The sequence below is a fragment of the Amphiura filiformis genome, chromosome 5 (genome assembly GCF_039555335.1).
Source record: "Amphiura filiformis chromosome 5, Afil_fr2py, whole genome shotgun sequence".
Classification (NCBI taxonomy): domain Eukaryota; kingdom Metazoa; phylum Echinodermata; class Ophiuroidea; order Amphilepidida; family Amphiuridae; genus Amphiura; species Amphiura filiformis.
In genome coordinates this window covers 29,596,190-29,884,547 of record NC_092632.1, presented here as the reverse complement: position 1 = coordinate 29,884,547, position 288,358 = coordinate 29,596,190, and the positions used below count along the sequence as shown (strand labels likewise).

Sequence of the window (288,358 nt, the reverse complement as noted above, 5' to 3'; positions counted from 1 at the left end):
GCCAAAGCTGCGGGGCCTGATCAAATTCCTCCCCGGTTAGTAAAAGAGTTTGCATATGAACTGAGTGTGCCCCTGACTGATATATTAAATAGTTCTTACTCAGAAGGTAAAGTTCCAAAACAATGGAAACAAGCAATAGTTGTGCCTATTCCTAAGCAACTACCCCCCAATATTGAAAAACTGAGACCAGTGTCACTCACCTCTGTTTTTGCTAAAGTTGCCGAAGGTTTTGTTGCGGGTGGGTCCTCGATGATATTCAGCATAAAATTGATGAGCGCCAATTTGGCAATGTTAAAGGTGTTTCGACATCCCATTACCTTGTTAGCCTTCTTCACCATCTGCATCAAGGCGCAGAAGGAAGTCACAATGTTGGAATGGTGGTCCTAACGGATTTTTCCAAAGCGTTTGACTTGGTCGACCATACCATCCTTGTTGATAAGATAATCCGCTTGGGAGTCCGTGGGTCCATCGTTCCATGGATTTGTGATTTCCTTCATGATAGGCAGCAATGTCTTCGCTTTAATGACACTCTTTCAGACTATGTTCCACTTCATGGGGAAGTACCTCAGGGCACGAAACTCGGTCCCATTGGTTTTCAGATTCTCATAAACGATGCTGTTAAAAATTCCACTTCTAGTTGTTGGAAATACGTGGATGACCTGACATTTGCAGAGAATGTAAATGGATCGCAACCCTCCAGCTTTTTACAATCTGATCTTTATCAGTTTACTGAGTGGTCCAAGGGTAATTTGCTCAAATTAAATCCTCTCAAATGTCAGGCCCTCCAAGTATGCTTCAGTAAAAATAAGCCCCAGGCTGGCGACTTGAGAATCGGCGCAAAACCATTGTCATACGTCACGGAAGCTAAGGTCCTTGGTATTTATCTTCAGGACAACCTCAAGTGGGACACCCAGGTTAATAACATGCTTTAAAAGCCAATAAGAGGCTGTTTATGCTAAGGTCCCTCAAGAGGTTTGGCTTTGATAGTGAAGAGCTGAGTGTCGTTTACAGTGGTTATGTTAGACCGATTCTCGAGTACGCCAGTGTTGTGTGGCATTCTAGTATTTCAATTAAACAATCCAAAGACCTTGAGTCTATTCAAAAAGAGCCTGTAGAACAATCCTGGGAGGAGGTTACAGTTCATATCCCGATGCGCTACTCAACTGTAAATTTGACTTCCTGTCTGATAGGAGGGTGGTGCACTGTCGTAGGTTTGCTGAAGAGCTACCTAAAAATGAACGAATACAGTCATTAATCCCTCCTACCAGACTTGAGAGTCATGGTCGCAATTTGCGCAACTCTCACAATTTCTCCCAATTCCGTGCCAGGACTGAGCGCTTTCGGCTGAGCCCTATCCCATATTTTGTTAATCTTTTAAATCAGTAATCTCCTCTTGGGATTGTTCTTCATTGCCATGATAGCTCTTTATAGTCTGGTGCAATTGTTATAATACTTTTGACATGTTTTGAATTTTAGTATATTTTGATGTTTTTCAAAGTGCAATAGTATTTTGGTTAAATTAATATTTGTGTGCAATATGGTGCTTTTCTGATCTAATACTTTTCCCCTATTGATGCAATTTTTGATGTCTTTTAAGAGGAACTATCTGTTATTTTTGAGAATATAATTGCCACGGTCAAAAATAGATTTTCTTTATACTTTCATATTTGATGGACCTTGACCTCAAACTAACACACATGGGATAAATTTCGGAAAAATATCCCCGTTGCCATGGTAACAGGCAAATTTCAATTTTAGGCCTATTTTCACAATTTTTGCATTTTTCAGCAGTCAAATTGTCAAGTTTTGAAGCCAGTGTTACTAATATACACAATATAAATATGATTTTTTCTTTATAAGGTATGAATAGGTCTAACCTTAGATGCCGCAATGAAAGTATAAAAATAATCACCAGATGTCAGGGTGGGTTATACCATTTATTTGAAATAGGGTGTTTTTCAATTTTTTCAAAGTATGAAAATATACCAACTTTGTATAGCTCATAAACCATATGGTAGTGTTCCGATTTCAACATCGACCACAGCATGTTGAGATGATACATTGGTCTTATGAAAAAGTTACATTTGAGCTTGGGAAAACACATCTGTATATACAGTGTTGCCAGACATTTTCCTATTTTTCGAAATTCAACACAAATCTCACCTTAAGTTATATGATGTTAAAATGAAACATCATCCTTTCAAGGAACATTTATTAGCAAGAGAGTTTTTATTCATATCAAATTTGATCAGTTATAATGGTCAGTGTTGTTCTAAACCACATGGGTGTTGCCATAATTGGGGTTTAATTGTGATTTGTGGATATTTTCAACTTTTTACAAGTCATAAAAATACCAAAATGCATTTCTATAATAAAGAAAGAAACATCGACCTCGTCATGTTGAGATGATATATTGGCCTTCTGAAAAGGTATTTTGATCTGGGGCGGGGTAAGACATAAGTTTATACAGTGTTGCCAGATAAACCACGTGGGTGTTGCCATAATTGGGGTTTAATTGTGAGGTGTGGATATGTTCAACTTTTTACAAGTCATAAAAATACCAAATTGCATTTCTATAATAAAGAAAGAAACATCGACCTCGTCATGTTGAGATGATACATTGGCCTTATGAAAAAGTTATTTTGATCTGGGGGGGGGGATAAAACATCAGTTTATACAGTGTTGCCAGATATTTTCCTATTTTTTCAAAATTCAACACAAGTCTCGCCCTAAGTTAAAAGATATGAAACTTCACCTTCATACGGAACATATCTTTTTAGAAAGAAAGTTAATTTCATATTCAATTTGATCATCTGGGATGGTCAGTGTTATTTCTAAGCCATATGGGTGTTGCCATAGCTGGCGTTTAATATGACAATTTAGATATTTCCAGCTTTTTACAAGTCTTAAAAATAGTACACATCCTTAAAATTATTGTGGAATGAACGCAATATTAAGGTTACAAATTACCCTAAGAACACTTAGTATGTGAATTTAAATTTTAAATTTGAGTTCGGAAAATATTTCCTTCTATACAGTATTACCAGTGATTATCACATATATTCAAAATTCAACGTATGTCTCACTTTAGGATTTATATTGTTTAAATCGCTGCCATGAATAAACCACATGGATGATGCCACTATAAATGGAGTTAACAGTGAAATGTGGATATATTTTCAATTTTAAAATGACACCTTATTAAAGTTACAGCTATAGTATTCCAATTTTTCACAAAAAACACCCAAAAAGCACACAAATTTGTTCTAATTTGGCGCTGTTATGGGCAATTTTGCCTTAATGCACCCAATTTAGTGTATTGTCTCCACTGCAAACCCACCAATCGACATACCAAAATTGCTAAGGTACCCCCAAAACCGTGGCACATCCCCGTATACCTTTAACCAGGAGAACCCCTCCGGGGTCATGTCATAGGTATACTGTGCCCAGTAGTCCTCTTTTTCTATTTGAAACGGATATTTCCTCAGACAACTTTTATCAACATTTGGTGATTTTTTATTTTTTTTTTAACCTTGCAAGTATCTGCAAAAGTGTTAATATAAATCTCCTTCAGTCTTGAAAGCTTAATTTTAGTTGCTTCCTTTTTACAAGATCATACAAATTCATGTCATCAATGAGCAGGGGATGCTTGAATGACAGAGAATTAGCAACAATATCATGCAACATTTCAATGGTCATTTCTTCTTCATACTTTCGACTCTCCTGCGAGCTCCTCTAGGGAAAGGTAACTGGACATTAATTTGTCTGGCTGTGAAAAGGTTCTGTGCGTTATTGTATTTGACTATTCTCATATCTTTCGAGACATTTGCTGGATCTATATAGTTTTTTGCCCATTTCTTCCCCATATCTTTTTTGCAAGTATAGTTGGGATGTGTGCTTTAATAATATGTGGTAGGCGTAATTTAAACATTATCTTACTCTTATATGCATCTTTTTGCAATGTAACAATCTTATGTTATTTTAATTTATTTTAGCCTAGCTGGTATGTGTATATTGGTAAAAACATTATGGCTTTTATGTATATTTTAAAGTATACATGTTTGATGTTTTCTGTGTTGTATTTTAAGGGGTTGGTCACCCACCTTTGCACAGTATTTTTGTCGGACCTGAGAGCACATCAGACATACCAAATTGCATTTTGAATACGAGGAATGTCCTTTTGATTTTTTTTTAAATTCGCGATACAATAAAAATTTTAGGGTAAATTATGCATATTGAATTTTTTTATTTTTTGACATATTACAGTTAATTTAATAAACCTAATGATGTGTACTTAAAGTGTATGTAGCTGTGATGAAAAGCCGACCACTAATCAATTAATTAATGTTAATTGAAAAATTGGACCTTTCATAGTGAAAATATAGATTTTTCCCCAAAAGACCTTAGGTGTTTTGGTGAAAAAATCTATATCTTCAATACGAAAGGTCAAATTTTCATATGGACGGCTTTTCATTCCAGCTACATACACTTTAAGTACATATCACTAGATTTATACAATTTACTTTTGAGATCTGTTAAATTTCAAAAATATCCATTTTTAATCATTTGCCATAAAATTTGTATTATATCGCAAATTTCAATATATGTCTGATGTGCTCTCAGGTCCACAAAAAATATGTGAAAACGTCGCTATTTGAACCCTTATGACTTATAAAAATATCGACATCTCACTATTAAACCCTAATTATGGCAACACCCATGTGGTTTGGAACAACACTGACCATTTATACAACTGATCAAATTTAATATGAAAGTAAATTTCATTTGAATAAACTTTCCTTGTGAAGGTGAAATTTCATTTTCGCATCATTTAACTTAAGGGCGTACTACACCCATATATTGGTTTGATTGGTCTAAAAAAATATTTTTTCATTTATAGCGAGGCGATATATGCACGGATCATGTGAAATAAAAAATGTTTTAAAAAATAAATAAAAAAGGTGTTTTTAAACCATTGTATAGTAAGTCATTTTAGCCCTATATATTTTTTGTTTACCGTATCCTGGTAACTCAGATGCGTGTTTCATAACAAACCATAATTTATTCTTTTCAACATGTTCAAGTAGGGTACATGAATAGAATACATTAAATCCTTTGTTATACTCTCTATAGAAAATCTAGTGGTGCTTGCAAAATATATAACACTGAATAAATTAAATAAACACTTACACAATAGATGCATAGTCATTAGTCAATTTGATATTGATGTTGTTATTGATGTGTTGTTAGGAGAAGAAAAGGCTATTAGGTCACCGTATGTCAGGTTATAGGTCAATTGGTTCAGGTCAAATTTAAGCATCAATTTTGAATACACATGTGAGAGTCTGTGATACAAAATGTATCATAATGAGGAATAATTTTGATATTCTGTCTTTAACTGGATATATATCGAGAAGTGCAAGGTGGATATACTAATATACCTTGGGATGTAAATGGTGAGTACAATTTAGAATGCCTAGTTGAGATGGATTTCACAAATAAATATAAAATAGTTACCAAAATCACAAAAGCTAAGCTTACGGAAAACTACCCAATATGGTGGTATAGGTGACAAGAAATACAATTTTTTTCAACATTGCTGCAGTACGGCCGTGGTAACCTGTTCCCTATGGCTTAATTAAGTTTCAGTGAAATAATGTCGCAAGTTAAAAATACAAAATATAGCTCAACATTGAAAATAGAAGCATTTTAACCAGTTCCTTTTTTTATATTTGTGGAGCACCAAGTTCATGAATTCATAAAAGAAATCAGGAACCACTTATTCCCATTTTACATATCAACTTTATTTCCCTAACGTGTTAGCAACACATATCCAAAATTTTAACGAAATCCGTTGATATTAAGCTTTCCAAAATGAAGTGAATTTAAATCATCAGTGATGTACCACCTTTTGGCTTCTACTTTTAAAAGCATGTAAGCTACGTTGATACCGATGCCACCAATAAAACGAGAAGATTTGCCCTTCATTTTGCATACCACTTTGTCCAATTTTTTTGTAATTTCTTCACAAAATGCAAAAAATGCAAAAAAAAAAATCAATGGGTGTAGTACCCCCTTAAGGTGAGACTTGTGTTAAATTTCGAAAAAATAGGAAAATATCTGGCAACACTGTATAAACATATGTTTTCCCCAAGCTTAAGTGTAAATTTTTCATAAGACCAAATATGTATCATTTCAACATGGTGAAGTTGATGGTATTTTTAAAACTTGTAAAAAGTTCAAAATAACCACATCTCGCTATTTAACCCTAATTATGGCAACACCCATGTGGTTTGGAACAACACTGACCATTTATACAACTGATCAAATTTAATATGAAAGTAAATTTCTTTCTAATAAACTTTCATTTTCAACCTAAGGTGAAACTAGTGCTGAATTTTGAAAAAATAGGAAAATATCTGGCAACACTGTATAAACAGATGTTTTTCCCCAAGCTCAAATGTACATTTTTCATAAGACCGATGTATCATCTCAACATGATGAGGTCGATGTTTCATTTTCACATCTTTATTTTAGGAATGCATGCCATTGTATTTTGGCATTTTTAAGACTGAAAAATAGCTGAGAAAAAGCTGAAAAAAAGCTGAAAAAAGCTCAACATACGTTGAATTTTGAATTATGTGATAATATCTGGCAATACTGTATAGAAGGAAATATTTTCCGAACTCAAATTTAACATTTAAATTCACATACTAAGTGTTCTTAGGTTAATTTTTAACCTTAATATTGCGTTCATTCCACAATAATTGTGGTGTGTACTATTTTTAAGACTTGTAAAAAGCTGGAAATATCTAAATATTGTCATATTTAAACGCCAGCTATGGCAACACCCATAATGGATTAGAATAACACTGACCATCCCAGATATTCAAATTGAATATGAAATTAACTTTCTTTCTAAAAAGATATGTTCCATATGAAGGTGAAGTTTCATTTTCATATCTTTTAACTTACGGCGAGACTTGTGTTGAATTTTGAAAAAATAGGAAAATATCTGGCAACACTGTATAAACTGATGTTTTACCCCCCGATCAAAATAACTTTTCATAAGGCCAATGTATCATCAACATGACGAGGTCGATGTTTCTTTCTTTATTATAGAAATGCATTTTGGTATTTTTATAACTTTTTAAAAGTTGAAAATATCCACAAATCACAATAAAACCCCAATTATGGCAACACACATGTGGTTTAGAACAACACTGACTATTATAACTGATCATATTTGATATGAATAAAAACTCTTTTTCTAATAAATGTTCCTTGAAAGGATGATGTTTCATTTTCACATCATTTAACTTAAGGTGAGATTTGTGTTGAATTTCGAAAAATAGGAAAATGTCTGGCAACACTGTATATACAGATGTGTTTTCCCCAAGCTCAAATGTAACTTTTTCATAAGACCAATGTATCATCTCAACATGCTGTGGTCGATGTTGAAATCGGAGCACTACCATATGGTTTATGAGCTATACAAAGTTGGTATATTTTCATACTTTGAAAAAATTGAAAAACACCCTATTTCAAATAAATGGTATAACCCACCCTGACATCTGGTGATTATTTTTATACTTTCTATGCGACATCTAAGGTTTGACCTATTCATACCTTATAAAGAAAACAGTATATATATATTGTGTATATTAGTAACACTGGCTTCAAAACTTGACAAATTGACTGCTGAAAAATGCAAAAATTGTGAAAATAGGCATAAAATGAAAATTTGGCTGTTACCATGGCAACGGGGATATTTTTCCCAAATTTATTTCATGTGTGTTTGTTTCAGGTCAAGGTGCATCAAATATGAAAGTTTAAAGGAAATCCATTTTTTGACCGTGGCAAACATTTTAAAAAAATTCTCCAAAATAACAGATAATGCCTCTTAAAAGTTCTTAAAGTGTATAATATTTTTAATGTTTATATGTATGTTCAAATTGTAATCTGGCCGTTTGGCCACGATATGTGAAAAAATGAAATACCGATAATAATAATAATAATAGTAAGTCAATGCAAAATGAGCAAAAGGCACATTTATACAGAATAGGGTTCATTCTTGTGCGACATACGAGTTTTAGAGCTAGCTTTGTCATTCCGATGGCCCTTATTTTAACATTTGGACCCTGGGCACATAATAAATGACATGTGGAGCTAATGTGTCTCTCAATGTGCCTTTTGCCCATTTTGTTCAGACTTACTATCAGGGCCCCGACTTAGATGTTCAAGGCCAAGGGCCCCAGATGCTTAATGTTAAAACAAAGAACAGGGCTCTGAGTTGGGACCCTGATATCACTTGAACTTTATAGCTTGATATAGTTATAATGAGCCCCATATATCAAATGTGTGGGCCGGGGACCCAAATGCTAAAACAAAGGGCAGGACGTTAACTTTCTCAGTAAAGTTGGTACACTGATAACCCTTGCGCAATATGCATTGACGGTACATGAACTTCATAACTAAGTAGTATGGACCCAGGGCCCAAAATGACAAAGCTGATTGTTTCTTAGCAAATAAAACAGCTGAAAGGCCCTGAATTGTTAAACTGATACCCCTTAACAATAATATATTGACATTGAGGCATGAGCCATAAGCCAATGATATAGGGGCCAGGTTCTCATTACGTTAAACCAATGAGCCGGCTGTTTCTCAGCAAATAAACAGCTTCTTCCTTGAGTAAAAAAAATAATTATGAATCTTGTACCTTCCATACAGTAATAGATGGCAGCGGGAAACGACGAATCAAATGTCTTAGCGGTGTAGGGGTTGGGCGCGGAGTCACGGGCACAGATTTTCGTGTTTACTCACAGCTGTGCCATCTATTTGATCCGATCAAGTTTCCAAAGTAGAAAGTTTAATAACATCAGCAACGTTTTGAAGAAGCCCGAAGTCTTCTGGCGAAACTGACGGTGTACACCCGCTATGTCGAAGGTTCGATATATTGAACTGGTATTTTTCTGTACCAGAGGGTTTGCTATGTCGCAACTGAAATCAGGTTCGCTATGTCAAAAAATAAGGCTCGCTATGTCGAATATAAAATAAGCTTCGCTTCGTCAAAGGATCAAAATGTTGAATATAAATAAGGTTCGTTTTATCAAGGTCCGCTGTGTCGAATATGAAATAAGGTTCGCTATGTCGAATATGAAATGCGGTTCGCTACGTCGAATTTGAAATAGGGTTAGCTAGGGTTAGGGCTACAGTTAAGGCTTGGGTTAAGATTAGGGTTATAGAAGAATTAGGGTGAAGGTTAGGGTAAGGGATAAATTTGACATTATAGTGAACATTATTTCATATTCGACATAGCAAACCTTATTTCACATTCGGCATAGCGGACCTTCGACGTAGTGGGCCTTTAACATTGCGAGCCTTCGGCATATAGCGGGCTAACGTTAATTATTCTTTTGTCTTAAGGGGTATGAACGTTTGGACAGTATTTTTTGTGGGACATGGGAGCACATCAGACATATCGAATTGCAATCTAAATACTAAGAATGTCCTTCTAATATCAAATAATTAGATTTTTTGAAATTCGCGACATAATACACATTTTATGGCAAATGATTAAAAATTGATATTTTTGATATTTAACAGTCCTCGAAGTAAACTTTATAAATCTAATCATATGTACTTAAAGTGTATGAAGCTGGGATGAAAAATCGACGATCAATTGAAAATGTTGACCTTTTGTATCGAAGAAATGTATTTTCGTCCCCAATACACCAAAACAAATTATGTCTTTTTTGGGGGAAAATATAATATATCTTCAATGTAAAAGGTCAAAATTTCAATTGATCATCGGCTTTTCTTCCCAGCTACATACACTTTAAGTACATGTCATTAGATTTATAAAGTTTATCTCGAGGACTGTTATATCAAAAATTTAAAAAATATCAAATTTTAATCATTTTGTCATATAATTGGTATTATATCGCGAATTTCGAAAACCAAAATTATTTGATATCAGAAAAACATTTTTCGTATTCAGAATATGTCTGAAGTGCTCTCAGGTCCCACAACAAATACGTGAAAACGGGTGAAAACGTCGCTACCCGAGCCCTTAACAAATAATTTTAAGTGTTTTCGAGGTGTTAATATTTTTTAATTGTTCATTATGTTCTTGCAAACACAGCATCCGCTACCCAAAATGACTTAAAACCGTAAAATAAAATTTTATTTCTGGGATTAATCATGAAATCGTCATTAGAATATTTAATCCTGGTCATTTCGGACGCTTCCAGAACGCTAACGTGGACAGGTCCGATGTCCTCTGTGAGAATTTTACAGAGGAGATATTCATCAGTCCCTAGTAGGCTTAGGTGACTTGATATGCTTACCACCTAAATATAAGAATGAAATAATGAGACAATTCAACTCTCAACATATTTTTATTTATAGATATATTATCAAGATGCACGTCTTGATTATGCAGACAAAAATGTTGCTTTAAGTTACGCTTACAGTGTTTTAACAGTAGCTTTATCAAATTGTCACACATGAAGTAATGAGAAGTTAGTCACTCAATTCTCTAAATATTTGTTTCTTTGTACAAGGCAAAGGGCTGTGAATTTTAACATTGTTTAAAATGCTTTGACTTACGGACAAGATGGCTATACAATAAAGTAATGCGCAAACAATCATTTAGCAACATATATATAATAGTTTGGATTTTTGTACCTAGAAATAGAATTCATATACAGACTTGACATTTAATATGGAATATTTTTCGCAAAATTCCCAGACTTGTTTGGACGGAGTATGCATAGACCGCACGGGCTAAATATTAATTGGGGTGTGTCGGGGGATGGTGTAAACTAATTGTTTGATGGAAAATGGGCTTTCCAAATGTTTACATTATGGTGCTCATAATGTAGCGCATTTGCCTAAAATGGCGAATTTAGGGAGGCTGAATTTGAGCTTTGTGGTGGACACAATTTCAGACTTTATGCAACATGGTTCTGTTATTATCAAATTTATTGGGGTTTGAGGTGATATTTCTTAAACTTCGTCAGCAACTGGCATTCATTACAGCTGAAAAACACTTACAATATACCAAGTTTTTGAACAGGTGAGGAGCTTAAAATGGAGCTTTTAGAAGCTGTACGTACTCAGAAAGTTTGAATGGCCCCCTGGGGTCAAATGGTATAAACTTTCGGTACAAAAACAACTGTGAGGATTCCTGGTTGTCCAATGAACTTACACTGTTTCTTTGTGAACAATAAGTTTATAACATTTGGCTCCAGGGGACCATTCACACTTTCTGAGTGCGTATCACTTTTAAGAGCCATATTTTTAAAGCTCCTCCCACTTTCAAAACTGATAGATCACAGGTGCATTTCAGTTCAGACGAACACTTATTGGTATTCAGGTTCAGTAAAATCGTCTCAAACCTCAATTAATTTGATAATATCAGAATAATGTTGCTCAAATTAAGAAATTTTACCCCCACAAAAATAAAATTCAGTCTCCTTAAATCCGCCATTTTAGGCTTATTCACTACATTATAAGTGCCATAATGTGACTCATGGAAAGCACATTTTGTGTCACACACTTGTATTACACAATCTCCCGACACACCCCAATTAATAATTAGCCCGTGCCGTTTATGCAGACCTCTACCAGACCAGTCTTGGAATTTTGCGAAAAAATATTCCATATTAAATGTCAAGTCTGTACATACACAAAAATATTCGTATTTAATATTGTTCGTATTTGTAATGAAACTGGTCAAAGTATGGTTGGTTATTAATCATGCCCAATATTTTCACTCCTTCTTTCCTTCGATTCACTCCATATATTTGACGTCAAATATTCGTGCAACAAGTATTCGTTATTCAGTCTATTTCAATTCATTTTTATCTTCTAACGAATGTTTGTTGACAAAAAATAAATTTGACCTATATTTGACGACGAATATCTAGTGGAAATATACTGTCGATTTTACGGTGAACAAATATTCGTTGGAAATAGAATGGAAATAGATAAAATAATTAATACTTCTTAGATCGAATATTCGACGTCGACTAAAAAGTATGAGCCGGGCCTAATAGTCAAACACGATGCTGAGATTTATAAGAACCAATTTGAAACTGTTGGGCCGATCAATATTTACGGCAGGGAACATCTGTGAATTATGGGGACGCAAGGTGTCCTGTGGATTTAAAAGGGAACACATTTTTTCCAGAAAAAACGGGGTAACGTAATTTTCTTTTCAAGTTAAAAGGAAGGACACGAGATTTGAACAAGGAGAGAGATTTTTGTCCAAACAATTGTGACTTCTCCGTGGCGTAATATTGATGATCGGTCCCTTACAGTTACATTATAAGATTTACACCAGAATATAATAATGATGACACAATCTTATAATGCATAAACATGTTTATCGGTCAAATGTTTTTACCAGTTTCACAAATCAAATGTTTTACCAGTTTCAATTACAAAATTACTATATAAACATGATAAAGGTATTTTATGACAATACAATCATACAACGAAATGGTTTTGATTTCACGGAGATATAATATTAAAGTTAAAATTAATACTGAAGTTCTTAGTTACACAAAAACGCGATTCTTGTTGTTACAAATTATGCACCAATGTGACGCTACGTAGTACAGAGTAACACGTTTTGGCCAAGTACCGGTATTGCGCATTTATCACTGTGGAATATAGTAGCAGAAAGACATAACCGTCTTGGCCAACCCGTCCACCCATGATGCAGTCATGTCTACAGTAGAATTCACCTCGACCTTTGCAGGACTTAAACCCCATTAAAAGCTATTAAACCAAGATAACACTCATTGAAACAGCTCAACTGATTAAATCGGATCTTCTCTGGTTGTGCACATGTGTCTGTTTTATATGTGCGGTATCGCAATGAGCTGGTATAATACAGCTTCAGTTGGGTAACCGATTATAAAGGAAACGCAAGGAAATGGTCTGCTTTTTGTTAACCAGCATTCTTGAAAATGAGCAACATAATGATTGTTGACTTAACACGGTTTGGAAATAATTTCTTCATATTTTTGGTGTTATCTGTCGTTTACATATCCTTCCTAAAACACAAAAGTGCGACTATTTCTAAACACCTAAATTAGCTAAAAATTTAGGACATGTTACAAAACTATATTTTCTAGAATTTCATAGAATACTTTAAATGTAGCTTGTACCGTTTTTTTGTGGCATCCTTCAGAACTGAGCGGTCCGTTACCAATATAGCGCAATATTTTCGGTCAAATCTCCATTCAATTAACACGGGGAGTTGGCTAGCTATGAGCTAGCTATGCCTTGCCCTCACTCATATTTTACGAAAGTGCGACTATTTCTGAACATCTAACCTAGCTGTAATTTTAGGTCATGTTAGAGAAATATATTTGCTAGAAGTTTGGAGAATACTTTAAATATTGGCCGGTTATTTTTCACACAGTGATGTTAACTAGGCAAATGCAATATACTTCTAACATACACTATTTGCAGAGGTCACGCGTCAATGGTGAGAGCACTGTGTATTGTGTATAGGAAAACGGACAGTAACTGCAGTATGCTCTACCTCTACCTCTACCTCTACCGCTACCTTTACCTCTACCGGTACCTCTACCTCTACCTCTACCACAAATCATTATCATACTGTAATGATTCGCCCAATGGCGCACATGGGGTCCTTTGCCATTACTTTAATTTCACGTACAAATAGAGAACTCCCTCTTCTGCAAAATTTCAATCAAATATCAGGGAAAATGCTCAAACACTATGACCAAGTAATAAATATAAACACATTGTTTGAAAAATTGGATTTAATTTGATATACTTTTCCACAAATATATATAATTATAATTTTTGTAAAATACGCACCGTGTTCATTTTGTTAGGGAAACACATTAAATAAATATCTGATAATATATATCAGTTATTCATATGAATCATACGACTAACCAGTATCTCTAATACCAGTTTTCATCGCTATCACTATTATTGCTCCATAAATTCAAGAAAAATATAATTGTGACATGATGAGACAATATTACAACTCTTATTTGTTTTTGATTTTATAGATATAATATTGAATTGCATTTGAACCTTATTTATACACATAACACACAGACATGTTGTTGTAAGTTACACTTAAAATGCTTTAACAGTGACTTAACAACATTGTAAACATTGAATGTATGATACAAGTACCCAGTTTTCAAATGAGATTTGATAAAAAAAATATGAGTGTGATGATCGAAATATTATCACGAGCTAAAAGATAAATTATTACATTTATTCCATGAGCTGGAACGGAGTGATCCATCTTTTATAGAGTAGGCCCTAAATATATTTTGACCATTCTTCGAATTTAAGACAGTTGATATTTGTTTTATAACACACATACCTAAATTCCATTACTTAAAGATACTATTTAAGGTCGGAAATACATTTTTGTCATTTACATAACACCATGTTTTGCCGTAACACTTTACATTTTGGGGTCCACCCAATAACTAAATCGGCGAGTCTACGAGTAATCGCACGGCCTGGTGCCCGCTTGATAAGGCGAAGTACTGTGATGTTAAAGGCAGATGTTAAAAATGAACATGAGAACAAGCCAATGAACTGTCTAGAATTTATGTATGAATTGTAATACAAAATATCCAAAAGCTGAAATCACTGTAATATCATTATATAATAAGTTTAATTGTACTTTGACTTTTACATCTTAGATAACTAGATAACTGATAATACAACAAATCAATTATAAATAGTTTTGATATTATAACAATATAATAAATACTTCTGTAAATACAGAAATGTTGATAATATTTACAATCAAATGTTTTTACCAGATTCAATTACAAATATACTACCTAAACATGATTAAGATATTTTATGACACTACAATCACACAACGAAATAGTTTTGATTTTATATATTTACAGAGATATTAAAGTTACATCAATACTTTTTAAACGTGGGTGTTATTGTTACAAATCGTGTGCTCTAATGAGACGCTTTTTCTGGAACAAAAACGGAGAAACAACAATTTTTAAATGTCAGTAAAAACACCCAGAAAATTGCAGGCAGCTGGGTTTTTTAACAGAATGTGTCATTTTTCTTCAGACACACATTTTAGTATTACCTTTAGACATGTTAAAAACCCAAAATTAATGGACGTTTTTGACAAAGCTGTAATTTTACTGATCTCCATTTTTGGGGCATATTCAAAAATAAATTCCTGTAAAATATCTGTAAAATTGCAATTAAATATCTACAGCAGGCCTTCTCAACTGGCGGCGTAGTGGCGCACGAAGTGGCGCATGGTAAATTAATTTTTTTCACATAAATTTTAACAAAAAAGGGGTGAAAATACCACATCTGCGCCTTTAGAAAGCCATAAAATCTCAGAGCTTCCGGGGGCGCTGCCCCCTAGACCCCCAGGCCGGCACTTTTTCACTGGACCCCTCCAGGGGCCATAAGGCGGCTCCTGAACCTCACCCGCTACGGTGTTCGGTCGCGCACGCTCTCCCTCACAAAATCCTTCCTTAACATGTTGGCACTTCATGATCACTAAAATTGCCTAGTTGGCGCCGGGAGTTGGCGCTTCAAATAAACTAGTTGAGAAGGCCTGATCTACAGCATGTTTGGGAAATTCAGACAATAATAGCATACGAAAGAAAATCACCATTTTTCCCGTCATATTTGAAAACCGATTTCAAAGGCAACAGCTGTTTTGCCTTAGCCACATCAACCATTTAAGCATTTGAATCCGACGGTCCTCGTACCTGTCTTCATTTGAACTATTTTTGTAAATCACCGACGAATGAGGATTTATTCCTATGATCATTCTTCGTGCACACATTGTATATACTACATGTATGGAGATGAAGTCGCTTTGGATAAACGAACGCACTGTATATTTAGTGCCCTATCTTCTTAAAAGACAAAAGAACAATATAATTTCATCAAAGAATGACGTTTTGTCAAAGTCATATCATTCTGTCAGCTTTAGACAATCAAACCCGTCAATAAGAAAAGAAAATCCCCGGCAAATTAACGAAACCAAAAACCCATTCCGTATACTTCTTCCTGAACATCGCCTTCCTCTTTCTTTTCTCCTCAGCTTCAGGGCACCGTTGTTCTTACTGTCCATTTGTTCCTCAATCAATTCCCTCTCTTTCTCTTTCTTCATGCTTGTGTTTCTCAGACTCAGTATTTTTTTTATCATTCCCGCCTTTTATCATGTTACGCACAAATATTACGCATACTTTCTCTCACTAAACACACCCCATACACAATACTTAGCTGGTTTAGTGCCTCATTGAAAATATACCAAAATGGCCTCTGCATACAATAATATCCTTAAGAGATTACGACTTATTCATTTAAGAAGTTGCCCAAAAACTCTTTACTCCCTTTTATTCTTGCTTCCCTTAAACCACTATCGACATTCTGCGTCGGTCGAGCCCGTAGAATAGGTTTCTATTTTTTTTTCGTCGCCTTAAAGCACCCCTACCCATATCAGCACATCCTCCAAACATTTCTCCTCGTTTTCATCCCTCTCTTTCCTCCTCCCTCCTCCTCCCCCCTCCTCCTCCTCCCTCCTCCTCCTCCCTCCCTCCCTCCCCCTCTCTCTCTCCTCCTCCATCTCTCTCTCTCTCTCCTCTCTCTATATCTTTTCCAGCAGGATTTATCCTTGCTCAGTTTCTATACCTTTAATTGTATCTCAAAGCTCTAAAAGAATGCTAAGTTTAAACTGAAAACTCAGAATTTTACACATTTGACTCGGCTTTATCAGATGTAGTTGGCAACAAATCTTCTGAACGACTGCGATTCATCTCCATATGTTGAGATATAGACTTACTTTGTAGCTCTGTATCTCGGGTATGGGATGTCTGTCGCCGATTGGATGGTTGAGTCAAAGATTCTTGCCGATTCTCAGATGGTGAAATTTGTCCTTGTTTACGACGACTGCTAATGATGCCTGCGATAGTGTACAGATATGGATTAATTGCAGAATTAATAGGTAAAATAACTGTTACAGACCAAGCGAATACTGAAGGAGGCAGAGTCAATACTCCAGCTTGCACCAAAATTCCCAACAGAATAACCGGCGCCCAACAAAAGAAGTCCGTAAGAACAATACCAGCCACTTTGACAGTCATTCTGATCTGTTCTTTCATATCTTTATTTAATCCAGCCCGTTTCGATGACTTGAAAACAAATCGTACAATTTCGACATAGCACAGCAGTATGACAAAGTAGCAGATTCCGTTAAGACCTAGGAACACGGCTGTGGCGTAATATAGGCCAGGAACATGGCCAAGTGATTGAGATTTGACAAAGTACTTTGAATACCAGTAATTGACATTCTCCGGGTAAATATATTCTGTGGATACATTCTTTGAAAACCTTTCGATTTGAGCCAGAGGGAGGCCGATGCAAACGTGAGAGTTATCATAGAATTTGTAATTTTTTCCCGCTAAAACTGATGGAACAATTCCCAATGCAAAGGAAATCAACCAAAGTAGTACAACTATTACAGCCGATGATTTCTTTCTTAGCTTGCGAGGAGAGAAAGGAAGTCGGATGTTCATGAATCTGTCAATGCTTATCAATGTCACAAAAAAAACGGAAGCTTCGCTGGATATTATTGACATTGCTCCAGTAATTCTGCAGGTAATACCAGATCTCCAAGTTTCAGCTTGCATTGGAAAATATCCACCAAAGTAAATATCAGTAGATCCAATAATTAGCATATAGATGCCCATGAGTAAATCAGACATTGCCAGATTGTCGAGCAGGAATGTTTGAACTTTGTTCTTTTCACTTTTTGATTTCTTTCGACTCAAAACATACATATTTCCACCTAAAGCATTCAAACCAATAAGCCACATCATCGCCATCAACACTCTATCTGACAATAATCTATCGCATGTCAGATATGGGGATCGCACATCTATAGCACTACAATCAATGTCACTTGCTACATAACATTCGCAAATTTCTGTTTGGCTTACAACTATTTCTACCTGTTTCGGGAGGCCAATAAATGTGTACTTGCCTATTAGAGTTAATCTGTTTTCTCGTAATCCAAGAAAGGCAAGTTCAGTTAAATTGTTAATATTTGGAATATTTGTCAACTGGTTACCAGATAATTCCAAAAGACGGAGGTTTGCTGTGTCTTTAAATAGGCGTACGTCTAAAGCACGAAGATGATTGAAATTCAATTCCAGAATTTGTAAGCGTCTTAATCCCGAAAATATTTGGTATTTCAGATTCGTCAATTGGTTGTAGGACAAATCAAGCAGTGTCAAAAATTTCAAATTCCAAAATAAATCATAACTCAATTCTACAAACATGTTTCGGTTCAACACGAGCACCTGTAAGCTGGGCAATCCTTGAAAAAATTTACTGTCTAATGAAGTCAGTTCATTTCTATAGAGGAATAGATAAGTCATGTTATGCAGACTATGAAACAGTTGCTTTTGTAGATGTTGCAACTTGTTCTCATGTAGAGTCAGCAGAATCAGCTTCCTAGTTTCATTGAATAAATCTCCATCCAATGAAATTATTTGATTAGCATGGAGTTCTAAAAAGACAAGGTTCGTTAGCCCTTTGAACAACCCACTTGGTAAACTTTGGAAGTTGTTGTCATACAGACGCAGCAAGGTCAGCTTACTGGTCTCATTGAATAAATCCCCATCTAATGAAATTATCAGATTTCCATACAGGTGCAACGTCTCAAGATGAATCAACCCTTTGAACAACCTATTTGGCAAAACTGTTAGGATGTTGTTTTCTAGAGACAGGTAAGTCAGCTTACTGTTTTCGTTAAACAAATCCTCATCTAGTGAAATTATATCATTTCCAAAGAGTAGCAATTTTTCAATGTTTGTCAAGCCTTTGAACAACACACTTGGCAACGTTTTCAAATTGTTATAAGTAAGATCTAAGGAATCAAGATTACCTAAATCATCAAACACATGGGCGTCTAGCATATCCAATTGATTGCCATTCAGGTACATTTCTTTGAGGGTTTTCATACCTATAAACGCTTGAGAATGTATTCTAGATAATCTGCAATCACTGATATAAAGTTGCTTTAAACGTTTCAGATTGACAAAGGCATTTTCAGATATCTCTACTATATACTGCGCTGATAGGTCTAATGTAATGATATCATTGGGATAAATTATCAGAGTTATCTGACTTGAATGGAAATTATCTTTATGACAAGTATATTCTACATACTTATTACCAAGTGTGACATTACAATTAGTTGGAAAATCAAATGAACAAATATTATCAGAGAATAGATTACATGATACAGAACGATTGAATTCATTTGTGGGACAATAACTTTTCTTACTATTCCCAAGAATCGCTCGCGTTTGTTCATTATCGAAATTTTCTTGCCTGCACATAGACAGGGTCTGATTTATTAATATATCGCTGATTAGGATACTGGCATTGCCCTGCAGAGACAATTGAAGTTCTTTGTGCGAAAACGCGATAAAGCAAGGTTCATCTGTCGCGATAACTTCATACTTGTTTTCACAATTCAGTAGGTCACCTTGTTTCTGCACGTACACAAATGTATCAGGGGGCATTTGATGAGTTATTTGTATTATAGTTCCTCTTTCGACAGATGTTGTCAGATAAATGTTGCAAATTTCGTTTGGATCACCAGAAAATCTAGTCCAGTTTTGTCCATCAATGTCGTCCATGGTGACCAGGCAAAAGTCAGAGCTGTTCTGAATACCAGTAACATTCCAAAGAGGAACAACTTGTAACTCTGCATTGGCGAGCAAATATAGATTGCAGATGGCTAGTGCAAATAACAACAAAGTAGTGGAGAGTTTGATGTGAAGCATATTATCTGTTTTCATTTTCAGTGTCCTTGAATATATTGCAAAAACAATACAATTTCCCATATATTAAATAGATAGTTTTCTCTTCAGCGTAATATCGTAATAAAGCAAACACAAAACGTTATGTACGTGTTTTATACTAGTGTGGGGTTTTGTCAGAACGTTTTAATAACATGTAAATGTTGGGTTATATAAAGGTCGTCAAAACGTTTGAAAAAAAAAAAACCCACTACAACAATTTAAAAATGCTGTCACAATGTTATTATTAAATATTTTTGGGCAAACATATTTACAACTTAAAAAGAACATTATATTAGAATGTTTTGATATCAAGTTAAAATATTTTGGATGTTATTAAAGGGTTTTATACCCTTTATATAACTCGATATTTAAACGTTTTGTGCTTCTTAGGTTATTCCTAAACTAGAGCAAATACGAATGTTTCAGACAATATATATATATAGTTACATTGATTTTTACATGGATTTTTATGCAAAATAGGTGTTTAGTTCTTTTTGGGTATATTTGTTACAAACAATAACGTTTTACCTTCATGATCTCATGATCTTTTCATGCTGCAGTTGAAATAGTCAAAGAAGCTCGAATTTGATGATATCAACAAATGATTTTAAAAATGAAGTCACGAAAAGTTAAAATCTACGTGGTGCTTTTTATCTTCAACCGCCAAAGAGTAAACCACTCTTGAAATGTTTGTTCCTTGTTTAGATTTATTTCAACAACCTTGCGGCCGCGGTGTGTACTATACTTTGTCGGATTTCCAAATCAAAGTTTGTCAAAAGGCACATAAGCGTGCGCCAGTCACGCATTACGCAAAGCGAAACCAGCGTATGTGCTGCACCCAATTGCCATGACTGCGTCGCCCTTTAATCGATTCTATATCAATCCACGATGATGAGTCTCCAGTGGCGTGAAAGCACAGAATTCTAATATACAAGATCTTTGCGTGAAAGTCACACCAAGTTTAAATCTACGCAGTACTATATCTTCAGGCGCCGTGAAGTAAACACCTTTTGGAATATGCTCCGTGTTAAGAATACTTCAACAATTTCGCGACAGCGGTGTCACTTTGCCAGATACAGCAAATAAGTCAATCAGCGGAGTGCGGCCGAATGCAACTAGTCTTAATTGTAACAGTTTTCGGCGATAAATATTATAAAGAAAACACTTCTGTGTCGAATATCAAATAATTGCGTTCAATAGTTTCATATACAAAATCAATTGTAAATGACATTTCCGTTTTTCTTTAAAAATTTTAATATCAGTTTGAAATTTCAGTTCAAATTCCTACGTCAGTAATGTTGATGTCCGAGATAAAGCTGTACAATCTTAAAGCAATCAATAAGCTATCAGCGGAAAGCAGCAAAATGCAAAGAATCTTGTATCAGTTTCCGGAGAGAAAGAAAACGCTTTGTCTCGCATATAAAATGGTTACGTTCAATTACAAATTATTGTAAATGGTACTTCCATTTGAATACATCTCTACTTTAAACTTATTTAACAGTAACGGTAAAATTTCAGTTTGATAAGAAAGATTCCAATTCCCATTACTGTTGCAATGTCCGAGATAAAGCTGTACAATCTACTGAAGTACTTTGCCGAAAACAATGAATGAGTAAAGTATGGCTACAATGTCATGTTGTACAATATCAGAATAAAAAAACAATAAAAGATGTTTAGAATATAATGTAGAAAACGTCGCCCAAACACAGATAACCGAAAATCCAGAAATACATTCATGGAGCTTTGGCTAATGTGAGCCAAATGCCCACCTGATAAAACCGGACCAGACAACGTTGTCAGATGCTCGCAGGTTTACAAATGAAGGATGATCATGTAAGCAATGATGACAAAGTAGCTATCTTATAGATTGTAATCGTAGCATGTGAACTATTAGACATATTGCGAAATTATTATACGCCCAATGACAATAATGCAAGTTTGTAAAGGCTTTATTTTGTTTGAAAATTTAATAATGAATTCTTTTACAACTGATTAAGATAGGTAAAGTTATAGTCATTGAAGGAAATTTTCTAAAGAAGATAAAATATTAATTTAAAAGAATAAATATCGCCACGTCGAGGAAAATGTCAATAAAACAAATTTGCTTTATAACTGAAAACAGAAAACATATGCGATAGTTAATAAAATAAAGGTTTTAAGTTAACTTCAAAACGTTAGGTTGCATTCAATACCATTGGACATCTTCAAGTGAATACATATTTACTTGATTGGTCACGTGAGAGACAACTGTAACAGTCACGTGAAAATATCGCCACTTTAGGCTAGGCTTGGATTTCAAACTTTGCAATATATCAGCCATCGCAAAATCACAAACTTTTGACCGAAATTGTCTCGCAATATCACGCCACACCATGTATTACATAGTGTTTATGGATATCAACCTTAAAGGGTTGACCCATTATATCTTTATTTAAGGATATTTAGTGACATAGCTCTTTTCACATAACAGTTAACTTTAATAGTATTCGTTATAATAGTATATAATTACAATTGCGTTAATTCTAATTTGTTGCTATATCTTCTTATATGTATACACCCTAGAAAAAGTGGAAACAATATTTACAAACTGTTTCAAACTGGTATAAACACTTAATCTTCTGTATTTTAAAACGCTATACATTGAACATTGAACATTCAAATTTGAAGAACTAATATAATAATTTGCTTTTCTTATGGTATTTGTTTAAAGCAGATGAACTTGTTTAAGTGTTGTCAGGCCCGTAGCCAGAATTTTGTGGGGTTGCTGTTTTTTTTAAAGTGGACTTTTTTTTTCTTTTTTTATGTCAATTTTGTGAAAAGTGGATTTTCCCCAAACTTGGACCTTTTTTGACCAAAAAAGTTTTAAAAATCTGATTTTTTTGCTCGCTACGCTCGTAAATTCTTACAATTTGGGACTTTTTGTATACGTTTGCAAATTGGGGGGTACGTCGCACCCCGCACCCCCTGGCTACGGCTATGGGTGTTGTTGCGTAGAACGTTTCAGTGTGCTCGGCGTAATTTGACAGGGTAAAATTAAGGGCCAAGGCAAATGTTTCAACATCAGTCTCGTCAACATAGACGGTAACGATCATCAATTCTTATCAAATCATAATTTCTTTATATAAAATATCAAAATGCTCATTATGTTGTCCGTGTTAAATCCGGGGTTACCTAATAAATCAATACTATTATGCATGATGCCAAACCAACTAAAAGTGTCATAGAAACTAAGGTATTAATAAATATGTTATTAATTAACTGATCCCTTCAATGAAAAAAGTTTATGTAAGAAGTGAGGGTAGACAATATATAAAACAAATGCTTTGTGTCAGATTTAATTGAATTTTGTATTACATGTACAAAGATTGATTGAATAAACCTAATCACAATGGAACGCGATTCTAAAGGCTCTGTTTATTGCTGTGGTCAATAATTTTATCTTTCCGATGCACACCCGTTAATAATACCAATATTCAAAGTAAGATTTGCTTCATGCAGGGTGTCATTGATTGATATTTGACTTCGTGAAACAGATAGAAAATGAGGTAATTTTGTAAAATTCTTGTATATTCCTCAACCATATCACCTATTTAGTTCTGCTTGGTTCGGGCATTACAACACCCCAAAATTAAAGTTTTAGACGATGCAGTTCTTTCAGGGACACCATGTATAACATTTATAAAAAGCATTTTTTGTTTCTGTCAAATAGTGAACACCTGGAGCTACTAAACAACAATTCTGATATAAAATATTCTTTTGAAATCTATTAATTTTGTCACGTTGAAAAAAAATCTAATAAAATCAAAAGCAAGAGAAACCAATAAATAATTATAACATTTTGGTTTTAAGTTTTAACTTCACGACGAATTTGGATTGTTAATTAGCAATACTATAAAACGATATGCGAGTTCCATGAAACCATTGCGTTTTAAAGCATGGAGTGAAGCTAGCAATATTAAATTTCTTACTGAACAATGAAATTGTTGATTCTTTTAATAAAATAACCCTTTCACAAATCCCTCAATTATTGTGATGTTTACTAATTACAATTGAATTTGAGATTGTATTCATAAATTCTGAAATGCAATTTTTGATTGCAGGCGACAATGGGCTATTCCAGAAAGTAAGTGCACACCCCTATAGAGGAGTAACTTTCCTTCCAATAAAAGAAATATATGGATTTCCAAGTTTGCTCTCTGAAAACGACTGGAATTCCGGTTGCCAATAATGTAAACCGCAAAAACATTTTAGCGTTAAAAATTCGCCAAACCTCATTTATAGCAACAACTGTCAAGGATGTTTTGTGATGTGCCCTGAGTAATTTAATTTAATTCAACATTGTTTGTAAGCTTAAAGTATTTCATGTGAGGTAAAAGAAAGGGGGAAGCCAAGAGTTTGTGTGTTATGACATGTTTTAGGGAAAAAACCTTTGGGTACAGTAAACAAACTCAATGTTCATTGTGTTGCACAATAGAGGTTATCCACTTCACTCATGTGTGACTTCTAACAAAAGGCACTGGTTCCCGTAGTATTCCTCATTCAAACTAATTCAATGCACGACCTCGGAGTTACCTGCATGACTTTGGCGGGCTATTTTGAAACAGTCATGGTTGCACATGCAGGTACTTCTTTAGAATGTCCTAAACAAGGTATAGCAATCGTTGATAGGATATGCAGCTTATAGAACATGGATAACCTCTATTGGGGAAATCCCCAAGTTTGTAAAGTGAATATGACATCATTTTAGGAATGCCAAGGAAGTGAATGTGACAAAGTGGTATATTCATAGATTGTGTGTATAAAAGGTCAAAGTTTTAGTTTGCTCTATGCAGAATATCATGAGAGTTTATAAATTCTCTATGTGTTTGTCATCCTGTGCTTCAAAAAGAGGTACGTTTAAACATGGAAATCTACTATTTTTATGGTTTAAACCAGTTTGCATGGCCAATAATGTGGTATTTTAATACAGCAACGAAAGAGATATTGAGTAAATGAAGGTGCTCCTCCTCACCAAAGGATTAAAGATCTTCTGTTGACTTGCTGGAGTCTGGTTTATAAAACAGCACATAATTATGTCAATAAAGTGAAGCAGTGTAGAAAGAAGCCTGTTTCCTGGAGAAAGAGTGATTGGTGAAAGAAGCACCATTTTTGGAGATTGTCATCTGTGCAAGTAGTTAAGTGTTTGGAGATCTGCGCAAGGAGTTAGTGTTTCTAAATACAATGCAAGTGTACAATGGACTTCGCTGAACAGTGATTTTCGCAGGATAAGCAAACAAGGAAATATAAATCAGCCGTCCAGAACATTGCAATAGAACTCCATGATCACCAAGAAGAAGACTGCTAGTTAAGTACCTATTAGTTAAAGTTGTGATATTGTGATTATATTGTATGTGCAATTGTTGTCATGTACCTATCATATTTCACTTTCAATTAAAGACTTAGATTTTGGTAACTTAATCAAACACTGAATTGTTGTTGTGCATTTGAGTCAATTTGGGTAAAAGGTGATTTTGGTCTTGAGTCATTGCGGCTTGTAACAGTTTTTTGATCATTCGAATCCGTAATGAATTACAATGAAAGAAACCCATTTAGCCACTTTATTCCTTAACTGTGGAGCTCTATGGGGGGACTTGGCAAATATAACCGGGAATCCCTGGTTTTGGTCAAAAAATCTTAAATTTGACGAAAATTAAAGCCATAATGTGTGATTTGCTCCATATCAACGCCCTCAATTGTTTTCGAATTTCTATTTTTTGCACCATTGTAACAGCCATTGGTGTACATAAATGCCCTGTTAAAGACTAAGCCTGAAGTGCTTTAATTACAGTAAAATTTAACATTCATAATAAAACCGGAGATCTTAACATTTATAATAAAACCGGATACTCTGAGCTCACTGATCGAGTGCATGTTTACCATTGAATCAGTGACGTGCCGTATAAACTGTATGCATATCACTATTCGTCTTACGTCTTGTTTGTACATCACATCAGCTGCGTGTAGCTCTGCCAATAATCATGATATTAATACGATCGGCGAGATTATACACATATTGTAAACGCTGTCCTTCTTGACGTATAATCTGTGTGCATATAACTATTCGTCTTCCGTCTTGTTTATTCGTCCTAGCTGTGTAAAACTATTCAATATTCAATATTCATGACAATAATACGTTCAGCGAGCTGATATACGCATTGTAGGCGCTGGAATGAAATAGCAAATTTCCTCGTTTTACCTCATTTGTTTGGCTCGAAATTAAAAGAGGACAATGTGATCAGTAGCTATCAGTGAAAATTAACATTTCAATAGGAATCTATACTTTATGCAAATCACACATTGTTGCTTTAAGGTACTTGAGTCACAGGGTAGCTACAGGGTATTTAAGCACACCATAGAATATTACAATCGTGCAAAAAGTAGAAAATCGAACAAACTTGAGGGCGTAATTGTGAGAAAATCACACATTATTGCTTTTGAAATGAACAAAATGAGAGGCTGCTCCATTAAAAATCAAACTTCATTTTTTTTAAAATTCAGAATCAACCTAGTCTACATAATGCTTACGGACATCATGCACCCGTACATTAATTCATTCATTCATTCATTCATTCATTCATTCATCCATTCATTCATTCATTCATTCATTTGTATATACATATTTGTATAACATAATTATGCACATGTATAAATATATGTAACTAAATCATACATAGTTTACGTACATAATACACCACCCGCACACCATTTACATACACGAAACGTACACATGTCTATCTTTTGTCTATGCTCTTATTTTATTTCATCTCTTAACAGCAAGGTTGTAACGAGTAGCCTCATTTCATTTCTGGGTCGAAACAAGTCAAGTTGAATCAAAAGACCCAGATCACTGTATAATCGCTGAAAAAAATATGAGTCGAGTCATTTCATTTTGGAATTGACTCGCACTTTACATACCCCTACGCACACCTACCCATATCCACACGTTCCCCAAACACCCCAAGCATTTCCCCTCATTTCTACGCTATCTTCCTCGCGCTCTGTTTGCAGTAGGATTTCTCTTCGCTCACTTTCTGTTTCTTTGCATCCCAAAACTCTAAAGGTATGCTTTGTTGAAAACGCAGAAAAACGTTTACAAATTTGAATCTGCTTTATCAAATGTAGCTGGCAGTAAATCTTCTGAACGACTGGAATTCATTTGCACATTTTGAGATATAGATATACTTTGTAGCTCTGTACCTCGGGTATGAGTTGTCTGTCGTCGATTGGATTGTTCAGTTGTAGATTCTTGTCCTTGTTTACGACGACTGTTGATGATGTCCGCAATAGTGTATAAATATGGATTGATTGCAGAATTAATAGGTAAAATAACTGATACAGACCATGCGAATACTGAAGGAGGCAGAGTCAATACTCCAGCTTGCACCAATATCCCCAGTAGAATAATCGGCGCCCAGCAAAAGAAGTCCGTAAGAACAATGCCAGCCACTTTGACGGTCATTCTGATCTGTTCTTTATTAACTTTATTTAATCCAGCCCGTTTCGATGACTTGAAAACAAATCGTACAATCTCCACATAGCACAGCAGTATGACAAAGTAACAGATTCCGTTAAGACCCAGGAACACAGCTGTGGCATAATATAAGCCAGGAACATGACCAAGTGATTGCGATTTGACTAGGTACTTTGTATACCAGTATTTGGCATTCTCCGGGTAAATATATTCTAAGGATACATTCTGTGAAAAATTTTCGATTTGAGCCAGGGGGAGGCCGATGCACACGTGAGAGCTATCATAGAATTTATCATTTTTTCCCGCTAAAACGGAGGGAACAATTCCCAATGCAAAGGAAATCAACCAAAGTAATATAACTATTGCAGCCGAAGATTTCTTTCTTAATTTGTTACGGGAAAAAGGAAATCGGATGTTCATGAATCTGTCAATACTTATCAATGTCACAAAGAAAACAGAAGCTTCACTGGATATTATTGACATTGCTCCAGTAATTCTGCAGGTAATACCAGATCGCCAAGTTTCAGCTTGCATCGGAAAATATTCACCAAAGTAAATATCAGCAGAGGCAATAATCAGCATATAAATGCCCATGAGTAAATCAGATATTGCCAGGTTGCAAAGCAGAAATGTTTGCACTTTGTTCTTTTCAGTTTTCGTTTTCTTTCGGCTCAAAACAAACAAATTTCCACCTAAAGCATTCAAACCAATTACCCACATCGTCGCCATCAACACTCTATCTGACAATAATCTATCACATGTCAGATACGGGGATCGCACATCTGAAGCAGTACAACTGATGTCACTTGCTACATAACATTCACATATTTCTGTTTGGCTTACAACTATTTCTACCTGATTTGGAAAGCCAGTAAAAGAATACTTGCCTATTAGAGTCAAACTGTTTTCTCGTAATCCGAGGAAGGCAAGTTCAGTTATTTGGTATATTTGTCAACTGGTTGCCAGATAAGTCAAGTAAAAGGAGGTTCTCCGTGTATTTGAATAGGTGCGCATCTAATGCACGAAAATGATTGTAAGATAGATACAGCACTTGTAGGTTTGTCAATTCCTGAAATATTCTATGATTTAAATTTGTTAATGTGTTGTAAGACAACCCAAGTAATGTCAAACTTTTTGCTTCCAAAATAAATCATATCTCAATTCTGGAAACATGTTGTGGTGCATCTCGAGTACCTGTAAACTGGGTAATTCGTGAAATAGTGTACTGTCAAATGGTGTCAGTTCATTACTAAAGAGGAATAGATAAGTCAGGTTGTGCAGACCATGAAACAATTGCTTTGGTAGATGTTGCAACTTGTTCTGATCAAGACCCAAAAATGTCAGTTTACTGGTCTCATTGAACATATCACCATATAATGAAATTATTTGATTTATACGGAGATGCAATGTTTCAAGGTTTGCCAACCCTTTCAATAACCCTCTTGGCAAAGTGGTCAAGTTGTTCTCAGCCAGAACCAGAAAGGTCAGCTTACTGGTCTCATTGAACAAATCTTCAAATAATGAAGTTATCTGATTTTCATTGATGTACAATGTTTCAAGGTTTGCCAACCCTTTGAATAACCCTCTTGGCAAAGTGGTCAAGTTGTTCTCAGCCAGAACCAGAAAAGTCAGCTTACTGGTCTCATTGAACAAATCTCCATGTAATGAAATTATTTGGTTTCTATGGAGGAGCAATGCTTCAAGGTTTGTCAACCATTTGAACAACCCTCTGGGTAAAATGGATATGTTGTTGTTTTCTAGAGACAAGTAAGTCAGCTTACTGTTCCGGTCAAACAAATCCTCATCTAGCGAAATGATATCATTTCCATAGAGAAGCAACTTTTCAACGTTTGCCAAGCTTTTGAACAACACATTTGGTAACGTTTTCAAATTGTTATAAGCGAGATCTAAGAAACTAAGATTAATTAAATCATCAAACACGTGGGGGTCTAGCATATCCAACTGATTACCATTCAGGTACATTTCTATGAGGGTTTTCAAACCTGTAAACGCTTGTGAGTGTACTCTAGATAATCTACAATTACTGATATAAAGTTGCTCTAACCGTTTCAGATTGACAAAGGCATTTATATATATGTATACTATATGCTGCTCTGATAGGACTAATGTTATGATATCATTGGGATAAATTATAAGCGATTTCTGACTTGAAAGGAAACTGTCATTAAGACAAGCATATTCTACATATCTGTTACCAAGTGTCATATTACAATTAGTTGGAAACGCAAACGAACACATATTATCAGAGAATAGATAACAGGATATAGTACTTTTGAATTCATTCTTTAGACAATAGCTTCTCTTACTTACTCCAGGAACCGCTTGAATTCGTTCATTATCGGGCGTTTCCTGGTTGCACATAGACTGGTTCCGATTTATTGATATATCGCTAATGAAGATACTGGCATTACCCTGCAGAGACAGTTGGAGTTCTTCGTTCGAAAACGCGATAAAGCAAGGTTCATCTGTTACAATAACTTCATATTTGTTTTCGCAATCACCTTGTTTTTCCACATACACAAATGTATCAGGAGGCATTCGATGAGGTATTTGTATCATAGTTCCTCTTCCGACAGATGTTGTCAATTGTATGTTGCAAATTTCGTCCAGATGGCCAGTAAATCTAGCCGAGTTTTGGCCATCTATGTTATCCATTTTGAGCAGGCAGAGGTCAGAGCTGTTCTGGATAACAGTAACATTCCAAAGTGGAACAACTTTTAACTCGGCACTGGCATACAATTTCAGATTGCAGATGGTGATGAGTGCAAATAACAACGAAGTGGTGGAGAGTTTGATGTGAAGCATATTATCTTTTTTCATCTTGGTTGTCCTTGCATCAAAAAGGTTTTGCCTCCTCAGCGTAATCGTAATAAACGTGTTTTCCGTTTGATAATGTATATGGAGAAGATGTCACCAAACTCAATTTATTGATATGAATAATTATTGATATAGGCGAATCAACTAAAATTGATTGAAAGGGGTGCTTACGTTTCACAACGAGTGGATCTTATGCGATTTCTTGTCCATGTTAAGATTAACGTCGAGAAATTTGCGACCGCTGTATGTGCTTGTAGACATATTTAGGTTTTATTTGACAAAATGTTCCGTATTATAGGAAGGCAGCCACCGGAGTGTACTTTAAAATCAATGAGTCTAAAACACATCGAAAACCCATACATAAATGTAGAGCTTCCACTCACCAAATGGTCAGACGAGTGAGAGGTGTGGGCTTGGTCAACCGATGCAGTAAAATCTTCAGTCATCCGCCAATAGCTGATCAAACATCTGAATAGATCTTCATATCACAGAGTAATGTATTTGTGTTTTACCTGTAGGTATGAATCAAAATGATTTTATGGTAAGCATTTCAACAGTCATTAACCATCTTCAAACAACCATTTTTATAATAAAAGAATCAAAACATATTATATACACGATCATTCATTTTTGAGTTTTTAAAACAATTATGATACAAATTGCTCCCCGATAATGTTACTTATGCAGTATTTGGGGACATTATGTTAGGAAGACTTTTTACATTGTGCGTTACTCAGCAACAGCAACAGGAGAGCTCGGAGGATTTTGAGGATAGCTTATCCTTAAAGGGATAATAATTTAATAACAGTTGAGGACTAAAACAAATCTGTACAAAGTCGCTTTAAAACGCCTTATAAATCGGAAGAATACACTAAAATAATTTCTTTTCAGACATATTGACAATAAAGAAAACTGAAAGGTTACATCCGTCCTTCAGATAGCGTACCTTATTTGATTCGATTCTTTTCCTTATGCCCGAGCATAAAGAAATAAGTTGAAGTAGCATCTAGCTTATCCAATGCTGGGTTAGTTACTATAGTAAATAATTATATAAGTGCAAATGACATGTGCATGGTATAGCATAGTTAAGAATTGACGGACCTCTGAATGTCCCTTTAAGTCAAAAAATTAGGCCCCATCCCTATATCCCACCTCACCTCTTACTCCATCACTATCCCACCCCACCCATCCAAAACAAACATACTAAAACACATAATTATCAACAAGTGAAAGTCATCATGGAATTGAATTAGTCCATAAATTAAACTATTGATACTTTCACTCAATAAGTTGTGCTAAATAAATTGATAAATTGATACGCACATATAAATTCAAAGTATCTAGCCACATCTACATACAATTCTACCTTATTTCGTCATAGACTAACATAATAATAAAATATACTTTCTAATTACATCAAAATAGGGATGGCAGTATCATATATTTTTTCCACAAAATCAAGTATTGTTTTACGCCTAATCCGCCTATATTGGCATTCTGGTGGGAAGGGAGGGAGTGGTTAAGGGTAGGGTTGAGGTTGGATATGAATTGGGTGGGTATGGTGAGGTAAGGGTAGAGTGAGCGGGTTGCCGACATTTGGTCAAATTGCCAACAATTATTTGATCAAGTTTTAGAGGAGAGGCCAGACCCAAGCCCAGGACCCACCTTACCTTACCCCATCCATATCCCACCTCACCCCTTACCCAACAATTACCCACCCCTACCTTTACCCCACTCTACCCTCCCACCACACACGTACCCTACTACCCCATCACACCCTACCCCTAACCTAACCCCACCCCACACTAAACTAGGAATAAAATAGTTTACAAGTTAATTTAGTTTCAAATTTCATACGCTGCTAGCCATATATTTTTCAATGGCAACGAAAGAGAATTAGACTTTAAACAAAACATCATCAACTAAATTGTCCTGTCAGGCACTACATAACAAATATGTGTATAGTGAAATCGTCTCATGAATAATATTATTATAACAGTGGCCACATTACATCAATATTCAACATGGGAAGTGAATAAGCATTACCAAAAATACACATAAATAATATATGCTGGTTTAATGATCATTGACCATATTCATCAGATAAAGTAACTGGCACCGAATATTAACTTAAAAATTAATGGTGCTTTAAACAAATTTAACATTAGCTGTTCTCCACTAAACTTTATGTAGAGACACAAATGAAAAGTATCAAAATAAGATCAATGTCTACCCAGCAAACACAAAAATATTCTTAAAACGTTTTAAATATGTTATATTTTGGGTTTTGGTTTAGATAAAAACGTTTTGATAACGTTAAATGTCGGGTTTTATATAGGTCATGAAAACGTTTTAAAACGTTTTGTATGAAAAAACACTACAACAATATTTTTAAAATGTTTTCAAAACGTTATTGCAAAATATTTTTGCAAACATTTTTTGCCAAATATTTTGTTAACACTTAAAAAACATTATGTGATTATATTTGCAGTAGGTTATCAACAAATGATTTTTAATGTTATGAAAACGTTTTATACTCTTTATAATATATCTTTTATATAACCCGACATTTAAACGTTTTCTTACAACCTTTTCTAACCTTTTGCGAATGATGTCGAAAACGTTTTGTGTTTGCTGGGTATGCACCTAACAAACAAAATACATGTAGTAATAATAATAATAATAATAATAATAATAATAATAATAATAATAATAATAATAATAATAATAATAATAATAATAATAGAATCTTACCTGTTGGTATGAATTAAATTATGGTCAGGAGCATCATAAACCATGAAGGCAGTGCAGTAGAACAGAGATCTAACTTCTAACTGAAAGGCAGCGTCTATTGACTTTTTCAAGAGAGACACTGCGTGATGACAAAGTATTCAAGATGAAGGCCGGAGATGAAGACTTCATGGTAGAGTGAATTCCTGGTGGCTGGTTATTTGAATGATTTCATGTCTACTTATATTTTATATTTACAAGATTCCTTCACAACTGTTTAACAGCAACAATACATTGCAGTTTGCTATGAAAGAGATCAAGATGCAAATGGTTTATGGTTAATGTCATGCCGTACAACATTATATAATTGAAGATATTTAAGAAATTTAAGAAATATATCCTGTTACCCTAGACATGCTAGATCATGGTTGTTGTAGTACACGCAATGTAAACTTAACGCCAAACCGATCGGACGATGGTTTGACTACGCACAAATGAAGCAATATCATAATTATAAGCAATGATGACATTTCTTGAGTTAAGCCAATATTAAATTATAAGTATACGAACAAGATTGGACATATTAAATTTATTAAACATCCAACGCTGAAAGGTTTTTGTTTTTATTTTTTTTAAATATTCAATACTTTTGTGACACAAGATTTGAATAATTCCTTTCCTGTTTAAAAAAGCTTCTTCTTATTAAAGACTTGTCATACAAAGGATTTTGCATTCGTTAATAAAATACATAATATGTATATAGCTTATTGATTTTATATTCAACAAAGAATACCTCTATTGATATGAATACAATTGGCGGCTTTGAAATTTGAAATAATTAAGATAAATTTGATCACCTTGAGGAAAAACTTCAATAAAACAAGTTTGTAACTGCAACGAACAGCAAGAACGAGAGAAAATCAATTACATCACGTTAGGTTCATGACTATATTGGACATCTTGTAAGTAAATTCTGATTAAGTCAATTGATTCGTCACACCCATCACTCGACTACTGATCACTAGAGCAGTTTCGTGAAGTTCCCCAGTACATTTTGTAGTAGTGGTATAAAGCTGAAATGTTAAGTACAACATGTCCAATGTTTAATTAAATCTTATAATGTTATGAATGTTTTGAGTCATCTAGTTGTATAGAATAAACAATAATATGAATCAAATTCTGGACTCACCAACGATTTTTCGTTGCGACTCGTTCACTGTGCAAAGACTTGACTGATGGTTTGGTCACCTGATGGAAATCGGCAATGAAGTAGTTTCACGTACGGTGGGGTCCCAGGCCAGGCATGCGATAGCAGGATATGGAGATTCCCTTCTTATTGAGTGCTGGCTGCTCGGCTCTTTCCCGGCTGAATTCAATGCCGAGAGGAGAAGAGAGGTGGTTCGAGAGGGGAGTGAAATGAAGATATCGTGCACAACTTTATTGTCCCTCAATAAACTTTTTGGGGTGTTTCTGAGATGCGCTTACAGCCGTGACCTGCTTCATGCTAACATCATAGCGGCACTGTCATTGGTTACAAAACAATCAAAGCTATAACCATGGATACAGGGTGTATCAAAATGATTGGTACCGACGACTTCTCATTTTTGCCAATTTTTTTTTACTATTTTTGTACCAGTTCGGTGTTAATTGTTTAAATATTTATAATTATAGTAGTTTTATCTTCTCAAAGAATTTTAGATCATAAAGATATCACATTCTGTTCAGAAGTTACATGATTCTAAATGAAAGTAGGTGTTTTTACACTTTTCATCGTAACGCTGGATCAGTAGCGCACCATTTTCAAAGCTCTATTTTGCTACAAATACCTAGTGAGAATGATATGTTGAAAACCATGGAACAGTTTAATTTTTTCCTTGCCTATTTCTACATAACATATTATGTAAATGTTCTAATCAATATTTATTAGTTGAGAGTAATATTGACTTGAATAATTTAGGTGGGGTGAAGAAGTTTGTGTATCAACACCTTCCAGGGCGGTAATTTAAATTGTAGTATTGATATTACTACCCAGCAAACACATAAACGTTTTAAAAACGTTTTAAATAAGTTATATTTTGGCTTTTGGTTTAGGTAAAAACGTTTTAATAACATTAAAATGTCGGGTTATATAAATGTCACGATAACGTTTTAAAACGTTTTGTATGAAAACACACTACAACAGTATTTTTAAATGTTTTCAAAAAATGTTATTGTAAACTATTTTTTTTTTTTTTTTTGCCAAATATTGTGTCAATACTTAAATAACATTATGTTAAAATATTTGAACCCAGCAAACACAGAAATGTTCGTAAAAAATTTTTTCAAAACCTTTTAATAACATTTAAATGTCGGGTTATATAAAGGTCATGAAAATGTTTTTAAAACGTTATTGAAAATATTTTGGGCAAACATCTTTCGCAAAATATTTTTTCAACCCTAAAATAACATTCTGTTTAGAATGTTTTGTATCAAGTTTTCAAGAATGTTTTTGGAATGTTATTAAAACGTTTTTATACCCTTTATATAACCCGACATTTAAACGTTTTCTGTAAAACATTTTTGTTTGCTGAGCAGTAGATTATCAAAAATGTTTTTAAGGTTATGAAAACGTTTTATACTCTTAATATACCCTTTATATAACCCGACATTTAAACGTTTTCTGACCTTTTATAACCTTTTGCGAATGATGTCGAAAACGTTTTGTGTTTGCTGGGTAAGTAGATGGTGTGGCATAATTGCTATAGACTGTAGACAGTGTAGGTTAGGTTAGACCTAGTAAAAGTTATTGGAATGGCTCCAAAGTACTCCACACTTCAGCGCTTGCATACATAGTAAAGAATTACCGGTTGACACGAAACTATGGAGAAGTGCGGAGAAGATTTAGAAGACAGTTTCCAAGAGCAAGGAGTATCCCATGCAACCTTCCAATGTTTCAAAATTTGATATGGGCAGTTTCAGAATGGATCCATGCCAGGTGTTATGTTCATTCGAGATAGGGCTTCACCTCACACTGCCAGAGTCGTAAGGCAGGGACTTCAGGAACTATATTTCTAAAAGCATTTGTAAAGCAATTTTATCTTATAAAGACTGAAGTGAAATATTGAAGAGCATGTATGCAGTTAATACTTCAAGCGGTAAACCTATTCATCTTGTGTTGTGTAAGTAAAACCATGATTACGTCGATCTTCGTTCAAATGACAATAGCGCCCAGATGCATCAACCTATCATCTTCAGATTATTAGATCAATAAGTTAACATATGGCCTTTTCTATTTATGTTACAAAAATTATATTAATTAGCAATTTTATATTTTTGATATACTTTTTAAAAAGTCACATAGCCAGGTACCAATCATTTTGATACACCCTGTACTATGGCAACGACCATTAGGGAAACACTTAGAAAATTGCTGGACAAAACGTTAAACTTCTTTTCATGATGGTAATCTTAAATGAGATGGTATTATGCCATTATCTACAGTTGTTTTTATGATTGAATTGAACATAGACAGTCATAACAAGCGGTACGCAATTTTTTTCCTGGTACATGGTCAACATAATTGCATCACATAATACATACAGGATGTACATGAGGCCAGATTCCGCTGTGTTCAGTTTTATAAGACGGATTTATTGCCATTATTATTTCCTCTTAATATAAGGGGATACTACACCCCTGGCCAATTGTGTGCCTATTTTTGCATTTTTCTCAAAAAATACAGCGCATTGGTGGCAAGTAAGATATGTATTATAGGGGCAAGGACTACAACTACTGCATTGAAAATTCAGCAACTCAAGGCTGTGCTGAAATAAAATTTCCAGTGCAGTAGTTGTAGTCCTCGCCCCTGTAATAAACATATTTTACTTGTCACCAATGCGCTATAATTTTTGAGAATTTTTTTTGTGCAAAAATAGGCACAAAATTGGGCAGGGGTGTAGTACCCCCGGGTAGTACCCCCTTAACAAAAGAAAAAGAAATTGGTTAGAATTAAAGTTCTGCCAGGGTTCGAACCCACAACCTCTGGATCCATAGTCCAGAGGCTATACTACTATGTTACGAGTAGTTCTGTCAAAAAGACGTTTGTTCATCATACTTGTTGATTACGGGATGAAAGATGGAGTACCAGCTGAAAATTCCGAGGTAGGGATTATTTCCTTGTGTTTGGATCAAAAGTTTAATTCAAAATCATAACATAATTTAAGTGAAACATTAATTAAAAGGTACGAAAGTTACGGGTCAAAGGCTTTGTAATCGTCGGGTTAATACATATATCTCTTCTTTGGTTTTTTACGAGCCACTACTCTCTTTTGTTTGCTTTTTATAAGCGGGCCATAAAAGAGCAAAGAAAATAGACCTTATAATGGACCCGTAAAAGGCAAAGAAAAGAGACCGTAGTGGGTCCGTAAGAAAGCAAAGAAAAGATACCATAGGCCCGTAAAGAGAAGAAAAGATATACCTTTATTGGGTCCGTTAAAAGAAAAAACATTATAGTGCATGGGCTCACAAAGAAGAGATACCTTAATGGGGCCCGTAAAAAGCAAAGAAAGGAGACCTTAGATGACTCGTATAACTAAGCAAAGAAATGATGCAATAATTACAAGTTATCTTTTCTTTACTTTTTACGAGCACCCCCCCCCCAGGTCCCATTTCTTTGCGTTTATGGGCCAATTAAGGTATGTTTTCTTTATTTTTACGGTCCTCCTAGGACCCCGGGCTCTGGGGGCAACGCACCCCCTTACTCCCTCCACTCCCCAAGGATTATATTCTGCAGCGGATATATTCATTGGTCCCTTCTGGCAGTGACGTCATAAGGAATTACCAACTAAGAATGAAATAATGAGACAATCATACAACTCAACTCAACTCAACTCTTAATATTATTATTATTATTATTTATTCTTTCTTTATTGAGGGTTATACTGCTTCAGTGACAAGCACTGCTTTTCAAGCAGGCCCTCATTGATGCATGTTATATAGCAACAAAATATATTACGATACACAATATTTACAAAGTAATTGAAAGTATCATACAGTATTTACAATGTATTTACAATATATTACAAATAAGTATAATGGTATCATCAACTACAAGATAATTATAAATACCATGATTCCAAATACAGAAATACAATAATTATATTTATATACAAAAATCAAGCAAGTAAATGAATAAGATATAGATAGAGACAGGCCTAAATTTCTTTAATTTTTGATTGAAATTGGCCTAAAGTCATATTTTCCATCTGAGCTCTTACTGTCGGTGGCAAAGAATTCCATGCATAGGCTGCCCTGACATGAAAAGTACGTTGGCCTGAATTTGATTTAAATTTTGGTACAATCAATGTATTAGAAGTATGATTTCTAGTTATATGATTATGGTTATCATGAACAAAATCAAATTGAGAAGATAAGTATGATGGATATTCATTCTTTAAACATTTGAAAACAGTCATTAATAGAGTATTATGCCATCTTTGATCAAGTTTAACCCACTGCAATGTATTCATTAAATCATTAGTTGGTGTCCTTATATCTGCTGAGAGAATTATTCTAGCTAAATTATTATGAAGTACCTGAAGCCTATTATGGTACTCTACACTAAAATTTGACCAGACCATGCTTCCATAATCAAAGTGGGGAATAACAAGAGCATTGGATAACATTACAGTGGTTTTGTATGGAAGGAAATATTTTATACGTTTTATTATGCCAGTTCTTTTGGAAATAGTTTTACTAACATTGTCGACATGAGCTGACCAAGACAGCTTGCTATCAAATTTCACACCTAGATATTTAAACTCATCTACTCTTTCAATATCATTGTTGTTATATATTAAATGTACATTGTTGAACTTTTCAAGCATTTTGTTTGTACCAAAGATCATAAACTTAGTCTTTTCAACATTTAAAGTGAGTTTGTTTACTTTGAACCATTCAGCTACCCTACTTAGACATGCCTCCATTTGAATTTTAAGATCAGATTCATTTTAGCTTTACACATTAAAGAGGTATCATCTGCATACATTACAGTTTTACATTCAGACACAGCATTAGGTAAACAGTTAACAAAAATTATAAACAGTAAAGGACCTAAAATTGAGCCCTGAGGAATACCAATATCAATTGGCCTAAAGTCAGAAAAGGTTGAGTTAACATTAACAGTTTGTTCTCTGTTGTTTAAGTATGATTTAAACCATAATAATTCATCCCCACATACCCCATATTGTTTAAGTTTCCTAATCAGAATATCATGATTTACAGTATCAAATGCTTTCTTTAAGTCTATAAATAAAACGCCTGTAGCATAACCTGTATCCATATTCTTTAAAATGTAATCTTGAACATCTAGAAGGGTTGTTGTTGTGGAATGATTCGGACGAAATCCTGATTGAGCATTTGATAATAGTCCTACATTACTCATATATTCATATAATTGATCATGAACAGCTCTTTCAATGATCTTTGACACAATTGGTAATACAGAGATAGGTCTATAGTTACTAACATTAGTTTTATCACCCGATTTAAATATTGGAGTTACTTTAGCCTTCTTCCATGCATCAGGAAAAGTAGACCCATTCAAAGACAGGTTGCAAATATGAACAAGGCATTTTGAGATGAAAGGCGCAGCCAACTTTAATAACCTTACATTGAATGGATCTAATCCTGATGATTTACAATTTTGCATTTTACTTATTTGTTTAAGAACAAATTCATTAGATATTGCTCTAAAACTAAATTTGTTTACACTATGATTTTGATGCGAACATACAGTATTACAAGTGCATACATAATTATCATTGTTATTATTAAATTTACTCCCAAGTTCATTACCTATAGAAGTGAAAAACTCATTGAACTCATTTGCCATATCCTTTTTGTTACCTGAGTAATTACCATTCTTTTTAACAACTGCTGTAGGTATACTTGATGTTTTGTTTGGTATAATTTTCTTAATTGCTTTCCAAAGATTTTTACTATTATTTATGTTGTTATTTATAGCCTCGTTACAATAACTCTTTTTCAGTGAATATTTCATATTGTTTACTTTATTTCTAAGAGACTTTGCTTTACTCCAATCTTCAGCATTATTTGTCTTATGTGCTTTTGAAAAATAGTAGTCCCTATCTTTACTTAGTCTCAAAAATTCACTGTTCACCCATTCAGGTAAACAACCTTTAACTTTCTTTTCCTTAAATGGCGCATGCTTGTCACAGGCAGCATTGAATGAAGACTGCCATTCATTAAGTGCTTCATTGACATCATTTATATTACATATTCTACCCCAATCAATATTTTTGATTGTATCAATATAATCTACTTCATTGAACTTTTTGAAACACCTGGATCTTACAATTTTTGGTGGAAGTTTCAACTTATTACATTTTCTTACAGCATATATTAATGAATGATCACTAAGACCTAAACTATGAACACCAGATGAGATTATAAGTTCTGGTTTTGATACAAATATTAAGTCAATTTTGTTTTACTAGTTTCGGTTATTCTTGTATAATCTGTTATAATTTGTTTCATATTAGAATTGTTTGCCAACCTTGTCACTTTTCTTAAATTACCAATTTTAACCTGGTCTAAATTAAAGTCTCCTAAAATATATACATCATCATATAAATCGTTACATTTCTTAAATATATCATCAAGATTATCAAGAAAATCAACAGTACAGTCTGGTGGGCGATAAATACTGCCAACTAAAATAGGCTTTGTATTGGTTAAATTAAGTTCAATAAAAATACCTTCAATATCATTATCATATAAATCCTCATTTTGTTTTGACAAAATACTGTTTATAATATAACATAAAACTCCACCCCGTATTTTACCATTTTGTCTATCAAGTCTATAAGTATTGTAACCATCTATTTCTACTTCTGAGTCATCAACATCCTTATCTAACCAAGTCTCATTAATACATAACACATCAATAGCATTGTCATTCAAAAGGAAGTTAACCTCATCAACTTTGTGGATTAAACCCTGGATATTTAAATGAGCTATTTTAAGACCCTTCCTAATCTTACACTTTAAATCAATAAAACCCTCATTAAGAGGAAGTTCATCATTAGCAAGTTTGTGAAAACAATTCTTACAATACCAATAATTATTTTGCTTAACATCATTGTCATCAACACATCTAAAGTGAAAATCAAGTGTACAATTATTACAAGTTACATAAAGATCATTTTGTAAGATTTTTCTTACACACTCACCACAAAAATCTCACCACAAAAATATATATATATATATATTAATTTTAAAATATATATATATATATTAATTTTATAGATTTATATTATCAACTTGTATGTGAACCTTATTCATACAGTCAGAAATGTTACCTAAGTTACGATTAAAGTGATTCTTAACAATGGCTTTACAAAATTGCCACAGAGATAAAGCAATGAGACGTATGTCATTTAATTCTAAATATTTGATAGAAATAGAGTACCCTTTATTTGTACTGGACAAAGTGCTGTGAATTTTACATTGTTTAAAGTGCATTGACTTTTACACACAAGATAAATATATAATTAAGTAATGAACAAACAACCATTCAGCTATATAATTTATTAATAGTTTTGATTATATTTACAAAGAAATAGAGTAAGTCATTTTCGTACTACAGTATACAAACAAAACAAAAGTTCATATTTACAATGAAAGTGGTCAAAGTATGGTTGGTTATTAATCATCTGTTCCAACTGTTTTTAATTTACTTTTGTTTCTAGATAATCCAATTCCAATTCACTTTGGATTGTATATATATATTATATATATATATATATATATTTTTTTTGCATTGTATATTTATTATTCGTTATGTCTACGTCTGATTTGTCCGATTTTATGTCACATGTCAAATTCAATCCATCTACTTTTGATAGCACTTTAACCCCAAATTCATCAACATCCGATCAATCATGTAATATTGACAACACCATGATTACTGATTGCAATTACTTCGACATTGAGCTTTTCAACTCAACTGACTTCAAAAACACTGAAATTTCTCTTTTCCACCTCAATGCATTAAGCCTTAATAAACGTGCCAATGATGTACCAAACTATCTTTCAGCTATTGATCATCAGTTTGATATATACGCATTCACCGAAACATGGTTTAGGTCATCTGAGGACGCGGATCTCATCGATCTTAATGATTATTCAAACGAAAATTGCATCAGGCCAGGAGGAAGAACTGGCGGAGGGGCGTCTCTTTTCATTCATCCTAAATTCCATTATCGTATTAGACATGATTTAAAAATTGATTGCCCTGATTGTGATTCATTATTTATTGAAATTACAAACAACTCCCATAACACCATCGTTGGAGTAGTTTACAAACCTGATACAGTTGTTATGAATGACTTTATTATGCAATTAGACAATACACTGAACATCGTCACTAAAGAGAAAAAACCCTGTTACATCACTGGTGATTTCAACATTGATCTCCTAAAATATGATTCTAGGCCTGAAGTAAATACTTTTGTCCATCTTTTTTACTCGTACCAATTCATCCCATGTATAGATAGGCCTACACGTATTAAAACAAATAAAAATGGAGTCACCAGTGTTTCCCTCATTGATAACATTTTCACCAATAACATATCACAAGTAACTAAGTCTGGTATTTTTGTTACCGACCTCTCTGACCACTTTCCAATATTTTCCCTCGTTAATAGGAATTCACGTCATAACACATCCAAGAAAACATCATTTAAAAAGTCACGTCAAATGAAACCAGATAACATCAGAGGTTTTAAAAGTGCTCTTGCACTTGTGGATTGGTCATTCATTACAAACAACAATGACACAGAATGTGCTTATAATGATTTTAATAACAAATTAACCACCTTGTTTGATATTCATTGTCCAATCAAAATAACTAAATTATCCAAAGAAAAATCACCTCGGAAACCATGGATTACAAGTGGCCTAATAAAATCGATTAAAACTAAAGACAGACTCTATAAAAAATATATCTCTAAGCCCACTGTGGAGAATAAACTGAAATATAATAAATATAGAAACTACTTAAACTCACTGCTTCGTACCTCAAAGAAACTGCACATCACATCCGAAATTGAATTTCACAGTCATAACATGAAAAAAATGTGGCAAACTCTAAATAAACTCTTAGGTAGGAATAAAAAAACGAAATTTCCTGATTCCTTTACTGATACCGTTAACGGTCATAAAGTCACTTATAATAAAGACATTGCATTGAAATTTAATGATTTTTTCACAAATATTGGACCATTATTGGCAGAAAAAATTCCGGAACCCGATAATAATTCCCCGTCAACCTTCAATGACTTTTCAAACAACAAAAGCCTCTTCCTTTCTCCAACATCAATTGAGGAAATTATCAAGCTCTCTTCCAAAATCAACAACACCTATAGCTCTGGTGCAGACGGAATAAGCTCCAATCTTCTAAAATCAATCATCTTCGAAATAAGTATTCCTCTCACCCACATCTTCAATTCATCTTTATCATCCGGTATTGTACCCTCAAAACTAAAAATTGCTAAAGTCACACCCATTTTTAAAGCAGACGATTGTCACAATTTCTCTAATTATAGGCCTATATCAATTCTACCATCAATATCAAAACTTCTTGAAAAAGTTATTTATAATCGTATTTTAAATTTTATTTCACTTCATGATATTCTAAGTCCTCATCAGTTTGGTTTTCGGCCACAAAGATCCACATATATGGCCATTAATGAGCTTTATTGCCAAATTGCAGAAAACCTTGATAAAAAGCATCATGTTGCAGGCATTTTTCTTGACCTCAGTAAGGCATTCGATACCTTAAACCACAACATCCTCTTGAACAAACTCGATCATTGTGGTATCAGAGGTCTGGCCAATACATGGATTCGAAATTATCTCAGTGATAGGAAACAATGTGTGGTATTTAATGAAGCAGTTTCTCCTCTCACGAATATCACCTGCGGAGTTCCACAGGGGTCAATTCTTGGTCCCCTCCTCTTCTTATTATATATTAATGACCTTCCCTGTGTTCCAAAATCCCACATTTTATCCTTTTCGCAGATGATACCAACATACTTTTCTCGCATGAAGATCACCATCACCTCGAATCAATCATTAATGCTGAGCTTATTTTAATATCAAATTGGTTTAAATTAAATAAACTTTCACTAAACATCAAAAAACTAATTATATGCTTTTTAAAAATAAATACAATAATAAATCTGAAATCAATATAAAAGTACTAATAGATAATACAGAATTAAATCTGGTTCATACTACCAAATTTCTAGGCCTACTTATTGATGATAACCTCAGCTGGAAATCACACACTACACACATCACTAAAATTGTGTCAAAATATAATGGTATTATACGTAAAGTCCGCCCTTTTCTACCGGAGGCCTCTTTGCAAACCTTATATAATACACTTGTGCTTCCCTATTTAACTTACTGTGCAATTGTCTGGGCAGATAAAAACAACGCCAATCTGGATTCTCTTTTTTCCTACAAAAACGAGTTGTTAGGACGTGCACAAATTCTTTGTGGCTCGCCCACACTGACCCACTTTTCCACCAATTAAATACCCTTAAGATCCATGACATTTTCAAATTTCACACAGCATTTTTTATGCATAAATTTCATTACAAAATGCTACCAAATGACCTCTACGACAACTTCTTTACTACTAATGACGACATCCATACACACGATACCAGACATTCTAAAGACTTTCACATCCAATTATTTAATACGGTTTTTGCTAGCAACACCATCAAAACACATGGTGCTCTCCTCTGGAATGATCTTGACCAATCCCTTAAACTCACCCCGTCTCCTACAGTATTTAAAAAAACATTCAAACAAAACCTCATCAATGGATATTTACATGATGATAATTAAACATTTTGCTAGGCAAATCCAATAAAAAGAAACTCACTTCTTTAGCTTTCGCCATCTGGTCTGATGGCTTGATCACAAGTGTCTTGGTCCACTGCTTTTCCCGCGAAACGGCTTGTTGACATTTCCCGGAAGTGATGTTGTTTTTGTTTTGAGCAGTGGATCGTATACGTGATCGAGAGAGACGATACCTTCGTCGCGGTTGATTGCTTTGGCCCCCTTTTTGCGGATTTGAATGGCTTCCCTTATTCTTCTGGTGAATGCGTTTGAGTCCCTGTCAAGTACTTTTTCCCCTTCCCATTCAATGACGTGGTTTTCCTGAGCGATGTGGTCAGTAATGGCTGATTTGTGTTGTTCAGAAGTTGATTCTTTTCGGTTTGCTCTTGTGAATTTTCTTTCGGCTATTGTTTCAGAGTCTTTCTTGTGTTCTTTGAGTCTTGTCCCGAACAGTCTTCCTGTCGAAAAGCAGTGGACCAAGACACTTGTGATCAAGCCATCAGACCAGATGGCGAAAGCTAAAGAAGTGAGTTTCTTTTTATTGGATTTGCCTAGCAAAATGTTTAATTATTTAATCTACAATCCTACAAAATGCATCTATTTACATGATGATGTTTAAAGTGTTTTCTCCTGCATGATGGATTTACATGCGCTGCTTTAGTTCGCATTTTATGCTTCATTGATTTTTCGGACTTTATGTTGTCTGTCTATGGCATTCATAGAATTTGTAACCTTATAAATATCGAATATTGTATTTAAGCTATAGACTTGTCTGTAACTTTCAAATGGGTGCCACAACTTTACACGCTTTGCGTTTCTGTGGCATCCACATCTCTCATACCACATTGTTAAAATATTATTTTGTAATATTAATATTGGTATCTCAATTATAAATTATTTGGCATTGCATTGTTACTAATTTATTACAAAATGTTTTTTTTTATATCATGTTATTTATATGTATGTGTGTTGAGATGAAAATAAAACTGAACTGAACTGAACTGAACTGCCTAATGTTTACTCTCCTTCGATCCTTCGATTCATTCCATATATTTGACGTCAAATATTCGTGCATCAAGTATTCGTTATTCAATCTGTTTCAATTCATTTTTATCTTCTAACGAATGTTTGTTGACAAAAAATAAATTTGACCTATGTGGAAATTATATTGTCCATTTTACGTGAACATATATTCGTTACAAGTTAAACAGAGCTGGAATAGAATGGATATAGATTGAATAACAATTAATACTTCTTAGATCGGATATTCGACATCGACTATAAAGTATGAGCCGGGCCTAATAGTCAAATACAATGCTAAGATTTATAAGAACCAATTTGAAAACTGTTGGGCCGATCAATATTTACGGCAGGGAACATCTGTGAATTATGAAGACACCAGCTTGCCTGAGGAATTAAGGGGCATACAACCATTTTCAGGGGGGAAAGGGCGCACAACTTTCTTTTCAGGCTAACAGGGAAATACGAAATTTGTACAACCAGGGGAAGTGAAATTTTTCATCCGAATAATCTGTGACTTCCTCACATTCCCCGTAGCGTAAATAGTGATGATCGGTCCCTTACAGCTACTTTATACGACTTACACTAAAATATAATAATGATGGGATGTGGCACAATCTTACAAATCTTATTTGTTGTAAGTTACGCAAAATTACTACATAAATATATAATAAAGTACAACCATGCTTCAATCATTCAATTCTAATGATTTTATAGAAATATAGTGTACAACTATTGTCTACCTATGAGTAGAATAGTAAAAATATAATAATGATATATTTTTACTATTGCACAAATATAGAAAGGCAATATTGGTTTTATATTATGATACCATGTGATAGTAGAAAATACCCATTAACTCAAATCACTGTAAGCATTATTATAATGAGTTAACTTGTACTTTGACTTTTACATATCAGATAACTGAGAATACATCATTCAATTTTAAATAATATAGCAATCGTATGTAAATTGTATTCGTACTCCTCCTGTAACTACAGAAATGTTGATCATATATGCAATCAAATTATTTACCAGTTTCACTTTAAAATAACTACCTAATCATGATCAAGATATTTTAAGACACTACAATCATACAACGAAATAGTTTTGATTTTACAGAGATGTAAACTTTAAAAAAAGTTACATTGTTACATTAACACTGAAATTCTTAAAAACGTGAGTCTTTATTGTTACAAATTATGTGCTCTATTGTGACGCTACAGGGTAACACGTTTTTGTGGTTATGTATTGCTTTATTCGTTTACTATGCACAATCTAGTAGAACAACATAACCGTCGTCCTCCTCTAGCTCTACCGAATATCATTATTATATTTCAATCAGATACCAGATGCTAAATAATGATCAAACACTACGGCCACGCAATAATATTTGATAACATATTCTTATGTTTGCAAAAATTATTCATGGTACGACCAGCCGGTATCTCTATTATAGATAGGTTCTATTGTTCATCTTTGTCACTATTATTGCCCAAACAATTAAAGGAATACGGTATGTTATGAAATATTAGATCATTTTCAAATGAAAGTATCATCAGAATTCAACATTTTGTATCTGAAAAGGTGCGGTCCATACACGGGGGTCAACACTGTAAGAAATATTTCCGTAGAAACGGTGTAATGTCCGGGTTTTCTGTTTCATTTTTACGGTACAGAACGTTTCTATTTTTTCACAGAATGTTATAAAATGGAAACAACAATTTGTTAAAAGGATGTCGGTAAACAAAACAAGAAAATGCTGGCAACTGGGTTTTTAACAGAATGTGTCTGTCTCTTCGCAGACACATTTTAGTATACTTTATCAAATTAATGTACATCTTCGACAAATCTGTAGTTTAACGGCTTGGCATGATGCCCATTTTTGAGGTATATTCAAAAAGAAATTAGATAAACGCAACGCATATTCAGAACCACTATTTTCTCAGTAGACAAAGGCCAAGATAATTTAACAATATAAAGTAAGACGTTTCGTCAAAGAGGTCAAGCTATTCTGTCAGACAATTTATAATTTTTCCAATGCGTCCTCGCCCAAGTAAACCCGTCGATACGAAAAGAAAATCTCCGGCAAAGTACATGTAACGAACTCAAAAACCCACTCTGTACGCTTCTTCCTGAACATCGCCTTCCTCTCTCCTAACTGTCCATTCCTTCTTCAAACAATTCCCCCTATTTCTCTCCCTATGTCTCTGTCCCTTAGACTCATATTTATTTACTTTTCAGATCTTTCTCCAGGCACTCATTGTACTACAATGTATGTAAACAAAAGCGCGCTTTGGACAAACGCACCGTATATTCAGAGCCACTATCTTCTCAGTAGACAACGGACAATATATATTCGACAAAGAAAACCGTTTCGCTTAAGAAATCAAACCATTCTGCCAGCTTTTAGACAATTAAGTTTTTCCAAGTGCGACCTCGCCCATGCAAGGGAACCCGTCGATACAAAAAAAAAAAAAAGCCATTCCGTACGCTTCTCCTAAAAATCGCCTTCCTCTCTCTTTCCTCCTCCGTTTGTCCTAACTGTCCATTTCCTTCCTCAATCAACTCTCCCTTTTCTCTCTCCATGTCTATGTCCCTCAGACTCAGTGTCTTCTTTTATCTTTCCAGCCTTATATTCATACGCACAAATATTATATCGGACACACATACTCTCGGATTAACGCCCTAAACATACTCACTACACAATACTCTGGCAAGATTCTAAAATAATTTTTAAAAAAAGGCTGGTGATTATTGTGCCCCAGTGTACAAAAATAGTATACTGAGGTCACCCCAAACGATTAGGATTTATTTATGTATAAATTTCCCCCAAAACTCCTTTCCTCTGTTGTCTTTATTACATCTCTTACACCACTCTCGAAATAAAGATATTAAATACCTCTCAAACTATACGAACTCGCTTGAAGGAAACTCGATAACATAAATAACAATCAAAACTGTGGCTAACAAAGCAAACTGAAACTTCCTATGCGTTATCTGCTTTATCCATGATAACTCTGTTTTGCCTTCTTTCTAACCTTTCTTCCCCCCTCTCTCTCTCTCTCACTCTCTCTCTCTCTCTCTCTCTCTCTCTCTCGCTCTCTCTCTCTCTCTCTCACTCTCTCTCTCTCCCTCCCTCTCCCTCTCTCTCACTCTCTGGCTCTTTTCTTCCCCCTTCTCTCCACTTCTCCCTCTCTTCTCTCTATATTTCTCTTTCCTCATTCTTTCTTCTCTCTTTCTCTTCCCTCTCTCTCCTCTCTTCCATCCATCCTTCTCACTTTCTCACTATTCTCACTATTTTGTTGTCGTTTTTGTCTACATCCCAGCAAACACAAAACGTTTTACAGAAAAATGTTTGAATATCAGACTACGTAAAGGGGATAAAACGTTTTATAATAACTCAGAAAACATTTTTGAAAATTTGATGTAAAATATTTTAACATAATGTTATTGATTGTTCGCCAAAAATATTTTACAAATAATTTTGATAAAAAATTTTCAAATGTTGTTGTTAGTGTATTTTCATATAAAATCATATAAAACGGTTGAAAAATGTTTTTATGATCATTATATAACCGTTTAAAACGTTTTGATTAAAACCAACAAGCGTTCATAACATGTTTGTGTTCGCTGTGATTAGTCTGTTTCTGAAATTTCTTTAATGGGGCACCTTCACACTTTGTTCATTTTAGTGACGACATATGCAGTAATTATTTCACCTAAAAATCCCATTCATTTCACATGCAAAAATTCCAAGTCTGGTAACACCATCTGAAAGTTTATTCAAAAGTTATATTTTCATGGGTTATTTGTTAATTAAAATGCTTTGTGCATGAGAGGGTGCCCCATTAAAAATCAAAACTTTCAGAAACAGCCTAATGTAGTCAAAAAGTCAGAATCAGCCTAGTCTACATAATGCTTACAGACGTCGTGCACATTCATCAACCCGTTCATTCATTCATTCATCCATCCTTAGATTTATAAAAACATAATTATGCACAATGCATAATAATAATGTAATTTATACATACGTAGTTTACATACAAAATATACCCCCGCACAATCCACACACACCCCAACGCACAAAACGTACACATCCCTATTACTCTGCTTCCTCTCTTTCTAGCAGAGTTGTAACGAGTCGAGTCATTTCAATTCTAGCAATTTCTCGAGTCGAATCGAGTCAAAAGACTCGAGTCACTGTATAATCTCTATGGGGAAAATAAGTCATTTCATTTTCTAATTATCGAGTCTGAAGTCATGACTCGTTACAAGTCTACTTTCCAGTATTGTTATCACACACCGTTTCACACACCCTACCCATATCCACACATACCCCGAACAATACTCTCTACGCTATCCCCCCCCACTATTTCCTTCTCACCCTCTCTTTCCAGTAGGATTTCTCCTCGATTACTTTCTGCACCTTTGTATCTCAAATCTAAATTGACAACTCTATACAATGTTTACACATTTGACTCTGCTTTATCAGATGTAGTTGGCGACACATGCTCTGAACGATGTTGATTCATTTCTACATTTTGAGAAATAGACATACTTTGTAGCTCTGTATCTCGCGTATGGGATCCTAGTCGCCGATTGGATTGTTGAGTGGTAGATTGTGGCTGATTCTCAGATGGTGAAATTTGTCCTTGTTTACGACGACTGCTAATGATGCCTGCGATAGTGTACAGATATGGATTGATCGCAGAATTAATAGGTAAAATAACTGTTACAGACCAGGCGAATACTGAAGGAGGCAGAGTTAGTACACCAAATTGCACTAAGATCCCCAGTAGAATAACCGGCGCCCAACAAAAGAAGTCTGTGAGTACTATGGCAGCAACTTTGGCGGTCATTCTGATCTGTTCTTTCATATCCTTGTTCAATCCTGCTCGTTTCGATGACTTGATAACAAAACGCACAATCTCTATATAACACAGCAGTATAGCGAAGTAGCAGATGCCGTTAAGACCAAGAAACACTGCTGTGGCGTAATATAAGCCAGGAATATGGCCCAGTGATTGAGAGTTAACAAAGTACTTGCCAGTCCAGTAATTGCCATTATTGATCCATTCTATCCATACATTCTTAGAAAACTTTTCAATTCGAGCTAGAGGGAGGCCAATACACACGTGAGAGTTATCATAGAATTTATAATTTTTACCCGCGAAAACGGAGGGAACGATTCCCAATGCAAGGGAAATCAACCAAAGTAATATAACTATTGTAGCCGATGATTTCTTTCTCAACTTGAGACGGGAGAAAGGAAGTCGGATGGTCATGAATCTGTCAATACTTATCAATGTCACAAAGAAAACAGAAGCTTCACTGGATACTATTGAAATTGCTCCAGCAATTCTGCAGGTAATACCAGATCTCCACGTTTCAGATTGCATCGGGAAATATTCACCGAAGTAAATATCAGCAGATGCAATAATTAGCATATAGATGCCCATGAGTAAATCAGACATTGCCAGGTTGGTAAGCAGAAATGTTTGAACTTTGTTCTTTTCTCTTTTAGTTTTCTTTCGGCTCATAACAAATAAGTTTCCACCTAAAGCATTCAAACCAATTAGCCACATCATTGCCACTAACACTCTATCTGACAATAATCTATCGCATGTCAAATACGGGGATCGCACATCCACAGCACTACAATTAATATCACCTGGCACATAGCATTCACATACTTCTGTTTGGCTTACAACTATTTCAACCTGCTTTGGCAGGCCAATAAATGTAAACTTATCTATCATAGTCAATCTGTTTTCTAGTAAGTTGAGGTAAGTGAGTTGAGCTAAGTTTTTAATAATAATATTTGGAATACTTGTCAACTGGTTGCCAGACAATTCAAGTATACGGAGGTTTATCGTGTCGCTGAATAGACGTGCATCTAATTCACTTAATTTATTGTATTTCAAGTACAAGATTTTTAAGCTTCTTAATCCTGTAAATATTCGGTGATTCAAATTTGTTAATTTGTTGTACGCCAAACCAAGATTTGTCAACGTTTTCAGCTTCCAAACTAAATTGTAACTCACTTCTGCTATCATGTTTTCGCGCAAAAAAAGTACCTGTAAACTGGATAATTTGTGAAATATTGTACCGTCTAATGTAGTCAGTTTATTCCTATGGAGAAATAGATCAGTAAGATTATGCAGACCATGAAACAATTGCTTTGGCAGAGTTTGCAACTTGTTCCCATCCAGACGCAGTAAAGTCAGCTTACTGGTCTCAGTGAACAAATCCCCATCTAATGAAATGATTTGATTTCCAAAGAGGTACAATGATTCAAGGTTTTTCAACCCGTTGAACAACCCTCTGGGCAAAATTGTCAGATTGTTCCCATCCAGACGCAGTAAAGTCAGCTTACTGGTCTCAGTGAACAAATCTCCATCTAATGAAATGATTTGATTTCCAAAGAGGTACAATGATTCAAGGTTTTTCAACCCGTTGAACAACCCTCTGGGCAAAATTGTCAGATTGTTCCCATCCAGACGCAGTAAAGTCAGCTTACTGGTCTCAGTGAACAAATCCCCATCTAATGAAATGATTTGATTTCCAAAGAGGTACAATGATTCAAGGTTTTTCAACCCGTTGAACAACCCTCTGGGCAAAATTGTCAGATTGTTCCCATCCAGACGCAGTAAAGTCAGCTTACTGGTCTCATTGAACAAATCCCCATCTAATGAAATGATTTGATTTCCAAAGAGGTACAATGATTCAAGGATTTTCAATCCGTTGAACAATCCTCTGGGCAAAATTGACAGGTTGTTCCCATCCAGACGCAGTAAAGTCAAATTACTTGTCTCATTGAACAAATCATATGATAATGAAAGTAGATTGCCATATAGAGTCAGAATTTGAAGGTTTTCCAAACCACTAAACAGGTTATTCGGTAAAAGTGTCAACTTATTGTTACCTAGAGACAGGTAAGTTAGCTTACTGTTTCTGTTAAACAAATCGGCATCTAGTGAAATGATATCATTTCCATAGAGAAGCAACGTTACAAGGTTTACCAAACCTTTGAACAACTTATTTGGCAAAATTATCAAGTTATTGTAAGCGAGATGTAAGAAACTAAGATTGACTAAATCATCAAACACGTGAGCATCTAACATTTCCAACTGATTACCATTCAGGTACATTTTTGTGAGAGTTTTCAAACCTACAAATGCTTGAGAGTGTACTCTAGATAATCTGCAATCATTGATATAAACTTGGTCTAAACGTTTCAGAGTGACAAAGGCATTTTCAGATATCTCTACTATATACTGCACTGATAGGTCTAGTGTAATTATATCATTGGGATACATTATCAGAGATATCTGACTTGAATTGAAATTATCATCATGACAAGTATATTCTACATACCTATTACCAAGTGTGATATTACAATTAGTTGAAAACTCAAATGAACACATATTATCCAGGAATAGATAACAGGATACAGTACGATTGAATTCATTCTTAGGACAATCGTTTTTCTTACTTACTCCAGGAACCGCTTGCTTGTTGCACATAGCTATGGCTTGGTTTATTAATATATCGCTGATTAGGATACTGGCATTACCCTGCAGAGACAGTTGAAGTTCTGCGTGCGAAAACGCGATAAAGCAAGGTTCATCTGTTGCAATAACTTCATACTTGTTTTCACAATTCAGTAGATCACCTTGTTTCTCTACATACACAAATGTATTAGGAGGTATTCGATGAGGTATTTGTATCAGATTTCCTCTTCCGACAGATGTTGTCAAATAAACGTTGCAAATTTCGTGTGGATCACCAGTAAATCTAGTCCAGTTTTGTCCATCAATGTTGTCCATTGTGAGCATGCAAAAGTCAGAACTGTTCTGAACACCAGTAACATTCCAAAGAGGAACAACTTGTAACTCGGCACTGGCGAGCAATTTCAGATTGCAGATGGTGAGTGCAAATAAAAATAAAGTAGTGGAGAGTTTGATGTGAAGCATATCGTCTGTTTTCATTTTCATTGTCCTTAAATTGCAAAAACAATACAATTTACCCATATATAAAATAGACAGTTTTCTCTTCAGCGTAATATCGTAATAAAGGTGCTCTCAGCAAACACAAAACGTTATAAATGTGTTGGTTATATAAAGGTCGTCAAACGTTTAAAAAAAACCACTGCAACAGTTTAAAAATGTTGTCACAATGTTATTATTAAATATTTTTGGGCAAACATATTTACAACTTAAAAACATATTTGTCAACTTAAAAACAATTATAAAGAATTAATATTCTATTATATAACCCGATATTTCAACGTTTTCTGTAAATACGAATGTTTCAGACAATATATTGTATAACATAGATTTTTACATATTTTTTATACAAAATAATTATTAACTTCATTATTGGGTATACTTGCTACAAAAATAACGTTTTACCTTCATGATCTGTTCATGTTGCAGTTGAAATAGTCAAAGAAGCTTGAATTTAATGATATTAACAAATGATACCGGGTATTTAAAAATGAAGTCACGTCAAGTTGAAATCTACATAGTACTTTTTATCTTCCAGGCACAGAAGAGTGAACCACTTTTGAAATTTCTGTCCCGTGTTTAGATTTACTTCAACAACGTTGCGGTCACAGTGTATACTATACTTTGTTCGGCTTATTATTCGGTTTTTGTCACATAAGCGTGCGCCAGTCACGCATTACGCAAAGCGAAACTAGCGTATGTGCTGCGCCCAACTATCGATTCTATATCAAGCCATGATGATAACTCTTCAGTGGATTGAAAATCACAACAGGTTTAAATCTACGCAATAGTATATCTTCAGGCGCCGTAAAAAGTGAACACCTTTTGAAATATGTTCCAGATAACAGTGCCAGATCTGTGCCAGATACAGCGAATAAGTCAATCAGCGGAGTCGGCCAAATGCAACTAATTTTAATTGTAACAGTTTTCGACGATAAACATTATAGAGAAAACACTTCTGTGTCGCATATAAAATGATTGCGTTCAATAGTTTCAGATACAAAATTAATTGTAAATGATATTTCCATCTTTCTTTTAAAATGTTAATTTCGGTTTGATAAGGAGATTCAAATTCCTACGTCAGCAATGTTAATGTCCGAGCTAAAGCTGTGCACTATTTGTCGAAAGCAATGAATAAGCTATTGGCGGAATGTAGCAAAAGGCAAAGAGTCTTGTAACAGTACCGGCAAGAAAGAAAACGCTTTGTCTCGCATATAAATTGGCTACGTTCAATTATAAATTATTGTAAATGGTATTTCCATCTCAGATACAAAGTCTACTTTAAATTTGTTTAACAGCAACAGTAAAACTTCAGCTTGATAACAAAGATTCCAATTCTCATATCACTACTGTTGCAATGTCCAAGATAAGCTGTACAATCTACTGAAGTACTTTGTCGAAAACAATGAATGAGTAAAGTATGACTAGTAAAGTATGACTACAATGTCATGCTGTACAATATCAGAATATACGACAATAAAAGATGTTTAGAATATAATGTAGAAAACGTCGCTCAAACACAGATAACCGAAAATCCAGAAATACATTCATTGAGCGATGGCGTACTAATAATGTGGGCCAAATGCCTACCTGATGAAACCGGACCAGACAACGTTGTCAAATGCTCGCAGGTTTACAAATGAATGACGATCATGCAAGCAATGATGACAAAGTAGCTATCTTATAGATTGTAATCGTAACATGTGAAGTATTAGACATATTGCGATATTATTACACACCAATGAAAATAATGCAAGTTTGTAAAGGCTTTATTTTGTTTGAAATATTTAATAAAAAATTCTTATCGCACTGAGTAAGATAAAGTTATCATTGAATTACATTTCCTACAGAAGATAAAATATATTAATTTGAAATAAATAAATATCGTCACGTCAAGGAAAATGTCAATAAAACGCCTATGCTTTATAGCTGCAAACAAAAAGCATTGGCGATATCCAATAAAATTAAACTTGATGGGTATAACTTCACAGCGTTGCATTCAAATACCATTGGACATCTTCAAGAGAATACATATTTACGTGATTGGTCACCATGGTCACGTGAGAGACAACTGTAACAGTCACGTGAAAATTTCTCCACATTATGCTAGGCTTGGATCTCAAGCTTTGCAATATATCAGCCATCACACAATCACAAGCTTTTGACCAAAATGGCCTCACAATAGCACGCCACGCCATGAGATTATCAACCTCGATGGGTGTACCCATATATTTTTTGTTTGACACTTTCACCTAACATCAAAGTGCTCCGATTTTAACAAAAGAGGTGACAAAATTCAAGTAAGGAGAGGATTGCATAATCGAGGATGCATGTTTTGTTATCACAGCAAAATTAGTTCCATTGAGGCCTAATTGACCTTGACCTATTTTGATGCATTACGTAGGTAACGAAACATCCTAGATTGTGCAATCCTATCCTTGTTTTCATTGTTTTATCAAAACGAATATTTTGACACCACTTTTGTCAAAATCGGAGCACTTTGATGTTTTTTACCCCCATAGAGCCAAAAACGTGACATTTGACCTTTTCGTTAATAACTCAAGAACGGTACATCCTAGACTATGCCATAGTCGAATTTTGATGAAAATGTGTTTTTAATAATGATGATGAACGCATTCCGTTGAACTCAAAATTATTCTGATGTTGAAATTAAAGTGTTCAATAGTAAATTGGTCATAAAGAGTTTATATAGTTAGATGATTAGTGACAATAAAAGTTATTGAATGCAACATATCTTGCATAATTATAAATGGCTCACTTCAATATACTGAACAATTCTGATTTTGGATTCTATTTTTATACCAGTTTATTGATCGCGAAAGCCCGAGCAAAAAATCCCTGGAAAGCTAACAAACAGAGGGAGTATGGTGACTGAAAATATCAGATGTGAAAATCTATTAATTGCACACGAATTAATACAACTCAGCGTTTTATGCTTAAAATGTAATAGCCAGAGTATGCAAAATGGGCAAGTGGACTCCGGAGAGGTCTAGGTACGTCCTTGATAGGTCAAACTATATATTTTCTGAATCCTTATGACTAGAGGAACAAATTGACGTTTATAAAATTGTACCTTAGAAAAGAGACAAATCATACCTGTCTCGACCAGCTCGTTTCCAGTTGTATAAAAATCTCAACTTTTTTTGAAAAAAGTGGGTGGATGAGGCTGTGTATCACATTTATTACAGAGATCCACTACTGAAAATTAACCAATATTGCAGGGAGTCCGGACAGGTGGTATATTTTGTTTTCAGTTGAGGAAGATAATAATAAAATGTATAAGTGATTCGTTTTCTTCCTTTTGTGATGCGATCATTAATAATGTTCAATGAAAACTAATAACATGGCAAAATCGGGAAGACACAATGTCGTCTGACTTCATCATGTTTATATTGCGCCCGGTAAAATATAATATGAAGAATTATTAAAATATAGGCATATAATGTAGAAAATCTCACTGTACAATTATTAAAATTGTACATGAATTTAAAGGAATATAATTTTTTTAACATCAGAACAACATCATCATCAGTCGGCTGCGAATCAAGCATAGGCTGGATGGGGATAAATCACCCCAATATTTTGCCAGGGCCGGGGTGGTCTATACAATCATCCCCCCCCCCATGTTGACGCCTGTATGTGGATTTCTGACCAAATTAACCTCATATGTGGCCACTTTAGCCCCAAAAGTGCAAATTTTTGCGCGCTTCGCGCGCATTTATTCCACTTTTGCACTATATTTAATCAGTTTAGTTTCTATATGGCAATTTTTTTTTCGCTCGTTGCGCGCATTTGTACTGGCATACACTTATTTTGTCGTCAAAAGGTGCTGGATTCACTATATTCCCATCCTATCCTCCCCCCCCCCATGTCAAAAAGAAATCTACGCCACTACGCAACTGTTACTGTTGTGATCTTGGGCTAGCGAAACAATTTTGTTTGGTTGTAGCATCCCTTCAATATATCCCAAGAGGTGCTTCCCATCTTCCCATAAATGGCCTATTCTTTCACAGGCTCGTCATCTGTAAGACGCAGTATAGCCAAGACATTTGAGTTGATGAGTCTTGACTCTGGCAACCAGTGGCGTGGTGTTGGTCAGATTGTAGATTGGTTGATTAGAATCCGGTCCACACGCTTGATGTTAAAACATGACTCTGTAGCAAGATGTTGCGAAGGCATTGATCTTGTTTTCCATGTCCTTGGTTATTACCCATGACTCGCACCAGTACAGAAAGACAGTAACACAAGTTGTCTCAAACAGCTTGATTTTTGTTTCGATTAGCAGGAATGGGCTTCTCCAAAGGCATTCCAGTTTCCAGAAAGCTGCTCAGGCTTGTGCTTTTATTCTTTTTAGATCTCCAACACTAGAGCCCATCTCTTTGAACCCAAGTACTTGATGCCTGTGACATGGTTGATGGTACTACCTATAGACTTCAAGTGCTGGCTGAGCGTTACAGTTTGCAGTCATATATTCTGTCTTTGGTGTGCTGATGACAACAACTATATCAGTCATGGTCATAGTAAGCTGTGACTGGGCCCAGGCTATGGAAGATTCCAACATGGCAAATATCATCAGTGAAATCCAGGTCACTCAGCATCCTAGCAGGATACTTACTTCTTGTCTACTTGACCGACGTGGGTAGTCTACCAGGAAAATTAACAGGAATGGTGCCAACACATAACTCTGAAGCATTTCAGTTGTTACTTGGAAAGGCTTGGAGATACTTCCATCAACCATGACGGCACTATTAGAGTCCTTGTCATTAGGAAACGAATTTGGAGAAAACCTTCTGTTAATAAAATACTATGCTGAGCCACCAGCCTGGGTGGTTCATGCTCTAGTAATTTCAGATGATTGAGCTCAGTAATACATCAAAGAATGTCTTCCAATTCATGAAAACAAATAGATAATCAGCTTATCGGATTAAAAGCTTAGAGGGAAGGTCTTGCTGCTCAGCGAGTGTTTGTAATTATCAGAAGGTTTTCTCCAAATTCATTCTCCATGGTATAATAGTAGTATTCATGGTATAATAGTAGTATTCATGAGCATCGACAGCTTCGCAGAAAATTAGAACGCAAATGGCGAAAGAGTGACTGCTTGGAAGACAAACAAGCGTATATTGATCAGAAGAACTTGGTCAACCAACTTATCGAAAGTGCGAAAGTTGATTATTATAAGGATAAGTTGGAAAATAGTGACACCAAGGGTGTCTTCCAAACAGTTAACTCCCTGCTAAATGCCAAAAACGATAGACGTTTACCAACTGGCGATTCCCTACAAACTGTGTGTACAAATCTTGCTGATTACTTCACAAACAAAGTTGTCAAAATCCGTGAAGAACTTGATCATGGTTCTCAAGTTGATCAAAGTGTTGCATTTAACAATGATTATGTAAATACGGTGTGTAGTTTTAGTGAGTTCTCCCAGGTTACTGAGATTGAAGTCTCCATGTTGGTTACTAAATCTCCTTCTAAAACGTGCAAACTTGACAGCATACCCACCTGGTTAATGAAGGAACATTTAGACACTTTCCTCCCGGTTATTACCAATATAATCAATGCATCTCTTACATCAGGAGTGTTCCCCAAGTCTCTTGGCAATGCACTTATTACCCCAATTCTGAAAAAACCATCTTTGGATAGTAATGTCCTGTCAAATTTCAGGCCAGTGTCAAACATAAACTTCATTTCAAAACTAATCGAAAAGGCTGCCACAAATCAACTTAAACAATATTTTGATGATTATAATCTCATTGATTCACATCAATCTGCATATTGTAAAAACAAAAGCACTGAGACCGCATTGCTTAAAGTTCGTAGTGATATATTGGATGCTGTGGATAGACAAAATATTGTTTTTGTTGTATTACTTGACCTATCCGCAGCATTCGATATCTATCGACCATGACATTTTGATTCATCGTATGAAACTTGGCTTTGGTATATGTGGTAAAGCATTGCAGTGGATAAGTTCTTATCTTAAATGTAGAACTAGCCAGGTTCACATTGATGGTATTTACTCAGATTCCCACGTTCTGGATTATGGAGTGCCGCAAGGCTCTGTTAAGGGCCCATTAGATTTTGTTGTTTACACTACTCCTGTTGGCTCAATCATCCGCAGGCATGAATTAAACTATCACGTGTATGCAGATGACACGCAAATTTATGTGTCATTTGACCCAAATGTTTCGGGTTCATATAAAACTGCTCTTTCAAAACTTGAAAAATGCATCTGTGAGCTGAAAGATTGGATGGGAAACAACAAACTTAAACTAAACCCAGGTAAAACTGAATTTTCATCGCTGGAACTTATCAGAGTCTGAACAAAATACCACCAGTGACACTCAAAGTCGATAATAACATCATTGTTCCTTCAGATACAGTCCGCAATCTTGGAATTGTTTTTGATAAGCATATGTCCATGACTCCACACATCAACAGTTTAATATCTTCACTAAATTTTCATTTGCGTAACGTAAGACGTATCAGTAGATATCTGGACAAAGAAACCAAACATAGTGTAGTTCGAGCTCTGATTCTATCACGGCTAGACTATGGAAATGCCTTGCTCTATGGTGCGAATGCTAGAGATCTTGACCGCTTGCAATCACTTCAGCATAAAGCTGTCAAGCTGATTCACTCAGTTGGTAGACGTGAAAGCCCATCGCCTCTAATGCATAACCTCCATTGGTTGCCTATCCGTGATAGAATCAAGTTCAAGATTTGCATGTATGTCTATAAATGTTTACAAGGTAATGCCCCCCAATATTTATGTGTTTTACTCTCTCATAGAGAAATACCTTCAACTGGTTGTAGGACAAGATCTTCCAAAGACATCACATTACTAAGAGCTCGTGTTGGTAAAAAATGCATCGGTGACAAATCGTTTTGTGTTGCGGCACCTTCATTGTGGAACAGCCTCCCACGTAACATCAGGGAGGCTTCATCACTTCACTCTTTCAAAAAAAATGCTTAAGTGTCATTTGTATCCAGAATGTTGATATTTTTGTTTGTTTTATTTTTGTTTTTTGCGCTCTGATCGCTCTGTAAGAAGCGCGTTATAAAAATATTTTGTATGTATGTATGTATGTATTCTCTAATGAGCACCTGAATGGCATTGGCCACAACCTTTGGTATTCCATAATGCCGCAGCACTGAAATCATGACGGACCTGTTGATGGAGTCGAAGGCTTTTCTGAAGTCTACAAAAGTGACTGTCAGGGGAAGTTGAAGTCTTCCATCATCATCCTCAAAATGTGTATTTGCTGGGCACAGCTGCGTTCTGATTAAAAGCCAGCCTGGTTGCTTCTCAGTAAAGGATCAATGTGAGGTCGAATACTGTTCAGAAGGATCTTGTTGTACACTTTTGAAGCAATCGACATATAAGCGAAATACCACGGTAGTTTGTCATGAGAGAGAGGTCGCCTTTCTTTGGTATGAGGAATGATTCCATTTGTGACCCATTGACGTGGCGGTGTCAGCGTTGAGAATACTTCCATACAGAATTTGAGAATCATATCAATCATGCTTAGAACAACATGCCACACATTATTCCAAAAATCTATGAGATAAGTAACATTTCACTCCAATTAATTCTCTAGAATAAATTATTATTTTTCTTTCAGTTGGCAAGACGGCTGGCCTGAAATCCTGGTCATATGATTTCCTTTCCCATCTTGAGGGAAAAACTATATAGTTATCGGTCGATATAGGCTAATATGTTGGTAAAATGTTTAATTTACTATTACGTGTTCCAGCAGTACAAACCTTTTTAGAGGCTTTTTGTTTTGTTTCCCATGGATGTGTGCCAAAAGGGCTGTTTCTAAATTTCTTTTCGACCAAATTTGCACTTTTTTTCTAAAGTATCGATTTGCTCAATGTTAGTTTCGGCGAAATCTGTGATTTCGGTACATCTTAAGGTATAAAACAGGGAGGTAAATAACAGCTAAACTGTGTGGGCAAATACCCGAGAAGTAAATTATTTTACCATCCTAGTAAATCTAACCTTCACATTACCCACCTTGTAAATTATACAATTTTACCTCCTTGGTTGAAAATTATATGACTTGAGCGACAACTTTTAAGTTGTAGCTTGTGACAGAAGTTGTGGCTTGTTAAGTTATATACTGACATATAGTTTTAAAAATCATGGAAAGCTAATTTCAAATCTACAGACGCTTTTCACAATATAAATTGCATTTTGATCAGAATTGGAATTTCTGCCCAACAGCAGACATTTCATTAGAATGATAATAACGACTTTTAGAAAAAGTAAAGAAAAAGTAAAAACTGTCCTTGAAAAATATTTACATATTACTTTAGTGAATCCAATGGTTAAGATCAAAATGAAATTTGTAAATTAGCAATATTCATATGATGATAGGCGAGTTCCATTATGTCCATAGAACCATTGTGTTTTAAAGCATCGAGTGAAGCTATCGCAATATTGAATATTTTCTTTACTAATAAAATGGTTGATTCCTCTAATAAAATAACCTTTCGAAAATCCCTCCATTATTGTCATGTTTACTATTAAATTTGATATTGTATTCATAAATTCTGAATGTAATATTTGTTTGCAGGCGGCAATGACTTACTTACTTACTTTACTTTAATCCACCACTTTTGCCTTTCATAGCGTCGTGGGAAATGTAACTTTCTTTCCTGGGCAAGTCGGGTAGCCTCACTCATGGTAATCCCATGACTTGAGAGTACTTCCTTTACTCCATCTACCCACCTCTTCCTTGGTCTTCCTCTAGTCCTAGTTGTTTTGCTGTTATATGTTCTTGCTGCAGGTTGGCTAGGGGCCATTCGCATAAGGTGACCGAACCATCTAACTTGTTGTTTTGCAACATATTCTGTGATTGGTGTGGTGCCCACCATCTTTCTGATATCCTCATTCCTGATTTTATCCCTCCTTGACTTATTAGCTGCTCTTCTTAGGCATCTCATTTCACAGGTGATGAGCTTTTGGGTTGTTCTTTTGTTGAGAGTCCATGTTTGGCACTGGTAGCAGAGAGTTGGGAAAAATATGGCATTGATGAGTTTTGCTTTTGTATCCATTGGTATTGCAGGATGTGTGAGTAGCGGGCCTAGTTGGTAGATAATATTGTTGGCCTTTTGACATCGTGTCTCTATTTCTCTGGTGATACTTCCATCCTCAGAAAAGATACTTCCCAAATACTTAAACTCCTTTGTCTGTTTTAGCTTGCTGTTGTTAATGGTGATGTCAATATCCTTGGTTAATCTACTAACCACCATGGTCTCTGTTTTGGCTATGCTGACTTTCATGCCATATTTCTCACATGCTGCATTTAGATTGTTGGTATGATCTTGAAGTCCTGCTGAGTCCTTGTGGATGAGGCTCTGGTCATCTGCAAAGAGAAGCTCATTTATTTCTCCACTAGTTGGATTTGCTTCCTTGGTGATCTTGTCCATATAAATCAAGAAGAGCAGTGGCGACAGCACACAGCCTTGACGTACCCCTGATGTTACTGGGAACCACTTTGACTGCCCACTTCTGGTTCTCACCATGCATTTGCTGTCTTTATATAGAGCTCTGACATTATCTAGCAGTTGACCTCTTATACCATAGCCCTCCATTACAGCCCACAACTGTTCTCTATCCACCCGATCAAAAGCCTTTTCTTGGTCTACGAACACCATGTGCAGCTCCTAGTTGAACTCGATACACTTTTCACATAACTGTCGTAGCGCAAAAATGGCATCTGTACATCCCCTGTTTTTCCTGAAGCCAAACTTTTCCTGGCGGCAATGACAACTTGTAATATATTGTGTGAAACACGTCACAGTGATGATCAAATTTACCGTGCATAGCGTTTCATTATGATGCCCGCCGAGCGATACATCAGTGTGACTGAATTTTCAGCTACATTGCTATAAACCTACACTCTCAGAACAAAGGGTTCTAAAATATGTCCCCTACATGGAACCCTCAACGGTTCTGTAACGATCCAAAAAGTTCTATAAAGGCCATAAATGGTTCTGAAAAGGTTAAAGAACCCTTAAAGAGCCTAATAAAGAACCTAAAACGATTCTTCTTGAGGATTCCATATAGAGGACAAAAAAGGTTTTAGAACCTTTATTTTTGAGAGTGATAAACATTGCTTTTATGTATATGTATGTTAGTCAAGAGGTTAGAAAATATACAGTGAGCTTTATGCAAATAAGGTCCAGCATCAGCTTGTACATGTTTCAGTGGCGGATTTAAGGGGACTCGATCTTTTGTGCGTAATTATAGAGGCCCAGGGGATTCACTCTATCATTTAAAAAATTATTTGAAGAAGTTAAAGAGCCCTAAGAATAAAAAACTGTAGTGTAATTCACGCCAGACACAATTTCTTTATATGACAAAATTAATTTTTGTAATCGACCAAAAAACAAACGTTTTATATCAATTTTAAATTTAGCCTGAATCGGTAAATATGGTACCTCTCGCCCTTTTTTAGGTCAAGGCTGTTTTTACCATTATGCAGCGAACCATTTGAAGCTATTTCACATACATGTACAAAACATTCTAGAGAAAGAATGGGGCCATATACTGTTTAAATATCTTTTGTTGATTTCGAATGATAATGTAATGAAGTCGTAAATTTTAAGGTCACATTCGTAAAACCAAAACAAAACATTGCGACGCAGATATTCCGAAAAGGGGTATAATCCTTCTTGTCTTCCATGAGCAACCGCATCACATCGGGTATAATCAGAGAGTAGTTATTCTTGAGAGGGCACTCACCTCATTTGCATGGCAAAATTACCCGTCTCCTCTGCAGCCAATTTGGTTTCGCTCCATCGAAATCAAGCTGGTCACGGAGGAGACTACTTTCCTTTGTGTTTGTTCATTTGTGTATGGAGAGCCCTTCTTGGAGTCCGTTTGGACTCAGGCTACGCTCTCAGCTAGAGTCCGACGCTGCATTGTACTAGAAACACCTTCTCTGTGAACTCGCTAGAGCAAGGAAAATAAAAACTGGTTTCATTACTATCTGTTTTTGAGCTTTTTTGCAGGTCTGCGACCACGGTGTTACCACAACTGTCTTTGCGTCATTAACATGTGCTGGAGTCTAGCACAGGTCAACCAAAGTCCCGCATTTTAATAAGACAATAATGATTGACACACACACCAGGAAGTTTCCCATCCAAAAGAATGAGAAAATTTAAATTCTCACCATTTTGGCCGTTTCTCATCAAAATGTCCGTTTTCTCATCCAAAACTTCCTTTAGTGTATTAAGTTAGCTTAGGCCTATTGATCCTAAATTTGCTGGTAGGGTAAAACTCGTTTTAGGGGGGTGTTTAAAAAAGTTGGCCACACATGCGTATAAGCCTACATTATCATACTTGAGTGCCCCTCCCCGGTGAAATTTGAGACTCATTTGGTCACCGTCCTAAGCGTCCTTGCCCACACGAGTCGCCCAGGAGTAGGCCCTACCCGGCATTATTAATTATTAGTGGTTAGCCTCCCTAAAATACAGTCGCGTATCGTGTTGTCAATTATCGTTACTTGTGTCCATGGATATGACCCCATGTATAAGTAGGCCCCTAGTCTTCATAGAATTCACACAGTCTATGCCATGTCATTTACGGATACAAAGAGGATAATAATGTTGAGGGCGCCCACAAAATCTTACACCGTCTTACACAATGTTCCAAGGCAAAGTTCAGTTTAATATTTACTCATCGTAAAAAATACAGACGTTTTATTATGTGATGATGTTGTCTGGATGGGTGGACAGTTGTCACACTGTGGAAAAACAACAACCGGGAATCCGCATTCATTTACAAATAGCATTAAATTAGTATCACATAGTGGCCTCCGTGCAGTGGAAAACCTTAATTCTTTCATCAAAAAGAAATGAAAATGACAAAAAAAACCGGATCCACCTGTACGCCTATAAAATGGGCACAGAAATTTGTCTCAAATATGAATGAATTTTAAGAAACATACGGGATATGATGAACCAATGACCTGACGCCATGATAGTAGGATCTATTAGTCGTTTTATATACAATGTATATACCGTGTTGTCATAATACCAATATTTGACATAATATATAACGAGTAATATTTAGTATTGTAAATATGCAGTTCATATGCACAAACGAACACTGATCTTTATGATATTCAGGTTGTTGTACATCTCATATACAATGATATAACATGTCATATAGGAGGTCATATGTGTTGACCTTCTCCTATTGTATTTGTTCATCTGTGTATGGAGAGGATTAGCGCCATTAAAACTCCATCAGTATTTGGGCGTAGTTCAGTGAACTCACCAGATTGCTATTCCAAGTACTTTGATAAATACAGATAATATGTATTAATGGGTCGAGGCGATTGCATTGAAAAACTAATAAATTATTCATAACAGTTACGTAATCAATCGATAGTGCGCGACACTTTTCATTTACAAACCACCAAAATTCGTAATCTTTTAGCGTTGGAAAAGAAACCACGTGAATAGAGTGTCATCCCCCTGGTATAATCTTCCTTCCAGGAGCAACCACTGTGCATGATTGACGGGCTATTCCATTGCTCGTAATAGGGTACGGTAGTGTATTTTAGCGCGACAATGCTGGATGGTGCACGCACGTGTACACGATGTGCAAGGTAGACTTTCGCCACGAGGGTGTGTGTGTTGGGGAGGGCGTGTTGTCCGAGATGTTAGGAATTATTTAATAATAGTTATTAATATTGGAAGAACGTTTTAAACTTTGATTTAAGGTTAAATGCAATTGATTTTCAAGGCTTGATTCCAGAGGGGCGTAAGTTAATAATGGAAACAGCCATGCAGAAAAGAATGAACTCACGCGTACAATAGTGTATCAATCTGAACTAGGGCCGGCCACGGACAAACCGCGGCTCGTGAGTCATCCTATATGTTGCAGGGATAGGGAGGGGGCGACCATGATAGGACCATATGGGCTGATGGGGGGGGGGGGGGGATTGTGGGCAGCCGTTTTCGGCAATTTTCCTTTGGATTTTCTAAATTTTCAATTTTTAAAATTATCCTGAATGATATCTGTCGTGAAATAAATCAATGCTTCCCATGCTATAATAGGCCTAGTACCCTGATTATGCAATATATAGGCCTACAACAATAACTACAACAACAATAACAAAACCAACAACCAATATTTTGTTAATCGAATTTGTAAAAATATATTCATAGGCCGCGCCTATTAGACTAGAATAGCCTAAAAATTCCTGAATTATATCATGAAAAAAAACGGGCAAAAAACAATCAATCGCTGCAGTCAGAAAGAAAGTAACGAACAAGAAAAAGGAAAAAAAGTGAGAGAAAAATAAAATAAAATAAACGGAATGGACCACGTAGGGACTCGAACACGTACCAAATTTTCCAGCTCAAAAGTATAGTATTATATAGTCGAACGTATAAGTCCGGCGCGCTAACCGATTGAGCAACTGAAGGGACATATGAAATCGATTGATCTCAAACTGACTATTATGGAATAGTGCGTAAACAGGCTCTTATGATAAACACGCTCATTACCGCTGTACATGTCGGAGGTATCGATGGCGAACAACCTCGTTTTTTGAAAAAGTAGCTTAAATTTGGAGTGAAATTCAAATGGTAAAGTAAGCGACAGACATTGGAGAAATAATGTAGGCAGTTAAAAATCAAAATTAACGTTCCACAATCCAGATATCGATAATGTTACATAACAGTGTTTTGTGGTACAAGATTCTCGAAAATTGTTCCCAAAAACGGGCTAATAAAATTTAATCGGTACTGTAATTGGTTCTTCCCCATGGCAACATTATTTCTTTGGTCGATTTGTAGTACAATACAAAAAAGGAGAAAACAATCACTCGGCGTGGTTTTATACGGAGCGAAAATTTGAAAAAAACTGCATGGAACGCGTTTTTGATCTTGTGAACATGGTGCGTAAAAATGATTTAAACGAAGGATTTTCAAACGGATTCTAAAAATTTGTATAAACACACAAAAATAATGTAAAGATACATCCATGCACCAACATTTGACTCACTGCGATATTTCATTGCTGAGAAAACGCGGTTTTAGAGAACAACTTTATACGTCTTTTATACGTTTTTTATACGTTTCTTTGTATAACCTTGCATCATATACGATTTTATACTATTTTAGATTTTCAATTAAAAACAAAATAATAAAATAGCATTTAAAAATTATATTAATAGGCCTATTTATTATCGCACGCCATGTTAACAATAAAGAAATTGGCACACGTACTTTCCGATAAAAATTTGGAAAACAAATTAATTTAAAAAAAATAAATAAAAACAATCTTTCTTAAACCAAATTTTCATGGAATTGAGGGCCATCAATAAACCAAAATGCACCCCGAATCAGTCGCACATCCCCGTGGTAGCCTAGGCCTACCCTCCTTTCCACCCCCGTTGCCCTAAACTAGACCGTAGGCCTATTAGTAGGTATGTCACAGTGGCTGCACAATAATTCTGCTACACTGTGCATGCAAGCATAACAGTGAATTGAAAAGGGCGCGCTTCAAATTTGGCCAATTTTAGAAAACATCCATGTCGATAAATGAATTTCTTCATATGCTTCATTAATCCAAATTGTTTGAATTTTTAATATATGGTGTGTGAAGCCTTCCCGAGGCTAACATCGGGTCCTTAAATAAAAAAATTGTTTTGTTTAAGAGCTACTGCCTGTTTTTATGGATTTTTGAAGATCGCTCATAAATCAGTAAATATAGGCCTATTGAAGTAAAGGAACTGCCACCATTTAGCTGAAATACTAATCTTTCTTGGCATGCAAATTAATTCCGTCGACAACGAATGAAACACTTCCCTAAAACTAGTTGAAGCAAAACATTAATCAATGATATTTTTAGGGAGTAATTTTCCAAACCACAATAGCTCTAAGCCATTGTGTGTGTCCAAGGCCATACTATTTTTGTATACGCGGTACAGTAAAATAGCTGTTGCTTTTACCGATTATCCTCCCATGTTAATCCAGATGACAAAATGTTAATTTAAAGTCTCATTGCAACTGAATTTTAATTTTTACTTTTCGGACTTGGCTTTGAGTAATGGTGACACATACCATGTTTACAGTAAAAATGAAAATTATATTCCAGACACCGTCAAAATGTCAAACTTTTTATTTTTTTGTATTGTTTTAAATAATTAACTGCAGTTCATTTATTCAACCTCATAACAGGATACTTAAAAAATTTATGATGAATGAACAGACGTTCATTAAATATTGAAAAAAACCCTAAAATTACTCATGCCTAATTTGCATAATAATATCATAAATACATAATTAGCTGTAATTACCTAATTTGCATAATTAATTACTTTTTGTGTATTTTTGTTATCAATTGAAAGAACTTTGTATACATATGTGTGCAAAAAAACCCGCACCTTTATATCATGTACGGTTTTCTATTGGCATCAATTTTGCATATTAATTAGCTGAACTTAGTCATTTTTTGAGATTTAATTTGTTTGCAGATTGGCCGAAATTGCTAAAATAGTATATTTGGTTAATTTATTATAATTATTCGATGATAGATTTTTTAATTTTGTTTTCTGTAACGAAGTCAGGAAAGATATGCATTTAACATGTGATATTTAAATTAACGCTGCTTTTTCAAGCAAGCGTCCAAATATACCTTCAAAATCTTAAAATGTGCCAATTTTGTCATTACAGCCATTTGTGGCAGGATTTCATTCCATCTACGAGCATCTTTAAATTGACACTACGTCACAATGCATTGACCGATTTCAATTCTGTTTTTTGATTTTTGATGCTTTAATAAAGCTCAATAATGTAGGAACATTAAATAACGTGTTTCTGCAGCGATTATTTTTGAGGTGATATGCCTACTATTAGGCCTAACCGCCACGAGTATTTTTTTTACCTGTGGGCAAGCACACCCCTACAGTCGCAATAGTTCTAGCCCAGATAGCTTTTAACTCACGCCCAGTAATAACGTACTTTCATCAAGTGATGGCGCTATAAGGTTTACCACGGAAGCTGTTTGGTTTACCGTGGAAGAAGATTATACCCTATATGGATATTCCCCGACTTACGCAATTTCATCATCACATCAGTGTCTTTATTATTTGTTTGAAACATTTCCCCAAACGTTCGTGCTTTTTATGCATAAAACGGCTAATCTATCTTTACAAAACGCGTCTTTTTTTAGTAAACAAAAGGCTAAAGATGGCATTATGAGATTTATCATTTATCATTACACTCCTCCACTCAACTGTCACCGTGGACGAGCGGTAAAGCGCTAGACGCGTAATCAAAGGAAGTACAGAATCGTTGGTTCGAATCCCAACGAAGCCTGTGGAAACTTTTTTTTCTTCAAAATTCATGATCGCATTCCGAAATGAGTCACTTGTCGGTAAATCATGTATCGTATCCTTAAGCTGTCGCAGTTGTTGACAAGGCCCATTGCCTTTTTGGCCTACGGACCGGGCCTACGGGTCCCTGTCTTTATGGGGGTGCTTTTCTACAAGGTTCTTAATAAAATAACTTCTTACATGGGTTACAAAGCCGTGTTCAAAGGTGTAGTGGGTAGAATAGTAGCAACTCTATAGCTCTACAGAGCTACAAAAGTCTCAGACCCGGAATGTGGCACACTTAGGGCCCTACTCCGAAGATGTGCATTTTCCCCATTTTTGCCCCAGCCAGAGGTCAAAGGAAAGGGCCCCAGGGGCCCAAATATTAAAACAAAGCAATTTAAAGCAAATTTAGCAGCTACGTGGTTTTGATATCACCCATAACACTTGGCATTGAACAACCATGGCATTGAATGGCACAATAGAATATGCCCCTTGTGTACAAATGTTCAACTTGGGGACGAGTTCCACTATCTTTTTCAAGGTCCGTCTCTGGCTGAAGAGAGGAGGCTGTTCCTAAAACAGTCTTACAACTTCAGACCAAACACTCTTAAAATGAACACTCTTTTTAACAGCCAGAGAGGTAATGAGTTATCAGTCATTGTATTATGAAAAAGTTTAATTGACTCATTTTCTGATGGATCATAGTGTCATCGCAATACGTGTATATATATTTTTGGACACTTTTGTTATATTGTTATATTGTATGATATTGCAGGTTATGATAATTATTTCTTATTGTAACTCTCTTATACCAAATGTTTTGGTGGCATAGAGACAAATAAAACTTGTAAAACTTGTAAACTTGTAAAACTTGAGCAACATACCAATTTGTGGCGGGACGGCGAGGACGAGTTTTATTACCTGTCTCTATATGTGTTTAAATGTAAATCCTGATTGGACTCTAATTTGAATATGAAAGTCTGGTGACCGGGTTGTCACCAGTTCCAAAACAATTTGGAACACGAAAGTTTTTGGGATTGAGACTGGGTAAGTTGTGCAGACAGAACTCCACCTTTAGAGTATCATTTAGAAACAGTGTTACGAGTCGTACTTGACTCAAGGCCAAAATCACCTTTTACCCGAACTCACACGAATGCACAACACAAATACACTGTTTGATTAACCCTAACCGCACCGTGTACTACAAAATACTACTTGATATATGCGCTGTTCGTGTGTGCGTGCATCCCACGTGGTGCGATGACGCAATCGCCCTAATATAGGCACGGTTTCGCTGGCCAGCGAAGCCCAAGACCCGTGGCAAGGTGTCGCCGACCGTGTGCTTGGCATGCGAGGGGTCTCGGGTTCGAATCCCACCCAGAGCAAACAACTTCTTTCTTTCTTTTCTCTCTTTATTCCTTTCTTCTTTCCCTTCCCGTTTTTTTATATGGACAAGATCACCAAGGAAGCAAATCCAACTAGTGGAGAAATAAATGAGCTTCTCTTTGCAGATGACCAGAGCCTGTTAGGGTTAAGCTAACAAAATCTGAGTCTTTAAGGGCTGGGGTATGAACGTTTGGACAGTATTTATTTTGGGACATCAGAACACATCAGACATATCGAATTGCATTCTGAATACGAAGAATGTCATTCTGATATCAAATAATTTTCATTTTTGAAATTCGCAATTTAATACACATTTTATGGCAAATCATTAAAATTGATGTTTTTGATGTTTAACAGTACTTGAAGTAAACTTTATAAATCTGATGATTTATACTTAAAGTGTATGTAGGTGGGATGAAAAGCCGACGATCAATTGAAAATTTTGACCATTCGTATTGAAGATATGGATTTTTTTTTCCCAAAACACCAAAAAAAATTAGGTCTTTTGGGAAAAAAAATCCATATCTTCAATATGAAAGGTCAAAATTTTCAATTGACCGTCGGCTTTTCCTCCCTGCTACATACACTTTAAGAATATATCATTAGATTTATATAATTTACTTCGAGGACTGTTATATATCAAAAATTTGAAAATATCAATTTTTATAATTTGTCATAAAATTTATTATATTGTGATTTTCAAAAATGAAAATTATTTGATATCAGAAAGACATGCTTCGTATTCAGAATGCAATTCGATAGGTCTGAGGTGCTCTCATGTCCTACAAAAAATACTGTCGAAACGCAATAAACGCTCATTTTAGATCCCTTAATTGAAAGCAAAATATGATTGGTACAATATATGACAACAAATGCACATACAAAAGTACTCAAATAATAATAATCACTCTTTAACTAATAAGTACTTAGATAACAGAGTTCTTGCAATGTTCTGGACTGCTGATGTATACAGGGTGTCCCTGAAAAAATTACCGGGCGAATAAAATTGAACGTAAGTCGAGAAATAGACATAAGAATCAAAATATTTTGTTGTGCATCACATAGGAAAATTTTATTTGATTTGGTTGACTGGTTGCGAAGAGATGAACGATACCTAATGCGTGCATCAATTCAGTTCATTCCAAGTTTGATCAACGGGCGGTTTTTTCATAGTCGCTCACCGCTTCCTAAAGTTTATGTATCTCATTAAATTTAGTCCACATTATATGTCCGGTGTTATGTTTATGCTTTCACTGAAGATGAATAACTGTTTGTCCGAGAAAAACTTTGATTTCTGCAATTGGAAGCTTTCTAACTTCAATTCGTAATGTTATATCTTAACTTTCCAAAGAATATTTGAGCCAAGAATAACAATGATCAAGTGCTTACAGCTTTACGTGTGATTTTTGATACCAAGCAACATTAATGTTGAAGTTTTAAAAGATTTAAACTTTGAATTACAATTTCTTGGAAATATTCCAAAAACATTAATGTGTGTGAGGAATTTTTAAGCCAACTGGAATGCTTTATGAAATAATTCTTTATGCAACATTTATATCAACATCAACGAAAAAATATATTTACAAGTACCGAGCATCATCTTACATGCAAGCTTTCATTTTCAATATCGTGCAGGTTTTCAAATTAAAACAAACCCTAATTAAATGTTTTGCAAGAAACAGATTGTTTAAAGAGAACGAAAAGGATTTTACAGAACAAAACATGAAGCCCATTGACAGTTAACCACTAGTGTGCATTGTGTTGAATAATCTTTCTTTCAAACTTGAAGTGAATTGACTGATGCGTTATGTAATCGCTCATATCTTCGCGATCAGTCGACCGATTCCAGTAGAATTGGCGTATAAGATGCAGAATAAGATGGGCTACACACTGATGTTTAGGTTTTTGGATTCTGATGTTTATTTCTCGACTTACGTCCAAATTCATTCGCCCGGTAATTTTTTCTGGGACACCCTATATATCCTTATTCTCTTGTCCTGCGAAAATCAGCGAAGTCCTTTGTACACTTGCACTTATAATTATCCTTGCGTATCAAGTCCTCACACACAAATGGTGCTGCTTACTCCAAACAATGATCTCCTTGCGCTGCTTTCTCCAAACGCTTATCTCCTTGCGCTGCTTTCTCCAAACATTTATCTCCTTGCGCTCCAAATACATGAAATATGGTGTTTCTTTCACCAATCACTCTTTCTCCAGGGAACATGCTTTTTCTGCATTGCTCCACAGTATTTGACAGATGTGTTGTTTTATAAACCCAGCAAACTCCAGCAATTCGACAGAAGAACTGTAATCCTTTAATGAGGAAGAGCACATTTGTGTACTCATAAATCTCACTTCGTTGCTGTATTAAGAGGAACTATCTGTTATTTTTGAGAATATAATTGCCACGGTCAAAAATAGATTTTCTTTATACTTTCATATTTGATGGACCTTGACCTCAAACTAACACACATGGGATAAATTTCGGAAAAATATCCCCGTTGCCATGGTAACAGGCAAATTTCAATTTTAGGCCTATTTTCACAATTTTTGCATTTTTAAGCAGTCAAATTGTCAAGTTTTGAAGCCAGTGTTACTAATATACACATTATAAATATGATTTTTTCTTTATAAGGTATGAATAGGTCAAACCTTAGATGCCGCAATGAAAGTATAAAAATAATCACCAGATGTCAGGGTGGGTTATACCATTTATTTGAAATAGGGGTGTTTTTCAATTTTTTCAAAGAATGAAAATATACCAACTTTGTATCGCTCATAAGCCATATGGTAGTGTTCCGATTTCAACATCGACCACAGCATGTTGAGATGATACATTGGTCTTATGAAAAAGTTACATTTGAGCTTGGGGAAAACACATCTGTATATACAGTGTTGCCAGACATTTTCCTATTTTTCGAAATTCAACACAAATCTCACCTTAAGTTAAATGATGTGAAAATGAAACATCATCCTTTCAAGGAACATTTATTAGAAAGACAGTTTTTATTAATATCAAATTTGATCAGTTATAATGGTCAGTGTTGTTCTAAACCACATGGGTGTTGCCATAATTGGGGTTTAATTGTGATTTGTGGATATTTTCAACTTTTTGCAAGTCATAAAAATACCAAAATGCATTTCTATAATAAAGAAAGAAACATCGACCTCGTCATGTTGAGATGATATATTGGCCTTATGAAAAAGTTATTTTGATCGGGGGGGGGGGTAAAACATCAGTTTATACAGTGTTGCCAGATATTTTCCTATTTTTTCAAAATTCAACACAAGTCTCGCCCTAAGTTAAAAGATATGAAAATGAAACTTCACCTTCATACGGAACATATCTTTTTAGAAAGAAAGTTAATTTCATATTCAATTTGATCATCTGGGATGGTCAGTGTTATTTCTAAGCCATATGGGTGTTGCCATAGCTGGCATTTAATATGACAATTTAGATATTTCCAGCTTTTTACAAGTCTTAAAAATAGTACACATCCTTAAAATTATTGTGGAATGAACGCAATATTAAGGTTAAAAATTACCCTAAGAACACTTAGTATGTGAATTTAAATTTGAGTTCGGAAAATATTTCCTTCTATACAGTATTGCCAGTTATTATCACATATATTCAAAATTCAACGTATGTCTCACTTCAGGATTTATATTGTTTAAATCGCTGCCATGAATAAACCACATGGATGATGCCACTATAAATGGAGTTAATAGTGAAATGTGGATACATTTTCAATTTTAAAATGACACCTTATTAAAGTTATTCCAATTTTTCACAAAAAGCACACAAATTTGTCCTAATTTGGCGCTTTTATGGGCACTTTTGCCTTAATGCACCCAATTTGGTGTATTGTCTCCACTGCAAACCCACCAATCGACATACCAAAATTGCTAAGGTACCCCCAAAACCGTGGCACATCCCCGTATACCTTTAACCAGGGAGAACCCCCTCCGGCGTCATGTCATAGGTATACTGTGCCCAGTAGTCCTCTTTTTCTACTTGAAACGGATATTTCCTCAGACAACTTTTATCAACATTTGGTGATTTTTTATTTTGCTTTAACCCTGCAAGTATCTACAAAAGTGTTCATATAAATCTCCTTCAGTCTTGAAAGCTTAATTTTAGTTGCTTCCTTTTTACAAGCTCATACAAATTCATGTCATCAATGAGCAGGGGATGCTTGAATGACAGAGAATTAGCAACAATATCATGCAACATTTCAATGGTCATTTCTTCTTCATACTTTCGACTCTCCTGCGAGCTCCTCTCGGGAAAGGTAACTGGACATTAATTTGTCTGGCTGTGAAACGGTTCTGTGCGTTATTGTCTTTGACTATTCTCATATCTTTCGAGACATTTGCTGGATCTATATAGTTTTTTGTCCATTTCTTCCCCATATCTTTTTTTGCAAGTATAGTTGGGATGTGTGCTTTAATAATATGGGGTAGGCGTAATTTAAACATTATCTTACTCTTATATGCATCTTTTTGCAATGTAACAATCTTATGTTATTTTAATTTATTTTAGCCTAGCTAGTATGTGTATATTGGTAAAAACATTATGGCTTTTATGTATATTTTAAAGTATACATGTTTGATGTTTTCTGTGTTGTATTTTAAGGGGTTGGTCACCCACCTTTGCACAGTATTTTTGTCGGACCTGAGAGCACATCAGACATACCAAATTGCATTTTGAATACGAGGAATGTCCTTCTGATATAAAATAATTTTGATTTTTTTTTAATTCGCGATACAATAAATATTTTAGGGTAAATTATGCATATTGAATTTTTGTATTTTTTGACATATTATAGTTAATTTAATAAATCTAATGATGTGTACTTAAAGTGTATGTAGCTGGGATGAAAAGCCGACCACTAATCAATTAATTAATGTTAATTGAAAAATTTGACCTTTCATAGTGAAGATATAGATTTTTCCCCAAAAGACCTTAGGTGTTTTGGTGAAAAAATCTATATCTTCAATACGAAAGGTCAAATTTTCATATGGACGGCTTTTCATTCCAGCTACATACACTTTAAGTACATATCGCTAGATTTATACAATTTACTTTTGAGATCTGTTAAATTTCAAAAATATCAATTTTTAATCATTTGCCATAAAATTTGTATTATATTGCAAATTTCAATATATGTCTGATGTGCTCTCAGGTCCACAAAAAATATGTGAAAACGTCGCTATTTGAACCCTTATGACTTATAAAAATATCGACATCTCACTATTAAACCCTAATTATGGCAACATCCATGTGGTTTGGAACAACACTGACCATTTATACAACTGATCAAATTTAATATGAAAGTAAATTTCATTTAAAAAACTTTCCTTGTGAAGGTGAAGTTTCATTTTCGCATCATTTAACTTAAGGTGAGACTTGTGTTAAATTTCGAAAAAATAGGAAAATATCTGGCAACTCTGTATAAACATATGTTTTCCCCAAGCTTAAAGTTTAAATGTTTCATAAGACCAAATAATTTCAACATGGTGAAGTTGATGTTTCACTTCCACATATTTTTTAAGGAATGCATACCATGGTATTTTGGTATTTTTAAAACTTGTAAAAGTTCAAAATAACCACATCTCGCTATTCAACCCTAATTATGGCAACACCCATGTGGTTTGGAACAACACTGACCATTTATTCAACTGATCAAATTTAATATGAAAGTAAATTTCTTTCTAATAAACTTTCATTTTCAACCTAAGGTGAGACTTGTGTTAAATTTCGAAAAAATAGGAAAATATCTGGCAACACTGTATAAACATATGTTTTCCCCAAGCTTAAAGTTTAAATGTTTCATAAGACCAAATAATTTCAACATGGTGAAGTTGATGTTTCACTTCCACATATTTTTTAAGGAATGCATACCATGGTATTTTGGTATTTTTAAAACTTGTAAAAGTTCAAAATAACCACATCTCGCTATTCAACCCTAATTATGGCAACACCCATGTGGTTTGGAACAACACTGACCATTTATTCAACTGATCAAATTTAATATGAAAGTAAATTTCTTTCTAATAAACTTTCATTTTCAACCTAAGGTGAAACTAGTGCTGAATTTTGAAAAAAAAAGGAAAATATCTGGCAACACTGTATAAACAGATGTTTTTCCCCAAGCTCAAATGTAAATTTTTCATAAGACCGATGTATCATCTCAGCATGATGAGGTCGATGTTTCATTTTCACATCTTTATTTTAGGAATGCATACCATTGTATTTTGGCATTTTTAAGACTGAAAAATAGCTGAAAAAGCTGAAAAAAGCTCAACATACGTTGAATTTTGAATTATGTGATAATATCTGGCAATACTGTATAGAAGGAAATATTTTCCGAACTCAAATTTAAAATTTAAATTCACATACTAAGTGTTCTTAGGTTAATTTTTAACCTTAATATTGCGTTCATTCCATAGTAATTTTAAAGGTGTGTACTATTTTTAAGACTTGTAAAAAGCTGGAAATATCTAAATATTGTCATATTAAACGCCAGCTATGGCAACACCCATATGGCTTAGAATAACACTGACCATCCCAGATGATCAAATTGAATATGAAATTAACTTTCTTTCTAAAAAGATATGTTCTATATGAAGGTGAAGTTTCATTTTCATATCTTTTAACTTACGGCGAGACTTGTGTTGAATTTTGAAAAAATAGGAAAATATCTGGCAACACTGTATAAACTGATGTTTTACCCCCCCCATCAAAATAACTTTTTCATAAGGCCAATGTATCATCTCAACATGACGAGGTCGGTGTTTCTTTCTTTATTATAGAAATGCATTTTGGTATTTTTATAACTTTTAAAAAGTTGAAAATATCCACAAATCACAATAAAACCCCAATTATGGCAACACCCATGTGGTTTAGAACAACACTGACCATTATAACTGATCAAATTTGATATGAATAAAATCTCTCTTTCTAATAAATGTTCCTTGAAAGGATGATGTTTCATTTTCACATCATTTAACTTAAGGTGAGATTTGTGTTGAATTTCGAAAAATAGGAAAATGTCTGGCAACACTGTATATACAGATGTGTTTTCCCCAAGCTCAAATGTAACTTTTTCATAAGACCAATGTATCATCTCAACATGCTGTGGTCGATGTTGAAATCGGAGCACTACCATATGGTTTATGAGCTATATAAAGTTGGTATATTTTCATACTTTGAAAAAATTGAAAAACACCCCTATTTCAAATAAATGGTATAACCCACCCTGACATCTGGTGATTATTTTTATACTTTCAATGCGGCATCTAAGGTTCGACCTATTCATACCTTATAAAGAAAACAGTATATATATATTGTGTATATTAGTAACACTGGCTTCAAAACTTGACAAATTGACTGATGAAAAATGCAAAAATTGTGAAAATAGGGCTAAAATGAAAATTTGGCTGTTACCATGGCAACGGGGATATTTTTCCCAAATTTATTTCATGTGTGTTTGTTTCAGGTCAAGGTGCATCAAATAAGAAAGTTTAAACGGAATCCATTTTTTGACCGTGGCAAACATTTTAAAAAAATTCTCCAAAATAACAGATAATGCCTCTTAAAATAGCTCAATTATTGGCTATGTAAACTGGTTAAATGTACTTCTTTCTTTTTTGAAGCACGAAGACCAACACACATATGTGGAGTTTTACAATCTCACATGACATTCTGTAAAGTTCAAACTCAAGCATCCAGCTTTTATAACAGTACTTATGCAAAACCCATCATCTATTAATAAACCATTACTTCATTCACATCTTCACAACAGATGATGCAAGCTTGGGATTTCCCAAGATTAACTATATACACATTAACCTTTCACTTTACATCACTTCCTGGGGGTTTTCCTATGGTGCAATACACTGAACTGGGGATTTCCAAGTTCCAAACATAGATCTGACTTTGTTTACAATAATTTGGGGGGAATCCCAAAATGACTTAAAACACCAACTCTTGCAAGTGCAAGGGGGTTTCCCATCTCATGAAATACTTTCAGCTTGTAAACAAAGCTAAGTAATTCAATTAAATCACTCAGGGCACATCACAATAGAAGTACATTAAAGCAATATTATAACATTTTCATTCCAAATAGATAAGTATTTCTTTGCCATAAAATGTTAGCTTTTATTATCCGATATGTCCCCTTTTTATTTTGAGCCAAACAACCGAGGTAAAGCAAAGAAAATTGGAATTTACTACCAGCGCCGATGTCGCCAATGTGTATCATTCCGTCGGTTGTGTTACGGTACTATCCTTTGATGTGTATATCCGTCCCGCACGCGTAATTTCTTTCTGCAACCATAATGGGCCGCAATATATCACTAACCGCATAGTCCGAGGCAAGGTTCATTATTGTCAGGGTTAGGGTCTTAGGGTTAGGGTCTTATGGTTAGGGTTAGGGGTTAGGGGTTAGGGTTAGGGGTTAGGGTTAGGGTTAGGGTTAGGGTTTAGGGTTTAGGGTTAGGGTTAGGGGTTAGGGTTAGGGTAAGGGTTAGGGTTAGGGATTAGGGTTAGGGTTAGGATTATATTCGTATTTATTATACTAGTAATAGTATATTGTGTGTATGCAGTTTATTCCGTAATCAATAAGTATTATAAACAAACACCTTTCTGGCACAACGAATCATAGCACAGTCGTGTAGGCATTAGACTATGGATACAAAGGTTGTGGGTTCGAACCCCAGGTAAACCGTTATAGAATTTTAATTCTATCGATTTCTTTTTTTATTTTATTAAGTAAGAGGAAATAATAATGGTAATAAACTCGTGTTATATCTAGCCTCATAGGCCTATTAATTACATGTATGTACTATGTGTTATCGCATTGCGGCCCATTATGGTTGCAGAAAGAAATAACGCGTCCCGCACGCAATGCACGTACTGTGTTGTCAATATCGTGTACGCGTTCGACTAATATTTCCATCGTAATAATAAAACGCCGAATCCGGCGTTTTATTCAAAATCTCGGATTATGACAAAACTACAGCACCTATAGTCTTGATTTTTTCAGGGTATGTTAGTTTAATAAAGTACAATATAATCATGTAAAAAACAGAATTTTGAAAAACTATTGAGGGCGTTCTCCTCAGAAAATGTTATAATATGGCTTTAAAGCTCACGTAATCTTCTTTCTTCGTTCCTCAACAGACTACCACATACATAAGGGGTGGTGCAATAATTATGTGTACCCCGGGGTGGTGAATTATAGCGAGGGGGGGCAAAGATTTTTGGCAGGCCAAAAGGGGGGGCAAGCATTTTTGGCAGGTCAAAAGGGCGTGGGGGTGGTCAAACGATTTTTGGCAGGTCGAAAGAGGGGGCAAGCGATTTTTGGCACAGATAGGCCTATTTTGGGCACCGTTTCTATTACGCCCTAAAAGGAAAACGTTAGGAACATGTTCAAATATGCAAAATTTTGACAATTTAAGGTTTTAAATTCGGGTTCCCAAAAATCTTGCATATGTAAGAGGGGGGGGGGGGGCAAAGCAGGCCCGTACGCAGGATTTCATTTGGGGGTGCTGATTTTGAAAAAGTTGACTTTTTTCCAAGGGGGGGGGGGATTTTGTGAAAAGTGGACTTTCTTCCCAAAATTTGAACCTTTTTTGTCCAAAAAAGCGTAAAAAACCTCGCAAATTCTGAAATTTTGGGACTTTTGTATACTTTCCCAAATTTGAACCCCTGCACCAACCCCCCCTGCGTACGGGCCTGGGGCAAAGATTTTTTGGCACATCGAAAGGGGGGCAAAGGTTTTTGGCAGCCTATTATCGTAATGCAGAAATGGAAATGTGATTTGGATAGGAAAATTAAAGGGTACCGGGTATTACCAGAGAGTAGTTATTCTTGAGAGGGCACTCACCTCATTTGCATGGCAAAATTACCCGTCTCCTCTGCAGCCAATTTGGTTTCGCTCCATCGAAATCAAGCTGGTCACGGAGGAGACTACTTTCCTTTGTGTTTGTTCATTTGTGTATGGAGAGCCCTTCTTGGAGTCCGTTTGGACTCAGGCTACGCTCTCAGCTAGAGTCCGACGCTGCATTGTACTAGAAACACCTTCTCTGTGAACTCGCTAGAGCAAGGAAAATAAAAACTGGTTTCATTACTATCTGTTTTTGAGCTTTTTTGCAGGTCTGCGACCATGGTGTTACCACAACTGTCTTTGCGTCATTTACATGTGCTGGAGTCTAGCACAGGTCAACCAAAGTCCCGGATTAAGACAATAATGATTGACACACACACACCAGGAAGTTTCTCATCCAAAAGAATGAGAAAATTTAAATTCTCACCATTTTGGCCGTTTCTCATCAAAATGTCCGTTTTCTCATCCAAAACTTCCTTTAGTGTATTAAGTTAGCTTAGGCCTATTGATCCTAAATTTGCTGGTAGGGTAAAACTCGTTTTAGGGGGGTGTTTAAAAAAGTTGGCCACACATGCGGATAGGCCTACATTATCAAACTTGAGTGCCCCTCCCCCCTCCCCGGTGAAATTTGAGACTCATTTGGTCACCGTCCTAAGCGTCCTTGCCCACACGAGTCGCCCAGGAGTAGGCCCTACCCGGCATTATTAATTATTAGTGGTTAGCCTCCCTGAATACAGTCGCGTATCGTGTTGTCAATTATCGTTAGGGGGGCCTACTTGTGTCCATGGATATGACCCCATGTATAAGTAGTCTTCATAGAATTCACACGGTCTATGCCATGTCATTTACGGATACAAAGAGGATAATAATGTTGAGGGCGCCCACAAAATCTTACACCGTCTTACACAATGTTCCAAGGCAAAGTTCAGTTTAATATTTACTCATCGTACAAATACAGACGTTTTATTATGTGATGATGTTGTCTGGATGGGTGGACAGTTGTCACACTGTGGAAAAACAACAACCGGGAATCCGCATTCATTTACAAATAGCATTAAATTAGTATCACATAGTGGCCTCCGTGCAGTGGAAAACCTTAATTCTTTCATCAAAAAGAAATGAAAATGACAACAAAAAAACGGATCCACCTGTACGCCTATAAAATGGGCACAGAAATGTGTCTCAAATATGAATGAATTTTAAGAAACATACGGGATATGATGAACCAATGACCTGACGCCATGATAGTAGGATCTATTAGTCGTTTTATATACAATGTATATACCGTGTTGTCATAATACCAATATTTGACATAATATATAACGAGTAATATTTAGTATTGTAAATATGCAGTTCATATGCACAAACGAACACTGATCTTTATGATATTCAGGTTGTTGTACATCTCATATAACATGTCATATAGGAGGTCATATGTGTTGACCTTCTCCTATTGTATTTGTTCATCTGTGTATGGAGAGGATTAGCGCCATTAAAACTCCATCAGTATTTGGGCGTAGTTCAGTGAACTCACCAGATTGCTATTCCAAGTACTTTGATAAATACAGATAATATGTATTAATGGGTCGAGGCATTGAAAAACTGATAAATTATTCATAACAGTTACGTAATCAATCGATAGTGCGGACACTTTTCATTTACAAACCACCAAAATTCGTAATCTTTTAGCGTTGGAAAAGAAACCACGTGAATAGAGTGTCATAGCCCTGGTATTACCTACAAATAATTTTATGCGTTGGCTTGATTTACCAATACCGTTTCAATTTAATTTTCCGCGGGCAACTCAACCCAAACCTCCACGTGGTGCCGGATGGGTAACGCTAACTTGGGCTATGAGGGACAGGCTTGGATGCGAGGAAGTCAGCTAGCGGAGGACCATGTAATCCATGTATGCGTTTTGGCCATGTTGCTCAGCCTGGTGTGGCTCTAAAAGACACCGTTTGGTTTTTAAACACGTTTGCATAGTGAAAATGAATATGAATTCACCGTACGAGTATACAGGAAGAGACATAGGGCCTTCAACGTTGCATCACTGATTTGAAATGACTAAGATGCAGTGAAGCATAAAACGTTTTGTGATTGAACAAAATATATATCCAGGTGAAATTTGAAACTATTTGACAAAGGCATTAGGAAACGAATTTGGAGAAAACCTTCTGTTAATAAAATACTATGCTGAGCCACCAGCCTGGGTGGCTCACGCTCCAGTATTTTCAGATGATTGAGCTCAGTAATACATCAAAGAATGTCTTCCAATTCATGAAAACAAATAGATAATCAGCTTATCGGATTAAAAGCTTAGAGGGAAGGTCTTGCTGCCCAGCGAGTGTTTGTAATTATCAGAAGGTTTTCTCCAAATTCATTCTCTAATGAGTGAGTGCTAGCGCAAAATAATAACCTTTTGAGTTGAAAGCGCCATTTAAATTAACACTCATTGAAAACAGCTCAACTGATTAAATCAGATCTTCTCTGGTTGTGCACATGTGTCTGTTTTATATGTGCGGTATCGCAATGAGCTGGTATTTATAGCTTCAGTTGGGTAACCGATTATAAAGGAAACGCAAGGAAACAATTGGTATGTGTACCTTTGTTCACGAAATGAGACGCCTGCTTTTTGTTAACCAGCATTCTTGAAAATGAACAACATAATGATTGTTGACTTAACACGGTTTGGAAATAATTTCTTCATATTTTTGGTGTTATCTGTCGTTTACATATCCTTCCTAAAACACCAAAGTACGAATATTTCCAAACATCTAAATTAGCTAAAAATTTAGGACATGTTACAAAACTATATTTTCTAGAATTTTAGAAGAGTACTTTTAATATTGGCCGGTTATTTTTCACACAGCGAGGTCAACTAGGCAATGTACTATTACCTATAACATACACTAAAACACCAAAGTACGCATATTTCCAAACATCTAAATTAGCTAAAAATTTAGGACATGTTACAAAACTATATTTTCTAGAATTTTAGAAGAGTACTTTTAATATCGGCCGGTTATTTTTCACACAGCGACGTTAACTAGGCAAATCCCCATACTTTTAACATACGCTATTTGTAGAGGTCACGCGTCAATGGGAAGAGCACTGTGTATTGTGTATAGGAAAACGGACAGTAACTGCAGTATGCCTAGAATATGTTATGTTAAGTTATGTTATGTTATGTTATGTTATGTTATGTTATGTTATGTTACATCACGTTACGTAACGTTACTTACGTTACGTTATGTTATGTTATGTTATGTTATGTTATGTTATGTTATGTTATGTTATGTTATGTTATGTTCGGTTATGTTATGTTATGTTATGTTATGTTATGTTATGTTATGTTATGTTATGTTATGTTATGTTATGTTATGTTATGTTCGGTTATGTTATGTTATGTTATGTTATGTTATGTTATGTTATGTTATGTTCGGTTATGTTATGTTATGTTATGTTATGTTATGTTATGTTATGTTATGTTATGTTATGTTATGTTATGTTATGTTATGTTATGTTCGGTTATGTTATGTTATGTTATGTTATGTTATGTTATGTTATGTTATGTTATGTTATGTTATGTTATGTTAGGCCTATGTTATGTTGTGTTGTGCTGTGTTGTGTTGACATTTTGAGGGTTCAGAACCAGAAAGCCGATGAGCCTCGTCTATGTTGCTCCTTGCTTTTCATAAGTTCCTCCACAATGACTTTTGTTTTCTTTTGAATTTTGTCATGAATATAGACTGTATCTTCTATAGTACCCTGGAGACTTTATGCTCATTTTTTGGGTACTTCTACTTCTACTTCTATGCATATTCTCATCAAAAGCCTGTTCAGCAACTGGATGAGGGACTGCTGTGCGGTGCTTCTAGCAGTGGACGAATGTGCTCTGTGCTCAGCCTCTTCTATTTACAGGTGCAAGTTCAATTGGTGCAAGTAAAAACATCTGCCATGGATTTAGTTGGCTTCGATGGCTTCCTTGAACTGCTCCACAGTGGGCAGTTCAATGGTGATTTGCGGAAGCGCATCCCAGTCCCGTAGTGTCCTCGGGAAAAAACTATGCTTGTATGATTGTGTCTGATGATGATCCGAGTCGTGTAAAGCGATGATGCTGACTGCTACGAGTAGTTCTGGTTCTTGGTGTTAAGTAGTTTGGCATGGGTATGGCTATGAGTTGATTTGTGACTTTGTAGAACATGGTGAGGCGAGCGTTCCTCCTTCTTTCTTCAAGTGTAGGTATGCCAAGTTCTTGTTGCATTGCAGTAACGCTAGCCTCCCTTTGATAGTTGCCGGATCAGGGGCGTAGCAAGAGCATCAGGGGCCCATGGACAAGGAGCAGTACGGGCCCTTTTAACCAGGGCGGGATTTACCTTATGGGGGCGTGGACCAGGCCAAAATTTAGAGCCGGCCCCGAACTCACGCGCCGAGGAAGTCATGTGCACTCAAGTCAGTGGTCAAGTTTTAGTTTACGTATTATAGAGGGGGACTAACATATTTTGCTCCGATGTAGTAGGACATTTGCGCGCAAATCACGCGAAAAAATCAATTTCAGACTATTGTAGCCTCAGATCAACATGAAATATGGCATTTGAATGCGCGCGAAGCGCGGAAAATTTTATAATTTTGCCTTATTTTGGCCAAAAACATGCTATTATTTTTGCATAGGGCAATTTTGGTGGCCCTGGACAGTGTCCCATCTGGCCCAATGGTAAATCCGGCCCTGCTCTACATTATCAGCCCTTAATTTTCGCTTTTGTGCTCGGGGCCCCCTGACCCCTCGGGGCCCATGGACTTCGTCCACCCTGTCCCCCCGCTTGCTACGCGCCTGTGCCGGATATGAATCGGATAGCCCTTCTTTGGATCTTCTCAAGCTGGTCTATTTGGTTTTGTTTATGGGGATCCCACACGACAGAGGCGTATTCCAGTTGTGAGCGCACAAGTGAGGTGTAGGCTTGCTCTTTTATGTCTGTTGAGCACTTTCCCAGGTTCCTCCTTAGAAAGCCGAGGGTTCTGCCTGCCTTGGATGCTACTGACTCAATATGTGTTTTCCAGCTGAGCCGCTCATGGAGTTCAACGCCGAGGTATGCTTGACTAGATGCAGTACACAGCTCCTCTCCTCCCATGATGTAAGTGTGGGTGATTGGCGTTTTATTGCGATGTATTCTCATGGTGTAGCATTTCTTAGCATTAAAGCTCATTTGCCATAGGTCAGACCATTCCTTCAGGTTGTCTAGATCTTTTTGAAGTTTGGAGGTGTCACTGGGAGATGTAATGGTGCGAAACAACAAGCAGTCGTCAGCAAACAACTTGATGGTAGAACTTATGTTGTTATGTCATGAAGAGTAAGAACATTAAAGGCCCCAGTACTGTGCCCGGGGGCACTCCAGAGTCTACATGAACTGTTGGTGAGGCTTCTTCATCTACAACCACTCTCTGCGTCCTGTTTGTAAGCCAGTTTTGGATCCAACCGTTGGTTTTGTTGTTGATACCGTAGAAGACAAGCTTCTTTAGGAGACGTTGGTGGGCCACCGTATCAAACGCCTTTGAGAAATCCAATATCAAGACGTCTGTTTGGTGGTGGTTGTCGAGCGATCTGGCAATCTCTTCCAAAGTGCTTATCAGCTGGCTTTCTGTGGAATGCTTTTGACGAAATCCATGTTGATACCAGGCCAGAATGCGGTTCTTGTCAAGGCGTTCCATGATGGAATGAAAAATAATATGTTCCATGATCTTGGTGGTTACACATGTGAGTGACACTGGGCGGTAGTTTGCTGGAAGGCTTTTATTTCCTTTTTTGAAGATCATGGCTACAATGTTGGCAGATAACCAGTCGTTGGGTAAGGTGCTAGTGTCATATGATTGCGTGAATATTATTTGCAAAATTGGTGCAATTTGTTTTGCTGTCTCTCTAATCACACGAATCGGGATGAGGTCAGGGCCACAAGCTTTCTGCGGATTCAAATTGCCAAGCAATTTCTCGATACCTTCTGTGGTGAAGATAATGTTCGGCATGGCAGGGTACGGGCTGGGCCCCTTATCAGGGAATGATGCTGTATCCTCCTCTGTAAACAGCTGTAAACACAGACTGATACTGTCTATTCAGGACGTCAGCTTTGGAGGCACTGGTAGTAGCTAGTCCTCCTTCAGTTTTCAGAGTTGGTATTCCTCCACTATCCTTCTGTTGGCTGTTAATGAACTTCCAAAACTTCTTCTTGGACTCAATCATGGTGTTATCATTATCAAGTATACTTCGAATATACTCTTCATATGCCCTCTTCATGCTACTCTTAATAACTTTGCGTATTTCTCTGAAGTCCTTCCAGTTCTTTTCCGAACCATTACGTTTTGCTTTCTTCCAAATTCTTTTCTTCTTTCTAATTTGTCTCTTGATTGTCATATTCATCCATGGTACATCCTGCCAAGATGAGATCTGCTTTTGTGGAATGTTCTTATCCATGAGATGAAAGAGTTCTGTTTTAAAGGATGTCCAATTTGTTTCCACATCATTATCTGTGGGGTTTGATTGCAAAAAAGAGTCTTTGTTCCATTCCATCTCTAATAGGCCTACCATCCATATTTCCCTTTTTATACAGATAAACTTTGCGTGGCTTCTTGCGGGCGTATTTCACTGTGGTATCAAGCTGTACTGCAACCGCATCGTGATCTGACATTCCGGGTGCTGGAGTCCACCTTTCTAAACTGATCTGGTATAGGCCCTAGTGGTGAAAACTAGATCTAGTATATTTTCAACACGAGTGGGGATTCGCTGCACCTGGCTAAGCATGTTATCATTGGCCAAATCAATCATTGTTTGATTCAAATGGCGACTTACCATATTATGGTTTGTTTTCTCCAGTAACGATGGTTCCATTCTCCAGTAACGATGGTTCCATTCTCCCAGTCAATGTCCGGCGTATTAAAGTCGCCCGTCAGAATAATATTTGGCAGGGCTGACTTACCAGTAAGCTTTTTCACAGCTTCATCCAGTTTTGTAAGGGGTAGGTGATAGTGAGTTGAGGCTTTCTGGCCCTCAACCCTTGATTTGTCATTATTTGCCATCTGTCATTTTACTTTTGTGAACCTGCACCGTTTGGCAAAGAGGTCTAGCGCCCTCATTTACTTTACAGAATTTGCTTCTAAAATATAAAAATAGTTTAAATTTTAAAGGAAATTATTTCTATTTTGTTTTGAGTTATTAACATGTTATTATTTCATTTCATTTAATATTTAGTAATCAAGCAATAAAACCTGTATGATTCTATAGGTAAAAAGGGATTTCTTTTTGAATAAAAGATGTTGGTATGTTTGGTGTTTCTACTATAAAAATAGCAAAATGCAAAAATGGCCGACACGGAAAGAAGTCACGGGGATGGAAACACAACAGAAGTTAACCAAACGCAGGCGTCACAATCAGATATCACTGACGATGATAAAGCTAGGGCTGAAGAGTTAAAGAATAAAGCCAACGAATTCTTCAAAGGTACGTTTAATCGGGGATCACGTTACGCGGATATCAGTCGGCAAATTTTGCTAACGTCTGCAAGGAGCAGAATTTGGCAGCCTTTACATTATACAATTAATAATTAGTCATAGTCATTCACTGCATTGTAAATTTGTATCATTGTACTTGAACTTGTACCCGGGACTTGTACTTATAGTGTTACATTCTCTAGAGCGGGGTTGTTCCATCTATTGCACTTAGGTTTATTTTTTATTTCTTCTGTAGTTGGAAATGTGCCTGTGCATATCGCGTACCACACACATGCACAAGCATGACGTAGCCTGCCAGGCAAACCTTAATTAACACATTTGCTAGTCAACCAAATTCGCCTAGAACACAATACATATTTTACATAGATATTTAAAAGAACAGGCTGGTCAAGGAAACCTACATAAATATATTTTCTATACTTCACTGGACCCAAATATAAGATTTTTTATGGTGATAAGACAATCGCACATGGAATTTTAGAGGGATTTTGATAGCAGTTCCATTAAAAAAAGCTGCTATCATCATGAGACTAAGATCTAGAAACACCCCCGAAATGCTGTTTTGGGGAATTTTGCTAGCAGAATCTTTTCAACTTCAACTTCAACTCTGATATTGGCAGGACCCAGAACGTCTGGGTATGACAGCCAAGCTTGTGCGGGGTTAAGCGTGGTTACTGAGCCTGTAGGTGTGCTTTGAATGCTTGGTTACTTGGAGCTTGGATTATGTTTTCTTTGAGGTTATTCCACTGAGGTATTGTTCGTGGGAAGAATGAATACTTGTGACTTTGGAGTCTGGTCTGATGTTGGATAAAACTTCTGGAGTTGCAGCGGCGAGAAAGTCTGGTAACTGGCGTTAGGTAACGGTCACTGGGGATGTCCACCTCATCGTTGATGATCTTATACAACAGGGTCAGACGTGCAGATCTTCTGCGGTCCTCCAGCGACTGCCACCCAAGGTCTTTCAAGAGAGTTGTTACCGTCCCCTTGGTGCGTTCATAGTTTGACTTGACAAAGCGAGCAGCACTTCTCTGGATCTTCTCCACTTTCACCTTGTTGTTCTTCTGGTGAGGATCCCAGATCACGGAGCCGTACTCAACGTGGGGTCTAACAAGGCTGAGGTAGGCTGTCTCCTTCAATTTCTCTGGACAATTTCCAAGGTTTCGACGAACCACACCGAGCATCTGCTTGCTTTGGATGTTGCAGCGCCAATCTGAGTATTCCATCCTAGATCATCCTGAAGATGGATTCCCAAGTATGGATGTGACTTCACGACGGCGAGTGTCTGGTTGCTCAGCTTGTAGTCATGGTGTACTTGACTTCTAGCGTTGGATACATGCATCACATAACACTTGCTTGGATTAAATTGCATCTGCCAGTCGTGTTGCCACTTGGTAAGATGGTCTAGGTCAGCTTGGAGAGCTTCAGCATCGGTTGGTGAAGAAATGGTTCGGTATACAAGGGCATCATCTGCAAATAGACGTGCTGTTGATGTTAACACCTCTGGTAAGTCATTGATGTAGAGAAGAAAAGGAGCGGTCCAAGGACCGTTCCTGTGGAACTCCAGAGTCGACGGAAACTGCAGATGAAGTTCTACCTTCTAGCACTACTCTCTGTGATCGGTCTTGAAGAAAGGAAGATATCCAGGACAGCAACTGATTGTTTATGCCGTAGTACTTGAGTTTGGAGAGGAGGCGGAGATGAGGCACGGTGTCAAATGCCTTTGTGAAGTCGAGTATGATGACATCCACGCTCTTTCTCTGGTCCAAAGCACTGCTGAGATCATGATGTGTGATTAGCAGCTGTGTATCACATGAACGCCGTTTCCGAAATCCATGTTGCTGGTCAGATAAGATACGATGGTGGTCAAGATGACTCATGATTTGACTGTGGATGGCATGTTCCATGGTTTTACAGGAAATACTCGTCAACGACACAGGTCTGTAGTTTTTAGCGTCCGCTCTATCTCCCTTCTTGAAGATTGCTGTAATGTTGGCTGATTTCCAATCTTGCGGTAAAACTCCTGATTGAAGAGATTGGTTGTATATGAATGTCAACACTGGTGCAAGTTGAGGAGCAAGCGTCTTCAAAATACGACTCGGAATTCCATCTGGCCCAGCGGCTTTTGAAGGATTGAGCTCGGAGAGCAACTTCTCCACACCTGGTACCGTGATCTTTGATGAAAGTCAATCTTTGACATTGAAGAAGTAACTTTGCTACGGAAAGTGCTATGACAAAAAGGTTTTCAGTTTTGGCTTTCTTTACTCAGTCAAGGGCTTTAATATGATATACAAAATGATGCAGTTTGATGGCAAATTTGAATTCACCTGGCATATCTACATGACGGTCACAACACATGAACAAGCTAAGCAACAATTTCAATCACACTGCTGATTGGCTGATCAACAGTCGGGCTACTATACAGCAGTCTGCAAATTAAGAAAAAAATTCAGGTCATCCAGCGGATGACCATCTGGTCATCCGCCAAAATATTTGGTCATCCGATACATGTATTATTTAAAATTTAAAATTTTAATTTTTTAAACTAGCAGTCACCCGTCTTTCGCAGTCACCGTCTTTCGCGGTCACTGTCTTTTGCGGTTTTAATGTGATAAGTGACGTGAGAGGATATTGTCATTTAGAACGTGCACGGCCCCAAGGAAGAACAACTTTTGTTGAATTGGGCTTTCCGTGTTGAAATAAAGTCTAATATATAGAATTACAATTAAGGAGGTCAGGTGCAATTTCAGTGTTTGAGTTCATTTTTGTTATCTGGGGGGGGCACCCTATTTTGAAAGTTGTGGTGCAATTTCACCTGATGCACCGCAATTTGAAGTGCAGTCTCAGAACAATCAAAATAAATTTACAATTTTGTAGGACACTTATGTTCAACATGGGCCTAAATATTTTGCACAGACACAGATTATCTTTCAGCTACTCCTGTATAATAATAATAATAATCTTTCTTTATTGAGGGTAATTCCACTTCAGTGTCAAGCACTGCTTTCCAAGCAGGCCCTCATACAATTATAAAATACTGTAATACATATTGATACATAGTAAATTTACATCTTACACATGGTAAATCAATAACATAATAAATAGTATTGAACTCATATGGCAAAGATTATACAAAACAGGCTTCCCGTTAGTGTGCGTCATTGTGTCCAGACGCGTATTTTACAAATTTGGACGCAAGTTCACATGGCTAATCAAGTATTTTGCGTCCATGTAACATACATGTGGACGCAGACAAAACTTCAAATTTTATCATTAATTGATGATAAAGATAAGAAATTTTTATTCTTTTATATTTTTAAGATAATAAAAGCCCCAAAATTTTGACCCACCTGCTGAGAATTGAAGTAAATTCTGCAATATTTGTAAATGCAACGTCAGGAAATCGTGCACTTTTTACATGCTTTCCGAACGATCGCTATGGCCTGGGGAAGTCCCGATTGATTTGTTTACATGCAAGCACGTGCAGTTAATGTTTATTTATTTATTTTTCACAACCAGACAATATTCAATTTTTAATATTTTAAATTTATTTTCTCATAAATAATCTAGGTTTCCTTTATTAGTATTATTGTTACGATGAATAAAAGCAATTTTTAAAACAAAATCCAAATGATAACCCTTTTTCTTTTTTATTTGTGGCAGCGCGTGTTTTAGTTTTTGTAGCATCAACAGCACGTTAATTTAAAAACAGAAATGCGGAAGTGAAAGTACGAACGAAAATTGCTCAAGATTGACAGACTTTGCTCATGTTTTTGCACCTGTTTTTGACCACGTTGCGGACCAAAACTGACACAGAAATGAGAAAAAGTATCATATCGAATGGAGATGGAATATCACGGCAAAAATGCACTTTTTTTTTTTTTTTAACAATCGACATTTGATGAGGTGTAGACCGAGTAATGCGTGTGTATCGTCATAATTGAGAATTTCAGATGGACGCACAAAAATCTGTCTGGACGCAAGTTTTTGCAACCTCGTCAGCAAACTTGCGTCATTACGGACGCACATTTTTAAAACCTTAACGGGAACCCTGATACAAAATACAAGCTAAAGCTAAAATGTCCTTATAAAAAGTACAATTTATAAGGGAATAGAAATCCCAAATTATTTAGCAGAAGTATTTGTTCGCGCTTTAAATTGATACAAAGATGAGTGACCCAATATCAGACGAACCCTCTCCCATGAGCAGGGTTCATAATTATTGTGAAGTCCCTTAGTTGAATAAATGTAGACCTTCAAGACATGCTTAGCCTTACCAAACTTGCAACTGCATTGCTCTATCTGTTTCTGTCAAAAGTCACAGGAAGTCACAGGAAAATCTCCAAAAGTCACCCATTTGGGCTACCAAACCACAGGTTTGGCAACCCTGATTAATTTGTCCTTCAACACAAAGTATCCAACACTTGAACTAATTCAATAAACAAACACTCTACTGTTATAGCTAAAATAATAGTTTCTTGATCATGAGAGCTCAATAGGCACGCAATGACAATTGCGTCGGCGTACAACGCCTACCACACACGCTCTGCATTTCCTGTGCGTGCACAATCGATCGCGCTATTTGTGTCATTCCACTAAACTTGCGACATTACGCAGTGTACGCAGTACATTATATTCTCATGATCGAAAAACTATTATTTTAGCTATATAACAATTATGTTCTCCATAAAAACAGTCTAATGTTGACTAATTAGTTGAATAAACAATACATGTTAATTGCTTCTCCAGTGTAATGATATGAGTGACCCAGTATCAGACCAAAAAAGCGCAGACAAAGGATCTGCGGGTGTTCATGTTTAAACTGCAACCCAATAGGTGAATAGTTGGTAGTGAATTAGGCCGAAAGGCCCTTTCATTGCTTTTGAAACTAATTAACTTAATTTGACCCCCTTAATGTAAACAAAAACAAAATTCGACGTTTTATTGAAGTGCGCACGACCTTGTTCTTCGCATTGCAAAAGCCCGTTTTCCAAAATAATGTAAACCGTAAAAGTTTTTAGCCTCACCAATTTGCCAGTTTCAGTAATTTATTATAGATTGTTAAATTAGAACTTTGCATGTTAAAAACACATTTTGTTATATAAAACCATGAATGATCCTAGCAATTAGCTCTTGGTCAAACACTCCAAAAGGGAAAATATTAAAAAAAATTTTTATAAAGTATGGGCATCCGACGGATAACCTGCAGTGAATTTCTGGTCATCCGCCAACAAATCTGAGCTTCAGGAAGACCGGATGACCACTTAATTTGTACACTGCTATACAGTTTTATAATTTATGTGTATTACATCCCAAGACTCGCGTACCGTAATATACGGAAACACATTTTTGTGCATATAATTTTAGGCCTATATTTGATAACAAAATGTATAATGTATATTTTGCACAATTGTACAGCTATCGTTTCTACCCTAGGCTATGTCATGACGTATAAAATAAGTATTAAAGGTGAAGTCAAATTAAAGCCCTTGAGTAAAGAAAGCCAAAACTGAAAACCGTTTTGTCATAGCACTTTCCGTAGCAAAGTTACATCTTGTCAAAGATTGACGTTCATCAAAAAGATTCAGCTAACAAAACAGCATTTCGGTGGTGTTTCTAGATCTTAGTTTCATGATGATAGTAGCTTTTCTATGTGGAACTGCTATCAAAATCCCTCTAAAATTCCATATGCGATTGTCTCATCACCAGCATGACTAGCAAATGTGTTAACAAATCTAAGGTTTGCCTCTCATACCCAGAGGATGTTTAAAGACATTCCCACAACCCAATGGGGTTTCTGACCTTGTATGTCTGGCTTTTATACAGATGTGGTACAGTTGACCATACCTTGCATTGGGATTGTGTGCAAATATCTGGTGTTTTCATCCTATTATTTAACATTCAAAACATCGAGACTCAGGAATAAAATTAATGCAGTGGGACAATATGAATGTTTCCTGTAAGAAAATCAAATATCAGTCCTAAGTCTCAACTATTAGCTTGTTGGCTGCAGTTTTAAAATGACCATTTTGTGTGTGTGGCAATGGGGACTTTGCCTTTAAAATTAGGTTATATTGATCAAATTTCCCAATCATAGTGCATTGTAGGAATGCCTTTAAGCCTCCTCTGTCTCATACCTAGATATAAAAGTTACCTGTTATCAAAAAACAAAGTGTCTGCAAAAATCTGGTCATCACAAACATCTTTGATGAAGAAAACTAAGGAAGTTCATGGCGGAACAGGCCGAAAACCATACCTCAATTGTAAAATCCAGCTAATGCATGTCAGCAATTCATTTAAATTCATTCCATTGTGTAAAATGTCAGTGTCAATGATTGTGTCCATGTATTAACATCCACTAGAGGTACGGTACTTCATTCCATCAACAAGAATATACCAGCTCATTATTTTCTCAAACCATCAAGGACTGGAACAATCTGTCTGTACATCCAGCTGAGTACATGATGTACATCCCTCCGACGCCTTCAAGGCTGCACTGAGGGACTTCCCACTGAAGAAGTAGCTCCATCATCGACCATCCAGTTTTTACTTGCACTTGTAATAAAATTTTCCTAGGTATGACACATTGGCTGACATGTATCTTCAATGTAAAGCTCTTATTATGTTGATATAAAAAAAAACCATGTAGATTGTAGATCCCTGTACTTATCTGAAATTATCTTAATTGTATTGCGGTTCAGTCTATTCAATGACTTCAGCAATGCGACCTCAATATCCATTTTTTCGTTTCGCCATATTCATTCATATGACTTGTATTATTCCTTGTTACCAACCCCTAACACAAGTTGTCTCATCCGTTTGGGTTTTGTGTCCAATGTGCAAGCAGGTCAATAAACTATAGTACACAATTATTATGTTATTTTGTTCAAATTTTCCAACAGTAAGTTGCTCAGCGAAAAAACTATACAAATCGTTAACTTTAAGGTGGTACTACACCCCTTGATAAATTTGTGACTATTTTTGCATTTTTCTCAAAAACTAATTACACCCTGGTAACAAAAGTTATGTATAGTATAGGGGCAAGGAATCCAATTACTACACTGGAATTTCAGTGACTCAAGACAAGTAGTTATTGATTTATTGATCAAATATTGGTTTTCCCTCATTTTTGACTGTAACTCCACAACTGTTGTCTGTGCTGAAATAAAATTTCCAGTGCAGTACGGTAGTTGTAGTCCTTGCCCCTATAATATACATATCTTACTTGTTACCAATGCGCTATAATTTTTGAGAAAAATGCAAAATGGACACAAAATTGGCCAGGGGTGTAGTACCCCCTTAAATTGTGTGATTTTTTTTCTCACAAAATGTGTATGTTTCTGGTACTTTTTTCCTATTAAATTTCTTGTTAAAAAGTGGACCTTAGTAACAGTCCATCTTTGAACTGTTTTAGACTTCCAGGAGATGTTTTATCCAACACATTTGATCTACAAAGTGACTGTGGTTACCAACTTGGTCTAGGCTGTGCAAAATTAATTGTTTGGTTAAGGTTTGCTGTCGCTCGAGAAGTATTTTATTTTAGTTATTTTTTATTTTGCCTCCCATCACTCTCTGGGACACCGTTAGTGTGCCATTAATTGACAAAGTCACAAATGTTAGTATATAAAGAATACTTTCGCTGCGAAATTGCAGTTTTATGCGTGTGGATGGAAAAATGTGTACATTTTTGGCATCTATAAAAGACCGGATTAAAAAGACTAGTTTGTGTCTGACGTCAGGGCAAAGGTGGGGCGTGATTGGTTGCTGACCTGTGCAGTATGGTATTTTTAGTCTGGATGACAGGACTTCATACGCAAACTAGTAAATAGAATCTGTTGTCATTTTTTTCCCTCCCAGAATCCTCAAAATATTTTTGGGCAGGGGCTGAGCTATGGTCGGTCAGGGAACTCTAACCAGCCAATTTATTTTCCACAGCCTTTGGGCTGTTCAATAGTTAAAATTATGAGAGCCCCCCTCCAAATTCTGATTTTTTTTTTTTTTCTACATGAAGTTCCATCTTGAATCGGTCTGCAAAATATTTACTGCAACAATATTGATATGGATAGCTTGTGATCGATATTATGACATTGTCTTTTTCAGCCCAAGATTTTCCACAAGCAACTGATTTCTATACTCAAGCGATAGACATCAACCCATATGTAGCAGCTTACTATGGTAACAGAAGTTTTGCACATCTCAAGACAGAATGCTTTGGTTCAGCTCTTCAAGATGCCAGCCAGGCAATCTCCCTAGATCGCAGTTATATCAAGGTATGTTCTATATTTTATGGGGCTAGGAAGAATCTGTGATTGCAAAAATATTTATGGATTCAATCATGTTACCCAGTGGCTCAACAGAAATTAACAATGATGCACCCATGCCTCCACATATTTATATAATGCGAGTGCAGCTTTATCTGCCCAAATGGTTTAAAAATATGTGGAAGCATCAGCTGCAGTGTTGACCATTTTTGATAAACCATTGTTTAACATATAATTGAATTCCTTTCAACAACAAAAACAAGCTACAGTTCATTTTATTGACTTGATTATTTCATTGTGAATATCAGTTAATCATTGCCACTCAACATTACAAGAAGATCAGGTTATGGTGATTTTTCTGTTGATCAGCATCAAAGCTGCAGAATAAAATTGCAATGTTTATCTACTTCCTCTAAAATAATGAATTAAACAAATAAAATAAAGTAAAATAATAAATTCCACATGCCAGACATTACATTTTATGCTCTCAGGCCTAATGCGTAAATTGCGTATGCATGCATCCGTTAACTTAGGTTTGTGTATACGTTACTGTTAAAGTGTTGATTCATCACCATGTTTAACAAGGGTTGGCTCCTGTTATAGGAAAAGTTGTTGAAGAAATATTATCTGCAGATTTTTACTTTTCATGCGGAATTTTTGGCTTTGCACATATTTTTTGTATTTCTGTATCTTGAAATATCATGAAAAATGATTGGCAAGTATGGTAACACTTTAGCTTTATCAAGGAAGCCGACAACAATAATCTTCAACTCGGCAAGAAAGAAATGACGGTGATGCGAATGCGATGAAAATACTCTGGCTTCTTTAAAGTGTTTGGCGGTGGAGTCAAGAAAATTTTGCTTTACCCAGTGAAGAAATACCATCATAACAAATTGTGGGAAATGTGGCTATCTTTGTTGTAAATTAGGATAATAACCTGTGTGCATTCTACTTACAATTTAGGTCTAATTGATTTGGGGACATATAAAAACATTTTACATAACTGACTCACATCATTGCATACATGTACTTTTGGATACATGTGTTTTGTAAGATAATTGAAATCAAGCATAAAATTCCACATAAATAGTATTAGAACATAAATATTACAGATCATAGCATTTAAAGTCTTCAATGAATTCATTTCATCAGTCTTTAGTTTTGTGTCATTCTTCCTTCATTCTCAGGGCTACTACAGACGTGCCACAGCCAATATGGCTCTGGGCAAATTCAAGATAGCTTTAAAGGATTATGACACGGTAAGTTCATTCACTATTTGATCACAAATTCAACTGTAAATAATTGTTTTCTTTACAACTTTATTATAGGTTTTCCATATCACTTGTTGGGAGTGAAATAATACAAAATAATGCATGTGTACTGAGATGTTGATGCGTCCATAAGACGCATCAACATCTCAGTACAAGTGCATTATTTTGTACAATTTCTCGAGCAATAAATGATACACATTTATTAACCTATTTCATACACGAGAAAAAAAAATTGATCCCATGATTTTTGCTATTTTTATAACACAATTGCCACAAAAAATGTTATAGCTGCCTAATGTAAAACATGTATTGTTTGCAGCATAAAATCCTCATTGGAAATTGTTCTGTAATACTTTCCTGATGGCCATAGAAACGCTGACGCATGCGCAGGTCAATCTTAAAAGCCAAAAGAGGCTAGAGTGGAAAGATACACACCACTACTAGCCCAAAGGCCTTCAGTATAAAACTCGAAATGAAAGAAATGGGTAGGGAGGGTGGGCATTTTATTTCTCCACTCACCATTTCTTCATAAAATAAGGATCAAGCATCAAACAGGTAAGTTTTCGTTTAATCCTTCTATTTTATTTCGAAATATGTGTCGAAATAAAAGGAGACTTTAAAGCGGCTCTAGACTCTTGTGTTTTCTTTAATACAAAACTTTCAAAATGTTTCTTGAGCACTACAACTCACTTGAAGAACTTGTACACTAGTATCAAGCTAGAGCTATTTATGTTTTAAGTACACTAGCAGCAAATTTATTGCTGTTATCCACAGGTTTGTTATACCACGCCTGAAAGGTTTTTGCAGATGCCCATCCAGCTGCTGCCATAATCTTCTCAACTGGGACATCACTATTGCTGGCTGCAACTGTTGCAGCACTTCTTGTTGAATGTGGTTTAAAAATGCTGACATCCACACCTGCTGTTTTCATAACAGTTTTTATCCATCTGGTGATGGTATCTTTTGATACACAACTGTATGGTTTCCTGTGACTGATCAATAATTGTTTTTCATTACCTCTGATTTATGCTTTTACCTTTTCATTACACTATACACACACAATCTTTTGTCCAAATTATATGCTTGAAACTTAATCCTCATACCAGCTTTGCCTGGCTTAATATGTTTCAATAAATCAGTAATGACAAATTCCACACAATCAGTGGTATGGATCATATTATCTAATCTCAGCTTGTTCAAAGTTTGTAGTCTCTGTGCTGAAGTTACAGCTAATAACATAGTCAATTTGTAAGTTAAATCTCTAAGACCCAAACTCTCATTTGGAGATAATGTTGTCAGATAATTCAACACGATTTTCACATCCCATGTGACAGTATATCTGGGGAGAGCTGGACGCAACTGAAATACCCCTTTCATAAATCTTGTTATAAGTGGGTGTGATCCAACTGTATGACCTCCATTTAATACTAAAAAAGAAGATAAAGCACTTCTGGCTGTGTTGAGGGCACTATAGCCCAAGTCAAATGTTTCATATTGTTCAGTTAAGAACTGCAACACAGGCCCTATATCCGCCTGCAATGGATTTTCACCCCTGCTGCTGAAAAATTCAATCCATCTATGATCTAGATATGTAAACATGGTACTGTTTTGAAGTGGATTCTCGCCATGAGCTGCAAATGATACGCATTGCCGCCTCCGGAACTCCACACATTTCAAGGGATTGCCTGATAACCTGCAACAAATCAAGCGTAAACTATCATTTAGTGGATGCCTAATGCCAGATACTGGCTGAGAGAGCACACCCTGAGGCAAAAGAACAGGATCATCCACAAGCATATGCAATAACTTGGCAAACCAAGGTTGTGTTGGCCAACGAGAAACAATAACAATGCCCTCTGCTCGGTCTGTTTCAATTTTCCGAATACACTTTGGCATAAGACAAAAAGGAGGAAATGCATAAAATTGCAATTTCTCCCAATTAACAGAAAATGCATCAATATTTTCTGCCTCAGGGTCTGGTCTCCATGAAATATATCTAGGCAATTGTTTGTTCAATCTTGATGCAAACAAATCAATTTCTGGTGTCCAAAATAAATTGCATATTTTTTGGAAAACCATCTTATCCAGCATCCACTCGATATTATCATCAAATTTTCTGGATTTCCTGTCTGCAGTGACATTTTCAACACCTGGTAGATAAGATGCAGAGAGCCATATATTTCTAGAAATGCACCACTGCCAGATTTCTTCGACCAATTTGTTACATGCATGTGATCTTGTACCACCCATGTGGTTTACATATGTCATGGCTGTCTTGTTATCGACCTTAACATGAACATTACTGCAGTGTTTGCAAAATGCCTTCAAATTGTAGAAAACTGCTAGTAATTCTAGATAGTTAATTACGTTTCTGCTAGCAATACTCCGCTCCTCTGCATTCCATCTACCACCGATTTCTGTATCCCCATTTGTACCACTCCATCCTGGCCACTTGCATCACTTTCAATATGAATGCTAGGCTTGGGCTACTGTATTGGTGAACATGTACTGTCTATTACCTTTAATTACATGTAGTTTGTGTTCTAATGTGTTCAAATGATTCAAAAGTAAGTACATTAATGTATACTATTGCAAATGGCAGCTATTACATTCTACTGCATTTTCAATGGTCTTGCACTCGGCCCAGGGTTCATACTTGTATGCAATTTCTTGTAGATGGATCAGCATTTTAATCATTTTGTTTTGTTGTTACTTCATAACAGGTTGTAAAATATCGACCTAACGACAAAGATGCCAAAGCCAAGTTCACAGAGTGCAACAAGATTGTGAAAATGCAAGCATTTGAAAGAGCTATACGGGTAGATAGTAACAAGCAATCAATAGCAGACCAACTAGATATAGAAAATATGAGTAAGTCAAATCCCAATGTAATTCAGGGACTGCCTTTTGAGGAGAGCATGAGCAATCACTCTCTACTGCTCTCCTTAAATCTGATATAGGAGAGCAATTTTCAGCTCTCCTTATTTGACCATTCTCTCCTTACATTCTATTGTAAATGCTCTAAACGGCTCTCCTTGAAGAGCTATGTCATGCTCTCCTGCAAATTCCAAAAGACAGTCCGTAATTTATGCAAGGCTTTTGGTAATAGCATACTAAGCAATCAGATACAGGTGAACATGTAGTTCTTTTCTTTATGATGTTTTGTATTTTTCAGCTTGTTTGTATGAGATGTATGTCAGAATATGTAGGCCTATATTTCATTATGTTTTCTCAGTTTCAGGCATCAGAACTTGTTAGTAATGTAATTGACCTACGGTGTTGAATAACTCAAAAGAGGAAATTATTGATTGCCTTAGGTTTGGTATTATTTGACACATATATCAGCAATGAATGTAACAGAAGTGCATCTTTTGTTTGATCATCCACATAGGCATATTAAAACCCTTTTTTTTTTTTTGGGGGGGTTGGAGCAGTATTTTCAGGGCAAGATTTTTCAATTGGACGTTCATGCAGACTGCCGATAGGTCATCTTGAATTTGTGGTCTTTGCGCCTGTCATCAATGTTGCCGTCACTGGTAATCTTCAGCTAGCTTGACTGATCTTTCACACACTACATCTTGCTTTTTTGATTGATTATCGGACGGTATCCTGAAAGCTTCTTCCTGGGAAATTTGTGTATTTGGAGTGGGGTCAGTGGACTATTGGAAAAGGGCAATTTTACTTTCCCAAATGAAGAAATGTGAAAAAAATGTAGGAACTTTGCTAGATCTATGTACAGATGTTAGAGAAATTTGGCTTTTCTTCCTGGCAAATTTTTTCCAGACCTGCTTGTAGATTTGCAAATTGCATTATATTTACTTTGTGGTAAATCTGATTGATCCCTGTGATAATTTGTACACTAAAATAATTGTGATATTGGCTGTTATCTTGGATTCTTTGCAGTTATTGAGGATGACTATGAAGGTCCTAAACTGGATGAAGATGGCAAAGTGACCAAGCAGTTCATGCTAGATCTCATGGAACACTTCAAGAATCAGAAGAAGTTACATAGGAAATATGCATATCAGGTAAGTCAACAAACTTCTGCATTGAGCGTTGGACGTGTGTGCACATGATATTTCAAATGTGAGACTTGCTCCTAAAAAACCCGCATAAAGTCGGAAAACTATGATTTGGGGATATATGTCCAAATTTAAAATGCTTAGAATGCCCGCCAGCTTTAAAATGATATAACATATATTATGATTACTCAATCTTTTGTCCTTCAAAAATACATCTTTAGCTTCAAAATTCCTTTGTTTTCTATCGAATTTTGGCATGTTTATTGGACTGTATCTCAAATAAAGCCTTGGAGACTGTCCAGGTTTTACAGGAACATGTCTCATATGTGATGTAATCAAGCAAAATGAGTCTGATGTCGATCAAAATCAAACTTCAGGTTTCAGTTTCAGTAAATGAGCCATTCTTAAAGCTTTATTTTGCTCAAAACCGCATCATAATCCGTCAGATACGTCATATGTCAAAAGAAGTGTTCAGATTATAATTGAAGTGTTCTTTCCTATTGGGGAAAAAACACAAATTTTAGTGCAATTACATAAGATTATTGCACTTTACAGAAGGTTGCTAACCACAAAGACACATGTACACCACATAAACCATTTAGCATCCGTCACGGATGCAGCATTACACCGGTGCAGTACCATAATCGGTCTGCATTCGAGATCAATTGCGCAGCCAGGATCACAACTATCTGAATGTTGTACCTGTAAATCGGTTTAATTAGCATTAAGTTCTTTGTCCAAGAGAATTTATGTATGTTGATGTATGTAGATCAATTTTTTTCCACAAGAACACCAGACACTGCTGGAACTCTAAATACGTTACTGATTTGAGCTAACTTGACTTGCACTACTGAGGTGAACTGAGGAGCGCCCTTTGAAAATGAATGTACTGAAGTTGGTTCAGCTTATATATGTAAGGTGGAAAAAATAAGACTCATAACACTGTGTATTGATATAGAATGGAATGCACTAAGTTGTGCGCAATGTTTACGCTAGTTGTGTGTTACGTAATGCGAAGCTGGCGCACACTTATGTGAATTTACGCAAGCGTGAGTTGGGACTTTATTGACGCGCGCAGTAACAAAAGCCTAATAATTTCCACCTGATATAAGCCAAACAAACTTTCCTGAGAGGAACTGAGGTGCACCCTTTGAAAATGAATGTATGTAGACCTTCAGAAATGGTATAATTCCACTTGAAATATAATACAGTAATTTATGGTTTTAACATGCTTTATTTTGCTTCTTGTTCTTTTCAGATTCTAGTGCAAATCAATGACATGTTCAAGAAGTTGCCATCGTTATGTGACATCACAGTACCAGAGGGGTCAAAGTTCACAGTGTGTGGAGATATACATGGGCAATTCTATGATCTGTTAAATATATTTGAACTAAACCAGCTACCATCCACAGACAATCCTTATGTATCCTTTTGTGTTGATAACATGTTGAAAATGAACTCTTGTAAGCAAAGAAAAAGAAGGGCTTTTTTTTACAGAAAACTGCTGATCACTATGGCCAAGACACACCGTATCAAACAATTAATTAACATCATTCAGAGATGCAGCTCTATATAGGTAGAGATTACTAGAGAACGTACACGTAGAAATAGCTATCCCAACCAGAAGCTTCTCCCTGAGCTTACATATTGGTAAACCAAGACAATAACCTCAGTTGTCTGCAGGGAACAAATGTATGTGACTGTGGGGACTTTTTGTCTAGTTCCTGGTGGCTAGCATTTTGAATCACTGACTGTTTTTGTGTATTAAGCATGTAGGCATGTCATGGAGATACATGTCTAAAACATGCATGGGTCATGTAGAGTACATTGTACATGGACACAAATTGATAAGTGGACATAAATTTGGGAGAAAACATGCTCTTTTGTGCAGAGATGTAACAAGTCTGAGTAATTATATAACACTAAGTCTAACCCCAACAATAATGAAAGAGACATTGAGCACACTACTACTGCTGCTGAATGTGCTACTAGTCAGTATAAATAACTCTTCCCAATGTTGTTCTTATATCCTTAACATTTGTGTTTTCAGTTATTTAATGGTGACTTTGTAGATAGGGGATCATTTTCTGTAGAAGTAATTCTTACACTGTTTGGTTTCAAACTTTTGTATCCAGATCATTTACACTTATCAAGGGGTAAGTATTTGTTTGTTTGATTACTTGGATAAATACAGATAATTCGGTTCAATACATTTCAGGCAAATGATTTTTTTTTCAAGATTTTCTTAGTGCAGGAAGATGAGAACAACTTGTTTACAAAGTGTGTGTATTGTAGTCTCCCCCAACGCTGGTTTGATTCTGCTCACTACAAACTATCTGCCAATGATAACATCACAAACCCTTTTTGATTGATGAACTCTTTCGCACAACGCCATCATCCCAACAAGACATCAATTGGCTACTTAATATTCATGAGATTTGAATCATACTGTCAAAGTACCTGGATTTCCCTGGTAACTCCATAGAACAGATCAGTGTTTCCTTAGCATACGATCTGGTACAGTTGAGAAGAATACTCTCTTATAATGTTGCAGGTAGATCCCTGGCCCTTTTGAGATGCATTACATCTGTGTACAAATCCCAGCTATATCCCGGCAGTGTAGGGACACATTGATCTGTTACATCCCCAGCTAAGTCCTAGCTAAGTTCCCGCTATTGCCTGGGTCCTGCGAGCCGGGATTGCAATTGACAACAGCATTATTCACATACTACATCTGGTCATAATAATAAGTTAATGTATCACACATTCTATTTCAGGCAATCATGAAAGTGAAACCATGAATCAGATGTATGGTTTCCATGGTGAGGTGAAATCCAAATACAATGCACAAATGTCAGAGTTCTTCACAGAGGTCTACAACTGGCTACCTTTAGCACAACTTATCAACAACAAAGTATTGGTAAGCATATGCCTCTGTTTCTAGATGATATTTATTTTACATCAAATGAAACAAAAAGCACACTCACCCCTACATACGCACCACCCACCCCACATAAAGAGAGAGAAAAAGGAATAATGATGATAATAATAATAATAAAAACATATGAACTGTCTTGTAATACTCACTGTGGGTTATGGCATTGATGGCTAGAACTGGTCTGGTCCATTGCTTTTACATGTATTATGCTAAGATTTATACTTGTATAGTATTTGCAATGCAATGTAAATTCTGTATTAGTTTGTATATGAGGGGGCATACTTGGAAAGCAGGGCTAGTCATTGAATGCAGGCTATCCAGAGCCCCTCTATTGGTGCTTAGGAATAGATTAGTATTACGCTTGGTTACACAACCAGTCAGTGCATGTAAAATGCTAATTTACTGGACTGCACAATGTAGAATAAGTAATGTAGGGTGTCATTACTCATTTTTCACGCACCTGCTAGCAAAATGCACACAAAACATCAAACTATTTGGTTCTAACAGAATTCTGTGTGTGAAAATCTGGTGATGTGAGAACAAAGTTACGCAGCATATTCCAAAATGAGCTATTCCACTTGAAATTCATATACCCCGTATGGGAAACATAATCATAATCTCCCATACAGGGGTTGTAGATTTCACATGGAAGTCACCCATGCAGGTAACCCCATTTGAAATTCACACTCTCTGTGTGGAAGATTAATGTTGTGTCTTCCAAAGAGGGTTTGAGGATTTCAACTGGAATAGCCCAATACATTAGTTTCATATAAGCGCTGCATTGTTTGCACCTGTTTTATTTACATCCAGGTTATGCATGGAGGATTATTCAGCAAAGACGATGTAACAATAGATGACCTTAGGAAAATAGATAGAAATAGGCAACCTCCTGATGAAGGTATGTAGCATTGAATATCATTTGCTTGACAAAAAATTCTTGAACAGTTGTTCTTTTTCCTTTAATTGCATTGGTACTTGCTCGTATTATATGAGACAATGTTAAACGTGCAGTTGCGTGCACGGTTTGCTTTGTGCATAACATGGTATGCATGCAGTGATCTTGCTTGTCAGCATGGTGCGATATTCCTAGTGTGAAGGACTCAGTGGATTTGCCAATTTTGTGCACGGGAGTGACTGTTTTAACATTAAGAGTGGATGGAAATTACATGTAAACATGAAATTATTGGTGATCTGTCTAAGAATAAGAATAAAAGTATTGTTTTGAGACCCAGCCGTGTTTCTATCACCTGATATAACACGGGAGACAGCATTATTTCTGCATGGACAACTCAGCCTGCCGCCTTGTTGTTCCACTTAAAATAATGCTATCTCTTGTGTTATATCAGGTGGTAGAGACACGGCAGGGTTTGAAAATAATGCTTTTATTCTCTAATTCATTCACCAGAGATTTGGACTTGGAAGATTAGACTCCAGAGAATAGCCCCATGTGTAATGCTATGGTAAATCTGTAATATTGGACTGTTATAGAGCACTTCTGAATTTATTTTAAAAAATCACCAAGTTCAATGTTAAATGGCATCTTTAAGCTTGAACGTCACACAAAGGTTTGCACCTGTAGCACTACCACTTAGCACTCATAGCACTTACAATATAGTGCATGCTATTGGCACAACGCATTATGCTCATAAAGCAAAGAATCTTTTAATCAAAGTTTGCTGCATGCATTACAAAATACTCCATGGGGTACTCTTATTTTGTCCCCCATGACCAACATGTAAGACATGATGGAATCTGGCCTCTTTTGTAAGCTGATCTTTTTTGTTTTGTATGCAAATGTCCCAAAACCAGAGGAGTGTGCTCATAAACCATTATGGATAAATTATAGTGTTAGTACAGGCAAGTTGCATATGATGTGGCCTCATTATGTTGTAGTAGAGTGTCATTGATGTCAAATGGATTTCAAGAACTGTTGTCAAATGGTTCTTTGGCTCACTGTCAAGGATCTTGATTTGCATGATGGTCCCCTATCTGAGTAAGTTTCCCAAGTGTCTTCTCTAGAGTTATAATGCAGAGACTAACCAATCTAACTGTGAGTTATATTTAAGTCAACATAATCAATGGTTGTTTTTATTTCAGGCTTTATGTGTGAACTGCTATGGTCAGATCCCCAAATCCTTCCAGGGAGATCACCAAGCAAGAGAGGCGTAGGGTGTCAATTTGGACCCGATGTCACACATCGATTCCTTGCTAAGAATAACCTTGAGTACATCATCAGGAGTCATGAAGTCAGAGCACAAGGATATGAGGTGGGACACGATGGCAAGTGCATCACAGTCTTCTCAGCCCCTAACTACTGGTAAGTAGCACAATCTACAAGACATACAGACTGACAAACAAACAGAATGGGTCATGAAGTCAAATCATAGGGATACTGTAAAAGTAGAAATTTTCGCGAGGTTTTTATTTTCGCTAGTGGACATAAAATCGCGAAAATAAAAACTCTCAAAAATACCCTTTTGCATTAGGTTTCTATTGTATCAATATCAAAACCGCGAAATTTAATTCTCGCGCAATTGACAAAATCTTCAAAATCGCGAAAATATTGACTTTTACAGTATAAGGTATCACAAGATAGCAAGGTTATTACTGTCAGGGGCATTACAACTGAATTTGATTCCTTTTGTGAAAAGAATGCCACTTTCCTCAAGTGATCAACACATTTTGTTTTCATCCTTCTATTGATTTCTTAACAAATTTATTCACTTTTGTATATCAAAATTATAAATTTATATAAAATAATCGAAATAATAGATACAGCTGGTAGATGCAGTTGATTCTTTTTCGATTCTTGAAAAAATAAACCACTGCTTATATCAAAGCATTAAAGGTGTGTGGCCAGATCCCCAATATTTCCTTATCAAAACTGAGATTCTTGTATCAGAAGATAGCTTTTATTTTACTCATTACCCCAATATAAATTAATGCCCCAGAAATGTTTCATTAGATGTGCACAAAAATGTGTACTGGAAACAATCAATACACTGAAATGGCTTTAACAAAAGTGATTGAATATAAATTCAGCTTCAGTCCATCATGCATATCTATAAAGTAATAGTATTGCTGTACATAGTCATTCATTGTGTTGGAATTTGATTGTTTGCTAATTCCAGTGATCAGATGGGCAACAAAGGAGCTTTCATTACTATGGGTGCCGATTTAAAACCAAATTTCACAAGTTATGCTGCAGTGGTAAGTGCTCTTTGATTTTGTCTAATTTTCAAATTGAAGCATTTTGAACATATCCATGCAAGGGTTTGAAACAGAATCTTCTTTGTAAAAACGTAGAGACCAATTTGGTCTAGATTTTGTGTGAACTGGGAGCTACATGACCAACCAAGAGTTTCAACTTAGCTGAACTCCACATAAAACCAGGTTTTAAATCTTACTCTGTGTGTAAAACATACTGCATAAGTCCAGGGTTAACATATTTCAGACCTATTTGCATAGATTCATACACATAGTACCCTTTCTGAACTTGTTCATTTAGGACAAAAAATATCTGAACGATATCTCATATGAGGCCAGGTTAATAAATGTTTGGGTTTAAAACAAGTCAAGTGGACATGTTTTTGATGTACTGTATTGTCTGTAATAAACGCCCCGGGGAGTTGCATTTTTCCAAAAGGGGGTGTTTAAAAAATTATGTTAAATTTTCCGATGGTGCTCGTGTAGAAAGGAGGGATTTACGACTATACTAATACTACTGCCATGGCGGCGCTCAAGGAAATCAAGTGGAAAATGGTAAATACAACAAAAGTATACTCGTAAGTGCATCATCAAGCAAGAATATGGTGAAATTCTACCATAATTAGGCAATGGAATGGATGGAAGTTTAAGTCATAGGTTTTGTCCATGCAATTTAGCAATCATCGCTGACATGACTGATGCAAGTTTTAAGCTTACTCACACGATATAGATAAAATGGAAATTTTTGTATATTTGTCAAATATTTACCAGAAAAATTGGAGTAGGGCGTTTATTAGAGGGGGAGCGTTTATTACAGACAATACGGTATTGTGTTTTGTTTTTATTCTAATATTACTCTATTGCTTCTGTCAAAGTAACAATTAATTATTATATTATCATATTTTCTTGTTGCAGCCGCATCCGAACGTGAGGCCGATGGCGTATGCCAGCAACTTGTTTGGATTCATGTGATGAAGGCTACAGGGGGGTGACTTTGTCCAATCTTGATTTACATGTGTGTGAAGTCCAGTGTTATAGCAGATTTTTTTCTTCCAAAAATTCCAAGCAAGTGCCAGCAGCTCCTTTTTGTAATGAACTACTTCATTACTATACTGCAGACAGTGTGATATTCCACAACAGTTAATGTCAAAGTTGGAAATTTTCATGTGACTATTATTTTCATGCTTCTAACATGTAAGCAGCTACCATGAATACAATATGTCAATATATTCCTTATTTGCTAGGAAGTTGAAAAATCCACTTTTGCAGTATTTGTTCTAAATATGTGACTTATTGCCAACGGGTTTGTGCTATTTATTTGTAAAAAATGTAGCTTTCTTGGAACAACAAACAAGTTTTGTAATTGTTGAATGGTCAGCAGGCCAACTGCCTGGGTGGGCAACATTTTCTGGCCAACCAAAAATGAAGCCACAGGTTTAAGGTGGTACTATATCCCCTGATAAATTTTGTGACTAATTTTGCATTTTTCTCAAAAAATAACTACACACTGGTAACAAATGTTATGTATATTATAGGGGCAAGGAATCCAATTACTTCAGTGATTCAAGACAAGTGGTTCATTATATATGTTAAGAAATGAGGAACATTCTAGCGGTACCTCTTTTCTTATCATAAATAATGAACCGCTTGTCTTGAGTCACTGAAATTCCAGTGTAGTAACTGGAATCCTTGCCTCTATAATATACATAACTTTTGTTACCAGTGTGTTATTATTTTTTTTTAAATATGCAAAAATAGTCACAAATTTATCAACTACCTAAATAGCACAATTACATAAGATCATTGTGCTTTACAGAAGGTCGCTGACTACGTTGCTCCAAGACACACCTTATAAGCCATATAACATCATTTGACACGCAGCATGTTGCCTAAGCAAGCAAAATTGTTCACAAATGATTTTGCAATGCATTATTCCGATTCAAATTGTTTATTTTAGCTATTCCTTGATTTAGAAACTTCAGCGTGAATACACTCAGTTAGGGCTAATATCCATAAAAGTGAATAGCTATGTGTCTTAATGTTGTATGAGCAGGCAGCATGCTGTCTGGTAGGGAAGCGTTAACTGTTTGGCAATTTACTTTGACTGGTCAAACAATCAAATGTTTGGAGCAAAGAGACCTGTTGATTATCCCTTGCCCCTATATTGTTTATTTTTACAGTGCTTAAGAAACTCTTTGTATTTGTGCGAAATTGTATTGATGAAAGGTGACATTGTGTTTCTACTGAGTACTTGGTTTGGTGTGATATACAGTGTTTCTATAGCACTTGGTTTGGGGTGCTACTAGTGGGATGATGGTGATGTGATATAATGGGTTATCAAGCAATGCATTCCCACCAAGTATACAGGGTGATGGTTGGTGGGTATGAATAATGATTGATCATTTATTGTGCTGGGCACTCCGCATTACTCTTTAGTTTATGCCCACCATTTTCTAGGGACAAATGATATGTTCACAGGTAACCCATCATGTTTCTCCTGAAAGAATGCTAAACAGGGCAACTCACAGCATCCTGTGTTTTCCTGGGCAGACCAGACTGGGAGTACTGCACATAATGTGATATATAATGAGCAGTACTCAGCAATTGTTACACCAATGTATTTGTACTGTAAAAATTAACCAGTATCAGTACATGCTATGTACCTTTTGAAGTGGTTTAAAGTTGATATACTAAAATGCAGCAAACCTTTGACGAGCGCGACTACCGTGATGTTGCAAATTCGGCGCTAACAACACGTACGGCGCACAGTTCATTCATAAATTTCCACTCAGCAACAACATATCGCCTTAGCAGCCAATCAGAGACAAGTGCGTGCAACGCAGTAAATACGCGATGTATCATTACAATACGCGCTCGTCAATGGTTTACTGCATTTTAGTATAATTGGCCAGTGGCCAGTCTGCATCACACTAAAAGTTGGCCATAATAGGTCTGTTTTTACTGAGCATGATAACTTGTATTACTCACCAATCCCTATTACCGGACAACCCTTTCCTCAGAAGAAACACAGATTGTAGGACACACAATGGGTGATTCAAAATAAAGGAATAAAACCAAACCGATACAGAGTTCTCAGTAGAAACGCACTTAGCACTAATTACTTTGATATGTGGGGTTTTCACCCCAAGTATATGGCATTATTTATGTGTTAGAAAGTTGTATTGGGTAGAAATGAGTGTGTGTGGTTGGTTGGATTATTACTGTATTGTCATAATGTTTGAAAATAGCCCTTATGGCTATGACAAAGAGTTTTATTTATATTAATAGATGATATCATCTAAGGGCTCTTTACTGAAAGTTGCAACATAACATAAAGGCAAGGCAGAATCCCCTCCCCCTTCTGGGTTATAGTAGTCTGATACAGGCCCCAATGATAAGTTACAATTTGATTTCATTTTGTGGACTATATTGGCTCTCTATCTTCGCACAAGCCATGAAAACATGTGCATCTGATACATATTGTCAAGTGCTTGTAATCTCCCTGGATTTACTCCTGAACAAAAGAACTCAACCCAGTAAGGAGCAGGGATTTATGTGTACCTTTACATGTATGTGCATTGGCATTTCAGTAAGAGCCCAAAACCCTTGTTGTTGAATGCAAAGAAATTGATATGTAATATGAATTTTTTAAATGGATGAATATTTTTTTCTGCATGCAAATATTGTAATGATACCAAAAATGTATTGACAACAAAACTACATTGTATGAGAACATGAAAGACTTTTAACATGTAATATCCATAGTTATGATGGTTTGTGATCTACGAAGACAAGATTTGAGAAATGTTAAGAATGTTTTAAAATTTCATGGAGTTGAGTGTTTTAACACTCAACTGCATGAAATTTCACCTTTATTTTTAAAAACAGCTGGAAATCTGGTGTGTATTTTGTATCAAGCAAAAGATACCAATACCGAATGTTTATGAATACAGTGGTAAGAACATTTTCATGGGATAAAATATGGACAGTTGAATTAGGCACTGCCAAATTGAATGGAGTTTTCTTACCATTGTGCGAATACAAACATTCAATATTTGGTTTATGTAACGCAATATAAATTTCTTTTCTTCCCCTTGATTTTATAAATCACCAGGACAACAAAATCAATTTGAAATATCTAAACTATATTCCTTTAAAAAAGCAACACATGCATTATTTAGCGTTGCCATGGTGGCGTGCAATGAAAAATAGACTACTGTGCTTGCACAGAGTGCAATAGTTTGTTTACAGCTGACGCTAATAATACCAAAATAATCAATAGTAATTTACCAATCAAGTGACTAGAATCTTTGTATAAGTTATATAAGTATTTATCCATTGTAGCCAGTATATAATTCAACATTTTGTGTGCATTTTGCTGTCGGTACATGTAAAATGTATAAATGCATCTTGATCAAGTTTGCACAGTCCAGTGAATGTAAGTATTTATTTTAAATGCATTGGAAGCAAAAAGCATGCAAACCTTGGAACTTTAGACTGGTCTTTATGTAGCTTACAGTACAAGAAAAAATTAACTGGCCAAAAACCTGAGTGATCGCTAGTGATACACTCACCTGAGGTGTCTAAGAGGGACTCTATAGGTTTTCCCTGTAGTTGATTAACGCGGCTGTGTACTCTAGCCATTGTTTCTTTCTCAAAATTGAGTTTTTATGATATGTTTGTACCTTGTTATGTTTTTTATAAATACAAGGAATGAAAATCCAGATTTGTAAACTCCAACTGCAATATTTTAAGGATTTTATTTCACTATTCCCCTCGTGCTTGAAATTGAAATGAGAAGAAAATCTTTGTTGTACCAGCAAGGTACACACGCCGCAACAACTCATCGCGTTGCGTCTCGCGCAATTTGTTAACGCACAAATACGCCGACGCTTATCTGCATCTTGCGGCGCATCTTATGGAAACACCACGGAAGCACTGATTTCACAAAAACCTAGTGGTCAAATGGCTCCGCTTTTAGCTGATAAAATGTGGGTTTTTCAAGTTCTTTCCCGATTTAAATATCAAGTTATGAATGGATTTCGCTCAAACTTCTCAAGGGGCTGTGGATTTACCCGATGTTCACGTAATATAAGTTACAAAAACGAAAACTGTCGCATTCTCCTGTGAGATTCGATGAAAGTGCAAAATGTGACCACTTTAAACTTCAACGGCCATTATTTCAATGTTCATTTTCTCGGTAAATGACGATTTAGGTACACGATAACTCAATAAATACAGCATCTATAGGTAAGCAAATATGATCATCGTAAAAAGCATGATCGACTCAAGAAACGGTTTTCTCATTTTTTTATATTTTGGTCTATTTCCGATTTTGGGCATCATTTTGTGCAAATAGGCGTTTTGAATTTTAAAAGTTCATTTTGATGCCTTATATGGTCAATATCTCAAAAAATAAGGCCAATATCAAAAAAATAAAAAACGTTTTTGGAATGGAGCCTCAAGATTGAGCTAAAAACAAAATAAAATATTTTGGAAAGAGTGTTTTTTGTTATGATGTACCTAACAAATATTGCCAAAAACTCACTTTTTGTGATTTTCTTCAAAATTGTTGTTTTTACCCCAAATCTGTATTTATATTAAGATTTATTGATGTCTTGCCTTCATAAAAATGTATACTTTTATATGTTTTATGCAAATAATTACAAAGTTATTGCACTTTTACTACATGCATGTCTGAGAGTACACAGCCACCTTAACTGTTGAATGAATGGGCATTATGAGTGGAAAATGTGAGTTCACTCAAACATTAATACAGAGTCATTTGCTCTACATCAAGCATATACGCAATCGTCCGTGACTTTTTGCCCTTTCACTTGTACAATGGGGTTTCTTAGGAGTCGTGTATGGCCATGCTGTGCATGTATATCATTACACATTTGTGATCGCAGAGTGTAATGGAACGTGTACATTTGTGATGCTGAATTTATGTTCACCCATACCAGAAATGAAGCTTGTCCAATTCATTTTGACTTGTACTGTAAATGCAAAACATGTGCCAAATTTTCATTTCATAGGATACATATCCCAGCTGGCAGAAGCGTTTTCAGGGACTGTCTTTTGGAATTTGCAGGAGAGCGTTAAGTAGCTCTTCTGGGGCCTTCAAGGAGAGCTGTTTGGAGCATTTACGATAGAATGTAAGGAGAGAATGGACAACTAAGGAGAGCTAAAACTCACTCTCCTATATCAGATTTAAGGAGAGTAGTAGAGAGCGATTGATCTCGCTCTCCTCAAAAGGCAGTCCCTGTGTTTTGGGCTGTTATGGATACCAAATTCATCAGTTTGAATCATCCAAAAACAGTGCTGTGGATGGTTTTAAAAGCTTTTCCTGTGTGGCTTCAAATTGTATAAAATTCATTTTTGCATTTTTCTACAAGATTCAACTGGTGTATTATCTTTCTATTTTGGATTGAACAATTGGTGCAAATGGGGTTGAGGTAGAAAGCAGTGTAATATTGAACATGGGGGAATTTCAAATGCAATAGCCTGTCTTGGTATATGTTGTAATATATGCATAAATATGACTGCAATTTCTAGTGAAAAGTACACAACAGACGACAATATGGGCTGTGTAGTAAATGGAGTTGATAGAGGTTGTGCGTGAAATTATTGATTGGCTCCAAACAAGGGATTTCAACCGATATCCTTCACCGTAATCATGGCACAGTGCAGTCCATTCAATCAGATGTTGTCATCAACCTATTTGATCATAGTGCATATGTTATGTGTGTGAGACGACGTGTCACGGTAGATTGCAATCAATCATGCTTTTGTTGAATGCATTTGAGTAGTCCGCCATATTTACGGTATGATACGTCATATATACAACCTCTATAGATACATTTAATTTCTCAGTTTGGTCAAAATTTTAGAATTTAAATTGAGTTGAGATTAAAAAATATATTGTCCTGTAGATTCAGACTCCCATTTTATCAGTTGATTGAACGTACAGTCAGTGTGATAAAGGTAAGTTGGAGTACAGCAGATATTTGACTCAAGTTATGAGACTATTAGTGAATACATGTGTATGAGCCAGAATGTCACCTCAGATCTTTAATTGAAGATGTATTACACGGTTTGATGAGACAGGTACCCAGCAAATCCATTTAACATTTGCTCCATTATTCATATCCACATACCTCCCCTATCAGTGAATGAAATCTATCCAGCATGATAGCCTGGCTAAAGTCTATAATGTAAAACAAATGAAATTTGATTTGAATTAAATCAATCCTTGAGGTCTGTGCAGTAGTCCTGGAACTTTGGTTTAGACCACAAAATGAAAGCCACATACATTTGTATATATCATGGGTGTTTGGTTATGGTACTACATATGTGTCATGTAAGGTCAGAGGTCAGTTTATTTCATTGCTGCAGGCCATTTTGATTTCCTCAAATCAGATGACTTTTTGAATACTGCTTATTTCTGCGACGTGTGACTATTATCATGTATATTGTTACCTTATTATTCATAAATGTTATGTATACATTGTATTATGCAATATCTGTTGCATTAGTTTAATACGCGGATATCGGGTTTCTCTACCAGAAGTCGATATGTACCGAAATTCTTCCCACAATGCAATATGAGTATTACAGAATAAAGGAGGTAGATTAACCTCTTACAGTTCGGCAAATCCGTCAAAACGAGCATATATACCAAAACGGGATGTACATCCCGAACGGGATGTATAAGCGGGAAGTACATCCCGAATGGGATGTATAAAGCGCCATGCTTGCAACTGGCGCCTAGTAGGGCCCGCACGCGTACCTTGCAGTGATTTATTCCAGGACATTTCTAATTTTATTAATAGGCTTTTTTTCAGCAAACGTTCTCAAACGAGATGAAAAACAATTTATTCTTATTTTAAAGATTTGAATTGATATATTTATATGCAATATCATATTTAACCAAGGACTCAAACAGAAGATAGATCAGCCAAACATTGTTCTCTCTTAGAAAAAAAAAAGTGCAACGCAACGTACCGGTTTTTCCCGTTTTCAGCGCCCTAAGCAATGATATTAGGCCTATATAAAGAACCTTAAAAAGTTATATACAAAAAAACCTTAAAGATTTAAATAGGCCTAGTACAGGAAAAGCAGTGTGATATTTTTTGGGATAAAACCATTTGCTTGGCTAAAGAAGTTTTTTTTTTTTTTCTACATAGAATCTTTGAAGGGTTCTTCATTAAATGTTCCATCTTTAGCCAAGAAAATGGTTTATTGTAGAACCTGGAACCTTTCAAGGGTAGCGAAGGGTTCTAAGTAGAACAGAAAAAAGGCGGGTTTTTAGGCAAACAAATTAAGGGTTACACTTCTTTTCACTTAGTGATTAGTCCCTGAACTATTAATTAGAATTAAGGTTCATTACGTAAATTTCAGGGTTAGCCTATTCATAGAACTTTAACATTGCTTGGGGTGTATACGAGACAAAACGAGATTCTAACTTCTAAGTAGCACTTGTTTTTAAGAGTCTTCTATATAGGCCTACTGATTTTCATTCAATATGCAGAAGTCGGTTTTCAGTGGTTTTGTAATTCGTCCCAACCTAAGGGAGTGTTCATTAATACTTTGGTAGGGGGGGGCTGGTCTTCCTCAAATTTTTCGCTCGAAAACTTTTTTGACCCCCCCTCGATGGACCGCTAAACTTTTTTGACCCCCCTCTTTTGACAGGCAAAACTTTTTGACCCCCCCCCCCCATTATCGTAAAACAAACATACTTAATAGTGTTGTTTCCAGTGGTGTGGCATGTGGAAAATGTTTGAAACATTCCTGGTGGGACAATTGCGCATGAAATACGGTACAAGCACAAGGAAATTCTCATTTGATACTTAATTTAGATTTGTCTCAAATCAGGGTGTTTATCTGATTTTACAGGGATAAGTGAAATAGAGGATTTATTTGGAGGTTCATAGGCACAGCAGCATAATTTGGATCCGTGGCTATTATGACTACAAATGGGCGTGAACCGCGTAAAAAAAATGGCCATATTGAAGCTTGAATGGTCAAATATTGTTAAAATTGAACTAATTTATGCAAAAAGCTAAAATGGTCAAATATGAGATTAATTTGGTCAAAATCACCTGGGCCTGTGCCCACAGGCTGCCCTATGGTAAATCTAACCATGGGCCTATAATGTAATTTTGTAATGAGAAATAGTAAACTGAAGTGAAGTGTGTAGTTTACGTGCAAAGAAATCCAATTTATTTGCAATATTTTCTTGATTTAGTTGTATTTTGATCAGATTGATATACATAATCATGTTTGTAGCCTACGTTGTAGAGATATAATATTATATGATAAAAGTGCCAGTATTACTTATACCAACCCAGATGTTGCATGTTGCTGATCATCTTTAATGTTAATTAATAGACATGTGTACACTAAGTGCCATCATTTTTTCGAACAAAAGCACTGAAAACCAAAACTTGCCCATATTAAAAGTGATGTATAGGGTCTCAATGCGCGCGAAAATTTTGGGTTTTAAAGCAGAAAACTTTTGCCCCCCCTTTCCTACCACCTAAAACTTTTTGGTCCCCCCTCTTTGAAGGTCCAAAACTTTTTTGGCCCCCCTCCCCTCCCTTTTTACCAGCCCCCCACCAAAGTATTTCTGAACACTCCCTAGGATATATCGGGCCTATAGGACTAACCCCGATGCAAATTGTGTGGGAGCGGGGAACACCGCTCCTAGGAAATGACAGTCAAAATTGAGGAAATAATGCCTTGAGAAGAAAAAAAAGAAAGCGAGGAAAAAGAGGAAGGGGGAAGAAAGAAAAGAGGGGAGGAAGAGGGAAAGAGGAAAGAAGAAGAGGATGAGGTAGAAGAGGGAAACAGATCTCAGCAAAAGATAATGAGTTAATACCGGTAGGTGAAGCAGTGAAGCTACTGAATGGAAGAGAGGAAGACCCTTGTCAATCATTATCAAACATAAATCAGAAGTGCCAGTGAGGAGATGACAACCTGGAAAATTGTGAGGGAATTTAAAAAGAGAACATATAGCACTGAACAAGTTGTAAAAGACAGTGAAATGGACCCATCAACATTAAGAGATAAATATAAAAAAGGCAGTAAGTAACCAACCATAGTAACAAAATGGAGATACAAGGGTCAGCAAGTGGTTCCTACTGACAAGTAATGATTTGAGGAAATTTAAGGGAACAAATATCAAACACAAACAAAAGAGGTAGGGATTTTTTGATATAAAGGAAAAGTTATCAGAAGAGGGGGATGGCAGAGTGACAAAATATGAGAGAAAAGTGCTCCCTCTGACAAAATATGAAAGAGAAAATGGGGGTGGCAAAGGAAAGGAAAGGAGCCCGTGTCCCAGCAAAATTACACCAATCATGGACCATATTAGTATAAAATACCAAATTTTCATCCTACAGGGTGAGTCAAAAAAAGTGCAATAGAGAAAAGAATCCATTTTTAGTAAAGAACCGAGTTGAACCTTTTAGGTTTGAAAACATTTTATATATGATATATTCATCAGCAACCTTCTGTGAAGAAATAAAGGAATTAGCATTTACCGTTTTGTTTTTATGACACATTTTATAGCGATACCCAATTTTAATGTTTGTCCAAGAGACATCTAAAATTTGAATGTAAGCACACTTTGTGTAAGGTAGATTTGGAACAAGTACCTCATTTTGGCATTGAAATTAAATGGACCACCCAAATTGTTATTGCCCTTGCTCTTTTTTAAGAAAAAGAAACATTATTTGTTGTTATTTTCATTTTACCTTTACTTTAAAGATGTTTATTCTCAATCAAAAACATACAAATTTGTAGGCGGGTTTTTTCAAATGTCAAAATAAAATGCGCGCATATTGATGTGGAGTGAATTACAAAATATCCAGTAAGTTGGACATATTGGGATTAAAAAACTGGAGTTGGAGTCGAGTGAGGTATGAAAGGCTTAAATTAATGTTAGAACGTTTGTTTGAACAGAACAAAATAAATTAAAATAATGCAAAAATCAACCTTTTTTAAGTTGATGTCAGTTTCAGAGCTAATGCCTTTACCTTGTTTTGTGTGCTCTCATTCAAAATACATGGTATCTCGTGGACAAATAACGAAATTGGGTATCGCAGCAAAAGGACTTATAAAAATAAAACGGTAGTCGCGATTCACTTCATATTTTCACAGAAGGTGACTTTTGAGTGTGGCATTTTATAAACTTTTTCAATAATGGGAAAGTTTGACTTTTTATTGCATAAATATCGATTCTTTGCTCTATTGCACTTTTTTTGACTCACCCTGTATGTTACCATTATCATTTTTCTAAGTGCAGAACAAACCTATTTTATGTCTGGTATATGATTGAGGAAATCTTGAGCCTAAAACCCTTGCTCGTGAGGAAGAAAGCACAATTTGCACCCCTGCCCGACCCCAACCTTTTACTATAATAGACCTAGCCATAACCATAAAACTGCTAAATAATAATAATAAAACGTAAAAAATAAAAATAAAAACCAAGAATTGTGAAGCGGATGCATGAAACTGCACTATCTATAAGGGGCTGTGCAATAATTATGAGCCCGGGGTTAAAATGTCCAAACTGGTCGACAAAAATCACTTGGCCCCCCCCCCCCTCTTGGGCCGCCAAAATATATGCCCCCCCCCCCCCTTGCACATGCTAAATTTTTGGGATCCCAATTTGTAAATCTTAAATGGTCTATTCTATATACATGTTATGAAGCGATCAAGCACTGCGCTTCCGTATGGTTTTGCTAAGCCTTTTTTCCTGGCCTTTTTTAGGGCGGGTTATTTAAAAGGCGCCCAAGAATGGGTGCCAAAAAGCACTTTCCCCCCCCCCTCTCGGCTTGCCAAAAATTGCTTCCCCTTCTGCTCGACAAATTTCTTATCCCCCCATTTTACCCTCCCAGGGATTATAATTATTGCACAGCCCCTCGATATTGCTCAACATTTTTAAAGATCTTACCAATTTCAACGAGTAGCCTATGTAACACACATGGCTAGGCTAGGCCAAAAAATGGCCTGCCCAAAAATGTTATCTGCATTTTTGTCTAGTTTAAATTTCTAATGCATTTCAAATAAACCATGATGATAACTTAGATAAAACATAGTACATACACCCCCCTATAGAGGGCAAATAAGATTTATTCAAAAATGTCAGAAATTCCAAAGCATACTTGAGGAAGGAACCAGGAATGCCGACCCCGTTTTGTGCATAAAAAAATCTGGATTCCATGGAGGGGTATTAGCTTATAGGCCATGAGGGTTTTTAAAATACTTAAAAAAAAGTTGGAATTTTTCAATTGACTATAACCAAAAAAATCTGGAATTCCAGAGAGGGATATATAGGTTTTTTTTTAAAATACCCAAATAAAAAGTAGGAATTTTTCACGAATAAAAAGATGGAATTTTTAATTGACTACTAAAAAAGTCTGGAATTCCAGAGGGTATGACAGGGTTTGAGATCTGTCCGCGGTTTCATTGCCAAAAGTGTGAAAAAAAAGTATTTAGGGGTGAAAATAACCATAAAAGATATTGTATTATTAGGGTTAAAATGTCTGTAGTTTATGAATTTCTTATTTAAAACCTGATACCTCACAGACCCAACATTATACATTAATATGAGCTTTTGCAATAAAAATGCATATAATGATCATAACTTTTTAATTCAACCTTTTTTTCTGTAACTCGTTACATAATTTTTGCACTAGACTTTTTACTGACGAGAACTTATCTGCAATTCCTAACAAAGGACACTCTGCCTTTTCAAGTATTCAATATCTTGACATAGAGTTACAAGGAGTAATAAAACAGCTTACTCAGATAAACATCAACAAGGCAGGGGGACCAGACAGTATACCAGCCAGGATGCTTCATGATTATGCTACAGAACTTGCACCGATGCTGCATTTCATCTTTCGGCAATCCTATGCAACAGGAACTTTGCCAGATGATTGGAGAAAAGCTTTTGTCACTGGCATATACAAGAAGGGAGTAAAATCTTCACCTGAGAATTACAGACCTGTTAGTTTAACTTGTATTTCATGTAAATTAATGGAACACATAGTATTGTCGCATATCTCCAAACATCTGGCCACATATAATATCATAGTAGAAAATCAACATGGTTTTAGGGAAAAGCGCTCATGTGAAACTCAGCTGCTGGAAGCCATCCATGATTGGGCAGAATGTCTAAACAGAACCAGCCAGACTGATATTCTTATGCTAGATTTTAGCAAAGCCTTTGATAAGGTGCCGCACCAGAGGCTTGCTGCCAAATTGCACCATTATGGCATTAGAGGGAAATCGCTCCAATGGATTCAAGGTTTCCTGTCAAACAGGGAACAGTGTGTTACCATGAATGGAACTTGTTCAAACTGGGCACCTGTAAAATCTGGTGTGCCCCAGGGGTCAGTGTTAGGACCCACCCTCTTCCTTATCTATATCAATGACATCACGGAAGAGCTGGAATCTACCATTAGACTATTCGCTGACGATAGTGTTCTATATCGTGAGATAAAAGGACCAGAAGATCATGTAGCCTTACAGAAAGACCTGAATGCAGTGTTTGCATGGGCAGACAAATGGCAAATGTCTTTTAATGCCAGCAAATGTCAACACCTCACTGTCACTCGTAAGAAACTGCCGTCAATTTTCAGCTATTGTGTTTCAAACCAAATTATTGAGAAAACGGAAAGTCACAAATATCTTGGTGTAAAACTATATCTAATGACCTATCATTTAAACAACATATCTCAAACATTCGTACAAAAGCTCTCAACACACTTGGAATTATTCGTCGTAACCTTGGGCCATGTTCCAAGGATGTCAAATTAAAGGCATACCAGACTCTTGTCAGACCTCAACTTGAGTATGCCGCCACAGCTTGGAGTCCATACACAGCTCGTGATGTAAAACCCTTGAAATGGTCCAGCGTCAGGCTGTTAGGTTCATTTGTGGAGAATTTCATCGAAAGACAAGCGTAACACCTCTTCTGGATCAGCTGCAATTAGACCAGTTAGCCACTAGAAGAGTGATGTCTCAATGTACAATGTTTTATAAAATCCATCATGGTCTAGTTAACATCGGCTTTCCACCAAACATCAGGCTTCACCCAACCTCTGGAAGATCACACAATTTACGCTACCTTCCAGTCTTGGCTACTCGCAATACCTACAAATACTCTTTCTTTGTGAGGACAATTCCAACTTGGAACATGCTACCTGCGGAAGCAGTTGCAGCACCATCTGTCAACGTTTTCCAGGCCATAGCTCTGCCAGCAGTGAGGGTCTTGCAGCCTACTGCTACTCACCAAGTCATCTAAATCAGCTCTCCAGTTCTTTTTACTTGCACCGCTTGTTGTTCTGCACTCTGCACATTTATGAGCATCATCACCTTACTCCTTGGATAAGCTTCGCTTTGTTAGGAGAACAGCACTTGAAGACTTAAAGACTTGTTAATGTCCTCGCAGTTTATTGTCTGTGAGCAGCGGTGAGTTTGAAAATTACTTTTATCTTGACACTGAATTATTGTTGGAAACACATTTTATAATGTCACCACATTCGTTTGGACCCGCTTTTTCTGCGACAATCTGACTGGGGGAGCTCCGGGACCTTGAATTCTTACAAAATTAGTTTTTTAACGTAAAATCCAACTTTGAGGCTCTATAACTTTTTTTTGCAACGGTAAACCCCTTTTTTCCCACGGATAACCTGGGGGTAAAATTTTGTAAGGAATCGATTAAACATGGTTAAAATTTTCCGAAACCATGAACAAATTTCCGCCAGCGTGTTTGTCACACCCTACCATGGCGAATACAAACTGCCCACATGTTTCATTTCCAAATGCGCCATATACATCCCGATTGGGATGTACATCCCGATCGGGGTGTACATCCCGATTTGACGGATTTGCCGGACTGTCTTAACTGTATCCATTGTTATGCAATTTACACATCTATTGCATTGTGGGAAGAAATTCGGCACAAATTGACTTCTTGTAGGGAACCGCAGAAGCTATATATTATTGATGCAACAACGCAACCAGGTTCTTTCTTTACTTTTTACCCTCTGAGCAAGCAGGTGCACATACCAACATTTTGTTGCATTTTTCTTCTTTCCGGTAACACAGGCAATTTCACCACAAGATGTGCTGTGGCAAAAATGCTGCAGATGTGATTAGTAATGACCTGATAATATCATTAATCCCAAATCCTTGCACTTCAAAGCCTACAGAAATGGGTACATTATTACTTGATACAGAAACCTGTTTTATAATTTGAAGGACAAGTAGCCCAAATGTGTGGGCAGCTACATAAATACACCCCCTACCTGTCTGTGCTGGCAGTTGCGGTTATTATTGCTATTAAAATGAATCAATGTTTAATTGACATACTGAGGACCAAAATGGTGGATTGTGTGTGTGTGTCCTATCAACTGGTTGGTAATTGTAATGCACAATAGAAGAAGCATCTCTAAAATGCCTTTGGCATGTAATTAATTGCCACCTACTTCAGACCTCTGTGAACCGAGAACGGTGCTCGTATGCAGGTAGTCCTCGTTTGCAGGCAACCTCAGGCATGGGGGAAAAAATTGGGGTACCTGTGTTTTATGCCATAATATTTTGCACATTGTGTAACTTCCATATTTGCACATGGCTTGGTTACGCACTGCTGTAATTGGCAAGTCCGTTTTAGCCTGATGGATGGGTGAAATGTAAGTTGTGATTACAATTGTTTACTTCAGAGAATAAAATGTTGAGGAGTTAAAAGTGACTGTTATGAATTTAGTTAACAAATTTGCATTAGTTATATGTCAGGCATTGTTAAATTTTTTAACAATTTGCTTTTGACCTCGGAATATCCCTTGTGGCATATTCCTTGGTTCCAAAGGCAAACTATTTAGATTTTACACAATGCCCTCCAAATAACTAATATCTGCAGTCATTAACCTATAAATCAAATCTGTCACTTTGTGCTTCGGCCTTGCTGGTGCCATTGTCATTATATGTGATTATTGTTCTTTGATGACAATGATAAAGTATTATTTTATTTAAAACAATTATGTACCAAACTTATTATTATTATTATCTACTATTATTATACATATTTGATGTTTTACCAAAATATTAACTTTTTCTGTAAAATAAAACAAACCCATTTGGTACATTGTTTTAGTGGGCGTGTTTTCTTTGTGTGCTGGAATGGTATGAACCTTTTTGAAGTAATATTGAGTTGTTCCAGTTGAAATCTATATGACCCCATATGGAAGACATAACCTTAATCTCCTATACAGGGGGTGTAGATTTCAAATGGAGTCACCCATTCAGGTCATCTCTTTTGAAATTCACACTCCCTGTGTGGAAGATTAAAGCCATGTCTTCAGTAGGGGGTGAATGGATTTCATATGGAATGTAACAACATATTTCGTATTGATTAAGGGTTTCAAAGGGGATCACTGTCAGACAAGTATAAGACACGGGTTGTCGGGATTAGTTGTTGGTTCTGTAAATAGACGGCCTGTTTTCTACCAAGTATCAGCCCCTGACCCATTGCATTGATATGCGAATAGATTGTATTGTATCTACTTGAGATATGGTGGCGATATAGTGTATTCAAGACGACGTTAATCATCCTCCTGAATATATTTTTCCATGCAATGGAGCCTCCCAAGAAAGAATTTAGGTAGCAGTATGAATGGTTGTGGAATCGATGTAGAGACCTGCCCTGTCATGTTACACCTGTTCTCCAACATGGCTGCCATGTTAATTGTCATACAGTTCCAGTTGGTTTATTGCATAGGGTCTATAGTCCGCTTGGTTTCACCGTGAGAATCATGTTGATACTTTGTCAGAGTTACTTTGCGTGTGTACAGATGTACCGCCTTTGAGCCTTTGATCATGCATGCTCATATGCACACTGGAGCATGCACTGATCTCTCAAGGAAGCTGAATGACTAATAGTTTATAGTAGATACCCTTTCCTACTGAAGATTTGTTGCCTCTTAAAAGAGCAGTTCAAGCAGACTGCCCCTTGTCCAATGACAATTTTGACCATTGCTTTTTCTTCAGTCTAGAACTACAAAAGAGGTACCAGAACAACTTCATTTGCAATTCTCAGATATGAAATATGGTTACATTTTCTGTGCAAGGAACCAGAAACATAATTTATTTGATCTTTGGATTGACAGTCGATGCTGCTTCGATGCTTGTTATTAATGAACTAACAACTAATTAATCAGAAGTATTTTGTCATTGTCAATACAAGCAAACATTCATTTATTATGTTATCACAATTAACAATAGCCAATTAATTGATTTCATAAATAATAAGGATCCACCAAGCATCACAGATCAAACTAATTTCTTTCTACTGCCTAATAAGCTATTTTTATTCAAAGAACACTCAAACCAGTTTCAGGTATCATGTGGGAATTATTTTTATACATAAATATGTGGAGGTCATATACAGAGAGTGATGCTATTGAATATCCGTGTGCAACTTGGTTTTCGCACTTTTCGGGATATCTTTTTCAAAATAATGCTCTTGCTTTGCAAACCATAAAGCTAAATTTATACACGGTAGCTTTTGCAGAAAAGCGATTCTCACACATGCTCAGTGTTTACTTCTGTTTCAGAGCATGAAGCCGATCAATTTATACAAATCACAGAGACAAAAACGATGTCGCTTTTGCAGGTTGAAGAAATCTCAACTTCTGAGCAATGTCGCTTGACACATGAATGCATCAACCAATCATTTCCAACTAACTGGATTTATTATTTTACTTATTAATTTACCTTTCTCGATTATTAACTTTTGGTGATGAATTAATTCAAAGCAATAATTACTGACAGCCCATCGCTCTGCGATTGAGTATAAATACACTCAACAGTTTAATATAGGCCTAATTATTAAAGATTTTGACTAGTTGGGTACTGATCATTTCAACCACAGGTCCTAAAATAAAGGATTGCCATTTCAATGCCTTGTATGTAACGAAATTCTGGCAGCGACTCATGAGGACACTCCATGTCTATACACCTAAAGCATAGACTTCGCTTGTCCTTAAATTATTTAAGATGTACAAAATCAAATTTGTTTGATGCTTTTTACTTTGGAAAATCTGTAGCAATTTGGAAACGTGTTAGTTCCCACATTTGCCATTCTGATCATGTGGATCTCGATCCCCCGGATTTCGATCATGGCACCTGTTAACACAGTGAAATGGTTTATGAAAAATATTCATAACTGACCATGTTGAACAAGTGGATATCACAGCATACAGCATGCTAAATTGTGACCCGCTCCCACAAAACCAGACATAAGTCACTAATTTTGAAAATTGAGTTTTTGATTTCATCATTTAGTATAGGTCTTCAGCTTTCATTTGATACCAAAAATGTGGTCCTCATTCTACTGTCTTTCAACGGGAAGGGAAGAAGCGACACATACTATTACTGTACTATATAACCTATATGTGGTTATTATTGTTACACCAAAGGTAGGTGAACAATAAAAAGCTCACTTCAGCTTTATTTGAGGGGAGTGATGGGGGAATCACTCTAGCTCTCCTGAAACAGCAAAGCCTGGGATTGCTTACTGGCAACCTTTGTAAAAAACACTTTGCAAAAAATTCAGACAATGCTAAAAAGTTTCTTCAAAGGTAATTTCTCATAGCATTTTAATTTCATTTACATGACCAATTTTATTGAACAATAAAATCAAAATAAAGTTAAGCTGAACTTTTTTACACTAATGGACTTACACAGGTTCAACTCTTCTCAAAACTAGTTACATTACTTTGGACGGGGGTAAATAATAATCGGTGCACCTTTGATTTATGACACTGCTATTGACATGTATTAATGCAAAACTTCAATACTAATAAATAATAAACCAAACTTGAGTGGCAAGACAGTGCAGCCCAACTGTTTTCAATGTGGCATGCAATTTATGTTATTTGAATTCATTTCTTAATTTCTTTCATGAAAATTACCTAAATGCTTTTTCTTATAATTGATGAAAGTGATTTTAGGACAGGTAAAGAAACAAACCAGAAGATTGATGAATTCCTGCGAAAGAAACTACAATTTCTTCTGATATAATCTTGACACACATAACATTCACAGTATTGTTAGGGGAGGGAAGGTATGAGCTTCGTTTATAGGACTTCATCAATCTTTTAGTTTGTTCCCTTAGAATAGTCCTGTAGTGCCCTTCACACTGTACATTTTTCCATACCATTTACAAGTGCTCCCCAACCCAACACACATAAATTACAGTGAAACCTGGTTTCCCCCTTTTTTCAATATTGAACAGTCAAATAAATCAAGTCTCAAGAATAATAATGATTATATCCTTTAAATTTAAATTGAATCACATATACATTGTTTTCTACCTTTTTTCAGCAATGATGCTAGGATGTCAAAATCCCCATCTGCCAGGACACCCTTCTATAACTCCAGTACAATTATACAGTCTGAAAAAGACCTCTGAATCCCAGGGGTCACTCACCACATGTCTTGCTAAGGGCTCATATTGAAATTCCCTTACACAGGAAGGTGTGCGCCATCCTGCAGCTTTCCTGTGCTAGCCTTCTTTTGTTAAAATCCTGGGCAGGGTGTATCACTGATGCATATAATCCATCCGCTTTATGACCGAAGCTTTCCTGAGGCGCCAAGACTTAGCGAGGGGAATCCTGCCTTCTTTCTGTGTGAAAACGTGGTAGGGTATTTCAATATGAGCCCTAAGCACCCACATCCCAGAAATATGTCATAAAGGGAACTTTTTGAAAAAGGAGTACATTTTCGAAGGTAACACTGTTTGGGGTCTTTCACAGACGAAGGAGCTAAAAGACGAAGGAGCTAAAAGTTGATAAGCCTAACTAAATCTGGTGTAGGTTAGTACGTTAGGAGGACTTTTAAATGACAAGAATCAATGAGTTTAGGCCTATATATTTAACAAAAAATATTGACAACATTGTATTCCAGTCTGTCCACATAGAAGTACAAACCAAATATGTGGCATCGCCGCATCGGGGGTCGATGCTTTGCGTCACAGGCGAAAGCGACGCAATGTGCTCGGCAGGTACAAATCGCGCAGCAGTTGGCGCGCCAAAGAAGCATTGCACTGAAATAATTATTCTCATACTTCCAGTTTCCGAGGTCTATTTACTTTGTACTTCTAAGTGGACAGACTATAGTGCAATGGTAACATTATACATAATATATCACTCAGTAAAATTCGGACTTCTTCATCTTGATCCAGATTTTACCTAGTGATGATATGGAGTAATAAATTGTGAGCTTAGTAGAGCCAGAACTGATATGTCAACTTATATGGTGTTTTGATTTGGTGAGCCATTTTAGTATGGTCACTGTGCATATATGTCCTGAGAAGATGCTATGTGCTATGTTTAAATGTTGGAATTGGAGACTTACTGCTTTTGATGGGATTTCTGATTTTTCTCAGAGAATCCAATTTTAAAACTCAAAACATCAATTTTGGACATATCTAGTTCTGGTTTAAAGCCCTCGCAATATTTGTATATCAATCGACTAATGCACACATATTTATGCATACCTGTGTATAATATCATCCACAACCTAAGGTTAGGATTAGAAGTTAGGTTTAAGGCCAGGGTAAGTGTGTCTGGGTATTCAACAGTTACTCATTGCTTTTTCAACTGAAAATTACATTAAAATATTAATTTTAAGAACAAAAATAACAGCTGGCTATTGTACAAATCAATTTAATACTTTGGTCGCAAATAAGGGGAGGAAAGGGAGTACCTGGCATCTAAAATATACTGCGCACAAAATTTTGGTATTGCTACATTTAAAGGAAGGTGACCTGATATATTTGGAAAATCAAATTCTTTAAATAAAACTTACTTCAAACATAAAATGTTGTCACTTTCAAACATTCATGCAAAAGAACAAGTAAATGTGACCAATTCCTTATGGAATTACTGACATTTATACAGCGTGATAGTGATACTGGTAATCTACAGAGCTTTTATTATAATTATCATGATCATATCGTAATAAATTGATATCAAATGAGAGATCCTATTTTTCTCATTAACAAGCTTTAACATATTGTACTTAGGAGTTCCAAATCGGTGTATTTCTGAAGATATCATCAAAAACTGTTTGAATTAGTCTCAAACGTGGTACATTGTATACCACAGTCAAGACTAATTTGACAGTTTTTTGATGATTTCTACGGAAATATACCGATTCGGAACGCCTAATTTCAATAGGTTAACAAGAAAAATATGAGCTTTTACCTGATACCAAAATCTGCATTTTGATGGGGTAAAGTGGGGGGGGGGGGGCCGAGGCTGTCAATCAGGTTACCCACCTTTAAATAGAGGCAATGTCTTCATGAAATTAAAAATTAATAAGAAATTTCAAAGATTATGTAGGTGGGTACATTAATTTCATTCTCCACATGATATCTGACTTCTCACAATCCAACTTAAATCCTAAATTAAAATCCATTTCAATGACAAAAGGTGCAATTCCAAATGGTCACAATGTCCCATTTCCATTGACATTTCCTTCCAACACAGGTCAAAACCTCTTGAAGTGTCACATCACAATGTACCTGTTTCACAAGGTGCAAGCAAATGTGTTTGACTTGCAAATGGCTGAAATTAGTATTAGTTAAAATCTTAACCTTTAGTCATTTTGTTGTAGAAATCTTGCTTATAAATCTAGTGGTATTGAATTAAGTGAGATATCAAATTGATTGATAAAAACAATTTGGCCATCTGTAGAATCTTTACATTTTCTTATTGAGTATAATCTGAGACATATATAACTAAGGGATAGGAAGCAATGCACTTTTACCATTGTCCACTGTGAGCCATGTCTTACGTGGCATCATTATACATGTACAAATACCTCAATCAATTTCTTAAATTAAATTGTCACACTTTCTATTATGCAATCACTAAAAGAACATGCTTAGTACATGAACAAACATTCAATTCTTAATATGAAAAAAAATAAGACTCATAGGTTACATTAATTTGGCAGGAATTGACACACAAAATGAGTCAATTTCATTAAATTAGATCAAAATGTAATGTAAACTTCTTCTTTTTTCAGATTACTTAATTTCTTGAATGTTGGCTCATTTTGAGGTCATGTAAGACATGGTTCACAGTTGACAATGGTTAAAGGGCATTGCTTCTGGTCTCTTTAGTTTTATTCGCCTCAGGTATAATATCATCAAGAAAAAGCCTCTTATGCAAGTACCCATACTTTTTGTGCACAGCTTACATACAGAACATATCTTGTTTATAAATAACCACCACACAAAAGGAAGCCACACTTGTTCCACTGTTCATAGCTTCATTACTTATAATAGGCAAATAATTGCGACTTTGAATCTCTGTGCATAAAGGATCCAAAATGCAATTCAGAACAAGCTTTGATTAAATAAACAAATCCTTGCTGTGTTGTTTGATCATGATACATTTCCCGAAATGAGTGTTCATTAATTACCACATTTGACTTAAAGCCCGGACCATTCAAGCAAGTGCATCTACTTTCTCTCTGTGAGGTATTCCATTTGTATTATAATGTTGAATCAGTCAAATCTTCTACACCTGAAATTTACACTATACATTGATTTGCCTCAAGCTTGGTAGTGACGTAGATGGATATTTTGCTAGTAGCAGTATCAAATTGTGGCCAACGTGCGCGTAAAGCTAATAGAGGTAGTCATCGTGATGTCAATGCTGCCATCTTGTGGGTTAGGAGTGCCTTGTTGCTACGATCACCGTGTTGACGCTTGACTGAAGATGTGCGTCACGCGCTGCGACTTCCGCGTAATCGGGGGCGTAATGTCTAATGCATGACATGCAGAACGGCAGTACCCACAAGATGGCGGATCCCGCGGAAAAGGCTGACGGCCTCTATTGCGCAGAGCATACACGCACATACATGTACATGGGCAGCTTGACGTTATGCTTGCAGTGCAACCGTGATAAAGTATTGGCGTCACTACCAAACTTAAGGCAAATTAAAGAATAACAACATGCCCATCTGTCAAACACAGTCATTTAACCTCATATATTTGTACATTCATACAATGACCAATGTGTTGTAAAAACTCATACTCCGCAATTTGAGGTCAAATTTTGAGCTACACTGCATGAGTGTTCATAGGAGGTTAAGGAACTGTGCCACAGGAAATGAGACCAGTTTGGCTTGCAGTTGTTACTAGAATACTTGTTTTGCTTGCTTTTATAGTTAGACCAAGAATATGGCCATTCACCAATTGTGCATACTTTTTGGTATAAGAATAATGCTGTTCACCCAATGTCATGCTCAAAGAACAGTTTCAAAGCCACCATCCATTTCAACATACACCTTTAGGGTGTCAATTTGTACCAAAATTCCTTCCCACAATAGCATATGTGTATAGTGTATTGCATAATAAAGGAGATGGAATAACCTCTCAACTGTATCTATTGTTATGCAATATGCCTTGTGTGAAGATTTCAGTACAAATCAACATCCGGTAGATAAACCCTGAAGGTGCGTACTGCCTATTGTTATACTGGATTGAAGTGCTGTTGATCAAGCAGTATTTAAGTTTTTGTTCAGACAGATGTTAAATAATTGTGTTATTCTGCTCACAATTTCACAAAGACACTTTTAGCTTTCTTAAAAGCTTTTGGATCACTTACCCAGTTGTTTTTATTTCATCATTAGTTATAGGCAAAATAACTAATTCTCAATCATGAGAGGATGTACCTTCTGCATCAGCATACTTTTCATATAATAACACGATCGCACAACCTACATGACCGAACCTTGACCTTGCCTAGCAACGACTGTGTGATTGGTCAATTCTCAAAGGCTGTATTTGCACCGTAAGCAGTGGTCTTTGCATACGCTCAACGCAAATACCTGTGGGTACCCAAGTTGGCTCTCATGATTGAGAATTATATATTTTTCCTATAGTGTGTCTCGCCTCAAGTTGAGAGTAACAACATGTTGATTTCACAGTGAATCAGTGTGATTCATGCCGTATAAATAGGGGATTAAAAAGCTGCGAAGAGTTTCCATACATGTGAAGTAAACCAGCATCAGGCCCAGAACACAATCATGTTCCTGATGTCTGCAAGTGAATATTTTGTTCTGGGACTGACTGATTTGGGCTATTAAATTGATTGATAATGTTTAATAATACTTTGGGAAAGCAAAAAGTAATTATTTTGGCAAACTGTCAGCAGAATTTTTTTTTCTTCAAAATTTATGTAAATACTGTCAATCATACTGCTGAACAATTTCCCATTTTAAAGCTATTCTCTAGCACACCTCCTGATATTAAAATCAGATCAATAACAATTATTCGGGGCATCATAAAACATTAACAATTATTATCAATCTGGTACATATTCTTCCAATATATTTGTAACTATTTGGTCTAATAAATCACTTCTGAGTTGCATATGTAATGCATCCCTCACTAAACCAACTACTTCAGTCACTACAGGTTTGCCAACATGAACAGGTACTTGATTTGACGATGTGGATTCTTGATGCGAAGACGAATGGGCGGCTTCATCTGCCTCCAGCTGCTTCTGATCAGATGACACCCGTTGAACGACCTCTGCCACTTCTGCTCGAAGTCTATCCTCAACAGATTCTGTGTCTTGATTTGAACCAGATTCTTGCACTGTTTGTTTCGCTTCCTGCGATGAGAAGTGTTCGTGCATCTCTTTCATAACCTGCAAATGCAGTGTTGCCTGAACGGCCTTCAGTACCATGGAAACGAGCTGGTCCTGCTGTCCATTTGTGATTTCTGACTGACGAGATGTTAAATTTTTACTGTACTGGTGGTTCAAATGAGCGGCCACCATTTTGGTGACAAGTTTGCTAATGGTTGCTTTGGTTACCTGCAGACAGAGTTCTCTCTGCGTCTCATCAACTATGTCCGCCATTATTTGATCGCACATGTCCTCGATGGCTTCCTCCCCTAACGAGGCCTGGACTTGCGCCATCACTTTAGTGACAAGCTGTTCCTGCATATCGGCTCTGCTGATGCGAAGCTGCTTGTGGAATTCGAGGGATGCTGTGATGGCCTTCACGACTTTGGATACGCCTTTGTGCTGTGACTTCTTTTTTAACTATCGATCGGTACATGCAAATAGAAAAGTCAATGATAGTTTGTTCAGTTACAGTGTTTTTTGGTTTTCATTATTTGGGCTGCTGATGTGATTTTTGGACAGCTTCAACAACTTCAGAGACTAGCTGGTTACGCAAATCTTTTGTCAGCTAAAGCAAGAAAGGAGACAGTATGGAAATCATTACTTGATGGTGTTTTTTAAATATTATGTGAAATCAAACATCATGCAGTTATTAAAGAATGAGAACATTTGCCAAACTTTTGAATGAGTGAATCAACTTTGTTATATGAAGAAGTTTTACAGCATACATGCAAGCTAAACCATTCTTTTCTTGCGTTGTTAATTACTGTCTCCGAAAACAATTTCTTAATTTTTCCCATTTACACCTTTTATCCAATTACAGAGAAATTCATGAACTCTAATAGATTTAAAGGACATACAACATCTACTTACATTATACACTTTCACATCTCTTCTGGACCTGATCTCTTCCACAAGACCTAAAGTTTTCCCTTTGGGAACTGGAATAGTACCCAGTACAGTACTGTATGGTTGATTGAGAAGTCTTCGGACCGACTGTACAAATCCCTGACTGAACAGCTCCATTTTGCCTACTTCATCTATCACATAGACTGGCAAGGTTCCTCTACTACCACTCTGAAACAAAATTATGATAATCGTTTGACAAAACCTAGAGAATTTTTACTCACTACAATATTTTGATTTAGTCCTACACATCAGAGGACTTCACCACATAGATTGTAGTGAGTAAAATTTACTTGTTTTGTCAAACAAAAAATCCAAAATGTTTATTTAATGAACAAACCTAATGAATCTATTCAATAACATTATGATACAAAAATAAATGAACTGAATGAAGCAGAAGCTTGCTCAAGGCAATATTTTATTGAGTTGCATCGGTTGCATTTACATTGATGTCATATTAAGTTTTTGCAAAAGTCAAGGTCCCCTATTACTAAGTACATCTGTTAAAGGCATTGACAAATCCTGTTTCATATTATTTAATCATTTATTCATATGAAACAAGATTGGTCAACAAATCACTGAATAGCAACCAAGAACTGGAAAACGTGGGAGTGGAAGGCAAGTGGAGATGGCATGATGACATCACATCTTAAACAGGTACTCCATGAACAAGAAAACAAGAGACAGAAACAAGTGGCAATTCCTTCAAGAGAGCCTTATTCTACATATTATTATGAATCAGTCTTCTAGCAGTCGATATCCTGGCACTTTATCTTTTTCGTACAATCTTTTGAGAGTGGTGTGCATAGTAACCAAGTGATCCACAAAGATTACAAACAGCCAGGCTTCTTCCTGTTTTTTGGCACTTCCCTGTTTGTTTGTTGTCAGCCAGAAACTAGAGACTATGAGAGGTCATGAATAAATTGTTTATGTGACCAATGTCTTCACAATGTTTTTTTTTTCTTAAGCTCAAAACCTTCACAAATGAGTTCAGCAACTATCATGTACATGTAGATCTCACCTTTGGTTCAACACGTGGCAAAGCTAGCTGCTCAAATGATCTGAGATTCACTGCATATTGGCCAACTCTTGGACCTCCAGATGAACTGTAACACAAACAAACAAATTATAATCAAATTATATATAAAAAAGAATAATGTGACTAAATAACAATTAAAATGAAATAATTTTACACCTGAATTAAGATTACTTGCTAAATTTGGATTGGTCATGACTAGCAGTATTCAACCCTGCAAGCCTACCACAGATGTGATAGACCCAGTAATTTTTAATGTTTTTATGCACCCCTTTACTCCTGTTTTATGTCTAGAAACTGAAGCATTATGTTCTATAGAGTATGCAAGTCCCAGACATCATTGACTTCAAGGTCAAGTGGTAAAAAACAATGATGGTCAACCTATTGTTTTTCCTACTCAAAGCATTAGCTGCGATGCCGCCACCTTGACCAACATTAAAAATGTTTTCCTAAGGCAAATTTTACACACATCTCTATGGGACTGGCCAACATGGAATTGTGTACCATCGTTTGCTTATCCTAAAGAGTTTACTAGTTATCTCACCTGACCCTAGCCAGGGGACCTCTCATTCCATCCATGGTAACAACATCAAAACCAATCCTCCTGCCTCCATCTCGCACTTCTTCTGTATAGAAACCGTGCACTTCAACACCACTGGCTTTTAACTGTTCAACTGTTTGCATTACAAGTGTAGTTTTGCCAACACCTAAAAATAAAATAGTCAACAGTGCATTCATGATATTATCAATTTTCCTGAAGGCACTGCAACTTATAACAATTTAAAACAAAATAAACAGGATAGGATACACATTATATTATTATAATGATAAATAATGACCCAGTATTAAAGGTGTGTGACCATCAAAGTGTCCCAAAACTGCTCTCAAAAACAGGAAGTTACAATGCCGATTGGGCTTATTCTCGAGCAAGACCGGGTTTGCCAGTTTGGCATTTTGATGTGTACTGTTATGACTTGCTCGAGAAGTCTAGCCAAGAATTTGCTCACCGATAGCTTCACATTCTAGGCTAGAGACCATTGCATTCAAAATCTAGTCGGTTTGCTGAAGCATGACACCATGTAAAGCAATGGAAGTTCAGAACTAAACACAGCCGATCACGACAGGGGATTGCATCAAAAATGTTGCTAAAATTTAATACACTTCAGCAAAATTTTAGACTGTCCAAAAAAGGCAAATCTTGCTCAAAAGATACAGATGACTCATGCGTAACTATCGTGTGCAAATTCAAAGCTAAAGTTCTCGAGTAAGTTATGACCTTCCCACATGCCGTAACATACATGTCCATACAGTGTTATATGGCAACCGGTATCGTGTATGCGGTTCAGGCGCAGATTCAGGGGGGCCGTGCACAAAAAAAAAAAAAAAAAAAGAGGAAAGGAGAGAAGAGAAGAGAAAGAGGGAAAAAAAGAAGAGAAAAGGGAGAAAAGGAGAAGGGAAAAGGTTAATTTGCAATTTTGATTTTTTGAGTAATAAACCCATAATTAATCAAATTTCCAGCCGCACTTTTTATTAGTGGAATACGTCTATTTTGATTTTGAACTCGCTTCCATCTGAACTCCTTACTGCTGTTTCTCTGCCAAGTTTCAAGAAAGGTCTCAAAACCTTCCTGTTCCCACAATAATCTGGTGGCTGTTTCAGTTTGCTGTTTTATTTTGCCTTTCAAATATTTTGTGTTCCATCTTGGCGCCGTGGTCTTTATGAAATGGCGCCCTGTAAATGCCTTGTATGTAATGTAATGTATTCCACAAGTTATGAAGGATGCGGCTGGAAACTTGATTAATTATGGGTTTATTACTCAGAAAATCAAAATTGCAAATGAGAAACACGTAAAAATGACTTAGGCAATTAGCTTAGCAGGCTGACGATATAGGTCTGTGATTATTTTGCTTTAAGTTGAAGCCCAAAAAGCATGTGAAAATTACGGCGGGCCCGCCGATCATATGCAGGGCCCGTCACATTTTGTCACCAAAGTCAGTAGGCCTATTAAAGGGGGGTAACCGTATTGGTTTTGGATATGGATTGTCTTTAAAATTACATAATAATATCAAATATTGCCTTCTTTATGCTGCTTTGTGAAAAAACGAGAGCATTTTCAGCGTAAATGTGAATAAATAGCCAAATTTGCAATCCAATCAAGGTCTTAGCCAGCCATGCGTCCACACGTCTTTAAGACGGCCTAATCTAATTTTAGACAGGTGGATTTAATGGATTTTACAGATGTGATAGCTCTAAAACAGATGATTTTAAGGTTATATGAACTTGAGACTAATTCAGAGTGACATGTAAAGGCCAAATCAGGACATATTTGACTCCAGTGACCCTTCCATGGGTATAGACAAGTTGTTTTATATTTGAGGGTCAAATTTTGGTATCTGTTGGACGGGTGGTTTCTGAATTCTGGCTAATACCTTGGTATGCGTGAATTGCATTCTGGGCAGGCAAGCAAGAAGACCTGACGACAATGTTGCAATGCCCGGCCCGTATTGAAAGGAAAATATTTGTTTTTTTTTTTCGTACCGTTTCAGAAAAAAAGGAAACAAAATATATTTCCCCTTGCAACATGTACATGTCAAATGAATATAAAAAAGTTTGGGTTAAAAATGGAGAGGAAAAAAAAACCTTCCACCACCGGATTTTGAACCGGGTACTATTCGGGTAAAAACGTAATGCGCTAACCAATTGAGCCATCTCGCCCACTGAGATCATCAAGGAATTTTTTAAGCTATAAACAGCGCACCGTCTCCTCAGCACTTAGTGTAGTTCGCTTCTTTCACAGAATGTGAATGACGCGAAACCAAAGTAGCTGTTGAGGAGACTGATGATTCGCAATTAATTCCCTGTCCAGAATCCGAAGTAATTTTTAGTATTTACAAAGTGGTAGCCTCAAAAGGCCGCTGTGCTTCATGATTTCTCCGGAAATACATCGACTTGGAGCGTCAAATTTCAGGATAGCAATGAGAAAAATAGTATCTATCATGTGATACCAACACCTCATCAACAATGAAAAATATCAGGGGGGTGATGCTGTCGATCGGGTCATGGACCTTTAAGACGGACTCTGTGCTGACTTCAATTCAACATCGATCCATGCATGCTTTAATTGCGAATCTCAAGTCTTAGGCCTATAAAGTGTCATTGTAACATTTAAAATTTTACACATTGAGTACGGGCCCTTTTTTGTTTTAAAAAGCAATATATAGTGTAAAAATGATGCACCAAATGTTCCCTCTGAGGGGGAACATCCCCCGCGACCCGCGTATACAAAGATTACTACCTGTATTCGTGTCTGTATTTTTAAAACACCCACCAAATGATGTATAAACCAATAATTCATACAATAACAGTGAAAAAAGTGGCTTCAATTGGCCTGTTATTTCGCAAATCTGATATTTTCGGCTTTTTCAAACTAAAATTTTACACAATAATAGTGCCAAAATGGTCCACCAAATGGCTTCAATTAGGTCTACATTTTGCAAAAGTTTCTCACTTCTGAGGGGGGGACATCCCTTCAGACACCCTCCTGCATGCGCAACTTTATGTTTACATGTAGAGCAGTACTGGCCCGGAATACCGGGTAATTTGTGAAGGTCAAAACTTGTCCACGAATGGCTTCAACTGGGCCGTCATTTCGCAAATTTTCAGCCTTTTCAAACTTAAAATTTTACACAATAATAATGCAAAAATAGTCCACCAAATGGCTTCAATAAGTTCAATTTAGGTCTTCATTTTGCAAAATTTTCTCACTTTTCAGATACCCTCTGCGTGCGCAACTTTATGGGTACATATATAAACTAAAGCAATAATTCAGACAAAAGTCAAAACTTGTCCACAAATGGCATCAATTGGGCCGTCTTTTCGCAAATTTTAGGCTTTTTCAAACTATAAAATTTAACACAATAATAGTGACAAAATGGTTCACCAAATGGCTTCAATTGGGTCTTCATTTTCCAAAAGTTTCTAACTTCTCAGGGGGGCCGGGGGCACATCCCCCTCAGACACCCCCCTGCGTGGCCGCTTCGCGGCCATTACCATGATTACTTTTCCAAAAAAAATTTTCCAAAATTTAGGCCCCCCCTGACTGCTCTGGATACGCCACTGATGCGGTCAACTAATATTTCGATCACAATTGATGAAACGACGGATGGATTTGATGTATTCCTTTTTTTTAAACAGATTTTGTCGCAACTGAACTACACTATGCCCAGCGAGTGTGACGTGCCCTGAACTCCCAATAACTTTCGTAAGCGACAGACAAATTGCAGGAAAGCGTGCCAATTTAAGCTTCCTGTAATATCTATTGCACATAACGTACGAAGTCACAAACTTACAAACTTCAATATGCACTTCAAATACAGCAGACCAGCTGTTAATTATTACCGATCCTGTAGAATAACTTACATAATCTTCAATTTCATGGAATCCCGTTGCTCAGAATTGCAAATGTCATTTTTATTAGAGTTGGGCGACTATGTCGCCAATAGTCGTTAGTCGCGACTATTACTGATAGTCGCGACTACGACTATTGAAAACCAAAAGTCGACTAATGCAAGTATATTTTTGTGTTAAAAATTACTTTAAAAGTGCCAGTTATTCGCAACAAAACCAACCAAATACTAACATATAAACTACGAAAAATGTTAGTCATTGTCTTACCAATAGTAACACTAACCAACAAGTAATCATAAAGTCCATAAATCATCATTAAATTGGTGTTATTGACTTGTTGTCGAACTACTTTCCCACAAGATAAAAGCCGTCAAAAACTCAAATTACTTAGAACTGTCGAACATCTCATTATGATTATAATTTATGCAGCGATAACAGGTGTAGCAGCGCCATAGCGTGCATGTACAGACCCAGGTTGGGTGTTTGTACCAACTACTGAAGGTATGAGATTATTTTAACTTTGGAAAGAAACAGCGAGAACTTCCGAGAAGTGTTTTCCGAAAGGGAAAATTTAGGAAAATATTATTAGATTAGAAGTACTTTTCACGTAATTTCAAAAAGCTATGCTTATTGTAGTAACAGAATATTTAGAAAGCAACAGGAAAATAAACAAATTAGCTGACAAACAGTCGTAATGTTGCAATGCCACCCCTGTAGCGACAAATGCAGTAGTCTAGATGAGGTCATGTGACGTAGGTCGGAGGTGAAAGTTAATCGTACATGCACGATGCAACACGTTCATGAGCATACCATGGAAAATATGCACTGCCGTACCGGCATGTTTACATATTTTCATGCACAGCAAAACATGGAAACGAACGAAGATCGCTATTGGAATATTGAAGGTTTGAGAAATTATATGAAGTTTCTTGTGCTGTTGCTGGAAAGTGGCAAGTGAATTTAATTGAACAGAAAAGTTAGGCCTATATTACAGCATTTTACAGTCAAATATTTGCATCGCAAACGTGCGATACAGTGTAGCAATTTGTATCGCAACAGTGCTGGTTTGTGTAGCAAACTGTGATGCGATGCCGGCAATCACGGGTCCTGTAAGGCTGTAATCATGCATTATAAATACTAAATTGCCACCAATCTTTCACCCGATTTTTCAGTCCAATTTTAACCACAGATAGTCGCAACTATAGTCGTAGTCGCGACTATTTGCTGCCGACTAGTCGACTAGGAAAAAAGTGATAGTCGCCCAACTCTAATTTTTATCTGTCAAATCCGCTGTGTATGTGCTCAGAGATTTTATGATGCTCCATAAATCACAGGTGTGAAACTGACTTTATACCACTCGCTCGCTTTTAAAGCTAGCAGAAAAGCGAAGCCTCCGGCTACCTCGTGGCATGACGTCATCATGGATGTGTACAAAATTTCCGATGGGCGCCTTATTTATTTGTAACCCATTTTGTGATTGGTTGCAAACACCATTCATCGCAATCGTAAGCCAATCAATGAAGGCGACGGCCTTTTACGGTATGAATTAATGTGACCCGCCAGTAAAGTACGTCTAACCTGATTGGTTTAAAAAAATAATTGGATATTTGCTAAGCCAGTCAGCGTGCTCGATGCTTAACAACCTGGTCGTAGAGGTGTTGTTTTTTTAATAGGCGAATTCACATGGTGATCCAGCGATCGAGTATAAATTCAGCATGACTTCTGCTTTAACAGGTGCAATAACAATACGTGGACACAATCAGTGACATTTACACAATGCAATAATGAATTATTTATGACATGCATGGGCTGGATTTTACGATCGAGGTAAGGTTTTCGGCCTGTCCCTGCGTGAATATCGTTACTTTTCAGCATCAAAGATACTTACGATGACCAGTTTTTATGCGGACACTTTGATAACAGGTAACTTTTATAGGTCATAGGGTAGAAACGATAGTTGTACAATTGTACGAAAATATACATTTTGTTATAGGCCTAAAATGCCTGGTCGAGCACCCTCACAGACCCGAACGTAGTGAGGGTGCTTGGTATGTCCGCCATGTTTCAAATCCATGGATGGCCAGCATAATGGCCCGCAAATTTAAGCTTTATGAGAAGCCTGTTTTAGTTGCAAAATGAGAACACAGAGTGGCTTATCTTTAACCCACATTCTCAATCTCTCATGCCAGAGGTTTAAATAAAACGATCCCTAACTAATTATCAAAAGATCGTAAATGTAATTTCTTGAAACGTGCGGTAAACGATTTGTTTGTTTAAGTAACAATCCTTGTTCCGACACCGATACCGTTCATTCGGCAAACCACATGATCACTCAGGTGAACTAGGATTGGACGATCGATTGCGTGAAATTTTATCCAGGTTACCGGGCCGTGCTTAATGGCGATACTCGCGTCTTGGAAATATTTTTCAACCACGTTGCAAAATGATCGGAAATACACCATCAAGGCAACTCGATCGGTAAGCATCATTAAAACTAAGCAATATTTAGTATTTCTTCTTCTGATTTTTCCGATAAAATTGTAGTTTACAGTTTTGATTAGTTTGATGAGAGTGGATTTAAACACCAGTCCACTAGTAGACGTTGTAATTGACAGTTTGACAGTTCCGCCGGAGGATAATGTGAATCCATAAGATGTGGCGATCAATTTCACGTCACGATTAAAATCTTTCCTTTGGGGCGATTTCCATTTCTTGCTATCATTTAAAGCCTGAAAGCATCAATACTAAAGACAGGCTATCAGTCACTTGTGCAGATATATGTTAACATTGGATTCCATTTCTTGTTTATTTTTCACTGATGGAAACGCCTGTTCTGTTGTATCTTGTATTGGTTGGTAGTATAGTATTTCCCCACCACATATATATTCAGTTGTTCGACGTACTATAGAACTACACTACAGCATCACCTAGAAAGCTTTGATCATGTGCACTATTGCAAGGTATGTTAATTTACGAAGGTATATTACAATCATGTAAAAATCAGAATTTTTATCAAATTTGAGGGTGTCCTCCTCGGCAAATGATACAATATGGCTTTAAGCTTAATCATGCATGTCAATTTCATTAGGTATGTGACTATCAGCTGCTCATTGGAGCATTTAGTGAAGCCAATTTCTTAATTGTGCTTTTTTTCAGGTGTACACAGAGCACTCTGTTTGAACTCCTGTAGAAATATTATTATTAAAGGTACATTGGCAACTAAATAATGTATTTGAAGCTTACATTTTTCTCTTTCTAGTCATGTTTTTAAAAAAAATTTATGATTTTTGAAAGTTGAGAAAATCATCATGAAAAATTAAGGTAAAATTCAACTTTCATTTGTTCAATGCAGATGAATTTTTATTTCTTTGAAACTATTTTTTTTAGTAAGTGGTCGCATGTCATAAGTTGGGTACAATTTCCATTACATGGTCAAAAATGACAAAAAATTTATTTTTTGATATGTTGTATATATTGACAACCTCTAATAATTAACACAATTTTTAACTTAAACACATACTTAATTTTTGAGATAATGCTTAATTACCAATTAATTAATACACAGGTGTCTATGTAAATCTCAATTTTCAAATGCATTTTTCTCAAATCGGACCTCAATTACAAAAATGACTCTAAAATTTTTATTTTACAAGAATGTCATCAGATTTGGAGGATATGTTCTCAATACATCAATGCTTCAAATGAACTATTTGAAATAATTGTACGTATGTTAATTACATTGTGAAGGTCAACGACATTTTTACGAGTAAATAGCGAGACGGTTATTCTATTATTGAGGAAATGAATATCAATAAGAGAAACGTACATTAGCATGTTGCTAAAATACTGAAATTCAAGTAGGATTTCATTAAAAATTAAAAAAAAATGGAACATAATACCCTTTAAGGTGGTACTACACCCCTTGATAAATGTGTGTCTATTTTTGCATTTTTCTCAAAAAATAATAACAAACTGGTAACAAAAGTTATGTATATAAGGGCAAGGAATCCAGTTACTACACTGGAATTTCAGTGACTCAATACAAGCAGAACGTTATTTATGATAAGAAAAGAGGTACCGATAGAATGTACCTCATTTCTTAACATATTTAGATGAACCCAGGGGTCGAAATAAGCGATAGCCCGATAGCCATGGCTATTAGGTTTTCTGTCGGGCTATTGGGTTTTATCTCCATGTAGCCCATCGGGCTACAGGGGTTTTCATGCGTGCAGAAAAATGTGAAAGAAAAATAAAAGCTTTGATCTCCAATATTTACGGCCTGTCCAGAAATTATGTAACATAAAATGCAATGTAACGACATTTGTTGAAGTGAAGTCACCGTAGCATTGTAACATAATTTAAAAATAGAAATAAAATACACTCCGCCGCATAATTACACAGATTGCGATATTGTCTAGAACCACTGCTGCTAAGTTATTGCAGTGCTGAATGATGACACGTACATGAGTTGGAAAATTTTCTGATTCTAGGGATCGCAAAGAAATGCTATTATGGGTGGTGTGTAGAGATATGCCATCGGTGAAATACGACACAATGATCGGCCGTAGAAGGAAAAAAAATGACAAAAAGTTGCCCTTGAATTATGTTTTATAGTCATCATACTCCAGTAATTCAATAAATATCATAATATTTGGCTTAAACTTGAACTCATTTGCAATGAAATGTCATTTTTATTGAGAAATGCATGGGTTCCATGTGGTGCCAATGGTGTTGAATTCTGCTTTTTGCCGAAGTTACTGCATTTTGTGGAATTCGCTAACTTTTATGGCATAAAGCAACAGTTTTATAGTAAGTAAACTGCTTGGGAACTTTCTTAAAAAGCGAGATAGTTGGTTACAGGCGAGAATCGTATGCGTGAAAAGCGAGATCACATTTTTGCGGGCTTTAACTAATACCATGAATCTATACCGGTAACACATCATTGTAACCAAAATCACAAAATCTGATACCAATTAATTAAAACGGTACATTCAATACTTGACAGATTCGAGATTAAGAACCCTTCATTTTAGGATTTGAGCGCATATTTTTAACACTTTCAGGGGGTTCAGGGGTTCTGAGAACCCCTGGTTTTAAAACCTAGTGCTACCCCTGATTATGGGGGGTAAGGGTTACTCACTAATAACTGAATATTTGAACAAACGATTGGTTTGAATTGTGCGAAAACAATGTCTTTTTCAGGGCTATTGAATTTCCTTCAGGGCTATCAGAAAAAATGGCTAGATAGCCCGGATGGCTATCAGGAAATGGTCCCTTATTTCTACCCCTGGATGAACCACTTGTCTTGAATCACTGAAATTTCAGTGAAGTAATTGGATTCCTGGCCCCTATAATATACGTAACTTTTTTTTTTTTTACCAGTGTGCAGTTATTTTTTGAGAAAAATGCAAAATTGGTCTTAAAAATATATCATGGGGTGTAGTGCCACCTTAAGTAGTCGGTAATTGTTTTAGTTGTATAAATTCAACATTCAAAGCTGTCAATACATCATTCCCTCACTAGATTTGAAAAAGTAACCAGTAGTTTTGACATGCTGACATGTGAATTTTCACATAGGCCCTATGCACACACCCCCGCATCCGCCTGCTCCACATCTGCCTGCTCCTCCACCCTTGGCATTTTTCATTTCAACTGATGTGATTTTTTTACTGAATGATGTATAATTATATGCTTCAGTAGACTGAAAGAGTATAAAATTAGGCTTAAAATGAGGTATCAACCACTGCTGTAGGATATGGGGTTACGGAAAGCCAATCAATTTTGTATCGCAATTTTCAGAAAAGTGTAATCCCTCCACCCTTTTTGCATACCCAACTTATGACATGCGACCAAGTATATATACTCAGGCACATGCATGCCAAATATCTAGTTGATCTGAAAACCGAAATGTTGTTTTTGAGCATGATATTTGTAACAGCATGCACAGAAAATGTTGAAAAATCAACTGCACTCAATACACTTTGTACAGTCCACTTGTGTGTGGGTCGTTGTGCACCCATGCATGATTGGATAAAAACGGTCACAGTGCCTCCTATATGTTTGCATTGAAAATGTGGCTTCAAAACTGACAAGCGGTTGAAGACAGCTTTGCGTCCTATTGTTATTGCATTGGATTATAGAAGATTACCTCACGACCACAACACTTCCTATCAAGTCCAAAGAGCTTATTGATGTGCAATTGTTCAGAGTTGACATGACACATGTCGATCGATCATCGATTCTCTGCATTCACAATAACCACTTCGCATACCAAATAACTTCTGTGTGGCCTATGTATTAAAATGTAGCTATGTATGAATGAGCCGACTGTTGTACAGAATATCCTTTACCAGACCGGGTTGGGCAGGGTAATCTAATCATAATCTATGAAGCATTGAACTGAAGATGTTGTCCTAAATTATAAGCTTAAAACAAGCTTTCAACTTACTAAACATAACAAAAATATAACATAAATAAACAAACAACTATGATTAAAAGTTTTCTCACTAGTTGTGAAAACAAATCTTTCTGGAGCACAAATTTAAAAGTATTAGTAGGCAGTTGCATGCAAGTATCACAGTGATATTTAGGCACGTGGCCTACAGCATGGATGAAAAATATTAACTTTCCCGGAAGCGAGCTAAATTCCCTCACAATTAATAGCATGTTTTTATATACAAAAAAGACACACTTTCCCTCCAAATTCCAGCCCAAAAACTAAATTAGAACTTATGATAAAATAAAAAGTCAGAGAAAATGTTTTGTTAACCATGTTCACTTGTTGAACCGGGTGTTGAACTTAGGCCTATGATTAAAATCTTATATACAAGTTACAGATAAAAACTTTTTCTATAATATTTCATAATAATTAATATAACACTTAGGCCTATTGATACTACTACTTGGATAGACCAGGAACACATATAGGGGGGGCCTACATTTTATTTTTTTTACTTGGCCTTAATATAGGCCTATTGTTACATATCAATTTCTAAATAAATAAATAAATAGAGTTTAAATAGAGTATAATGTTGTGAATAGATTAATATTAAAATATTAAATAAGTAAATCGGAATACAAATAAATAAATAAATAGACATAAAAAGATAAATAAATACAATCTAATTTGCATTTAATGTTTTATTTATTATATTTCAATTTAAACTTTATATGACACCCACACATCCCCGGGATAAAACAAACAACAAATAAATAAATAAATAAAATAAGAAAACAAATTAGTAAAATAATAAATAAATAGGAATAGGCCTAAATAAATAGGCCTAGGCCCCTACATAGGAATAAATAAATATATTTATAAAAATAATAAATTAGTAAATAAATGAATGAATATATAATATCAGGATAATCATAAGCCTGCAAAATTTTTATAACAAAGTAAAATACGGATTTACAAATAAGTAGGCCTTAAAGGCCGCTATAAATATCTGGAAAACACATTAAGTTAGGAGCTGTGTAAAGTTTGTTGGTATAGAGGTGAACAATAACTAAACATTGGCTTGATTATATTTTAAGCCTACTTAATTGGGTTACCCTTGAAAGTTTGCCTGGTCAACTGGATTCCTCTTTAAACATGTTAAAGTGAAAAAGAATATAGGCCTACAATTTTATTATAGCCGTGACCCTGGCCTTGTCAGGTCACGTCTTCGGCCGCAAAGCTGTGCACTCATGCACTGTATATCCGGGACTTCCCGGGTATCGATTATAACGGTGTTGCTGTGAATGCTAGAACCATTAACAATCGATTGACTTGATGTATCTATAATCCAATGCAATAACAATAGGACGCAAAGCTGTCTTTAACCGCTTGTCAAAACTGGGCCAATTTTTAGACATAAAATTAGTCTAATTTCATCATTTTATGACTTAAAGTGATAATTTTGGTATCATTCTAAACCTATTTCTTGTGCTCTTTCCAATGGTATAACTTTCCAGGCGATTCAACACTTGCCTAATTTTTAGTCACATACCTAATTTCATGATTTGTAAGCTTTCTTTAAAAAAAAATGTTGGCATTTAAAACACCAATTTCTAATGAAAATCGCTTGCACATTACACCCTTACCAGGTTGTCCTGTTACAAAAATATGCCTGGCAGTTACTGCTGCTGCTGCCATGATTACATATTATGACTACAAAGTGATTTTTGGCTTTTAAAAGCCCGAACTTGCAGACGCCAAACGTCAGTTCTATGCAATTTGTAAACAATACCACGTGCCGGAAGTAGGGCGACTTATGGGTAATTTAGGTCAAAGGTGGATTGCTGCTACTCTTAAAAAGTCCTGAATTTTTAGACATTTTTCTATATTTTAATCCAACAGAGGTTTTTTTCTGCAATCTAGCTGTCAAAGTATAAGAACCTTATATAATATAACTCAATTAGATTTTAATAAAGCAATTTATATACTTTACAAAGCAAATTTGGTAAAATATTATTACAAGTCTAGAAACGTTTTCAACCAAAACAAACTCATCAGCTGAGAATCTGTGGTTCTTTCGGTATTTTGATGAGAAAAGTTTACTTCATTTTGTGAAATTAAGTACTTTTCAATTATGGGTAATTCAATTAAGCCGAACTTAGAACATGCAGAGAAAACGGGAGTGTGCCAGCTTGCAAATAAAGGCTTGAATGAGGTAAGAAATTCAGTCCCAATTATGTAGGTATCACAGGGAAACCTCGGTTAACACATTTGTTAGTCAGTCAAAATGGCCTAAACCGGCAATACACATTTACATTGAAATTAAAAAGAAGCTTTTTAAGAAGGAAACCTTCATAAATATGTTGTCTATACTGAAATTAACCGAAATATATGATTTTTTGGTGATGAGAGACTCGCACATGGAATTTCAGAGAGATTTTGATAGCAGTTCCATTAAAAAAGGTGCTATCGTCATGAGACTAAGAAACACCCCCGTAATGCTGTTTTGGGGAATTTTGCTAGGAGAATCTTTTTGATGAAAGTCAATCTTTGACAAGATGTAACTTTGCTACGGAAAGTGCTATGACAAAAAGGTTTTCAGTGTTGGCTTTCTTTACTCAAGGGCTTTAATTTGATATATAAAATGATGCAGTTTGATGGCAAATTTGAATTCACCTGGCATACCTAAATTATGTTTACATGTAAATTGTAAATCATGAAATGTATTAGCAATACTGGCCCAGAAGAAAAACTGCCAGAGTATGTCAATTTTACTTCGTCCACAAGGGAGAATCTCCCAACACATTCACCAAACTTCAACAGAGGGATACCAATCATTCCAGTAGGCACTTCACCACAGATGCATATAAAGTTATTGAAACAAGAACTGTCAGATATCAGAACTCCTTCCTTCCTAGCCTAGAACTATTTGTGATTGGAATAGACTACCCCTTGTTTCCACCACGCAACCAACCTTGGAGAAATTTAAAGCATCCCTAAGCAATTAATTTGCTCGTCTGCACCCCGCGGCGTCATGGAACCAATTTTGTTCTGTTGCCGTGTAACCCAATGAAGATGAAGATGAATACCGGGTAATTTGTTATGCCCAGCGAGGTCACGTTACACTCGGTGTGGCGTGCCCTGAACTCCAAATAACTTTCGTAAGCAGCAGACAAATTGCAGGAAAGTGTGCCAATTTAAGCTTCCTGTAATATCTGTTGCACATAACATACAAAGTCACAAACTTACGAACTTCAATATGCACTTCAAATACAGCAGACCAGTGGTTAATTATTACCGATCCTGTAGAATAACTGGAATCCCGTTGCTCAGAATTGCTAATGTCATTTTTATCTGTCAAATGCGCTGTGGATGTGCTCAGAGATTTTATGATATGCTCCATAAATCACAGGTGTGAAACTGACTTTATACCACTCGCGCGCTGACGCGCTCGCTTTCGCAGAAAAGCCAAGCCTCCGGCTACCTCGTGGCACTGGGCATGACGTCATCATGGACGTGTACAAAATTTCCGACGGGCGCCTTATTTATTTATAACCCGTTTTGTGATTGGTTGCAAACACCATTCATCGCAATCGTAAGCCAAGCAATGAACGCGACCGCCTTTTACGGTATGAATTAATGTGACCCGCCAGTAAAGTACGTCTAACCTGATTGGTTTACAAAACTACCTTGTAGAGGTTTTCTTTTTTTTAAGAGGCGAATTCACGTGGTGATCCAGCGATCGAGTATAAATTCAGCATGACTTCTGGTCTCGCAGGTGCAATAACAATACATGGGGTCGCATGTCATGAATTGGTCATCTTTTGTGTAACATATTGTTTTATGATAAAAATATCACCAATCTTGATTCACTTCAACACAACTTTTAATGAATACATTTTAGACCATTAAAAGTATACATTTCTGGAAAGCTTATATTACAAGGATGCCAAATCAACAAAGTATAATATCATAATACAGGGTGGGTAAGAAATATACAGGGTGGAACATCAACAAAATTAACATCTTTCGAGTCATGGTAAACCCCATAGTTTCTTTTTCTGAAAGCTATGTAGCTCAAAATAAATATGGATTCAGAAAGACATTGCATGGGCCCTTCCAACAAATTAGGAAGAAAGAGTTTGGTATCCCTTGCGTTAAACATACAGGGTGGTCAAAAATTGAAAAAATAATTTTACAATTTGTATGACATTATCAATCAAAACTTTTTTCCTCCATGTCTGGCACTAAAACTAATAGCATAATTGAAATCCTCATCAAATTTCCTTAAAAATATGTGTACTTTTGAATAAGCAGGGTCAAGGCTCCCGCTAGCCTTCAAAAACTCTGCGTCCGATCGGACGCACAACTGTAAAACCTGGTCTGGAAATGTGCGTCCCACAAAATTTTTGTGCGTCCGTACATGTATGTTAATGTGTTGGTCCTGTTGGACAACAGGGAATACAATTTTACAAAGCCCCGATTGCCGGTATTGCATCGCAGTTTGATGCAAATATTTGACTATTTCCTTTCAGATTCCTGATGAGATTTTAAAGATTTATGTAAATATTATTGTCAATAACAAATTACGTGAATGCAAACTTGCTGACAATGTACGATAGTTTAGAAAGTTGTATTTTTGCTCTCGTGTTTGAAAGCTTATCACGTCTCGCTGCCGTAAGAATTTTTCAATTTTCATTCAGACATTGACTGTGACCCGGAAGTGTTGCAAAATGGGAGTGGTTAAATGTGAAAGGTCAATAACTCGTTTACTGATTGGTGCATTGGTTATGAATATTAATTAAGCTTTATTAGGAGAATTACAGACGATGGTGGACTACATTATTCAATGTGGCAACAGCCAAAAGCGTAAACAAAACAGACAATATGACGGCAACACTGCCTGCACGATGGATTTAATTATTTTTTCCCGGAGCCAAGATCCGTTCTAGCTCTATTGGCGGGTGGCCCCATTACAGAAAAAAAATGCACAAAATATAATTTCCCAGTGCAATATATACATTTTCACATGAAAATAAATAATTTTAAATTCAAAGAAAAAAGAAGAAGAAAAATTTTAATCATCGCCGGGATGGGAATCGATCTCGGGACCCTTTGCGTATGCAAGGCGAGATCCATAACCACTACACTACGTAAACTCATTGATACACGTAGGGGAAATTTTCAGTATATATCGTAACATATCGTATGCGTTATTCATACAAAAAAATCAAAAAACAGTACTTACAATGAGGTTCACTGGCGAACCTCAACGGATTTAGACTGATAAAATAGTGCTTAATAACATACGTACAGTTTTGGAATAATTTGAGACATTTTTGTGTTTACGTGTAAAACCAATGACAACGTCAAAATTGAGCCAATCTTGGCCGGCCCCCCCTGGAGAATTAGGAGTGATCAGTCAACATAATTTTCGCGATTTTTTTGATGATGAAGTTGGTAAGCTTGTAATCACTCATTTTTGGGCTGAATCAGCTTGCGTCCGACTGGACGCAACGGGTTGATGAAATTTGTTGAACATTGCGTCCAGTAATACAAAAATGCGTCTGGACGCAAGAATTCGCGTCCAGCGGGAGCCTTGAGCAGGGTGACTCGGGCAAGAGATAGGCCATTTAGAAATGTCGGAGCATTACGTGCTCACTTTGTACAGTAACATATAGGGAAAACTGTCTTAATTAGTATTTAATTAGGCAATTAATTAGTTACATCTTTTGTTACAGTTGATCTACTATGAGGTAGATTAACAATCCAGGATGTGCAATTTGGTGTCCATGCTAGTTGTACTTTTTAAGATACAAAGGTTTGAAGTTTGCCATATTTTCACAATTTTGTGTACAAACCTATGGGGCTCACCCGCCCCAGCTCCTCCATTGACCATTGGCGTACGCAGGGGGGGTGTTACGGGTGTGAAACACCCCCCTTGGATCTGTCAAAAAAATGAGGGGAGAAAAGGCAAAGAGAGGGAGAGAGAGAGAGGAGAGAGAGAGAGAGGGGGGGGGAGGACTAGAGGAGAGGAGGGAGATGAGCAAGACATAGGGGACACATTATTACAATTAATTATCATAGGCCTATAGATTCCTTAACTACCCCGCCCACACAATTATCTCACCCCTAGGCCTATACCCGGTATTGACCGGCAACGTACATAAATAAATGTGTTCATACATGACAACACCCCCCCCCCCACATCATTACACCTTTACCCTGGCCACGTACGAACGTAAAGGTTTTAGTTAATTGACATGGATATAGGGCCTACATGTTAAAATCAACACCTCTCCACATCACACCCCACACCCTACCCCCGGACCCTACCCCGGCAACGTAAGTAAAGGTTTTAATTGTGCAAATTGAGTTCGGGCCCTTTTTTCTGTTTGAAGCAATGATTTAAATAGTGTTAAAATTATGCACCAAATGGCTTCAATCCGACCTTCATATTGCAAATTTTTCCAATTTCTGCAGGAGGGAAAACTCTTGTTCACGAAAGGCTTCATGTACCGTTATTTCACCAATTTTCGGCTTTTCAAACTAAAATTTTACACACTATTAATAGTGCCAAAATGGTCCATCAAATCGCTTCAATTAGGTCTTCATTTTGCAAATGTTTCTTAGTTCTTCTAAGGGGGCACACACCCCTCAGACACCCCCTGGGTATTGTGGATAAACAAGTAGCCATTTTCGCTTCTGCTTTCGACATTTACCAATATGTGTTTAACACAATTTATAGGCCTACACCTGAAGAGAAAACTTGTTCACGAAAGGCTTCAAACTAAAATTTTACACACTATATCATGCTAAGTAATAGTGCCAAAATGATCCAACAAATCGCTTCAATTAGTTTTCATTTTGCAAAAGTTTCTAATTCTCAGGGGCACATCCCCTCAGACACCCCCTATGTAATGGATAAACAAGCAGCCATTTTGATTCTGCTTTCGACATTTACCAATTTGTGTATAACACAATTTATATAGGCCTACAACTGAAGAGAAAACTTGTTCACGAAAGGCTTCATGGACCGTCATTTCACAAATTTTCGGCTTTTTTCAATTAAAAAATTTACACACTAATAGTGCCAAAATGGTCCACCAAATTGCTTCAATTAGGTCTTCATTTTCAAAAAGTTTCTAATTCTGAGGGGGCACATCCCCTCAGACACCTTTCTGGCTGCGTCAAGAGGCGCGACGGGATGACCGCTTCGCTGCCATTTCAGTATTTTTTTTTTCATCACACCCCCTTGAAAAATTCCTGCGCACGCAAGCATGCCATTGACACATCGTATATTGAAGTATAAATCTCAAAGTAGTTGTCTAATTGACTTGGGGTTTTTGCATTTGACAAAGAACATAATTATCTACAAAATGACACCAAACTTTCTAAAATAGGTATCATACTTTTAGAATAAACTAAACTTGAAGTGGGAAGAAAGCATTTTCATGTTACGGCTCCTCCATTTTTGGGTGACCTATTTGTGACATGCGACCATGGACACAATCAGCGACATTTACACAATGAAATAATGAATTATTTATGACATGCATGGGCTGGATTTTACGATCGAGGTAAGGTTTTCGGCCTGTCCCTGCGTGAATATCGTTAGTTTTCAGCATCAAAGATACTTGCGATGACCAGTTTTTTGCGGACACTTTGATAACAGGTAACTTTTATAGGTCATAGGGCAGGGACAGACTTAGGTTTCAGTTTTCTACTGGCCCTTTGGGCCAGTGAAATGGCAAATCTAGTGGCCCTGCAATAAATTTACTGGCCCAGCTTTTTCAATATGTTCTACTGCAAAAAAAAAAACCCGACTTTTTTGTCAGTGCTTTTGGGGAAAAATCTATTTTTAATCATTTGTCATCATACAATGCATCAGGGGTGGAATTTCGACGCGAGTCCGTGAGTCGACTCGCGCCGAGACTCCCGTAAAAGTCCTATTGCGCGAGTCCATGTGGACTCGCGCTGGAATCCCTTCAGTCAACTTGCATGCTTGATCGGCTCATTCACTCGGCAAATTTTCATTCAACACTGACTCGCCATCGCGAAAACACAACGCTGATTTTTAACAACAAAGCCAATTAGTAATCAATACTACCGTACCGATTAATCAATAAAAGTTTCTAACCAATGCAGTGATTGGATATCTAGCCATCAACAACAGGATAATCAGCCAATCATAACTGGTTTCTATTATACACGACGGCACTGTGACCCGAGTCTGCAAAGCCAGCCCCTCGCCCATTTTACCCATAATTCTTTTTATAAGAAATAAAAAGCCAACATCGTGCGCCCACTTCCGGGTATATCGGATCTTGTGGTAAATGTTTACGACTGTCAAAATTGCACTCTGCGCTCTCACGCTGTCATCGCCAATCACACGTGTTTGGAAGGTTACCGCACATTGGAATGTGTTAAATTAAGCGATTTTGGGCCTGATTTTTGATCATTTCTGAGCGAAAGTGACAATGGCTAGCAGGACGGTACCGGTAAAGCAACTAATGAAGTGGGAAGACGATTTAAGAGAAAACTATTTATTTGAGTACAACGAACATGACAAAGATGGCTCGAATGCAATTAAAGCTTATTGCAAGGTGTGTAAATCGCATTGCCAGAAAATAGCATCAAAATATAAATGTAAAGTTGCAAGGGACGCGATGACTTATGGTAGTGAAGGGACAACATACATTTTAAAAACCAACTTTGTTTGTGTTATTTGACAATCATTTAATTGCATTCTCTACACCCTTATAGTAATACAAACTGAATGCATTTTACATAATGCATGTACCTTGCCTGCCCAAAATGATCTACATTGTATAAGCAAGCACAAATTTGCCAATTTATTTTGGACTCCAAGATTGTACTACGAGAATCCGTTTGCGGGAATCCATGGACTCTCGCAAAAATCTCCTGCGAGAATCCACTTGGATTCCCGTGGCACTGAACGAAATTCCACCCCTGTGCATGTGTATCAATCATATCGCAAATATCAAAAAATCCTAATTATTTGATATTCCTCGTTTCCTGATGTGCTCTCACAAAAAATATGTGGAAACATCACTATCCGAGCCCTTAAAGTCAAGCAAACCTTAACATTTTAATTTGTTTTGTACTGAATGTAGGCTACTCAGTACTCAATGTAGAGAGTGCAGTCACTAACACAAGTTTAGTCATAGTCCTGCCTTTTTTAGTTCCAAAAGTTTCAAACTAGGCGGTATTTGCAGTATCGCTATCATCATCAGATATAATTATGTAGCGCATGGAAGAGCTAAGTAGTAGTACATAGGCCTATTAGGCTATTACCATCATAAAAAGCGGCCGTATATTTCCAACTTGCTAGCAACTCAAGAATAAGAATATATTAAAATATACAAAAAAAATCATTGAATAAAGATATAAGTTTCAAGTGACAGGCAGAGCAGAAAACTGTGTAAATATGACCATCACTGATATCTTGTCTCGTAAGTGTTATATCAGGCTCAAAAATCTAGTGGCCCGCCGGGCCAGCATTGTTGGAAGTTTACTGGCCCGATGCAAAATCCACTGGCCCCGGGCCACCGCTTAAATCCGTCCCTGTCATAGGGTAGAAACGATAGCTGTACAATTGTACGAAAATATACATTTTGTTATAGGCCTAAAATGTTTACAAAAATATATTGGTCCACACGTTGTGCATGTATTCAGTTGTTCGACGTATAGTAATTTGTAAAGTTCAAAACTTGTCCATGAATGGCTTCAACTGGGCCGTCATTTCAATTCACACCATGGATTCATTTGGCAGTGTTGACAATTTAATCTTTATTTTATATTTGGGACTGAAGTGTTTATATATAATGTTATTCAGATTTCCTTTTACAAATTAAGAGTATTAGAGCAAAATCTGATGTCAAGCAGTCAACATGGCTTCACAGCAGGGAAATCTTGTCTAACAAACTTGCTGGAAACATTGGAGGAAGTTACAGATATCCTTGACCAAGGAGAAGGTGTAGACATTATATTCCTAGACTACCAGAAAGTGTTTGATTCGGTACCACACAAAAGGCTACTGAGTAAGCTGCAAGCATATGGCTTTGAGGGGAAAGTCCTCAAGTGGATAGATGGGTTTCTGACAGCGAGAACACAGACAGTCTCAGTTCGGAATGCCAACTCATCACAAGCAGATGTCGAGAGCGGTGTTCCTTTTATTCTTTATATAAACGACTTGCCCCAACATGTTAAATCCAGTATTCAACTGTTTGCCTTCCAGCTTCACAGTCTGGCCAAGATAGTTGTAGCTTTCTACTTTTTCTATCTCATCAGTTTCAACTACAATTATGGACTCATTTGTTTGAAATTTGTCATGAATTTTGTTTTCTCTTTGTGTATTTTTAAACCGATATTCTTGCTTTCACTGTTCAAACCATTTAGTTGAGTCTCCATGTCCTTGACTGATGTTGTTGTTAAGGTTGGTCTGAACCAAGGCATGTTTTAAAAATGCAGAATTCCACTTTTCTTGAATTCTGTATTCATTAGTCGGTGTACTTAAAAGTTTGAACTGAAAAATGTTAGGTTTTTAATTTTTTTACCAAATTTTTATTATTTTAAATATGGTATTTCACCCTTTTCCATCTGAAATCGTCCACATGGTCAATGGCGGGAAATCTCGCCAATCTCGTTACTAAAAGGGCGCGTATGTTTGCCTTGCGCCCGACGCAAAACGCAACAGGCCTGACCGCGTCTCCCTGTGCGCTACTAATAATACGTGTGCGATTCATCCTCCCCTGTATCTCGCGCGAGACTTAAAAACAACTTCTCTGACTGAAGACATGGCCGGCCGGGAAATTCATACGGCTTGAAGAACAATTATTCCTCTTTTTGTCTCGCCTGAATGTTCAGGGAGAGACTTAGTAATCACTATGGTGTGTGTGTGTCCGTGTGGGGGCACTTGTTTCATGCTGAAATTGGGGATACACACAAGGATTCGTACCAATCAATTGGGGACATACGGTGAAATGGGGATATCCCCAATTCTCTAATGGTCATAATATGTTAAAATTTGATGTAAAAATGCATTTTTGAAAATCTGGGGTGATTTGAGGTACATACCCAGTTTGCATGGTTTTATCCCGATCTGCCACACACATGTGTGTAAGATGCTTTAACAATGCAGTTTACACACAGTTTAGGTGACATCCCCATATCAACAGACAAAAACCACACTGTTGTGACGTCCCCATTTGCACAGTCAAAAATCAAGCTGAGTGTGTCCCCATTTCCACAGAAAAAAAATAACTGATGTGATCTCCCATTTCCACTGACAAAATATAATAAGCCAACCCAATTTGATGTCCCCGTTTCCATGGACAAAAGTGAACCTAATGTGGCCAGCAGCTCATTTGACTTGTGCATATTTTTCAACTTCAACGTAAGTAACTTCCCAGCAAACACAAAACGTTTATGGCCACTGTATTATAAACAGTAAAACTAGAATGGTATGTATAATGGGTAAAGTAAAAAATAATGGCACCGTGAGGTTGTTGTATGAAAAAGACCAGCACAGAAATTCATCCTTCAAAAACTGTGTTTTGTATATGGTGTCATAGCTGTCATGTAAAAAATAATATGCCCAATTTTCTTCCCCATATGGTCAGGAGTGTTACATGCTAGCGTGAAAAGAGGTACTTGTATTTGAAACATGCACTGTAAAAAATGTACAAGTTAAAAAGTTTTGCATGGGTTTTCATGGCATTTTCTGAAATGTTTGCTATTATTAAGTACCACATTCTTTCAAATTAGTCATTTAATAGTCTACTTATGAAAATATGAAGACTACATGGTGCGCAAAATAAATGTTCCAAAACTCACTTGTCGCAAGAACACTCTTTGTAATTTTGACCACTTTGTCACACTTTGGTGCCATTATTTCTGATTATACCCATAATTTATGTACACTTGTTTCATGCTGTAAATGGGGATACACACAAGGATCCTTACCAGTCAATTGGGGAAATACCGCGAAATGGGGATATTCCCGTTGACCTTAACTTTGATGTTGATTTGGTTTTGTCAGGATAAGGCCTCTTAAGGCCTACTATGTTGACCTAGGCTACCTTAGCCTGGTCCTAGGCCTGCTGATTTGTAATTGTAGTACGTCATCCCCAGTTTGGTACTAACATTTCTTTGTGTACCAGTATAGGCCAATATCTATCATCTCATATAACACGGGACATCGTTACTGGATAGGGAAAATTATTATTGTTAAAACAACATCTTTATAAATTCTTATGCTCATACAGCACACAAGGGAAAATGGGTGACAAACTTAACACTTTATTCACATCGATCAAGACCTTGCACAATCCCTAAACTGGCATTTACCAATGTCCTGTTCCATTTTGCATGGTGTGTGAACTGTTGATTAAACCAGAGAAGATGAGAAAATACAGAAACTATAATTATGCCACTCCAATTCCAAATTGATACCTTGTACTGGAGTCTGTAGAGAAGAATCTTTTATGAGAACAGCTGCTGAAAATTGGGCCCATACTTAGGTTTCAATTGTGACATTCTGTTATCAAAAGAAGATCGAATGGGGATATCCTTATTTTTGCGGTATTATTTTTCCCCAATTGACTGGTAAGAATCCTTGTGTGTATCCCCAATTGCAGCATGAAATAAGTGTCTGTGAGAGCGACACTGTGCCACACCTTTGTGCCCAATTTGCGATACTTCCCCAGTTGACTGGTAAGAAACCTTTTGTGTATCCCCAATTTCAGCATGAAATAAGTGTCTGATTGCCACATCCCCATGTAACAAAAAGAAATGAAGATATCCCTATTTCACGGTACTTCCCCCCAATTGAATCCTTGTATCTATCCTGAATGAAATAAGTGTCTGTGATTTTGACATTCTGCCACACCTTCATGTTATAAAAAAGAGGAATGGGGTATATCCTTATTTTGCGGCATTTCCCCAATTGACTGGTAAGAATCCTTGTGTGTATCCCCAATTGCAGCATTTAGGAACTATAAGCATACACTTAACACTTTATTAAATGATACGTGAAGAAACCCAGGTATTCGTAGGTAACATGATAGATTTAACAATATCTATATTGAGTTTAGAGGTTCAAATTTTGCTATTATGTTAATGAATGAATAAAATGGTAATTATTGAATGAATCCGTATATGGGTAATACTATTGTCCAAGGGTACCGCTTAAGGCAGTCTGCAGACTCCACATGTTACATATAATATTTTATGTATAATACTTTTCGTGACGTCAAAAAGTATTACACGTCGAATGAGAAGTATGTACCGGGAAAATATATATTTTGTTATATTGGGTGTTGCTTAATTAATTCATAAGGAGTTGCTCAATTTCTAAGAGTGGTAAATTTAGTGAGTGTTCTTACACGCAATGATGAACACCTTTTGATGTCTTCTTGCATAATATTTTAACTGTACAGTATAGGCTTATACTTCAATTACTAATTTTAAAACAAACAAACCAAAAAACCGGATAATTTACTACATTAATTTTATAGACATCCCACATAATAATACGGTAATAAAAATTGCTTTGATTTTATTCATGTTATCAATAATCATGAATAGTTTGGTACGGTATTTAGAGGCCTACGCTGGAATAAAAAAAAGCCGGATGACACAACACTTCACAACGCCACTCTACTTACGGGTAAAACAATAAATTAATAAGAGTTGCAGAACTGGTTACAACATAAACACGTTGGGTTATGAATTTGCAACACTTTGTGCATGTTGATATCGGTGATATTACATTTAATGTTGGAGTATGTTCTATTTATCATCCCAAAATAGGCCTACATTAAAACATGAATAATGTTAATAATATGCAACGCCTCTTATATGGGTACAATGTACTAATGATCCCACAATTAATACAACTTTAATAAAACTATAATAAAATAATAATTTTAATACATATAATTAACAACCATAATAAAATTAATAGAACTACAATTAGTATAGGCCTACTAATAAACGCGTTGAATGTTTAAAAAGTATGACCCGTCTTTTTTTATTGTAATGTATACAAAAAGAAATTCCGCATAGAAAATATAAATATTTGGCAAAGACTAACGCCTATATATTTAATTATTAGGCCTCTATGGCTTTCCACAGAGTATACTTATCATCACTGCCCCTTTGTTTCTTTTTCGCAAGTCAAAGTGCTGCTAAACGTGAAACGAGATTAAAATTGAAATATATTTCTGAGTTGAAATAAATTCAACTCTACGAAAATATTTTTTTGTAATGTGCTTTTCTGATTGGCTGATTGTCAAGAGGATTGCGGCACCATAAGCGTCATGCTGTAATAATTCCCTTGCCGATATCTATTATAACACCGTCTTTTGAAATCCATACACCGTATCATATGAAAGAATCTCTGACCATTCTTTGTGCACGATACAGCATCTTATTTCTCGTCCATATATCCATATGTCAAAAAAGTTTGGAAACTTACCAGAACGGCTTTATATCAGAACAATTTGAAATCTATTTGCATATTATTTCATATCAATGCAAGCATTGTTCTTTCCTGTCAAACATGACACCAAATTTGTGACCATAACTTGTTTCATTGTTGAGTAACTGTCTTTGAAAGACAAGGAGGTCTCAAACAAAATGTGCCAAATCTGTCATTGTCTCGCCATTTGCATCAGTAAACATGAATAAGGAATGCCACATTGTTTCATTAAAAGCGGTTTCAAAGTACTGCCAGTCTCACATACCGGTCTTCTGCAGCCGTTCTTTTCTTGTATGGCTACTTCTGGGTCTGTCTTTAACATCTCCGGTCTGACGAAACTTGACTTTTAGCTTGGAGATCATACTGCAAGAAAATCCAAAAGTCGCCGTAACGTGATTCTGAGGTATGCCAGCCTCAAGCTGACCAATAGCGCGAGCTTTATCCTGGTCTGGTAATTGAACCATGTTTGATTAGAACTTTCTTGCAAATGACCACTATGAAGAAGTGACCAGCAAGATAGTTTGACTTGCGTTGATCTGTTTGAATCCACATGTACTAGAACTGCTAATCCCATCCTAGCACTTTTCATTCAACATGATGTACTGCAAACAACATTTCATACATTCTTTTATTCATGCATTAAACCACTCGTTCATTCATTCAGAGCAATAAGATGAGCGCAGATAATGGTCTATTTCGCACATTTTCTTTGAGACCTCTCTGTCTTTCAAAGAAAGTTACTCAGCCGTGGAATAAATTATCGTCACAAATGAGGTGTCATTGTTGACAGGAAAGAACAATGTTTTCGCTGGTATGAAACAATATGGAGATAGATTTCAAAATTGTCTGATATACACAACCGCTTTTTAAAGTTTCCAAACTTTTTGAGGAGTTTAGTAGATCCATTAAATAAGAATTTTGGAACAAACCGTTTTAATTTTCTGGGAATTTAATCCACAGATTTATTCACAATATTTCGACCCTTGGCCTTTATCAAGTGTGGGCTGCGATTCACGTACTTGAAAACAACCAAAGAAAAGATTGTTGCATGAAGCGTGTGCGTGTGAAAAGCGACCGCGTGTTGTGCGTGCGCGTAAAGTGCACATACCATAAACATGCTGGAAATACACAAAAACGAAAACAGATACGCAGATCGCAACTCCTGGACTACTGAGCGGCATGATGGATGAAATTAAGAGTCACATTTATTTATATTCATTAAATTGTAGATTCATGCCGTTGGGTTGCTTGGGTTTGAGTGTCCCAAGTTGGAAAATGATTTGTTGTTCCATCAGCTTGCGGTTCTTTCTATCTGAAACTTGAGTAAGTGCTGTCACTTCAACATCATCCAAGGTGTGGTCACTGGTAGTGAAGTGCTCCGGAACTGGTCGGGAGATGTCACGCAGAACTGAAGGATATCGTGTCTGTGCTCTGTAAATCTGTCGGCCAACCTAGCGCTCTATCTCCTCGATATATAGACAGGTGGGATGGCGTTTAACTAATGCAATGAATCACATGGGTTGAAATGCAACTGAATGTTTTCTTGATGTGATACACTCCTCTGGGTCCCGCTTCGCTGTTGTTGCTCCTCAGATGGCGGCAGGTGTTGCATCTGCGCGCTTGCAGGTTACCGTGCCGTGGTTGGCTACCGCTCTTCATCTGTTTGTGGTAGTGAAGAGCGAACAAGGTGATCTTTAACGTTCTTGTCGCGACGGTAGGACACAATGGGTTGTTCTTTGAAGATATCAGTGGTTGTAGGATGATCACTAATTATCTTCCAGTTGCGCATGATCACAATACTTACTGCAACAGTGGCTGGATGATATGTGAGTACAAGCGGGGGACATTGGTGATTGTCGGCACGCTCTTCAGTAAGGCTCTCTTCTCTGGTGATGGTATGAACCCGCTGTAATGCCGCAGAGTTTACATTGTCGAGGTAACCACAAGACTTGAAGAACTGGATCATGTCCAAGGATTGCTTGCTGAAGTCGGCTTCACTGCTGCATAGTCGTCTCAGGCGGAGAAGTTGTGAGAACGGTATGGAATTCTTACATGACTTTGGATGTGATGATGTGTAGGTCAAGTACGAATGGGAGTCAGTGCTCTTGTAGTGTACTGAAGTGCAGAGATGATTGCCATCGATGGTGATCATGATGTCTAGGAAACTGATCTGTTCATTGGAGATTTCCCAGGTATATCTAAGCGCCGGGTGGAATTGATTGACAAATTCCATGAAGTGTAACAAATCTTCATCTCTGCAGTTAGCGTCGCGATTCTGTCATCAATGTATCTGAGGAAGTGATGAGGTTTTGGACCCTTATACTGTTGTAGAAACTGTTGTTCAATGAAACCCATGAAGATACAAGCATATACTGGTCCGAATCTGGTACCCATCTTTACGCCCTGGGTCTGAAGGTAAAACTGTCCATTGAATTCAAAGCAATTGAGATTCGGAACAAGTTCAGCAAGTCGACAAATAGTGTCAGTTGATGGTTCTTTGATCTTATGTCTGTCAAGGAAATGACGTAAAGCTCGTAGTCACTCGTCATGTGGGATACTGGTGTACAAGGACTTCACATCCATAGTGAATAGTAGTGATTGATTTGCATTGAATGAAGTGAACATCGTTGAGAAGCCTAAGGGCATGTTGTGAGTCCTTGACATAATAATAGGCCTAGTGTATTTTCCAGCAAAAGGAATTTAATTATTGGAATTTGAGGGGTCCAATTTTTTTGGATTCGAGGGTCAGTTTCACACGGTTTCATAATGGACATGTCGAATTAGTAAGAATATGTGCTTAAAAATAGGCATATTCTTGAAAATCTGAAATTTTGTTTATAAATATGGGTGCATTATAAACATTAATGAAGAAAATGCAAGCAAATGTGTGTATCTTATAACTGTTTTATAAGTTTATGAAATTAGATGTCATGGTGTAGGGAAAGCCAATGAAAAACACTACAGAGTACACAATGGTACAGGAATTCAGTTTCCTGGCACGGTGGATTTAGATCTGGTGAATTTATTACTATAGTAGGCCTACAAAATGTACTGGTAAAGTGCAGAATAAACATCCAAAAGCACCTCTTGGATTTTTTAGCAGCATCAGTAGAAATTTATCTTTGATAGATTTTCGGATGACCTCGCTTGAATCTAGCAAACAATTAAGAGCCGGGATTATAGCGCGCTATTTAATGTGATTCAACTCGGCGTGGAACCCATTTTTATTTGACTTGTAATATACTTTTTGACGTCACGAAAAGTATTATACATAAAATATTATAATGTAACATATGGAGTCACCAATTTTTGGTGAAGCATTTTCTGCACGCTGTATCTTCTGCCATCAACATAATGAAATTAATAATAATTTGCATTTAGGCTTTGTTTGGGTTTTGTTGAGTTGAAATTACTGTAAGAATATTGTCCATTTTCTGATTGGTCTCTTGAAATAAAACTGAACAAAATTAACTTTCTGTTCAACAGAATAATACTGCATCTGCCATGCTATGGCTGGACATACTCAAATGACCCGCCAAATGTACTGTGCGCTGTGTGCGGGCAGCGAACCTCGTGTTGCATTATGTCCCGTAAACATAGTAAACAGCTTGCTCAGGAATTTGGAATGCGGGCTAAATCGCATACGTTAGAACTTGACATTCACAGGGTACGAGTAGAGGGTACAAAGATTATGTCATGTGAAAAGGACATTAATATTTGTTATCAGCAACTTAGATTATTTTCACAAATCTACATGTAACCTTTTTTGGGACACACGGTATAATCATAAAATCATGAACCAATAAATGCCCAAATACTACAGATATCATTTAGATTCATCACTTCTCTGCAGAACTTTAAAACATTCCTAAAGACTCATCTTATTCAAATTGTCGTTCAAGATGTAGATTAATTATTGTACTTAATTTATGGTATAGTAACCTTGTTTTTAATTTATGGCATTGTACAGCTCAGGCTTGTACCTTGCAAATAATTTGTGTATTTAGCTTTAAAAGGGTTAAAAATATGCCCTTAAAAGCATTTATGTTTCTCAAAATGTATGCATGAAAAAATAAATCACCTACATGCTTCCAATCACACATTCTTTTCAGAACCACCACAGAGGATAAACCCACTTATGGAGTCCACCCCGGTGTTGTCACCCACTATGAAGGCACTTGTATAATAGGGCCTACTCCTCAGTTTATACCAAACAAATACGAACTATATACCTATTGTACCCAACTAGATTTTCATTATTATGATATGTAGGCCTACTAATACTAGGTCTACTCTTTTCTAATAAAGAAAAGATATCCATTTGAATGAAATCAAAACCACTCATGCTTAATTTTCATAGTAGAACATCACTATATGTTAGCATAGGCCTACACAATGCCATAATAGACATTGCATTTTCCATTTTTAGAGAAAAACTCCGTCACTTAAAATGGACCAAATTGCCAATGTCAAAAAGTTAGGCATTTTAGACCCAAGTTGTATAGCTATGCAGATTTATGTTTCTACTGTGAACAAATATACCTAAATTAAGCTGAGCAAAATGTAGCTGATGAGATCAATTAAGATCAATTAAGTCTTGATCACCATTAATCGAAACACGTTCTCACGATAACTTTATATAGTTCCTCAAAAATAGAGAAACTTTAGTGTCTTTTTCCCTATGGAATAAATGGCCTTTTGGTTGGAATTTCTTCACAACCACCCATATTACAATCTCTATATGCATGTCTTGCATGCAAAAACATAGCTTCTTTTTATCTAAAACTTAGCAATTAATTTGCATGAAGGTAAAATATATAGCTATACCAATCTTTTCTCTAAAAATATAGGTCTACTGATATCTGAACATTAGATTGCGTAATCATCCCCTTCACCAATAATTAAGAGCGGGGGTTGGGAATTGGAAGGAAGACATTTTTGACCAGCTGAGAGGGGAAGGGTGCAAACCATTTTTGGCAAGCCAAGAGGGGGCAAGTGATTTTTGGCACACATTAAGGGCTCGGATAGCGACATTTTCACATATTTTTTGTGGGACCTGAGAGCACATCATACATATTGAATTGCATTTTGAATACAAGGAATGTTCTTCTGATATCAAATACTAGTAATTTAGATTTTTTGAAATTTGCGATATAATGATTGAAAATTGATATTTTTGAAATTTAACAGTCATCAAAGTAAATTGAATAAATCTAATGATAATTTTGTACTTAAAGTGTAAGTAGCTGGGATGAAAAGTCGTTCATCATATGAAAATTTTTACATTTCGTCTTTTTGGAAAAAAAAATGTATATCTTCAATATGAAAGGTCAGAATTTTTAAATGATCATTGGTTTCTCATCCAAGCTACATACACTTTACATATCATTAGATTTATAAAGTTTACTCCGTGGACTGTTAATATCAAAAATGAAAAAAAAATAGTAATATTTTATAATTTGCCATAAAATTTGTATCATATCGCAAATTTCAAAGAATACTTATTTGGTATGTCTGATGTGCTCTCAGGTCCCACAAAAAATACTGTGCAAACGTTGTTATCCGATTCCTTAATGGGGCCCCTTTTTAAATAAAATGCTTAAAAAGCAGTATGCTTAAAATATGCAAATTTTCCCGTTTGTTACACTCACAATATAGACCATTTAAGGGATGGGGTATGAACGTTTGGACAGTATTTATTGTGGGACATTAGAGCACACCAGACATATCGAATTGCATTCTGAATACGAAGAATGTCCTTCTGATATCATTTTTTGATATTCGCAGTGTAATACACATTTTATGGTAAATGATTAAAATTGATATTTTTGATATTTAACAGTACTCAAAGTAAACTTTATAAATCTGATGATAATTATGTACTTAAAGTGTATGTAGGTAGGATGAAAAGCCGACGATCAGTTAGGTCTTTTGGGGAAAAAATCCATATCTTCAATATGAAAGGTCAAAATTTTCAATTGATTGTCGGCTTTTCCTCCCAGCTACATACACTTTAAGAATATATCATTAGATTTATAAAATTTACTTTGAGGACTGTTATATATCAAAAATGTGAAAAATATCAAATTTTAATAATTTGTCATAAAATTTGTATTATATCGTGAATTTCAAAAAATGAAAATTATTTGATATCATTATTATTATGGATGTCTGATCATCCTGATGTGCTCTCATGTCCCACAAAAAATACTGTCAAAACGCTCATTCCAGATCCCTTAAGGTTTGCACATTTAGATCCAAAAAAATTTAGCATGGGAGGGGAGGGGCAAGATTTTTGGCAGGCCGAGAGGGGTTGGGAAGTGATTTTGGCAGGCCCAGAGGGGGCAAATGATTAAAATTGATATTTTGATATTTAACAGTCCTCGAGTAAACTTTATAAATCTAATGATATGTACTTAAAGTGTATGTAGCTGGGATAAAAAGTGTATGTAGCTATTGAAGATATGTATTTTTTCCCAAAAACACCACAAAAAATAAAAATGATTGTCAGCTTTTCATCCCAGCTACATACACTTTAAGTACACATCATTAGATTTATATTTAAAATGAACTTGGTGGTTGATTAAAACATTGTTGTTTACAACATTGTTTCATGAAGGCAAGCCAAGCAGGCTAGGCCGACCTACACTCATCAGATCAGAACATCAGAACATAATGCAATGAGTGTAGGATGGCCTGGTTGAGCAATTTACTATGTGGATGATTTACCTGGATTGCTTGGATTTATCATTAGATTTAGAAAGTTTACTTGAGGACTGTTAAATATCAAAATATCAATTTTAATCATTTGCCCCCTCTGGGCCTGCCAAAAATCACTTCCCAACCCCTCTGGGCCTGCCACATTTGAATCATGCTTAGCTTGTTTGTATACATCCTTTCCTTCAATTCCCTACACTTGTACAGGGTGTCCAAAAAAAAGAGGCCCCACATTGCGCCCTCTTTTTCTCCTATTTCTGAAAAGTTGATCAAATATATTTTGGTATGTAAAAAAACCTACAATCGTTAGCTTTAATAAACCAAAACAATTATTTCAATCGGCTCATAACTTTTGAAGATATGTCCTTTTAAAGAAATGTATCCGTTTTTCACTCTGTCCACGGAGGAGGTTTGGCTACTTCAAAGATTGAAAAGTGCATATACCATGCATGAATATAAAACATTCCTCGATGATAACTTTATAAAATAACAACTTTATTTAAGGGAATGGGCTTTACCGGTGGGCTTATGGGTTATGGATTTTGTTAAGTGTCATTAATTTGGGCGAAATTGATGTGGGATGGGACTTCTTTTGCTATACTTGCAATTACTTATGTTTTCTCGTTTCTTGCTTTCTTTTTATTGACAACATAAGTCATTTCTCTTTTTGGAATAAAAGGTACCCCTGAAAAGGGCTGTTTAGTTTGTCTTTGGTTCTTTTGAAGTGAGTTTACTGTGCTGCTCTGCCCTCTACCTGGTTGCCTCCGTGATTTACAGGTTTCAGCCCTAGTTCTCATTGCATTAATTGCGTTGTGTACCATCCTTAAGGCCTTGTGCGCCGGATACTTGCGAATGCAGCAGTATACTGAGGTTGCGAAGATGTTTGAAGCTAGCTGGTGATCCTCGCTTATAGTGAATGCTTTCCCAAGACTAATGCTATTATCTATCCATGTCATTAACCGTGTGTTTCGTTTAAATCTTTGATGTAGCCAAACCTCATCCGTGGACAGAGTGAAAAACGGGTACATTTCTTATAGAGGGCATACATGTATCTTCAAAAATTGTGAGCCGATTGAAAGAATTGTTTTGGTTTAATTAAAGCTAACGATTTAGGGTTTCTTTACATACCAAAATATATTTGATCAACGTTTCAGAAATAGGAGAAAAAGAGGGCGCAATGTGGGGCCTCTTTTTTTTGGGACACCCTGTAGTTCAAATGCAACACTTATGCAATACTAGTCCAAATGTGCTGGAAATGGTTTTATTTTTAGAGCAGACCTCTAGCAATAAATTGATACCAAATACTTTGAACACAGTCAAGTACTTTAAGAATAAACTTGAATGAAACTTGACAAAAAAATGGCTCCCCCATTTTAGCGTACCCAGTTCATGGCATACAACCAATTGCAACATTCTGCCACACCCCCATGTAATCAAAAGAGAATTGGAGATATCCCTACTTCCCCAATTGACTCCTGTGGGAATCCTGCCATGTTGAAGGGAAATGTGGCAAATATTGCACAAGAATAATTTTTCCAGATCTGAAAGAACCCCAGGACTGGGAGAATTAAAACATACAATGTACTTTCAGGGTTCCTTATCATTTCATTTCATTTTAGTTCTCAATACTTTTCCTAAAGTAGCTAAAATTGGCTTTAAACATTTATATACACACCCTTCCAGAACTTGAGAGGGGTTGTTCACATTTTATATGAACGCACTCCGTTTTCCCTCTTTCATGTTAAAAACTCATTTGGGTGTGTATTGGTGTGTGTCCACAGTTCCAATGTCCCCAGTTAATATGTTAAATACCCATACACACTTCCAGAACTTTACATTTAAAATGGGGATATTCTATATCCCCATATTTCATGTTAAAAATCACAGATTGTTGATAAGTAGGGTATACCTACACATAAGCAATAAAAATTTCAAGCATAATGTCATGCAATAGGTTGTCCCCAATTTCCTACATCTCTACCCATGTCCCCATTTTCAGGGTTATGTGGGTAGGGGTGTGTGTGCGTGTGTGTTTGGAAAAAGCTTGTGAACGCGTTATCTTGAGAACCGTAAGTGCTATGATGATGAAACTTTATAGGGGGTAGCATGACCAAAGGGTGTCAACCTGATTAGATTTTGAGCGCAAAATATGGTAATTAAGTACCTAATTTGCATAATTTATGCGTAATAAGCAAAATACCTTGTGAACAGATTATCTGGAGATCCGTATGGGGTACAGTGGCGTAACTTGGTGGGGAGTAAGCGTGGCCAGATGTTCTCGACCTGATTAGATTTTCAGCGCAAAATATGCTAATTAAGTACCTAATTTGCATAATTTATGCGTATTTGATGCGTATCAAGCAAAAAACCCTTGTGAACAGCTTATCTGGAGATCCATTATGGGGTACAGTGACGTAACTTGGTGGGGGAGTAGCGCGGCCAGATGTTCTCGACCTGATTAGATTTTCAGCGCAAAATATGCTAATTAAGTACCTAATTTGCATAATTTATGCGTATTTGATGCGTATCAAGCAAAAACCCTTGTGAACAGCTTATCTGGAGATCCATATGGGGTACAGTGGCGTAACTTGGTGAGGAGAAGCGGGGCCAGAGGTTCTCGACCTGATTAGATTTTGAGCGTAAAATATGGTAATTAAGTACCTAATTTGCATAATATATGCGTAATAAGCAAAATACCTTGTGAACAGATTATCTGGAGATCCGTATGGGGTACAGTGACGTAACTTGGTGGGGAGTTGCGTGGCCAGAGGTACTCAACCTGATTAGATTTTCATGAGGTCAAAGGTCACATACAAGGTCAAAGGTCAACTGAGGTCACCAAATCTTTTAATAATTAATTTTCAACTGTGCATCACATATCCCAATAACAGCTTGATCGGTCATGTAATTACGGAAATATGACGACTTTAAGATAGTCGCTTTCTTTGTAAAGTATAGCAAAGTAGCACTTTCAATGAGTGATAACTCGTAAAGGAAGCATCTTTCTGTTTTGATTTATTTGATGAAATAGTTCTTTGGTATTGCCAAATTTGATTTTTCAGCGCAACATACTTTATCCAATTTCGTGAGGTCAAAGGTCACGTCAAAGGTCAACTGAGGTCACCAAATCTTTTAATAATTAATTTTCAACTGTGCATCACATATCCCAATAACAGTTTGATCGGTCATGTAATTAAGGAAATATGACGACTTTAAGATAGTCGCTTTCCATGTAAAGTATAGCAAAGTAGCACTTTCAATGAGTGATAACTCGTAAAGGAAGCATCTTTCTGTTTTGATTTATTACTTTGATGAAATAGTTCTTTGGTTTTGCCAAATTTTTGGAAGGTCATTACGGGTCATCCGAGGTCACTCAGGGGTCATCTGAGGTCAAGTTATTAAAAACTCGTATGGGCATGAAACTTGATGGGTACAGTCAACATTTCAAGGCAAATTTTTGGAAGTTCATTTTGGGGTCACCAGGGGTCATCTGAGGTCAAATTAGTAAAAACTGTCGTATGGGCATGAAAATTGGTGGGTACAGTCATCATTTAAAGCCAAATTTTGGAAGGTCATTTTGGGGTCACCAGGGTCATCTGAGGTCAAATTAGTAAAAACTGTCGTATGGACATGAAACTTGGTGGGTACAGTCAACATTTCAAGCCAAATTTTTGGAAGGTCATTTCGGGGTCATCTGAGGTCAAATTAGTAAAAACTGTTGGATGGACATGAAACTTGGTGGGTACAGTCAACATTTAAAGCCAAATTTTTGGAAGGTCATTTTGAGGTTACCAGGGGTAATCTGAGGTCAAATTAGTAAGAACTGTCGTATGGTCATGCAACTTGGTGGGTACAGTCAACATTTAAAACCAACTATTTGGAAGGTAGTTTCGGAGTCACCAGGGGTCATCTGAGGACAAATTAGTAAAAACTCGTATGGGCATGAAACTTGATGGGTACAGTCAACATTTAAAGCCAAATTTTTGGAAGGTCATTTCGAGGCCACCAGGGGTCATCTGAGGTCAAATTAGTAAAAACTGTCGTATGGGCATGAAACTTAGCACGAGGGGTACAGTCAACATTTAGAGCCAAAATTTAAGAAGGTCATTTCAGGGCCACCAGGGTCATCTGAGGTCATATTAGTAAAAACTGTTGCATGGGCATGAAACTTGGTGGGTACAGTTAGCATCGGCCAGATAATCGTGCCCAGCCGATAACCGCCAAATTCATTTACCTCTCTACCAACAGTTATCGCTAAAGCAGGCGGTCACAAAAGCAGGCGAGACTCGTGGTTCGAGAACCGCCTTTTTTATGGAAAATAATGCTTGGATTTTCGTAAAACGTGCGCGGAAGTTGTATCTTAATTACGACTACGAGCTGCGTGAATTACAGGAATCAATATTATCACATTTGAAAACAAGGGTTGCTTGATTGCTGTCTACTGCCACTTTTGATACAAAACAGCGATTTAAAAGCGTGTTCATTTTAGTGCATGTTTTCAATTTTTGTGCAAGCTAACAGATTCATTATAGAAAATAAAGGTAAGATTTTGGTCTTATCGTGTACAGCTCCTTTTCCTTTAGGGACCGTTTTTTCATTTTTTTTAATTTCCATCCAAAAACAAAAATATACACCAGTATTGCCTAAATTAGGCTGAAACTGTCAAATTTCAACCATTTTTACCGAATATTTCTAAAAGATGGTCAAAATTCCAAAAAATAAAAAAACGGATCCTAGATTTTCATACCTAGTTTTTGAAAATCAATAAGAAAAACTTTTTTACTGAAACAATAATTAGTTACGGTGTCAAAATCACGCTTTTTGATGATTTTCTCCAAAAGTAACTATTTTTACATAAATCTGACGTCACCGTTGGATTTGTCAGGTCATTTCCATTCTAAATATGTATACTTTAAAATACTTTAGTTCAACAATTTAGAAGTTACAAGACCAAAACGTTTTTCATAATTCCATGGTTCAGACCAACCTTTTAAAGCAACATCATCTGCAAATCTCAGGCCTGTCAGCCATTCTCCATCTATATTTATTCCTTGTTTCTCCAAGTCTAACTTCTTGAAAATCTCTTCCATGGCAGCTGTGAAGATTTTTGGTGATATTGTATCCCCTTGCCTCACGGGGCTCACTCCCCTCTTTATGTGAATATGATTTGACACATCATTGTCCAAATGGATCATGTGAAGCTATCGGTGAGCAAATTCTTGGCTAGACTTCTCGAACAAAATCGCACATGGAACTTTAGAGGGATTGTGATAGCAGTTCCACATAGAAAAGCTGCACTATCATGAGACTATGCTGTTTTGTTTTTTAATTCATGCATTAAATATTGGCTGAATATTTTTGATGAAAGTTAATCTTTGACAAGATGTAACTTTGCTACGGAAAGTGCTATGACAAAACGGTTTTCATTTTTGGCTTTCTTTACTCAAGGGGTACACCCTTGTGCCTATTTTTGCATTTTTTCCAAAAATTATAGCGCATTGGTGTCAAGTAAGATATTTTAGGGGCAAGGACTACAACTACTGCACTGGAAATTTTATTTCGGCACAGACAGCAGTTGTGGAGTTGCAGTCAAAAATGAGGGGAAACCAGTATTTGATCAATAAATCAATAACTACTTGCCTTGAGTTGCTGAATTTTCAGAGCAATAGTTGTAGTCCTTGCCCCTACAACATGCATATCTTAATTGTCACCAATGCGCTATTATTTTTGAGAAAAATGCAAAAATAGGCACACAATTGGCCAGAGGTGTAGTACCCCCTTAATTTGATATATAGGCTATAAAATGATGCAGTTTGATGGCAAATTTGAATTCACCTTTCATAGACTACATGTACAAAAATGTAGGTATGAAAAGTGATTTTTATTTTTTCATCTAATATGACGTTTTATATATCAAATTAAAGCTCTAACTGTATTTACCTGATCTTCGGGCTCTGGAAGTAGTGCTGTTGCCCTGTGATGCACCAAATTTCATCCTATTATTCACTGCATGATAACTTAGGTATGTCATGGAAAATAATTTAATTGGAGACTTGTTGCCAGAGACATCCAACTCCAAATTGGCTAGGACTTTATCCACTGCTGTCTTGAAGCAATTCATTGTTGGAGCATTTACTGTCTCGTTCTCGGCAGGTCATTTCAGGTATTTACTACTCTGTTGGAGAAGGAGTGCTCTCTAAGCCTAAGTCTTGAGTGCTGCTTCATGGTTTTGAGACTATGTCCTCTGGTCACCGACGTGTGGCTTGTCATTTCAAACAGGGCTTCTTTGGCTACATCATTAATCCCATGCATGATCTTGTATTATAAAAGTCTGGATCATGTCGACTCTCAAACGTCTGTAAGCCAGTGTAGGGAGTCACAATTCACTCAATCTTTCTTTGTAAGACTTATCTTTCAACTGTGGTGATAACTTCCCGGGGGGGTCACTCCCATTGTGGCCTGTACACCATCCACGATAATCAACTTTTGAAAAGCACCCTAAACAAGGATTTAACCCTTGGCTAAATCGACACCCTAAACAGGGATTTCATTCCTAACATAAATTTCATATCCTAAATTTCATTTCCGCGTATTTAGAAATTGCAATTTTGCTACCCTTTTTTCCAATTTTTCATGTTTTTGACACCCTAAACGCGATACGCCAGATCGTGCCTACCCACCAAAAAAAATCGACCCTTTTACGCGTTTTCATTATCGCGGATGGTGTACAGGCCACAATGGGAGTGACCCCCGGGATAACTTACTCAATCTTTCTTTGTAAGACTTATCTTTCAACTGTGGTGCTAACTTACTGGCCTTTCTTTGGACTTTTTCCACCAGCTGGTTATCTTTGTGATACAGAGGGCTCCAAATGCAGTTTGCATACTTACTATGGTCTTATACAGTGTTCTCAACATGTCTTCATCAATGAAGTTAAAAGTCCTCCTAATGATCCCAATCATACTGTTCGCCTTCTTCACCACCTTTGCAACATGCTTACAATTGAGAGAAAGACAAAACTGAAATCCATTTTGTCATAGCTTATTCCATAAATAAGTTATGGCTCTTCAAAGTTTGGCATTTTCAGACATGTTCAGCCACTCCTAAGCTAAATTTGGAGATGTTGCGATAATGAAGCAGGGGATTTTTTTTTCATCAAAACTTCATATGTTACATGTGTATATATCAATCAAATTAAAGCTCTTGAAGAGACAAACTCAAAACTTAAATCCCCTTTGTGGTATATTATTCCATAGGAAAGTTTATTACTCTTTAATAGTTTGGTCATGTTGGTGTAATAAGATAAATAGATAATACAAAAAAAATGAACTTTTTTTTATTCTCATCAAACTAGTCTCACATTAAGAGATAAATGAAAGAAAACTGATGAGCCATCATCGGACATGCGGTTGCGGGATATGCTAATTTGAATACCTCAATTTTTCAGCCAATTTCCAGTAGGCCTATAAACTTTTTGTGCATGCACATAAATGACATAATATTATAATGCTTAAGTTATAATAAAGGCCTATGCACCGGCCTACTTAAAGTACGGTACACAGTTTTAAGAAATAAACACTTGCTAATTACTGATTTTATTTGTATTGATGTATACAAATGAACATGAATGACTAACATTTTTTTGTTTTCTGCTTTCTGATGTAGATTCCAGCTGTGACAGAAAGATGGTCCAAACCACAGTGAGAGCTGCCACAAAGTGCCAAAATAAAGAAAACTTCCTGAAAAAAGATCGAATTTGTGTTCAAGTGTCTCATTTTAGATGTCATTGAAAAAATCGTGGTTAGTTTGATACTACCCACCGGAGAACATCCACCTTTGCACTGATACAGGAGGGGATAATGTGTTTGATCGGGCACCCTTTAACATTAATTTAATGTTTTATAGCTGCATGTATGCTGGTTCATAGGTGATTTTTGTAGTGTTTTATCTTTTAAGAAGTTTTAATGCTCATTGGGTCCCCATACATAGTTGGCACTGGTGATACAAACCCACCCTTTTTATTTCAAACCCACCTTATACCAAAACTCTGAACCCCACACCTTTCTAAGTGTGGTTACTGATAAGTGGTTATGGTGGTCCAGGAGGTGCAGATTTGCATCCAAAGAGAATCACATAAGTTTTAGATGTCCAAACAGAATGGGATTTCAATATTTTTTTGTGTTTCATTTAAGGGCTGGGGTATGAACGTTTGGACAGTATTTATTTTGGGACATTAGAAAACATGAGACATATCGAATTGCATTCTGAATACGAAGAATGTCATTCTGATATCAAATAATTTTGATTTTTTGAAATTCACAATTTAATACATATTTTATGGCCAATCATTAAAAATTGATATTTTTGATATTTAACAGTACTTGAAGTAAACTTTATAAATCTGATGATTTATACTTAAAGTGTATGTAGGTGGGATGAAAAGCCGACGATCAATTGAAAATTTTGACCTTTTCAGAAGATATGGATTTTTTCCCCAAAACACCAAAAAAAAATTAGGTCTTTTTGGGAAAAAAATCCATATCTTCAATATGAAAAGTCAAAATTTTCAATTGACCGTCGGCTTTTCCTCCCTGCTACATACACTTTAAGAATATATCATTAGATTTATATAATTTACTTCGAGGACTGTTATAAAGGGTTCACAAAAAATAACTCCCCCTCTATAATTGCAAGACATTTCTTTGCATAACTTGACATACATTTTGTTGATTTGAAAAATCTACAAACCTGTGAATAAAGGAATCATTTTCCTACCCTCCTAAAGTTCTTTCCTTAAAAATATTTTTGTTTTGGCCAAAAATAATCACATTTTCCAAAATGATGCTTTCAGAAAAAGTTGCACTTTTCCACATCCTATACATTTAATGTACAAAAACATTCTCGATATCATTGTTTTTATTTATTTAATGGTGTTTTTGTTTTCTTTAATTTTTATGTATACGATTACCCAGTCAACCATGCAATCATCTTGCTGTATAAAACAATGACTAATTGAGATGTACGGGGTTTTTCTAGAAGATTTTATTGAGCCGGTGTTTCAAAAATGGTAAAATCAATTTAGGAGTTACAAAACATTTCTTTGCATAACTTAACATTCATTTTGTTGATTTGAAAAATTTAAAACCTGTGAATAGAGGCATCTTTTGCTACCCGACCAAAGTTATCCCTTCTCAAAATCTTTTTGTTTTGGTCAAAAATAATCACATTTTTTCAAAAATTATGCTTTAAAAAAAGTTGCGCTTTTCAACATCCCATACATGTAATGTACAAAACTTTCTCGGTATCAATGTGATGATTGATTTAATTGTTTGTTTGTTTTTTCCTTTTTGTCTCTGAACTCTTAGTCACCCATGCAACCATCACGTAGTGCAAAATAATGATTTGTAGAAGCCAATTTTGACATAAATGAGGATGTTGAATAGTGCAACTTTTTTTGAAAGCATCATTTTTAGAAAATGTGATTATTTTTGGCCAAAACAAAAAGATTTTCAGACGAAAGAACGTTGGGAGGATAGAAAAACAATTCCTTCATTCGCAGGTTTTTAAATTTTTCAAATCCACGAAATGTATGTAAAAGTTATGCAAAAAACCGTTTTGTAATTTTAGGGGGGAGTTATTTTTTGTGAACCCTTTATATCAAAATTTGAAAAATATCAAATTTTTATAATTTGTCATAAAATTTGTATTATATTGTGATTTAAAAAAATGAAAATTATTTGATATCAGAAAGACATGCTTCAGATAAACTATGCAATTCGATAGGTCTGAGGTGCTCTCATGTCCCACAAAAAATACTGTCGAAAACGCATAATAAGCGCTCATTTTGGATCCCTTAAGTGTCATTCAATTGGAAATTACAGTAAGCTTTGAGATTGCAATTGTTGATTTCTAAACCCACCCTTTTTATCAGTGACCACACTTTATATTTGGACACACATTTTAACCAGAAATTTTTCAAACCCACCCTTTTAAGCATTTTGTGGGCCCTTCAAACCCACCCTTTCTAAAGCGTGGGTTACCAACAGTGCCATATTTGATCCTTTATTCTATAGCCTACATAGTATTTTAAATATGTTGTAAAGTTATTTTGGATTTATTTTGTAAGCATTGTATTTATCTAAATTTGCAATTTTATTGTGTATTAAATGTGTGTAGTATTTTTAAAACCTTATGTTATCATGTTATGTAAATGTTATATTGATCCCTGGGCCTCAAGGAAGAACAGATGATTAATTGTGTTTTCAACTGATTGAGTGTCCCAGGTTAAAAAAGAAATAAAACAAACAAACATGCATGTTTAAAGCACCCCAGCAGAATGTTTTTTGAGTAGGCACCCTTTTGAGCACTGCTGTCGCATGCTCCCTATTCCAACAATCATGCGGAAACTCGAGGGCCAGTTCACTTGATCATCAGAATGGGGTCACCCCCGCTCAAGTATGAGCCCCCTGCCCCCTCCCAGCATACACTCTAAGAAATAAAGGTTCTAAAGTTGTCCTCTCAGGAGAACCCTTAGAGGTTCTAAAAAGAACCAACAATGGTTCCAAAACCGTCGAAAATGGCCCCAAAAATGTGATACAGAACCGTTTTCGGTTCTTTAGGGAACCTTTAAGGATTCTCCAAAATTAAAGAACTTTTTAATAGGTTCAAGAGGGAGGGTTCTCCTGAGAGGACAAAAAAGATTCTATTTAGAACCGTTATTTCTTTCAGTGTAGGGCCTATCTTTGAGCAGGCACCTTTTGGAGTAGGCCTTCTGGCTGGCGCATGCTCCCAAAGATCATTGCGGAAACTCGAAGGCCAGTTCACTTGATCATTAGAATGGGGCCACTCCTGCTCAATTTCAGAGGCGAGATAGATTAGGAGCGGGAGAGAGATAGAGAAAGTAGGCTCTCCAGTCTCTCCATCATTGGTTACAGAGGGGTAAAAAAGGAGGAGGGATTCAAGTGGAAAGGAGAATGTTTATACTTCTCATCAAACATACATGTACTGCACAGTGGCAATGAAGAGATTTTTATGTAAATTTATGCGTCTGTAAAACAAGATTATCGGTGCAGAAACGTTTTCACCCCAAATTGCTGAATTCCTTTATTGATAATTACATTTGAATTTTTTAAAGAATTTATTTTTCTTTTCTTTTGTCTAAGATTGGTCCAAGTCAATTTTTCATGTACTGTCCCTATTGAAATTTGAGTGTAATTGGAGTGTAAAAGGTGGCTGCTGCCCTCTTGCAATGTGAAAGTAAAAACTGTTAGCAAGACTTAAATTCCGAACTTGTTTCACTATTGAAATTGTGAAATAGTGTGACTTGAAAATCTTTGACCTTTTATTTTTACACATTTTCAAATAAATTTGCAATAAAAATATATAGCTATATGTTATTTGATATTGAAGGATATTTTTTAGTTGGAGCAGAAACCACAAAATGGATAATAATCATATTAATAACTTGCACATTCTTTGCATATAATTGCAAATTAGAGGTCTTATAATTATTGATGCCATGTTGTCTGAACAAAATTTAACCTATTAATTTAATTTTGTGGTGTTCTATTAACTCCATTCCATTTGAAAATGTGCGAACATATGCTTGACAGGCATACTTGTAAAGAACTCAAGTGGCTTTTTCACATAAAAAGTCACAAATTTTTATGATTGTCCATTGAAGCAGAGTGATGTAAGCATTGAAATTTAGGGGGAACAAGCAGAGTTTGGGCCATTATATATTGGAACAAATTTGAATTTCAGACTATTTTAGCCTAAAATGAAGAAGAAATTTATGTGGTATTTGCTGGGCTAGCATGCATGAGAAAGAAATTTTTTAGCAATTTGGTCATATTTTGGCTCAAAACATAATATGTAACATGATCAAGGGGAATGAGTCGGATGTCGCTAATATTGTTTTTGAGATACTGGCAAAAACAGTGTTCATATTCTTTTGTTTTATATTGTTTTCAGCCATTGGCAAATTGCTCATATCTCGGTAATCAGATTTCCAATTTTGATGGGGTTTGCATCAAAATGTAGCATTTGAAAACTGCCAGAAAATGATATAAAAAACGTCTAATTGAAAAGTGCCGACATGCGACTCATTCCCCTTGATCATGTCACATATTTGTCAGCCTATAAAGGAAGCTGCATTCTGGTTGATATCTTTGCAGTAGATGGAGTATTTTTTCCTTCTCTTAGGATTTTTGAGGGGTTGAGGGGACATCTCTCATATCAAAATTTAGGGGGACAGGATAATATATTAAGTTTAATGCTAAAAAATAGTGCTGCATTTTTCTGGAAATTGAATCAAGAGTAGTGGGTAGTGAGTTAGATGTACATTGTAGGAAGGGGCAGTATTTGAGTTGACTGTTGAAAAAATGCCTTCCTACTCTAGGCACTTTTGTACAAGTATCACATGAGCTTAGACAAAAAATATGTGTGCTCACTTCATATTTGCTCATACCCATAGCCAGGGAAGAGGCAAGGGGGTGAATGCCTCCTCACCCCAATCCACCAAGGTGCAAAAATCCTATTTTTAAGCAATCTGTCCAAAATACCCCTAAATCCTAAAAATCCTCCCCCAAATCACCAAAATTTGCCCAAGATCTTTTTAAGTCCTCTATTAAAAACCTTACCAGAAAGCAACCCAATTTTGCTAATAAAAGTCCACTTTTTCAAAACTTCTCCCATCCCCCAAAATACTTCCTGGGTATGGGCCTCTCTTGTTTCTCTTCCACATCAGTTTGTGTCCTGTGCTTTTGTTTGACATATCTTTTAATTTGATAACAAATTTGGAACATATTTTTTGGGTCAGTTATTGGAATCCCAGCAGCACATACATCCCTATTCGAATCAGGCACTTCTCTCATATACATCGGGTGACAGTACAGGCTGCCATGTGTTGATCTAGTTCTTGTGTATCAGGGCAATATTGTGTTTCATCAGTGTCACAGACCACCATAGTACATAACCACAAAATTACCTTATCCACCAATCCAAATCTAATACTTCTGCGGTTTCTAAAATTAAAACAACAGTTTAAAATGGCAGTATTAAAGTAGAACATAATACATTGTGTTTTGGTATTATATGAAAGTTGTGATACTTTAACCTTTCTACAACCTTACGACCTATTTTTGACTTCAATTGGACACTGTTTCCTAACTCCTTTTAATTATAATAATTAAAGCCAATCAGCATTTTGAAAAGCTGTAACTTTGTTGAATGTCAAGCACATAGTCACACCACTTAAGTATTACTTCTTCCTTCCACACACACACCTGCATTGTTGTACATTAAAACACAAACAAACCAAGAATGCAAATAATAAAAACATTACCAATAACACCAATGACAACAAGAACAAACAAACAATTAGCGCTATACTTAGATTTTGGTTTGATTTTGGAATTTTTTGGCCACTGTCCCGGTTTCTTTCCTCCTATACCAGGGGTTCTCAAACGGCAGCTTCTGGGCCAAATCTGGCCTGCCAACCACTGATATTTGGCCCTTGAATACCTCTCAAATGTAAAGGAAAGCATAAGAAATGGGGGTATATTTGGACCTCAAGCATGTATGTTTAAAATATGTTTAACCCCTTTATGGCCCTCAAACAAATGAAGTTGAGAACCCCTGTCCTATACCATATTGGTGGATATAAACTACGAAAACTCCCAGAATTCAGATATTATGATAATATTATGTTGAGATTATAGGCATTTAGGACTTTAATTACTTTTTTTTAATCATTGAATTATTCTGTATTATTTATTTTGATCTTGACACAGTTCCCACCAGAGTTGCAGAAGCTGGTGAAAAATCTGCGTACACTGGACCTCTCTTCTAACAAGATCTCAACGCTACCGGCAAATGTTGGCCAGTTTGAACATCTCAAAAACATCACCATGAATGAGAATAGATTGGGTAGGTATACATAGAAAAAGGTAGGAGAGAATTCAAACAGAAAACAAAAGCATGATTTTTCAGAGATCTAACATGCATCATAAGCGGGATCATAAGTGCTGAAACCAATGAGGTTAGCATCAGAGTGAAATATTTTGAAAGTATGTGGCAAGTCTTTGAAGTAAGACCTGTTGAGATCAGGAGTACAAGGTGATTTCCATGCTCACAATAAAGGATTGTGATGCATTGGTGTCGCACAGAGATGCCAGTGTTCGGCTTTAAATCGGAATTACGATTTTTTGTTGTTGTATTTTTCCAAAAAAATCAGATTTTCTTTAAAAAATGTTGTTTTTTTGTGGTTTTTTTTAATTTTCAAAAAAATATATTTTTGGCCAAAAAGCAGCAGTTATCGCCCTAAATTACTTGTTATTCAAGGTTGAAACCATAGAAATACTGCTACTTCCAAAAAAAAAAAATTTGCCAATTTTATTTTACAAAGTTGGATAAAGTTGTACATTTTGATTACTTTTGCTTCTATTGAACAGTCAGGAACACATTGAATTAGTATACATTGCTAGCTGTTCAGTAGAAGTAAAAGTAATTAAAATGTGCAACTTTATCCAACTTTGTAAACACATAAATTGGCAATTTTTTTAAGTAGCAGTATTTCTATGGTTTCAACATTAAATAACAAGTAATTTAGGGCATAACTTGCTTTTTTTTAACCAAAAAATATTTTTTTGAAAATTTAAAAAAAAAATAGGGGGGGGGTCAAAAATTTGATGAATCATCGTTTTTATATTACGCATTATATATATCCATTTCAGCCATGTAGGCCATGTTATTAGGCCAAAAAAATACTTTCATCATGTACAAAAGTATAGGAAACTGGACATTTAAAACCACTTTTTTGGGATGAAGGAAGCATTTTTTCAAAAAAGTCTAAAACTGGTTTTTATGTTAAAAATGGCATTTTGGGGTGCTAATTCTGCTAAAATTGCCTGGGCTTAGGTACCTAATTTGCATATTTTATGGTATAATTTTGAGAAAACAAGCCTTGAAGAATATTACATGTATAATAGATAGTCTTCAATACTGCTATCTAGGCTTGTTTTCTCAAAATAACTTTATTTTTAAATCCATTTGAATGTAATTTTACCCTCAGAAATGGTGTCTCCTGCAGTGTAAAATGTGTAGAAACCCTCTGGCTTCGGGGGGCTTCAACCCCTCGACCCCCACCGGCGCTTTGCCCCTGGACCCCACCAGGGGCCCTTAAGCGAGCCCCTGGACCCCGGCCGTGGGGGCGATACTTGATCGCCGCTCCCCTACGTTCAAAATTTCAGATTTTTTTTCATAACCCATTGGCATCTCTGCACTAGCTATCTAGAAAATGACAGAGGTGACCCTGTGTAAAATGTTTACAGGTAAGTTGTATAAAACTGGGCAATAATAAACCATAAAAAACAGCAATAATCAGAGGTAAATTGCATCTTTTTTTTAGGAAACAATCTCCTGATCAACGCATTGCTATTTTACCTGCAGTCACCCATGAAGTATTGAAAGAGAGCCTATCCAATAAGACTCAAGGGAATCACTTGATTTCCCATTCATTAATAGGTAGAAAGGAAGGAACTCCTACTCCTGTGTTCCCAATAGTCCTGTACCCTGGTCATGTTGCCTAATAGACGTCAGATCATCTAGTGAAAGACGAGATAACAAGACATGTGACGTTCTTCAGGGTCAGTATTGACACAATCCATTGAAGGCTACTTGAGATTCAAAACTTTGATATACACAAGTAAATGTAGGTCTATTCCCAAAGTTTAGGATATGTTTGACTCAAACTTCCTTTGTACCTGGTAAAGATAAGATTGTGTGTGGCACTTATCAATCTGGATTGATGTGGATCCATATCTATAGACAATATAAGCCCTATATGATCTTATTTACAATGGCACAGTTCAATAACCTGCATTTTATACACTCCAAGATAGTGAGAACCACTCAGAGCAAACATTAGTAAATTACTAGCCGTGCATAAATGTACAATTGCACAGGGGCGCACTCCGCGTAATACGTGCAGTGCTTTTGGACGCGTTCATTTTACTTGCGGGTTGATGCATTTATATTTGCTTGCATTTTCTAACATTTTTAGTGACAATTTTGTTATAAAAATTGCAAAAATCACGTAGTTTTTTCTCGTGTATGAAATAGCTTAATAAATGCGTATCACTTGTTGTTCGGGGCTCGTGCATTAGACGCATCAACATCTCAGCACGCGTGCATTATTTTGTACAATATTCCACTCTCAACAAGTGATATGCATTTATTAACCTATAATTAACACAAACAACTTTGGCATCAGGTTGTAAAGTGTGAATGTTTGTGCCCTACACACCCAAATGTGTGGGTAAGTGAAGGAGCATTTTGGGGGTCAACTGTGTCCTGGTGGATCTTAGTGAGACCTGTGTAACTTATCCATTACATTGTATGCAGGGCTAAATTTTGTCTCTCAATATAAAAATCAGTTGTGATTCTTGCAAACGGATTTTGTGGGAGTTCTTGAAGTCTCATAGATCATGTAGGACATTACACATTTAAACCAATAATATACAATTATAAACTGGTAATATGGAAAATACCAGTTTAACAAAATATATGAGCATGTTGGAAGGAATGCAGTAGGCTCTGTATGTGTCATGTCCTAACAAATCACTAAATGGAATACTTGATGTGGATTTAAGTAATCAAGATCAATGCAAATTTACAAATGACATGTAAAGAACCCTGGCCAGCACCATATCATTTAGTGCCTATTTTAATCACACATCCATCATTGTAGGTTTTCTAAAATTGGCTGGTGGAGATCAAATCAAAAGTTCTAGAGTGGACCATTGAAATGATCCAAGGCCCTGATATACATTGTAGTGCAAATTGTTGAAATTGGTCATTCAGTTGTGTTCAAAAGTACTTAACATCTTTTGTAGCCTTGCCCTTGATACTTGTAAGTAAATTCACTTTCCTGGCACTTTCTTGTTTATATGGAAACGCATTTGTTGACGCCTTGGTGTTGACACACCATTGAAGTGATTCAAGCATAGTATGTTTGCTTATTTGTCCGTTGTTTGTGGAAACCTAGTCTACTGTAGTAGACCAGTTTAATTTATCATTCCCTAAATTAAGCTCTCTGACCTGACCATGGAAAACTCATCATTCCTGTTCTGATTCAACAGCTCAGATATCCATGAGAAAACTGGTCTACTGTATTTCAATATACAATGAACTATGCACTCTATAGTGGGTATGATGTTACCTCATTAAAAATGCAGTCTTGGCTGTTTATGCACATATCCTGTGGTTTTTACAAATTAAGCCGTTTGAATAGCCGTCTAGCGCGTATTATTTGCACAAGGTCCAATGTATACGCTTGACGTCGCGCACGTATACGCGATGGTTAAGCTGTCAAAGGAAATCTGAATGACACAGATAGAGCTACCCCACGTGGGTTGGGTTCAGTGAACACAGTGGGTTGGGCTAATGCATAAACAAGTATGCTTGCCTGTCTGTTATTGGTTAAGATTTACCACCCACATTGATTTTGACTTCATTAACATTCATCTCAGATTCGAGATGAAAGAGGTTGAGTCTATGTGTTAACATATGGTGGGTCACACAGGTCATATCCAACTACCGCAGTCCTTTTTTCTCTGGGCAGGGCAGTCACTGGAGATGTGATGTGTTTCGTCATATATTTTGAATGGTTTCATGCATGGAAAAGTATGAATTGTTTATCCAAAAAAAAGGAATGCAGCGCAGTCTAGTGGAAACCATCATGCTTGGAAAAATGTGGGATCCAGGAAGTTCTGTAGGGAAATATTTGCATTTAGAGGGAAGTTTTAAACTCCAATACACAAAAGAAATAATGGGAACTTTTGATATATTTTGGGAAATGTGGCTTATCCTGAGAAATACGCATTTATGATAGGTCTGTAAACCAGTATGTCTTCAAGTGTAAAATATACCTTTAAAATAAAGATATAGTGCGTGCAAGCTAGACCAAAATGAGTTCAGATATTTGGCACCAGTTACAATGTCTGTGAGAACGTATTTCATATTTCATATTATGAAATATGATAACCACAACATCACATGTTTTCCCAACCTTCAATACCAGGTGTCCGTAAAAGCATCCCAACAAATTAGGTAAACCGTAAGCCGGCACTTTATAGGCCAAAAGAAAATTTTTTTTTGATTGTTCATAGATCTCCTCCAAGGGGTAGCTGTTGGTCGGTAGCCCAAACATACATGCCTAATTAGCTCAATAAATAGCACAAATATTTTTGAATTAGGATACATCTCTACTGTATCACTTCATTCTTGTTTAGAAGTGTGATCAAACTGTTTAAGAAACTTTTCAGTATGTCAAAAATTTTGAAAGAAAAAAACACTTTATTTGATTTCCAAAATTACGGTAAGTATTCTTTTGTACAGTAAAACAAAACAACCTTTTCCCCAGATTTTCCAGATTAGGTAGGATGGATAAAGACAATGAAACAATTTTTTTTGCCTTATGAAACTCCCGAGTACTGTGAACTGCACATCCAAAACAAATTGTCATATTATTCACAGCATGCAGGTAGTTCTCACATAGCATCTGTGCTAAGGAAATGAATAATTTGATAGTTTCTAGTGTTTCTAATAATTCACACCACGAAAGGTGAGCATAATATAGACACATATGCCAAGGGCAATCGATCCTTTGTTTCGCTTTATGAAAGTCATGCCGACGCAAGCGGCTGCATGAAACATGGATGTTTAAGTTACCATTTTTCTGTGCCATCGTACTTTGAAGGTGGTGGCTTTGACAGTGGGATTAATTGCTAATTGTCTGTTGTAGTTTCATATTGGTGGTGGGTACAGGGGTAGATAGATGGAAACATTTATCTTACACTAATATTTTGGAGTCTGGAAAGTTGAAATGAATCTAGAACCACCAGTTATTCATTTTGTTCCCACAAGTTGTATTAGCAATTTCAATGCAAAGAAGTTTTCCAAGGTTGTATTTGGATGCATGAGTGTGTGTTTGTTGGTATGTGTATGTCCCATGTATGACATGTTTAACTCTATTAGTTGCCCCCACCTCGAATAAATGCCAAATGTCTCCACCATTAAACAAAATGTTCATAAAAATGCTGAAATTTCCAGGCTATCTTGTGCAAGTACCATGGTCCACACATGATTGGTAATTGCTGAAAACGAAGGGGGTGCACCGGTGCAGGGTGGCTTATCCATCTGCATAACCCTAGATTTGTTAATTGTCATATATATTAGTTTTAAGTTCTTGACAATGTACTTTGTAGGGCAAACTTGAGGTTGCTACAAGATATATTCAATAGCCACAAGGCAACAAGAAATTATCTTAACTGTATCTATGTATCTCAGTGTCAAAGTCAAAGTATGACATGAAATGGCCATGGTCTCTTAATCATGATTGTGGTCAAGTTGATAAAATGACCTCCAGAGGCGTGATATATTAAGAACAAAATTAAAATGATTTGGGTCCATCTGTAGATTACAATGAGCATTCAACTGTTTCTTCTTAACAATTGATCAACTTGATTAACTCTGAACGTTGGGTGTTCAAAATTAGAAACTTCTGATCCATACAAAGATAAGAATTTATGTAACAAGAGAAAGTAGATTGTTAACTTATGTCATGGCTTAGTTAAGTTGTATTTTTTTCTTTCGGTGAAGCAGAACCATCTCGGGCACGCTAACAAGTATTGGTAATTAATCATTTTGTTAATGCCTTTAAAATTGGCGATACCTTGACACAGTAAAGTAAGTATATTGTTCACATTGAAGAAAAGCAAGCAATTAGTGAAATGAGATTTTATTTTATTAATTGATATAATCAGAGGCCATTCCTGGTAATTAATTTGCATCAATCATGGATATGTACTGTAATATTTATAAGTTTAGTATTAGCAGCATTAAATGATATCTAGTGTAACATGGTCGGTGTCAGTCCATCATGAGAAGCATCAATGTTCTTTGCTTGGGGTCGCTGTGCTGTTGCTTTCGTTAATGTTATTTTGAACAATAAGCAAACTGAATACTTGTATTGCTGCTTTAAAAAAATTAAGCTAGCAGAGACTGTATTCTTGACTGTCTTATATGATTGCATGATTAGAGATACCAGGGGTGTCAATCCTTAGGAACAGGGACCTGTCCCCTTCCATTTCAAAACAGGGGCACAATATCAAATGTCTCCCCCCACACACACACACACATTTGGCAATTTAAATCATAAAGTCAGAAACCTGTGTTATTTGATTTAGAACAAGCACAAAATTAAAGTCTATATTAGACCATATTTTGAGGTCTGTGCTATACTATTAAATTAAAAAAACCAAAAAAAAACCAATAATAGTGTACATACAGTTGTGCGCCAAATAGGTCAGTGCTACTATATTAAGGGTAGACGAGGTATTGTTGGTCAAAGCAACCAGAAAATCGGATTTTCATTATCTAAATCAATATATTATTGAAAAATAACACTTTGATCTTTTGCAAAAGTTCATTCTACAAATCATATACTTTGAAAACATGCTTAATTTATTGCTGCTAATGAGTTATCTACGTTTTACAATTTTAGTGTTGTTGTTTCAGCCCTTTTTACAACATAACTCAAGAACCACAGGACCTACAAAAGTATATCTGTGATATTTAGATTCTTCTACATACTGCTATGAATTGAGCAATGCAATTTTTGCCAAAGCTCACTACCATTACGCAAGATGCTGTGAACTACCAAATCGCAACAGTTTAAAGTTGTTGCTAACCTTAAACCAATAATAGTGTAAAAGTGTGAACCAAATGGCTTCAATTGGGCTTCATTTTGGAAAAACAATCCCTCTTGGACACCCCAAACACCACTTTTACAAAAATATTTGTCCCCCACTTTTCAGTGGTGAGTGCTCAGTTTCAGAGTGGTTCACAGATTATGATCACAATCAGCTGAGAGACAACCACTTCACCCACAAAACGTCTTGGCTTTAAACAGATGCAATGAATGATGACATCCTAACTTTGTTTTTGGCCTGTTTACCACAGGTAGGAACTATTGTTTTATATCAAGGATGAGTGAGGTCTTGATTAACCAGGATATAATCCTGATAATCTGCTGTAATTAGTGGACACGCAGCACTGTGGTTAGTTCCTGTTATTTTACTGAGTTGTTAACATGTTTAAGTCTGCATGATTGTGCATTAAATTCTCTGCATAGGCTAATGTTCTTTCTTGTGCCAAAAATGTGTCCATTCCTTTCACAATTGGAGATGATATTGCGATGTTGACGTATTCAATACATAGTTATACTTTATCTGATTCAAAGTTAAATTTATCCAATTCATATTGGCCAGGCCTAGAAATTTAGTCGAGAATCATTCTTGCAGATATTCTCCTAATGTGAATCAAAAGAGCTTCTCATACATGTAGAACCTACACTCTAACCATAGACCCTGGAAGATCTTCCAAGTCTATGCTCTAACTAAATAGGGAAGGATCTAAAGATTTATGCAAAATGCTATTGTCAGAATCCAAATGGATTCTTACAAGGTCAAATGAAAATGCTACCTTTGTTTGCGAAAAAGGGAATATATAGTGACATTTTCCTTTTACTGCATGGAACTGTGAGTTAAACGAGATCAATGTAAAGGAGGTTTTAGATTTTCACTATAGTTTGATCAGCTTGTAATCGGCGGGCCTTATAACATCAAAAAATCAAATCAAAATCAAATTTATTTATTTCCATATACATAAAAATTGTACATCAAAACAAACAGCAAACAAAAAAGACAATATGGAGGAGTTGACCGGAAGGCCAATGAGGCCTGAATAAGCCAACCCCTAAACAAAATATTTTGCAAAAATAACAAGAACAAAATCACATGAGACCTAACATGCAAGGCCAATAAGACAAGACGGACAGTGCCCAGAAAAAAATAAAAGAAAAAAAAGTTTTTCACGGATTAGTATCAATATATTTTATTTAGAGAATTGTCTTGTGACATCTCGCCAGAAGTATCACAAATTATTAATTGAAGTCCTATACTTTGTGTACTTTCTTTAACACGCAAAATATAGACCAGGCAAATCAACTATATTACCCTTAAATTGGGTCTAGTTTTCAGCATGGTGGTAAAAGCCTAATAATTCCCGCCGATTACGAGTTGATCAAAGTATAGCGTGGACTTTTTGGAGGTACAATGTATATATAAAGAAACAGCAATCAAAGATACCATACCATGGGAATAATATTAATTTTTCTTTCACTATTTCTGAAAATTTAAAAGTTACGTCCCATTGGAGGATCAATAGTTTAGTCTTATTTCCATGGAAACAACACAAAACACGACTTCACATATTCATGTCTTCTATCAAAATCCACACAGTTTAAATGTTCATAAATTGAAATTAATAAGTTCTGCTGATAGTCCTGGATATATGCAAACATCTAAAGTTAGGTTACTTTTGAAGCTTTTGATTGCTTCCTGTTTTTTGCTTGAGAAATCTAATCGTGGCTAAATCATTGATACCGATCAGAATGATTGATTTGATTTCTAGCGATTGCCAGGATATGAGCTAAGTAGCAAGTTATACCATGTGGCTGACTGTGGGCATGTAACATATTTTACTGCCAAAGAATCAGCAGAGAATTCACTGGATAGACATCATGACAATGATGTACTAGAGATCCATATTTTATTGTATTTCTTTGGCTGATTTGTGGGACTTTTTCCACAGGAGTCAAAGTGCTGCTGTGTTTTGCTGTTGTTACCTAGCTGGAGGGTTTACACCCCCAACTAAGGTTTTCTTTTCGAGTGCTAGGTTTTGTTCTTCTTCTTCCTCTGTCCAACTTTTTCCTGTCAACATTGCTATAGATCAGGCATGCTTTGACCGAAATGTACCAAACTTGGTCACAACAGTCATTGACCATGGCAGTACATGGCACATGACCCTGAGGGGTGCGGGTCACGGAGGGTGACACAGGAGGTCGAAGATGTGTCTGTTGCGGGAAATGCTTCATCTCCTGCAAATAATGTTATAGGTGTTGGCACTTGTTGTTTTTGTTGTTGTTTTGTTTTAATTTTTAGTGAATATCAGAATCAGAGTACTTCCTACAGGAATGCAGCTATTAATGCAAGCCATATCTGTAGATTGTGAATATATCCAAACAGCACCAGCATGACCGGGGACTATCATTGGTTTAAAACATCATGTACGACTTAAACTGATACCCCAGCACATGTCGTCGAGAATCAAACAGGGGACCTTGTACACTAGAGACGAAACTTTGATCTGTGGCACAAGCCAATATTCTTAGCTGTGTTTTACCGAATTTTGCTAATGTTTTGTAATTGTCTTGCAAATTTATAATGATACATATTCTTTGTCCTATTTTGCTTTTAAAAAATCAGCTTAGGCGCAACTAGGCTAACCAGCAAGATGGACAAGTATCTGTGATATTTTGGCAAAAGTTTGGGTGTATCCTTGGTGTATACATGATACCTCCATGGTAAGACTAGTGTAAAGACTCCATTGAGGAATTCAGCAGCTTATGGAATAAAGCTGTATAATCCTTCAATAGAAAATTTTTGTTCTAGTTCTTGGAAGTCAGCAGAGATTTGAACTGAGATATTAAAAGACAGGACAATTTCAAACAAGATTGTCGCATAGCTGGCAAATTGAACTGGTATTTTCATTTTTGCAATAGTTTGTTCAATGTTTGGAGATGAGGTGTATGTATGGATGATTTAATACACATTTTGCCTCAGAAATCAATAGAGAATTAACCTTGGATGCTGACAGACAAGACAATTATCAAGGCAGATTGCTGATCAGCTAAGGTGGATTACTGTGATACTTTCTTTTTGGCAACCATTTAGGACACTTTGTATTGATGTGATGATTTTGTATGCGTGATTGGATTTGAATTTGTCTCAAAACACAGCAGAGAATTCAACTTTAAAGCTAAAAGACAAGATCGAATTTGTTGCGTAGCTCAGGGCGGATGTCACTGATATTTCCAGTTGGCAACAGTTTGATGCACCTGACTTTGAATCATGATCATTTTCAATGATTTCAACTTCTTTTGAAATCATAGTTAAGTTGTAATGGGTTATTCTAGAAAATAGATGCACACCGCCTAGATAGAGGAGTTCAGATTTCGGACTTTTGTCTAATCTTGAATGTTAGAAATCAATTGGTAAGGTCATAATTAACACATCAAAAGATCAGACTTTTTAGTGTTCAAAGGCAACAAAATTCAGCCGAATATAGTTCAAAATCGGAAATCCTCAATTTGAGAACTCATTTTGGGCATTTTGATTTTTCATTCATTTAATTGCATTTCCAATCTTTTTCCAGTAAGTTTTGCAACTGGAATTCCAGTCGATCGTAGAAAGCAAACTTGGAAATCCAGACATTTCTTTTATTGATAAGTGTACACCTCTATATATAGCAGGTGAAGTGTACACCTCTGTAGCAGGTGTGTACTTATTTTTTGAAATAGCCCAATGGTGAACAAAATTGCATGATCATAATATTTGGAAACAAAAGGGGGAAATCATTATTCTTAAAGGCACATTCAGTGATCCCAGCGAAAGTGTAAACAAATTAAACTTGTGTATAAACTACCCAAGAGTAAAGGATAATTCATTAAAATTGTCATTCCAAAGGTATTTTTGAAAAAAAAACACCAAAAAACAAGGAAAACAACAGTATTGATAAAGTTGAAGCTCTATTAAAATACATTTAATACATACTAATTTCTCTACTTAAGTAGAAAAATGGCAGATTCATGTAAAATGTCCTATTTTGTCTTTAATACACATTACACACCCTTCTGCTTGACCAGTAGCAATCTATGTTAGCATATCTATGACACAAACAAAAGTGACAAAATCTGAATTTTGATGATTTTTACAATTCCCTGGATGAACAAATCAATGAATAGGCCTTTAACCTAATCTTATCATTAAGTGAAAGCCTGTCAATTTCTACCCTGGGTATCAAGAGTGTTGGTTCCTGGTTTGTATATATCTATATAGGTCTAGTATCAGTAAGAGCCACTGCCCTATCCACACAAGCCATCTGAGGTAGTGAAGCCATGGCTGGCTTGCCTATCCACAAGCAATAAAAGTGAGTCTGCACTTTGTGCCTTGCTCTTGCTGGGCTGCTTCACAGCCAATCAAACTTTGTGCATACAATAATATAGGCATAATGATCCCAATGAGCTAAACCATGGTATACAATTGTAGGTTTGTATAAAAATATGCAGCAGGCAATATTTCCCCTTCCTGGGTCTTTATGTTGGTCATGGTGCTAACTTGTTTGCATGTTGCTATAAAAAAGTGAAGAACTTAAAATCAATTTCAGTGACATAGGTATCATTTTGCATGATCCCTTCACAACTATAATGTTGTTTTCAATACATAATCTACATAGTGTGAAAATGTATCAACAACATTTCAACTTGGTGAGAAACATGCACGATTTGTGTCTATTTTTACTAAAGTATTATTCTCTTGAGTAACATTACGATTTCATTTACAGGATACACATGAAATACTCTTTGACATACATTAATCTCAAACAAATAGTCTGTCACACAGTTATGTGAGCAATATAGGTGACTGACAAAGTTGTTGTTGGAGTCTACACACGTCTTTCATTTGTTTCATATCATGCTGCATTTCGATGGTGTTCTTACAGCTACCATTGCCACAAGATTTAGCAATTGTTGGTATGTGTACCATTTTGGTGTACTTGGTGTTATAGTATTATTCACCCTGATGTGACAGTGGCATCATGATGTTGAAGCAATTGTTTTGTGGGTATCTATGCGGCAATAAAAGTGCACATGTGTACACTAGCACTTTGAGCAAACACTTGCAACTTGAAGCTGCGCCCAATGAAATGTGCACTGATGTCAGCTTCAATATACTAAGTCATTTCAAACTGCTGACATTTCTGGGCACAAAGTTCAAAATAAGGTTTGTGCAACATGAATTTCCAAACCAGGGACAATTTAAGTTCATTGTTTTACAAATTTTACGTTAAAAAAGCGCAGCCTGTGATTTATAGTGCGCTACGCACAGACACAATGCCTAGACATTGATCCACAAGCCTCAGCACACTTTACAGGTTGTGGCTGACCACTACGTATGGCCCCACATCATTCCATAAACCATTTAACAACAATTCAGGGACTTTGCTGCTACAAGAGCGCACACCCTAGACATTCCACAAATAACCTTCGCAACCAGGATCAGTTTTGTACGGGTTACGTAACAAACAACAAGTACAAAAGAGCACCAACAAAAACAGCAACAACAACAATGTCCTTATAACAACAGACCTGAAATTTTTACTCTTTTTAGCTGATTTCAACTTTTTTTATTCCTGAAATTTATGCATTATTTGTTATTTTCAGTCCAATTTGAGCTTTTTTAGCATGATTTTGCACTATTTTCCTCTTTTTTAAAGAATTTTCCTTGTTTTTCACAGATGGTCAATTAATGGTCTGTAACAACAAAGAAGATTTTTTTAAAAGTAGGATATGCCATTATTTCCTGAAAAATTGCACAAATTGGGGAGGATAATTTAATATAAAATGGAGAGAAAAATTTAGCCAAAGCAGAATTTCATACCATCACAAATAGTAGAGCCCTGATTATACACAGAGAAAAGTGGTGGAAACAGTTCAGTTGGTAACGCTTTTTTAAATTTAAACAGCATTTTGCTCTGTGTAGCTAAGGCTTAAACACCAAGTTGGGTAAAGACTTGAGATTATGAATCTTGTGAAGATGGCCTATGTAAATTAGCAACCATCACTGTCTTGATTGGAATCAAACTGTAGATATATTGTGTATATTGATGTACCCTTTCAATATGTTGATATCATATTACAAAATCGGAACAACATAGGAGTCCAGCTTAAAAGTTTTGACAGCTATGACAAAACAATGTTTTTACAACACTTGTAAAACTTTCTGAACAGTTTGATGAAGGAAGTATATGAGAGTGATAAAAAGAGTCATGTTTTAAGCATTTTAGTTTTACATATTTGGCAGATTTAAAATAAAAAAAAAACAAAATGTATGAAAACAGTGCCATAACCAGGGGAGTGGATAGATGAGGCCCTTCATACTAACCAATATTTACCAAGCTTGCTTATACCAAGCCTCCCCTGACACTGGGTTATTTTGTTTGTTTGTTTGTTTAAATGGTCGCTCAAATGGGACCAGGCTCAAACGAATGCTCAAGCCAGGCTAAAAAGCCTATATAAGCATGCTGGCCTGTATGGAAAGAGAAGTGATAAACAGATTTGAAGAAAAGAACAAGGAAAAGAAGGACACTCCCAACAATCAAGTTACTGTCAGCCTTTGGGTCAGGAGAAAGGAAGTGCTTAATCCAATCTCAACTACCACTAAGGCTATAGTTTGGTATATTTTTCTGAAATTTATCTGATGTTAAACTTTGTTTGTACGCATCAAATAAAAACAAAATAATTTAAAGGAAAATATTATGACATTTATTGGTGTTTTGTTTTTAAGGGGGTACTACACCCCTGGCCAATTTTGGGCCTATTTTTGCATTTTTCTCAAAAATTATAGCGCATTGGTGACAGGTAAGATATGTATATTATAGGGGCAAAGGCGACAACTACTGCACTGAAAATTCAGCAACTCAAGGCAAGTAGTTATTGATTTATTGATCAAATATTGGTTTTCCTCATTTTTGACTGTAACTCCACAACTGTTGTCTGTGCTAAAATAAAATTTCCAGTGCAGTAGTTGTAGTCCTTGCCCCTATAGTATACATATCTTACTTGTCACCAATGCGCTATAATTTTTGAGAAAAATGCAAAAATAGGCACAAAATTGGGCAGGGGTGTAGTACCCCCTTTAAGGGTACATACTCTAGTATACTGTTTTGATTGGTCTAAAAAAATATTTTAATTTTTTTAGCAAGGCGATATGACTATTGATTATGTGAAATAAAAAAAACCATGAAAAAGAATCATGAAACCATCCAATTTTGACAATTTTCGACAACAGTAGATGGTTGTTAAGGACGCTAGCGATGTATGTAGTCTCCTTCACCGACAGTTTCTGTCATTCATAACACTCGTCGACAACCACATACAGTATTAGACTCCCAGCCAGTCCTATTGTACGCCGTGCCTAAAAGTTCAACTACGTAGCGCAGGTTGATAATATTAATGAGGTGACGTCATGCGTAGTATAACACTAGGCCTGTGTATGCCTTGTGTTCAACTGATGATGTAGGGTGCTTGTAATTAATATTGAAAGACCATTCAACAGAATCGAATAAAGTAATAATAATTATAATTATGAGCCCTGGTGGGAGGGTAAAATGGGGGGGTGGGGGGTGGGGGGAGGGCAAAGGGGGTCATAGAATTTTGTTGCCAAAATAGGGGATCATAAATTGTTTTATACAATAGGGTGTTATAAAATCATTAAGGGCTGTTGACTCAAACATTTTTTTGCGGACTATGTGCGCATTCTTAAACTTACAGCATTCATAATCTTATATAATACACAACAAATTTTGTGCGCTTCGCATATGTGCTTTCTTCAATCAGTTTTTCAGCCTTAGTTTCGACAATGGATTGAATTTGTGTGGGTGGAAGGGAGGGAGGCGTGGTGGTCATACAAAATAAATAGTTTTTAGCCCACGATAGGGGGTCATAAAAATTGACTCCGGTCACTGACATATTCGTGTTGACCCTAGGGGTTGTGGCACCTGGGGCAAGGACACAAAATGGTGGTGTCCCTAACCTGTTCTAACAGGTTAGGGGCACCACCATTTTATTAAAATATACCAACGGAAATATTTTTGCCCAAAATTATTATTGTTGACCCCCATTTTTTGCCCAGACCGCTCGGGCGGTGGTAAATTATGGGGGGCAAGATTTTTAGGCAGGCCGGGGGGCAAAGATTTTTGCACAGATATTTTCAAGTTTTAAATAATTGGCCATTTGCCAAGGGTGGTTGGCATGTGTAAGGGGTGGGCAAGCTATTTTTTTTAACAAACTATAATTGCAAGTTCTTAATTATTTACTTAAAAAATTTAGTTAATAAATTGATCATTGTTAACTAACTGCTGCTTGATTGAAGTTATTTTAATACGTTTCATTTATGTATTTATACGTTTATTTATTTATTTATGTATTTATACGTTTATTTATTTATTTATTTATTTATTTATTTGTTTGTTTGTTTGTTTGTTTGTTTGTTTGTTTGTTTGTTTGTAAAATAGCGTGTTATAGTAGTGCTCCGTGGTAATAATTCAAATCCGACACGCTGCTCATTAATATTCATGACCTGCTCTATGTGGTGCCGTAAAGTGCACAGTGCACAAGCGTGTTGGAATATAAGATCTCTGCATAAACATTGCAATTTCGGCATGACCGGCAGGACATTTAAAATGGGAAATTACCTGGTTTGGCGAAACTCAATGTAAGTAAACATTTGGGCATAATAATTATGCTCCAACGGAAACTATCAACGTTCCCATGTTAGTTGATTTCGTGCAATAACTTGGCGACAAATTTACATTTTGTCCCAAAAAGAGCAAACCCACGTGTTATGCAAAATGCCTATTTCAGAGTACCCCGTCATCTAAAATGTCCAATTCTGAAAAATTGGTCAATAATATTACGTCAAATGTTACATGTGCTTGAATACCAACATGCCTGGATGTCTTGAAAAGTTGAATTTTTTGGAAAAAATGAATCAATTTATGAATTCCTGAGAGTTTAAAGACAGTTTGGCAGATTCAAAAGTTCAGTCGAAAATTTACGTTTTCTAGAACTTGTAAATTATATTTCGGATGCTCAGATATTAAAATATTATAGCAAGAATGTAATTTTGGAATGCTTGACACATGCCTACAATTTGGTAGAGAAATCGGTGTGAAGTATAACATAATGTCAATGGTCCAAAAATAAAACAGCGAGTGGTGAAAGCGAGGACCCAAGTCATAGGCTTCTAGTGAAAATCTGATTAAGGCTATAAAAATAACAATGGGAAAATAATAATATATAAGCCTTTACCTTTAAGATGAGGTATAATTTTCATTTTTCGGATGATTATTTCTGGACCAAATTTGATACTTAATGTGGCAAATTCATCCCATTTTTTGCTCAAAACCTCGAAAAGAGGTAGTATCCTTAAGTTCAATTTTTGACAAGTACATCACAAAAATCAAAAGCATACAGACTATGGGACCTGTATCTTTCACTACAATAGTCCACCTCTGGGCAGAAATTTGTAGGACAAAGTGCCTTTAAGCGCTGATATTGTACTGTACATTGGGATCAAATGCTGTAATGTGAGATGCTCAAGGGTGGTGTTGTATAAATGCTACAATCAAGTTGTGATTCACCAAAAGACATAATTTGTGAGGATTCAGACCTCTACCACCCCAAAATGCGCCTGTTGTGACACTACTTTCAGAGTTGAGATGCAAAATTGTGATAGTAACAAGAAGCATTCTTCTGTAACCCCATGCTCCCATTTTCAAATGATATTGCACCTCAACTTCAAAAGTAGGGTGCAAATTTAATGTCTAAGTTAGGCAAGTTATTTCAAGGCCTGGTGACAATCATCTGCTAATATCACTTGATGAAAATTAATTTTATACAGACAAATCTGGTTACAGAATCTTTGCAGGAATGAAGTTGTGGACTTGGGCCAAATTTTCCACCCTGGAAATTGAATTTACACATTAAATTTTAATGTATTAGTAGAGATCTGTGTCAGATGCAACAGGGCTTTGATTCATGGAATCTGAGTAAGATTAAGGAATATAAAATTAAGAAGTTATGAGTAAGCTAATGAAGACGGTGATACTAGTAGAAGTACACATTGCTAGCTTTCCTGGAACTTAACAACCACACAACTTATTATTGCATTTATCTTTCTCCATTTGTGTCATTACATAATGGATTTGAACATAAACTATGGTCAGAACCAAAATTTATGTTAAATGATGAGTCTTATGAAATCAATACTCACATGCATAGACCACATCAGCCTATGACTTTGCATGACTGTGTTTTATTAGAAATATTACATGACATTTATGCCATAAGTCTGGTGCTCAGCCAAGCATAAAGTATTAGCATAGACTCTTCTACCCCAACATTTTTTAGTTTTTCACACATTAAGAAGGCAGGATACACCCTGCCCAGGATTTTAACAAAGAAGGCTAGCACAGGAAAGCTGCAGGATGGCGCACACCTTCCTGTGTAAGGGAATTTCAATATGAGCCCTTAATATTAATTATGGCTTTGAATTTTTAGGTGATTGAGAGTACCCACTCTTCGCTCTCCCTTCTTATGGAAGGTGTGACCATAAACTGCTACACAGGGAGTATGAATTTCAAATGGGGTTGCCAGAATGGGCAATTCCGTTTGAAATCTGCACCCCACAACTGGAATAGCCCAAAGTGAGTTGGCAGAGTAATTTGCAATAAATGCAACAACCCATGAAGATAAATTGAAATAAGTCCCTGGCAGCTCTCTAACCATGTATTATCAAGTGAGAGCTGCACATAGCTTACCTGAAATAGTCAAAAGTTACAGCTTGGCATGGTTGGTCAGGTCTTACATAATCACTGGGTTTTTTTTGTTTTTGTTTTTGTCTTTTTCACAACAGTTCTCAGAAAAAACTATATTAGCTCATTTACGGAACTAGATTAGCTGTCAGATTATAGACTAGAAACAAAAAAGGTCTTTGGTCCACACAAACAAATAAGTATGTGAATAATAATATTATACTGTGTCCGGCTTATAATTGGCAAATTTGGTTTACTGTGTGCATGCCATTAGCAATCCATACAGTAAATATTGTTGCCAATTATAAGCTGAACGAAGTATAGCTACAGATTATGTATTACTTTTGTAGAGCTTATGAAGGGTTCATGATTTCCTCTCATTTGGTTCATTTTCCTAGTTATCAGTGAATCAGAGCTTCAAGTGAATTGGTTTTGTGGTCTTGGTATTGTGATCATAAATCAGTAATGTCTAAAAGTTGCACTAAGATATTTTATCATTCAATTTCATTGAGACAATTCAGCTTGTAGTCATCCACACAATTTTCAAATATTATCTATTCATGGGTACACTCTCTCTCTCCCTCACTCCTGCCATTTTCTCTAAGAAAATGATGCATAAAAATCTTTTTCATGTGAAAAGAAGATAATTCATCAAAGTAAATGCACAAGAATGCTATGGTAGGGCCAAAGGTTAGCAATTATGTATATCTGGCACTTTTAGGTTATTATGTATATCTGTTACTGACATGTCTTTTTAAAAGACAATTCTTGTTTTTTGTACAGATACAGATAGTGATTCATTGGTGTCAAGCAGGAGATTCTTCTAAAGCTGAAGTGCAATTACAGCAAAACCTGGTTTTCCCCTTGCTTGTTTTCCTGGAGTGAAATTTGGGAGTATTTGAGATAGAGAAACAAGATTATCAAAAAAAAACCCACAATAATGGATCATTTTCAGAATACAGCATTTGAAATTTATGGAATTTTTTTTGGGGGGGGGGGGGCAGTCTGCTGGCCATTTTGACCTGTAAATATTTGTCAGAGCAAAAAATGATAATGAAGCCAGAATAGAAAACACTACTGGTATATGATGTCATAAGAATATCCATGTACATTGTACAAAAATGTTATCTGCGATACATGGATTGTGCGGTAGTGTGGGCATTTAAAAAGTTTCAACACAGATTACAAAGGGTGTTTTTCACCTGAAAACATGCAGATGCAGGAGAAGGTGTTTTGAATTCAAAGTTTTGTGATAAGTATGGTACCTGTGATCAGTGGCATAGCCTATACTTTTTGAAGGAGATCAAAGGGGGGGACAAGGCAATGTGCAATATAGTCTTGATCAAAGACTACTCGCGATCGAGGGGGGAAAACTGGGAAGTCATAACATCAAGGCCAAATTGAGGGGGGGAAAGAAATCCCGGACCGCCAAAGTCGTGGCAAAGCCACAACATTTCCGGCAAGTATGTTACCACTCTGGTTTCTGTGAGAGTGGTACCCAGTAGCTTCTCTCCCTATGGATAATATAGTTACATGGTCTGTACCCGGGGGGGGCACTCAACTTTTTTTTTGGTAGGGGTGTGCCACCGCCAGTTTCGAACTTGAGGTCTAAGGAACTGATCGGAAGGTCAAAAAGGGGGGTCTAGGGAACTGATCGGTCGGTCAAAAAGGGGGGTCTTGAGAACTGTTTGACCGGCAAAAAGGGGGGTCTTGGGAACTGATCAGCGTTCATCATCAGCCGCCAAAATCTGAAAAATCTCGCAACTAAACCATGCAGGCCAAACCAGGGTTCAATTTTGTTGCGTTTTTGCCAGATTTTTGAAGGAATCGATTTCACTTTGAATTGTGCATTAAGTCAAGTTAAATCAGGAAAACCATTAAATTTAATGCAAAATAGGTCTGGTTTGGCCTATTACGATGAAAATCTCAGCAAAACAAAACAGCATTCAAATCAAAATTACTAGACCCTGCAGGCCTACAATCTATGCTATTAGCCTACTGATAATTATAGCAGCAGCTAGCAGCATTTAAAAAGCCCACCATAAAAACAAACCCACAGGAATATTTTTTTTTTTTTTTAAAAGAAAAACATTTTGACTACATTGAACTGCATGAGATGATTGAGTGAAGTGTGCAGAATTTGACACCATTCCACTAGACCAGTAGATCGTAAATTACCTTTTAATTCACTGTTATGGCCAGCTGCAAGGATGTGCACACAATTATTTGAGGTACTTTTCCTCATATTTGGCAATTTTATTCCCAAAAGAGATCTCAAAATCATTTATTTCTAGCTAAATGTTCATCAGCTGAAGGCATCGGCATCGCGGCAGTGCAGTGCTGTTTATAACAACAAACCAGTGTTGCCACTACTAAAGGAGCCCAAAATCCCACCCAAAGTTCACCTTATTCCTAATACAATGTGTTTCAATGGGGAAGAAATTTATGGAAAATTCCCTTTGACGTTTTTGGGCTCGCAAAAGTAGCTTTTGGGCTTGAAATAGTAGGAGAGAAAACACGCCTGTCAAGATGCCAATGAGAGCGGAAATCGATGATCTGAGGGTCTAGGGAACGGGTAGAAAAATTTCGGGGCTTCAGAGCGGGCAATCAATGAATTCAGAGGGTCTAAGGAACGGCTAGCGGCTCTGAAAAAGGGGGTCGTCGCCGCGGCACATACCCATATAGCTGGGAAATGTGAGTGCCCCCCCCCCCCGGGGGTCTGTAGCCTGGTAGCACCATCTGTGGTAGCCCAGAGTACAGACTTATGTGCAAATACACAGCACAGGGACTGGGCAATAAAAGATCTGTCACACATTTATATACATCATAACTCATGTGTGCAAATTTGAAAGTCATCATGATTTGTGAACAGACTATATTTAGAATAGACAAAAAAGTAGGACTCAAATTTATTGAAGGTTAAGTTCAGTATCACATTTCTACACATAGACAAGGTTTCATTGGAATCCATGATTTTGTGCCATATACTGCCAAACATGAGTTTCCAAGTTATAATTTAATTCTTAGCAACACTCCAATAAGAATCCATGTAAATCGTAACATGTGTGTGGAAATTTGAAAGTCATCATGGCTAGTGAACAAAATACAGTGCTCACTATAAGTAAGGTCCCAGATGCTTTACAAGCTTTCGCTTTGTTTACATAACATAATTAGTCTAAATGTCACAAAACTGAAATAATCACATTTTGAGCATTTTTCTCTAATATCTTTATTGTGAGGAATCGCTGACTGAAACTGATTAAAGGGGGAGAGGTGATCCTATTGAATTTGAAATTGAATTGAAATTGGGTGATCCTATTAGTTTAGGGTATGGATTTTCTTCAATGTCAAATATCGAACCCTTTATCCATGTAAAAAAAGAGAACATTTTCAGCATAAATGTGATTTATTAGCACAATAGCAAACCAATACCGTAGAAACCCGTCTATAAGGAATAGAAGCGACTGTGATGATAGCATATTTCACGCTAGCGCCCTCCACAATATTATATCATTATGGAATTTGAGCAAATCATTTACCGACACAAGCAGGTATACAATGTATTATTTTATCTTTATTTCGCATCTCACGAGCATAGCTCACTTGGCAAGGCATAAGACTTTGGTTCTTTAGATCGGAAGATGGTGAGTTCGAGCCTCATCACGGTCACACAAACTTTTATAAACAAAATATTGTTCAAACTTTTCATTTATATTTTCTTGCATTTTCTAAAGACTCCTTTCGTGATCATTTTTTTTTTTTCATATTTAGTTTAATTTATTCTATTGTTTTTCTTTTATTGTTTCTTTTCTTTGTCTTTTTTCTTGTTTAATTTTATTTTTCTTTATTTTTCTTTGATTCATATAATATTGGCAGGATAAGGAGAGGAGGGAACTAAAGACCCATTCAGTGATTTGCTCATCCGGACGATCGTAAAAATCATCAAAATTCACCTTTGTCATTGTCATAGATGTGGTAACATAGCCTGCTAGTGGTTCAGCAGAAAACCGTGTGACACATAATATACATTTGGCTACATTTTATTATACGATAAATCTGAATTTATTAAACATGGTAACAAATATTCTCTAGCAGATCGGTTATCCGATGGAACTGGTAGGCATAGGCCTATTATAAATTCGGGATATTAAATATCTTCCTGACGAGACAGATCTGCGCATGTGGTCAAAGACGATTCCTTACTAGCCACAGACCGTCCGCTGGAATTAGTTGAATCGCTATGGCTGTTGGTCGGACCTCTCATCTCTCCACATCGATTGTGACCTATCCCCGACATTGCCCTTATGAACTCACATCCTCCTGTTTTATTCCAATACGCTGGCGAAGTTACGTAATAATCGGATTAACTACCATAGCAATAGGTGAAAACAATTTTTGAATATACCGCGTTATACACTGAGCCTGTTTATAGTGAGCCAGATTATCCGGTATTTAGGGTATAAGTACATCTTATACGGTATTGGTCGCCACTATAAACAGACCAATAGCGCTATTTGCCGCACATATTATACGGAACTGATATCCTTCTATAATCGATGGATATTGCAGTATATTGATTCCGTATACGGCCACTATAAACAGACAGGGATTAACAATACCGTTATTCAAGGAAGTGGAGCAGGGTAATATAACTCTCCGAGCTCAAATTTGTCACTGCAATAACACATCACCTAAAAATATTATACGGTACTGTAGCAATAATGTTTTAAAAATGGCGGTATCGTTTCGACGGCAAACTATTTGAAACTGGCTCCATATTTGTGTCTCCCACATTGCATTGCGGTGACCTCGAACACGCTGAGTTCAATCACCTCGGATTCAGAATAGCGCTATTGATTGCCACTATAAACAGCCGAGATAACGGATAAGTCACATTCTATCCTAATCCCATATCCGTATAAGGATACCGTATAAATACCGTACACCACTATAAACACGCTCACTGATACGTTCAGGCGGTACCTCTTCATTGAACCATATCATGCTGCACCTGTAAGATCTTTGAAAAGACCAGTATTGTATTCAATCTATGATTGCAGACATACACAGTACAGGTGATGAGTGTAACCTGCTTGTATTGCGCAGCGCGATATGTTCAAAATTGTTTTCACCTATTGCTATATGGTAATTAATCCGATTAATTACGCAACTTCACCAGCGTATAATGGCGAATAAATTCTGACCATCACTTGGCTTGTTGGATTCGTCTATACTACAATTAAGCTGTCGAGTGACGTAATAATCGCAATAACTACCATCAAGCAGATTGCACTAATCACCCGCGTATGTCACCAAACATAGATTGAATACCACTCTTTTCATAAATACTAATCTTACATGGCGAGTGATTAGCATTTCTTTGACAACTATGGTTTAATGCATAGGTGCCACGTGAACGATGAAGTGCAGGGCTATATATTCAAAATTGTATTCATCAATTGCTATGGTAGTTAATCCGATTAATTACGTCACATCGACAGCGAATAGCCTATAGTATGGGTTCAAGTGGAACAAAAATAGTGTATGTCCATTGCTAGCTATGGTAATTAATCATGTTAGTGTTTACATCACTACTTGGTGAAGACAAGAGAAGTGTGCCTTCTCTACCAGCGCCTGTGATATAACAGGTGCAAGCGAAACAAAATTGAATGACCAGAATAGTTTCCTTTGTCAGATGAATTGATTGAAGTTTTTGAAGACACTCTATTCTTGATGGGACAATAGATTCAAATATGGAATAATTATTATTCCTCATCTATTTTTTTATTGAAAAAACTGCAATTGTGGCAACAGAACAATATTTATTTTGATTTCATTTCAAGTAGAAACAAAATCGTGCTTAAGCCAAAAAACGCGCACCCTACCTCAAGAATTGGGATGGCACAAAGGTGCAACATAGGTTTTATTGCAAAGACGAGGACAGACAAGTAGTTACAACACATCTGTCTAACCGTGGGTTTCGCTATTATTTAGAATAAATGCTTTTACTAGTTTCTATAAAACCACAAAATTACTAAAAAAACTATAAAAAAACTATAAAAAAAAAAAACGCACCTAAAATTAAAAGTAGAAAAGTAGATTTGAAGAAAGATAAAAGAACATGTCAAAAAGTTAAAATTAAACGAGAATGAAAAAAAGCGGAACCGGTGCCCGGACCATGCTCTCTTCAGCATGTCTTCAGTTCCAAAGTCTGACGCTCTATCAATTGAGCTATCACGATCCTGATATACTGAAACAGTCGTTATTATGTCAATACAATTGATTGGTGTTACAACATACTTAGATGGAATGCATAGCCACCCAGTGCCAGTATAATATTTGCTCAAACTCCAAATACAACAAGCAACCAATTTTATTGAGGCGTTTCTTAGGTATATCCTTGTAGACGGGGTTTTACGGTATATTTGTATGGCGAATTGCATTGTGGTCCTGATCATTGGAACAACATAACAAGTGGTACTCATCAAACACAAAACGTTTTACAGGAAACGTTAAATGTCGGGTTGTATAAAGGGTATAAAACGTTTAAATAACACGCAGAAAATATTTTTGCTAACTTGCTGCAAAACATTCTGACATAATGTTACTAAGAAATGTCAAATAGTTTGCAAAAATGTTTGCCAAAAAATATTTTTACGATAACATTTTGCCAACCGGTTATACCTTATTTATTTTGCACACTGTATACAAAATGCATCAAAGTAGGGCTTAATTGTTAAAGGTTAAGTTTTATGATTATTAAAGACAAGGTCATTCTAATGTCCTATATTTTGTACTGAGTTTGAACCACACACCTTTACCAAAATTCTTACAGATGTCTTCATAAATATTGATATCATTTATTTAATTTCCTCTATGTCTAAGTTTTAGTTTTCCCCCCACACTCAAAAAGTTAATTTATTTCTCATAATGTTTTCTGTCAGTTCATTCACAGACTCTTAACATTTATCATATCTGTAACTGAGGACATGAGGTTTTTATTGCCAAATGCATCCAGTAATTATATTCAATTTCAGTTTTTGAGGAAATGTAAATCAGTCTCTTTCAGAGTTGCCATATTTAGTGTGTGTTCTTGCCATTGCAAATACCACTTCACCTTGCAACAAGTTACAAAACTTCAAGGAGGCCTTTAAATTCTTTTAAGAGATGATGTGGTGGGACAGCTTTGGTTCATGATCACAAGTTTGCAGGTTCAAACCCTGTCAGTGCCACCATTTTGTATACTAAGGCTAGTCCCTACATCTCACTCTCTCTGTCTACCTAGGTGTAGCCTATTGTGGGTACTGTCAAATCCCAACTCTAAATTCTAAAATCTTGACTTAAACTCAAAAAATTTAACTCAAATCTAGAAAATCCTAACTTGAAAATCTGGAGTCGAAATTTGAAAATTCTAAAACTAAACAAATCGTGGACTTGAAGCTTGATTGACAATCTTGCCTTAAAATACAAAAAAAAATGTGTAACTCAAAAATCTTAACTAACAAAGTTTCAAAAAACTAAAATTCTGTCTTCTTGAGACTTGACTTAAAACTAAAAGCTAAAACAAAAGTAGCACTGCTGGTATATCTGGGAGAACAGACTTGTTGTGCAGGAGCCTTCCCCCTCCTCTCCCCAGCAAGTTATCCTGTCCAATGGGCTATTCCAGAAAATAGATGCACACCCCCTATAGAGGAGTTCGGATATCCGGACTTTTTGTCCAGTCGTGACTGTTGGAAATCCAGACTTTTAAAGTGCACAAAGGCAAAAAAATCTGGCAGAAAAATAGTTTAAAATCAGAAATCCTCAATATGAGAGCTCATTTTCAACATTTCCGTGATTTTTCCTTCATTTGATTGGATTTCCAAGCTTTTTCCAGTAACATTGGCAACTGGAAATCCAGTCGTTTTCAGAAAGCAAACTTGGAAATCCGGACATTTCTTTGATTGAAAATTTACTCCTCTATAGGGGGTGTGCACCTATTTTCTGGAATAGCCCAATGGGTAAAGGAGATGGAGCATTGGTACAGCACACCTTTTACCTCTTCTTTCTGAGGCATGGTAGTAATTTGCTAGGCTCTTCAGATGTAGCCCAATAATGGGAAAGTGCATGTGGCAATCCTGATCAAGTTACTGGAGTGTCTTCACCAAGTTTACTGACTTATTAAAAGCATTGACAGATAATGAATGTCAGACATAAATGAACTTTTCTGGATTTACACTTTAATCCCACTTTGATTTTATGATCATTATTTCCACTTTATTGTGAAATAAGAGCCTTTTATCTGTTTCATCTACATATTTTTTAAATAACATTGTCAATATCAGTTTATGTTTTGAGTCTTGTCTGAAATTGTTTGTGAATTGTTTTCACAATATTTTAACTCCCCATTGAGATTATGTTCATTGTTCTTTGAGTAATCTGTATGAACAATCTGGACATTTGTCAAATATATTTATTTTTTTATTTAGTCAATCTTACTGGGAAAAATGGAAGCATAGCTTCAATGATCATCACTGATCTGAGTGATCCCATGGAATAATTTCAGTATTAGAAATATTCTCTTGTTGATTAGTTTTTGTGTGCATACAAATAGCACTGAATGACAGGCCTCCAAAAACCGCGGGAACGGCGTTCCCAGACAGTACTTGAGGTCACAGAAAAAAAATTAAAAATTGAAATTTCAGGATCATTCACAGTTAATTTAAAAAAAGAAAAAAAAAGAAAAATTGGTTTTCCATGCATTTATAATATGCAATAGATGAAGAGGTAAACACAAGTTAATGGTTTGCATATTAAGGATAACAAACTGTAATTTTTTCAAGTAGTTTTTTTTTTTTTTTCAAATTAAATGTGAATGATCCTGAAATTTCATAATAGGTCCAGTGGTTCTCCAAAGTCGCCAAAAAAAAAAGAATTTTTTTCCACAATTTTTTTTCAAAGTAACTGTGAATAATCCTAGCCCTTCAGAATAGGTCCAGTGGTTCTTTAAAGTAGCAGAAAACTTCTATGACTTATGACAAAAAATTTGTGAGTTTTGACAATAATACTTTGAAATTTTAAGTCATGTTTTTGTGAAAAAGGGTGTAAATTTTTATAGAAAACCGTTCCAAAATAAGCCTCAGCTTCCAGGGCCCTTCAGCGGGCCCTGGACCCCGGCTGTTACGATTTCGCGCTTGTGATGTCCGCTACGCGCACATAGGTTATTTCACAGAAAATTTCCAGCACTTGTCATCAAGTTCCCAGACAGCAGAAAATTTTCTGGAGGCCTGCTGAATGAAGAAACTTATTGAGCATAATTAATGAAAATTAATGAAGATCAAAGTATGGTAAGTGTGTAGGAAAGGAAATTGGCCAGGAGATTCATTTGTCACACATCAATTTGCTTTGTCAAATGAGGTGAATATACACATTGCAAAATTTGCTTTGTCGAACTAAGAATACCTTAATCAAAAGAACATCATCGAAGGAAGACCTGTGCGTACATGTGAGAAAAAAAATCACATTTTTAATCTTCGTGATCTGCATCACAAAGAAACAAAATGCCATAGTGTATGCAGGGTCTAAAGGTAAAATAACATTATCGGCATATGATCAGAGTCACATTCAACAGTCAATCACCATTGCTTACTACTCACAATTGTGATATGAGTGATGTTATCCGCTCAGGGTGGAATTAAAACTTTTAAAAGGATTGGTTTTAATCATTTCAGACTAATACGTAACAGATTCCAGAAAAGGCCGTAGCTAATTTTCTCCAATGAAAAGTTATAAAGATTTAAAATGTTGTTTAATATTAATCCTTCTAACTTGGAATGTAATTTTTAAAGCATTTGAAGTTGTTTCCAGTTTAGGCCTTTTTACACTGATTTTCTATACACAGGCATAATTAATGTACACTGTAGATTCTCAAAGTAAGTAGAGAACAACCATATGAAGTTTGGGTCAGGGGTTCTTCTGCCCAAGTTTGATATAAAATTGGACGAATTGAGCATGCTACTTTAATTTATCGGTAAAGCTAGAGTTTTCAAATACCGTGCAAGACAAAGTCGAGCGTGATATTTGAAAAACTATCAAATTTTATCATCATTATGTTTTCAGAATAGCCTTCATGAATATGCAAATGCAGCTACTGACCGATATGTGAATTAATCGGACAGCTATTATGTATAAAGGTATAGGATGCAAGATTCTGTAAACATAATAATGGTTGAAATTAGCTAAAACATTTGGCACTACTAGCATTTTAAAGGAAGGCTGGAGAAATGTACGTAAGAAGAAGCAGAGGAATCAAATGGTAACGGCATATCAACCACAAAGTGGCTGATATACTTGTTTGACTTTTTGCTCAAAAGACTGATAATGCCTGAAACTTTTATACAATCCCAGTTGCGTTGGAATCGTGTTGGGAGAGGTTTTGGAATGGTTCCAAAGAAGACTGTGGCATCTTCTAATATGTAAAGATTGTAAACAATGTTCTTCAAAAGGTATCTTGTATTCAAGGACAGCTAGCACTGTGTGCATACCCAAGAATTCTTTTATTGGTACGAGCATGATGGTTGTTACGTGCATTCGTTTTTTTTACTTCACAAACCAGCACCAGCTTACATTACATCCTAATTTCCAACAATTTTCATGTTGAATTATACTTCCTCTTTTCAAGCAATACTCAAAATTACCTAACAGGGGTTAATATAGAACTAACATATCTAACAAATTGGTTGACAATTGCTCATTCATAGGATACAATAGCGCACAGCGTGAGAGCGCTATTCAATCGCTATCTTGTGTAACGTGTGTAGCATTCTTGGCACCAAATCTTAGTACGATGTTTTATCAGGGGACTCGGAAAGAAGGTGAAGAGCAATATTGCTGCCATTTTCTATTTTATCATGCATGACATAAGTCTAGACAGTTGGAGAACTTTTGAAAGTGACAGTTCTCTATGTGTTCTCAGTTTGTAGGAAGTGAGCACCATGTAACTTACAGACCATTAAGAGCAATATGTTGCTCATCACTTAAGCCAGTTATGTCAAGTTCAACTAACACTGAATGATTAAGGCTCTCATAGGTCTTTAGGGTTTAGGTTAGAAGTATAATAAAGGTAGGGAGATAATTATTGTGCAAGATCTAAAAAACCTCAAATTCCACTGACTGGATCTGACTGGCAGAAATTAGTCCCCCCTCCCTTCACCCCTCCCCCTATTCCTGCACATGCCACTGGGGTAAAGGGGCAAATGCTGTTTTGGTCAATTTTGTCAGAGGTATGAAATTGAATTTTAACATAACCCTGGGAAATCCTCTACGTTTATGTGAAATGCTTGGGTCTTGAAAATGGTAATAAAGAGGTTAATTGTTACCGCCAAAGGAACAGGGACTATGAACATGATGAAAAGGGCTCTGTTCACAGTATGTGGGGGGGGTGTGTGGGGTGTGTATTTTGTGAATGCTAAAATACTAACTTTTCTGGCCACCTTTTGACTATTTTTCGAACATGCTTTGATGTATTTCAATGTTTTTATTGTTCTGATCCTGATATGGATGAAAGGAGGATGATCACCACAAGTTTTGTTTGCTCAATTTCCTCCCTAGTAGTATTTGCAAAAAGAGGCAGAGAGTTGAACTCTAGCATAACCATTGGAAATCCCCAGCAGTATGTCTGGGGTTCCAAGTTACAGGCCTACCAACATCTGGAAGTAGGAGGAGCCTTTCAGCAGGAAATGTAGTACAATTTGTGAAAAAGGGAGTCATTTGCTTTATGTGTTATCCATTTCATGTTTTCATTTTAATTTTCCTAACTTTACAATAAATTTGCCGAAATATAAGAAAATTTTACAGTTTTTGCACTGTTTTATAGTATTTTGATGATAAATATTGCATTCCATAATTCACTGGAAAAGAGCGATTGTGTGGGGGTAGGGGTCATTGAGTAGCTAAACATAAAGGGGTCATTGGGTAATTAAACATGAAAAGGGGGTCATTAGGTATAGTTTTTTATTTTAAAAAGGGGGGTCTAATGACAGGTACATGACATATACTTCCATATGGGAGTGTCTCCATCCCCTGGGCATTTATATAAAATGCTTGAATTTTAATAACAAGTGTAGCAAGGCAGCTATATTTGCTTACACCCTTCATGCATCTACTCAGTCATCTGTATTGAAAAGTCAGCGTACTTTTACCGGATCATTAAGACCAATTTTGCACATGAAAGAAAGTTGCTACAATGTAATCTAATATCTGAAAATTTTGGCTGTCTACACCTGAGGTGTTCATGTCTGACTTGAGTGCCTAAGTCTGTATAATATACATAATACCATCAGCAATATGTGAAATACGCTCCTAGTTAAATAATGAATTTTTTGTTAATTTCTTGAATTTGTTCAATAAGCTTGATATGATTTATTGTTGGATTGTATACATACAGTGCATGCTCACAAAAGTCACAGGTTTCAAATTTATGTAAGAGAGATTACAAATGTGAAACCTATAAATATGTACACTAAATCAGTGCAGTGAAAGCAATGATATTTAAGTATTAATTTTCAAGATCTTTTTCTTCACATTTTTTACAACAAAATCTTGTATCCATTTATATATCTCACAAAATTTTATATAAATATGTTATCACATGAAAACAAGTCACCCAGGATATGAACAGGGACCACTAGATTACCTAGTATACTTCATAGCCCCTTTTGGAAAGTCATATCAACTCATCTCACAATGATTGCAAGTTCAGAACGAGAACCCCTCCCATAAGAAAAATGTGATGCCCAAGAAAAAGGGTTGGAAATTTGTATCAACTGAGCTCACAATGATTGTAAGTTCAGAACAAGAACCCCTCTCATCAGAAAAATGTGATGCATAAGAAATAAGGCACTTCATCATGTTCATAGCCCCTTTTGGAAATTCATATCAACTCAGCTCATAATGATTGCAAGTTGTGTTTTATGGAACGACTAAGCTGAAGCTGGTGTTAAGTGTTTATCAAAAAGGGGATGCAAAGCAGTCTATGGTTTACCAGGCCCTTACTTTATAATACATGACCAGTGAAACAAATGGCAAAGAGCATGGAATGAAATTTATGAGTTTATTCATTCCTACTCTGATTGAAGAAGCTTTGGGAACTGGTAGATTAAATAAGCATTTCTTCACAGTGGTTTTGGAGAAGAAGTGAATTAAATTATTAAATTGGAAACACTAATACATCTGGATAGTATTTTTAGGTATGATTCTCCCCCAAAAAAGACCCCAAACCATATCCATTCTGTACACGGTATGTTACAATGATCAGTTGATTCTCGCCAGATGAGATGTGAGAATAAAATTGTGATAATCATGCATGCAAAGTCCAACGAATTGAACCCTGCATCTACAACTTGGCTTTCAATTACAGGGAATGAATGGGTCTAATTTTGGCAAACAAATGATATTTACAGTTTATTGTGTGTAGAATATGTGTGGCATTATACAAGGGGTAATTCAAAAAGTTCTGCCTCAAGCCTCATAACTTCAGAACATTTTGAATGACCCAAAACATCATTCTTGTGGAATTGTAATGAACAAACTTTTTATTTCCTATCAGTTTATTCCAACTGCTTTGGACCAGAGAGTTTTTGGTGTAATGTCTTTTACGGTTACCCCATAGGCAGATGAAGACATCATATGCGATGTTTCATAAGTTTGGATAATTTGGTTCCAATTTAGCTATATCCTCCCACCATGATCCAGTGAAATTAGATTTACCTGTAAATGTTCACCTGGGTGAAGTGTCTTTGTGATGTTTTAACAGTTGGTATAAGGATGTCAGAGTTAAACAATTGAAATTGAAAGGTATTCAAGTCATTTCCATGTTTGGAATATTTTGGCAATTTGGCATTGACATACAATTTGTTGCTAGATTTTTTTTATTTGAGTGAGCTATGATTGCCTGTTATATTAGTTGTGGATCACTACAGCTTGCCATATAATTACAATAGTTACCCTTTAATAGAATTGGGCAAAACCAACAAAGCACTCTTCAATCATGCAGAGCCTGTTACACTAAATTATTCCAAGATGAACAATAATATTTGAAACTTAACTGGAGCCTCCTCAAGTTTCTCTCTCCATTTTCTTAATTTGACCAAAGTATAAGGAATCAGTTGATTAAATGTGATCCATCAACGGCTTCAGAAATAAAAATGGAGATTTAAATACTAGGATAAACTGCTGTTTTTTAGCTTTAAAATGACACCTTACTTGTTGAAATCATATACAGTAACAATATTTTATGAGGCAAACCAATATCTGTGGGCAAACCAAGCTCAAATTTCTTTTTATTTTTATTATATTTTCTCATCTTCATTTATTGTTATCTGCCAATGAAGCCAGCCGCAAAGTGGTCGGTTTTGATGTGATGGGTCACAAATAAATATCCCAATTTGTAATATTGTTTATTTTGTAAACATGGTAAAGAGGGCGTGACACACATTCTCTGCTCTATCTATCATATTTAGCACGCTATCCAGGTCAGTTATGTGATAGTATTGAGCGCATCTCAAAAAATAAATAAATAAATAAAATATAAGCCACTTGCGCTGTTCATCCAAAGCCTGAGGGCTGAACCAACATATTGAATGTGACACTGTAAACTAATACCTTTGCGGTTTTATCACTTCTACTGACTGTTCAATGATAGATAGACATTTGGCTTACTATCATAACTACTTTAGTACCGTACCAAAAAGACTAGATATTGAACTGCTAATGGATCTTTCATAACTATAGGAATAAATCTTCTCAAAAATGTATAGATGTGAAACTCCTACCAGTTTACAAGTCTGGTTCAATCTTAATGGAAAAATCAATTATTTCAAACTTTTTATTTATTATTGACAAACAAATGAAGCAAGGTTTTAGCAAAACAATCAAAAGTGGTCCAGAATTATAATTGCTTCCATCAGAATGGAATGTCATGAATAATGTCCAGCATTTTTCAAAGCTGAACATATTTGCTTGATGTTATATAGCATGTAGAGATTTAGCTAACATCATTCTGTTCAGCTCTGGAGACCGCCAGGCATGGTGGGCGTTACATACGCTGTAATTGCCAATGTCAATGTTAAAGCTTGTTGAACATTGGAACATTGAGTGCCTCAATTGATTTTTAATATCAAGCTCAGTATAGTCATGGCAAGTATAGCTTTTATAACTTGGCATCATTGAAAAGACAACAATTATGTGGAAGGAGGGATTTATTTTTCTTTGGCTGTTCTCTGATCTTACCCAAAAACTGTCACAAAAAAGTGAACCATTTTAACATTAAAAAAATATCCTGCATTTTTTGTTCACTCTCACATCCCTGTAAATTCAGTTTTATGGTAAAATCTATCATAATTTGTATATACATCAATTCACCTCAATTTGATAAAGAACTTTGGGTTATTCCTTCATGTAATTTTACACGAAATTAGGGTTAGGGTTAGGGTTAAGGTTAGGGTTAGTTTAGGGTTAGGATTAGGATTAGGGTTATGATTAGGATTAGGGTTAGGATTAGGGTTAGGGTTAGGATTAGGGTTAGAGTTAGGATTAGCTCCCGGGATTAGCTTACACGAAATAATTACATGAAGGATCGACCGAACTTTGGCAAATGTACAATACCCCCATCAAATATGTATTTATATACAATGACACAAAAATCAAACAAAAAACACACACCTTTTTTGGTGTCAGAGATTCGTTTTTAGAATCAAATGAGCATACATACTAACCAAAACTTGATGATCATTATTATAGAACTTGTTTACAGTAATATAATTTTCCATTTCTTGCGTCATTAGTGCGATTCAAAATTCCCCAATGTTTTCCCCTAAGGTATTAAAACTTTGATCATGGTTGTTGACAACTTATTAGCTCCTAACTGTTTTGATTCATCAAATCAGTCTTTAAGAAGTTTTAAAAATTTAAAGAATTTAAAAACTTTTAAATTTGTGAAAATTAATTAAGTGTTTCAGTATTTTTATATTATCTTACTTTATTAGACTTTTTGTATTCCGACAATTATGATCTACTCATAGGCTCTAATTGTAGAAGAAGTCTTTCAGATTTGAAAGCATTAAAGATATGTTGGTGATATTTTAGGCAGGTGAAATCACTACCTCTGATATCTCTGTAAACAGCCACTGGCCAAAGACGGCAGTCGCCTACAATATTTTCAGATTTCAGCTAACGGATAGAAAATTGCCCTGTCAATTGTACAACATTTGTTTCTTGTGTTAATGTTCTCAAATTTATTTTGCGTGACCATAGTGACCATGTGTGTGAAGATGCTACGCCATTAGGAACAAGGTAACACGATGGGAGTAATTTTAGAAGATCAACAAGGTACACCATGCTGAATATTTTGCTTGTCCAAACCTGCTTATCCCAACCTTTTTAAATTTAAACCTGAACCCTAATCCCATCCCTAAGCCTAATCTAATTGTAAGGCCCAGACATCCCTAGGCACATCATAAATGTTTTGGTGGGTATGCTCCCCCGGAATTTGATGATGGTGCGTCTTTGGGAGCTGATGGCGTACCAGTAAAAGGAGTTTTCAGAGCTGCAAAATGGTCAAAATAAAGGTCTTTCTTGGCTTTCTGGTTAAAAATTGTCTGGAAAAAACAGAAATGTTAGGAAGGAGTTTTACATCACTCTATTTTGGTCAAATTGCATTGTCACCTGGGGGAGCATACCCATATTTTGCAACACATGATCATCTGCAAAAAATCCTTTCTGAAGAATGACTGTTATAGTGTTAAGGTGGGAATGAAGCTGAATGACTGTTTTGTTAAGATTAAGGTCAGGAGTATGATTAGGGTTAGGTTTACTACAATTATGAGATTATGGTTAGGGTTATGATGTAAGGCTGGGGTTGCAACCACTATTATTAATGGTTTTATTACCTAAATTTAATTACATAAACTTTCAAGATTCAAAATCTAGAAATTGTGTAGAAAATTTATTATATTTTTCCTGCAAAATGTTATCATACCCTAAACTCTAAAACTACTAGGTATGCTGATGAACAAAAAGATGGTGATACTTGTTGTAGAAAATAAATTATAGACAGATTTATACTTTAAATTCTTCAGCAGTTATATAGTGTGTGGTTGTTAATAGGTCTGTATGAGGATAAACCATATATAAGTGCTATACAACCATCAATTATGTATCTTTTTAAAATCAAAACTTAAGGTTCTGTCATATGATACAGCAAACATGGGCGGATCAATTCTAACCACGCTTTTGATGTGGGTATCATGTAGTACCCATCATTTTACATGTGACACGCATGGGGGGAGGAATCCCAAGTTTATGGCCTCCGTCCAGTTACCACAAACTGTGATGCTTGCCTCAAAGGGTTAAAGACAAGCAATTTGTACATTGTAAGTTGTGTTTTCCTACCGCATATGCCCAATGGTATTAGACAAGTTGTCACCACTTCTGAGGTTCAATTCCACCCAATGTACTATAGAGCCTCTCCGTCCAATAATTGCTCGATTACACCAGTTCTTATGTAACTTCCCTTCTCTTCTTGACTGGCTACTAATGTGCGCCATTCACGTCTAGACAATGTTATACTAAACCTGTATAAATGATACAGTTGCCTTTTCAAAATTTAATTATATACCCTAAACCATAAGACAAATAAGCTCAAATATAAGAGATCATTTAAGTATCACATGTGTGTTGGCAAATTTAATTCAATATGATTATTACATTGTGATTGATGAAGACTTTTTTTTTCATATGTTATCCTTTTATACGCAGCATCTCTCCCAGAGGATTTCTTCCGATTGAAGAGACTGGAGGCGATAAGCCTGACTCACAACCGACTGACCGCTATTCCCAACTCTGTCTCAAAACTTGGTACCTTAAAGACTCTTTCTCTCGCGGCCAACAAAATCACCTCTTTCCCTTTGGGCTTATGCGATCTGAAACACCTAGATTCGATAGATTTGTCGCAGAATAGCCTAACGTCAGTGCCAGACGGGGTGGGACGGCTGCAGGCCGTGGAACTAAACCTTAATCAGAATCAGGTATGTAGCCTTACTAATTGCCTCATCGATGAAGCGCTGTCAGACAGACTGGCATTTCTACATTTGTGACATAATTGAGCAAAATGAATTATTTGTCAAAGCAAAATAATTTTGAGTTAATAGCACAAAATATGTGCAATTTTCTTTAATTTCTTTTGTTTTATGCAACATTGATGCAATTTTATTTCAGGAACCATAAGTCCTATTTGGATAAAATGGTCAGCAATGTGTAGCTTTAAATACGAGTAAGATGAAAAGATAGAAACACTACAACTGAATTTGCCCGACTTAATACACAATTTACGTGAACAGTGTATTTTTAATGTTGAGTATGAATGACGGGGATGTTGAAAAACGTGTGAATATGCCCAGGAATGACTCGAGGGTGTATCGGAATGAAAGTGTAATCTGAATCAGTGTGAATAATGTGATGATGAGAGTTTATTGGTGCTGGCATATTACTACATTTGCAAATCTTGAGTCAAATATATTACTACATTTGTGAATTTCAAATATGAGACATTGATATAATCACTCAAGAGAAAATTTTGAAATTAATTTAGGTTATGCTTTGCATCTTGTATACTAAAAAAACCTTTTGTTTGAAAAAGTTTTCGTGATAAAAAAAGGTTCATGGTATGGAGGCAGCTACTGTCCAATTGAATTAGGGATTCAATCATGTTTCACCGTTGTTCATCACCGTTTAACAACGATGCGGCCGCGTCGTCTCGTGGTTTACTTGAGGAGCAGCTTTAGCTGCCCGAGCAGACGCTACCAGCCAATGCGCGGACGCGAGTTGTTAAACGGTGATGAACAACGGTGAAACATGATTGAATCCCTTTCAACAACGAAAAGAAGCTAAATATCGTATAATTCACGATTATTTTACGAGGAATGTCAGTTAATCATTGCCACTCAGCCTTACAAAAACTTTGATGATTTCTCTTTTGATATCAGCAATAAAACTACAGAATAAAACGGCAATGTTTAGCCGCTACCTGAAAAATACTGAATTCAACTTGTAAGTTGGCATACGCACAAAGGTTCCAGGCATGGCCAATTTTACGCGCTCTCGCGTAGCGCGTGAGTCTCGCTTCAGCGTTAGCGTGATACGCTTCAGTAAAAGTGTGGGTTCATCACGGTTTAACAACGGTTGGCTCATGTACAAAGGTATAGGAAGGGTTGTTGAATGGAAGCTGAATCAAGTTTCACCAGTCTTGTGGTTCTCAGGTTAACACATCCTACATGCATCTGGCAATAGCACAAGTTACACAAAAATATCACAAATTTTACAAAAATTCTGCCTTCCATGATAAAAACAGGTATTGCTAACTTAGGCCAAATTCGCTCACCCAAATACCAAAATACTGGCATGTGCATGCCATTGAAGCACACATTGCTACTGTGCATCCAGTTTTCATATTTGTCCAGAAGCAACTATTGAGTGTACAATGTTGTCTGTTAGATGAAAGTGCCCCTTTTTCATATTAGTAAATTATATTGTGCACAGAAAGATCAATCTGGGTCGGTCAGTCTGTCATTTTTGGTTTTTCCTTTAAATGTCTTAAATGGCCCTAAAAACATCACCAAAATCAGTAAACATTTGCACATCTTTTTTCACTCTCTCTTCACTCACATTTTTTGCCATTTAAATCTGACTGATGTTACGTGCAGAATTGCAGAGAGCAACAAAAAACAAACAAATCTGGGTCGGCCGGGCCCATAGAATAGTGTTTTTTTTACCTGAGATGGAGCTGAGAATGTTATAAAGTGTGTGCTTCTTAGCTGCAACACCCTGTTTGATGTTACTTATTTTATGGAATATTTCAGGCTACTATGACCAATGAAAATCTGTTAAGTGTGCAGAAGCACATAGGTTTGACATGGCACACTAAAATTACTAGGGTATTTTTAAAGTTTGTTAGTTTCTGATGGATGAGATTTTCACTTTTTCTGTAGCTAGAAACTTCCAGTTATTGTTGAATCAAGGTAACAATTCCTGTCGAGTTTGAATGATTCAAAGGTAAGAAGTGAGTTACCTTGTATAAACATTTTGTGGTAACCATTTCTTTAATCCTAGATTTAGATCCGAGACATTTTGTCCTAAAACTAACAATTTTGTACGTCTTTGGCACAATTTTTACTTTGTGGTTTGGCATTGGCTCTTGTAAAACTTGGCCAGGGTAAAGTAACAGTTTGTTGTTGTCATAAACAAATGCAAATGACGTATATTTGTCCCTCACTAAAGGGCAAATCGCTAACATTTCATAAGTCCAGACAGCCATGAAATCATGGAAGAGAACCGTTAACGGTTAACAAAACTTGCATAAAATTTGCGATCCCTGTAATTCTAACAAATCTCAGATCATAAAGCACACATAATTACGTTTTAGCAATAATGAGCAATTTCCATAAAGAATAGAATTTTATTTGTTTTCCACAGAATTTTCAATTTCACATATGGTCCTTTTAATTTTGAGCTGTCAGCAAATGAGGTAAAACAAAGAAAATAGCTATTTCATTCCAGCTCCTATAATTATCATCATTGCATGTTTTAGCTCACTGATCATTATTGAGCGGAGCCTCACGCCTGGATGTATAAATAAGACGTATAAATAAAGACAAGTAACAATATACGCATGTCAGTGATTCACGCAGGTACAAGACATATTCAGCCATCGCTAATATTTTGATCAGTGAACACATTGAAAAAAACAGGATCACAGGTTTATTATGAAAATTTTTAAATTTTACTGTTTAAGCTTCACTTCAGGCTTATAGTCTTTCACAATAGTATTTTAGTACACCATTGGGCGTTTACAAAAAGTAGACATTCAGGAAAAATTAATGCCATCACTGTAGAGCAGTTCACACATTATGGCTTTAAGGAATATCAATTACTTTGTGTCTTCACTTTTGCTGTGTTTTTTTTAATACAAAATGCAAGTATCTTTAATAAAAATTCCCTTTAAAAGGAAAGCCAGCCTCAATGTAGAAGAGGTCTTGTAATTAGTTTTGGTCAATGTGAAAGGCATTTTTAGGATCACGCTTACATCTACATGACAGTCCACCAAACCATCAACGATGAGAACATGCACACTGAAACAGCAGAAAACATTAATTCCTAATCTCATGTCAACTCTTTTAATTCATTACATGTACTCCAAATTGTTCTGGTCTGTTTGTTTTGTTGTTGTTGTTGTTGTTGTTGTTGTCGTTGGTTTTTTTTTTGTCTTTTCAGCTTTTTACCCACGATATCTCAATTTCCAATTTTGTAATACCAGAACTTACGAACTCAATATCTTCGCTTAGGAATGTCCGATTTCACTGCTTTCGATATATACACTGCCGGTTTGAGTTAACTTACATGTACATTTTATTTTAAAATAACTTAATTAATTACAATGTATAGTTTAAGCCTACTATATTATAATAGATAGTGGCCAGCACATTTATAAAGGACTGGTTACTCACTACAATCTTCACTCTTAAACTGTGTTTTTCTGAATGTGCTGATCATGTTGATTGCTAGTCGGAAACTCCTCTGCGAAGCTATGGACATGGCATCTTACATACTCCATTCTATAACAGTCTGCCTAGTGCCTTGTGTGTTTTCTCTTCAATCATTTTGTTGAATGTAATTTTATGAATCAAATAGTTATGTGTCATTTTATTTATAATAAAGAAGTTATTAAATTAATAAAGTAAGACAATTTATTTATCTATAAGTGCATGTCAAATGGGGTACATTGTTCAATACTATATGCATAAATTATGCCCATATTATAGCTAGGCCCTAAAAACTTTATTTTGCATCGGATTTTTCCCGTTGAAAAGACAAAACTGATGTTTATGATAGCAACCATTTCATCAATAACATTTTGAGTCATTTTTATCCATAAAACGACACAGGATATGATAGATAACTACTTTCACATCAATATGGTCCATATGATCACAGATTGTTGAGAATCTGTGATATGATCCGAGGATATGATGAAGATTTTGATTCTGTAGATCTGTTATCAACATGATATCACGCTGTTCAGTGGTCAAGGAGTAAGGACCCCGGTCAAGGACACTGATATGACATCATAGGTGATGTCAGATTTTCTTCTGCTGACCATATGATGCTATATATATTAACTATTATTGTTACATTTAGGCCTTTAAACTTTTAAAGTCATAATTAATTAGTTCAAACATAACTTTGGTAATACTCACTCGTTTTTTGTTCGTTGAAACGGCAAAACATACTTACTTTTCCTAACAAATCGAATTAAAATATTTTAAAAAAAATTTAACCACAAAAAGTTAAAAAAAAAATCATTCCAATACCACTAAAATATAATCTCTTGAGTAAACTGACCCCAAACCTGAAACAGGTACCAGCCCGAATGGGCTGGCGAAAAGATACTTGCATTTTGTGTTTTGTATCAAAATATTGTAATTGTGGGCAAATTGTTTGTCCCCAGAAGCACTGAAAATCTGTGCTAAATTCTTGGCAACTAAATAGATGACAAATTTGTGGACAGGTAACATATATGCCAGGATGGCCACTATTGTTTTGAATTGTGTTTTATGGGTGAGGGACTCTGATTAAAGAAATTTGAGTGTTATGTAAATCTGCAATGAAAAATGTAACCCGATTATTAATCAAGTCAATATTTATTTACTATATAAACAACCTTGGACCATGGGTAAAAGTTCACATTATTCTGGAAAAGGAATTAAATGAAAGAATTTTTAAAAAGGTGAATAACATTTTCCTAGTAAATTACATCATGCCCAGTTTTCCCAGAACCATTACAATGTGATGATAATTTAATTAACAAATATTTGACTCTTACATTTGTTTAGTTTGTGAAAAAAAAGGTTTGTTTCATTTTTGTTTTGCTGGCCAATAAAACTCAAGCATGAGTTATTTGCATTTGTAAGCACCTCCAAATAAGGACATTAATATAATATTTCAATAGCAACTGTGGACACTCTCGGAACTGAGGACATGTTTGGTTTGCAAACAGTGTAAAAATTCTATTTAGAGCTGACCTCCATTAGGGGGTAGAGGACATGTCTCTATAGTATGATTTCGTGTGTGAAGTGCATGACTTTGGTATGGTGATTGAAATTTGTAGGGATTGTATGTCCACAGTTGGATAGTACACCACTGGTCCAAATTTGATGTCCTCATTTGACAGCACTTACATCGGTGGGGTGGGTTTGTTGGTGTATGTGTGTAGGGACTAAAGTTAGAGATAAACAGTCTTGTCCTTATAAGTGATGGCTCTGAAAAGAGCTGTGCGAAGCAAAGATTAAATGATCAGATAATTTAAGCTGCCCATGGCTGCTGCAGTTCCGACTTCAAATTTTTTATATGGGAGCAGGGAAAAGTATCTGATCAGTTTAGTTTTGGTTGGAAAAACAAAGATTTCAAAATTAACAGTTATTATCAAGCTTAACATACTGCCAATTTCATGGACTAAAATTAATCATATTTAGATTGATGATACTCAATAATTGTTGCTATTTTTAAACTGCTATAATCTCTTGGTTTACCCATTCAACATTAATAGTCTGGGTTTGGTGTGAGTCTGTGAGATATCAATTTTATCTGTCTGAAAGTGATTATATCTGTAAATATTTATCCATTGTCTGTCTGTACAGTTCAGAATGGGAAATATGAAATAAGTTGTGTGTAAGAATGTGTGTCAGTTTTACTATACATCCAGGCCCGTACGCAGGGGGGGTGCGGGGGGTGCGACCGCACCTCCCCAAATTTGCAAAAGTATACAAAAAGTCCCAAAATTTCCGACTTTGCGAGTGTAACGAGCCAAAAAATCAGGTTTTTTACACTTTTTTGGTTAAAAAAAGGGCCAAATTTGGGGAAGAAAGTCCACTTTTCACAAAATCGCCCCCCCTTGAGAAAAAAAGTCCACTTTTTCAAAATCAGCACCCCCCAAAAAAATCCTGCGTACAGGCCTGTATACATCCATGAACTTGAAAGCAAAGCAGGTTTCCAAGGACCTCTACCAGATGCCAAGGATTTCCACTTGAAAGCACATCATTTGTCTGAGGACCTATGCCGACCATCCAAGACCCTTACATGTGTCTTTGGTAGTAACCTATAGTGTAACATAGGGTAGGAGGTATGAGTATCATAAATGTGACACGATCTGGTCCATGGGGGCCAAAGGCGGCAAATTTGAAACTGAGATGAGTAAAAAACAATAAAATACATAAGAAAATAGACATCAAAAAACTTCAGAACTTCAGAACCAAGTATGCTAGACCTTTGGTGTTTTCGGTAAATGATAGCCTATTATATGTGTAATGTAATAATTACAGTAACTCAATTTTCAAAAATGCCTCCTTTGGCCCCCATGAATCAGATCGTGTCACAAATACACACACCCCGTCTCTTAAATGCTGCCAAATGTGGAGGTGTGTGTGAATTCCAACTGGGGAGATTCACACACCCACATTCCAACTGGGGAGATTTCTTCACATAAATCTGAAAGCAACTGTTGGCATGGATGAAATATAGAGCACGGTGCGATGGACTTGCAACTCCGTTAAATCGACGTGAGGTCAGTGACGTCAACACTTGCAACATGTGGACGTAGATGGCAGCAGCATTTTTCTGTCATTAGCATAAGTCTCCACAGCACTACGCAGTTCTATCGTGAGGTGGCAGCAGCATTTTCTGCAGTTTTCAGTAGGCTATCAGCACAGGGTAATACACAGGGGAAGCCGACGCTGTTGCCATCTTTTTGTATTGCGCTAGTATAGAAGTTGCAACAGCCTGCTGTTGGTGCTGTACTGTGGAGGTCACAAATCAGGAAATGGTAGGTGGAATACCCCCTCTATGGCTCAGAGACCCCATTTTGAGGTTATCTCCAACTGAGGAGCTTGCGAGCAGGCTCCACAATTGGTATGTGGCAAAACGTACACACCTCCACAGTTTGAATGCAGTTACTAATGCTCATGTACAAATTCCTATTCTATTCTTCTGAGGACATTGACCCTTTGCACGGTCATCTCAAAATGAGGTTTTACCTGCAAAGTGCCTTTCAAATGCACGCTTTAAAAAAATGTCCTTTTTGCGCATGTATTTGTAGGGAGAACCTTGTTTTGGAAACGAGATGTCCGATCCGTGTAGGTTATTTGTCCTGTGTCCTCAGAATGGCATGATTCATTCAAAGGTGTGTGTCTGTAGGGGAGGGTGTACATCTGGGCCAGAGGTTTCCATCTAATGCTGCAGCTGATGTTGATTGTATCCAGCTAGATAGATCTCATCTCTGCATTAAGGAGGATGGGATTTGAACTTCTGCATGTGACTAATTGGACAGTAATCATTGGACAGAGAAGAACAGTCTTGTTTCAAATGAAATATGTTGATCAAGATTGCATTCATAATGAAAATGCTGCAAAACAATGTCCAGATCTTTAGCTGAAGGTTTCATTTTGAATTTGATGAATACTAGTTCCTGGAATGGAAGGCTGCATCCAAAGTGGACCTGTCCGGAAGGTGATAATTCGGCACTGATACCCTCCATAAAAATTGTGTCATTCAGTTTAAAAGTTTAATTAATAGTCCTAGCTGTCCTGTTAACCCAACAAAATGCAAGATCATGTCTGACGATCCAAGAGATCTCATGCTGAACCAAATGCCCATTGACAAAGTAAATAACTAAGTAGTGTGCCCTCAGTAGAAGAGGATATTAAGGTTAGCGAGAGTTTTTCATGCGCTTGATTTCAGAGGGCGCAAGTTCATAACAGAAACAGACATGCAGAAAATGAACAAGCGTGCCGGCGTAGGCCTACTTAATACAATAGAATATCGATCTACGGTCAAGACATGAAACTTGGCTTAGCTCGTGCCCGGAGCTCGTGAGTCGGGGGTGTCATGAGGCGGCATGCCGGGTCGGATGTCGGGGGGCACAAGCCGTTTTGGCAATTTTCATAAGGATTTTATCAATTTTAAAATTGATTGGGGCACTTTTCAAGCTACGCCCTGGATGTGTTGATTTTGAATTTATAGCCCCCGGGTTATAGCCTTGATATCTTTGATGAAATAAATCAATGCTGCTATTCCACTGATTACAATGTAACAATAACATCAACAACAATATCAAAAAGCAATTATTTGCAAATCGAATTTGGGAAGAATATTCAACAAGACAGACTTAGCAGGCCTATTTCTGAATTATATAAAGTGAAAAATCACGATTCACTGCAGCTGCAGTCAGCGAATCAATCAAATAAAACTAAAAAGAAAGGAGCAAGAAAGATTTATAAGAATAAAGAAATAGTGAAAAGAGAAAGAAAGAGAGAAAAAAAAGAACGAAAAAGAAAAAAAAAAGAAAGAAATAAAGAAAGAAATGAAAAAATAAAAGGAGAAAGAAAAGAGGAAAGAAAGGAAGAACAAATGAGAAAAGAGAAAAAAAAAAATTCAGCCACACGGGACTCGAACCCACAAAAATTGTATCATAATAGATTCCCAGTCCAGCGCTCTATCCACTCGGCCATACATCAACTTACGCAATTGACTGTTCTCGAAGCGTAAATATAACTATAATTTGATGCAATTACGTGATTACAATCGCGTCCGCACAATGGCTCTTAGAATAAACACGCATGTCGGCGCTGAAATTTTGAAGGAACTGACGGAGGAAAAACCTTGTTTTTGGAAGACTAGCTTCAATTTGCAGTGAAAATCAAATGGGATAGCAATTGGCAGAATGTTGAGAAATAATGTAGGTATTCAGATGTCTAAATTAACGTCCTGTAATCAAGATATCGATAATTTCACAAAGCAGTTTTTTCCCAGGCAAGATTCTTGGAAATGTTCCCCAAAAAAGGGCTTTTAAAATTTAATCGGCACTGTATTTGGTTCTTCCCCATGGCAACATTATTTCTTTAATCGATTTGTAGTACATTATACGGGCGCACATTTGAAAAAAAGCGTCATGGAACGTGTTTTTGATCTTGTGAACATGGTGCGTAAAACGGCTTTAAACGAAGGATTTTCAAATTTATTCTAAAAATTTGTATAAATCCACAAGAAAAATGTTAAGCTACATGCAATGCATCAACATTTCACTTGCTGCGATATTTGATTACTGAGAAAACTCTGTTTTAGAGAACAACTTTATACGCTTTTATACGCTTTTCATACGTTTCTTCGTAACCTTAAACGTCGCACAAAGTTGGCAGCCTGGGCATTTGGTAGATTGAAAAATACCATCTGGTCTAACCATGACATCACCAGATCACTGAAAGTAAGGATCTACCAGTCGCTCATCCTCCCTATTGCCACCTATGGGTCAGAATCCTGGGCGTAACGTGAATCCGATTGACACAGACTGGATGTGTTTGAAATGCGATGCCTTAGAGCAATGCTTGGAGTTTCACTACTTGACAAAATCTGCAACAAGTCTCAACATCACTAGTTCCATCAATGATGTTATCTGCCGGAGACGTTTGAAATGGGCTGGGCATATCTTCAGGATGCCTCTACATCGGCTCCCCCACCAAGCCTACATTAATGACTTCAGCAAGAAAAGACCACCAGGTCGTCCACCAACCAAATGGAAGGACCAAATTCAGAGGGACTTGGGAATGACCCCACATGAAGCAAAGACACAAGCAACAGGCAGAACTGAATGGAGGAGGCTTACTCGGCAGAGGGCAAAGGGCCACACCGGCCTGAGCAGTTAAGTCAAGTAAGTCAAGCTGTCCGGAAGGAGTATTAATGTTACATTATAAAAAAAGTTGTGTACAGCTTTATTTATTGACACTAATTGAACAATAGGCAAATGTTTTGTAATCCTAATTGTTGACAAAATGATTTTCTATTAGGTGTGTATATTGTCTTTTTGATATTGCTATCTGTAAAGTATAACAATACAGGTGTTTGACTGACACAAAATGATACAGATCCTGGTGCAGACACATGCCTTGACATGACTAATTCTATTTGAAGTCTGCAGCTATGCATTTTAAGGGATTGAACCATTTCTTTTTTAGAATTGATATAGTACATTGGAATGATTGGTACGCAAGGGCAAAGCTCTTTGTCACTGTGAAAATGCATTTTGTTTCATTTCATTATGTGACCGAGTGATTTATTTTTTATGTCTAGGCATTAACATCTAAAAAGAGATAACTGACGAAAATGCAGCCAGTCACAAGTGATCTGGTGAAGGGGGTTGCCATAGATAGCTGGTCAGGGAATTTTAACAAGACATGCAAGTGCAGCCAACAAGCTTATTACCCTGATCGGAATCAACTGTAACAAAGTCTATTATCACAGGTCATCTGCCCCGCCTTTTACTAGATGAGTCACAGGGAGGGCGGAATTAGATTTTTTCGGTCCTAAAGGGAATTGAACCCAAGAACTCGTGCACCAAAGGCAAAGACCAACCAGAGTGTCACACTGCTCCCTGCTTCCTTTATCAACACAAATAACTTATTTCCATGATATTAAAATAGGACCAGATTTTGAATATCTCTTTGTAGCTGAACAGAGTAACAAACAAAAGATTATATAAATTTAGAACTTCATTAAGCAGGCACCAGGGCGACTAAGATTTTATCCCTATGTTCATGAGTTTTAGCATTATAATTTTTTTCAATACTTACATGAAAGAAAATTATTATAAAGAATTGAAATAGAAGAACGCAGATGTAATATATGCACAAATGTGCTTACAGCTGATTGCAGACTATTTTACTCCATAGCAAGGTCTAATATGCAAAAGATTTCCTGACTTTTGGCATTCCATTTTTAACTTTGTGTAAAAAATGAGATTAGCTTGTTTAACATCGTCAGTTTAAAATATTTTTGGGAAATACATATGGAAATTGTCAAATGTAGCATTTCAACATTTTAAAAAAGTGCAAAACTATCAAATAGTCAACATGAATCCAGGTTTTTCAGCAGAAAGAGAGGAGTAGCTAAGCCTGGTAAAGTACAGTTTGCTTTCATATCATTTTGTTTCCTTCGTCATAATTGGCACTTATGGAAGATCAGAATTTGGCTGCTAAGTGTTCCGTGGGAAACTCAATGGTAAGCCATGGGGCTTATAGCTCTAATGGGGTGAACCTGGCCATTGTAAGAGTGTAATAGAAGTTGTCAAAATGTTTGTGAATAAATGTGTACATTTTTGGTTTTTTATACCAAGGCTGGAAATAGCTGTTAATGCGAGCCAAAGTTACTGAGAAAAGCATGAATTTGTGTCAGTAATTTTTGCACTCCTCAGTGAGTTGGTCAAGCAATATGCATATTGAATTTTATACATGATTTCAATTCATTTATTGAACATTCCTGCCCATTTAGGCAGTCAGCAATAGAGTGAAAACTCTGTCATATCTTAGAAAGCTCCTAAGATTAGTACAATTGTTGAGACAGCAACAAAATTCAGAGCGGTTTAACTACACTTTTGGCCATATCTCAAAGGTGACATATATCCTGTTGATTTGGTTAGATATTCCCTTGATTTATAGAAAACCCTCAAAATTCTGAAGGAGTCTCCTTGTTACAAATGTTTTTTATAAACCAAATATGATAATGCCATAGTATGAGAGAGGTTGATAAAAAAAAGTGGTGTAGCCAAGACTTTTTCAGAGGGGGGGCAAAGGGGCGTGGCAACTTTCAAGGGGGTGAAAATTGAAGAAAATGGTCAATAATGGGCTAAAAAGTACAAAAAAGGCATAAAAGGCTTAAAACATCAGGGCGGCCAGCATCCCACATGGGTGGCGGAGGCTTCTCACAGGGGGCAGATGCCTTCCTCCCTCCTTGGCTATGCCACTGGGTAACAGCCACCACTCTGGTTATATAAAAGAAAGTCCAGTACCCAGACTGTTGGGTTTTGTAGGACTGAGGAGGGTGAGGTTTGGTGAGGACACACATACATATAGGGGCACAAGGGGTAGCCTTTTTGCAATCAAGTGGATGGAACCAGATATATTTGATTTATTTCAATAGTTCTATTCCTAAATAGATTGAGCAAATCGGTGATTGTGGATAGATGAAAATACTGTTAGTAAAAAGTGTTTTGAACTTACTAAAATTACAAAATAAATAAGTGATAATATGTTTGTGTTACAGAGTACTTTTAAAAGGAAATTATATCAAAATTTGAAATGAAAAGAAGATTAAAGTAAATGACAGGAAAACAAGAAAGGAAGAGAAGCATGTTGTTAGCAGATTCAATTTACTCTTAAACTCCTCGTAATTTGCAAAGTGCATGTTAAATGTCACGAGGAAGCTGTGAATTGGATGCTCAAATGGGCTATTCCAGTTGAAACCATACTACCTATGGAAAACATGACCTTAATATCTCACACAGGGGGTGTAGATATCAAATGGAAGTGACCCATCCAGGTAACCCTATTTGAAATTCACACCCCCTCATAACATGCTCAATATTGATGGATGTTCCGTACAGTACTCGTATTGTTATAGAGGGCCATACTACGGGCTGTGTGCATTGTAATGTCCATCTAAATCTTCTGGAATGATTTTTACTTCAGATATTATATTTTATTGTTTTATATGTTTGTGTAAATTCCCTATTTGGATTTTCCTATCATTGTGTTAATAAGTCTCCCCTCCCCAAAGTGACTGTCTTTGAGGGCTATGGGCACAAATTATGTTGCATATGGTATATATTCAGTGGTCTATTGATCCCACCCCCTCTAAAGAGGAATCCCAAATATTTTAGGTGAATATTTGCTCATCTTATTGGTTACTACTGGAAATTCCCAAATTTTTGAAGCATTTAGGGTTTTTTTTAAGTCTTAACTTGTTTTGATAACATTCCTGCTTTGGAATTCTCTTTCTACACTTTGTAAGAGATTTGAAGGAAAATTGTTCTTGATGGACACTGTCAGATTTTGGTGATATGACTCCCTTTACAAGTACAAAGCATGTATTGTTTTGTATTCATCTGTGTACGTGATATGTACATCATTAAGCAGATTGGGAAGTAGGTCATCCCATCTTGTATCGTTTTCACTCCTAAATTTTCGGTGTCATATTTACTTTGATCCATGATCCTTGGATCAATACTGACAGTCCAAAACATCCAACTGACCATGAAGTGACCACTTTGTCCAGCACAATTATAATGGTCAAACTAAATGACCAGTTTCGTCACTTTTCTCCCATACACACTGAGGTTATTTCAAAATGAGGACATACCCACACTTCTGCTAAATTAAATCAAGGTGAAGCACGTTCAATGGTGACCCACTTCCTAATGAAATTGGTTAAGAATGCCTCACTGTGAGGGTCCAGGAGAGCTACTCATGGTGAGGAGAAACCACATAATAGAAGCGAGATTACTAAATTTACCCCTCCTGTAAAACCACAAAATTGGTGCCATTGCGAAACAGTAGACAAAAGTATGAAAAGTTGTAACTTAATGCAGCTGAAATTGCCAAGGAGAAAAGATGCTGATAAAACATAGGTTTCATTGTCAATGTGTTGAATGGTTATTGGTTCCTCATTAAGGATAATGTGATTAATTGGTATAATAATTGGGAACAGCATACCATTTTAGGATCATTTAAATGTAACACATTTAAAAGTTCTACATTCTCCAATAGCAATGAATAAAAAGGGGGTCATGAATTCCAGATTCATGAAGGCTCTTCAGGTATCTGAAGTACCCAATCACATCTCTAGATCTGGATTCATATTTGAACACTTGATATGTTTATTAATTTTATCATAGCTTTATTACAACACAGAGGAAGCCTTGCTTTCGTCAAGTATTTAAGGTAGAGGAGTTACAGAATGGCAACATATAGAGTGAACAAGATTTTTTTTTTTAATCAAAATTTTAATTTGATTAATTGTGGACAATTAATGCCATTTTGGTGAAAATAATCATCTGCTTTAGCCTATTTTTGAAGTTGCTAATAATTTTAGATAACTTTAGTGCACCTAGAGGTCTTCCATACCTCTTAGGATCGAGTCAGTTTTAAAATCACTGTGATTTTCCTGTAATTTGTGCATGATTTATTCAAGATTTGACATCAATATTTGCGGTTTAATGGAAACCATATTTGATTTTTATTGCATAATTGGAGTTGCCAACTTGTAGGTATTGTGCTGAGCCACTTTGGTTGACTCTAAGGTGTTAATGCGGTTGGAAAATATAAAAAAATTATGAATCTGATTTAAATTAAAAAATAGCCAACCTTGGTTGAAACATTGGGTATTTAAAAAATAACGAAAACAAGGACTTTGGTCAAATAACTCATAAAACTTTGGCAACTTGTCTGCAGTTGATTTGATTGAGTCACAGTGATAAAAGTAAGCTTTTGAAAGATAATTGAAGATGATTCATGTATCATAATTTTAATAAGGAGATTCTATAATGCTGGGAGATAGTATCAAAATCTCTTCCATTCTTCTCAGCCACTATTTTTTCATCACAATGCATGTATACAAAAACATTGCAAATGTGCTGTACTTTTATTATCTTCCAAAGAAAACAAGTAATCAAGAGATATATAAATAAGTGTAATGTATGCACTATGTCATCTCAATGAGTGATGTTGTGAATCCAATCTTGACAGAGTCTGTTGTAGTAACATGTTAATACTGCACTGAACTTTTGACTGTCAAGCAAGCAACACTACCTTGGCACTAGTTCATCCCCTGCCAAAGGGTGTTTTCAATGGTGTCCCAAGAACTTGTGAACTTTTGTTGATGATATCTTCAGCGAATCAGGCGTGGACTCACTGGAGGAGTATCGTTGAGTATTAATCGTTCGTGACAGAGAGCTGACAGTTGGTCATCATTGGGACCAAAGCAGGCCACCTATCTTTCTGTTTTGGTCTGTCATACTAGGAAGAAGTCATCATCAGTCTCTTACACAGTTTAGATCCCAATGGTAAGCTACAGATAGAGTACTAATTAGCAATCATATCGCAAGCAAAAGGAAAAGTTTACTTTCAGGGAAATACATTGTTCAAAATATGAAGATTTCACACTCGAAAGGTATTTTCCTTCATTATAGACTATTTTCATTAGTTTTGATCATTTAGTTTATTTGACAAAAACCTTTATCAGCACATTTCAGATCAATTTTGTGACACAATAATGTAGCTAACTTTCACAAGTATTGAAATAAAAACTGTAAATACTACTACAATCATTACCTTTCTATGCATGCGTTTACTTCTCACTACAACCTGTTATTTACAACTCACATACCCATTCGGATGTGATTCATGAAATCTGTCCCTTACTGAAATCTAGTTCCCTCTGATTTATTGATCAAATCTTTTGTCAGTCAAAGAGACTAGTAAATAGGCCTGCAAACGTTTCTTGCTCCCCACCGGCGCTTCTTGTCAACTGGGGAATTCACAGCCTACAGCCGTTCTTGATTCTAGTACCCAGATGCGAGTGAGTTTTGCCCATCACCAGCACGTTTTGATTCGCCCTCTGGAGCACAACAGCAAGATGCTGGCAAAATAAATAGACAAGTAGCCCCTGTGTGGGGGAAATCTGGGGCGTAGTGGTAATTCAGACTGGCAGCTGACTGGATGCAAGCTTGTAGGTGTGATAGCTGCCTTGTGTTTTTTCATTGGATCTCAACTTGGTAATATTTTGTTCAGGGCGTTTAATGTTGCCCTGAACAATTTTGATGAATCAATAACAAGTGGTTTTGTTGATTTGTCATACACAGGAACGTTTACCCCTTGTTGTCTTAATCTTTTTAATTTGAGTCCATGATATTGAGGTTATATAGATGAAACATTTTCCAAAATTCTAGCAAGAACCACTAATCACACATGCTGATCATTGGACTTCAAGACCCTCCTGTGATCAGTAAGTCACAGGTTCAAGTCAAGATGATACTCAGGTTACTATGTTGGACTACTGTATCAGAGTCCCGGTCCCCGCACTCTGCACATCCGCGGGTATTCATGCTTGTCGGTGAACTTTAAAAACACCCCCTTTTGCATCTCATTTCGCGAAGTTTTTAGGGAAAAACACCCTTTTTTTTATCGATTTCGCGAATTATTTGCCCTTCGACAATACCCTTATTTTCGCTAAAACAAGAACGATATTTCTAATATACCCTTTTCTGGCAGAAACGCGTAGGCTGCTTGATGAAAATACCTTTTTTTCAATTTCGCGAACACGTGGTTTAAAAAACACCCCTTTTTTTTTTGTTTTTCAAATCGCGTTTCTTCATCTGAAAACACCCCTTATTTCGCGAAATTTTCGACGAGCATGAATACCCGCGGATGCGCGAAGTGCGGGGACCGGGATCAGAGTGCATAGCCTTGATCCCTCTCTCTAATAAATTAGCATCATGCAAGCATAGTGTTTTGTGGAGATAGAATGATGACACTCCTCCCAGACAGCACTGGATGCTTCAGTTTTTGAACTCCTATCTGCATTTAAAGCCATATGGGTTTGTATGAAATGCTAGCCACAGGGGTGTATCCTTTATTCTCAGGTACCAGTCATTCTGGAGAAAAAGAAAAAAAATTGTGAAGAATTGCATTGACAGATCTGGAAGGAGAAACTTCAGTAAAGCAAAACAGTATAACTGAATGGATAGAATTGAACGAAAATAGAGAAGACAAGAATGTGAGGTGCTTCCAAAGAACCTCTGTACTACTTATCATTGTGCTTGGAGTTGTACTCAATAATGTTTATTTTAAAAGGGAAGAGACTATTTTAAGGCTCATTTTCCTGATATGAGACCACAGTTCTGGTATAGCCTCTGACATAACAACAGGCAGCTATTGAAGTTACCATAGTTTTACATTTGCTCAGGTGAGGATACAGTGATGATGATGCTACTGACTAAAGTACAAGCAGATGGTCTAAATATGAGCAAAGTGCAATCACTGGAAACAGCTCAGGGGATTTTTACTTTTAAGTTTTCTCTCTTTGGGGCAAGTTATTTAAGGAAGGGCTCATTCCCTCTCCCTGATTGGTCATCTAGAGTCACTCGACATTTTTGCAATATTTTTTGAAAAACTTTGGAGCCTATTCTGTTTGTACTCTCTAAACAAGTCTTCACAGTCAGTTTATTATGAAAGCTGTTGCCAACTTGGAAATTAGATCTTGTAATTCAGTACCTTTTGTGGGACAATTTTATGCCGAGATGATTCTAGAACCGGAACTTTGCCATAGATCATTTAGATGAAATGAGTTTCATGAAAGACTCATCATGTTATCGACATGTCTACTGTTGTAGTTTAAGGGGATTTTCAATGTTGTAGCTCCTCAGAGAACATTAAATATGTCATTTCTTCTGTCAGATCTATTTCCACAAATATCATGCTAGAATTCCTTTTCCCAAATAGGCCATACTGTATGGACGATAGGTGTCATCAAAGAATTGCGATGCATGATTGGCTAAGTATCCATGTTAGCTCCGCCTCTTAATTGTCTTATGCACGTGGCAGTGAAAGCAAGGATATCTCATATCCCTGGTGAAAGGAGCCAAGTTACATAATTTAGTCTAGTATTTTGTTCTTGTTTGTAATTTTCCATTTCTGTTACTCATCTTGTAGGATTTGTCCAGGTTGCAGGTGTACTTGATGAACAATTAAGTAATATAAACATGTTGCATCTTGGGCAAAATCCCCAAAGGGATTAGGTTTAGTATATAGGTTTAGGGATTAGGTTTTGCAAATAAGGTGTAGGATTCGGGTTAGAATTAGGGTTAGGAATATGAGATTATTAGTGTTAGGATAATGGTTAGAGGTGGAAATTGCTTAAAAAATTGTAAATTCTGATATGCATGGAATCTGTCACTAACAAAAAGTAAGGGGCAGCATGGAAGAAACGAAAAAATAAGTACTTGAACAAGAGCATTTAAATAATGCAGAAGTTGATGAGAATTTGTCATTGAGCTTGAGGTGAAATGAGATTGTGAGGAAGTTTGTACTGAAAACAAACATACACTGAGCAACATTTTCCCAGCAATGGGTAAAGTTTTGAAACATAACAGCGAAGAATATGTAAATGCGTAGAAGATACAAGAATTTCTTCCAATATCTGCCTGGAAGGTGTGAGAGTTGAACTGGAAGTGAAACAATTTGTAGAACCTTTGGGTGGGGTGATAGCAAAAATATATATTTGTATTTATTTGTTGATAGTAAGAATTCAGCTTTAAGCAAAATGTTTAAAAAGTTGCTTAACTAGCAAAAGTATTACAACAAGTGGTGCACTTCTAGGTGGGCGATGTAAATAATTGTTTAAAATCTGATCTTGTTTGAGATTGCGGCACGGATTCACAGTCGGGAACAGGCGCTAAAGTTGAGTTTCTAGCTTGCAGGAGGATTGTACAAACATACAGTGGTTAGTAGCCATAGGGTAATGAGACTGGTAGGCCCAGGTATAGCCCTTGCTTATAGATGATGTTGTTATTGTACTTGCTTTATAGATTGGTCGTACACTTGATTCAACAAACACACCCATGTTAGCGGGGATAAAAGATGATGAAGAGATAGATTGTTTGTTCTTTCCATGACTCCGTTGTTTTGTTGGTTTAAACCAAGGTGATTTCTTGATGGATTTCGGGGAGTAACATGTGTCGCAAGTGGTGCCACGACCCACCCATGATGTAGGCGAGAACATTTGAACTTTTATGTGACTTTTTGAGTGTGTGAAATTGTTTATTAAGAAACACCGAGTTTGGCTTTTCTTTTGTAATTTTTAAGTGTTTCAAGACTTTATTATTAGTTCCATCTTCAGTGTAGCTTTAATTTACAACTATGTTTCCTTGTTTTCATTGCATTTCTTTTTTTGAATTTTTGACTTCATCTTTTGTTGAGTTCTTTTTGTTGGGCTGAAATCTGTTATTGACATGGTACACTGTTGGGCAAGTTCCAGTAAATTGGAGAGGTATAATAGAGAACTTGGAAGTCAGATAATTGCAATCTGAGTGCGAAGAGGGTCTGCTTGATCATTACAAATGTCATACATTTCTAATGAATTTGTAAGGAAATTTGTTCTTCACCTAATTTATCTGAGCTGAGTAAGTAATAAAGGCCACTGTTGCTGAAAAAAAGTTTCATGGTCTATGATTGACATGATACTTTTGAAGATTGAAGAGTAAGATACAGATTCTAATTTTAAAGAGTAATAAATCTTGGTTAGTATGTGTCTGCCAAATTTGCAGTCAACTTTCTTGGAAAAGCACAATATTAGTCCTGTGAGTACTTGTATATGGTTTATAAACTTGAAAAGTAGATTAATGTCAGTTTAAGTTTTTCTCTTCTTCAGAAGTAATGGCTGACAAATAAAATTTGTATTTTATAATGCTCAATTAGGCATATTAATTTGTTTGCTCCCTATTTTTACCTGGTTAAGATAAATCAGATCACATCATAAATTTCTTCATGCCTTTTTTGGTGGAACCAGCTCTCCAGCCGATATCTGTGTGTGTATGTCCCCGACTCACAGTTGGGTCTTGGGCAATGAGACTGACATATTGCACAATAGGCCTGGTATAGGGTGAATTCTAAACAAGACAGCGACATTTTGCAATAGGCCTAACAGGCAGCCATTTGGATGTTAACATCAGTACAGAGATAGCTGCTTTGTGCTACTACAAGCCTATTTCCTGAGACAAGTAAGAACATACATATAGAGTCGTTTCAAGCCCCTGGATCAGTGACGTGGCGTCATAGGGGCATGGGGAACGTGCTCTCCCCCTAATCGATTGCAAAATTTAGAAAATCTCATAGGAAAATGGTCAAAAAATGGCTTGTGCCCCCCCCCCCATCAGGCCCGGTGCCCCCCCAATCATGGTCGGTGCCTCCCCCAATATGATGACCCATGCTACGCTACTGCCCTGGATCCACCTTTGCAGTGCTACAACTACTCTTGTTGTATCACTGAAATTAATTATTTGATTTACTAATCAAACCACACACCTGGCTGAATTCTAAATTTTGTGTTGGATATGTACCAGTTTCTCCTTTTTTTCTGTGTGTGAAATCATCGCAGGTAACATTCTTTTCATTGGTCAGTTTCTGTTCGGTTCCCAATGCATACTTTGCTGGGTTCGAAATGAAATGCTAGGAATAGGCGCAAGAGTAAGCTAGCCTAGGGCGTGTATAAAAGCAGAGGATCTTGGTTTCAAATTGATGTGTTGGGATTACCCTTAGAAATGTAGGTGCTTGAGGTCGATACATGATACAAAAATGAGTAGAAAGATGAGTAGAGGTGTATGTGAGCACCACACCCTTGTTGTGGTGATGTTTTAATACTGTTACAGACACCTGCAAGTAGAAGGAAACAATTCATAGATATTGGTTACATGTGTAGTATTAGTTTAATTGTTTTCACATATTTTGGAATGTTTTTGGTTTGTATTAGAATTTTCTTGAAGGTGCTGTGATGTTCTTTTGAATGTTTTCTGGTGTACAAGTGTATCACCTTTGTTACTGGAGGCCCATTTGACATTTTTGATCCAATGAACGGACCCTGGTTAGTGAACTATCTGAGGAGTTCTCAGTTATTATTTGCTCACGGGCCATGGAGGGCCAAACAAATCTATGTTTTAGGGCCAATACACTTGTTTTGCTCTATACTCTACATTTCAGAGCTGCTCAAGGGCCAATCACCATTGGTCTGCGGGCCGGATATGCAGGCCACTTATTGAGAACCCCTGACATTGACATACATTATATACCTTCACCACCTTTTAGGTTATAGGCTGCATGTGTGCCTTGCAGCAGTGGCATTTCCAGGAGATAGGGTACTTGCTTGAGCCCCCTCCTGTCAAGACCTACAGGTGTGTATGTATCAGATTGTGATGCTGAAAGATGTAGTGCGAGCATAGATGCTGACACCTCAATTACTTGTTTTGATAGGGTAGTGGCAGTTGCTCTTTTGTCCGATGAGTCGAGCCTGTGACAGACCTTCTAAACCATCCTTGATCATGCAAGAAAGACCAACCAATACTGGGACTCTTTTACTCTTGGCTAGTCAGTAACATTAACACAGTAGACAGCTTTTTTGTGTATTTATGCAGCATGCGCGTACGCAGGAATTTCTCAAGGGGGGTGTGATGATTTAAAAAAATAACCGAAATAAAGAAAAGACTGCATAGCGGTCATCCCGTCAACTTATGCGACGAGGGGGGTGTCTGAGAATTTAGAAACTTTTGCAAAATGAAGACCTAATTGAAGCGATTTGGTGAACAATTTTGGCACTATTAGTGTGTAAAATTTTAATTTGAAAAAGCCGAAAATTTGTGAAATAACGGTCCATGAAGCCTTGCGTGAACAAGTTTTCCCTACAGTTGTAGGCCTATTGTGTTAAACACAAATTGGTAAATGTCAAAAGCAGAAGCCAAAATGGCTACTTGTTTATCCACTACACAGGGGGTGTCTGAGGGGGATGTGCCCCCTTGAGAATTAAGAAACTTTTGCAAAATGAAGACCTCATTGAAGCGATTTGGTGGACCATTTTGGCACTATTAGCATGATTAGTGTGTAAAAATTTAGTTTGAATAAGCCAAAAATTTGTGAAATGACGGTCCATGAAGCCTTTCGTGAACAAGTCTTACTTAAAGTTGTAGGCCTATATATAAATTGTGTTACAAATTGGTAAATGTCAAAAGCAGAAGCCAAAATGGGTACTTGTTTATCCACTACACAGAATGTCCCCCCCCTTCAGAATTAAGAAACTTTGCAAAATGAAGACCTAATTGAGGCGATTTGGCGGACCATTTTTGCAATCGTAGTGTGTAAAATTTTAGTTTGAAAAAGTCGAAAATTGGTGAAATAACGGTCCATGAAGCCTTTCGTGAACAAGAGTTTTCCCTCCTGCAGAAGTTGGAAAATTTTGCAAAATGAAGGTCCGATTGAAGCCAATTGGTGCATAATTTTTACACTATTTACATCATTGCTTCAAACAGAAAAAAGGGCACAAACTCAATTTGCACAATTAAAACCTTTACGTACGTACGTTGCCGGGGTAGGGGTGTGACGATATGGATGGAGAGGTGTTGGTGTTAACATGTAGGCCCTATATTCATGTCAATTAACAATTAAATGGGGGTGTGTGTGGGAGGGTGTTAACATTAATCGACATATTTACGTACGTTGCCGGTCAGTCTATACCGGGTATAGGGGAGAGAAAAATTTGAGTGGGGGTAGTTAAGACATCTATAGGCCTATGATAATTTGATATTATGTCCCTTATGCCATGCTCATCTCCCTCTTCTCCTCTCCTATTCCCCCTCTCTTCCCCCCTCTCCCTCTCTTTCTCTCTCTTTCTTTGCCTTTTCTCTCCCCATTTTTTATTTTTTGGACAAACCCAAGGGGGGTGTTTCACACACGTAACACCCCCCCTGCGTACGCCAATGTTATGCAGTATCTATAAAGGTGTACGTATGTTTTTTTTGTATAAATGCTCACCATTTGAAGCTGCACCCAATGAAATGCACACTGACGTCACTGACACGCTGAGAGTACAAAATACTAGTGTGTATGGAGAGGCTCCTCTGATATTTGCCAGACTCTGACTCCAGCACTGCTCTTAAGCCTCCTTGTTGCCTCCATATGAAAATCAAGTTGTTACTGCCTTGCAGCCTTGGAAGATCCAAATCTGATGGTCACTTGAGTCTGATGGTCACTTGAGTGAATGTGGATGAATCCCAGGACTCTGGGTCCAAAAGCTCTTAGGTATTGTGTGTTTTGTTGTATTTGGGTACATGCGATGTGATGCTATCTAATCCAACCAAGCCAAAGTCAGCAATTGAGCTGAAGGCCAAAATGGGAGCTAAAAACAATAGAATACATATAAAAATCAGCATAAATTTGTAACCAAGTATGCTAGGCATGGTAAGGATTTCAGCAAATAGTAACTTAGTTACTGCATGATAATGGTGTTAATAACCCAGTATTAAAAATTGCCTCCTTTGGCCTAGTTGGGTGGATTTTATGTCACATATTATATGCTTGCATTTTTTGATCCCTTGTCTTTGCCAATCTATATATTGCTCTTTGATATAAGCGCATTAATATTGCATTAAGTTTGAATGGAGGTTTTTATTCCTATTGCAGTAACACTACCACCACCACAATTCAGATGTTTGACAGCAACTTCTGAAATGCATCATTAAGCAGCATCATTCAACAAATTAATAAGTGGTGAAACCATGAATTTGTCTTCAGGTAATCACACATATGGAGTCTAGACCATGTATACATATATATGCTCAATGTCAAAAACTTTTTTCTCCTTTTTTCGGTTTTGATGGACAAAAGACGCCCTCGGGTGCCAGAAACTAGGTCAGGCGGCACTGAACATTAAATGTCATGCGTTGTGTATATTGTGTTGTCAGATATTTCATATTTGTTATGTTTTTTTTGTTTTTAGACGTTGACAAAGAAGTAGGTCATGTGAAGGGCTGTTTAAACAGGAATTCAGAAGCTTGGAATGTGGTATTATGCCGACTGGATACCTTAATACACGGTGTCTGCGCTTCCTGATTTCCAATCTTTTTAGGATGTGTCTTGTTTATTGACAAATTCACTGATCATAAGGTCATCAAAGGTACTAACTTGAGGCTTCTGAAAAATAGTGGCCTGTGGGTCAGACTTCGACTACTGACATTTCCAAGACCCTGGGTTCCAAGACTGAATGGTTTAAAATAAGATCTAGGAGCAACTTTACCCCTGCTGAACTAGAACTAGCTCATATCGTGATGCCGTTGGATTGCACCCGAGCTCCATACCTGCAGCTGCATAACAGCCAGGGAGGGTCTCTCACTTCAGCACTGGACCTGCACTATGCTGAGCATAAAAATAATACTGGTTCTCATTGAGTAACAACTTTGTTGTTGAAATTTGCCACCTTCTTCCAACACTGTGATTTCTTTCTGAAGATACTTGTCTCCATCCCCTTTTATTGTGTTGCGCAATTTGAGTTTTCAAAAACATATCATTCATTTTTGTGCTTCAATCATTAATTAGTCTAAAAGTTTCTTTATATAAGAATTATTGAACAACATGGAAACTCCTGAAGGCTCATTATAGTCTTCTTCCCTGTATCCCATCAGTCACTGTCGGACTATAGAGTGTTCTTGTAATTGGCCCTTTCCAGCTGCTGATGTACTACACAATCATCCTCGCTTTCAGTTTTCTGCTTCGCTAATTCTGGCCTGATTGGAGTTGGCCGAGCCAAAATGCCATCAACGACTGAAGGACCAATTATATGAAAACTCTATAGGATCAATGGATCATGTTTACATTCAAATGTTAAATTTCAAGTCCTGAATTCAACATATTCAACAGACTTCTTGAGTAGTGCATTGTGAAATATGTTGGGAAAGATCTGCAGAGAAACATCCAGCGAATGCAAATTAAATGCAAATTTGCATGGATTAATTCAATATGGTAATAGCATACAGAATGTGATGCTGGACTCTTGCATTGAAATCATGGAATTCAATACCAACACTTTCTTTATGTCTACAAATCATGATAATGCCTGCAAATATAGTAACACTAAGAGTGTAACAGCATATCAATCTGTATCAGTGAAAGCAGAAATCTTGGCAAACTTTTGTGTGTTTAGTGTTGTGATAACATATTAATATGAGAGTGGAAACTTTTGTTGGAATGGCCGTAAGGCCTGAAATTAATATGTAGCGGTTTGATACAATAACATGGGAGATATTACTTAGGTATAATGGGCTAATATTATAGTAGGTGGTCTATGTAGGTTGCTGTGTTATGATGAGAAACAGAATGCGAATATTAAGTTCGTAATTTGAAAACTGGGTTTTGAAATGGTCAACTTAAGGGCTCATCTTTCATATAATCTATCGGCAGTAATGGTGGATTGGTGTTGACTTATAGCTAGTTAGTTTTTAGGCTTTTGTAAAGTTTGAATTTGTGGTAAGCCTTTAGATAGGACATGCATGTTATGGTTTTAGATTGAAGTGTCTTATCCATGGGATGAATATGCTAGCTTGAGGCTTATGTAAAGGTTTTTGAGTTTGTGGCCAACTTTATTTAATAGATGGCACTAGAATGTGGCAGATTTTAGATTGTATTTCATGTCTTAATATATGGGATGACTACGTAAAAAGTTTTAATTTAAAGTGCAACTTCTTTGTGTTCAGCTCAATTTGTCAATTTCAGGCTACTGTTTGTATTTGTGGTGAATTTAGGGCTTAATTTACTACTTTGAGTTGTGGTTAATCTTAGGGTTATCACAAGGTTATCACAGGGTTATTATAGGGACTTAAGTTAAAAATGAAAGTAACAGAGAACAAGAGAGCAAGGAAAATGGAAATCAGTAAGAGTAGTATTTGAAGACATCATACAGTTTTTTATTTACATCTCTTTTGTATTTATAGTATCATAGGGGGTACCGGTTGGAAAATTAATAGGATGTGATAGGCCTTTATGCATAATTTGGTGGAGACCCAAAAAAAAGTAATTCTGAAAAAAGTCCAATTGCCAGGGTAAAAATATCCAAGATGGAAAATTAAAAGAAAAAAATTAACAAAAAGACCACTTTTTCATAATTTTTGAACTGTTCAAAATAGCCCCCAAATGAAGTCCACTTTTTGAATGCAAATGAATTTTTTTAGGGTGAAGTCCACATTTTGGAAAGTCCTTACCCCACTGATGTGATCTGATCTATCTAGGCCAATGAAGCAAGTGTGGAAATAGATACAGGCAGATTTGTTTGCTATTTCTCCATTTACGATCCTGTCCAAAATTTATTGTTGTAAATGAGTTATGTACGTTTTACAAAAGTGTTGTTGTTTCAGCCCTCTTTACAACGTAACTAAAGAACCGCAGCACTTATAAAAGTATATCTGTGATATTTTCATTCTTCTACACACTCGCTATGAATTGAGCAATGCACTTTTTGCCAAAGCTCACTACCATTCGTAAGATGCTGTGAACTACCAAATCACAACAGTTTAAAATAATTAATAACCTTAATATATTGGATCATGTAAAAGTGTATGTTTACACAGTGTTCAGTGATATAAAGTGAAGGAAACAAGACTTCAGTGAAGGAAAAACAAGATTAAAATCATATTAACAGAACTTGCCACAACTTTAATGAAGAAAGAATTATAGAACAGGTTTGCATGTCTTCGTGGTTTGGGTTAGCATGTGTGGTCATAAGCAAACAGGTAACTATCCAGCCTGGTCATTGGGCAAAAAAAACCCTTAAAAATGTGTCCCGATTTGAAAAAATGGTCACAAACTGTCAAATCAGCTGTTTTAGAAAATCCCTTAACATGGGTAGGGGTTTCAGAGTTCCAGTGGCACCCCCTCCCCCGGGTTAAAACGACCCCAGTAGAAACAGATCAGGATCAGTGCTAGCTCAAATTGTAGGGTTTCCAAATAAGGTAGGATTATGTGACACAAGTTATACATGGGTTGGGGAGTGATCATGCTTGTTCTTTTCAGCCACTTTTGACAATGGAGGCTGAATGCCCCCCCCCCCCCACGTTTCAAGACAGATTAATGCTAACGTATGGGGTTGTGTTCAGATCAGGACCGTAGAAAGGTTGAAAATGTGGGGTGGCCATCAAAATGTGGGATGGCCAAAATACAAATATGTGCCAAAATTGGTATAAGCTATAGGCTAATTTCTCAAAAAGTAGGGCTTCCTTGCCACCTCCCTGGCCGCCTCGCTTGCTATGGCCCTGGTTCAGAAAAAAGGTTGGAAGACACTGCCTGATGCACAGAAACCAAGATGTGTTGAAATGAAATGAAAGTGAAGGAAACAAGGTTTAAGTCCTATTGACATGACTTGCCACAGCTTCAGCCAATTTCCTCCAAAAACTGATACATGTTTAGAATAAGTACATTGCTCTCATTGAAAACATTACGTCCAGGAAGTTAAAATTACCTTTACGGTTTTTGCAAAGTACCTGTCAAATGTTGTACTTTGGACAGAAAAAACATGACACACTCAAAAAAGCCACATATTGTGTAACTATATAAGATCATTGCGCTTTACAGAAAGTTGCTGACCACATTGGGCTATTCCAATTGAAATCCATATATAATCCCCTATGGAAGACATGACCTTAATCTCCCACACGGGGGTTTAGTTTTCAAATAGTTTTCAGGTAACCCCATTTGAAATTCACACTCCCTGTGTGGAAGATTAAGGGTCATGTCTTCCATAGGGGTGTATGGATTTCAACTGGAATAGCCAGTTGGCACAGGACTCACCATATAACTCATTTACCATCATGCATGGTCATAGCTCTATACAGGTGCAGTACCCTATTCAACCTATATCTAGATAGCCCATCACAACCAGGATTAGCTCCTAAAATTGTGTGCAGGTAAACAGATGATTAGCAGTAATTTCTTTGTCTGTAAGAATTTCGATACAGATAAATACATTCTAGTTGCAACATTAATGGCTTTCAGAAATGGTAAAAACTGTATGGACTGTTAAGGATTTGAACCAGAGACCTTTGGTTTGCTAGTCTTATGCTCCACCAACTGAGTTATCATATATTTCTGGCTGAATGCTCTTTTACTGGATTTTAATGATATGTTTATACTATCCAATCACATCACAGCAGCAGTCTTTATTCATATTATGTTGATATGTTCGTGATCTCATTTTAGTTAAGACATTAAAGTACTTTCCCCTTGCAAGCTTCTAATGAATTAATATGCCTAGAAGGATGATTTGGGTTCCATTTGTAAGTACATTTTCGAGACCAGGGGGGCAGACACGTATCATGCTCATTTTTTACCATCTTAATTGGTATATGTAACGTCTGTGTGGCTGAAGATGGACAAAATTTAATTACGGAATTGTTGAGGTAACTGTACTTTTTGTGAACATGCAATTATGTTGGCATTATAAAATTTTGTCACACATTTTTTCCTGAAATATTTAGTCTTGGTTACGAGAGTTAATGGTTATACTTTATTCAGACCCTGGAATAAGCTTTTATCGGGTATGGCTTTATGTTACTACCGTACCAGACGTCAACCACACCCATAGCCAGGGTGATGATGATGCAGAGTGTGATGCAGTCATCCCCCCTCTCATATACCAAAAGGTCCACTTTTGTGGGTACAAAATTCCTGGGGTCACTTAATATGTGACTTGCTATGCAAAAAAATATTGAAAATGGTATCAGCATAGGGTGGCATCACCAGCTTTTTCAAGAAGGGTTGCTGTTGAAAAGGCAACACACTTAAAGGTGTACCTGACAGTCAAAAGCAGAGACATTTAGGGTTGAAAGTATAAAAGGAATGGAGAAATAGACTAAAAATGTTTTGTGTAAGAAAAGTAGTGTTTTCTATGTACATATGGCTTCTCTCTATCTTGAATTGTTGAAAGTAATAGAATAAATGCTTGTAATTTAACTATATGCCATTTAGGTAGTTTTTGTAGTATTATGCCACTGAGATTGATCACCTGTGATACGCCATTTTAGGTTGCATTTCAAAGGTTATCAGACGTAGGTAAGTAGCACTTTTGTGTGAGAGCGACCCCCCCCCCCCCCCGGACAAAATGTTACCAGGACAGTACAAATGTATGTCTAAAATGGCTAAAGTTGCAGGAAAAAGTCACAAAAGTAATACTTTTTTTTCAGTGTAGAAATTTCATTTTGGGGTCTTCTTCTAATGTGTAATACTGCCCTCATAGTTGAAAATAGTTGATATATTGAGCTAGCATCCATGCAACTGGTCATTTATCAAAGTTTCAAGTTCATTTCCCTTTGCCTTCTGTTAGGCAAAAAAAAAAAAAAGTTTGTTTGTCCATAGAGGCTTATGAAACAGTTGGGTCGGTAGGTCGGATTTTTTTTTTTTTACAGATATTGCACTTGAAACTGACAATTTGAAGACTGGTAAATAAGTCAAAACACACAGCACTTTACTAGTTTAACTCTTGAGATTGTTCTGCATGTTATACTGTTCATTTTATTTACATTTTCTTTCTTAAAATTTATACTAACCACTGTTTTACTAGCACATTCAACACAAATTTTAAAAAAAGAAAAAAAAAAGACACGGTCGGGACCAGGGTACACGGTCGGTCGGACGTGGTGCAGCATGGCTTGCCCATGGATGTTTTTTAGGGTGCATTGAAAAAACTTGCATTTTTAACATTTTTAAAATTTGTGCTACCCGTATAACCCCTAGCCAGTGGACTTTCCTTAATGTTTTATATTCTGATTTGTTTGTGCAAAATACATGAAGTTAGGATATGTTGATGTTCTGATAAATCCATTCTTTGAATGATGTTCGCTTTCAGTCTGACAACTTCTTCGCGATGACTTTAGAATAACTGCTACAAAAATGACATGTGGTTCGATTTCAGGGTTTGGGTATTGTGGTACCAGCTCAGTGCCATCTGATATATTCAAGATGCACATCTAGATGTGTTGTGGGCTCCAGTGGCTGGAGCCAGTATTGTAGCATTTTCTCTTGCTGAACAATTATAGACCTAACATGCATTATTGTAGCATTGTGTAAATTTTACCATGCCCTGTCTAGCCTGTGGTCAATGAACCAATTAGATAAACAAACAAACAGATAAACAAATAACATAAATAGACAAGTGGGTTCAATGAGATCGATAAGTATGAAAGCCTTGATTAAGTCTAACAGCCGATTATTGGCTGATACGCACTGGTCAATAAACCTAAGCACCCACCCCTCAATAACCTCATTAGTACACTTTGGACTTTTGTATGAACTTACAAAACCCTACAATCCGGGACAAGATTGTTGGATCACTTTTAGCATGTGCTTTGTAATTTATGGATATCCCTTTCCCCTATCAATGTTGAATTGTAGTGAAATATAAATAGCGAATGTATGATGGATAAGGTGTTGAACAGTGTAATTCAGGATAAATGTAAGAAAAAAACTTTTTCCAAAAATTATAAAAAATTGCATTTAACCACCCTGACTCACAGTCATAAAAATAACACGAAAATCTGACTCTGGTAATAATCAGCAGCATCATGTATTTGGAATCCTGAATAGACTGCCTATGGTTAGTAACTAAACCTATCCAATAGTAATAAATCAACTTTCTTTGAACACTTCTCATTTAACATAAAAAATTAAAAAAAGAACACTCATTTAAACTCCAATCACTTACTCTCCCCAAACTCACCCATGTATGCGTAACATTATAGTTAGCAACAGGAAATTCTATTCCGTATTACTGTGCATGCACCGTGGAATTAAAGTTTGATACCATATTGTACACTCTTCAAATGTACATAAAGATGATTTTGCTATCTACTGAAGATAGTAACAGTTATGTTTACCCTTGATGTGTCCAGTCCCTAACATTTGCCCAATGTAACATTTTAAAATAAGCAATACAACCTTAAAAGGGCCTACAGACAAAAGGCAGTTAAAAGCACAAAGCTTCTCCTCATTTCAAACAACTGTGTGCAAGGTGTTAAATGTCCAACAAAGAAAATCGTATGTAACATTCAAAGGATAGTGTGCTATATTTCATTGGAATATTCAGGCCCGTACGCAGGACTGTTTTGGAGATGTGGGACTACCACACAGTGGACCTCATTCAAAGAAAGATTGTGCTTGCATGGATTTTTTGAACACCTTATCACCAAAAGGTGGACCTTCTGTCATTTTTGTCCCACTTTTGGACCTTTTTATTGGGAAAATAGTAAAATGTGGACCTTTGGGACCTTTTTCAGTAATCACAAACATTTATCTCATTTCATTGATGTTATCGGTTGTTATCTGCCCATCAAATGAGATACAAGTCAAATATGGTCATGTGACAAAATAATTAATATTATGAAGAGTAAATATAACTTCCATTAAATATATAAGGATATATAATGTATATGTGATGCGATCAAGCAAAATCAGGCGGAACTGGGACATATTGATTTTGAGATATAGCCAAACATAGAAAATATTTCCTTTTGTTTTCTCCTGTTTTGGAAACTCTTTAATTGCTCATATCGTTGGAATTGGTTGTTTAATTTCAATAGGTTTTTTTGCAAAATGCAGCTTTAAATGCTGTTTACTATCCTATAAGAAACTGAAAATATAATATTTCCGAGTTCCGACTGATTTTGTTTGATCGCATCACATATGTTCTTGTGTCCTTTCACAATCTAATAATTTCTTATTTAATATGGGTACTTTATTCTAAATGGAAGTTGTTAAGAATGGTCAAGGCTCTAGGAAATTAAATAGAATCATTTGAAGGTACTGATTAACTTCGGAATATAAAGTATTTCTGTATTGAAAGTGAAATCAGCAAACTATTATTAGTATTACAGCTAATCCAAAGTTAATTAGTTGTTATTCAATTTTGTACACCAAGGACACAGACATCGTTCATGACTGAATCCCTGTCTGCGTTGTCAAGGTATTCTTTGAAAATGATGATTTTAAATAAGCAGATAAATGGGCGGTAATAATTATTAAGTCATGAGTGAATTGAAAAAGAAGATGTCAATGTCATAGATAATAAATGAAAGTCTAAGGTCAGATTTAAGCAACCAAATAAATAAATAAATACAACGATATTTAGTGTAACATAATTATGATTTTTAACACCGTACCGGACAAACATATTTAGGTTGACTAACAGATAACATTGTGTTGATTGATTTATAGTTGTCATTTGTTTCAATTAATTAGTAGTTGTTGTTTGTTATTAATTAATAATTGTCATTTAGTTTAATTGATTAATATTTGATTATATGTCATTTGTTATAATTATCTTTATGACGCAGTTATCCCACAATCTTGTAGTCACCTAACCCAAGTCTCATGTGTAATAGTTCATTTTTATGACATTAACTTACTTCCCCCAGATCCTTATATTTCCCCACCCTACATCAGACCAGTGGGCCCAAGGTCTGATGTCGTAATCATTCCACACAAATGTTGCAATGTGGTTTTTATTACTACCTGAAGTTATGAATTACTTCCTTTGCATGTGTAAGTGATGACTGTTGTAAACTAAAACTGTCACTGTTCAGAGGAGCATCATATAGTCCACAACACTAGATAACCTAGCAGACTATTTGAATACAATTGAGCCTGTTGAAATTGGCAGCAATTGCCCTGGTCAAATTGAGAAAAATTACATTCTTTTAAAATAGGTGTTTTGATGCAGATTTTTTTTATCAAATCACAATAAATATGAGCATGTTCCATGACTATTTGAGTTGAAATTATCTTCTTTGTGTAATCTGAAAAGTTTTGAGGCTTTTAGAGATACAAATTTGCTCAATAATATAGTACATGGATTCAGGCATGGGCAATTAAAACATCAATCCCATGTTATATCTCAAAGTTTTAGCTTAGATTTTGCTATTTAAAGAAAATGTACATTTGAAGCAATTAATAATATTATACTGTATTAAATTATAGGTAAGAAAATTGCATTTGAATGGCTGCCATTTTTTTACACAGTAACATATAGGGTATTTATAATGAAAGACAGAGATAAAAATAATTTATTGCGTCTGATGTCACTGTCAATTACGATCCTTAATTGGTTTACACAGGTTAAAATAGCATGTAAAAGGAAGGCCGATTTATCTGGTTGTCTATCAGAGAAAAGGAATAGCAGAAAATGGCGAAAAATAACGTACTTTTACAGGGCAAAAAGCAACTTTTCTAGGCATTGTTGACATGGTGCCTTCACGAAAGAAAGCTTCCTACTATAAAGACCTAACTTTTGAGATGGTTGGTATGTTTGAAGGTGCAAAATTAACAATTAGGCGCCCGGTTATACCGCCACGTTCAGCAAGTCATCATCATGACACTTGTAAACAAACGGTGCTCGAGTTTGATTGACAGATGACGTCAGCCTCGATAAATTCTTTTTATCCCTGTTTCATTATAATGCATTTGTGGAGTGTGGTGCACTCTTCAAAGGTTTGAGCCTCCAAATGTACAAGTGAATTCCTAAGTCACTCCAAGTTGTGTCCACATGGTTGTTTCCCCTGGGTTTAGCCAACAGAAACATCCCTTAAATGGCTAACATGTGCTTGATATCGGGGGGCTTGATATGTAGGAATTAACCAAATACTATGCACAAATCACACAGTGAACCTCTGAATGAAACCCCCCAACTTGTCTGCGGTCAGCACAAACCTGCGGGTACAAACCTCTTAAGTTTCCTCCAAGTGCAATTTGAGGTTCAATAAGACCCCCTGTATATTTTGGGGGTTAGAGGTAGCCTTTACCTCTGAGTTTCCCATGGGAGTATCAAACCTCTTAGTATGTTCACTTCAGCAAAATCCCCAACTGAGCCTTTTGGGTTCTTCTGATCCTTTGAGTTTCCTCCAGGTGCTTGCTTCTCATGCGCACACACCTACTGTCACAAGTTTGTTTAGGGAATTTTTGTTTACGGAATCAAAAAGAGATATTAGTAATGGTTAAGTCACTCTTGCCCTATAAATTTCTACAAACTGCTCAAAATCTGTGGAGTTTCAAAAAAAAATTCATATTGTTTAATATGAATACTTTTGTAGTAAGTGTATTGCATGGTAGAAATCCCACTTGTTGTAGTGTCTTTTTGTCCATTTAATAATGATTGAAGGTGGGTAACCTGATTGATAGCCTCATCCTCCACTTTACACCATCGAAATGCATGGATATCAAGATCCTATTTTTCTCATTAACATATTGAAATTAGGCATTCCAAATCGGTATATTTACGAAGATATCATCAAAGAGACAACATTATATGTTATACAAAAGTTTTAAAGAATTCCATTTTCCAAATATACCAGGCCACCTTCCTTTAATTTATCTTATGTAATAACATTCGCATCATGCATGATATTTTGTTTACTTTTTACGAGTACAAATGTGAACATTGGAGTTTGGCCATGGAACATACCCATCCGTTTTGTTATTTGCTCTTGGCTTTTTCCATTATTTGTTGTTCATTTTCCATTGCCAAAATTTGTTCTTGTTTACATGTATCCATTTAGCTTAGGTGTGTCATATTTTTTAATTATTATTTTATGTAGACAATTATGTATGGATGAGTGAACAATTATGTTTTTTGTAAAATGGCAAGTTTACCGTTTAACGGAAAATGGAAAAAAGTCACAGAATATAGGAGTAGAAAACGGAAAACACAGAAAATGCAGGTTTGCAAAATTAAGCTTTATTTCCACCTGAAGTATAGGCTATTTTGAATGTACATTCAGCAAAAAGCCCAAAACAAAGCCCATCTTTTAGTGTATTTTCTTCAATTTCTTTATTAACTTGCCTTTCTAAAGGGCCAATAGGTGATCATAATTTTAGCTGCTTTATTCCCTGTTCAGTGCCACGATCTCTCAGTATCTTTTATTATTGTTTTGTGTATTATATATAAGTAATTTAATTCAATATTATTAATATTATTCACAGTGTTGTGGGTAGGTGTTTCAATCTTCTATTTTAGAACTATAGGCCTACAGACAGCTTGTGTCAGAAGTGGGACATATACCATATTGCACCATTTAAGACCAGCAACTTTGGTTTTCACAAACAAAATGTGAAACAAAATTACAAACAAACAGAACACAGGCAGAAGTTATGTTTTGTTCTGTTTTCCATTTGTTCTGATTTATCAGAACTCTAATAAAGAACTTTGGGAATAGGACTCGCTAAATATTTTAGGTGGCGAGGTACCAGGATAAATCACACGGCTTGGTAGATACGTCTTGGTTCACTCGTCTCGTTTAAAATAATATATCGCCAAAACAGAACCTATTCAGACAAAATCTCAACAATTAAAGCTAAATAATTGTGTACATGTGTTAAAACTGTATTCTTATCAATTTCTTTATCAATCCTTTTGTTGTCAATTTAATGCTTAATTTCAAATGAAAACAGTCACAAGTTTGTTGATGTTGTTTTGGAGAAGTAGACAGGAATAGTTAGTCACAGAATACTTTTACATTTGTCCTCCATTTCACAGTGTTATAGGTGGGTGTTTCAGTCGTCTATTTTTGGGATATACTGAAAGCTTATGTTAGAAGTGGGATATGTAGGCCTAGGTTTAACATGCACCATATAATCTGAATCATTTAAGGACAAATAAAATGTTTTGCAGAGTTCCTTTTACAAATTTAGTATACTGCTAACCGTCCTGCGCATATTATTTTGCACACAATACTATGTTTACAAGGACGTTGCAAAACATTTTACTTTCAAAAGAGTTATCAAACAAAATGCCAAAAAATAAATAAATTAGAAAATAAAGAGATAGAAATTAGTATCCATTGGCCTGTTTTCACCCTACTCTTTTCAAAATTGACTGCAGTGAATGTGTACATGTATTAATAATACTCTTCATATACATTGGACCTGTGGCTTTACATACCCTCCAAATGACTGACTACTCTTGTGGTTCATTTATGCACGTCTAAATGTAACATAGGAAGCATTGAAATTTGATCTATAAAGTGTTACCATTAAATTCAAACTTGTGTTGTGTTTTTCTAAGTCGATACCACCAGCAAGAAGCTACTGCCAAGGATCTCCAGGGATCTCATGCACTGGAAGCAAGTAATCTAACCACTGCCACACTCACTACTTGTGAATCAACAATCTAAGCAATAAAATGATTGCATACTTGTTAAAACTTTTTTCTTGTCATATTTTATCCTCTCAATTGTTTTCATGTTGTTTCATTTCCAATAACAAGAAAATGACCATATCAGACTCCTTATGTAATGTCCCTTTTTTATTTGTTTCTTTACATTCTACAGATATCCAGTTTATCGGAGTCCATCGCTCAGTGTCCAAGACTCAAGGTGCTGAGGGTACAAGAAAACTGCCTTCAACTCGCCTCCATCTCACCCAAGATCCTCACTGATTCAAAACTATCTCTCCTGGCTGTAGATGGCAATTTGTTTGAGATGAAACAATTTCATGATTATGAAGGATATGAGAAGGTAAAAGAGAGTGCATAGCATACATGGGTGAATCATGTGTATGGCCAGGGGGTGACTTTGGGGCTCGAGCCCATAGGTTTACTATGTATTCAACCTAAATTAGCATCCCAGGTGCTTAGTTTGCAGTTATCATACCTGCAGGGACTGTCCCTATTTTTACAGAAACAAATAGCATAAAAAAGAGCGATTTTACCATGTGTCCCTATTTTTGCAAAAATATGACTACAGTAAGGTATAGGAAATTCAGGAATGGCCCTATTTTCAGTTTTTTTCTCCCATTTGTCCCTATTTGTGAGGTTTTAGGGTTGGCAGGTATGAGTTATGCAAGTTCTTTAAAATAAAAGAAAGAAAGCACCAATAAAGGTATATAAACAAGATACTATTATTCATAATTATTAGATACTATTAATATTGAATTTAAAACAAATCATATCAACAAGTTTCTATTCGAACAAGAAACCGGGATTACTCTCAACATGAGAAGTGCACCAACTTTTAAGTTCTTTCATCATTCGGTAGGTAAAACAAAAAAAATTGCACTGGATTTGAAAAAATCTTTCATTATCAGGATATTTAAACTTCCATTTGAGGAAATAATATAGAGGATATGTGTTTTGACTGCTTGATTGCCATGGAAAGTGAAATACATTCCAGATGCACATATAGTAGTCATGTGCTATGCTTCACAGAAAATGTTTTTGTTTTTAGTACTCAAGGATATATAAAAGGAAACCTAGTCAACATTGTAACTACAACCAGAATCCAAATTTTGTAGATTTTCCCCTATCAGAAATAAATCACTCATAACTGATTTAATGGCTATACTGACACCTATTGAAAGTCTAATTAGTCACAATTATTTCCCTGTTTATTAGCCACAATAGTTTTGTTTACCAGACAAGGTTGCATATCACTAATAGTTAGGTAACAGGAAGAGTCAGGTATTCCAAGAACTTCCTGTTTTCTCACCTTTGTTATTTGAGAGCTGTTGCTACATGTAAGGTTCCTGTTCTTTTAACAGGTATTCAAATAATAAAAGTAGGTCCTAGTTAGGTGTTACTCTGGTTACCTGTTTAATTTACACCTGAATACCTTTATAAGGATATTGAAGCTGAACTGGTGATTTTACATTATGTGTGTTTTTTGTTTGTATGTTGCTGTGCAATAATGGAATTGGATAAATTAAAACAATTTAACTTTAAGGTGATAAAAAAGAAACCATGTCCTACGGGTCCGACTGACCCAGATTTTCTGTTTGGAGATTTTATTTTAATTTGATGTATGCATGTAAAATCAGTCGTTTTTTGACCAAAAGTGGATTGAATATGAAGGATATTGCTATATGCATGTAAAATCAGCTGTTTTGGGAAAGAAGTAGATTTATTTTGACTGAAAAAACCCCATGTGATCGAGTCAACATGAAAGCTGCATCCACCTGTAGGGGTTTTTTTCATCACCTAAGATTCCTTTTCCTTTTCAATGCATCATTGTTGAAGCTAGAAATTGAACTGATTTACAAATGTTTGGTTTTAAGTAAAATCTAAATATGGGGCAAGGGTTTTTTACAAAGATTGAATCATTTCTGTCTTACCTGAACTATGTTCAGAAATGGAACTCTTTCATACTTGGATACTGCTTCTGAAGCCCACAGTCATTAACATCAGAATGTACAAAGAGGGTGCATCAAAAATCTTGCAGAATATGTGTGTGTGTGTTATTTATGTCAGAGATTGCAGAAAATTGGATTTTAAATTTATAAAAATAACTTACCATGTTTTGTTTCTGCCAATTTTCAGTATATGGAAAGATACACAGCTGCAAGGAAGAAGATGTACTGATGATGCATTGGTGGATTGCATGCCTACCACTACCTGTAACTACCTGTTTGATATCAGGAATGCCAGCAGGTTGGCTCAGCCAGGTACCTTCATTCCATCACAACTAACACCAATCCATCAGTTGTTCAATCATCAATGGTTTATACTAAAACTTGTTTGTTTTACTCATCTGTATGTTTACTCGGAAGAGTTTTGGCACCATGTTCCAAAACTTTTAACCAATCACGTTTTGTGAATAGCGGACAATACTGCATCATTACGCTTCAATTGCAGGCTTACAGGTTTACAACTTGAGTATGATTGACCAGTTCAGATGCAAAATGTAAAATATAAGGCTGCCTTTTGTAATTTGTACTAATATTTCATTCAGAACCCTTGAAATTATTAACAATATGTATGAAAATTAATAATTGATACAAGGCAGCACATGGTATATATTGCACTTTGCACCTGAACTCTGAAATTGTTTTGTAATAAAGAATTGTGACATTAATTTTGATTGTACAATGAAACCAATCATGATATACATTATGCAATGTGACTTATAAGAAAGATGGTTAACAAGGATATTGTTTGACAAAAACAATGGTGCTAAAATTGTCAATGTTGACAATGATTTTATTTCACTCGATATTAACTACAAGACAGCAGCAGTGGTCATGATAGTAAAGGCTCAGGTAATGAAACTGCTAATAAAACAGTAAAGATTTTACCAAGACTAGACAGATGAACTATACTCTATTCCTGTACACATTACATTCTGTGAAACTGCGGGGAAGAACAGAGGGATGAACTATAGTTTGATCAGCTCGTAATGGGCGGGCCTTATAACATCGCAGATTAATATCAATATATTTCATTTAAGAAATGCCTTATGACATCTTGCCAGAAGCATCAAAAAGTATTAATTGAAGTCCTATACTTTGTCTACTTTATTTAGCACGCACAATATAGACCAGATAGGTCAACTTCGTCACTCTTAACGTTGCTCTACTTTTCGGCGTAGTGGTAAAAGCCTAACAATTCCCGCCGATTATGAGCTGATCAAAGTATATGTGCAGTTTCCTCTATTCATCAATACACTATACGACTCTTCATAATCCAGTGGTTCTTCACAGATATTGCAGGACTGCTTTTTGGTAAGGTATGGGAGACCATCCCATGTGTAAGCATGAATATTTTGTGGGCAATATCTTTGCTAGAAATCATGGTCTCGAATTTTTCCAAGTCTTGTCTGCTTATAATTGTACGATCTTAGTTTTGAGCAGGGCCCAAAGATTTGCATGGTAAAAAATAGTAAATTGTGTGGAAAAACTTGTCAAATTGCACGGAGAATGATACGCCATTTTTTGCAGAAACTAGTCAATTTTGCGGGGAATTCAATGGAAAATGATTAATTTCGCAGAGTTTTGAAGACACCACAGGTTTGAAGAACAGTGCTTGTGCAAGTTTTTCATTAAGGTTGCCTGATCATATTTTGTGAGCAAAATGGCAGAAAGTAAACTGAAAAACCAAACCCTATATTTTGCTGAAATTTGGCATGAAATTGGTGGATTGCACAGAAAAAGGCAAAGTGCATGTACCAAATCTTATTGCACAGAGAAGGACAAATAAGAGCATTGTGGAATTTCAGGCCACAAAAAAAATTTTGAGTAAGTGTATGCATGGTAAGACAATTTTTAACATTGTATTTGCTTAGCTTTACCAAGTGTATTTATTGTGCTTTGTATTTTGTTTAAAAAGGGGCTGAATGAAAAATAATTGTGATCTCCTGAAAAAAAGGGGTGTATTTTTATGCTTCAAATATTCATGATTTTTCAAAAACCAGGGGTGTTTAATACACGCACACAAAGGAAGAGGGGTGTTTTCATTCAATTCCTTTCCAAATTTGACCTTGTAACAGGAGTTCACAAAAGCAGGCCAGACCCCTGAATGGGGATATGAACTCAAAATTTGGGGTTTGGAGACTTTCCAGGAAGAATTCATCATAATCCTTGAAAGCTGGAAAGTTTGGATGTTAATTTTCTTTAGACAATTGAGGGAATTTAGTTGTACAGATGCATTGAAAAGGGGTGACTTCGACAGCCATCACTTCAAAAATTTTGCTGCTAATTAAGTAGTTGGTCTTGATTTTTGACGACAGAATCTCTATATATTTTTCTCTTTACCATTCCAATAATATTCAGTGGTTAAACATGTTACATATCTAATACAAAGATCTGGTATTATATATCTTCAAACTCGAATAGATTACAATTCACCAAAGTAATTAATGTAAAAAGGTTAATATAATAGTTACATAATAATTATTCAAGATTATTTTTGAATTAGTCTATTTATGATTCATTTTATTCTCAATTCCAAGAATAAGTGTTTTATATAATTAATACTGCCAAAGGCATTCAATCCAAACTGGAGAATCAATGGATTATCTATATTTTTAGCAATATAGATGTTTTTCACTATTGATATGGATCTCAATGATGTTTTCAACTTCTGATATTTTGACAAAAATGTCAACATAATACATGTTGTATGATAGTAATCAGTAATTAAGTTTTCTTTTCAGCATAACTATGTATACACTTGACTCATCTTAATTGTAATTTTGAACCTAAAATTTATTTCAACAACTATAAATATAATTCAGCATCTGCTAATTATTACAACGGTATTAACTCTTCCAGTTCCAGACGCAAATTGTCTTTCCAAAATGATGGGCAGGCCTGTGGATAGCTAAGACATTGTTTGTGTGCTCACTACACTTACTTGCAGAGATTGAAGAACAGCCTCTGCTTCGTAAACACAGAAGTGGGGTCCCTATTGGCTAGTTCAAGCGTCCCACGGTCATAACAACAGGCCCGTAATCTGATTGGTTGATAATGCATCAAAGCTTCGTTGAGTACTCATGAAGGGTCACAAAGGAACCTATGTCTCTGATTGACAGGGTGTGCGCATCTACCATAGCCAGAGAGGATCGCTCTTTTCTGGAAGCTAGTTAAGTCTAGCTTGAGACAACCTGTAGGATGATCTCTAGGTACCATCAATACAATTATATATGTATTGTATTTGTGGCCAGATTTTAAAAAGAGATCATTTTCCAGTAAGATGTAATCTGTCCAGTCTTGAGATAAAAAGAGAGTATATATAATTGAGAACTCACCGATTGATTACATTTTGGTACATTTTGATCATGTGCTTTCTGAACAAGGCATTGATCTATCCTTAAACACAGATTTAAAAGAAATACATGTAAGTAAAGAGACATAATGAATCTCTGTTTCACAAAAATGACCATAAAGCTCAATATTTGACTCATGGTCCAGACATTATATGGAGCATCATTGTTAGAGTCTTCAAATGGAACATATTTTACAATTTTCCATCAAATTTAAATCAGAACTTAATGTCCATGCATCATGGTCTGAATCATTAACTTTAAAATATATTGTAGCATGATTTGATCCAATCAAGCCAAAGGCTGCAATTGTGAAATTGAGTTGCAGGCAAAAAGAAAATTGACTTTGTTTTAAATTTCATAACTTTGAAACCAAGTATGCATGGGATGTAGCAGTCAAGTTGGCTCAATCGATAAGGTGTTCGACTATGGTGCGAGAGGTTGCGGGTTCGAACACTGTCGGTGGTTCATTACGCTTTTGTGGAAAAATTGAGTTTCGCTTGAAATTCCCTTGGACAAGGAACTTACTGCTAATTGTCTCATTGTAACCTGTACAAAATGTCTTGGTGTGTGCTCCTAAGCTGCAAAGTCCCTGATTTGGTGTAAAATGATTTATGGAATGATATGGGGCCGTATTGGTCAGCGACAACCTGTAAAGTGTGCTGAGGCTTGTGGATCAATGTGTAGGCATTGTGCCTGTGCATAGCATACTATAAGTCACTGCATTTTTTTAATGTTACATATCATGTTTGATCAGTGAGTAAGTTGATAATATGCTTGTTCAGATGATCGCAAGTAAATCATTAGTAACTACTTTCGAAAGTAAATGTGACAGTAGTGATATGACCATGAAAACACTCACAAGTAACTACTTACGAGCTTACTTGTGATTATTTACCAGTGAACAACATGCTTACTTGTAAGGGAATAGTCGTAAGCAAGTGCCGTGTGGACACACACTCGCAAGTGGCGTAATGTAATTGTTGAGTCGTAAGTAGGTTACTTTCACAAGTAGGCTACCATCTAAACACACATATTGGGAGCACACCAGTAAATGCTTCCCCACTCACTCACTGTAGACAGTGAAGACAGTCAGTGCAGAGAAAACATAATGGAGTCCGGTGAGATTTCACAGCTACACCAGCTCAAAAATAGCTTAATGTTCCTATTTTAATACAGGTTTGCACTCTACATAATAGCAGCTCAATTTTTAGAATTTGGTCCTTTGGCCTGGTTGGATTAGATCATGTCACATATGTGCCTGGACACCTCGAATAAGCCGTAAAGTCCCCCTCTGGTCATTTTTACATTTTTGCATATTTGCAAAGAGCATGTTTCAGGGATTAAAATGACACCTCAATGAACTTCATATGACAATCAGAAGCGAAGTTATGGCTTGTTATAGGTTGTCATGAATCAAAACGCGAAACTGAGCAAAACGTGTTCAAAGTTATGGAAGCATAATGATCATTCATCAGACGGGCCTCAGAAAATGTAGATTATTTCATATTTCCACTTATTTCTTTAAAATAAAACTTTGTATGTGTTTAGAAGAAAGCTTAAACATTTAAAATCTGCAAAAATCTCAACTTCACCAAAATACGAGATTTGCATATATTTTCACCTGTAGCTCGAAATGAAGTTTGCCGAGTTTACGGCTCATTCGCCGCGTCCAGCCACATATGTAGAGGTAAATCTGTTCAGATACAAACGCTTGTATATAGAGTTAACTAAAGTCTGTTGGATGACTTCACAGAAAGATTACCCTCAGCTGCAATAGATTAAGATTTAATGTGTGCATTCAGGTTGTCTTCTATGTTCTGTATTATCGCTGACTAATGTGTGCAGGAAAGACTTGGCTTTCATCTTGTTAACAATCACATCAGCAACAGTACAATATGCATGGCAGTCATTATTGTTGAAGTTGTCTGCAAATTTCTAGAACACTTTTCGTCATAATTGAGCAGAAAAAGATGTTTCCTTGACACTCATCATTCAGGCCAATATAATTGACCTCCATGGGTATGTTGGTTTGCTCTCAAGGAAAAATTGGGCCAGCATGAACTTACTGCTGATCCCACTGCTGATTGTCACAAAAACCCAGAGAGATGATCTGGCTGCAACAGTTACTGAGGATTTAGGCTGCATCCCTAAATGATGCTTACTAGTTTATGGGCTCTGTTGGACTATCCTGATTAAGGACTTGCTGTAAAGCACAAAGATCTTATGTAATTACGCTATAAATCGGCGGCTCTTTGTAACACCATACTGGGTACAGGCAGGACCAGACATTTCATGTATTTTGTCAATCAGCATCAAGCAATGAGTCAAGATACAAAGTTTACAATTTCATGGAGTTTTCCTTGAGCTTAAATGTAAGTTAGAACCAAGAAGATGCATTTACCATAGAACTGTACAGAGTAAAATTCAAGATAACAAATTCAATCAAGTGGCATTTCACTAATTTGTATCTGCATTGGCAACAAATATTTTTTCAAGTGAAAACATTGATATTTTAAAAAGTACCAATTGCAACTGTATAACATGCCAATCTTCTAAATCATCAGAGAAAATGTTCTTTTGAAAAGGTTTTGAAATGAGCTTGCTTACTTTTCAGGCTTGCCTAAAAGTAAGTATTCCAGGTTTAGGCCTATTTCACAGACCCTCCTTTGAGATCCACATATCTTTCAAGACTTGTAAATAGAACTCAGGAACTAGACAACGAAATCCATATTTAGATCTGAATGATTTTTCGCCATTAATATATGCCAATATGACATTGCAAGTTTAGACCCAAATGTATATATATCAAGCTAACACATATTAATCATCATTTGTAAATATCTGTGAAATGATATGTAAATCAACACGACTAGGCCTTGGGATTGTGCAATTCATGTCTTGTTGATTTACTGTTTCTTTAATGTTGCTGGGTTTTTGGGTGTTTTTTGTTTGTTTGTTTTTTAAATCACTACACAATTTAGTTTTTTTGTCAATCTGTTTCCTGTGTTTGTCAGTTGAAAAAAACCATAACAATGCCATAACTTGTTTGTTTCTTTTTGAGTGTTGTATGCTTTTTTCTTAGGCATATCTTCTCATATTCAAAATAAAGTTGTTAGTGCATTGAGTATGCTCTTTAATAGCTTACTGGGTCATCTTGCCGATTACATTAATACAATATGCAAGTCATAAATAATATCAGTTCTTATTCAAAAGTTTGGACAGTTGTGACCGTTAGTTTGCACTAACTGTTGATTCACATTGCTTTTAATGTTTGTTGTTGTAATTGTATTTATTGTTTGTTTGTTTGTATATATACAATATATTTTTAAGTGTAACATTAAAATAGAATAAAGCTTAATTACTAAAAACAATTCTCTCAATTTATTATTAATATTGACCAATTACATTGCCGCCTATACAGGTTTGTATTGTAATACCACAGGGAGATACACTTATGATCAAATTAGCTCAAATTATCCAAGGTTTCTAAGTTGTCAGGATATAATGTGTAAGATTTATATCTCAATATCATTCACTGGGAATTGATATAAGGCCAAAAAAAGGTGTGTGTCACAAACATGCATGCATAAGTATGTGAATGCACATAATCATATGCGCTGGACCTTTTTAGAGGCGTTTTTTTAGTTATCAAAAAAAGGGGGAAATTGGCACTGTAGCACATAGCTATTTTGCCAAATGTTTAAGAGACGAACCTTTTTATTTTATGGGGGGCTAAGAGCCCTTTTCTATTGGCCAATCGGAAAATTAAAAAATAAAGCAACCGTTCCAAAAATATAAGTTTCAAAAATCACAACTTTTCAAAGTTGATATTTTGCATGGTGGCCATATAACCTAACATTTAGCCTGTATCCCCCAGTATGGCCTACAAGGTAGGCCCATAACAAATGGGGTAGATGTTACTGCTATGGGTGCCAAACTTGCCATGTTTTTTGTGATAACATTTCGTCGCTGTTTTGGCATAGTGTCGTATGACGATTTTTGGGCAAAATGAGTTCTATAAACTTTCAAAATCTATGAATGAAACTCTATATATTCACGAAGTTTTGAGACCTAAATGTAATTAGTTAATGAGATATGGCACTAATTAGTATGATACGACATGGTTTTTATGTAACACCCCCCAAATCTTCATTCTATGTTTTGGCATACAGTCGTATCATAGTCGTATCATGATACGTCGCCATAGGCCACCGTGTAACTGCAGTTTCCTATTGTTTTGGCATACTATCGTATCACATGGCGTATCATATATTTTTACATAGGTTGTCAAATTGTGCATATTTTGGCATACTGCCGTATGAGTTTGCAGATTAATTACTTCTAATTAGTGAATGAATAAAAACTTTGTATTAAGTTGACAACAAAGACAAATATATTATTGATTATATTCTTTGATAATAATAAACATATTTTACTTTGGTGCTCGCCAGTGGGTCTTCAAAAATTGGAAAAACTTCAAATGCGATTTTCTCAAAACGGCATTTTCGTCATACGACAATATGCCAAAACAGCGACGATTTATATCAATTTTGACATACAACTGTAATTCAGCTGATCCAGTACTTGATGACAGCCCTGCATTTTTTTGCAGCTTTTGCTTTCAATTTGTCCTGAATTTCAAGTAGCCTTACTAATTATTGTGAAAGGCACATATTCACAAAAACAAATTGCTGCAAATGTACAAGAGTCAGTCAAAAAGTTCTGCCTCAAGTCTCACAATATCAGTTTTGTAAGTTGTAGTCTCTTGAAACTTTTTTGAATGGCCCTTATATCTAATGGAGAACTAAACAAATAGAACATCATTGGCTTCAATTTTGATGATGTTTGAGTGTGGTGATGAATAAATGCCTAAAACTTGTCAACACTGAATTAGGCCAAGTAAAAAAAAATTTTGCTTGCCCTCAAATGAATTTTAACAATTGGGTCGGTCGGTTAGGATTTCTTTTTTTTTTTTCAAATTACTAGCAAACTCTACTGTTTGTATTAAGTAAGGCTCAAAATATGAAGAATCAGACAACTTTGGTATCAAAATGAATCAACTAGAACTAAAATGTTGAACACAAGCTCAAAAATACATCTTTTTTAACATCTTCAGAATGCAAAAATTTGAAAAGAAAAAAAAATCTTTTTCAGGAATTTCCAAAAATAGGGTCGGTATTCTTTTGTACAGTAAATAGAAAAAAAAACTTTCTGATTTCCAGAATTAGGGTCGGTCGGTTGAGGGCAAGCAAATATCTTCTTTTTTTTTGGCCTTAGCACTAATGTAACCAATATATTTTGTAATTTATACAAATAAGTGACTTGTATGCAAAGTTCAACTTCTTTTACTATATAATTGAGAAAATTACATGGTACCTAACTCTCAATCATGTTAATACTGTATGTCATTATTTCTTAAATTCAATAATTGAAATGTTATTACTATTTGTAAGATAAAATAATTCAATAAAAGAGGTTAACTTTTTGGTAATTTTGTAATAATTGTGAAGTATGACATTTAAGATAGGACAAACCAGTGTTAAAATGTGTATTGTAAATTTAGTAATATTAACATGTCTAAATGGATTTTGATACAGGAGCATTATGCCAGCCATATAACAGAATAAATTTATTATCATTGATCAATGAATATACTGTGTTCGTACAGAGTCATATAATTCGAAGATTCCTATCCCATCATCTAATAAAATACACTGTTGGTCAGCTATACTGTAAAGCAGAAAATAGTTGTGTGCATGAACGAATATATTTTGCTTATTCCACATCTGCCTAACCTGCAGGATTAAAAATATTGAAGACTTCAATGGAAAAAGTACCCAAATGCAGAATTTAGGTCTAAGCAGTGGTGTATCCATGGTGGGTTTGGGTAAGGGGCATGTCCCAATGATCAGGACCTTGCCTCCCCAAGGCCCTCCAAATGAGCTGACAATTCATATGGGTGTGTAACAGCAAACATTTCGGCCTTTGTGAATGGTATTTGCCTCCCCATGTGACCTTCCTCGATAGCAAAAAAAGGTTGCACAACTGGATCTGAGAGAATATGAAGACTATATTGCACTGTTTTTGTATGAAAATTGTGGTATAACATTTCTTGTGCCATTTCATGTCCTAACCTTCAAAGATATTGACCACTCAGTTGTTCATCAAATTCTGTCAGCAGGAACTCTGATGTTGTGTCTCAAATACCTGATGAAACTTTCATAGGGAAAGCAATAGGAGGGCAGTCATGTCTCAAACTTTCTGGTTTTCTAAATCTCTGGATAAATAGATTCAAAGTCAGAGAAAGTATTTTACACCTCCCACAATGCATTTCTTCCCTGTATTGATTTGCTGTTCAGTGCAACATGGTTTGATAGTGACAAAATACCTCAATTAACAGAACTCATCCAGATCTTGCAATTAAGGTATTTCTTGTCACTATTGAACCATGTTGCACTGAATAGCAAATCAGTACAGTGAAGAAATGAATTGTGTGAAGCGTAAGATATCTTCCCAACTGCAAAACTATCTGAGCAGTTTTGAATGACATATTTTGAGGTTATGGGAACTAGTGCATCATGCAATTTAAAATCATTTGGTAAATATGCACATGCCCAACTTGTTATCTTTGCATGTCAAAATCTCAGCTTTTTGCCTTGAAATGATTTCTAGACTTTACCAGATTTCATAATTCTGAAATGTATAAAAGAAATGTTTAGAAAGGGGAATTTAAGCCTTTCTACCTGGAGTGTGATTTACAAATGTATTGTGACAGGCAGCATGTTTTGCTGTCATTGACAATTTGTGGAGCTTGTCCATTAGATTCTCACTCACAGTTCATCACACCAAGAAACCAATCATTGTTACACAAAACACAACTGACAGGTAAGCCACCAGTAAAACTAAATTAAATCACTCACAATACACACAAAGTATTCAATTTATTTTACACAAAGATATCTTTTCATACTTCTTATTAATGATGAGAGTAATGAGAATAATTTAATAATGATAAGATCAGGTCAAAGTGATTAAACTAAATTAACTATAACCTGGTAGTTATATTATGTGTCACTGCATAATATTGGAATGGCTGCACATTAGCATTATTGTAGCAAATTCTATTTTTGAGCTCACCGCTAATTAGATTATTTAACTGCTTTGTACTATTATGTTGAGCCACTGTAAAATTGTGGTATAAAAATGTCCTTAGAACAATAAGTGTAAAAGCATGTTAAAGTTCAAACAATTTGGAACATCAACAAGCCAGCCAATACAATCTTTGGTACAAGTTGAGCAACCAGAAGTGAGTGAATGGTTCTTTTTTAGTTTTAAAAGTTACCCATTGTCAAAAACTGTATGAAATTGAACATCAGGTAAGTAAGTGGTTCATGAGAATGGAAACTTTAATTAAGTTTGTTATACAGAGATCAAAATAATTGCATTTTTTGTTCTTACAGTATTTTGATTCCTTATTCTACAGCTCGCCAAAAGGAGTGCTGGACTGTGTATAAGGTGTACCTAACTGCACAGAGTACTAGACAATGTTATAATACTACAACACAAAACCCCTGGCAGCCCAAGCATGCAGAGGGATATGATTGCGCCAGAATACAACAACATGTAGGTAGAAAAAGTTTGGCTGACCAGGACGCCACTCATGGCTCGCTACCGAGGAATCGGTGGTTCAAAACTGTACAGAAAGGACAACAACAACGCTCTTCATCTTCCTTTCCTCTCCCAAACACCTCTGCCCAAAAAAGCAGTTAGACCTGAGGCCTAAAAACCAGTTTTTCCATTGATTTTTTATACAGGTTAGGGTTAATGGTATAATTTGTAATTTGTGACTATGGAGACAGCTTATAAGTGGATAATAGGTCAATTGATTTGTTTGTGCTGAAGTCATGGGAATTACAGTGAAGGCTGGATCATGAATCAACACTAATCATGCAAATTATCCTAGTAAACTAACAAAATCATAATATCCATATAACAGACAGATATTGTCAAAATCATAAATCCTAGATGATTCCAGATTAATAGATCAGCATTAACTCATGCATGTGGCCACTGACCTGGCTGCTATTGATGTAATCAATGAAGAATCACTAATAATTCTATTTGTATGGGGCGGAGCCATAGGCGGAGAGCCATACTTTAATTTTGTTTTGCAATATTTGTTCGCACGTTTAAGGGTTTATCTAGCCACTGTGTAGATTGAAAGTTGCAGGGTATATAGACTGTAATCGAATGAAGAAGTAGATAGATTTTCTATAATAATATGTGTTCAGGAGAGGAGATATTTAACAAAAACAAAAACACCCAAGTCCGTCAAATGCACGAATAAGAATACGTGTATAGTATAGGCCTATCCACCATTGGGCAATTGCCGCAGCTGATTAGAGTTGTTCATTTCGTGCGGTACATGATTAGAGTCGTTCATTTCGTGCGGTAAATAGCGGGCAATGGGTGTATTTTTGGTTTGATTTTGTGCTGCTTTTTGGAAACACTCGCGTTAAGCTATAAAGTCGTTAATTTGTTTGCACAGACCTGGTCTCCTACACAGCCAATTTGTGTTGGGCGATCCAAACAAACATCGTGATAGCCACATACAGTCTGGCCCGAGGCACAGACTATCAAGTGTTTGTTTACCAGTGACCTTCAATAAAATCGATACTGTAGTACAAACATGCTATATACAGGGTGTCCCTGAAAGAACTGTATCGTCAGAAACTTAATTGTTTGGGTATTTTAACGCCACACAACTAAACAAAACTAAATCCTTGGTGTGGTTGAGCAATAAATCAGCTATCACATACTTTTTGAATTTTGACAAAAAGACGAAATATTAAGATTAGAAATTTAATAATGTGGCATAATCACTGCGCATCATAATTTTTACTTCATTTACTGTATAAAACATACATCTTTTGACTCATTATGACACCAGATTTTTTTGATTTTTTGAGAAACAAAAATCCTTCCAAACTTTACATAGATCCAAAAATTTACAAGATTAAATTTTTTATTTTGGCATAACAATTTAGGGAATTTTGTTTTTGTTTGTTAACGTTTGTTTTAATACGCAATCACTCGGGCACACCCTTCCCAACGAAAAATGAAAACTTTAATCTCAACATTTAATTTTGAGCATGGAGAAAGGAAATCATAATTTCCTCCTGTTTCTCCCCATTTTCCCTTCTGTTTTTCTTCTCTTTTTTTTCATTTTGCTTTTCACCTTTCCACATTTTTTCTTCTCAGACAACTCTTGTTTACCTCAAGTAATAAATTTATTTAATTAATGACGACACAGCATTCTGTCATCCCTGTCTAGCCCCGCTCCAAAGGTTTGACCTGGTTGTTAAACCGGCGCAGGCCAGATGTCAGAACTGCAAATCAAATGCAGCAAGGTAGAGGTTGTAATATCGTGCACATAGCTACATATACCTTGCTGTGTATAGTGAACAGAGCACGTGTATTTTGCTCACTGGCAATTGATACAAACAGAAGGTATCAATAAATGGGACAGTATGAATGGATCATTTTCAAGTTTATGTTGTGATGAAGTTTGGAAGTCAACATGTGCGATGATGCCGAGTATTAGGGAACAAACCAAAAGATCAATGACGTACTATAAACGAGTTTCGTTTAGGGGTGAGGGGGGTAAAAATACTCGATTACGTTTGTACAAAACCATCGGTCTGAAGAATGTGTCATTATTATTATTATGTCAAAATTTTCAACATTTCATTATTACGTTTCTGGCAGGGAGGGAGGGGGTCGGCTGAGAAATGAAACTAGTTACGTTTATAGGACGTCATCGATCTTTTGGTTTGTTCCTTATAGGGTCTACAGGGGTTTTAACAACATGGTGTATCGCCTAAACTTGGTCAGTTGTATTTGTAGTTGATGTTCTTACAGAGCTGAATAGATTTCGGGGTCATCCAAGGTCACCCAGGGTTCATCTGAGGTCAAATGACTAAAAACTGTCATATGGGCACCGAAACTTGGTGGGTATAGTCAACACTTAAGAGTAAAATTTTTGGAAGGTCATTTCGGTGTCATCCGAGGTCACCCAGGGGTCATCTGATGTCAAATTACTAAAAACTGACATAACAGCATGAAATTTGGTGAGTACAGTCAACATTAAGAGTCAAATGTTTGGAAGGCCATTTTGGGGGTAATCCAAGGTCACTTAGGGGTCATCTGAGGTCAAATGACTAAAATCTGTCGTATGGGCATGAAACTTGGTGGGTACAGTCAACATTGCTAGGAAACTGTCTATACATACAAAAACTTCCAACACAAGGCTCGGGTTGTTTTGGTAAAGCAATACCAACACCTGTTGTGAACTCGACACCACAAGGGGATATCCCATATCCCAACCTGTGCTCTGGGCATCTTGTAAAACATAAACATTACACAGCTGTGCGGCCTATTACATTTCCATATTATTTCCTTCTTTAATCACCCCACACTCCCCATCCACCATCCAGGCTTCGCCCATACAGGGTTCTGAAAAGAAACTCACATCTAAACACAACCACTACCATACCATCACCCAACAACCTTACACACCAACCGCTCAACCCGAGAACCGCTCTAGTTAGTATTAATTTGGCCTTGTAGAATATTACTCACCATGAATATGTGTTACTGTTTTTCTTTTGTATGTGTGAATTGTGCAGCAACTCATTCTATTAAAATGGGGTAAGATATGAGCATTATCTTGTTGGTCAAAAACAAAATAATCTGTCACATCACATCCCACCACATCACATCATATCACATCACTTTGTATCAGATTACATCATATCACATCCCATCACATCACATCATATCACATCACATTGTATCAGATCACATCACATCACATTGTATCAGATTACATCAGATCACATCAGATTACATCAATCAATCAATCAATCAATCAATCAAATTTATTTCCATCAAAAAACATACAAATAACAAAACATGATAAAACAAGATGGAGGAGACACGACTAGAAGCAGAAGCCTGTAAAATGTGCCCCCCTGAAACACTTAGAAGAAGGACCTAAATATATATACACAGATACACAAAATGAAAGAACAAAATACAATATACCAAAACCTGAAGGGAAAAAACATCATATCACATCAGATCCCATCCCATCACATCACATCATATCATATCACATTGTATCAGATTCCATCAGATCACATCAGATTACATCATATCACATCAGATCCCATCCCCATCCCATCACATCACATCATATCACATTGTATCAGATTCCATCACATTATATCAGATTACATCATATCACATCAGATCCCATCCCCATCCCATCACATCATATCATATCACATTGTATCAGATTCCATCACATTATATCAGATTACATCATATCACATCAGATCCCATCCCACCACATCACATCATATCACATCACATCAGATAACATCATATCACATCAGATCCCATCCCATCCCATCACATCATATCATATCACATTGTATCAGATTCCATCAGATCACATCAGATTACATCATATCTTCTCACATCAGATCCCATCCCACCACATCACATCATATCACATCACATCAGATAACATCATATCACATCAGATCCCATCACATCACATTACATTGCATTACACCACACCATTCATTACATTTAGGTTTTATCCATGAAAAAAACTATGATTATGAAATGTGTATACAACCATTATAACTAGCTCTACCACAGGGCCTTTTTTCTTCTTACATGCTACCGAGACACACTATACCCCGAGAACTGCTTAACCCACTAGTGGGTTGTGAGCTGTCACTGGGTTTTGAGCAGTTCTCAGGATATAGCATGGTGTCTCGGAATATATTGTGTGTAAAAACAAAAAATTGGCCATGTGGTAGGGCTAATCATAACTTCCATCCAACAAATGTTGCCAAAAGAAATCAAAAGTTTCAACAGTTCTTGCTTGAATAGCTCCAACAGTTCATACTTGAATAGCTTTTGTATATATTTTAAACATAATTAGTCTTTAGAGGCTTATTACTGTCTACAGAGTGGATTTATACATTGTTTCGGACCATTTCTTTTGTCTAAAAAATCCTATTATCAGCAGATTGTGATACAAATCCCTCTCTTGAAACAGAAGGCATAATCGTTAATATATAACAAATGTTTTGTGACCACATATCCTGGTACAAATTAGTGAGGAAGCCACTGCTTGACAAGGAGGAGACTATGTTGATAACTGAACTTAGATCAATGCATCTGGATGAATGGTATGACACAGCACACTTAGTAATTAAGTTATATAGTGAAAATATTACTGTTGAGTGATGCTCGGACCATTTTTGAAGCAAACTGCATATTTAAAGTCATTATCATTCTAGTATGAAGCAAGGTGAAGATAGACACTAAAGCCACTTCAGGGAAATGGGGATAAGCTATTTGAAATGTAGACATCTGTCATATTTCTCCTTCACCTTGCCCCCCCCCCCTCCCCCCATTCTTTCTCAGTCTCTTTGGTCTTCATTTGTCCCCTGTCATTCTGTCTCATATAAATAGACCTAACCATTGCACTCTCTTCTTCATGTGGTCCACCTTGCAGGCCACCTTCCTGGCTCTTTCTCTCTTCTCTCCCTGGTCCATCCTTGCACTTCATATATCCGCAGGTACTCATTATCACAACTAACTTTTCCCAGTTTCGCCGATGAGCATGAGTACCCATGGAATGCCAGGACCAGGCTTCTTTCCTCACTTTTCTATCCCAGTAACCACTCTCTGAAGGTCTCTGTACCAATCTGTCCTGTCTTTTTATGTCATTTTTCTTCTCGGGTTGTATTTCCAGCTGTCTCTCTGTCCCAACTCCCTCTCTGTATTTTGTCCTCTTCCTTTCACTCTTTTCACTCCTCCTGTTTTCATCATCCTACGCCTCTGGTCTGTCCCCATCTTCCTTCATGTCCCTCCCATGCACAACCCCCAAGATACAACATCCGGTCACCTATTGTGTGCCTCTTCCTCATTCTTCATTATAGTGTAATATGCTCTCTTTCCATCCAAAACTTGATCCACACATTCCATTTGTTTTAAATCACAAATAAACACCATGATACTGATTGTATGATATGGTTACAAGGAAACAATGTGTTGTCAGTACCTTGTTAAGTCACAGTGGGCTGGATCCATTCTAACCTACTTAGCCAACAACTCAATGACTTAATGACAGGTCTTTTAATAAAAATACTGACACTAAGCTGAAAGATCAAGATCTAAATGAGAATTATCCTGCTGCAATAAGCCAATTGTCCTGTGAAGGATCAGTCACCTAGAGACTGGTTTCCTTGTCTCAATTGGATACACATTTTGGTTTCTATTATGACTTAATACGTAAGGTCAATCCTTTCAAATGAAAATGAAATTGTGGATTTGCGGCTTCTTGATTCAGAATAACGGTCCTATTAAACGATGAGAGAATAGGATTAAGAAATGTCAGTGTGCAGATGGTCATAGAAATCTTGAGGATAGGCTGTCTTGAGAATTGTGACGAAGTCAATCCCCTAGCTACGGTCTGAAGATGCACCTAAGATAAGGTGCGATACTGTATAGCAGTATCCGAATTAAGAAAATACAAGGGGTTGTCCCACGGACAACCAGGTTGTAATTTCTAGTTGTCCACCAATGTTTTTGGTTGTCCGTAAGCTGCCACAATCTGAAACAACTACATTTAACCAATAAAGTGGAGTGAGTGTAGTCAATTTATGAACAATTACTCGTAAATATTTAACAATTCATCAGTTGTGTCAGGTTTGAGCAAACTAACATGCTGAAAAAGTGACTTTTGGCTGTAAATATTTGGTTGTCCGCCGGACAACTAGAGCATTATTTTCAGTTGTGCGGTGCATGTTTTGGTTGTCCTGGGCGAACGGACAACCAAAATTTCGACCACTGCTGTATAGCCTCTCAAATAAGAGTTAGCCTCTCAAATAAGAGTGAGTCCAGTTGATCAGTTTTATATTCTAATTTAATATCAATCCTCTACTGCTTGTTCGCACAACTCCATTGAAGACTGTGACCTATCTATAGTGGCGTGGTGAATTGAATTGTATTTTATGGGTTAAGCTCAGCAATCAAGAATTGCAAAATGGCTCATTCACACAACATTAACACTTGAGGAGCACTTGCTGATTACTCTGGAAATCACAAAATCCCCTACATTTTGTGGGGATAAATTTGGGGACAAAGTTTGGTATTGGAATTCTCAAGACAGTTCACAGGGCAGATTTCCTCAAGTTTTTGCTTGAGGACCGTGTTACTTAAGCATAAAGATGTCTATGTGGAAATGCCTGTTGAAATGCTTCAATGATTATGAACATATTTAAGATAGGAAAGAAATGGTTTGGTGAGCTGCTTCCGTTTTGGCTTAAATTTTGTTTTGTTGAATTTATTGAATTATATTACTAATTGAAAACAAACAGGAATTAGTATCAAATGCAAATATATGAATAGAAAAAGTAACCAAATATTGACTGGAAATCAGTTACACCTGTCAAACAGGTTTGTATTATTTGATATGCCACAAAAGAATAGAACAATTGTTGGTATTGTACAACCAAGAAAATAGTACCGAGTGTGACAGAACGGCATGTGCCAGGGCCTGCATTTTACACTTGCCCCTTGCAAGTTCCCCCTGGTTGGAAATACTGGGACACAAGGTACATGATTTAAGCACCTTTTGGCATCAAAATTGCTCATTTAGCACAATTTTGCACCAAATTTGGCCCCCTTAACAAGTTTGAGAAAAAAATATGATCCCCTAAAACAGGTTTATCACATTCAACTAGCTTGGAAAACACCCCTTTTTAATGAAAATCATATTTGAATGAAGACCCCTACATGCTATAGCTTGTCCTGTGTTCTTTCATTTTGATTTGGTCACATATGTTCCTGGGGCAACTGGCCCTGCCAACTGGACCACTCTGGGCTGGTCAAGTTGATAACAAGGTGGATTCCTGACATGCATACTCAATAAATGCTAATAAAAATAGAAACACACATTTGCACTATAGTGGGAAAGTTAGTTGTGGTAAATCTAATTTATTATTTAATATTGAAGAAATCATATTTAGGACCAGTTGTCAATCAAGTATCGTCTTACTGGAATGTTTATATTTATGATTGGATTATAATATGACGCCAACTTCCACCGCATCAGACCAACTTCTGGAAAAGCGGCAACAATATTTGCATTGTTAATTGTTTGCGCTGCAAACCATTTGAAACTTGTAATCTTGTTTTGACTTAACTTTCGTCACTTTCAGCTTCTCAGCTTAGATTCACATATGAAAGCAATATTTTCATGTATTTGTTTGTTTGTTTTTTGTTGTTTTTTTGCAAGCTGCTATTACATTTGAGAGAAAAATAGTAACAAGTAAGTGCAGTGCAAATATCTTTTCATTTCCAAGATCAAAAAAGTGAATATAGATACATACAGTGTAAGTTAGTCCAGTGGAAATGAGTTAGTGAATAAACATAATGAGTTAGTGAACTAGAAATTTACACAAAATTGGTGGAAATCACCAAATTGAAAATATTTAATCACATAAAAATTACAGCTTGGAACTTGTCCAAAAACTTTCATGAATGTACAGATTTTTCTCTTTAGATTATATAAGCTTATTCCTGATTGAAAGTGATTTTAAGGTTTCTTATTTTTAACTTTGTATTTATTTTCTTCAGGAATGTTAATTAAAATGTTCATATAAGTGTCTCAAATTTGATATATTTTGAATTTTAAAAAACATCAAATTTGTATGATTAAAGCAAATGAAGTGCTAATGAAATTTTTTGTTGCATTTACTGTAAAAGTCAATATTTTTGCGAGATTGGCAATTGTCAATTGCGCGAGAATTAAATTTCGTGGTTTTGATATTGATACAATAGAAACCTAATGCAAAAGGTGATTTTTATGAGTTTTTATTTTCGCGATTTTATGTCAACTCACGAAAATTTCTACTTTTACAGTATATGAATCCATCATGATTTACACACATTGAATTCAAATTCATCTGAACTATTCAGATCCTAATCAAATTAAAAAGCGAAACATTATTTTGACCAGCTATATATGGTGCACATGGATATCCATCAGCCTGATCAAATCTAATACAGATTTGTTCTCCTGAGCTTATTATTTATGCGAATATGCAGATAACACATATAAATCCGAATTGCTATGGGTTCAAAGATGTTGCATACATATCGCCCGTCTGGATGCCTTTTGACGGAAACATAAATCCTTTAATATCTCAGGGCACCCGATCTATTAGTTATGTAGACAGAAAACTTTGTTCAATAAAACTCACGCTGATTTGTAATGATATTGGAGAGGAACAAGTACCAAATTTGAATGATATGGACATTATCATATGTGTAGTAATTTCATTGAATAGTTCATGTGTATGAAATATTTTATATATTACTCTCAGGATATTACTCTGAGTTGCATTTGAATCACAGGTTCCCAACCAGTGGGTCAACATTTGGGAGGGGCAGCAGAAGGCTACCCCAAAATAAGGTTTGATTGGTCCCAGGACTGGAACATATGACACAGCATTGACATGAAATTACAAGTGATCTCACATTTGACCCAAATTGTCATAAAGTGCCTGAAAAGAACAAAAATTGCTTATTTTTTCCTCCTCCCCCATTGATGCCCATGGTAGATTGGCATCTTACACCACTCTCCACCCTGGCTATAAACCTTATCATGTTCCAGACATGGTTGGGAATGCCTGATTTAATGCTTGTTCTGAACCCCTTCCAAAGTAAACAAAAAAATAATTAATACTTTTGATATTCAAATATATTCATACATACATTCTTCAGCAGTAGCGTAGCCAGTGGGGTGGCAAGGGGGGCAGAGTGCCCCCCCTGACAAAAAATGAAAGAAAAAAGTGCCCCTCTGACAAAAGATGAAAGAGAAAATCTGGAGGGCAAAGGAAAAGAAAAGGGGCAAGGAGCCCCTTTCCCACCAAAATTCACCCTGATCATGGGCCAAAATAGTGTAAAATATAAAATATTTGTGCGCTGCGCATGCACATTATCACAATAAACCCCTTTTCATCCCAATCATGGGCGAAAAATAGTGCAAAGTACAAAAGTTTTATGCGCTACATGCGCATTGTCCCAATAAAGCCTCTCTAAAAACAAAACCGGTAATGCACTTTATAATGCAACTGCAATTTTTTCTCGTCTGTGCCCCCGAAATTTTATTTTGCCCCTCCTGACCAAGAAAGCTGCCTACGCCCCTGTTCTTCAGAGTGGGCAATCTTCAGAATAATCACAAACCATTTTGATAACAAGTTTTATCTGATCACTATTTGTAGGTAAATAATTTGTTTTTGAATATCTCTTTTCATTTATGTTAATTTCAACTTTAACCTATCTTGGTAATTGATTATGTGAGACGCTTTGATGCCTGGGCAAAATATAGGCCAAAAACTGCATTTTTCTGGTATCTGATCACATTTTTTTTACTTCACCAGGAATTATTGGGGGGCTGAAGGATATTTGAGCACCTAAATTATTAACTGGTGCTTCACTTAAGTTAGTTGAGGAGGCCTGATTGAAATGTTTAGTTACATAAAGAGTATGAAAGATTAGGATAATGTAATGTATATGCCGACAAACTATTTTCCAAAAACGTTTAGAATGTTATTAGGACATTTTTGTGTTTGCTGGGTAATAAAGATAATGGTATAAATTACTCTGCAGTGCCTGTCACCTTGGTGGCTGATGTATCAGTGTCTCTAATTGGTCCAAAGTTATGCTTAGTTATATAGTAAGCACCCAATCACAGCTGAGATCAGAAACAAAATTACTCTGCAGTGCCTGACACTTTGATGACTGATGGATCAGCACCTCTAATTGGCCCAAAGTTATGCTTCAACAATATATCACCCAATCACAGCTGAGATCAGAAACATACTGCTGTTTTACATCAACCTGTGTGGGAAATTGGGAATTAATGCTTCAGTAACAAAATACAGATTTTGTAAGTTATAGATGTAAGATAATAAAGGATAATCTTTTTTAGGAAATAGCCACACAAAAATGTATCAAATTGAGAAGTCACTGGTGCATGAATATAATTACATATTTGTGCAAAAATATAAACCTGATGATTTAATTCCTAAATTTAATCAGGAAACAGCAGAGCCAAATCAGGAAATACTTATATACTATTTTGAAAAGGTACAAAACTGTTTACATATAATGAAAGTGTAAGATTGGGGTCAGCTTTCAACTATTTGTTAAATTATGTTGTCACATTTCTGTTTGTTATATCCTTGGGTTTTTTTATACTTCTGTTTTTATGTTTTGCCATGTTTGAGAGATTAGTGCATTCACACATGTTATTTGATTCACTGTATCACATACATTTGGTATGTCAGAAAAGAAAAATGTACCAGTTTCTAAAAAAGTTGTTTTTATGTTTGATGTACAATTCTTAAACATTTGTTGGTTTTCCTTAAATTTCATTGCTGCTTGCCCACAGTGGCGTGGGCAAAGGGGTGCCAGGGCCGCACACATTTTTTAAAGTCTGGGGAATTGAGACCTGTGCCCCCCCCCCACTTATGAAAATCTGTGGACCACTCTGCTTGCCTGTGTTATATGAGTCGATAGAATACAGCTGGGTGTGTATTGAACCAGTGGTGGATCCAGGAATTTTCAATAGAGGCGCCGAGCCACCACCGGCGGCTCGGGGCCCACACAAAGTCAGGTGCTGCTCTGCAAAAATACACAGAGTCAGGCGCCGATCTGCAAAAAATAGAGGGGCACGCGCCGGGTGCGCCCCCTCTAAATCCGCCCCTGTGAACTGTGCGATTATGTATATCCTTTGTGTGTCGCATTACATGGTATGCTTGCTGTGATTTTGCGCGTTGGTGCAGTGCAGTGTGATATTTTGCGTTTACATTTGAAGGACTCAATTTTGCGCAAGGGAGGGACTGGTTAAACTTGATAAATATGCCCATTAAGTGTGGATGTAAATTACATGCAAACATGATTTTATGAGCGATAAGAATAAAATTGTTGTTTTGAGATCCAGCCGTGTCTATATCTCCTGATATAACACAGGAGATATTGCTTGGAACAACTTGGCATGCCACCTTGTTGTTCCATTTAAAATAATTTTATCTCCCTTTTTACTGATTGACAATGATTGTCAATGTTTGTCTCATGAAGTAGCAGATTTTCTGTTGCCAAATATGTATTAATACAAAACAGGTTACTCAGGGTTCATGCAACCATTGAACTTATAAACTGTATTTTGGTGGTTATTTTATTTTCCAAAACTTAGATGGTCATAATATAAAAAGAGTTATGTTATACCTTTCAAAAAAAAAACTCACACAATTTCCAAAATGTTGGAAATTATCAAATTTTCTGTACACAAAAAATTACTTGGCAAGTTGGCATTACGGTGATTATTTGAATTTTGGAAATCTCAAAAAGAACAACTTTTCTTGTGATATCTGTTGATACCTTGTCTTTATATCTATTGACAAGGCTTTGACACTTGCTGTTTTAACAGTAAATGGTCATGAAAGATTTTTCTGTCCAGGCCTGTAGCCAGGGGGTGCGGTGGGGAGGTGCACCCCCATAAATCTGCAAAAGATCTGATTTATTGGTAAAGAAATAGAAAATTGGACCAAAAATGTCAAACATTTATTTTTTTAATAAATATACCCCAAATCATGAGCTTTTTGTGATTTTTTTTTTCAAAACATAGGATCTAAAAATCAATTGCAGGAGGGATAAATGAAGATTTCTCTTGAAAAGGTCCTCATTTGGAAGATACATACCCCTCACGAAAAATATTCTGGCAACGGGCCTGGTTCTGCCAAAATCACCAGTACTTTTAAATGCAGTATAGGGTGAAATTTGTTAATCATCTTAATCATACTTTGCAATCTTTTGTGTCCTTTTTTACAGAATCATACATTGCCATCTTTTGTGTCCTTTTTTTGACAGAGAACCACCAACACCCATAAAGAAATTGCACTTCAACTTGGGCATGGTACCCTTTTGAACTCATCAACGGATATTTGTATAAGATTATATAATTATTATATAATCTTACCATAATTTTGGCATAGGATCAAAACTACATGTATGCACTTATCAATTTTGACTTCGAAGATACTTTTTAAACTACTTATAATTTGATCTATATCAAAAAGTTCACTTCATATCTGCCGCGATTGATTTCTGTAGGATGTCATCTGACGTAAAATCTCAGGTGACTTCCGTTGCCACAAAAACACGTATTCCAGAAATAGACCGATGTTTGTGTGTTATCCTGTGTCTTGTATAGGAGATACTGGGATAAATCATACAAGAAAACTTTTTGGATAAATACGTCTATCTGCTTGTCATCTTTTGGTATATCGTTGGACAGGTAGGGGTGAATGACTGAATGAATGAAAGAATGAGTACAGTATTGATGTGTAGATTTTTTATTGTGATGCTTTGTGTAAGTACTTGTACACACAGGTTTTTTTTATTAGTGTTGATATCTGTTGTACTTGCATGTCAATAGGTATGCACTGTGCATTTTGTAACCAGGATTTAATAAAAGCCTGCAAATGATGACACATTCGAAAAATAGCAGAACAAGCTAGTGCTCCCCACAACTAAGGACATGCAAGTTTTCCTCTACCTACCAGCATGTTGCAAACAACATAATAGGGTCATGCATGTCTCATTTGTGGCACTGGGGGTGGGTGGGTGGGGGTATGGAATTATTCCTCTAGGGTCAGAACTCTTCTCCCCAGATGCTTGTCCCCATGTCCCCCCCCCCCTCAAAAAACATTTCTGGTGCCTCCATTACCTATATGGAGCTTAGTCACGGACACAAATCATGGAGGATCTGTGGTTTTGAACTGTGGATAAAATTTGATCAAAATCATGAAATTGTAGGTTCTTGTTTGCAGGTCGGCTTTGTAAGTAGGGTGTGTGGAGTGTGGATGTGCATATGTGCTACATGTGTTACATATGCAGGTGTTGATGTGAGTGGGTGTTTATCCAAATTTCTGATAGTGCCACTTGCAAAAAAACACATTTTGAAAATAAATTTGACTTAAATGGGAACTAACTTTAAACCCTAACCCTAAGCCATAACCCTAACCCTAAACCGTAAGTATAACCATAACCATAACCATAAACCCTAACCCTATCCAAAGTGTACATGATATATAGGGCCTACCTCTGAGTGGGCACAAAATGAGTATCATAGGCCCGAGTCTCCCGGTCTGAGTATGTAACAAACAAACAAGCAAGAAAAATAAAACATTTATATATTGAACAACCTGTTTTTAGCAGTGGCTATACTACTCTTAGAGGGAGGCAAAGTGTTTGATTCAGGGGAGGTAAACCATGAATCAGGGAGGCAAAGTGTTTGATTCAGGGGAGGTAAACCATGAATCAGGGAGGCAAAACATTGGGAATCTGAAGGCAAAACACAATCAGTTAGTAGTGAGGCATATGATCAGCCTACATGATGGGTATTCAGGTATGAAATACCCAAGTATCCACCAACCATGAAATTGACTCGTTGATAAACATCTGGCATTATTTTAGGTTATTCTACCACTGGGAGTGTTTTGATACTCTTTTTAACACCTCACAACCTTTATCTTGTAAATTGACTTGTTCAACCATAATAATAGCAATATTGTTTCAAAATTCCATTTTTTGTAATTGCTATAAAAAACTGATGCTAGACAAAGGGTTATTATCAGAAGTATGAGTCTTTAAGGGGTGGGTATGAACCTTTGGACAGTATTTATTGTGGGACATTAGAGCCCATCAGACATATCGAATTGCATTCTGAATACGAAGAATGTCCTTCTGATATCAAATAATTTTGATTTTTTGAAATTCGCAATGTAATACACATTTTATGGCAAATGAATAAAATTGATATTTTTGATATTTAACAGTACTCGAAGTAAACTTGATAAAACTTGATAAACTTGGTAAATCTGATAATATGTACTTAAAGTGTATGTAGGTGGGATGAAAAGCAAACAATCAATTGAAAATTTTGACCTTTCGTATTGAAGATATGGATTTTTTCCCCAAAACACCAAAATGAAGGGTCAAAATTTTCAATTGATCGTCGGCTTTTCCTCCCAGCTACATACACTTTAAGAATATATCATTAGATTTATAAAATTTACTTCGAGGACTGTTACATATCAAAAATGTGAAAAATATCAAATTTTAATAATTTGTCATAAAATTTGTATTATATCGTGAATTTCAAAAAATTGAAAATGATTTGATATCAGAAAGACATTCTTCGTATTCAGAATGCAATTCGATATGTCTGATGTGCTCTTATGTCCCACAAAAAATACTGTCAAAACGCTAATTCCAGATCCCTTAATGGAATGTACAAATATCATTTTGAATGTACTACTTCATGTACCGATTATGTATCTCCCTTTCTCAAATACCTAGGAAAATTGTTGTATACACCTGACACCTGATGTGTGTACTCATTGTGTAGAAATCCATGAGGTCTGCTTTTCGAATGTTGACAGAATCAAAATTGCAACTTTTGAATCTGTACCTTCCATCTCTTTACTTTTCATAACTGGCTGAGTTCTACATCATTTGGCATCACTGATATCTCATATTAAAGAAAATATCCTTGCATACATTATGGACACCTTGATTTTTTTAAATCTACTCTCACTTTTGCTGTAAGGTGTAATTCTTAAACTGCTATTATTGTGCTGACTATTATGTATGTTATCCACCATTCCTTTAAGGAATCGGATGATGTCAACGTTTGCACACTACTTTTTGTGGGACCTGAGAGAACATCAGACATTTTCAAATTGCATTCTGAATACGAAGAATGTCCTTCTGATATCAAATAATTTTGATTTTTTAAAATTTGCGATATAATACAAATTTTATGCCAAATTATTAATATTTGATATATTTGATATTTTTGATATCAATTGAAAATTTTGACCTTTCATAATTTAAGATATACATTTTTTCCCGAAAAGACCTAAATTGTTTTTGTGTTTTGGGGAAACAAATCTACGATTGTAGTATGCCAACGACATTGATCGGACACACAATACTTATATCATAATATGATTGTGCATGACATGGATCATAATGGATGAGAAAAACACCCTTGTGCATGGGTGTCAATCCGGGGGGATGGCAGGACATGCCCGGCGGACATGTCCCCTCCATTTTTGGATGGGGGTACACAATATCAAATGTTCCCCCCCCCCCCCACTTTCAGCAAATGCTTCCCTGATCTAAATGGGTTTAATGTAAAAATACAGGCAATATTCTGTATTATACCTTGATTTTTGGCTAAAATTGAAAAAAAAAATTCATACTCCGCGTGCACTTCATCAAATTCACATTCAAATTCACCTTGACTGGGGGCTAAAATAGTATAACAAGTTTTGGGTGAACAGTACGCACAATTGAATACCTCCATCAGAACTGTTTTTGAGATATTAAGAAAAAACTTAATATTTGGATAAGTTTTATAGACAGAATGTTTTCATCTTCAGGGGACCTTTAATACATGAACATATACAGTACAATTTAAAATTACTTGGTACTCTAGGTCGGTAAACATGAGTAAGATTTGATCTTTCCCTAGAGAAGTCCTTTTGAGAGGGCTGAGCTTTCGTAACTCTAGGAGTGCCATCTTCAGAGCAACTGAATAAACAACTAAATGAACATACAGTATTACATACATTCAAAATCATATATGATGTTTCCATGGCAACGGTACAGGTCTTAATACGAGCTGGAGGTGGGCCCTTCTTCCACTAATATACTGCAAGTGCCAGTTCCGTAATAAATAGCTACAGAAATTTGGAAAAAAGTAGAAGCATGTAATATGTTAGGAAGAAAGTTTATTGTTATGAAAAGCAAATTTCATGGATGAACAAAATTCCTCTTTAACCAAATATTTGTGGAAGAAGGGCCCAACTCAATGGAGTTGGGCCTTTCTTCGTTGAAAACCAGGATGAAGTTTATGTGGAAGACTATTTGGAAAGTGGATTTTGGCTCATCTTTAACACACAATGAAGAACAGTCTGCTGGCAATAAAATGCTGGGTCTAACTCATTTTGTAAAAAGAATGGAGTTGGGCCCTTCTTCCACTCAGGTATTCAATTATCCCCATAAACTTGACCGGTAAAAAGCTGTGTCTACCCTGATGTCTTACCTGGTATCTGGTATGCCAGCGACAGAAAGGGAAAAGAGAGCTTTCGGAAGACTGAAGAAAATAAATACTAAATCAGCAGGGACTAAATATTTCCCTCTTAAAATTCTTTCTTTGACTCCCCTTCCTTGACAACTCAATGAAGAAAAAGAAATGTTCTTTGGTTTTAATTCTGTTTAAATACACACACTTTTTGTAAACACCTTAGTTTGGGTATAAATGGTGTTAACTTGCAAATTTTTGCGCACTTTGCACGAAATGACCCCATGTGTATCAAATTTCACTTCAAATAGTATGAAACTTAAAATTTGTGCGCGCTATGTGCACATATATCCCAGCAAAATCGGGCAGGAATAATACTCACTGGCTTATTTTTTGCTTTGCTTTGCCCCCCACCCACAAAAAATAATCAGCACACCACTGGAAATGAACTGCAAACTGCTTCAATTGAGTTTTTCTAACTATCATTTTCCACAATAATAGTATAAAAGTGTCCACCAAATGTCATTTGGCGCTCATTTTGTAAAATTTTCCAACGACTGACTCGGACAACCCCTGCACCACGCAAGCGCGATGAGATGCCTGCTTCCCGATCATATTTCACAAACATTGTTCCTCCCCCGCCCCCATGATGAACTTCAGATTGACACCCTTGCCCATGTGTGGACTGAGTCTAAAATATGAGCTATGCAAATTATTGTATTAGGCTGATTAATTCTGTAAGATAATTATCGGATGATAAATAATTATTTTGTTTTGATGCCAATATATGATTGAGGTGAATAACCTGGTATTCCAAAGTCCATTTGTTATAGCACTTTAAAAAAAGCCATGTGAAACAAACATGGCTTTGTACAAATGTCTGTAAAAACAAGTTGGAATCAATCTACAATATTATACCAAGGCCTTGAAATGCAGAAAATAACAAAATGCTTATTCTTTTAATATGTTTTGTATTGTCAAAGTATTGTTTGCAATATTGTGCCAATATTTTGAATGCTGGAAGTTTTACAATAGCTGATTGTGTAAATAAACATTGTTGTCAAGTCAAAGAGCTACAATCAAGGAAGTAAATAGTTGGCACAATCTGACAATATGTTGGAATACTTCATTGCTGCTCAGAGAGTTCAGTGAAATTATATTAGTATAGTATAACAATGTTTGATGAGAAGTTCAAACCTTCCCCTTTCCCCTTCCTTCCCCATTGCCCCTCAACCAATGTTGGGGAGACTGGAGAACCCAAATGGAAAGTGCTGTCATTAACATTGAACTGGGGGAGAGGGTTTACATTTAGTATGCCAGAATGTGCCAACATTCTCAGTTGTGAGGGCCCTGTAGATGTGAGAGCACCGGCAGCATGATAGCGATACTGTTTTTTTGTGGGTTTTTTCATAAAATGCGGAGTGACACAGGTCAATAACTTATATAGGCACCTACGCACTATGAAAGACAACCACATGGGCCAATCAGTGGTTCACAGCAGCTTAGGAACAAAAAGAGTGAAGGGGTATAGTAAAGCATCAGACATGTGACATAAGATACTTATGCACTCTACTCTTGAAAGATGGTGCACAGTTGTCAGATATGTCTCCGACTACTCCATCTGGTAGGCTATTCCAAACGTGCACTGCAGTGTGGATGATGGTCAGTAGATAATGGCAATGGACAAGCTGGAGCGGGTAGCTCTTCTGACTATAAATGGCTTTGGTGGCAGTGCTTTCTGATCTGGTGGGCACAAGCTGGTGTGCATTTTGTAGAGGACCGTTGCTGCAGCCACTTGACGTGTATGATGGAGAGATGTGATGTTCAACATTGTGCTTGCTTTCTCTTCGCTCACACCTATGATTCGAAGGGCCTTCCTCTGGATAGAGTTTAATAATCCTAGAGTGGTGCACTGACACTCATCCAAGTGAGGTGTATTCCATCACCTTGTAAACGGTTGCTCTGCCTCTGACATCAAGTTTATTTGCTCTCCTCAGAGCACCCAGCTTCTGTCCTGCTCTGGATGAGACATTAGAAATGTGCTTTGTCCAGGTCAGCTTGCTGTCAACTGTGACTCCCAGTATCTCCAGCTCCTCCTCCTCAGCCAGTTTGGTGGTACTAAACAGAAGATCTAGCTTGGTTGGCTTCCTCCTTCATGATATTGTCATCGCCTTACATTTCTATGGCTCGAAGGTCACCTTCCATCTGTCTGCCCAGATCCTCATTTTCTCCAGTGTTCAGGCTAGCAGTAACAGCTCCAGGGTTGTCTCTAGATGTAATCTCACAGAACAAGATGGAATCTTCTCATAGAGGTAGAGTTGGTTTTCACACTCATCACACAGGTCATCAATGAAGACAGAGAACAAAAGTGGGCCTAATATTGATCCCTGGGGAACTGATGGATTGATGGAGGAAGTACTTGATGACTGGCCAGCTAAGACAATTTTGATGGAACAATCTGTCAGATAGCTCCTAATCCAGTTGAGCAGTTTGCCGGATACTCCTGTTGCCATGAGTTTCGAGCAAAGGCCATTATGCCAGACCTTATCAATTCCCAGTGCAACCAAGCGCACTTTGTTGCCTCTGTCCAGGGAGTTGGACCACTCTTGGGTCAGTATTGTAAGGATATCAGCTGTGCTGTGATGTAGCCTAAATCCAAACTGTATATCCAATAACAGTTGGTTTCCATGGAGGTATTTCTTAAGTTGGTTCTGTACAACAGTCTCCATGACCTTGATGATGATGCAGAGAGATGGGGGATTAGACTATCATCATTGACCTTGAAGGCTATCTTTTACTTTGAGCACATTGCTGGATGCTGAACTTCAGGGGCAGATTTTTATGCACTGGTAAGCTGACATTTAGCGACAAAGGTCTGGCAAAATTTTTTCAGCTTTGTCTTTTGATGTAGTGTAGACTTGACATCCATCCTTCAGCACTGGTATATCAACTCTGGTGGACTTACAAGACAGGGTGTTAACAGTGTTTCACCGTTTGTTGCTGGCCAAGCACTCATTATTTTAGTATACTAGAAATTTTGACCTTTGACATCCAATGAAACCGGGTACTGATCTGCATCCGAAATATTAGATTAATGTATCAAAGCGCAGCGAAGCGAATAGCCGGACACACAGAAATATTTATACTAGATAGATAGATTGATAGATAGATTTTTGGATCAGATTTTAGTTTTCACTCACAAGAACAAAGTAACATATGAGATAACAAAACTTACTATACTATTAATTTTTGTAATCTGAAATAATTTACTTTAGATCATTGTAATATTTTTCAGCTGTGACATCATTAAAAGTTTGGACCTGTCCACTTGTTGCAAGAGGTGATAGGATTTTACCTAATAGATAATATAACTCTGCTGTGGTGCAAAATAGATTAAAAATCAACACTTGCCCCTCTGATCTGGTCAGTGACTTACCCCTGACAATGTGCATGAAGTGGCACTATAATATCGTGGCATTGCAGTGCCAGGGCAGGGGTAGCCTGAATCCTTCTGGCCTCTAATGGCGGCGCCTTTTTTTACCCACAATCCTTCACGTTGCCTTATTCGAGGCCTGAATTCTTTTGGTGTAAAAAAGAAGAGCACTTTGACAATGGAATTCCAATGTCATTAATAATTAATTAGGCTGTTCTGATCATGCGCAGTAGGTCAACACAGGCTTTAGTCTCCTCCTCCGCCGGTAATAATTGAGTGAGTAGGATCAAACCGGCATAGGAGGAGACTATCATAACAATTTGCTGTCTACCGTGAGATAGCCGATAATTACAAGTAATTTTCATAGGCCTATGTATAAAATAAAAAAGAATCCAAAATGCCCGTATCGTGGGGACTGTTTATGATTATATAAATTATCATATAATAACTATGCTCTTGAAATAAATAAATACGGCATGATTTTCTAAATGTTAGGCAATCATAGTGAGAAATTTAAATATGCCCCTGTGCAGTAGCTCTCATTTTCTTCGGAAGTGGGGGTCCCACATTTTCCAAAAGTCGGCGTCAATAAAATTGCGACCCCCTCCCTATTTCGGCAACAGAGATTTTATGACCCCCCCCATACCCCCTAAACAGGCTAAAATTGTATTAAAATCAGTCTTTTTGAATAAAATAAACACACTATCTGTCAACTTGTGACTCCCTACATTTTAGGCATCAAAAATCTTATGACCCCCCTATTTTTCTCTCAACAAAATTATGATCCCCCCCCCATATATTTGGGACCCCCACGTCCGAAGAAATTGATAGCCCCTGAATGACTGCACTAACCATTTTGATATGTCCAGTGGCGGACCAGGATTTTTTTGGGGAGAGGCATAAAAATGAGGGGGGGGGGAGGAAATCAAAGATGAAAAACATTTGCCTAAAATTTTCTCAGTATAGTCAGTAGCCAAATGTTTGAAATTCAGTCTCCAAATTTTTGTTCAAGAAAACAAACTAAGACAATTCAGTTGCGTAAAATTTGGCCAAAATGTTTGGTAGGCCTATATCCAAATTTCTTTATAAAAAAGGGTTTTGATGGGTCAAATTCTCTGCAGCACCCCCACAACCCAAACATGAGTATCCCCCCATCGATTGGGCCTAAAAAAACTGTGGATGAGTCTTATTTAAAAATTGACAATTTTATTGGAATTCAGCAGGCATTCAGATTTGGCCATTTTCCCCCTCATCAGAACAAAACATTTTTCCCCTAGCAATTTTACAAATTTGCAGGTTTTTTCATGTTCCATAAAAACCCTCAACCATTATTGATCAGTCCTTACACCGCCGGGGGGGGGGGCACTCAAATTTTGGTAGGGGTGTGCGGCACGGTGCGCCAAACTTTGGGAACTAAGAACTGATTTTCGGGCAAAATAGGGGCTTGAAGAACTGAAATTAGGGCCAAATTATAGGCTGTTGAGCTAAAAATTTCTAAATTATTTCCAAATTTGAGCTTAAAGAGCTACAATTGTCAGAGTTTGAGGCTCAAAGAACTGGAGCAGATCCAAATGTGGGGCTTAAGGAACTGGCAGAGCCTGAAAAAGGGACCAGTGACCGCCGCGCCGCACATACCCGTACCACCTTAACATGTGAGTGCCCCCCCCCCAGGGTTACACCAGTGTCACCATGAAAACAAACACATAGATACATGTAAATTTGTATTATTATTTATTGTCATTTTATTTTTCTAAGACATGACTAACATAGTGCAAAAACACAGAGTAGTCCAACATGCAGTCAGTGTATGATTCAAACAAAAATACATTATTAAACAAGTCTTACATTTTTATAATAAAAACATTATTTAAAATTAGAACATTTTACTGGCAGTGTCAAAACTGTATTATTTTGAATAGGCATACTTAACATTAAACATACTTTTTTAAAGGAATATCAACATTGAATAACAGGCCATGCCATTTAATAGTTTGTCTCAAAGAATAGTTTGTCCTTACAAGAATCATAATAAAGCAGCCAGCTTATAAATTACATTGTGGTACAATGTAGGTAGTCAAACAGGAATTCTATTACCTCCACGACCCGTAAATATTTTTAGGTCACGTGAGAGCCCATTATTCTGCAATAATGGGTCGAAAGCCATCAACATTCTTCGCACAGCATCACGCTTGCAGTTACGCGTGCAATATTTCCGCGATCGCTGTCACTTCTGTGCTGCACGCTCCACCTTAAGTAAACAATTTAAAATATTTGTGCCAAAAATGATATTTTCTCTTTAAATCGCACTATTTTCTGGTAATAGAAATAAAGGGTGCAGCATTATCCTTTACATAAATAATGTGTCCTCGGCAGTAAAAGCGTTTAAATAATGGGTTCGGCTGCGCCTCACCCATTATTTACGTTTTACTACCTCGGACACATTATTTGGGTGTAAAGGATAAAGCATTACCCTTTATTTCTCAAATAGTAACATTCAAAGCATTGTACAAATTATGTACATGTACACTTTACATTCTTAAAATTCAGTGGCGGTAGAATAGCCTATTCATAAAAAATTTAAGAAATATAAATTCCAAACAAAATATATGATCTT

General features: G+C 36.2%; 4 protein-coding genes and 1 long non-coding RNA gene across 6 annotated transcripts; 3 read left to right on the top strand and 2 right to left on the bottom strand.

Moving 5' to 3' along the window:
- Positions 1-86,387: 86,387 nt before the first annotated feature.
- On the bottom strand, positions 86,388-86,738 carry LOC140152121 (uncharacterized). The gene has a single exon (XM_072174416.1). It carries the CDS (start codon positions 86,736-86,738, stop codon positions 86,388-86,390), a length of 351 nt encoding a protein of 116 aa, XP_072030517.1.
- Positions 86,739-88,905: 2,167 nt separating this feature from the next.
- LOC140152941 (serine/threonine-protein phosphatase 5-like) lies at positions 88,906-110,474 on the top strand. Its single transcript, XM_072175493.1, has 12 exons — positions 88,906-89,050; positions 97,159-97,328; positions 98,507-98,578; positions 101,314-101,461; positions 102,494-102,618; positions 103,871-104,035; positions 104,663-104,768; positions 105,390-105,532; positions 106,361-106,448; positions 107,648-107,867; positions 108,682-108,760; positions 109,673-110,474. The coding sequence occupies exons 1-12, from the start codon at positions 88,912-88,914 to the stop codon at positions 109,727-109,729; spliced, it is 1,512 nt and encodes a 503-aa protein (XP_072031594.1). The 5' UTR covers positions 88,906-88,911; the 3' UTR covers positions 109,730-110,474.
- Positions 110,475-123,680: 13,206 nt separating this feature from the next.
- On the top strand, positions 123,681-124,917 carry LOC140152940 (uncharacterized). Its single transcript, XR_011859053.1, has 2 exons — positions 123,681-124,408; positions 124,439-124,917. It is a non-coding gene; the product is annotated as an uncharacterized lncRNA (long non-coding RNA).
- A 3,519-nt stretch (positions 124,918-128,436) lies between these two features.
- Positions 128,437-148,054, bottom strand: LOC140152939 (cancer-related nucleoside-triphosphatase homolog). 2 transcript variants are annotated; one of them, XM_072175491.1, is made up of 5 exons: positions 147,917-148,054; positions 135,969-136,131; positions 135,410-135,494; positions 134,356-134,559; positions 128,437-133,902 (listed from the first exon to the last, which is right to left on the bottom strand). In XM_072175491.1, exons 1-5 carry the CDS (start codon positions 147,966-147,968, stop codon positions 133,156-133,158), a joined length of 1,251 nt encoding a protein of 416 aa, XP_072031592.1. In that variant the 5' UTR covers positions 147,969-148,054; the 3' UTR covers positions 128,437-133,155. The 2 variants fall into 2 exon arrangements, with proteins under 2 accessions (XP_072031592.1, XP_072031593.1); XM_072175492.1 differs by having other exon boundaries at positions 133,784-134,050.
- A 255-nt stretch (positions 148,055-148,309) lies between these two features.
- On the top strand, positions 148,310-259,743 carry LOC140152938 (leucine-rich repeat-containing protein 57-like). The gene is made up of 5 exons (XM_072175490.1): positions 148,310-148,485; positions 181,287-181,422; positions 216,847-217,115; positions 252,857-253,042; positions 254,839-259,743. Exons 1-5 carry the CDS (start codon positions 148,405-148,407, stop codon positions 254,878-254,880), a joined length of 714 nt encoding a protein of 237 aa, XP_072031591.1. The 5' UTR covers positions 148,310-148,404; the 3' UTR covers positions 254,881-259,743.
- The last annotated feature ends 28,615 nt before the right edge of the window (positions 259,744-288,358 follow it).

What these genes read in the sequence shown, in the direction of transcription:
- LOC140152121 (XM_072174416.1), bottom strand. Translation starts at nt 86,738, where the DNA reads ATGAGAATACATCGCAATAAAACGCCAATCACCCACACTTACATCATG.
- LOC140152941 (XM_072175493.1), top strand. Translation starts at nt 88,912, where the DNA reads ATGGCCGACACGGAAAGAAGTCACGGGGATGGAAACACAACAGAAGTT. An exon ending in AGCCAACGAATTCTTCAAAG is followed by an intron (nt 89,051 to 97,158) that starts GTACGTTTAATC and finishes TGTCTTTTTCAG; the next exon opens with CCCAAGATTTTCCACAAGCA. An exon ending in TCATTTACACTTATCAAGGG is followed by an intron (nt 104,769 to 105,389) that starts GTAAGTATTTGT and finishes ATTCTATTTCAG; the next exon opens with GCAATCATGAAAGTGAAACC.
- LOC140152939 (XM_072175491.1), bottom strand. Translation starts at nt 147,968, where the DNA reads ATGGCAGCAGCAGCAGTAACTGCCAGGCATATTTTTGTAACAGGACAA. An exon ending in TGCCACGTGTTGAACCAAAG is followed by an intron (nt 134,560 to 135,409) that starts GTGAGATCTACA and finishes ATTTTGTTTCAG; the next exon opens with AGTGGTAGTAGAGGAACCTT. An exon ending in GAGATGTGAAAGTGTATAAT is followed by an intron (nt 133,903 to 134,355) that starts GTAAGTAGATGT and finishes ACCGATCGATAG; the next exon opens with TTAAAAAAGAAGTCACAGCA.
- LOC140152938 (XM_072175490.1), top strand. Translation starts at nt 148,405, where the DNA reads ATGGGTAATTCAATTAAGCCGAACTTAGAACATGCAGAGAAAACGGGA. An exon ending in CAAATAAAGGCTTGAATGAG is followed by an intron (nt 148,486 to 181,286) that starts GTAAGAAATTCA and finishes ATCTTGACACAG; the next exon opens with TTCCCACCAGAGTTGCAGAA. An exon ending in ATTATGAAGGATATGAGAAG is followed by an intron (nt 253,043 to 254,838) that starts GTAAAAGAGAGT and finishes GCCAATTTTCAG; the next exon opens with TATATGGAAAGATACACAGC.